At 49.1% G+C, this 273,961-nt stretch overlaps 5 protein-coding genes and 1 pseudogene across 8 annotated transcripts; 3 read left to right on the top strand and 3 right to left on the bottom strand.

The window, feature by feature from the left end:
- Positions 1-25,244: 25,244 nt before the first annotated feature.
- Klhl36 (kelch like family member 36) lies at positions 25,245-47,531 on the bottom strand. The gene is made up of 5 exons (XM_027410745.2): positions 47,338-47,531; positions 44,689-44,761; positions 41,018-42,088; positions 32,046-32,203; positions 25,245-30,009 (listed from the first exon to the last, which is right to left on the bottom strand). Exons 2-5 carry the CDS (start codon positions 44,746-44,748, stop codon positions 29,457-29,459), a joined length of 1,842 nt encoding a protein of 613 aa, XP_027266546.1. The 5' UTR covers positions 44,749-44,761; positions 47,338-47,531; the 3' UTR covers positions 25,245-29,456.
- A 19,600-nt stretch (positions 47,532-67,131) lies between these two features.
- Cotl1 (coactosin like F-actin binding protein 1) lies at positions 67,132-100,937 on the top strand. The gene is made up of 4 exons (XM_027410746.1): positions 67,132-67,371; positions 67,471-67,553; positions 86,158-86,315; positions 99,831-100,937. The coding sequence occupies exons 1-4, from the start codon at positions 67,295-67,297 to the stop codon at positions 99,939-99,941; spliced, it is 429 nt and encodes a 142-aa protein (XP_027266547.1). The 5' UTR covers positions 67,132-67,294; the 3' UTR covers positions 99,942-100,937.
- A 29,661-nt stretch (positions 100,938-130,598) lies between these two features.
- Meak7 (MTOR associated protein, eak-7 homolog) lies at positions 130,599-151,056 on the top strand. Of its 4 annotated transcripts, XM_027410748.2 has the most exons (9): positions 130,599-130,678; positions 131,195-131,278; positions 135,304-135,472; positions 136,827-137,057; positions 137,822-137,966; positions 140,275-140,703; positions 147,420-147,538; positions 148,929-149,108; positions 149,534-149,650. In XM_027410748.2, exons 3-9 carry the CDS (start codon positions 135,326-135,328, stop codon positions 149,648-149,650), a joined length of 1,368 nt encoding a protein of 455 aa, XP_027266549.1. In that variant the 5' UTR covers positions 130,599-130,678; positions 131,195-131,278; positions 135,304-135,325. The 4 variants fall into 4 exon arrangements, with proteins under 4 accessions (XP_027266549.1, XP_027266548.1, XP_027266550.1 ...); XM_027410747.2 differs by lacking the exon at positions 131,195-131,278 and having other exon boundaries at positions 130,609-130,678; XM_027410749.2 differs by lacking the exons at positions 130,599-130,678; positions 131,195-131,278 and adding an exon at positions 131,293-131,463.
- Positions 140,746-143,901, top strand: LOC103158642 (annotated as a pseudogene).
- A 4,106-nt stretch (positions 151,057-155,162) lies between the features above and the next one.
- Atp2c2 (ATPase secretory pathway Ca2+ transporting 2) lies at positions 155,163-213,639 on the bottom strand. The gene is made up of 27 exons (XM_027410751.2): positions 213,547-213,639; positions 195,402-195,512; positions 191,824-191,940; positions 188,141-188,230; positions 184,544-184,579; positions 184,373-184,434; positions 181,437-181,545; positions 177,647-177,796; positions 177,490-177,558; positions 176,987-177,062; positions 173,012-173,078; positions 169,185-169,309; positions 168,949-169,046; positions 167,386-167,487; positions 166,290-166,379; positions 165,761-165,862; positions 165,154-165,310; positions 164,240-164,410; positions 163,547-163,644; positions 163,408-163,458; positions 162,058-162,224; positions 160,662-160,730; positions 160,448-160,564; positions 158,805-158,952; positions 158,469-158,567; positions 158,065-158,206; positions 155,163-156,602 (listed from the first exon to the last, which is right to left on the bottom strand). Exons 1-27 carry the CDS (start codon positions 213,637-213,639, stop codon positions 156,484-156,486), a joined length of 2,835 nt encoding a protein of 944 aa, XP_027266552.1. The 3' UTR covers positions 155,163-156,483.
- Positions 213,640-228,654: 15,015 nt separating this feature from the next.
- On the bottom strand, positions 228,655-251,756 carry Wfdc1 (WAP four-disulfide core domain 1). Its single transcript, XM_027410755.2, has 7 exons — positions 251,336-251,756; positions 237,245-237,434; positions 235,864-235,947; positions 234,884-235,024; positions 232,156-232,197; positions 230,620-230,693; positions 228,655-228,928 (listed from the first exon to the last, which is right to left on the bottom strand). Exons 1-6 carry the CDS (start codon positions 251,450-251,452, stop codon positions 230,635-230,637), a joined length of 633 nt encoding a protein of 210 aa, XP_027266556.1. The 5' UTR covers positions 251,453-251,756; the 3' UTR covers positions 228,655-228,928; positions 230,620-230,634.
- Positions 251,757-273,961: the final 22,205 nt, after the last annotated feature.

The following is a 273,961-nucleotide window of genomic DNA, read 5'->3' as shown; positions in this document are numbered from 1 at the left end:
TCTCGTTGATCCGGGATTGTTCTGCTGTGATCTCAGTACACAGGCGCCAGAAGCAGGAGATCATCCATGAATTGCAGACCAGTCTACACACCAAGTTCCAGGCCACACTAAGCTGCATAAGGTGATTCAAGCTTGTCTCAAAAAACAAAAACAAAACAAAACAAAACAAAAAACCAAAATCCTGTTGAGGTCTTAGCACACTCTGCAGTAGATATCACCCATAGGGCAGACAGGCGTCTGCATACAAGCAGGATGGCTGTTGACTCACCACATACCCATGAAACCTTTGCTGAGACCACTACCTAACTACACTCCCTGCTCATGGGTCTACCATCCCCATTCTGTGTGGCTTCAGACAAGTTACCGCCCTTTCCCTCAGTCTCTGCATCTGTGACTAAATGAAAAAACATAACTGGAGGTCTTAATTCTTATTTTGCCCAGCTCAAGCACACTCCTACTGCCCTTCACGTGTTTCATGGGATCACATTTCTCCCACTCAACTTTCAGTTAAACCTAAATCTCTGGACAGATTAGGCATGTCCAGGTGGAGTGTCCATAGACTATGGCATCTTATTTTTGAAAAACCAAACGCACTGTTTTATGAACTATGGGAACATGTCTGGGTTTTCCCAAGAGTTGTCTTGACCATGTGTTCCCACAGGGTGCTCTCAAGAGGGGTTGGAGGCATAGTTCAGTAGGAGTGCTAGATTCTGATGCCAACACCACACACAAAGATGATTAGTAAACATATTTGCTGAACAAGTTTGTGCTTGCGGGTAATCCTAGTACTCAAGACTCAAGAAGCTGAGGCAGGAGGATCAGCACAAGCTCCGGTACAGAGTAATAAGTCTCAGCCCATCTAGGGTAAAAGTAAGGCCCTTTGAGGTTGGGAATGTAGCCCAGATGACAGAGTACTTGTCTAGCACACATACATGAAGCCCGAGTCCTATCCCAAGCACCAAGTAACCTGGATGTAGTCCCAGAACTGAAGAGGTACAGGCAGGAGGATCACCCTCAGCAACATAGAAAGTTTGAGGCCATCCTAGGCTACAGAAGACCCTGTCTCAAAAACAAACAAATAATAATGTCATGGATACGGCTCATCGAGTTGCCTCACTTGCTGCAAGCCTGACAACCTGAGGACCTTTATGATAGGAGAGAACCGACTTCACCAAAGTTGTCCTCTGACTTCCACACCCACACAGGTACAATATAAAATAAACATTATTTACTTTATGTTATGTGTATGGGTATTTTATCTGCATGTATGTCTGTATGTTTTGTGTATGCCTCTGGAACTGGAATTATAGACGGTTGTGAGCTACCATGTGGCTAAACCAGGATCCTATGGAAGAACAATGAGTGTTCTTAACTACTGAGACATCTTTTAGCCCCTAAAATAAATATCCTTTTTTTTTAAAGATTTTATTTATTTATTATGTATATAACATTCTGCTTCAATGTATATCTGCACACCAGAAGAGGGCACCAGATCTCATAACGGATGGTTGTGAGCCACCATGTGGTTGCTGGGAGTTGAACTCAGGACCCCTGGAAGAGCAGTCGGTGCTCTTAACCTCTGAGCCATCTCTCCAGCCCAAATAAACATATTCTTAAAATAACTAAGTGAGCTAAAAAACATCACACACACACACACACACACACACACACACACACACACACACACACACACACAGGGCCTAGACAGATGGCTCAGCAAGTAACAAAATGTACTACTCTTGGGGAGGACCCAGGTTCAGTTCCCAGAACCCACATGGGCAACTCCTGTAACTCTAGTTTCAGGTGACCTAACACCATCTTCTGGTCTCCTTGGGCACCTATACTCACATTCACATACCAACACAGATGTGCAGATATACACATAATTGAAAATAATAAAAGTAAAATTTAAAAACAAAACATATAACAATCAATAGAATGTGTCAGCCTCAATGGGGTGTGGTGTGCATTGAGTTAGCTTTCCTTCTTTTTCTCAGAAGGGATCCTGCTATGCTGTCCAGGCTGCTCTCAAACTCTGAAGTTCAAGTGATTACCTTACCTACCCAGTGCTAGAATTATAAGCCCGCATATCTTACCAGGTTTACTTTACTGCCTCTTTTCTGACAACGGGAAACATTCAGATATGGATCCCTCTGGGTGGTTGGTGTCTTGCTAATTTTAGGATGCAGAAGTGGTACTGTGTGGTCAGCCCAGAACTCCTGAGATTGAAGCAGGAAGGTCTGAGTTCAAGGGCACCCGGAACTAAAGAGCCAGATCCAAGAAGGAGAAAAGGAAGAAGGAGAAGGAGAAAAAGCAGGAGGCATCGTGGTGTACACCTTTTTCTCAGCATACCAGACACAGAGGCAGGCAGAGTTCTGTGAGTTTGAGGCCAGCCTGAGTTTACTAAGGAAATTCCAGGCTAGCCAGTGCTTTATGGTGCATGGTGAGAACCTGTCTCAAAATAATATTAAAAAAAATTTAAAGAGAAGATTGTGCTCATTGCTCTGTTGTTGGAAGATACATTCTGAAAAATTTCAGAGTAACTTACCAGAGTCTATCAAAAGTTTTCAGGGTTCAGGAAAAAAAAAAAAAGAAGTATTCACAAGCAAACAGGGAACTAAAATGTAGCAAAATGTTAGCAGTTATGGGATCTAAGTGGTACTATATTTCAAAAACATTTTGCAGCAATAACAAAAACCATTATGTTAATATGGCTATGCTATTGTTATTATTATGTGTCGTTGTATCTATGCTATGGTGATGACAGAAACACTAGATCCACACATGAATAGATACTTAAATACAGAGGAAAACCTAGAATCAGTTGCTGGAGACTTGTCTTAGTGGTTCTGTTCCCAGCACTCATATGGTGGGATCCAACCATCTTTAATTCCAATTTCAGGAGATCTGACACCCTCTTCTGGCCTTTGAGTGCACTTACTCACATGAAGGTACCCTCACAGACATACATACACATAAGTAAAAATAATCTTAAAAAAAAATCCCACTGCCAATTCGCAAAGTAGTGTCTGTTTGATTTTGAATCAACATTGCATGAACACAAAATAAAAATAATAAGCAAGACCCAAACATAATTTTCCTTTCTTTCTTTCTTTCTGTCTGTCTGTCTTTCACATGATTTGTCTCCATAGTCTTGGAAATCACTATGTTATGTAGACCAGGCTGGCCCCACAGAAATCCTCCTGTCTCTGCCAGAGTGGTTTGCTGGGATCAAAGAAAGGTGTGAGCCAGGGAAACTGGGGATATAGTTCAGTGGTTAAAAGCACTGGCTGCTCTTTCTTCCAGAGGACCTAGGTTTGATTCCCAGCACCCCTATGGCAGCTTACAACTGTCTGTAATTCCAGTTCCAGGAATCTGATGTCACCTTCTGGCCTCTGTGGGCACCAGGTACACATGTGCCTAGATATACATGTAGGCAAAACACAAATAAACATAAAAAATAATGTTAATTTCTCGAGCTGGAGAGATGGCTCAGAGGTTAAGAGCACTGGCTGCTCTTCCAGAGGTCCCGAGTTCAATTCCCAGCAACTACATGGTGACTCACAACCATCCATAATGAAATCTGGTGTCCTCTTCTGGCATGGATGCAGAATATTGTATACATAATAAATAAATAAAATCTTTAAAAAATAATGTTAATTTCTCAAAAAGGCATGAGGTAGATACCATACATGGCCAGATTTAAATTTTCTTTCTTTTTTTCTTTTTCTTTTTTCTTTGGTTTTTCAAGAAAGGGTTTCTCTGTGGCTTTGGAGGCTGTCCTGGAACTATAGACCAGGCTGGTCTCAAACTCTCAGAGATCCACCTGCCTCTGCCTCCCGAGTGTTGGGATTAAAGGCATGTGCCACCAATGCTTGGCTTTTTTTCTTTTTTCTTTTTTAAGACAGAGTTTCTCTGTGTAGCCCTGGCTGTCTTGGAACTAGCTCTGTAGACCAGGCTGGCCTTGAACTCACAGAGATCTGCCTGCCTCTGGCTCCATAGTGCTGGGACCAAAGGTATGAGCCACCACCACCCACCAGATTTTATTTTCAAATAATAATTCTCAGAGATGTTAACACAAGACTTCAAAACAAATAGACAAATATTAAAAGAGATTTTGTGGGATCTGGAGAGATGGCTCTGTTCATCCAGAGAAGTGGGTTTAGTTTCTAGCATGTACATGGTAGCTCATAACCCTGTGACTCCGTTATTGGGAGATCCCAGGGAATCTAATACTCTCTTTCTGTCTCAGCAGACACTGGGCACATATGGTTCACAGACATACATTCAGACAAAACACCAATACATGTAAAACAATTTATTTTTTGTTTTGGTTTGAGGGCTTTTGTTTTGTTTTGATTTTGAGACTGCTTCTGCCTCCCAAGTGCTAGGATTAAAGGTGTGCACCACCACCCAGCATAAAAATTTTTTTGAGAGAGACAGAAATTATGCCCCATCTTTGTCATAGTAGCTTGGGGAGTCTCCCTTAACCTGTTCCAGTTGGGTAAAACCTCCCAAGAAGATTACACTGCACTTCAGGAAATTGTGAGGCAAAGTTGGCAAGTTTATTAAGTAGAGGGGTGGGATAGTAGGTAGACAGGTCAGACTGAGTTTAGGATTGAATGAGAGAGAAGGAGGGAAAGGGTTGTGTACAGGTATGGACACAGCTGTTCCAGTGAGTTTTGCTTAGGTGTCTTGGGTTTTGTTTTCCTTTGCTTTGGCACAAGCTCTCATGTTAGCCTCAAACTCTATAGAGCTGAGGATGAGCTCCTGGGCCTCCTACTTCGGCTTCCCTTGAACAAAACTGCAGGGTTTCTCTGTGTAACAGCCCTGGCTGTCCTGGAACTCACTTTGTAGACCAGACTAGCCTCAAACTCACAGAGATCCACCTGCCTCTGCCTCCTGAATGCTGAAGACTACAGTTCTAACTTCTGCTTTTGGCATACCAAAACCAATCAAGCAAAACTATAAGAATTTTCTTCTGGTCCTACTTGGCTGTGCATCCCTTTAATCCCAGCACTAGGGGAGGCAGAGGCAGGCAGATCTCTTGTGGATTCCAAGCCAGAATGGCTTACAAAGACAGAGCTTGTCTCAAAAAAAGAAAAAAAAAAGACAGTTCTTTTTTTGTTGTTTTTTGTTTTTTGTTTTTTCGGACAGGGTTTGGAGCCTGTCCTAGAATTCACTCTGTAGACCAGGCTGGCCTGGAACTCACAGAGATCCACCCACCTCTGCCTCTGCCTCTGCCTCCCAAGTGCTGGGATTAAAGGCGGGCACCACCAACGCCCAGCTGACAGTTTCCTTTTGTAAATGAAACCAAGTCAGATGGTTTTATAAGATTGGTTGTTTAGATTAAGAGATGTTGGGCCAGGTTTGGTGGCACATGTCTTTAATCCCAGCACTTAGGAGGCAGAAGCAGACCAGCCTGGGTGAGTTCTAGGACAGCCAGGGCTACATGGCAGAGAAATCCTGCCTGGAAAAACCAGAGATAGAGAGGGAGGGAGCCATGGGGAGGAGGTGGAGAATGCTAATAGGTTTAGACTCAGGATTACAAACTTCCTGGCAGAAAGTAGGAGTGGCTCACTGCCTTTAACATTGATTTGTGATGTTCTGAGAGAAACCAGCTTTATCTCTGTAGGTAACCTTAGCTTTATCAGTCCCAGATTCATGACTCTCGGAACAGGAAGTATAAATGAGTTCCCCTTCCCAGTCACTTTAAACTTCTCTTTTATCCTGACTCACTAGGAGCCCACAGTGGACCCACAATTCTTAGCAGCCCACCGGAGTTTTAAACCCATCCTTGTGGTTGTGTGGACTTAGGACAGGTTTCTTAACCTTCCTGTGAATCTCTCATATCAAAAGTTGCTGCCCCTCCTAAAGATCTGAACACAGGGGGACTGGAGAGATGGCTCAGAGGTTAAGAGCCCTGGCTGCTCTTCCAGAGGTCCTGAGTTCAATTCCCAGCAACCACATGGTGGCTCACAACCATCTGTAATGAGATCTGGTCTGCAGGGATACATGCAGACAGAATACTGTATACATAATAAATAAATAAATATTTAAAAAATCTGAACACAGCAGCACAGCCTAGTCCCTGCATAGATGGAGATGTGACTTAGCTAATAAAATCTTTGCAGATGGGCTGGGTGATAGTGGCACACACCTTTAATCCCAGCACTCAGGAGGCAGAGGCTGGTGGAGTTCAAGGCCAGCCTGGTCTACAGAGCAAGTGCCAGGACAGCCAGGGCTGTTATTCTGAGAAAACTTGTCTCGAAAAACAAACAAACAAAAACTTTGCAGATGGAATGATATTGACCAGAAGGTAAACTGGTGGTCATCCAAGTTGGTTCCATGGTGATATCATAAGGGTACTTTGAAGGACAAGAGAAACTTGGGACAAGGGGGGTATGAAAACAGAGGGATGGGGAAGGAGAGAATGGGGCTGGAGTTTCATTGGTAGAGCACTTGCCCAGGGCATATAAAGCACCACATACTCTAGGCATTGTGGTACCCATCTAGTCATCCCAATACTCCAGAGATTTGAGGCAGGAGGATCAGAAGTTACAAGTCATACTTAGCCACATACTGAATAGAGGCCAGCCTTGGCTACATGAAGCCCTGTCTCAGAGACACGGATAAAGTTCAGAAGCAGAGGCATGCAGCTAGCCTCTAGAAACCAGTAAGCCACAAACCATGTGGCAGCAACACAGCCCTGCCGACACCTTGATTTGAGTTCTCTCCATCTTCTAATTTGAAGAGCTGTAAAGGGAGTAATTTGTCTTTTTCTAAACTCATCAATTAGGTGCAATCCACTACAGCTGTGATAAACTAACTCAAGTCAACCTAGGAGATAATAGACATTGCAGTGGGGTGCGGCCTCTGGCGCCTTTTTACCCCACCCCCATCTCCTGCCATTTAATATGACCAAGGGCTTTTCATTATTGTACAGAGGGTATTAGACTTTCTGAAATCCCCTTAAATAGATGTTTTCCAGAGGGATGAAAGAAACCATGCTTCTTATTTAGACAGCATCAGATAGCTTAGCACGTGGTCATTAATTCAACATCTGGGGGACAGAGCATTCCTCCAGGCCTGTCATATCTGAGGAAATCATTTTTAGAATCTGATCATATACAGGTGTATCATGATGGAGTGACCATTGGTGGATTTCTGAGCTCCATGGGCCTCACTTTCCTCCATCTGTAGAAAGGGAACAATAATACGTCCCAGGGCTATAATAAAGGTGAATAACAAAGCCTGAAGAGATGGCTCAGTGGTTAAAAGCACTAACTACATCCTGGTACCAGTCGCACATGCCTTTAATCCCAGCACTTGGGAGGCAGAGGTAGGCAGATCTGTGAGTTTGAGGTCACCCTGGTTTACAGAGCAAGTTCCAGGACAGCCAGTGATACTCAGAGAAACCCTGCCTAGAAAAAACCAAAAACCTAGCTGGGCAGTGGTGGTACACACCTTTAATCCCAGCTCTTGGGAGGCAAAGGCAGGTGGTTCAAGGCCAGCCTGGTCTACGGAATGAGTTCCAGGACAGATTCCAAAGTCATACAGAGAAACCGTCTCAAAAAAACAAAACAAAACAAAAGGGGGGGGGTAGGTGAAAGGTTCAGGCTTTAATGCTGATCAGCTTTGCCTCTTTAAGAGACAGACCCCGCCCCCTGACAATAGTCAGGGCAAGAACAGGGACGGGCCATCACCACATCACCCACCACACATGCGTGAGGACTCTCTGGGCATGTGTGGAACCTCGGTGCACATGTGCAGTCTTCCCTTTAAAAGTTCCAACTTAGCCTGCTTCGCTCTCTCTCTGCTTCTTCTTTGCTCTCTCTCTACTCTTCTCTCTGTTTGCCTCTGCTACTCCTCTCTCTCTCTCTCTCTCTCTCTCTCTCTCTCTCTCTCTCTCTCGTGACGGGCCATGGCGGTTTCTCTTCTCTCTTAGTCTCCCTACTCTGCCGGGCCTTATAATAAACTGGTTAACATGTCTCATCTTGCACCCCCTCTTTTTCTTTATTTCTAATTTAAACAAAAACAACAGTAGGAAGCACTGACTACTTCTGCAGAGGATTTAAGTTTAAGTCCTAGCACCCACATGGACTTCACAACCATCTGTAACTCAGATTCCTGAGAATCTGATGTCCTCCTCTGACTTCCAAGTTCACTAGGCAAGCACATAGTGCAAACATGCAGGCAAAATACTCCTAAAGTAAAATTTAAATAAAATTAAATAAAACTTTTTTTTTGTTTTTTCCATACAGGGTTTCTCTGTGAAACAATCATGGAACTCACCATGTAGACCAGGCTGGCCTTGAACTCACAGAGACCTGCCTTCCTCTGCCTCCTGAGTTCGGGGATTAATGGCATACACCACCTCTGCATGCTTTATAGATGGTTTTGAGCCTGAATGTGGTCTCTGGAATTGAACTCTGTAAGATTAAGGTCTCTTTATTCCAGAAGACACCAAGGTAAAACACAGGCCAGAGCTAGGTTATAGAACCCAGCCAGCGCGGCCAGAACAAAAGGGGCCAGCGTCCCCACGTGCAGCCCCTTAAGAAGCTCCCTTAAGTCACCCCGGCTTTCCTTCACCACGCCCCTCTGGGCGAGTCCCGGGGTCCACCTGGTACCTGCCCCAGGACTATTGGGCGGGGCTAGGGTGACTCCCTACAGAACTCAGTACCTTTGGAAAAGCAGCCAGTGCTTTCAACCTCTGAGCAACTTCCCAGCCCTTTTGTTGTTGTTGTTTTTGTTTTGAGACAGAGTTTCTCTGTGTAGCCCTGTCCTGGAACTCACACTGTAGGCTAGGTTGAATTGAATTTAGAGATCTACCTGCCTCTGCTCCTGAGGGGCAGGATTAAAGGTTTGCTCTACCACTGCCCCAAAAAATGTTTTAAAGGAGTAACAAGATAATGTATGAGAATGGCTTAGCCTGCATACACTAGGAGCTTAGTAACTGCTGGAAATTATCCTCATTGTGTCTAGAGTCCTCAGACAGGAAGACAACATTTTCCCAGGAAGAGCTTGATGCCTTTGACATTTATTGTTAATGATAAAATCCAAGCTTTCAAACAAAAATTGAAATTATGGAAAATAGGTATCTACCAGGTAGACCGGACAGCTTCCCAGTGCTTGATGACTTTCTGGTGACAGTGACAGTGGCAGTAAAAACAGATGTAACAAAATGAAAACATAATGAATAGTGGGAAGTCTGACCAATTTGGTTTGTTGTTGTTGTTTTTTTTGTTATGTTTTGTTTTTTCAAGACAGGATTTCTCTGTGGCTTTGGAGGCTGTCCTGGAACTCACTCTGTAGACCAGGCTGGCCTTGAACTGCCTGTCTTTGCCTCCCGAGAACTGGGATTAAAGGCATGAGCCACCACCGCCCAGCAACTGTCCAGTTTCTTTTTTTTCTTTAAGATTTTATTTATTTATCATGTATACAACATTCTGCCTCTATGTATGCCTTCAGGCCAGAAGGAGGCACCAGATCTCATTACAGATGGTTGTGAGCCACTATGTAGTTGCTGGGAATTGAACTCAGGACCTCCAGAAGAGCAGCCAGTGCTCTTAACCTCTGAGGCATCTCTCCAGCCCCCACTGTCCAGTTTCTTTTGGGGGGAGCAGGGTTCGAGCAGGGTTTTTCTGTGGCTTTGGAGGCTGTCCTGGAACTAACTCTTGTAGACCAGGCTGGTCTCGAACTCACAGAGATCTGCCTGCCTCTGCCTCCCAAGTGCTGGTATTAGAGGCATGTGTGGGTTATAAGCCTCTTAAGAGTGTTCTGGGAACTAAACTCAGGTCCTCTGAAAGAGCAGCAAGTGCTCTTACCTGTTGGGCCAACTTTCCAGCTCTCCTAACTGTTTTCATATTTATTTATTTATTTTCAAGACAGGTTTTCTCTGTGTAGCCTTGCTATCCTGGACTCTATAGACCAGGCTGGCTTCAAACTCACAAAGATCCACCTGCCTCTGCCTTCCGATTGCTGGGGTTATAGGTGTGTGCCACCACCATCCAGCCCTGTTTTCATTTTTAATACAGAAAACAGAAATGGATATAACTCACAAAACCAAAGTATTTTGGAGTGGGCAAACAAGCATATCTGTGTATGTGCATGGTTTGGTAGCCCTGGAGTTGAGATTTAAGGTCAAAGCTGCCCACAGTGCCAGGTAAGCTTTCTGCTATCAGTTCCATCTCTAGTCCTTCCATTCTAGTTCTCAACATCACAGAAGCAGAGGCAAAGGGATCTCTGTGAGTTCGAGAACAGCCTGGTCTACACAGCCTGTTCCAGGCCATGCTCCCCTGGTGGCCTGGGGCTGTGTTTTTCCCAGGGGTTCAGTGTTTATCTTATCCTATTCAGGTCTCTTCCCAAAGACCTGGCCAGTCCTAGGTTGCCCCTTTGTGGTCCTTCCTATTATCCTACTGGATCTTGCTGGGTCACTCTTGTCCTGAGCTGGCACCTGGTCTGTGTGCATTTTACATGTGAATTTTCTGCTCTTGCACTGGAGTCAGTCAGCTACATTATCTCTTTCTTTCTTTCTTTTTTCTTTTTTTCTTTTTTTTTTTTTTTTTTTTTTTTTTTTTTTTTTTTTTTTTTTTGGTTTTTTGAGACAGGGTTTCTCTGTATTGTTTTTTGGATCCTGTCCTGGCACTCACTCTGTAGACGAGGCTGGTCTTGAACTCACAGAGATCTACCTGCCTCTGCCTCCCGAGTGCTGGGATTAAAGGCATGTGCCACCAACGCCCGACTTATTTATTTATTATGTATATAGTGTTCTGTCTGCATGTTATGACTGCATGCCATAAAAGGGTGCCAGATCTCATTACAGATGGTTGTGAGCCACCATGTGGTTGCTGGGAATTGAACTCAGGCAGGACCTCTGGAAGAACATCTAGCACTCTTAGCCTCTGAGTCATTTCTCCAGCCCTATCTACATAATCTGGTGTCCCAGATGTCCCCAGTGCCTAGACTAGCTCTGGGTACTTGGCAGCTTCTCAGTAAAATTTGTTGAATGAATGAATGACATTATTGAGCTCTCACAAAACCCAGTGAAGTGGGTGCTACTGTTTTCCCCACTGGAGGGCATGCTGCATGCTTTCAGATTCTGATCTTGAAAACCATTTGCAGGGCTGGGGAGCTAGTTCAGTGGGTGAAAGGGCTTTCTGTCCAATCCCAATGACCTGAATTTGGATCCTCAGAACTCATGTAAAATCGGATACAATGGCTCAAATCTGTAATTCTAGCCCTTCTATGGCAAGATAGAGGCAAAGATAGGAGAAGCCCCTGTAATCCTGTGGGCCAGCTAGCCAGGGACATTGGAAATAAGATAATAATCAATTCAAGAGACTAGTGAAAACGCAATTTCAGTATACGGCTCAGCAGGAAGGGACACCAGCATAAAGAAAAGGCAAAAATGACCCACATGGTGACTTTGCACCAGACAGTGGTATTTAAAGTTCCCCCAATCAGAGCTGGAATCACTGGCTGCTTTTACAGAGGACCTGAGTTCAGTTCCTAGCACCCAGTTCCTGGAGATCTGATGCCCTCTCCTGGGCTCTGTGAGCACTGCACGCTTGTGGTACATAGATATACATACAAAACACTCATACACATAAAATAATTTTAAAAAAGTGCACTCAACATGATAAATTCCTGTCCTCTTCTCCCACAGGCTAGCACTTGTTCCCTTTGCAAATTCTTCATCTCATTGGTTTGTGAATAGTTTGGGCCTTGAGATTGCCTGCCCCCTTTTCTTATCATGGATCAGTCACATAGTGGAAAACTTTTAATATTCCAACTCTTAGTGTTCTGAGACAAGCAGGCACTAGGAGAGAGGAGCCTAGCATCTCTTGCTTATCTGCAACTCTGGTGAACTCTAACTGCATCTCATACTAAGAATGGACCTCAGAGCCGGGCGTTGGTTGTGCACGTCTTTAATCCCAGCATTCGGGAGGCAGAGGCCAGCCTGGTCTCCAGAGCGAGTGCCAGGATAGGCTCCAAAGCTATAGAGAAATCCTGTCTCAAAAAAAAAAGAAAAGAAAAGAATGGACCACAGCAGCCTGCTTCTTACAGTAGCATGCAACGAGAATTCAGTCTGTCATAGTTTTGGAGACAGGAAGCACAAAATCTAGGGCTGCCCTCCTCCTGGAGGCTTTGAATGACATCCTGTCCACTCTATGGTGTTCCTAAAGACATACTCTGAGACGGACAATCTGTACATAATAAGCTCTGTTCCTGTAGCAAATACAGGTCTAGAGGTTGAGCTCCAGGAGACAGCACTTCTGTGTCTCCTCCAGCCTCCTGGTAGAGCCCCAAAAGGAAGAGAGATCCAAAGGAGAGCTTGGATCTCTCTTCCTCTTCTGATAAAGCAACCAGCTCCCAGACTCACCTCCAAATACCCTCAGCAGAGGAGTTGGGACTGACTTTCATCCCAAGAAAAGGAGTCACATTCATATCACAGCAGCGGGAAGCCCCATCCCTTTCTTTCAGTTTACAGGGTCATGGGCAGTCCTTCCCAGGTCGCTGGCAGGCCTTGGTGTTTCTCATCCTGTCACATTGTCACTCCAATCTCTGTGCCTGTTGCCCCACGGCTTTTTCCTGTTTGGCTCTGAGTCTGTGTCACTGAAAGGAACACAGCATTTTCTATCCAGAGCTGAGTGGAGTCTCTGGCTGCTGCTTCCTCTGTTAAGGCATGTCATTTGAAATGTGTGATAGCTTTTGTTCCTCATTACTGAGACAGGGTCACTTGATCCTCCTGCCTTTAAACACAGATGCTGAGGTCAGCTCAGTAACTGACCCAAGAGGCGTGGAGAGGACAGATGAAAGCATTATCTTGTGGCCACCATCTGGATTGGGTGTTTCTTGGCATCTTACGAAAAGGATGGAAGAAGCCCACAGATTGCATACTGTCAAGAAAACTTTATTCAAAGGCAAAGCCTGTAGCCAGGGAACAGCAGGACTTTAGAGGAAGGGTATTCCAGGGCTTTGGTCATTGCTTGGGGTTGGCACTAAACATTTTAATACCATTATCATACACTTATTTATATATTTGGCTTCTGGAGACAGGGTTTCTCTATGTAGCTTTGGAGTCTGACCTGGAACTCACCCTATAGACCATTATTATACTCTAAAAAAAATTAAAAAGGGAGTAGAGATGGGCTAGAGAGATGGCTTATGGGTTAAGAGCACTTGTAGCCTGGTGGTGGTAGCACACACCTTTAATCCCCAGCACTCAGGAGGCAGAGGCAGGTGGATCTCTGTGAGTTTGAGACCAACCTGGTCTACACGAGCTAGTTCCAGGACAGCCTCCAAAGCCACAGAGAAACCCTGTCTGGAAAAAAAAAAAAAAAAAAAAAAAAAAAGCACTTGTTCTTACAGAGGAATCAAATCTCAGCACCCACATGGTAGCTCACAACTGTCCATAATTCTAGTTCCAGGGGATCTGGTGCCCTTTCTGACTCTGCAGGTACCAGGCAGGCACTCGATGCACAGACATACATGCAAGCGAAACACTTTACACATAAAATAATTGTTTTTCTTTTTCTTTTTTTGGTTTTTCGAGGCAGGGTTTCTCTGTGGCTTTGGAGACTGTCCTGGAACTAGCTCTTGTAGACTAGGCTGATCTTGAACTCACAGAGATCCTCTTGCCTCTGCCTCCTAAGTGCTGGGATTAAAGGCGTGCGCTACCAATGCCCGGCTACGTCTTACTTTTCATCAATTTTAATCTACATAAGATTTTCTTTCCTTCCAAACAGACAGATTCGGGGTGACCGACACTCTTTCAATAATCTTCTCTAGCCAATGAAAATAGAAACATTTTTCTTTTACAAAGGCAAGATGGTTTATTAGGAAACCAATGAATTTTCAAGAAAAACAACCAAACAATAAAAACTCATGACTCAGGCACAACCTGTTTATTTTTTCTTTTACTCTCTCAGATATGGTCTTGTTATGTAACATAGGCTGGCCATCAATTCTATCCTTCTGAGTGGACCTCCCAAGGGCTAAGAGTAAACAAAACAAAAGAGAACCAACCCCCCCCAAAAAAAAACAGAGGGAGGGAGGAAGGAAGGAAGGAAGGAAGGAAGGAAGGAAGGAAGGAAGGAAGAAAGGAAGGAAGTTAATTGTGTGTGAGCACATGATGCTGGGAGCAGGAATTCAAGCTTCCGACTAGAAGCTACATCCCTGGCTCGCTCACACTCTCTCTGTCTGTCTCTGTCTCTCTCTGTCTCTGTCTCTCTCCCTCTCTCTCAGTTTTTCGAGATAGGGTTTCTCTGTGAAACAGTCCTGGCTGTCCTGGAACTCTTACTCTGTAGACCAGGCTGGCCTCGGACTCACAGAGATCCGCCTGCCTCTGTTTCCCCAGTGCTGGGATTAAAGGTGTTCGACACTAACACCAGGCCTCCCTGGCTGTCTCTTTACTTTTTATTTGAGATAGGGCTTACTAAATTGTCTACACAGGTATTAGCATCCTGCTGCCTCAGCTTCCAGAATGCTGGGATTATAGGAGTGTATCAGCACACTAGGCTTTACTTCTGAGTGAAGGGCTTTAACAAGATTTTTTTGTTTGTTGTTTTGATACAGAGTCTCTCTGTGTAGTCCTGGTTATTAGTTCTGGAACTTGTTCTGCAGACCAAACTGGCCTCCAATTCACAAGAGATTCTTCTGCCTCTGCCTTCTGAGTGTTGGGCACTTTGCTGAGGCAAAGGTGGGGTTTTGAAAAACCAACTGGAGGGAGTCTCTACTCTGTGTCCTCGGTGCTAGAATGTTGGTTGTTGTTGTTTAGGGCAGAGTCTCTTGTAACCCAGGTTGACCCCGAACTCTATGTAGCTGAGTATGACCTTGAACTTGTGATTCTCCTGCCTCCAGTGTGCTGGGAACAGGCATGTCATTACATCTGGCATCCATTAACGATAACACTACCAGAGGCAAGGCGGTAGGAGGTTGAGAATTTTTCTCTTTCCCACTTTCGATCCAAAGAGAATATAAAACCCTGTCAATTCCTGTCCCTGGGGTTTTCACAGTAACTCTTTAGGTGAGCAGTCAACCTCAGGTTCTGGTAAAAGACCCCACTGTGCCTCAAGTTAGAGAAGATGTAGACTTCCCAAGGGAACCATCTCAAGTAGATGCTGCAGAGAGGCTGGAACTGGAGAGGACCGGGAAGACACAGAGGTCCTGTGACCTGCCAAGGTGGCAGACAGGAATGTGATCCCCAAGGTACAGTTCTGACCCACTGGGTTAGGGGGTTGGGAGCATGAGATGCCTGGCTTGTCATGTGGGTGCTGAGATCCAAATGCTCTAGGTGGGTACAACAAGGATTCAACCAGAGTCATCTCTCTAGTCCTCTCCTTTTTGTTTTTTTGTTTTTTTTTTAGACAGGTTCTCGCTCTATAGCCCTGGCTGTCCTGAAACAAGGACAAGACTGGCCTCAAATTCACAGAGATCTGACTACCTCTGACAACTGAGTGGAATGCTAGGGTTAGAGGCATGAGGCTGGAGAGATGGCTTAGGGGGTAGGAGTGCATTCTGCTTTTCCACAGGACCTTGGTCTTGGTTTGATTCCTAGCATCCACCTAGGGCAGATCACAATTGTCTGTAACTCCAGCTCCAGGAGATCTGACACCTCTGATCTTTCCAGGCACTGGTATTCATGGTCACATAGCTACATACAGATGTAATGTATATAAATTAGGCAATAATAATAACAATAATTCTTTTTTAAAAAGGCACTGTTCCACCAGGCCCGGCCCTTTTAATTTTTTCCTTTCTTCTTTTCTTTTTAATAATGTTGTTTTCTCACACTGGTAATTGAACCTAGATTCCTTATGCATGCTCAGGACCTCATGCATAGTTGACAAGTGTTTTACCACTAGGCTGTATCCCATCAGGTTTTTTATCTGAGAAGGCTATTCATTTTAAGATGGGTTCTCATGAAGTTGCCAAAGCTGACCTCAAACTCACTCTATGGCTTAGGTCTTCCTGCCATGGCCTCCAGAGTAGCTGGGACCACAGCCCCTCTGTGACAGGCTCTGTGGCAAACCTCACCTACAGTCTTGTGGTTTCAAGAAGACTGGCATAGTAAGGAGAACACTCATCTTGACATCAGATGCATGGCGCTTTCTGAGCTTTGCTGGTGCCTTGTGCATGCTGAGTGGTTAATCAGATGAGGGCCAAGACAATTTTTCTGGGGCCTCCAAACAGACAAACATCTTTAAAATAAATGGTTTGTGACATGGATTGTTTCATCCCAATTTAAGATGTTTTCATTAATGGAAGTTTTAAAAAATAATAAAAGCATAATTACCACTTCATGAGTAATTACTGTGTTGTGCCTGATCTGCAATTAAATAAAGGCAATTTGCATTCGAGGTAATGCTGCTGTTAGTGCTGTTGATGATTTGGTTATACAACAGACTAAGATTCCAGGCAGATTTTTCCCTCATAGGAGAGGGGGCACCGGGCACCGGCCACTAGCTACCTCTATCATTATCATGACTTTGACCAGCTGGATGAGGGTCAAAGTAGGGCACTGGGGTTCCATCTCACCTAAAACATCCAGTTACATTTATTTCTGTTGTTGCTCTTGTTATTTTGAGACAAGGTAGCCCAGACTAACCTGGAACTCACTATGTAGACCAGGCAGGCCTCCAACTCACAGAAATCTATCTGCCTCTGCCTTTTGCGTGCTGGGATTCCAGCCACCAATAAACTGGGTTTATTCACTGCTGGGTGCCCATGAAGATTAAGGAGCATCTTCCTGCCCCAGGCCTCCTCCTCCAGGGACAAATGGAGCCATAGGGGCATTGTTCTGTGTTGGTGACAGTGGCAGCAGTGGGGTGGGAATGGAGCATGGTGAAGGTACCTATGCTGTTGAGCCCCATGCCACCCCCTTGCCTGCTGAGTTGCCTCTGGAGCACTGATGACAGAGGCTAGCTGGCATCTATGAGCAAAGCATTTCTGTATACCAGATACCCAGTTCAAACAAGTCATCATGGGACACAGGGACACTACTCTCTGCCCACAGACAGAAGCCAATCCTAGGCCTCATCTCTCTTCCTTCTGAGACCCAGTTTAACTTCCTCTGGGCCTAACCCATCAGTCAAGCCATTTGAATCTATGGACATCCATGTGCATGCATAGTCACACAAGTCATATCCATCACCTGTGAGGGCATGACCTAAGACTCTAGTGAGCAGCTAAAACCTCCAGAGACACCAAACTCTATATATGCTCCGATTTTTGCCTACACTAGAGACCTATGAAAAGATCTTATTGATGAATTAGGCATGGGAAAAGATCAACAATAACTAATTATGGTAGTTTGAATGTAATTGGCTCCTATAATCTCACGGGAGTAGCATTAGGAGGTGTGGCTTTGTTAAAGTGGATATGGCTTTGTTGGAGGAAGTGTGTCACTGTGGTGGTGGGCTTTGAGGTTTCCTATGCTCAGGATACCATCCGGTGAGTCAGTCAACTTCCGGGTTGCCTACAAGCCAAGATGTAGCTTGTTGGGACCCAGCCCCCACGGGGTCTCTGTGAGTTGTTTTCCAGCATAACTACAGGTACCTCCTGTCTTTCTAAGCCCCACCCACTAACATCCTATTACGAACCTTTCTTGTTTTGAAACATTTTGCCTTGCCCCCATCCCCTTCTTGCTTTGTTGGCCATGGGCAGGGGTTGTGGTTTCCTTGTTTATGATGGGGCATGGGAGTGTGTTCTGCTAGCAGGTGATGTTTTCCCATCTCTCCTTGTATATAAACTGCTGGCTGCAATAAACCGATGGCATACGCTTCTACCGAATGACCCAAGTTGTGTCCTTCTTTTTTTTGGGGGGGGGGGTTCGAGACAGGGTTTCTCTGTGGCTTTGGAACCTGTTCTGGAACTAGCTCTTGTAGACCAGGCTGGTCTCGAACTCACAGAGATCTGCCTGCCTCTGCCTCCCGAGTGCTGGGATTAAAGGCGTGCGCCACCAACGTCTGGCTGGGTTGTGTCCTTCTTAATCTGAAGACTCTCGCTGGTTCAGTTTTTCGCTGACGCTGGCGCCGGTGACAGTAGCCAGCACCATGTCTGCCTGCACGCTGCCATGCTCCCTACCATGATAATAATGGACTGAACCTCTGAAACTCTAAGTGAGCTACACCAATTAAATGGTTTCTTTGTAAGAGTTGCCATGGTTGGGGCTGGAGATATGGCTCAGGGGTTAAGAGCACTGACTGTTCTTCCAGAGGTTCTGAGTTCAATTCCCAGCAACCACATAGTGGCTCACAACCATCTGTAATGTGATCTGGTGTCCTCTTCTGGCACATACTGTATACATGATAAGTAAATAAATAAATAAATCTAAAAAAAAAAAAAAAGAGTTGCCATGGTCATGGTGTCTCTTCACAGCAATAGAAAGCCCTAACTAAGACACTAATAGTAAAAGTTACTTGAAACTTGCAAAGATGAGTGTGATCTTGGGGCTGTGGCCCTGCCAAGTTGACCCATAAAATTAACATTCACAGACTCATCAAGTGGACCAGGAAGCTAAATCCCCAAAAGCAAAAGCTTGACCTTGAGACTATGACAGTCTGAAGCTACTGTGCTCCAGAGATAGATTCTGAACAGTCAGCTGACCACTCTCTTCAGTCTCTTTGTGGCAGCTTTTTAGGTAGGAGACAATTACTGAGTCTTGGACACACACACACATACACACACACATACACACACACACACACACACACACACACACACACACACACACGTTCTAGGCAGTTACGAAGGTGTATGTCTGTATGTGGCCATGAGTGCAGTGCCCACAGAGGCCAGAAGAAGACATCAGCTGATCCCCTAGAAATAGAGATAGAGGCAGTTGAGTCACCTGATATAGGTGTTGAGAACCAGCTTAGGTCTTCTGCAGAACTGAAGAGGCAGGAGTCCTCTCCTGGTTTCCCATTTTCCTGGTGGCATGGAATATTATCTTTTGGTACTAACAAATGAAAAGAGGGGGTTGTGGTGGGAGCCAGGACCAAAGGAGCATTGGGAGTCCCAAAGAAACTAAGCATGGGGTTAGAGAGATGGTTCAGTTGTTAACAACACTCTTCCAAAAGACTTAAGTTCCCAGGTTCTCAGCACCTATTCCAGGGGTATCTGATACCCTCTTCTGGCCTCCACAGGCACTACACAAATGCACACATACACAGAAACACATGAAATAAAAATAAATCTTAAAAACAACAACAAAATGCTAGCCGGGTGGTGGCGGCCCATGCCTCTAATACCAGCACTCAGGAGGCAGAGGTAGACAGATCTCTGAGTTTCAGGCCAGCCTAGTCTACAGAGCTAGTTCCAGGACAGCCTCCAAAGCCACAGAGAAACCCTGCCTCAAAACTGCCCCCCCCCAAAAAAAAAACAAAATAAAACAAGCAAACAAAAAAAAGGAAGAAAGAAAGAGAGAAAGAAAAAATGCCAGGTGTGGTAACCCACACGTGTAATTCCAGCACCTGGGAAGCTGAGGCAGAAGTATCATGAGTCTAAGTCCACCCTGAACAACAGAGTGACCTTCCAGGCCATCCTGGTTACATATAAACAAGGGGATTCAAGGTCAGCTTGATCTACAGAGTAAGTTCCAGAGGAGCCGGGGATACATTGAGAAACCTTGCCCAGAAAAACAAACAAGGAGAAAGAAAGACACAGACAGATTTGAAGGGATTTATTTGATTTTTCGAGACAGGGTTTCTCTGTGTAACATTCCTGGCTGTCCTGGAACTCGCTCTGTAGATCAGGCTGGCCTCAAACTCACAGAGATCGGCCTGCCTCTGTTTCCTGAGTGCTGAGAATAAAGGCTTGCACTGGCACACCCAGTTTGAACTTTTTTTTTTTAAGCTGGGTGTGATGTGTTAGGATAATTCAAAAGGGGAACCTTGGAGGATTCCATGCCTCATCTGTAACCTTAACTACAGATGGTTCTGTACTGCCTGTTCCAGGAAACAGGAACCACATCTTAGTTTCAAAAGGTAATGCCCACCCAGCAATCATGTCTTTGTTTCGGGTAGTTACCACCAACTTGCTATGCTTATGCACTGTTTCTGTAACCCTGCCTATTTGCCTGCTGAATCTCCCATTTGGAACCCCCTACTCCTGATCTATAAAAACCCTCATCTTGCCCGGTGGCCACTGGTGGAGCACGCCTTTAATCCCAGCACTGGGGAGGCAAAGGCAGGTGGATCTCTGTGAGTTAGAGACCAGCCTGGTCTACAAGAGCTAGTTTGAGGACAGCCTCCAAAGCCACAGAGAAACCCTGTCTCAAAAAACCAAAAAACCAACCAACCAAACAAAAAACAACAAAAAAAAAACCTTATCTTGCCCACGTTCAGTGCTGATCTCTTGAACCCCTCCTGTAGGGAGAGACAGACTATGTACTCAAATTTTAAAAAAGCTTTAAATAATTGTTTGCTTTAATTAATTTGGTCATGATTTGGGTGGGTGGTCTTTCTCCTCAATTCTTTGGAATTAACCCCAGTTGCTGCAGAGAGTCCTGAGTGCTGGGATCCCAGGCATGAGCCACCTGCCTGACTCAAGCCCCTTTGTATACCCACCAGAGTGTCCTGGGCTCTGTGCACATCGGGGATATGGGCCAATCCTCACTGGAAAACAGGAGGTGCCAGCAAGGCTTTGAGTTGTGAGCAGGAGTGATGAACAAAGGCTGGGATCAGGTCTCCTGACTGTTAGCAGGGAGCACAAAAGACTCTGGAGTCAGAACTGTATTTTTAGCCCCTTTGGATGACTGAATAGCCTATCCAAAGGCCCTGGGGGAAATGAATCACTGTCAGAGCCAGCCTGGTAAACCCATCTATGGAACTCAGCCAGGATGTTGGAGGTCAGCTCAAAGGGCCCCAGCCAGACCCCAGGGCTTCCTGCTGCGTCAACAGGAAGGGCAGCAGAGAGAGTCATCCTCCTGGTGGGGCAGCAGGTGTGAGCTCCTGATGAGGCCTCAAGCTTGGACTCACAGGCTACGACAGCAGCCTGAACTTACCTGGGAGAAGGCCTATGGTCTGGGTGTGACAAGAATAAACCAGGCACAGCTTTTGGCTGTTGTCAGGGCACCCAGGAAGGCCTGTGAGTACAGAAGGGTTTCAGAGAGCTGTGCTAGCCGATACACACCTATCTGTCTCCTGAGTGGCTGATGGCTCTGTCCTCAAGGGTCTGAGTGTCACCAGCACAAGCTGGTCCAGAACTGAGGTATGCTGCTCCACAGTGCCATCTGGAGGACACCATGAAACAACCACACAAGCTTCCATTTAAATTCTTATTTATTCTGAGGGAAGGGGCATATGCCACCAGGAGGTGCCTGTGGAGTTCCCAGGACAACTTCAATGAGTCGGCTCTCTTTCTACCATGAAGCTTCTGGGGATCAAATTTAAGTCATTAGGCTTGGCAACAAAAGCCCTTTCCCTGAGCCCTCCAACCGTATAATTTTTTATTTATTATTATTTTTTTTGGGGGGGGTGGGTTTCGAGACAGGGTTTCTCTGTGGCTTTGGAGGATGTCCTGGAACTAGCTCTTGTAGATCAAGCTGGTCTCAAATTCCCAGAGATCCACCTGCCTCTGCCTCCCAAGTGCTTTGATTCAAGGAGTGCTCCATCAACACCCGGCCCTAATAGACTCTTTAAGTGCACACAATTTTTGTTTGTTTTGGTTTTTCGAGACAGGGTGTCTCTGTAGCTTTGGAGGCTGTCCTGGAACTCACTCTGTGTAGACCAGGCTGGCCTTGAACTCACAGAGATCCACCAGCCTCTGCTTCCCGAGTGCTTGGATTAAAGGAGTGTACCACCATGGCCCAGCAAGTGCATAAAATATTTAAAAAATTTATTTTTAGTTATGTGGATGTGTGTGTGTGTGAGGGGCATGAGTGCAGTGCCCACAGAGGGCAGAAGAGGACATCAGCTGATCCCCTAGAGCTGGAGTCAGAGGCAGTTGAGTCACCTGATATGGTTGCGGGGGAACCCATCTTGGGTCTTCTGCAAGAGCTTTTAACCGCTGCACTGTCTTCCCAACCCTTAAGCGTGCAATCTAATGATTTTTCATACAGCCGTGGGGATGCACAGCTGTGCCTGTCACCTGTACCCACTTTCCTCTCACCATACCCCCTTCAGGCAGTCACCAAGGTGCTTCCTGTCTCCGTGGATCTGCTCACAGCCTAGGCTGGCCTGGAACTTGCCATCCTCCTGCCTCAGCTTCCTGAGTGCTGGGATCACAGGCATGAGCCACTTGCCTGACCCAAGCCCCTTTGTATACCTACCAGCATCCAATTCTTTCCTTTGGAGACCTGGGTTGGACACAGGCTCTTCCATTCCACAGGCTCTTCCATCCTCCCCATCTATCATTGCTTAACTCCTTCTCCTCTGAGTGCTGCTTCTTTTTGTTTTTTTTTTTGTTTTTTGTTTGTTTGTTTGTTTGTTTTTTCGAGACAGGGTTTCCCTGTGGCTTTGGAGGCTGTCCTGGTACTAGCTCTTGTAGACCAGGCTGGTCTCAAACTCACAGAGATCCTCCTCCTGCCTCTTCCTCCCAAGTGCTTCGACTAAAGGCGTGTGCCACCAACGCCCGGCTGTTTTTTGTTTTTTTTGTTTTGTTTTGTTTTAAGACAGAGCTTCGCTATCTCTCTATGTAGCTCTGGCTGTCCTGGACCTTACTATGTAGACCAGGCTGACCTTCAATTCACAGAGATCTGCCTGCCTGTCTCCTGAATAGAGTGCTGGGATTCAAGGCATGTGCTACCATGCTTTTTGGAGGGCCTCCTCATTTGAGCTTTTAGGTTTAGTTGACAGCTTTTTATGGGGGCAGGATCTCATGTAGCAAAGGCTGGCCTTGAACTCACTATGCAGCTGTTACTCTTGAATCTACCTTCTAAGTGACGGCAAATAGCACTATTTCCCCCCCCCCCCAGTAGTGTAGGTGCTGGAACCCTGTGCTTACTAGGCAAGGGATCTACCACTGAGCTCTGTCACCAACCCACACATCACTTCTTTCTACCACACAGCCTCTCAGAACCTGTTCCTGCACAAACAGCCAAAGGTAGAGTATGTCAAGCATCTGGGGTAGTCCCTGCTGAAGTGTAAAGGCTTGTGTGGTATCCTCTGCTCTCTGCTGCCTTGGGCAGTAACCTCAGGACTCAGGGACAGGTTCACCATGTCACTGACCTTCCTTTCAGCAGGAAGAACTGTGATCACCTCCAGGAGTGGTATACAGTGACAATGCATGTTTCTCAGGCTGGGATCAAAAGTCATGAAACCTGCCAGGCAGTGGTGGCGCACTCTTTTTATCCCAGCACTCAGGAGGCAGAGACAGGTGGATCTCTGTGAGTTTGAGGCCAGCCTGGTCTACAGAGCAAGTTCCAGGCAGCCAGGGCTACAAAGAGAAACCCAGTCTTCAACAACCCCCTGCCCCCCAACTCCGCCACACACACAGTCATGAAACCTTTGCTCATTACACTGGGGACCTTCACTCTGGTGAGCTCTGGTTTCCATGTCAGATATGCACATCAGTTCACCATGTGGAGAGATAAAGAGACCAGGGGTACCAAAGACAAGAGGAAGCATGAAGGAAAGAGGTCTAAAGGAAAACCCAAGTTCTTCCTTGTCTTCACAGACAAGCACTAGGAAAACCTGGAATGTTAAACACACAAGGTTGTTCCTTCAAGGGAAGGGATGCATAACCTGTTATCTGTCCAGAAGACTGGAAGTGGATGTGTTTAATAGCCTGGTAACCTTTTCACTATCTGTGTGGTCAGAGACCACACTGAACCCTCTCCCAGATCCTTATCATAAACATGCTTTTCTTAGTCATCTATAGAACTCATCTTTTTGGAAGGTGTCACTTTACAAAGAGTTTCTATGTAGTCTTGTCTAATCTTTATTTAGTCTACTTTGTTCCTCAAGGAGATTTATGTGTACTTTATTGTACACCCAGGATTGAGTTAATTATCACCAGCAAAGTCTTCACCAAATTGTGCTGTGCTTAAATATAACTAAAACAAACTACTTAGGATCAGGCTCCTGAAGTTTGAACCAGCACCAGCTACTGAACTCCGTCTTGCCTCCACAGATGGATACTTGACCATGAAGGTCCAAGAGACTCCTACACTAACTACCTTTTGGGATCCCCCACCCCATGGAATGGGTGACTTCATGACTGTGTGAGCCTCAGGTAAGAGCAGCTTTACTGAGCTGATGCTCCCATTCCTCCATGTCACAAATGATGAGCACCCTACTTGGCTGTCACTCTTTGAAATGAAATGAAAACATTCCAGGTTTTCCTAGTGCTTGTCTGTGAAGACAAGGAAGAACTTGGGTTTTCCTTTAGACCTCTTTCCTTCATGTTTCCTCTTGTCTTTGGTACCCCTGGTCACTTTATTGACATGTCACTCCACAAAAGACTAAGCTCCCTTCTTCCCGTTTTATCACCCTGAAAACTCACAAACACAGACAACTGACCACTGGCTGTTGGGTGGCAAGGTAGTTAGTTACCTTCAGCAGGGTCACTAAGCTGGGCCCTGAACTGATGACCTGGGAATATTGAGTGGAGGAATTTGTGATAGGCAGCTTCCAGGTGTGAGGTGTGCAGGTCCCTTCACTCTATGGATCTGGATTACCTGAAGGCACCCAATGGTGACTGGCTTGTTCACAGGTGGCCTTCTTAAAACTTGCAGGCAGGGAGCCAAACTCAACCCCACAGGTCCCCAGGAGAGAGGAGCCTCTGTTTCCACCAACAGCTTCTGTTTTTTTTTCCTGTTTGGTTCTTTGAGACAGGGTCTCTCACTCGGCAACCCAGGGTGGTCTGGAACTTGTGGCAAGCCTCCAGCCTTAGGTTCTGGAGCACTGTTTTTATTTTTGTTTTGTAAAACATGTGATGGATGGAACCTAGAGTTTCATGCAAGGGCTGTACCCCCAGCCAGTCTTTCTGATCAAGGGGACCCATTGCATGTTCTAGCCCAGACTGCTCCATTTCTAGCTTTTTTTTTTCTTTGTTACACAAACTACCCCAATTGACACACATCTCAGGTAGCAGGAATTCAGTGTGGCAATCAAGGATCTGAACTATACTCCTGGGTAAACACAGTCATTAGAGGCACTGAAATGCCCCAGTCTCTTACAATGTTCAAAGGAAGCCTCGTTCATTTCCAAATTATATAACATACTCCACATGCAGAGGGTTCATCTTCACAGAGCAGAGGAGACAGACACACAACCACATAATAACCACAAAGAACACCCCGGCAAGAAAGTTGTTTTAATTTTGTATTTTAGGAACTGAGAGCTCCGTAAGGAAGTCAAAACAAATGCAACATGCAGAAAGTTAACTAAGGAGGCAAGACAGGAAAACTTTGAAGGGCAAAAAATTAGACACAAAAGCTTTGAATTAAAAGCATATACAGTTACAGATCTGTGTGATATTAGGAGCCAGAAGGCACCAAATGCATCCATCACCATAAAACTTTACTGATTTTGACTGGGGCAATTTAATATCAAACCTAAAGACCTTTCTTCTTGGGTCAACACAGGTTCACATTATGTTCATCCAATGCTTTTATTTTTACTATTAATTTATTATTATGTCATTAATTAATTTGAGACAGGGTCTCCTGTAGCCAGGACTGGCCTCAAACTTGCTGTGTAGTCAAAGGTGACCTTGAACTTCTGATCCTCCTGTGTCCGCCTCCCAAATGCTGAGATTACAGGCTTGGGCCACCATGCTCAGTTTACGTGGTGCTCGGGATGGAGGCCATGGGCTTCCTGAATGCTAGGCAAGCACTTTACCAACTGAGCTGGAGTCCCAGCCTCATCCATTCCATGCTGTTAACTGAGATACAGCTTGTTAAGGCACTCGGCTCTCCTTAGAAGCCACCAATTCTATTCACATCACACCACACACACCACACACACCACACACACACATACACCCCATCCACCTGAAGTCAGAGGTCAAAGAACGGGGATGGCGTGCTGTATTAATGGAGGTACAGTTAGGTGTTTTTTACTGATTGGGGTAGACAGGAAGAGATCAGAACCCCAGCCATACATGTGTTAGAGAAATGATCAGTCTGAAACAGAGTACACATGTGGATCAGCTTCAGGTAACTCTCCTACTCTGCACTCCACTGAGCAGGAGCTCCAACAGAAATACAGATCCTCTGAAGGGCATGAACTGCCTTCCTGGTACAGCAGTGCTCTCTGGTTCAATCAGAGGTTCAGGGGCCTCTGATTGTTCTACCCATCTAAACTCACAAAACTTGAGTTGTGTTGGATTGGGTACGTAGAAGGGTGAGATGAAAGACAAAGCCATATAAAGCAGGGCACACAAAGACAACAGGGCATCTAGACAAACTAAGGTGCTGGAGGTAAGGGAAGAGCTGGGGAACCCCAGCAGGCATTCTATAAAATGGTGATTAGCAAATTGTATGAAAATGTATCAAAACAGTTTTTAAAAGATTTTTAAAAAGACACCCCAGGCTAAGGGTACAGCCCAACACCACACCATGGGGACCAGGGTAAGGAAGGACAATTGGTGACTCTCTAAGAGGATGGAAGGGGTGACAGACACCTTTTACTTTCAGCACTAGAAGGTTTCTCTGGGCTTACATACTTAGACATAGGTCAGTACATCCAAACTTGCACACAGGACATTGTTGTTGGAGTAGAGATTCTTGTTCAGCTAGAGGCCTAAAACGTCACCTGAGTTAACTGCTAGGGCCTCATCTAAGGCTGTCCAGGTCACCTTACAATTAGTGACAGGAAGGAACATTCACACAGCCCAGAACAGGGAGCCCCACCTAACCAGGGGTCTATTGTATATGAAATAGAATAAACTGTGCCAGACATCCATGTATATTTGGGAATGGGGGCAACTTAGGGTCTTACTGTGTTGCCTAAACTGGTCTGGGTCTCCTTGGCTTAGGAGTTCCTCTGATCTCAGCCTCTCCAGTGTCTGGTGGCAGGCATGTGCCTCAGCAGCTGGCTGCTCTACAAACACCAAGAGGACCAGGCAGACAAAGGCCCCTGAGCTTCCAGCTCTCCTTCCATCTCTTACTGCATTTCTGCCTTACTCAAACAGGGTTCCAAAAAACCTACAACACATACAAAGTAAAACTATATAGGAAAAGATGCAAAGTCTGATTCAAAGCCTGACATGATTATTCCAACAGTCACCTGCTCAGGGTTAGCTGGAAGCTTCTGTCCTATTGGGGACCTGTGTCCTTTTATTCTTGCATAAAAATTCCAATTAAAGCCCCAGTTAACAAAAACCTGGAGCAGGGATTGCTGCTGGGCTCCAGGCCTTTCCACTGATCCCACCATGCCCCCAACCTTTTCTGAGCAGAAGGCAGTATTGGGGAGGGGAAAAGGTGGAGTTTCAAAGCCAAAGTTTGGAATTGGTGGAATGATAGAAGTAAACAGTTAGTGTAGGACTTCTCAGAGCCTGTAATACACAGAAGGGCACATAGCTCCCTGGTCATTTGTCTGCATGCCTTGCAGAAGCTTTCAACTGTCTGAGTCCTTAGGGACTTCTGCACACAGTAACTGACTAGATATGCAGATTGCTTATATGAGAGCGATAGAGTGACTCTGAAGCCTTCAGTCCTCAGGCCAGTCTCCCCTCTCCCAGCCTAATGCAGAGGCAGACTGACCAGAACCACAGTGAACTCCAGGTTTAGAGAGAAGGAAGTGCAGAAGAGAAAAAGTGAACTGATAATCTGGGCATGGTAGCGTTTTAGGGTTTCTATTGCTGTGAAGAGACGCCATGACCATGGCAACTCTTATAAAGGAAAACATTTAATTGAGTTGGTGGCTTACAGTGAAGAGATTCTGTCCATTATCATTATTGTGGGACATGGCAGCGTGCAGGAATACATGGTGCTGGAGAGGTAGCTGAGAGTTCTACATCTTGCACAGGCAACAGGAAGTGATCTGAGACACTGGGTCTTATCTTGAGTATATAAGAACCCTCAAAGCCCACCTCCACAATGACACACTTCCTCCAACAAGGCCACATCTACTCCAAATGCCACTTCCTTTGGGGGCCAATTTATTTCTAGCCACCACAGTACCAAATCCTTAAGACCCCAGCTTGGGATGTAGAGGCAGGAGAATCAAGTGTTTAAGGACAGCTTAGGCTACAAGAAACCCTTGTCTCAAAAAAAAAAAAAAAAATCAAATGAGTGAGCTGAGGTTTTGCTCCTGATGAAGTGTTAACAGTGTCTTTCTAACCAGAGGTACAGATCACTAACATCTGCCTGGACTTGAGAGTCTAGTGCTCCCAGAATGGCATTTCTTGGAAATCATCACAAGGCAGCAGGCAGACATTGATGTGTCACTGAGACCAAGAGAAGGAACCATCTCCTGTGGGGCTGGAGAGGCATTACCCTGACGCTGTCCAGTAAGAAATGAGGTATGACAGATGAAAGCACCAAAGAGTCTAACTGAGTATGGTGGCTGTGCCTGTGTTCCCAGCATTCAGAAGGCTGAGGCAGGAGGATCACCGTGAGTTTGATGATAGCTTGGGCTACAGTGTATGACCCTGTTTCAAAGAAAGAAGCAAAGAAATTGAGAAAGAGAATCTTCCCAGCATGGTAAAACCACTTGTCAGCAGCCAAGGACAGTTGCTAGAGCTGGGGAAGGAACTCAGCCACCTTCTTGGTGACCAGCGCACTCATTTGTACAGTGCTCTCAATGGCTGCACCAGTCCAGAGAAATGATTGAAAGTGGTACAGGATTGCGTTTTCATTTCTGAGAAAACAGATGGTAGATTTGGGGAGCTCACTATAGCAGTGACAAGAGGTGGGCAGCTCACACCATAGAATACTGTACAGAAACACCATTGCACCATTTTCTCTACCCTTCTTTCTTAATGACATGCATAGAACTCACAAAGATTACCAGCCAGGAGAGATGACTCTATTCAGGAAAAGAATCGGCTGCTACGGAACCTTCAGCAAGAAAATCAAGAGTCCTGGGGGCCTGCCTGTCAGGGAGCTTGGAGTCCCCATGTCTTAAATGCAGAACAGACATGCGTCCCCTTGCCTGAGACAACCGAATGCAGAATGCAGCTGACTCTCAGAACTTAAGTCCTCTGGACAGGCCTCCCCCAGCCTTTCAGCACGACTTGGGTGTCTGTGCAAAAGCTTCAGCTAAGTTTGGGGAGGCCCAAACCTTAGAGATACTAACTTCACTACAAAATTTTCCATATAACCTGTGAGCCAGCTACTGTTGGAACAGTCACAGGAACTTTCAGGGGTGTGTGGCCCAGGAAGAAGGACTATACAGGTATGAGGGCCCAAGTGTAAGTATTCAAACAAGATAATATGTAAAGTTGTGAAAAGTATTTAATTATTTACCATGATAGCATAAAAATACTAGGAATCAAAAAAGTACAAAAAGCTGCTAGGGAGTAACTGCCGTGCATGTGGCTGCTCTGCCAGAGACTTGGTGTCACTGACCTCGGTCCTGGCGCTTGTCCTTGCTTCTCTTCTTCTTTTCTTCCAGCCTTGGGTTGAGGGCACACACACAGGCTGACACGCCTGCAATGGCATTAGGAAGGTCCGGACCCCTGCTCCACCTGTCGGCTTCATGGTCATACACCTGCACGGCCCTGGAGAAGGCCGTGCTCTCCCAGCTGTAGCCACCCAGGATGTAGATTCGACCCTGCCACACAGCCACGCCCGACTCACTGTTGGCTTGCAGCAGTGGTGCCACACGAGTCCACTGATTGCACTGTGGGCTGTAGGCCTCCACACCCAGCACATCAAAGCGCTCCATGGACTCCATGTGGTCATCACTGCCCCCAATGGAATAGATGCTGTCACCCAGGCTGCACATGCTGTGCCAGCCTCGTGCTGTAGTCATGGGCCGTTTCTCCTCCCACACATCCGTCCGGTGGTCATAGCACAGCAGGTTCTTGCGGTACGGGCCAATCTGGTAGTCATGGCCCCCCGAGATGTACACGAAGTCTTTGTAGATGGTGCCTGCATGGCCATAGGTGAACCTGCAGAGAGGCCAGAGGACAAAAGAGAGCTCAGGGCAGAGCCTGGCCTTATCTGTCTGGGTAGGGGACTTGGGCGCTCTGCCAATGGGTTACAACCTGCTTCTCAGGAGGTCATGAGCGTTGGAGGAGAAAACAGAGCAGGTAAGCCACAGACACCTTACAGATCTGGGCTGTCAATGGACAAGGGCATAGAACACAGGTAATAAGTGGTCCCTGCTGCAGGGAGGGTGCATGGGAGCACTCCATTTTCTGTGCAGTTTTCTATAAGCCTGACTCCTCTAAACGCTATCAAAGTGGAAAAAAGAGACTTGTTTAACTGGGCCTGTGATGTACACCTTTAATCTTAGCATTTAGCTGGGAGATCTCTGTGAGTTCCAGGCCAGCCAGGGCTACAAAATGAGATCTATAAATAAGGGCCTAAAACAATGTCAGAGAGGGTCGGCAAGAAGGCTCAGTGGGTAAAGGTACTTGCTGCCAAGCCTGACAATCTGAGTTTGATCCCTAGAACCTACATGGTGGACGAAGAGGTCAACTCCAGGAGCAAAGACATGAAACCTTGTGTCATGTGGTTTAGACAGCAATCAGGCCTGGAGAGGCTGGGGAATGGAGTTCACAGGAAGAGCCCAGGGCAGGCAGAAAAGATGGGTCAGACCTAGCTCCTGGCTAGCTCCTGGCTTAGGTGGGGTTTGTACAGGCCTGCTATGCCAACAAGGCGATGACTGAAGAAAGCTGGATGGGAAACTCATACATGTGGGTTGTGTACACACTGCCAATGATAACATCATGGACTGTGTTCACACCAACTGAGAGCACAGGAGTTCTCCTTAGAAATAATCCCACTTCCCACATCATTGTCCCAAGACAATGGTGGTGGTGGCACCTGCTCTTAATATGACTACCAGTTTTCTATTGCCTGATAAATGGCAATATGGTGCTCTCTCAGGGAGCCCATCAACAGGCAATCACTTACAACACCAGCCACCTACTCACTCTCTGGCTACCTCTCCACTCACCAGGTTGGTATGGATACCCAGGACCTAGTCATAATGATACAGAGTGTCACCTGCTCACCAACAGTGTCCAGAAATTGCCTCCTGGTTTCAGGAATCCATATTTATTTATCTGAGACAAAGTCTCACATTGTAGCCTATCATGGACTCAAATTCAATCCCCTGCCTCAGCTTCCTGAGTGCTGGGATTATAGGCATGAGCCCCTATGTCAGACTCAACTGTGACTTTATTTTATTTTTATTTTTTTTGTTTGTTTGTTTTTGTTTTTTGAGACAGGGTTTCTCTGTGCAGCTTTGGAGCCTATCCTGGCACTCGCTCTGGAGACAAGGCTGGCCTCGAACTCACAGAGATCCGCCTGCCTCTGCCTCCCGAGTGCTGGGATTAAAGGCGTGCGCCACCAACGCCTGGCTCAACTGTGACTTTAAAACACAGATTCACTCCAATCCCACATACCCTGCTAACTCTGGGGGACCACATTCCCAAGATACCCCTCCCACAGACAGGATGGGTCAGAGTTTGGGTTTAGGTATAGCACAGGAGTGGTAGACAGATGTGTGCAGGTTTGGCAGATCCACAATACAATCCACATTCAGTGCCCCATACCCAGCTTTAGGCCTGGGGAGGTGGGGCACACCACTATCTCTGGGGCACTCCCTGCTTGCTGGAGGCCACATGAGAATGTCACAGAGATGGTGTCTAATTTTCCCCAGAATGTGCTGCAGTACCAATTCTGCAGGTGTGTAACTAAAACACTGGTGGGGTGAGGCCAGTGCCCCTCTGACCTCCTGCCTACATCCAGCCCGGCCTTCTAGTAAGGGACTTATCATCCCTACCCAACACTCACTCTCTGAAGCCCAGGGCCCCTGTCAACTTGGAGGATGATTGTCTTGAGCTGCAACCGCCCTCAGCTCCTCATGGCCTACCCCATTATGGAAAAACCAAGATATTATGAAAACAGAAAGCAAGACTAAACTTTATCTGGTGACAATATCACCTTCCAGCAGTCGGCCTCAAGCCCTCATCACCTTGGCAAGCCAGCCACATAAGTCCAGGAGTTGGTCTTGGGGCTGTAGGTCTCTACAGAAGACAGGGCTCCATTCTCGTTCCGGCCACCAACAGCCACCAGCATGTCTTCAATGGAGGCCAGGTAGAAATCCACACGGCGCTGGTTCATGGATGCCACCTGTGAGGGTGAGACACCTGAAGCTTCCCTTCCCAAGCCCTAGCACCATGTTCTTCAACTGTGTCCACAGAGTCAATGGCCCAGCAGGGCCAGACAGTGGCCAGATGAGCTGGGAAGAAGGGCCTGGACTTACGAAAAATGGGGCACTACTGGTGGGAATTTAGAACTCTGATGCTTCCATCAGACACTCAAATCCTCAAGAGGTGATGGGGCACATCTCCTGAAACTGGTTTGGACACATGGTCAACCTTGTGGACTGGCATTATACAAGAAATTAATGACTTTCTAAAATTGAAAAAAAAATCAGTCTCTGTGCTCTTCTGACCTCCTCAGATACCAGGCATGCATATAGTGCTCACACATACATGCAAGCATAACACTCATACACATAATATCAAATAAATAAATCTATATCAAATTTAAAATTTTAAACAAAACCAGTTTTGCCTTCTTCTCCATCAGGGATTCCAGCTTGCTGAGCAATGCCCTACCACAGCACAATCCGGCTGAATTTCTTTTTTTTTAAATCAATGCTAATCCACTGGTCACAATCCATGTTAACAGAGCAGAAAGTGACTGTGGTGTTTTGAAAGAAAATGGCCCCCAAAGGGAGTGGCACTACTGGGAGGTGTGGCTTTGTTGGAGTAGGTATGGCCTAGTTGGAAGTGTGTCAATGGAAAGGAGGGCTTTGAAGCTTTTTGCTTCAACTTTGCTCATTGTTGCTGGGCGTTGGTGGTGCACACCTTTAATCCCAGCACTCGGGAGGCAGAGGCAGGAGGATTTCTGTGAGTTTGAGACCAGCCTTGTCTCCAGAGTGAGTTTCAGGACAGGCTCCAAAGCAATACAGAGAAACCCTGTCTCAAAAAACCAAAAACCAAACCAAACCAAACCAAACCACTTTAGTCAGTGTCATGGTCTCTTTCCTGCAGGATGTAGGACTCTCAGCTCCTTCTCCAGCACCATGTCTGCCTGCAAACCGCCATATCCCACCATGATGATAGTGGACTAAACCACTAAACTGTAAGCCACCCCCATTAAACCTTTTTTTTTTTTTTTTGTAAGAGTTGCCATGGTCATGGTGTCTCTTCACAGAAATAGAAAATCTAACTAAGAAGCTGATACCAGGGACTGGGGTATTGCTGTGATAGGCCTAACTATGTTTTTGTTTGGAGTAATAGGACTTTGGGAGTGTGGATTAGAAAAGCATGTTTTAACTGCTGCTTAATGGGCCACACTACTAGGAGGGTGGAAGAGAGTGGTGCTGTGTGTGATTTGAAGAACTGTTGGGGGCTCATTCAAGATGTTTCAGAGGAGAAGAATTTTAGTATGTTGTCTATAGATCGTTCTTGTGATATTCTGGTGAAGAAAGTGGCTGCTTTTGTCCTTATCTGACAAGCCTGCCTGAGGCAAAAGTAAGGGTTTTGGATTAATTCAGTTGACAGAGGAAATCTCAAAACAACCTAGTATATCTGTTGTATGGTTATTAGTGGTAACTCTAATGAAGATTTATAATGAAAAGGAGCAAGCCGAGCAGGATAAATTACAAAAACGTAAATTTTGAGGAGAAAAAGAACACTAGGAAGTGGTATGGAGCGAAATCCTGTGTTCAAGGAGATAAAAACATTTGAGGCCAGCCTGTACTACAGAGTAAGTTTCAGGACAGCCAAGTTTAGGCAATGAAAAGCAGAAAGCTGGTGATGATGTAATTGAACAAGGGGGCATGTTCCAGCCCCAGCGAGCAGCGAGCAGCGAGCAGCGAGCAGCAGAACTTGGAGCTTCAGCCACATGGTTCTGACTATAGAGTTAAGGATAGCAGGAAGGGGTTATGATGATGAGGCCAGACATATGTCAGGAGTGTCCCTGAATGGAGGCCTAGAGAGGCTATTGTGTGAAGCCGTTAAGTTGAAGCCTGGATTGCTTTGGAGATGTTGGAGATGCTAGAGCTATGGGATACTTGCTGAGGAGAGCTGCTAACAAGGAGTGAGAGAGAGAAGTATGCTGCAGTCAACAAAGCTGAATGGAGTTGGAGATCTGAGGAGCAAGCACTTTGACATCAGACATGGAGATGAAGATTTTGGAGTTTGCCTAGCTGGTTTTAGGTCTTGCTTTGGTCTAATATTTCTTTACCATGCTCCCTTCCCTACATTTTGGAATGGTAATGTATATCCCGTGCCATTATGAAGTATGTGTTGTGGTTTTTATTTTAATTTTATAGGGGATTATAGTTAAGAGAGTGCCCTGAGACTCAGAAGAGACTTTGGGACTTTGAAACAAGTTTGGGACTGTTATAGACTATGGGGACTTTTGAAGTTGGACTGAATGCATTTTTTTAAAGATTTTATTTATTTATTATGTGTACAGTCTTCTGCCTACATGTCAGCAGAGGGCACCAGATCTCATTCAAGGTGGTTGCTGGGAATTGAACTCAGGACCTCTGGAAGAACAGTCAGTGCTCTTAACCGCTGAGCCATCTCTCCAGCTCCGACTGAATGCATTTTTGCATTACAATATGGCTACAAGTCTTTGGGGGCCAGTGAGTGGAATGTAGTGCTCTAAGGGAAAATGACCCTCAAAGGGAATGGCACTATTAGGAGGTGGGGCTTATTGGAGTAGGTGTGATCTTGCTGGAGGAAGTGTGTCACTGTGGAGGAAGTGTGCCACTGTGGAGGAAGTGTGCCACTGTGGAGGAAGTGTGTCACTGTGGAGGAAGTGTGTCACTGTGGAGGAAGTGTGTCACTGTGGAGGAAGTGTGCCACTGTGGAGGAAGTGTGCCACTGTGGAGGAAGTGTGTCACTGTGGAGGAAGTGTGTCACTGTGGAGGAAGTGTGCCACTGTGGAGGAAGTGTGTCACTGTGGAGGAAGTGTGTCACTGTGGAGGAAGTGTGTCACTGTGGAGGAAGTGTGTCACTGTGGAGGAAGTGTGTCACTGTGGAGGAAGTGTGTCACTGTGGAGGAAGTGTGTCACTGTGGAGGAAGTGTGTCACTGTGGAGGAAGTGTGCCACTGTGGAGGAAGTGTGTCACTGTGGAGGAAGTGTGTCACTGTGGAGGAAGTGTGCCACTGTGGAGGAAGTGTGTCACTGTGGAGGAAGTGTGTCACTGTGGAGGAAGTGTGTCACTGTGGAGGAAGTGTGTCACTGTGGAGGAAGTGTGCCACTGTGGAGGAAGTGTGTCACTGTGGAGGAAGTGTGTCACTGTGGAGGAAGTGTGTCACTGTGGAGGAAGTGTGTCACTGTGGAGGAAGTGTGTCACTGTGGAGGAAGTGTGTCACTGTGGAGGAAGTGTGTCACTGTGGAGGAAGTGTGCCACTGTGGAGGAAGTGTGCCACTGTGGAGGAAGTGTGCCACTGTGGAGGCAGGCTTTGAGGACTCATATATGCTCAAGATACTGCCCTGCTGCATGCAAGACTCAGCTACTACTCCAGCACCACTTCTGCCTGCACGCCGCCACGCTCCCCATCATGATGATGGACTGAACCTCTCAACTGTAAGCCACCTCAATTAAATGTTTCCTGTATAAGAGTTTCCATAGTCGTCGTGTCTCTTCACAGCAATAGAAACCCTAAGACAGTGACACCCCACAGGCAGGTGGGAATTAGAAGCTCTAGCCTTTATAACCAGGAGACCACAGGCCCAACCTCTGTCACCAGCTTTTCAACTTAATGTTGGGCTTCCCAGAGGCCTCACTTAGCTTTTAGGTTTGAAGGGCTTTTTTGCTTTTGCTTTTGTTTTTGAGACAGGATTTCTGTGTAGCCCTTGCTATCCTGAAACTTGCTCTGTAGACCAGGCTGGCCTCCAACTCAGAGATCTACCTGCCTTTGCTTCCTGAGTGTTGGATTAAAGATGTGCGCTGCCCTCCCATGCTCTTGGATAGGTAGGATCAACATAGTAAAAATGGCAATCTTACCAAAAGTACTCTACAGATTCAATGCAATCCCCATCAAAATCCCAGCACAATTCTTCACAGACCTTGAAAGAACAATATTCAACTTCATATGGAAAATCAAAAAACCCAGGATAGCAAAAACAATCCTTCACAATAAAGGATCGATCATCTGGGGGCATCACCATCCCTGACTTCAAGCTCTACTATAGAGATATAGTAATAAAAACAGCTTGATATTGGCATAAAAACAGACAGGTAGACCAATGGAATCAAATCATAGACCCTGATATCAACCCACACACCTATGAACACGCAATTTTTGACCAAGAAGCTGAAAATATAAAATGGAAAAAAGAAAGCATATTTAACAAATGGTGCTGGTATAACTGGCTGTCATCATGTAGAAGATTGCAGATAGATCCGTATCTATCAACTTGCACAAAATTCAAGTTGAAATGGATTAAAGACCTCAATATAAATCCATCCACACTGAACCTCACAGAAGAGAAAGTGGGAAATACATTTGAACACATAGGCACAGGAGACCACTTCCCAATTAGAACACCAGTAGCACAGACTCTGAGAGCAACAATTAATAAATGGGACCTCCTGAAACTGAGATGCTTCTGTAAGCAAAGAACATGCTCCACAAGAAAAAACCGGCTCCCTACAGAATGGAAAAAGATCTTCACCAACCCCACATCTGATGAAGGGCTGATCTCCAAAATATACAAAAAACTCATGAAACTAGACATCAAACTACCAAATAATCCAATTAAAAAATAGGGTACAGATCTAAACAGAGAATTCTCAACAGAACAATCTCAAATGGTGGAAAGACACTTAAGGAAATGCTCAACACCCTTAGTTATCAGGGAAATGCAAATCAAAACTACTCTGAGATTCCATCTTACTCAGATCAGAATGGCAAAGATCAAAACACCAATGACAGCTTATGCTGGAAAAGATGTGGAGAAAGGGGAACACTCCTCCATTGCTGGTGGGAGTGCAACTTGTACAGCTGCTGCGGAAATCAGTAGGGCGATTTCTCAGAAAATTAGAGATCAATCAACCTACCTCAAGACCCTGCAATATCACTGTTGGGCATATACCCAAAGAAGACAGATTCACAACACAAGGACATTTTCTCAACTATGCTCACAGCAGCATTATTCGTAATAGCCAGATCTTGGAAACAACTTAGATGCCCCTCAGTTGAAGAATGGATAAAGAAAATGTGGTATATTTACACAATGGAGTACTACTCATTGATAAGAAATAATGACATCCTAAAATTTGAAAGCAAATGGGCAGAACTAGAAAAAAAAAAATCCTGAGTGAGGTAACCCAAAACCAGAAAGACAAATATAGTATGTACCCACTCAAAAGCGGATACCAGATGTAAGGCAAAGATTGTACCCAGCCTACAATCCACAACCCCAGAGAAACTAGAACCTTCTTCCAGAAACAGATCAAGCAGATGCAGAAATCCACAACTAACCATTGGACCAAGTTCTTAGAGTGCAATAGAATCGAGGAAGGAGCGATAATATGAACAAAAGAGTCAAGACCATGATGGGGAAACCCACAGAAATCAGCTGACCTGAGCTAGTCAGACATCACTGACTCGGGTCTGACAAATGGGGAGCCTGCACAAGACCGAACTAGACTCCCTTAATATAGATGACAATGGTGCCACTAGGACAATATATGAGGCCACTGGCAGTGGGTCCAAGATCTAACACTAATGCACCAACTGACTTAGTGGAGCCCATTCTATATGGAGAGATACCTTGCTTAGTCTAGACACAGGGATGTGAGGGGTGGAGAGCTGCCTTGGTTCTGCCTCAATGAGATGATGGGACAGACTTAGCAGACTTCCTAGAGGAGGCCTTACCCTCTTTGAGGAGCAGATGGGAAGTGGTGGGGGGAGTCAGAGGAGAGGAGGGAGGGGGAATTGAGATTGGAATGTAAAAAGTAAGTTAACTTAAAAATTTTTTAAGTGTGTTATTATTGTGTATATGTGTATGTGGGTGGGGGGGGCATGCATGGCATGACGTGTGTATAGGTCAGGGGGCAACTCTGTGTAGTTGATTCTCTCCTTAGCCATCTTGCTGGCCCAGGTTAGAGTTTTTTTGTTTGTTTTGTTTTCATTTTATTTTATTTTGGTTTTTCAAGATGTAGCCTTGGTGTCCTAGAACTCAAACTATAGACCTGGCTGGCCTCGAACTCACAGAGACCTGCCTGCCTCTGCCTCCCAAGTGCTGGGATTAAAGGATTGTGCACTACCACCTGGCCATACTAAGAGTTTTTTTTTTTTTTAAGATTTTATTTATTTATTATTTTTCAGTTATTTGCATGTATGCTTGCACAACAGAAGAGTGCACCAGATTTCATTACAGATGGTTGTGAGCCACCATGTGGTTGTGAAGGGACCAGCTCCCCATTTCGGCAGCCATGACAGTAACATGTGCTTGCCATAACCTTGCCTTGGTCACTTAGAGGTCAGACGCCTGCCTCGTGACAAGAACCAATCAGAAGCTAGCTGGTGGCGCTATGCTTTACGACCCTGGGTGTACTTTACGGACAAGCGCACAGCAATGACGCACAGAGCATAGCAACCATCCTGGGAGAGCCTAAGGGCCATAACAACCAGTTGGCCCATCAACACAGGGCAAGCCCTCCAAACCTGGAGGACACACCAATCCTGAGCCTGTGCGTACCCCTAGACACTCCCCTTATGCTGCCCTACAAGATCTCTCCGGAGCCCCTAGGAGCTGTCTTTTGCAAGCCATCCACCATGGCGGATGGGTGAAAGACCTGAGCTAACAGGGGGTTAGCTCGTTAAAAAACAATAAAGCCTCATGCAGTTTGCAGCAAGCTCTCGAATCTGCCTGGTGATTGGGGTGACCGAGGTCGTGGCCTGGGACCCCGGATACCTGAGTTTTCCAGGGGGTCTAACAGTTGCTGGGAATTGGACTCAGGTCCTCTGGAAGAGCAGTCAGTGCCCTTAACCTCTGAGCCATCTCTCCAGTCCCCACTATGAGCCTTTTTTTTTTTTTTTTTTTTTTCCCTCTGTGGCTTTTGGAGGCTGTCCTGGATCTAGCTCTTGTAGAACAGGCTGGTCTCGAACTCACAGAGATCCACCTACCTCTGCCTCCCAAATGCTGGGATTAAAGGCGTGCCCCACCAACGCCTGGCCCATGCTAAGAGTTTTAACCATAGAATTGAAAGGCCATCTGGAATCCACTTTGGTTTTATTTCTGCAACAAGGTCTGACCTGGAATCACCATGTAGTACAAGTTGCCTTCAGACTTGTGGCAATCCTCCTGCTTCAGCCTCCTAAATCCTGGGATTACAGGTGTGAACCGCCATGCTTGGCTGGTGTTAAATTCAGCAAACCCTGAGGCATGAGTCACACAGAGGTGTGAGCATAAAGATGGATTTCAGTGGGTGGCAGGCAGTCCAGAGAGGTGACTGTAGAAGGGGACACTTCACTTCAGCCACACATAGCCAATTAACTCAGGCTGCCTTCCTCATAGGCCTACAAGCCACAAGCATATCCACAGTGGAATGTGAAGTTCTTCAGCCTTCACTAGCTCAGTGTGGAGGTTCGAATAAGAATGGCCCCCATAGGCTCACATACTTGCATGCAAAATCCCCAGTTGGTGGACTGTTTGGGAAAGATTAGGAGGTGTGGCCTTGTTGGAGGAGGTATGTCTTTGGAATGAGCTTGGGGGTTTCAAAATCCCTTGCCAGGCCCAGTCTCTCAAGCTGCTGCCTGTGGACCAAAATGTAAAGCTCTCAGCTACTGCTCTAGCACCATGCCTGTCTGCTTTTGGCTATAATGATAATGGACTAACTCTCTGAAACTGTCATCAAGCCCCCAATCACATGCTTTCTTTAAAATTTATTTATGCTGGGTGGTGGTGGCCCACACCTTTAATCCCAGCACTGGGGAGGCAGAGGCAGGTGGATCTCTGTTGTGAGTTTGAGACCAGCCTGGTCTACAAGAGCTAGTTCCAGGACAGCGTCCAAAGCCACAGAGAAACCCTGCCTTGAAAAACCAAAAATAAATAAATAAATATAAAACTTATTCATTTTATATCATATGTATGGGTGCTTTGCCTGCATATATGTATGTGTATGTCTTTTGCTCATGCAGACCAGAAGACCTCAGATCCCCTGGAACTGGAGTCGTGGATGTTCATGAGCCATATGCGAGTGCTGGGAACTGAACTCTGGTTCTCTGCAAGAGCAACAAGTGCTCTTAATACACCGAGCCCTTTCTCCAGCCCTAAATGCTTTCTTTTGTAAGAGTTGCCTTGGTCTTGGTGTCTCTTCCTGGCAACAGGACAGTAACTAATACACTCTGCTAGGGTGCGCTAACAGGACTGATGTGCGGGCTCCATACCGGCCCTAGGTTCCATGGAGCGTTTTGGCTTCCTCAGCATTACTTCCCAAACCTTTCCACAAGAGAAGCCCAGCAGAGGCTCTAAGGCATGGGGCTCCTTGCTTGGCTGAGCCCTGTCATGGAGCCTGGAGCAGCTACTGACACTTAATTATCTATTAGTTACAATTAGATTGAAAATGTGCGCTGGCCACATTTCATGCTCTCAATGGCCACATAGGGCCAGTGGCCACTGTGTTGGAAACAGGACAAACACAGAATCTTCCATCGGGTTAGAAAGTTCTATTGAAGAATGCTGCTTTGGGCAACAGCCAGCCCTTCAGATGGTGGTTGCTTGTCCTTCCCTGACCCCTACCCTGGTGTAGGTATAGGGAGGGCAGCAATGATATGGCCCATCATTTTATCATCACAACTCTCTCAGAAGCAGGGCAGTCATCAAGGTCCCCAAACAGGAAGTGAGGTTAGGGAGCTGCAAAGAGGGAGGCCTCAAGAGTAATGAATTAATTTGCTTTAATCTCACCTTAATCCACTGTTTACGGCGGGGGTCATACCTATAAAGAAGGTTGGAGGCTGCATCCCCTCCGTTGTCTCTTGAGAAGCTGCCACCAGCAATGAAGATGAAGCCCCCCAGCACAGCAACGCAGTGGTGGCTCCGGCGGGCTGGCAGGGATGTCTCTTTCACCCACTGTTCACTCTTGGTGTCTAGATAGCAGGTGTCATCGCTCAGCTCCAGACACCGCTCGGAGACCTCACCGCCCACGAAGAGCAAGCACTCCTCAGAGCGCAGCACTGTTCGCTTCGTCTGCAGGACAGGCTGTGCCACCAGGCTGTTATGGTAGTGTAAGGCCTCTTCCAAGAAGCCCTCGCAGTTGGCCTCACTGGGCAACAGTGAGCACATGGCCAGCTTCACACGCTGGAGCAGGATGTCCTCAGGGAAGAGGGGAAAGCGGATGTTTTCGAGCACACGGCAGATATGCACCTCACGCTCTGGCTGCTGAGTGAGCCACTGCAGAGCCGCCTGCAGCAGGTCATACTCCCACTTGTGCTGTATCTGGCCACTGCTCAGGTAGACGCACAGCTTCTGCACAGAGACGGTCTGCAGGAAGTCAGGTGTGAAGGACAGTGTGCTGAAGTGGTTCAGTACAAATCTGTCGATGAAGGCATCCAGCCGCTTGAGGCTGTAGATGGAGGCCAGCTCCTGCAGGTATAGGTAGTTGTCCTCACTCACCTCCTGCTCCAGGTACTCGCAGCAGAAGTCCACCACTGTCCAGATCTGCAGCAGGTGCGCTGTTTCCAGGATGTAGTCAATGTTGTTGCCGTCTAGCTCCAGCTCACTGCTGTAGAGGAAGTCCACCACAGCCTTGAGCCCCACATAGGAGGTACCAACCAGCTCTACCTCCTTCTGGAAAGCCTCACGCATGCCCAGCGTGAACATGGAGTTGAAGTAGTCGCTACACACAGCTAGAAGGTTGCGGTGGGCAGGCACTTGCTGCTCTTCGACCACAAGGACCACGTCACAGAAGAGGCCATGTAGCCGCTGCTCATTCAGCCGCTGCAGCACTGTGGTGGAATGGTCAGCCCAGTGGTACACCTGCACGAGAAGGCACATCAGGAGGGAAAGCACAGGCCTGCTGTCTGTACATGGCCTGCAGGGACCACAATCAGCCGAGAGATAACAGCAATCGTTATAAGATGGCATAAGAGCCACTGAAGTAAATCCAGAACATCACAGGTGCTTCTGAGAGTATGTGTCTCCTTCCTTCTTGCCCTCCCTCCTGAAATATTTTAAAAATTTGGCTGGGTATGGTGGCATATGTCTATAAACTTAGCACTCAGAGGCAGAGGTAGGTGGGACTCTGTGAGGTCAAGGCCTGTCTTGGTCTACCTAGGAAGTTCCAGGCCAGCCAGGACTCCATAGAGAGACAGTGTCTCAAATAAAATGAAACAGAGTAAAACATTTATTAACACGTGTACATGCATGCACCAGTGTGAATGTGGGAGAGAGGACAGCTTTTCTTCCATCTTGTACATTCTAGGCAGGGAACTCAGGTTGTCTGTCAGACTTGAGCAGCAAGTGACTTTATATGTTGAGTCATCTAGCCAGCCCTGCTATATATAATTCCTAGAAATTGTCTGCTTGGCAGATCTCTGTGAGTTCGAGGCCAGCCTGCTCCACAAAGTGAGTTCAGGACAGCCAGGGCTACGTAGAAAAACCCTGTCTTGAAAAAGCAGAAACAAAATCAGCAAAAGAAACTGGAGTCTAAGAACTTACTTTCTTCTGTCTTCTCTTCTTTCTCTCCTTTCTTCCTTCTTCTAGGTCATGATATTTTGTAAATGTTTTTCCATCAGAAAAGTGGTGCTGCCCCCCCCCACACACACACTTAAAATCAGATGGACCAAAGTTAGAACTCCAGCTCTGCATCCTGCTGGCTGTGTGGTCTCAGGTTAGCCATGGACTCACTTTCTCATCCGACAAAATGAGCACGTTTATCATTTAGATGTAGAGAATCAATGAGATAGCCCAGCAGGCACTTGAGTAGGCTACTGTACTTGAGGCTCTCAGGGGACCTAAACCCTCTCCACCCCATGTCCTCGGCTCAGTTTCAGGAGCCTACAGTCGTCACTACCTATCTGATGCACGTTTTCACTCTCAGATGCTAGGCTGAGAACCCAGGGACACAACTGTAGGAATGCTGTCTTTCTCAGGCCAGCCATTTTTGTTGGTGTTCCTTGAATGGACCAGCTGTTTGTTTTTAGCCCATTTTCCTTATGTTTTCTTCTTGTCCTCCTCCTCCTCTCCCTTCCTCCTCCTCTTGTGGACAGCCTCCTCACCCAGCCCTTCCCTCCTCTTGCTACATAGCTGAGGGTAATCTTTAATTCTTATCCTTCTGCCTCTACTTCCTCAGGGCTAGCATTACAGGTGTGTTCCACTATACCCTGTATATACAATGTTGGGGGCCGAACCCAGGGTTTCACACATTCCAGGCCAGTCAAGCATTCTCCCAACTGCGTTCCATCACCAACCCTTGTATTTATTTCTTTTTTTTCTTACTTTTAAAAAATATTATTGCTATTATATTTGTTTACTTAGTTTTATTTTGGGGGCGGGTAGTCCATGTGTGCTACTGTTTACATGTACAGGTCAGAGGATAACTTGCATGAAGTGGTTCTCTCCTTTTATCACATGAATCTCAGAATTTGAACTCAGGTTGTCAGGTTTTGTTGCAAATGCCTTTACCTGCTGAGCCATCTCACCAGCCCTATTTTGTTTTTGTTGTTTGTTTTTTTTCTCAGACAGGGTCTCTCCATAGCCCTGGCTGTCCTTGAACTCACTTTGTAGACTGGCCTCAAACTCAGAGATTCACCTGTCTCTCCTGAGATTAAAGGTGTGTGTCACCCCTCTCCTACACACACACACACACACACACACACACACACACACACACACACACACACACACACACACAGAGGCTGTGTTTTGAGAGAGGATTTTGTACAGGCAGGGCTAGCCCTAAACTCAAGGTTGTCTTCTTGCCTCAACCTTTAAGTGCTGAGATTACAGATGTGCACCATGCCCAGCTGGGCAATGGCCATTCTCCCTGGACTCTTTCCTGACTTACTGAGGGTGATTCTAATGAAACCAGCCTGATGTGAGATGGTGGTCAGAACCTAGGGAGTCCATACTTGTTCATTCTTGGGGTCCCAGGGAGTTGAACACAAATAGGGAAGAGATCCCTGGGTCTTAATACCAGGAAAGGAGTCCTACTTTAAGGTCAGAGGCTGGGCTCTCCATGAGACTCACTGTAGTTGGTGAGCCAATGAAGGTAGAAGTCCCATGGCTCTTCTGTCCCACTCCTCATGGTGATATGTAGAGTAGAGGGAACTATATGCTGCAGCTCCTCTGCAAACCCACATGTGGACACAGTTAAGGACACATCAGCTAGAAGCCAGAGGCAGCCGGGCATCGGTGGAGCATGCCTTCAATCCCAGCACTCGGGAAGCAGAGGCAGGCAGATCTCTGTGAGTTCGAGGCCAGCCTGGTCTCCAAAGCGAGTGCCAGAATAGGCTCCAAAGCTATACAGAGAAACTCTGTCTCGAAAACCACAAAAAAAAAAAAAAAAAAAAAAAAAAAAGAAGAAGCCAGAGGCAGTCAGAATCAATACAATGGGTGGGGAGGGATTGCTCACGTACCTTTGAAGATTCGCTGATTTTGTATGGCCGAGACACTCGAATCTGCTTGCTTGCTTCCATTGTAATTTCAAACCTACAATGAGAAAAGCATTCCTGAGCACGCAGCATTAACTCCAGGTTGGTTATTAACTGCAGGCTCTGTTGGCAGACACCATTGTCAGCAAATAAAGAAACCATCCCATGAAGGGGAGTAAGGGAGAACAAGCTGCTGTGTGGAAAATCAGGCTGTTGTAAACTGCTTAGTGTAATAACTGAGTTTGCAGAGGGAATTGAAGGAATGGAAACAGACAGCCCTCAACAACAAGAGTAGACTACATTGATCTGAAGGGTGTCTCAAGACCTGGTGCACAGGATGGCACATAGTGCAAGTCTAAGTGTATGTGGAGGTTGTTTTTTAAAATAAGTTGTTTTATTTGGGAAGTGTTGGGCAGAAGATAGGCCAGTTGCTTTTTTTCAGGACCTTGGGTATCTGTGTGGGTACCAGAGTTCCTCAAACTCTGAGCCCATTTTATGGTTTTGGCTGGGAACAAGGGGGCAACTTCCTTTATTTACATTTAATTCCTGTCCCTTTAGCATCTAAAGTCTGGCACCTCACAGCATTTAGTCTGTGCCCCATGCTCATGCTTTTTCTCCTTAACTTTCATTTAATTTCTTCATTTTGTGAAAGTCTGGAAGAGTTAAATCCTTTTTTTCCATCTTATGGGACCCAGGGATTGAACTCAGGTTGTCAGGCTTGGTGGCAAACACCTTTATCCACTTGGACATCTCAATGGGCTCAACACCCATCTTTTGATGTTTAATCTAAACTCTATGTTTTGGCTATGGCAGAATTTTCATGTTTCATGACAGTCGTCGCTTTGGAGTCTGGACTATATCATGGATCCAAGCTAAGGAACTTCTACTTGCTCCCTTACTTAACTCCTGCCACACAACAGCCCTGCTAATGTCCCATTTTATAGAAGAAGACATTTAAAACTGTCATAATGCTAGTTAATGTCTGACCACCAAACCTGGGCCCTCCACCTCAGTATAGGAAACAAGGCTCAGACTTGACCAGGGTCATACTTTCAAATTCTCAAGAGGAAGTGGAGGGTGAGAGGCAGTTGTGACTAATGGGCCCAAACTCTGCTTTGGGAGCCGTCCTGAGGGTTTCTGTGAGTCTTCATTAATCTTCTTCCATATTACCCCATGAGACCATCCCTATGCTGTTCTTGATTTAAAAATGAGGTAATCACAGAGGTAAGAAATAAACCACACAACATCCCACAGTTAGGAGGATGTGGCAGGGCTGGCATGAAGACCCAAGAGGCCTCCTTGTCTCTCTGCACTCCAAAGCTCTATTGTCCAGTTACAGTATGGGGAAGAATCCACAAACATGAGCAGTCCTGCTGTGCTGACCTTTCTGATCAAATCTACAGATGTGACGCATGATGTTTCTACCTGCATTAAAATGCCAAGCAACTTGTGAACTCCTGGGAACCAGGCTTTGGGGGACTTGGAAGACCAGGAGGGCACTGGCAGGGGACTCACAGGAAAGGTAAACCTGTTGGGTTAAACTTAATTTGACTCAGAAATTCAGCCCAGCTTGCTTCCCCAACTGTGGTCAGGAACATTCTGCATGCTTAGAGTCTACTGCAACTCCCCGCCCCTATATGTTGGGGGGTGGAGGGTAATGAGGGAGAGGCAGGGGGACATGCTGACAAAGGAACCACTGCAAACAGCCCAGAGTCAACACCTGAAACTTCCCTACCCTCAACCCCCTGAAATAAGCTTGCCCCAAGGTGCCCACAGAGAACCCAACCTCCATCCATCCTTTGGGAAGGTTGGAATGGTGCAGTCATTCGATGGTCTAGTTAACAGCCCGTAAAAACAGCCAGTCTCACTACTCTACACTCATTTTCCTTACAAAACCAACTTGGGCATAACACATATACTGGGATTGGGGTTCCAAGAAGAAATTTTCCCCAGTTCTGCTGAGTCCACAAGAATCATTTTGTTACCTATTGAACAAAGAGTCTTTGCTAAAACAGAACAATGTGATAAGAAGTCAGCAGCACAGTTACAAGATAAGCAGGGAGAGAGGGGGCTCCAGTGTTCCCATGGAGGCAGAAATTCTGTTCGACTCTCCCTGGGAAAGAAGAGACAAGTAGATCTTTCAGAGAAAACTAGTAACTTTGTGACTAAGCTGTACCCATACAGGAACTCTCTGACTGTCCCCGGGTTGCTGGAGGCCCAGAGAGAAGGGAAGCAGTTCAGCCACCAAACGGCATCTAGTTAACTGCATACCCCTGACTCCCTGGGTTCACCTTGGCCGGCTGAGACTGGGCACCATTGTTCCCACAGTGAGAAAACCACACCGTGGCTGGGCAGGTGGTTGAGGGGCCCGCCCAAGGTCACAGAGAGGAAAACATAGATACCCTCTCTGCCCATCTACTTAGGGCGGCCAGCCACGTCTCTGGTTCCTCACAGTCTGGGAGCATTCTTTTCTAGGCCAAGGGATCCAGAGAGATCGTGCCAGTGCCGGGCTCGCCTTATTCTCTGGGACCGTATCTGTGGCCCCTAGATGAGTCCTGGGCTACGTGCAAGCAGGTGAGGTGACGGTGCAGAGACCCCGCCCGGGGTCCAGCACGCAGCCCAGGCTGCACTCACCGTCCCGGGTCCCGCCCGGCAGGCGCTGAGGCGCTGAGGGAGGCGTGGGCCGCACTTGTGCACCCCCGGGCCCGAATCGCGCCCGCTTGCAAGCCGCTACCAGAGCAGCGTGAGCTGTGGGGCTACGGGGCCCTCCCGAAGCACAGCCATCCCTCTGCAAGGAAGTGCGAGCCCGTTCAGTCAATGGCGGCTGAGGGGCGGGGCAGGAAGGCGGGACCAGAGGCGGGGTCTGCAGGGTGGAGGGCGGAGCGACGTCTGAGGGGCGGGTCTGTTGGAAGCTAACAGGCGGGGGGTGGAGCGTAGTTTAGGGGCGTGGCCTGAGGAGGCTGGTAGGCAGGAGGGCGGAGCCCAGTTTTAGGGGGCGGGGTCTGTGGGCGGGAAGGTGCTGAGCTAGCAAGGATCTGCAAGAGGCACCCAGGGTTTCTTAGTATTGATCTCGCTCAGCGGTTCCCCAGCTGTCCCCTAGGCTGGCCAGGCATGCTCCGCAGAAACTTTCTGGCCACCACGTCCCGGGCAGCAGGACACAAGGTGGCTTTGTGGGACAGACCTCAGGGCGGGTCAGGGAGCTCCGGGATAGCTGTACCCTGCCCACTCTGAAAAGAGGCCTTTGTTGACCTCTCTTCTAGTAGCTACACCCCCTGCACCCTGTGTTCTGCTTTTTGCTTCTCCTTACTGTTTATCCTAATCTATTACTATTACCTTTTCCTTATTCTTTTACTTTTTTCTCTTTGTCTCTCTCTCTCTCTCTCTCTCTCTCTCTCTCTCTCTCTCTCTCTCTCTCTCTCTCTCTCTCTCTCTCTCTCTCTCTCTCTCTCTCTCTCTCTCTGTGTGTGTGTGTGTGTGTTTCTTTTTTGAGGCCCAGGGCTTCAACCACCATGGCCCTCAACCTTGCCCTAGTTGGCACAGAATATTTTACATAATTCTTTCCTTCCTTTTCTTCCCTCCCTTCCTCCTTTTTCTTTCTGTTTCTTTTTCACTTGAAGCCCGCCAGCAAATGTTATAATCCTTTCTGGACTCCAATGGCAGGTACATGGCCTCTCAGTAAATATTCGTTAAGCTGAGATAATCATTAATTCATTTATCAATTATGAAACTTCACTCAAGTTATAGTCTGGAAGAATCTTGAAGAGGTTTCAATACGTGAAAGAAGCTAGACACAAAAGGACACTCCCTCTGCATTTAGTGGCACACAGCTGTCATTTTTGGAGGCTAAAGCAGGAAGATAAGGAGTTCAAGGACTACATAGTGAGGGTTTGTCTCAAAAAAGCAAATCACTTGAAAACAAAATACATAAGTATTCAAACAGGAAAAGGGGAAAGCCAGGAAGTACAGTAGAGGATTCCAAGGGTGGGGTAGTCAGGACAGCTAACAAAGGAAAATTAGGGGCTTTTTGGTGGAATGATAAAAAGTTTTGAAATGAGAATATTGTTAGTTGCGTACCCGTGTGGGTATAAATTTAAGTTCACCTATTATCTATCAAGATTCAGCTAGAGCAGGAGGAGAGAAGGGAGGAGGAACTGGGATTGGAATGTAAAAAATAAATTAATTAAAAAAAGATTTATCTAGAGTTTTTTTTTTTAAGGTAGTTCAAGCTGACTTTGAACTCCATTCTACTGCCTCTTTAGCTTGTTGCCATAGACAACCCAACTAAGACATTTTAATAACCTGTAACCCCTTCACATCGGTACCTACGGTGCTGGATTTGAAGCCAAAGTAGAAGATGCAAAGCAAGACTATAGTTAGGCCTTGGACAGACCTGGAAATTCATAGATGATCTGGGTCTGTAAAACTAGCCTGGCCTCATCCTATCTCCCTAGGAACATGGAATGAACTGATTTCTGTTTTCTGCCTTTTAAAAACATTCTGCCTCAGTTACAAAAGTAGTGAATGTCAGCCGACCACGGTGGATCACACTTGTAATCCTAGCACTCAGGAAGCAGAGGCAGGAGGATCATCATAAACTTGAGGGAGGGCCTTGTTATGTGGCCAGGGTTGGCTAGAACTCTTGGTCCTTCTGCCTCAGCCTCCTAAGTGCCAGGATTACGTGATTTCTAAACAACAATAATAATGTCAGCCAGCAGGCTGGAGAGATGGCTCATAGGTTAAGAGCATTGACTGCTCTTCCAGAGGTCCTAAGTTCAATTCCCAGCAACCACATGGTGGCTCACACTCATCCTTTATGAGATCTCTGGTGTGCAGATATACTTGGAAACAGAATGTTGTATACATAATAAATAAATAAAAATCTTAAAAAAAAAAAAAGAAAGAATGCCAGCCAGCACCTGCAGTTTACTATGTCCTAGACATTGCTCTAAATTCTGCATGCACAGGAAATCGTTTGGTCTCCTTGACCCTGGAGGAAGGCATTCTTCTCTTCCTGTTTACAGGAAGGTGAGGTCTGGAGAAGGAAAACCCCTTACCTGAGGTCACCCACCTTTCAGAAGCAGAGCTCTGATGCCTGGCAGTCAGCCTCCAGAGCTGGCAGCCTAGCCTGACCCCTGCTAGCACAGCGCCTCATAGTGATACATCCTCCCCCACAGAGAGCTCAGAAAACAGAAGAGCAAACATCAGCCACCGAAAGGAACAGCTGTAGGCATTTAAGGACACATGGCCCACTTTGGGAGGGAGTGGCAGAGTCATTGCTGTGAGTTTGAGGCCAGCCTGGTCTACATAGCAGTTCTAGGACAGCCAGGGCTACATAGAGACCTTGTCTCAATAAAAAAAAAAAAAAAAAAAAAACAAAAAACAAAAACACTTCCCAAAGTCTTTCCCATTGTGTATTCCCGGTGCATCTATGCAAATGAGATCACGTGACTTGGGCTCTTTGGTGGCTTTTTCTCTATTTTGCCAACATGAGTTCTTGAGTTCTTCTCATGTCAGTAGAATCTGTCCTGTAGCCTGATGCTAATGGAAATGCCTGGTCCTGCAGTGCAGGTTATGCACTGGGCCTCCCGCATTGGTGGATGTGCAGCTAAGGTCCCTGTTACAAATGACATGGAGGTGAATACTGCTTGCCCTTTCTTGCATACCTCCACAAAAGGAGGGTCTTAGTGGATACACTGGACAGGGACCCCACCCTGTCACTTCAGAGGTGCAGCTTGAAGCTGTGGCACAAAACAGGACAAAGCCTTTCCTTGCTTCTGTAGTCTGCTCCAGACCAATCACAGTTTTGTCTTGTGTGTGTGTGTGTGTGTGTGTGTGTGTGTGTGTGTGTGTGTGTTGAGACACTGTTTCTCTGTGTAGCTCTGGCTGTCCTGGAACTCAATATGTAGACAAGGCTTGCCTCGAACTAACAGAGATCCACTTGCCTCTGCTTCCTGAGTGCTGGGCTCCAATCACTGGTGCTAAAGTCACGATTTCATTTTGAATTCCCTGGACATAGAGAGGGAGACTCAGGAACTCTAGCAGACTATCACAGGCCACCCTGAGCCACACTGAGTAGTTTGGTAGGCAGCGCTCACAGGTCCTCATTGGGGACAGTGATTACTAGGTAGGAATGAGGGACTTCCATGGCCCAGAACTATTACCCGCTGTACCAGCCCATCATGCTTTGTATGCACAGAACAAGTGCAAGGTCAATGACTCAAAAGTCCAAGACAACAACCTAAATGTCAGCTTTAGGCCTTTCTGGATGTGGGGACTGTGTATCCCCAGAGGCAACAGACCCATACAGCTGGCCATAGAAAACAGTTTGGATTGCCACCAAAGAGGGCAACTCTAATGAGGTCTGTGCTATTTCTGTGCTTAACCTCTCTGTTCAGAAGTAGGTGTTAGGACTGGGGATGTGGTAGAGCGCTTGTCTAACATGTATGAAGGCCTGGATTCTTCTGTCTCCAGTACAGCATAAAAACAAAAAAAAAGAAAGAAGAGGAGGAGGAGGAGAGGGAGGGAGGAGAGAGAGGGGGGAATATCATAGAAGAGAATGCAGAGTCCTGAAGGACTGTTGAGGTCAGCTGGGCTTCTGGAGGAGAAGGCTGGGCCCAGAAGGTGGGGCCAGCTCTCTAAACATTAGGTTCTGCTTGCCAAAGGTTTGTTTGTCCCTGGCCTGGCCTTCCTCCCCAGGGCTGAGTAATCTAGATAGTTGACGTTCTGCACGAAAGAGCAGGCTTGCTGGCCAGCCCTAGGCATGTCTTTGCTGGAAATTGTTGGTCCCTGCATCCTGTAAATTTGTAACTGCTGTGGGCCTAGGAAGCCCAGGATGCCTTCGGAGGATGAAGCTGGCATGTGGAGAAGGCCACGGTGGGAATACAGGCAGTCCTGGGTGGCCGTGCCTCATCTCTGAGTAGAGAAAGAAGTCCTTCCTTCTGGGTTGTTTATCATCCCTTCCTCCCTCCTCCTCAACATATTTCCCCCAGTCCTGCCTGAAATGAACCCTGGCATGGCTGAACCCTTGATGTGTGAGGTACCAGCTACTTTACTTGGTTGTGCCTTAGTTTTCCCATCTCGAATCTGCTCCTTCCTCCTGGTGGTGTCATCAAAGTCCAATGAATCCATTCATGGTTTCTTCAAACTATCTGTGACATAGTTGTTAACTTTAGCCGATGATACAAGACTCTCAACCAACCACACGGTGCACTTCTGTTTAAGCTCTGATCCATGATAAAATTGATGAGGTCTGGAGTGGACACTCAGGCCATCGTCAGCTTTAGGCATCTCTCAGCATTACCCTTTGATGGGAAGGGAAGGGAGTCACCAGCCAGCCTGGACAGAGGCCTGGAGGAGGAGTGAGCTGCCATCTGGCAGCCACTATGTGCATAATGAGTGCATACCCCAGCTCTACCGTGTTACCACTGAGGTCCCTCACCCACTGGTAGTATCCACATCCTGATTCACCCATGGGGAGGGGCATGGCACCTTGCCTATCTTTCTGTTAAGCAATAAAAGGATAAGGAGTGGGGAGTCAAGACTTCAAGGTTGCAGGCTGTGAACTCTGTCCCTGTTCATCAGGTTGTCCTGCCAGACTGTTGTGGCAGAAGGAAAGCAAAAACATGTTCTGGGACCTCCATTCACTGGCAACCTTCCCTTCTCCTCCCTTCCCCTCCCCTGTGGAACCTAAAGCCAGACTATTTCTACAGCACCACAGGGAAACCTTGACCTTGTGTGCACTTTACATCCTAGAATCTGGCATTAGTCTCTGGTGATCAAACCCTTAAGCTCCAAGCTGTTCTATTCAGAGAAGCTGCTATCAGCCATGTGCTACTATTTCTAATGCCATCTTTAATTAGTCAAGATTTATATAAAAGTATAAATTCAGACTTCCACACACTAGCCACATGTGGCTAGTAGCTATCACATGGGACAGATTTCAGAATTATGTCCATCCTTCCAGAAAGTTCTATAGTGTATGATGCCCCAAAGTAGCACTTAGCAGCTGCCTACTCAGAGCAATCTATTTACTGCTCAGGCCCTCAGTTTCCTCCTCTGCAAAAAGAAAATTCACCCATTCTTCAGTAAACATGTAACAGAGTGCCTTCATGGCCAGAAAGTATTATAGGAGCCCAGGGTCCATCATCAAATGACACAAATATAAAAAAGTCCCATGGGGCAGACCTTTTAGAGAGAAGACAATGATATCCATCTCTGTGGGTTAATTTGGGGTCAGAAATGGAAGAAATGAACATGCCAGCACACTTACGGTGCTTAATAAATGTTACCTGCTATTATTATTTTGAGACAAAGTATCACTGGAGGCCCAAGCCAGCCTGGAACTCAGTCCCTCTGCCTCAGCCTCTCAAGTGCTAAGATTAGAACATTCGCTACTCTGTTTAGCTGAGCTGTTATTATTCCTAGTAATTTACCACAGTTATGCCACTCAGCACAGTAAGCAGGTAACACACAGGTCTCCACTTTCTATTCTGACTCCATGGCAGACATTGTTAATTGATTGTCCTCACACTTTCTCTCTGCTCTGAGGTAGCAATGGGGTTCTTGGAACTATCAGGCTGCACTCACACATATCACCAGGACTCCTAATTGTCACTGTGCACTTCACCTGTGTTGCCCCCCCCCCAGACTTCCTGACCTGCACAGTACTGGATGCTGAAATACCTTAGGTCCTGAGTGCAGAGTTGAGGCTGTGTCTCTTGTCCCTCTTTAGAAGAAGCAATCATGTGGCCAGTATCTTGCCAGCTGTGTAGTTGCTCCTCTGCCCGGGGTCAGTCACTGGTTCCTTGCTTGCCTGTTGGGTGTAGACTCTGGCTGGTCTGACACTCTTCAGGTGTTATGGAGTCTGTGGTGATCCTCTCTTTTATTCGGGAAAGAATGGGCCGTGTCTCAACTGGGCGATCAGTATTGGCCAAAATAGGCTGAGGGAAGCCAGCCTTGTATCTGAAGTGGGGGAGACAGATGCTGAGCACAGTTGTCATAGGGTGAGATAAGGAAGGGCAGCGGCTGGCCCTGCCTCTGGGAACCAAGGGAGGCAGGAACACAGGGTTCTGGGGAGTAAGCCTCATGCAGAGGAGATGCCCATCCCCAATCATTGTGCCCAACATGTGCAGCCTGACCCTTGAAATGCCAGTACTAGATCCTCTTCCACGAAAGGCCTAGAACAACTAAGCAGGCTGTCCTGGCTAAATCTCTTGTCATCTGGTTTTGTTGGTTGTATTCATTCAATCACTTATTCAGTATAACAAGCTTTAATGACCCATGGTATAAAGACAGGCTAGCTTTACTTAACTCTTGCTTCCACCACTTAGCAACTGTTTTTTTTTAAAGGTTTATTTACTTATCACATATACAGTGTTCTGCCTACATGCCAGAAGAGAGCACCAGACTGAAATGTAGATGGTTGTGAGCCACCACGTGGTTGCAGGGAATTGAACTCAGGAGCCCTGGAAGAGCAGTCAGTGCTCTTAACCTCTGAGCCATCTCTCCAGCCCCCTCTTATCAACTGCTACACTAAAAAAAAAAAAAAATTTGACGCTCAGGCTGACCTCCAACTTGCTATTTAGATAAAACGACCTTGAACTTCTGATTCTCTGTTTCCACCACCTCAGTTCTGGGAATACAGGTGTGCTCCATTACACCTGATTTTTTTTTTTTTTTTTTTTTTTTGGTGGGCATGAAAGCCTGGGCTTCATATATGTTAGGCAAGTACTCTACCAACTGAGTTACAGCCTTGGTTCTACACAGATACTTTTGCAGCCTCTCTGAAATGAGGGTTACCGTACCCTCACTTTGGGGGAGGGTTGGAAGTGAGTTACTGCATAGAGATGACTTAGCATGATGGCTTGGGTACTGTAACTGTATGCTAGGTACAGGTTCACTGTTTCTGTCACACATACATGTATAAGCGTGTGTACACATACACAGGCACATTTACACATATGCACATCCACACACTGATTTCTGCATGTAAGATGTTCTTCTCTTTCACTCTATAGGAGTGGAATGAACTTTTTTTTTGAGACAAAATTTCTCTGTCTAACAGTCCTGACTGTCCTGGAACTCACTTTATAGACCAGGCTGGCCTCAAACTCACAGAGATCTGCCTGCCTCTGCCTCCCTAGTGCTGGCATTAAAGGTGTGCGCCACCATTGCCCAGCAGAACTTTTTTATTTTAATGGTACACCTATGAACCGGGAAAAGGTAGTTGCTGTGTAATTTTGCCAACATGAGTTTGATCCCCAGAATCCATGGAAAGGTAGAAGGAGAGAACCAACTCCACCAAGTTGTCTTCTGACCTCCACATTTGTGCTGAGGCATATGCCGCTCATGATAAATAATAAGAAAAGGTAAAATTGAATGATAGACTCTCCCAGGGCTCCTGGGAAGAAAGGATATTTGCTCACAATATGTATGAACACCGGGAGAGGCATTTGAGCTATGCATGCAAGGGTGAATGGGTACCAATAGGTAGACCAGAGGGGACAGGGGACCTCTGTTACGATAAATCTTTCTCCCAAAAGCCGCCTGAGCCCCACCGTCATGTGTGAGCTTTTTGCCAGCCGCCTGCCCGAGTTAGGCCCAAATGAATACACAGAAACTTGTATTAGGTTTAAAGCTGCTTGGCCAATGACTAGGACTTCTCATCTGCTAGCTCAGTCTTAATTATCATAAATCTATATATGTTATAAGACTTATCTTATCAGACGCCTTATTGGTGTCCCTCCTTGCCGGTGGCTCACATCCTGCCTCTGGAGGAGGAGAACGGGGGAAAAAAGGGACAATTCCTGTCTCCCCTTCGCTTAAATATGAGTCTCCTTGCTATGTCATTTCCTGTCTGGATCATCACTTCTCTACTACATTTTACAGAATCCTCTTTGACTCCTAGTCCTGCCTAACTTGCCGTTTCATTGGCCAAACAGTATTTTATTTAACAATCAATAAGATAAACATATACAGAAGTACTTCCCCCATCAGACCTCAAAGGGAGGAGGGAATGGCCTTGTCAGTCCAGGCAGAGCACAGGTTGACTGGCATATGGGATGCCTGCAGCAAGCAATAGGGTGACCCGACAAGGGCAGATGTTCTTCAAGCACTGAGCAAGGTCCCAGGCACAGGCACAGAATGTATTTGAGTTTCTTTTTCTGGTTTCTTTTTTCTTTTTCTTTCTTTCTTTCTTTCTTTCTTTCTTTCTTTCTTTCTTTCTTTCTTTTTTTCCCCTCCGAGACAGGGTTTCTCTGTGTAGCTCTGGAGCCTATCCTGGCACTCGCTCTGGAGACCTGGCTGGCCTCGAACTCACAGAGATCTGCCTGCCTCTGCCTCCCGAGAGCTGGGATTAAAGGCGTGCGCCACCAATGTCCGGCGTATTTGAGTTTCATAACCATGAATTTTGTGGAGGCAAAGCCCATGTCTCCCCACTTTTTGTCACCCCAGCATACATTTCTTATCAGCCTTAAAGGTTTTTGGAAGCCAGATATGGTGGTAAGGGCCTGTTATCTAGCTGTTTAACCAGCTAAGGGCAAGAGGATAGAAGTTATGAGGCCTGCCTGGGTTACATAGCAAATTCAAAGCTGGGTTGTCTTGAAATGACCAGTAAAAGAGGGGGCTAGCACACACCTTTAATTCCAGCACTCAGGAGGAAGAGGCAGGGGGATCTCTCTGAGTTCAAGGCCAGCCTGGTCTATAAGAGCTAGTTGTAGGACAGCCAGGGCTACACAGAGAAACCCTGTCTTGAAAAACCAAAGAAGCAAACTAGTACTCAACAGGCTGAGACTGAGGGAGGGGCCTCAACCTTTCCCCAGGATGAAGGTTGAATGCACTGGAAGCAGGGTGGGTTGTTTATTGTTTCTTCAGGTGGAACAGGAATGGTGAGGCTGGGGCTAAGCCATTCTTGACGACTAGGGGGCTATTGCCCAGTACAACCTGACTCAATTCCTCATGATCTGGAGCTATTACTGAACGATGGTGAGACTCTGTTTCTAAACAAACACACAAATGAATGCATGAATAAATGTCTCCACTTTGAAGTTTCCGGGCAGGCTCATTTCCCATAACTTGCAATCCCTGCTAGAGGATGCTGTCCAAGCCCTAGCAGATCCTGGGTTCCAGCCACACACCTGCCTCCTCTTTTTCACTAGTCTCTGATTTGGTTAGAACAAAGGACAATGGCCTCTTGCCCCACAGCCTAGGTGGCCTCAGCCCTTTAAGGCAGCCTGCAGCCATGACTGAACACTGACAGGGAACAAAGGCTGTCCCCTGGTCTCCAGGCAATGTGAGGCCTCCATTCCTGCCGCTCCTCCCATATGGAGACTCCTTTCCTTACAGAAAGGCTGAGGCTAGATTCCAGTGGAGGCACCTCTTTGCCAGGCCTCACCTTTAGGGAGAGACAGCCCGTGTACAGGAAAAAAAAAAAAAAAAAAAAGCCATGTTAACTAATTTGACCATGATTAGGATCAGTGGTCCTTACATCTGTGGGACTAACACACTCTTAGCCACTGAGCCCTCTCTCTAGCCCCTGAAATACTTATTTGTCAGGATGCTCCTCACTCATTTCTTATCCCCTAGGTCCACAGACGTGTCCCCTCCTGTGAGAGACTAGCAGCTGCCATCGAGGTACCAAGCCTTCCTCCCCTCCTTCTGACATCAGCTATGTGTAGATGCAGAGTCAGTGTGGCCACCAGGCCTGTGGTGGCAGCTGTGCTTATGATTGTCACTCATTACCTAATTAAATGATACATAAATGTTGAAGCAGAAGGGTAAAAGCCGGCACACATCTCTAGGAAGACACATGAAACTCAAGCCAGAAGAAGCAAATGACTAAGAGAAAGCGCTGGGAACCAGGTGGGTGGGTGGGTGGAGGGAAGTTGTGACTCTGCATACTCTGCCTGTGGAATCTACTCTGTCAGCTGGATCAATGAAAGCACACACCTACGCTGAGGCTGGTGTTGCAGACCTGCCTTTTTAGCTACCGCCGGTGGGGAGTGAGGAGGCTGAGGCAGGAGGATTGCAAATTCAATGACACCTAATGAGACTTGGTCTCAAAATGAAAAATAAAGAGCTGGAGACATAGCTCAGTGGTCAAGTGCTTACCTGACAGGTGAGAGGCCAGTGCCACCTCCACAAAATCTCCCCAAATGCTAAATGCTCTTTATAATAGGACAAATAACACGTATAAGGGATACACTCATGTCTAAGTATGGCATAGGAGATTTAAGTTTTATTTATCTTGGCTTTTTGTTTTTATTTTTTTTGAGACAGGGTTTCTCTGTGTAACAGATACAGGGGTCCTGCAACTGGCTTTGTAGACTAGCTGGCCTCCAACTCACAGAGATCCACCTGACTCTGGCTCCCTAGTGCTGGGATTAAAGGTGTGTGTCACTACCACCAGCTTAGTTTATTTGTTTATTTATTTATTTATTTATTTTGAAACAAAGTCTCATTCTGTAGCTCATGCTGACTTCAAACTATCCTCCTGCCTTTGGCTCCTAAGTCCTGGAGTTGCAGGTTTTAGTCACCACTTCTGGCTTAAAATTTATAGTATTTGGGTATGGTGGTGTACCCCCTAATCCCAGCACTCAGGAGGGAGAGGCAGGTGGATCTCTGAGTTCAAGGCCAGCGTGGTCTACAGAGCAAGTTCATGGTCAGGGCCACACAGGGAAACCTTGTCTCTAAAGAAAAAAGAAACAAACAAAATGATTATGATTATTGGAGAAAGTGGGATACTTCACTCTAACTGAATGGTACTTTACCACATGCTTCACACGTTGTCACAAGTCATGGAAAGCCTGGGGAAGCTCACACAAGTGCAGAGTGGCGGTGGCCCTACTGCTGAGCAGCATCCACAGTCAAGATAAGCTGGAGTACTATGGTATAAGTTCTTCCCCAATTTTGGGTGGGTGAGACTCCTATTCTAGAAGCTGAGAGATCTGTCCCTACACCTTGGTTTAACTTTTCTGAACTAGGAGGGGGGCTGCAGTGGATGGGACCAAGAGAAGGATCTTTCCCCCAAGGCTCTCGGTCTGTGCCTTCCTACCCCTTGGGGCATTCTGGTGTAGACTGGCTCTTAGAGAGGGAGTGAAGGAGATCAGGGCAAATAAATTGGCAATGTGCTCATGGAACACAAGGCCCTAGACAAACCTGTCCTTGGCTTTTCGAAGATGCTGATATATGTACAGGAGGTTTTGATTGAAGCTTGTTTCCCATTGTCTTTTTAAATATCCTTGTACTTAGCAAGAGACATGTGTGACATGGCCTCTTCTTTGCTCCCTGTCCAATACTGTGTGCTGTCAGGTTCTGTGTGTGAGACAGAAAGTCTCACCTTCGGATTTAGCAACTGTTTGCACTGTCATTTTAGCTTATTATTTTATATATGAATTGAATGGTTGCCTTTTCTCTAGTTTATTTTAAAACTTGTTTTTTTTCTTTTTGTTGTTGTATTTTTAAGGTTTGTTTTCTTTTTAATTGTGTGTGCCCATAGAGGCCAGGAGAAGTCACTGGATCCCTGGAGCTGGTGTTAGTGACAGGCTGTTATGAACTGCTCAACACTGGGGTGGGAACTGAACTCAGGTCCTCTGGAAGAGCAGTATATGCTCTTAATCATCGAGCCATCTCTCCAGACCTTAGTTATTTTTAAATTAAAAAGTTATGGCAATCAGAGCAAAACACAATTAGGCAGAAGACAAATCCAGTTCTGTGGTAGAGCAGCTTGACTTGTCTTGTTTAACAGAGAGTAAAATTTGATGTCTTGTTTTGTATTTCACATGCATTGATATTTTGCCAGCATGTATGTCTGTGTGAGGGTGTTGGATCTCCTAGAACTGGAGTTGTGAGCTGCTATGTGGGTGCTGGGAATTGAATCAGGTTCTCTGGAAGAGAGCAGCCAGTGCTCTTAAATGATGAGCCATCTCTCCAGCCCTCTAAAACTTGGTGTTTTAAAATCATGTCCCTCTAAAATAAAGCACAATTTTCTAATATTATTTTACTCACATTTTGTTGTTGGTTCTGCCAAATGTTCATGTTGTTTTCAAAGTTCCTAGTATTTTTTTTTGAGACAAAGTTTCTCTGTGTAGCTTTGGAGCCTGTCCTGAAACTCACTCTGTAGACCAGGCTGGCCTCAAACTCACAGAAATCTGCCTGCCTCTGCCTCCTAAGTGCTGAGATTAAAGGTGTGTGCCACCACCACCTGGTTTTCCTAGTATTTTTAAAATTTATTTATTTATGTACTTTATGTGTATGGGTGTTTTACCTGTATGTACATTTGCATACCAGAAGAAGGCATTGGATTCCCATGGGGACTACAGATATGGATGGTTGTGGGTCACCATATGAATGCTGGCAATTGAACTCAGGACCTCTGGAAGAGCAGCTAGTGCTCTAAGTCAGCCCCCATTAACCCCATTACTTAAGAAAATACTTTTTAGTTGGTCAGTGGTGGTACATGCCTTTAATCCCAGCACTCAATAGGCAGAGGCAGGTGGATCTCTGTGAGTTCGAGGCCAGCCTGGAGTAGAAAGTGAATTCCAGGACAGCCAAAGCTGTTATACAGAGAAACCTGCTTTGAAAAACCAAAAAAAAAAAAAAAAAAAAAGGAAATAGTTTAAAAGTAGATTCTTTAAAAAAAGGAAAGAAAGGAAGGAAGGAAGGAAGAAAGTCTGCTGGTCAGGCTTGACTGACCATCTTGCAGCCAAATGAACCTTCAACATTATACTATCTTAGGGACTGACCCAACACGCCCCTCTCTAGATAATACAGTGATATACTGGCATCCGGCAGGATTCAGCTACATTAGATTCTAGTAGATCTATGCAAAGGCAGTGAAGGGTACCCTGAAGATAGTATTCAAAGCAAATGCTGGGAAGACTTCCAGCAGCTGCATAAAAATTGGAGTGAGAAAGGCATACGGTCCCTGCCTGCAGTGTGAAATACTGCATCTTCCAAGTGAAGATGTGTGTGCACCTGTTATGGTGACTCAAACCAACCTCACTTCGCAAGAAAAACAAGCCAACAAACAAAACAAAACAACAACAACAAAACAACCCACCTGTCTTGCTCACAGCTGATGATGCCAATAAATTGACATGTGCTTCACTCTCAAAAAATTACATTTATTTATCTATGTGTGCATGGGAGGAGGGGCGCAGGACCTGCCAGATGGTTCAGCCAGTGAAGGTACTTTCTGTCAAGGCTGAGCACCTGAGTTCAATCCTGGGACCCACAAGTTGGAAGAGGAGACGTGACACAAGTTGTCCTCTGACCTCTGTATCTGCGCACTGTAGCATGCAGGCTTGGGGCTAGTGACTGCCCAGGCATTATCAAAAGAGACCTCGACCCCCGTGCAACCCCTGGGCTCCCCAAGCAATAGAAACCCAGGTCACGTTGCCTGAGGAACTAGCAGCCAGGAACCCCGAGACTGTACTTTCAGCCTCCACTTAGGCAGCTTAATCTTTCCGACATCCCTGAGAACCTCTTTTTAAAGAGCTGACAATTGTCAAGATCAGCTCATTCCATAAATAGCCCTGTCTATAAATATCCCTTCCCAGGGAGGTACCCGTTTCAAGGTGCAGCCACTTGCTGAGGAAGCAAGAGTTGGGTGTGTGCTATTCCACCTGGCAGTTCAGCTGAGGAGGAACTTTTTTCCTTCAATTTTTAGCCCCAAGGAAAATGAGGAAACCACCGCCCTGACCTCAAAGAGTCTGTTAGGGTTCTGCAAGGATAGAAATACATCAGTTGAATATGATAGGTTTTGCTGTTTTGATTTTTTAAAAATATTTTATTTATTTATTATGTATACAACATTCTGCTTCCATGTATATCTGCACGCCAGAAGAGGGCACCAGATCTCATTACAGATGGTTGTGAGCCACCATGTGGTTGCTGGGAATTGAACTCTGGACCTCTGGAAGAACAGTCAGCGCTCTTAACCTCTGAGCCATCTCTTCAGCCCCTGCTGTTTTGATTTTAAAGATTTAAAAAAAATATGTGTGTGAGTTCATAAGTGTTATGTGTGTGCAAATGTCCGTGAAGGCCATAGTGTCAAATCTCCTAGAACTGGTGCTATAGATGATTGTGTGGCATATGTGGGTGCTGGGAACTGAACATGGATCATTTGAAAGAGCAACAAGTGCTTTTAACCATTGAGCCATCGCTCCAGTCCTTGGTTTTTCTTTTTGTTTTGAGACAGGGTCTTATGTAGTTCAGGCTGGGATTAAAGGTGTGTGCCACCACCGCCTGCAGGACATTATACTTGTTAGTGCTAGATAATTAACAGATAGGATGCCATTACTATTAATGCTATAGAATACTGCGGTGGTCTAGCTTAAATGGAATTGCAATTGCTTTTCATACATTACTGCATATATTACTTATCTGGGTGGGCATGGGCCTGGAAGGAGGCTATGAAGGAGCTCACAGAAAACTGTCTCCAGGTTGTGGCCACTGTCTATCTCTTGGGACTGCAACAGGTCCTGGAAAGGCCTTTGAAATTGGAGGTGTGAGTGTGTCAGTGGTACTCGATGTATATGCCTGTCTTAGAGACAGGCATCTATGGTGATCTAGGTGGACAAATCCCTGCTTGTGGACCTGACATTCTTTTAGGGGTAGACAGACAAAATGTAAGATGAAAGGAAGGTGACTTCAGTGAGTGATCAATGGGTGCTTTGAAACAGAAGCTTGTGTGATGGTGACTGGTGGAGTATTACAGAAGGACTTTTTTAACACTGGAGTGCTGGTAAAAGCCATGGGGGTGGGTGACATTTGAGGTCCTAGTGAGAATAAGCTGTGTTGACTTGAGGGGAAAGTGTACTAGGCAGAAAGACAGCATTTGTCTGAGGAGCAGAATGAGCACTAAGGAGGACAAATGAAGAGACACAGAATACTTGAGCCAAAGCCTTGCTGAAGCCATGCCTGAAATCCACCTTCACCTGGACTCTAGCCATTAGGTCTTGACTTTCCTTCTGATGTTCATCCAATTAGAATTGAGTTTTCTAAGCAGCCACATTGCATTAAGTGCTTGTTGCCCTTACACCACAAACCTAGTGAGGACTGGGAAAAATCTGCCTAGTTCAAGTTTGCATACAGTCAACTCTTATTTTATGTATTTATTCATTTTATTATTACTGGTTTTCCCTCCCTCCATCTTCTGAGTACTGGGATTAAAGGCATGCATCACCACACCTGGCTCACAGCCAGCTCCTATAAATTGCTTTTTGTGTTTTTTTTATTTTTTAACTTGTTTTATTTTATATGAGTGTTTTGTCTTCGTGTACACCACATGTGTGCCTGGTGCTCACAGAGGCCAGAAGACGTCGTCAAATAAAATACCATGTTTCTGGAGTTGTAGATGATTGTTAGCCACTATATGGGTGCTAGGAATCGAACCTGGGTCCTACAGAAAAATAGCAAGCGCTCTTAACTGCTGAGTCACCTTTCCAGCCCCTAAAATGGTTTTTTTTTAATGATATCCATCTCCTTTTAGGTGTGTGTGTGTGGGGGGTTATGCATGTGGCACAGAGGTCAGAGAACAATTTTCAGGAGTCTATTCTCTCCTTCATGTGGATCCCAGGTTTGAACTCAGGTTGTCAGACTTGGTAGCAAGCACCTTTACTCACTGAGCCACATCAATGGCCCATTTTTTTAATTTTGTCACAAGCTCTTACTCTGTAGCCCTGGCTGTCCTGGAACTTACTATGTAGATTCAGCTGACCTGGAACTTGTGTCAATTCTTCTGCCCTTGCCTCTGGGGTCTTGTGGCTACAGGTACAGGCCACCACACCCAGTCAGATTACTTTTCTGTATTATGACATTCTACAGAGCCCAAATGAGGTCAATTACAGCACAGCTGAGCAGATGACAGAACCAAGGTTCCATGGCAAACCAACACTTTTACATGTTCAGTCCGATAGAGGGCACTCTTAGCAAGGAGCAAAAAGAATAGTTGATGGCCCTAGGGAATTCTGGTTTCCACACTCAGGTGATTGTCAGCATGGTGCCTGGAATGTAGATCCAGGAGTTGCAAGGTCAAATTCACTTTTTTGGTAATAATTAATACTTTTTTCCTTTTTTAAAAAAGATCTTATTTATTATGTATATAGTGTTCTTCCTGCATGCACTAGGTCTCCTTACAGATGGCTGTGAGCCACCATGTGGTTGCTGGGAATTGAACTCAGGACCTCTGAAAGAGCAGTCAGTGCTCTTAACCTCTGAGCCATCTCTCCAGCCCCCTTCCTTTTGTTTTTGAGGCAGGGTTTTACTATGGCTAGCCTGGAACTCACTATGCAGCCCTGGCTGATCTATAACTCTCCTCCACGCTGGGATTAAAACCATGCATCACCATGATCCACCATGCACTCCCATGCTCCACTATGCTCTTTGGTAGTAATTTCATATGAATAAATAATATATTCACATGGTTTGAAAACAAACACTGGCTGGACATAGTGGCACAAACCTTTAGTCCCAGTACTCAGTACTTGGGAGGCAGAGGCAGATGGATCTCTGAGTTCCAGGCCAGGCTGGTCTATAGAGTGAATTCTAGGATAGCCAGGGCTACACAGAGAAATACTATCTCAAAACAAAACAAAACAAAACAAAACAAAACAACCCAAAAAACCCAAACAACCAAATAAAAAGCAGAGGCTGGAGAGATGGCTCAGCGGTTAAGAGCACTGGCTGCTGTCAAAAGGACCAAGTTCAGTTCCCAGCACCCAGATTAGGCAGCTCACAACTTCCTGTAATTCCAGCTTCAGGGGATCTGATTTCCTCTTCTGGAATCTTTTCTTGTCTTTACAGGCCATCTGAAGGCCTGGCTTTGAGCCCCACACCTACAATCCCTGCATTTGGGAGGTGGAGGCAGGAGAATCAGGAATTCAGAGTTATCCTCTGCTATACAGTGAATTGGCAGTCAGTTTGGGCTACACGAGACCCTCTGTCAAATAAACACAAAAAAGGACAAAGGGGAAATTGCTTAATCAGTAAAGTGCTTGATATGGTAGTGTGAGGCCCTGATTTGAACCCCTGAATTCACATTTAAAAAATAAAGCCCGGGTGATGGTGGCACACGCCTTTAATTCCAGCACTTGAGAGGCAGAGACAGGCTGATCTCTGTGAGTTTGAGGCCAGCCTGGTCTACAGATCAAGTGCCAGGATAGGCTCCAAAGCTACAGAGAAACTCTGTCTCGACGAACCAAAAAAATATCAAGTAAAAAATAAAAAAATGAAGCCAAGAGGTGGTTGTGTTTGTAATCCCAGTGCTGGGGAGGCAGGGAGTGGAGACAGTTGGATCCTTGGGGTTGAATGGCCAGCCAGACTAGCCTAGTTGTTGAGCTCCAGGCTAGCTGATTGAAAACAAAAACACAAGGTGGAAAACATCTGAGGTCCTCTGTTCCACTCACAGAGTGTGTGTGTGTGTGTGTGTGTGTGTGTGTGTGTGTGTTTGAATGTGTGTGTGTTCTGGGTTTTAAGCTTCGGTTTGGAAGACCTCTCCTATCCCAGGCAAGAAGGAAGCACCTTGTTTTCTCCTGGCCCTTTTGGGGTTTCCTTTGTTCATGTTTTGACACTGGTGCCTGCGGTAGACAACACCCATCCTCTCCAATGACTATCTTCCCTTCCCTTCACCCACAGGACCACTGTGGGCTACATCAGTTGGGAATCTGTTTTATCCCCTCTCCCTCTCGGTACATACATATCTATGTGGGCACAGGCATGAGAATATGCCTGCCATCGTATGCTTGTAGGGCTGGAGGACATTTGAGAAATTTGGTTCTCTCCTTTCTTTATGTGGGTCCTAGGGATCAAATTCAGGCCATCAGGCTCTGCACCTCCTGTTTTTACTTTTCATTCATAGCAGCATCTGCTCCCACTTGTCTGCAGCTCCCATGCTGTCCACCCACCATTATTAACCCACCACTGATTGACAGATTCATTAATCTCCTTTTGTTTTGTCAAAGGTTCTAATTTCCCCTCCCTCTCTTCCTTTGTTTTTTTTTTAAATTTTATTTTTATTTTTATGTGTGTACATACATGTGCAGATGCCTACAGGGGTCAGAAAAGGCCATCAGATTCCCCTGGAGCTGTAATTACAGACACACATGGGTGCTGGGAAAGAAACTGAAGTCCTCTAGAAGAGGACGAACCATCTCTCTCAACCTGAGACAGGGTATTATTTTGTAGCCCAGGCAGGCCTGGAACTCAGGCTGGTTGTCAATGTACAATCCTTCCTCAACCTCCTGAGTTCTGAGATGACCAGTGTGAGCTACCTTTCCCAGACTAATCTTTTTTTTTTTTTTTTTTTTTCTTCTTCTTCTTCATTTGAGGTGCTCAGGAGAGAACCTGGGACCTCGAAGATGCTAGACCACTGGGCCATACCCTCAGTCTCAAGGTTTCTCCTATCTGTTGTACATTGTTCCTGATCATTTTAGTTTCTGTCTAGAATTACTTTTAGTTAATTGCAAACCTTTGCTTAAGCACGTCATTTCAGTTAAAGCTGAAGGTGTCCAGTGAGGCTGGCCATGTTATTCTTACCATGGGAAGAGAGCAGTACTCTTGCAACAGTTTAGGGTTTGCTCATGGCTTGGAGCTGAGAATTAGAATTCCAGAGCTGGGCCTCCAAGCCCCACCTTTTACCTGCCTGTAGGACAGACAATAGATGAGGAGTGAATGAATTACCCAATAACGGAATTAAGGATGCCCCCCCACCCCCACCCAGTCATCTCTTGCTCCAGAGCCCAGTGTGACTGCAGATAGCCAGGGTACAAAGTCAACAGTGATTCCCAGTCTTCCCCCTTCCAAATGAAATGCTTCCTTCTTTCCAATTCCTCCCATCCCAAATCCTCAGAGCAAACACTGGGGTAGTGGCCAGCCTTGCCAGCCTGGTTCATTAATTAGACTTGCTGAGTTAACTTATCCTCCTGGAAGTGAGGGGGCGTGGGGAGCTCTGCAGCCCAGCTCACTAGTGGAAACAAAGGAGAAGAGAATAAGAAGATTCAATAAAAAGACGGAGGGGAAGAGGAAAAAGGGTAGAAGGGGTAGAGGAGGAGAAAGGAGGCTTTAGGGAGCAGGGAGAAGGGGCTTGGGGTGGTATAAACAGGATATATGAGAACAAGGAAAAGGCAGAGAGAAGAGAGGGAGGACAACGGTATGAGGCAAGGAGAGAATGGGAGAAGAGAGGGAAGGAGGAGAGAGAGCGAGATCGGAGAACACAGAAGGTGGTGGAAGAAGAGAGGGGCTGGGGCCCACGGAGCAGGGAGGGAGGGAGGAGGAGGAAGGGAGAATGAAGAGGAAGAGCCCCTCCTCCAATCTTTCGCGGAGTTGCGCAATCCACTTAGGCTGGGATTGGCCTCTGAATGTGCGAGACACCCCGCCCCCGGCCCTCGTGACCAATAGCGGCTGAGGGGCGTGGTCTTCCTGGGACTAGAGTCCGGGGCGCGCGATCTGGCTCGGCATTAGCCGCGGGCTCCACTCCAACAGAGCTTGTTGTTGGGAGTTGCAGTCATCCCCCACCTCGCTCTCAACGCCGGCTCAACCCTCGCAGCTTGTCAGTGGAGCGCTCACTGGCTCCGGCAGTGTCCTCGCGGCAGCCATGGCCACGAAGATCGACAAGGAGGCGTGTCGCGCGGCGTACAACCTAGTGCGGGACGACGGCTCGGCAGTCATCTGGTGAGCAACGCCACGGGCCCGGGGATGCCCGTAGTGACCTGCTTCGTGCCTCCCGCCGCTGCCGCTCACCTCTGTTTCTTTTCTTCCTCCAACCCAAAGGGTGACTTTCAGATACGATGGCGCCACCATTGTCCCCGGCGATCAGGGAGCGGATTACCAGCACTTCATTCAGCAGTGCACAGGTAGGGTGACCTGAGATCTTTTGGGAAAGGGTGGGCACCCTGGGCGCCGAGGTGTTGGGCATCCAAACAGCAACAGATCTGGGCTGGGTTTTTTGTCGTTGTTGTTGTTTGTTTTAAAGACAGGGTCTCACTATGTATCCAGGGTGACCTCCAACTGGCCATCCTCCTGCCCCAAGCATCTCGTACTGGGATTGTAGGCGTGCATAGCCATGCCAGGCTCTGATCTGAGCTTCCTAAAGTCCAGTGTGTGTCCCTTGCCCCCCACCCTCTTTGGACATCACCAGAGGCAGAAGTGACCTGTGCAAATTCCTCCCCTGGCAGTGTCAGGCAGTTTCTTCCGCCCCCTGTGGTTCACTGGGTTTCCAGGTCAGATCGGCCAGTTCCAACTCCAGTGTCCAACCCTATCCACCACCTCTCTGATTGGTCAGTGAACAATAACAACGAAGCCCCTGGGGGCTTCAAGCTAAAGGCAGAACCCAGGGCCCCACCCTCCTTTCTCCTTCCATCTTTGTCCGTATCTGCTTCGGTAGAAGCCTTTAATTTGGAGACTACAGAGCCACATACTAAGAGCAGACGCCTGATGTTGCTATATGAGGTCTGGAGAAAGTGAAGCTGTCTTGGGAAGTCCGAGTGGACAATTTCCTTTGGAGTGGATGGCCACTGACTGGGATGGGGCATGGGGGAAGCTCTGGGAGCTGAAGTGCCCCCATGGTTTGGTGTGAAGGAATCATGCAGATGTGTGGCTTAGTAAAAGCATCACCCAGGAAACCTAAGGTTTGTATGTGTTCCAAGGCACCCTCCCTCCCCCGATGGCCCATGAAAGAACACATGGCCTGAGTAGCTACAGCCCCTTGTAGAAGCAGACAATCAGCACAGAGTTGATAGTGTTTTCATTTAAGGAGCTGATGTGTAGTGCAGCTCAGCCTTATGCAAACAGAGGCAGAAGGATGGAGAGTTGGAGGCCAGCCTGGGCTGTGCACTCCGCTCCCCCCCCCATAAAAAAGCCTTTAAAGAGATTGGAAGTCAGAGATCCGGGGTCCTAGTGTTCCCTGTTGTCTAGCTTTGTAACTAACTTAAGACAAAGGCAGGTCACCTGGAAGCTAGGGTGTGGACTCCCAACAGATGGCTGTGGGTTTGAATCCCACTGGGGCTGCTTCCCAGCTGGGTGGGTTGGGGACAGGTCCCTGAGGGGGTTACAATTCCTCACCTGTCATCTCTTAGTGCTGGTGTGGGATTGAATGATCCCAAGCTTGTAAGTGTTCAGTACAGAGCTTGTCAGAGTCATTGGTGACATACAAACAAAAATCAAGCCAGGCTTTCTTTTTTCTTTATTCCTTTTTTTCTCCCAGGTACTGGGTATAGAACATAGTGTATGGAACATGTTGGGTGCACACTCTACCATTGAGGCACATCTCAGCCTTTTAAAAATTAAGGCATTATTTTGAGAGAAGTTCCCACTCAGTAGTCCACAAAGGCCTTGAATTTGCTATCTTCCTACTCCTGCTTCCTGGCTTGTGCTACCTGTCTCTTTAATTGCTTTCTGGCCTCACACTTGCTAAGTAGCTGATCCTGGCCTGGAACTCTTGATCCTCCTGCCTCTGCCTCCTAAGTGCTGGAATTGTAGGCATTCGTCACGATGTATAACTTTCTTAATTGAATCATCTTTTGTATGTAGTTCATTTCAAAGAGCATTTACTTTGTGCTGGGTGGTACTGAGATTAGTGTATGATGGTGCGTTCATGTGTAAGTGTTCTCCTGGCTAAAATGTCCCTAGGGAGTTGCTGCTAGACTCTGTATTCATTGCTTTTGTAAATAATTCACTTAAAACATCACCAGTGTAAAGTGCAACTCAGCACTGCTGTGGAGTCAGTGTGCAGGCTTCTGGCTCAGGAGCAGGATATCAGCTGTTCTGATTGCAGTAATGCTTCCACAGCCGGGCAAGTGCAGGCTCAACTTTCCCCAGAGTTGGTGCACTGTCAGCAGGATTGGCCTCATAGTCTCTGGGGCTGGGTGCTTCAGGCCCACTTCCCTCCTCACCAGATCCAGCTTTTCTCATCTCACCCAGAGCCCATCCCCAGCTGTCCTGCCTCTCTGACTATTTTCCCCACGAAGCTGGTGAAGGTGACAGAGGAAGGCCAAGTATCCTGCTGGTAGATTCCTAACTGATGCTCTGGGCTGTTGGACATCCGGCCTGAATGCTGCTTGGGGGACACTTCCTTCCTCTGGTGGGCTGTGGCTTTCTGCTCAGGTCTCCCTTTGCTCATCCTCCACCGGGATGGCAAGCGTCTGGCGGATGAGCTAAAAATGCTCTGCAGGCTGCTTGTTGGTCCTTGTGAATGGGCTGTGGGATCTGAGGCTTGTCTGCTGCAGCTGCAGTCTGTTTTCTCTTCCCAGCCATCTGGTGGACAGTGTACAGATGGTTCTGCTTGCCATGTCTGCTCTCTGTCCCTCCCCTGCTGAGTCCTCCTGAGCCAGGGATCCCACCCTCAGCATTCCTACTTGAAATCTTACCTACCACCGTACCTGACCTGAGTGTCAGCCATGCTTTGAGTGGGTTGGCTCCTCCTAAGAATTGCAAATCAAGACCCAGAGAGGTTAAGTGACTTACCTGCCACCACACAGCTAGGAAGAAAAGAAATGGGACTGGACTCTGGATCCCATTGCTCTTGGCACTAAGGAAGTGGTTTCGGGTCTTGTTCCTTGTGGAATAGTGTGCAGATTAGAAGGCCATGTTTACTTACTGTGATGTAGGGATAGCCCTATGTCAGCTGTCTTGGCAGGCCCTTGAAGAAAGGCTTTTTTTTCTTGTTTTCAAGAACCTCAGAGGTGTGCAGAGTACAACCCTGCCTTTCTTATGAAATTATTCTTCTTAATAACTACATAATAATTAATAAAAGAATTACTATATAAATATTAGTTAACAAAGTTACTTTGACTCCTGTGGCTTCCATTCTGAGACTGTTAGTGAGTGCCTATCCCAGCACACAGTGGGGCTGCCCACATCCTGCCTGTTATGGCCTCCTGTGGCACTAACTTTAGCCTGGGTCTGTTTTCAGTAGCTGCTCAGTCCATGGAGAGAAGCGGTTGCCATGGTGCTGAAGGGTTCAGGCTGTGCCAATGTTCTGGGTTCAGATCCATTTCCTGAAGCAGGCAAGCTGCCCATCTGGTGACCCTTCTGCCATCATGGAATCAGCAGGAGTATATACTTAGGTTGCAGTGAGTCTTGAAATGCCAATGAGTAGGATTGGTGTTTTGTTCGGGGATGGGGAAACAGCTGAGCTGGGCCAGGGACTTTGGGAACCCAGAGAGCCATGTGGAGTCAGGCAGCATCAAGCTCAGTCACAGAGGTGAGCCAACCAGAGAGGATGTGTCATTCACGTGACAACTGTAGAAGGGGTTCATAGATCTGGCATGGGTGACAAGGCAGAAGTTCCAACTGTCTGGAGTCACATTTTGTCTTTGTACTGTACAGGCAGCTCAAGAGTCTTTGTGTGTGTGAACATATATGCGTGGGTGCATGTGTATGCATGCCCATTTATGTTTAGTCCAGAGGTCAGTGTTAATGTTTCCTTTATCACTCCCTACTTTGTTTTAAAATTTGTGTATGTGTGTGTGTGTGCTCCCTCCCATACATACACATACCACGGTGCACATGTGCAGGGCAGTGGACTGTGTGAGTCAGTTCTCTCCTTCTGCTACCTGGGTTCCAGGGATCAAACTCAGGCCATCAGGCTTGAGAACAGGCACTGTCATCTGCTGAACCATTTTGCTAGTTTGTTGCCTTGTTCTTTGAGACAGTGTCTTATACTGAACCTGGAGCTCACCTCTAGATGACCAGTGGACCCCGGGGCTTACTACTATGCTACCACATCCAGTTTTTATGTGATTGCTGGGAATCTAGACTCAGGTCCTCATGCTTGTATAGTAAATGCTTTCTCAACTGCCCCACAGTGGTCCAAGAGTCTTTTAGACTATTCAGAAGCTTAGTGCAAAGAAGAGGTGAAGACCATTCATAAGTGAGTTCCCCCTGTTATGTGTGTTGCCATCCGTCTTCATCATTCATTTTGTGCACCAGTGGCTACTCTGTGGACTTATTCTGGGAATCCAGGGGACATGTCACAGTATAGAAATTCCTGCAACCAGCAGATGTCTCATGGTCCCCCATACGATTGACCACATGACCATGGACCTAGTTTTTGTCCATATTCTTGAAATATTTCTCTATATGTATTTTCTGATCCAAAATGCAACCAGACTGTGGGTATTGGACCACCCACCTTCCCAGCTGGGGTTGAGCTACCTCCCTTGTCTCTACTACCTTCTGTTTTTCTTTTTTTTCCTGCAGCTCCTTTAAAATGGCTACATAATATCCTGACAATTGCAACATTGTCTAACCAGTCTTCCTGATAGACTCAAAGTCTTCCAGGCAAGACAGTTTTCTTCAGGAAAGATCCCAGGCAGGCTTCTGGGAATGCGTCCAGTGTTCTGGTGTAGATTTTAGAGCCTGTGGGGAACTGCACAGCTGAAGGATCTGATCTTCCTCTAACTGAAGCCTGGCTGTGCTGTGTGACCTTGGGCAGGACTCCCACATTCTCTGTTTCTGCATCTATGATAAAGTGACAGGGTATAGAAGCACTGTCTTCGGGCTGGAGAAATGGCTCAGCGGTTAAGAGCTGGCTGCTCTTCCAGAGGACCCAAGTTCAGTTTCCATCACCTACATGGCAGCTCACAAATGTCTGTAACTCCAGTTCCAACACCCTCACACAGACATACTTGTAGGTAAAACATCAATGCACATAAAATAAAATAATTTAAAAAAAAAAAGAAGCGCTGCCTGCATAAAGTAGATGCTCAATATGTTTAAAGCTCCAGCATTGCAGTCTTAGGAGGTGCCTGGCCCAGTCAGGTCGAAGTAAACTGGATGTGTAGGGTGGTCCCGGGAGAAGGGAGAGTGTCAGCAATGAAGCTTGGTTGGCAGAGGTGCTGAGTGAAGGGGAGGGTAGGTGAGACTCCCATGGTCCTCTAGAGGGTCAGCCCACAGTGGAATAGCCTGAAGCCTCTTTGGCTGAGGACACTGGCCTGCATCCTGTCCTTTGGCAGAAAGGTTGGAGGAAAATGGCTATCAGATGACACGTGACCCAGACTTAGCCAATCTGAGCAAGCCATCCTCACCACACTGATTAGCTCAAGGTTGGGGGCTCACATGACTGACTCCTCAAGCTGATCAGGCCTGCTCCTGGAACTGAGACTTTGGACGGGGCTCTTAGGAAAGAATCCTTTAATCTTTCTCTGGGATTAAACCTGGAGAGAGTAATGAAGGGTTGGAGCTCACAGGACCAATTTGCCTCAGACAGAGAACCTGTAGACAGCTCAGGCAAAGGTCAGGATTGGAGACCAGTTGACAAGGTTTACACCCTTGATCCAGCCATACTTGAAGGGTTTCTCTGTCTAGCTTTGGAGCCTATCCTGGCACTCACTCTGGAGACCAGGCTGGCCTTGAACTCACAGAGATCCACCAGCCTCTGCCTCCCGAGTGTTGGGGTTAAAGGTGTGTGCCGCCAATGCCCGGCCTTTAAGGATGGGAATGCAGGGCCAGCATCCTCTTGGTGTCAGTGGCTGAATCCAAGCCTCCCTCCCTCTTTTTTATTTTTTGGCCTTGTAGTCTTAAAATAATCCCTGAGTGCCATGATTAAGATATGAGGACCAAGCCTTATTTTATTTACCTTCAAGGGTGGTGAGTAGCTTGGATACTGTTCAGTCTCCACTGATGTTTCCCCTACATTCTGTTGCTGAATACATGGGCTTTGTGTAAGCCCTTTGACTTTACAGCTTGGTGAAATTTGTTCTTGCCTTTAGGTTTATGGACATGTTTGAAGGTATAGGCTGGGAGCTATCTGTCTTCCTCATGGGTAGTCGGTGCCCCTCTCTTTAGAAACTCCTTTAATCTCCACCCTCAGGAGCTGATGCAGTCTTGGGAGTCTTCCCTCTGGTGCTATAAACACCTCCCAACGTTCCCTTCCCAGGTTGTTGGTGTTTTTTTTTTTTTTTTTTTTTTTTTTTTTTTTTTTTAAGACTTTCTCACTGTGGAGTCCTGGATGGCATAGAACTTGTTGTGTAGACCAGGCTGGCCCGAAGTCATCAGTCCACCTGCTTTTATCTGCTGGGATTAAAAGCACAAGCTGCCCCCAGGCCCAACCCCTTGCCCCCCCACCACCACCACCACCACACACACACACACACACACACACACACACACACACACACACACACTTTACTTACCTCTTCTGGTGTCACCAGAGACCTCAGTCTTCAGAAAAAAAGCCCTGTCCCCTCTCTCTACCCTGCCCCCTCTCTCTACCCTGCCCCCTCCCTCGGCTCTGTCCCCCTCCCTCTGCCCTGTCCATTTCTTTTGCCCTGCCCCTTCCCTCTGCCTGGCTGGTTGGGACTTCTTCACTGCCCTTTCTTCCTTCTGCCCCTTCTCCTTCTTGCCTGTCAGTCTGAAAGCCCTCAGGGCTCCACCCTTTTAGGTGGTCTTGTCTCCCATTACTAAATTTACTGAATAAGGCCTCTGGGCTGACTTGGGTCCTGTCCTTGGCTCTAGGTCCTGGTCCTCCAGCTCTAGGTGACTTTGCCGCCCCCCCATTGCATTTTTATGGCTTTTGTCCAGAAGGCCCCTGTGCTGGGAATGACCTGGAATGCCCTTCAGGACAGGCTAGCTAACTAGCACACACACACCTCTGGCCTTACTGGTACCTAGATCCTGGCATCCGTAGTGTCTTTTCCTAAATGTCTCCCATCTAAAATGGACTCAAAACAGCAACACCTGTAGGCAGCATTACTTTGTTTTGCCACCAAGTGTCTGCCCATTTCCTTTGCCATGTCGGGTGGACAGTGGAAGATCTGCATGCTGAAGCCCTGCCCCCTGCAGCCCCACCGCTCTCTTCTTAGACCTTGTGGGAGTCTTCCTGCCTGCTCTGTCTTCCTCCATTTTGCTTTCCAGGATGGCTTCTATACACACTTGTTAAGGCCAGGGTAAATGTCACCCTTGTCCTAATGGTGCTGGTAACATATATAGATAGCATGCACTCATGTGTGTGTGTGTGTGTGTGTGTGTGAGAGAGAGAGAGAGAGAGAGAGACAGAGACAGAGAGAGAGAGAGAGACAGAGACAGAGACAGAGAGACAGACAGAGAGAGAAAGAGAGAGAAAGAGAGAGAAAGAGAGAGAGAGAGAGATCCCATGGCAAGGTCATGAAGAGACTTTACTTCTTGGTGATGTTCATCTTGGTATTGACCATGGGAGCCAAAGCCTAAGCTTTCCCCTATGAGTGTGTTGTTTCAGTAACTGGCCTGAGTCATGGCTTCTGTAAGTGCTGGCTCTCCAGCCTTCTGTTTCCACTTGGAGAAGGAAACCCATGCTGCCTGGCCTCCAAGCTCTACTCCATGTAAGCTTTGTGACCTTGGCAAGTCACCTAGCTTCTCTGTGCCCCACTGTGTCCATTGAAAAGAGCTAGCCTCAGCTTAGGACAGTCTAAACCTGTAGCCCCAGCTACTTTCTGTCCACCCAGGCTGCCTGGTGTTCTCCTGAGCACTGTTTTAAGTTAGGTGGGTGCAGGCCAGGGGTCTGGGGGATAGATTCAAGAAGTGGGAACAGGGGTGTGGGTTGGGTGAGGCAGGCATGAGGGAGGAGAAGCAGTAAAGGGAACTTGAGCCAGCTGGTGAGGGTGTAGGTACCCAAAATGGCATCTGCTGGGACCCTTGAGGATCTGCTAGGAAGCTGGGGTACACTACTACCTTAGGTTTATGTCTCCCTTCATTGGTTGAGGAGTGACTGCAGACTTTAGGGCTGCATGGCCCTAGTCTGCATCTTTGGGGAGTCAAGCAGTCAGAGGTTTCATAGACAGGCCATAAGCAGAACAGCCTCGTGTTCTGGAGGCCAGAACTCCTTGGAGCATGAGCAATAGCTGAGGCCACGCCCACATGCCCCTTTCTATCCCTACTAGGATCTGAGCCTGGAACAGGAGCCTGGTCTGTTTCGTGCTACTCTTTTGGAAGCACACGGGAATACGTGGACAGCACCACATTCCACTATTGCCTAGGTGGTTCCCAGCCACATCTGAGGGCTGAGCCTGCACAGAAAGTCCCACTGTCCCTTTCTGAAGTGATAACCTAGTAACCAGTGCAGAGCAAATAGCCCCTGTCAATGCCCCTGACCACATGACTGCTTTGGCCCCATGCCAGGCATCTTCCTGCTACCCTGTGTCCCAGAGTGCCTCTCCCTCTTACTTTCAGAGTCGGCTGGCGGCCTCAGAGCATCAGTCCCCAGAGGCCAGTTTCTGAGTGTGGGATTTTATATTGCCTTTTAATATTTATGTCATCGCAGCACTTTGGAATTAACCTGCAGTAGATCTGGTGCTTGGGGAGGCAGTACTGAGGATTGAGCCATGGTAGCATTCAGGGAAGTGTTACCATCCAGCTGCAGCCCCAGTCCTCTTCTTCCTCTTTTCATTTTGAAATAGAGTCTAGCCAAGTTGCCCAGGAGGGTTTTGAACTTAAGACTCCTCCTATCTCAGCCTTCCTAGTAACTGGACTGATAGGCCTGCCCTAGTGGGCCCAGCTTGTTTATTTATTTATATAGAGGCAGGATCTGGGCAGTCCTGGCTGGCCAGGAACTCGTAATACTGCGCCACTTCTAGGCTCTGATAGTGTTTCCAGCTTTGCTGGTCTCCCATCAGTCCTCCTGCACTTCCTGTTGCTTGATTTTGTCTTCTATTGTTTCTTCTCGTCCTTGTCAATAATGAGCAAGTCAATAGTATTAATAAGAACAGTGGCTAATGGTGACTTTCCTGTGCCCTTGTCTCTGTCCTCTTCTTTCTCCTTAAAAGCCAGTAGTGTCTGTTTAGTTCTTTCTCATGCCAACTGCTTGTCCTGACTCTCCTACCTCTCTTTTCTCCAGTTAGGACCTAGTGATAGCATTTAGCCAAGCCAGTACCCCAGGGTCATCCCTCATCCTGTCTTCCACCAAGTTATATTGGTAGAGTCCCCTTTGCCATGTGAGGTCACTGCCACAGGTTCTGAGGGTCAGAACATTGATGTTAGGCAGACAAGAAATTAAACAAAATAAAGTTTAAATTGTAAAGAAAGAGGGAAGCCCCCTGCCCCAAGCTGGCAAAGGATAGTCCTAAAGTGAGGCCATGTTGGAAAGTGATAGGACCCAGCTCAAGCAGCCCAGGCCATTAAGGGGCACTGGGGTCCTCTGGCTGCACACCCTTAAGGCTTCCCTATGGCCTACTTGTCATCAGTCCCAGGGTGGATTCTGCCTGCCCACAGACCTGTTTCCCCTGGGACTGGCTGCTCTGTGGCGTTAGGTGCATCCTCCAGCACCCAGCCCATTTCACCTTCCTGCATGTTGCTCTGCAGTCTCTGTTGGCGCCCTGTGGTTGCCATGGTTACCACTGGTGTTCTTGCCTTCATTACCATCTTACTAACTCCTTCCTTCCCTCCCTTTTTTAACATAGTCTCTCCATGTAGCACAGGCTGGACTCAAGGCCACAATCCTCCTGCCTCAGCCACCAGAGTGTTGTAATGATAGGTATGAGCCTTTATGCTGAGATTGTCTAGCCACTTGCAAAACTTGATATGTATCAGGCCAGCCCAGGGGCTTGTTCCTGTCACCAGAGTGCACTGAGGAAGCAGGCTGTGTTACTGTCTGGAGATAGAGGGGACTTCTCCACATCCCCTTGGCTAGAGCAGCCGTGCCCTCCTGTGTGATCTTGCTTGGTGATACATGCAAGAGTCATGCCCCCCTCCTCACAGCTTCACCCAAGCCAGCAGCTGTGTGTGGATGCTTCAACCTCTCCATGTCCTTTGGTTTAAGGCCAGTGTGCAAATGCTGTCAGCTTCTAGGTGGCCCCTGAGCTCTCTCTGCATCTCTGCTTGTTCTCTGGGGATAGAAGTCACGCTGACAGTGCCCAGGGGGAATGGCACCTCCCACTGCACTGAACATTGACACTAAGACTGAAAACTCTCGGGACCACAGAGAGTGTGCCATGTGCCAGACACCAGCTGGGCGCTAGGATTAATAAGAACAGAATGTAGCCTTCTAGTCTCTGGCTCCACTGGTAGAGTGCTTGTCTAGGTTGCAGGAGACCCTGGGTTCAGTTCTCATCACTGTACAAAGTGGACATAGTGGTGCATGTTGTAATCCAGTCATTCAGTCACTTGGGAGGTGGAGGCAGGAGAATCAGGAGTTCAAGGTCATCCTTGACTACACAGTTCTCAGTCCAGCCTGAGCTACATGAGACCTTCTCTGGGCCAAGTTAGCTTTTAAGATTTGTATCAAATAAGACCCCATCCATGAGGCCTTCCTTGATCACAGTCCTCAGAAAGAGCTAATTTCCTTCTTCCTTTGATGTTCCAATAACACCCAGGTAACAGCTGTTCAGGTGTTAGTATCATTGTACTTATAGATTATCTTTTGAGGGTAGGAGCTGTGTCTTACTCAGTAGTCTCCAAATCACAGGTTGGCTGTGTGCTTGTCCAATGACTGACTTAGCAAAACTACAAAGAACAAACCCAAGAATACAAATGGGTGCTTGCAAAGGCTGCCAGTGCTCTAGCGGTCATGTCCCACACCCCATACTGGCCCTAGGGTGTCTGGCTTAGATGCTTCTCAGCACTTTATCTTCCATTTAAGAATGAGGGAGATAACTGATTAGAGCAAACACCTGTGCTGTGTCCTGGGGAAGCCTGGGGCTCTCTGTGTTATTTGGGTCTCCGGGTCAGCTTGTTCCCTGGGGCTCTATCTTCCATTTCCTCCATGTACCTTCTTGTGTTCTTTGTCAGGCTAGGAAAGCTGAGTCACTGGTGTTTGATGAGAACCCAGTAAACCAGGGATGGTTTGGGCTGCTGGGGTGGGGTAGGGGTAAGGGCTGCTGTGGGGTGGGGTGGTAGGGGAGGTACTGCTGGGGGGGTACTCATACAGTTTATGCCATGTGATCGAAGATACAAAACTATACACACAGATGCCCATGAGATCACACTGGAGACCCAGTCTCCCATCCTCTGAGAAAATAAGCCTTTGGGGACAGAGCCTTCAGTTCTGGGTTTATAGGGACTGAACTCAGGTCCTTGCTCACCCACCGATAGGCAAGGTTCTACCACTGAGCTACATTCTAGCCCTGTTTTTACTTTTCACTTTCAAATAAATCCTATTAAGTTGACCAGATGGGCCTTGAACTTGCAATCTTCCTGCTTCAGCCTTCTGAGAAGCTAGAGATATAGCTCTGTTGGTAGAATAATTGCCAGGTAGAATAAAAGCCTTGGGTTTCACTCCCAGCACCTTATAAACTAGGTACATGTCCTGGGACTCAGGAGGTGGAGGCAGAGGAACAGAAGTTCAGGTCATCCTAGGCTATATATGGGTTTGAGGCCAATCTGGGCTACATGAGACCCTGTCTTTAAAAATAGATATGTGCGCGTGTATGTGGTGTGTGTGTGTGTGTGTGTGTGTGTGTGTGTGTGTGTGTGTATGTGTGTGTGTATGTGTGTATTTTTGGGACCAGAGGATGCTAGTGCATTTGTTTTGTCCTGGATAACCAGGGGCTGCTGTGTGGTCATGAACAAAGAGATATTTGTTGCCTAGCATTTTCCTTGCAATTTCAAGTCAGCCTGAGGCTTCTACTTTTGGCTTCATCCATCCATCCATCCATCCATCCATCCATCCATCCATCCATTTTTTTTTGGTGTTAGGATAGAATATATATCTATATCTATCTATCTATCTATCTATCTATGTATCTATCTATCTCTATCTATCTAGTATATAATATATATATATATATATTACACTATACTCAAGAGTATAGTGGGAACTGAGGGGAGGAGGGGGGTGTGCCTTTAGTAATACAGCTTCTGTCATATGAATGAGGACTATGTCAGCCTCCTTCCCCTGTGATGGAAAGAGATCCTCACGCCTTTAGGGGCTGTACTCTCTGGATGGCCCTACAGGAGCTAGGATGAAATGCCTGTGTCCAGCTGCCTCTGGGATTTGGCAGGATGTCAAAGTTCTTTCCGCTTCCTCCCAGCTTCCTGGAGTTGCAGGCCTCCCCTCCAGCCTGCAACCCCATCTCCCCACCTCAACTGTAGCCTCTTCCCCTCCAGCCTGCACCTCCCCCCCCACTCTGACTGTACCCTCCTTCCCTCCAGCTTGCACCCCATCCCCACCCCAACTGCAGCCTCCTCCCCTCCAGCCTGAAGCCCTCCTCTCCAGCATGCAGCCTCCTCCCCTTGGGAAGATGACTGCTTAGCTCTTTAGTGTGGGGGTGGTTTCCCCTTTCTGAGCTTTGTTTGCACAACTTCTCAGGCTGTGAGGAAGGTCAGGAGTTGTGTGAGCTGATCTGGGCTCTGGGCCGGGTCCTTCTGCTTTCCTCTTTCTCCTTTTGTCTTGCTTTGAAGTTTAGCTTCAGGGCAGAAATAGCAAAAATCATTCTCCTTTTCTCTACTCTCTGTTGGCCCATGGTTCATTCATACACTGCCTATGCCGTCCCTGGCACGGGGACAGGATGACTGGACAGATGGTTCTCATGCTTAAAAGATGCCACATTTGGTAGGTTACTTCTGCAAAGACAGCGCTTGGGAGGCTGAGGCAGGAAGCATTGCTACAAGTTTGAGGTTAGTTTGGGCTATGTAATGAGTTCCAGGCTAGCTAAGCAGTGAGGCTCTTGATCAAAAGATCAGAACGTCTTCAGAGCCCATTCTGGGTGCAGCTTTGTTTTTGCTCATTCATATTTCTGCTTATTCTACACATAGTGTGTGTTGTGTGTGACGAGGGAAGTCACTGAAAGCTGGCTGAGTGTTAGGGAGTGACATGTGGCAGCTCCTTGGTCCTGAAGCTTCAGGGAAGGCTCTGGGCAATAGCAGGAGACTGGCAGCCTTTTGCAAGAAGGCAGGGCCTTCCTTGGTCAGTGATGATGCAGTGTGGGGGTACTCTGTGGTGAGAGGTGGGGGGAGAGGGGATGAGTCCCAACCTGAGCCCACTGAGGTTTCAAATTTGGGTGGGAGGGGAGATGAGTTGCTCGCTCATCGATCAGCATGGGGGGGGGGGGGCTCTATGCTGGTAGTTCTTTGGGAGACATCACTGAAGCAGCCTGTTCTAGTGGCTTTGTAGATTGCAGAAATTCTTACTTCCCTGTTATCCATTTTCCCAGCCCCTTTATGGCCACTCCCTCCTTTGTTGTCACTCCATTCCTCCTACGTCCCTATTGCTGTCCCTGCCCAACATCCAAGACAGCTGGCTGTCTTCTTTACTCTTGCTAGGGACTCCCTCCATGTCACCTAAATCCTTCCTCCCTCCTAGACTAGAAGGGAGACTTAGGGCAGGCACAGGTGGGGGAGAAGGTAGATATGGGGAGGGGTCACTGATGGGGAGAGGGGCACATTTGGTGATAAAGCAGGAGAATGGTGGCAGAGGCTATCATGGAGTAAAGGGACGTTAGAAGAAAGCAGTGCCCCGGGTCAGGCAGTGAGCGCCCCGGGTCAGGCAGTGAGCGCCCTGGGTCAGACAGTGAGCGCCCCGGGTCAGGCAGTGAGCGCCCCGGGTCAGACAGTGAGAGCCCCGGGTCAGGCAGTGAGAGCCCCCGGTCAGGCAGTGAGCGCCCGGGTCAGGCAGTGAGAGCCCCGGGTCAGCAGTGAGCCCGGGGTCAGGCAGTGAGCGCCCCGGGTCAGGCAGTGAGCGCCCCGGGTCAGGCAGTGAGAGCCCCGGGTCAGGCAGTGAGCGCCCCGGGTCAGGCAGTGAGCGCCCCGGGTCAGGCAGTGAGTGCCCTGAGTCAGGTTGGGCACTGGGTCAGGTTGGGCACTGGGTCAGGTGGTGCCCTGGGTCAGACAGTGCCCCAGGTCAGACAGTGAGTGCTCTGGGTCAGACAGTCCCCTAGGTCAGGCAGTGCTCTGGGTGGGGCAGTGCCCTGGGTCAGGCAGTGCCCTGGGCCGGGCAGTGCATTGAGCATGTCCACTGGCTCCCCACTATTGTTTCTGGACTGCTCAGTAGATGGAGGCCGGGATCCTTGCAAGCAGGAACCTGTATTGGCTGTTCCCCCTGATCCCACAGCTTTCAAAGAGATCAGCCTGTGAGGAGATGCAGGTTTTCTGGGTAGGGTCTAATTAACCCTGTAGCTTTCATGAGAAAAGCTCACTGTATGAGGAACCCTCACAGTTTCTGAACTGGAGATGGAGTGTGGAATGTCCTGTGCAGTCAGTCACCCTGGGCCTGGCATGCATAGGGAGAGAGAGCACAGAACTTGTGTCAACCCTCCAGCATGGGCCTGGCCTCATCTTACTCTCAGAGATGTTCCCCATCAGATGGGATTAAAGTGGATTTGTAATACACACCCCAGTTATAGACACATTAGATGAGCAGGAAGGTAGTCTGAAGAGGGTCTGGATTCCCTATGACTCTGCTCAGAATCCTCTTTTTCTTCTGTGGTTAAGTCTTAGGGACAGTCCTGTCACCTTTGGTGGTTATGTCTCTGATCCTGCAGAGAGTCATGTTGAAAAGGGGACCAGGCCTTTCAGAAAGCCTGGCCTGGTCACTTCTTTAAAATGGGGAGGGGGCGCGTAGGACAGGAGGAAGGGGTGGGGCTGAGCTCTGAGTACTTCTGCTTTTTGGCACTGGAGCTCTTTTGTTCCCACTAGCTGCAGTGTTCCATCCATCAGTCCCCACCTTGCCTTATTCTTTCCATGGTGGCTCTCAAGCTTTGGCCATCAGAGTCACCCCAGGGGTGGTTCAAGCTCAGGTCCTGAGCTTCCTCCAGAGTTTCCATTTCAGCAGAGCACAGAGCCTTTGGTTCCCGTGTGTCTAAAGGCTAGGACTCGGCTTTGACTAAGTACCATGGTTCTTGACTTTGCAGGGAAGCGACTTCTGGTTCCTAACCACCCAAGTCTCACTGGGGACAGAGTGTCACTGAGGGGATGACAGCAGGTCCAGGTGCCAGCCTTCAGGACAGTTTGCCACCCATGGAGAAGTTCCTCCTGGTCTCCCATGCTTCCATTCTCTTGTCTGAGAAGTGGGTAGGGTGTGTGCTCTCACAGCTTCTAAGCCTTCTGTTTGGAGAAAGGAGTGGAAATGGACTTCCCAAAAGGGCCACTTGCTCTCCCAAGCTGTCAGAGTGGCAGTGACAGCCCAGGGCTTTGAAGCAGTGGTAAAAATGATGCTGAGACCCACAGGCCTTCTGCCCGCCCTCAGCTGACATCCTGTCTGGCCAGGTCTCTAGTGTCCAGCATTCATAAGTGCAATGTCACTCCGGATTTCTGAAAATGTGCCTGTCAGCAGTCTTCTTGAACATACTGCGGCTAGATAAGCACTCAGCCAGTCACTCCATGTGTGGCCTCCCTCCCTCCCCCATGATTGTTTAAAGGAAGTCAGTATGGGGTTCTGGAAGGTTCCCAATGCCTTAAGGGGTGTGTGTGACTTACTCTCTGTGCATGGGGTAGTCCTTCAGACACAAGTTTTACTGGTTGATTGTTAGTGGCTCTTCAAAGGAAATCAAGGGGCTGGCAAGATGGCTCGGTGGGTAAAGGTGATTGCCACACAAGTCTGACAACCTAAGCTGAATCCCCAGAACCTACTTAAAGGTGGAAGGAGGGAACTCTCTCCAGAGATTTATTCTCTGACCCCTATGCACATACCCCACCCACATCATTTACACACACTCATAATAAGAAATACAATTAAATAAAATTTTAGAAAAAACCATGGTGGCTGTAGTGGATAGAGTATCTGAAATGTATGAGAGAGACTTGAGGGCCACCTTGTGAAAGTCCCTTGTGGCACAAGATGATCAACACTCAGGGAGGGTGATACAAGGAGAGGCAGGCAGGGAGAGCTGACACCTCTGGCAGGCTCTACTCTTGGCTGAATGGAGGGTGAGGTCAGGGGCTCCAACCACTGCCCCACACAGAGCCTTTGGCAGTGACCCACAGTCGCTGGGCCCAAGAGTCCACATTGACACTGCAGAGCTGAGAAGCTGTTGCTGTGGAAACGGACACTGGTGGTCTTTTGTGTGAGGCTGGTGGGGAGGTGGCTGGGATGGGTGCCTGCCTCCCCTGTAGGCCAAGGGTGAAATTCAGTAAAGCATTTCACTGCTGGATATTGGGACACAGTGCCTAAAACACTGCCTACACCCCCACCCTTCTCATGCTGGGAAATGCACTCTGCTACTCATGTCCCCCGCTGTATGTCTGCATCAGCCACAAGACCTGTGTCCCTGCAACCTAGAAGCCTTCATCTTCAAGAGTTCAAGATTAACCCTGGGCCACACAACAGCACCCTGGCATCTGTGCACCATGGCAGTAGCTTCAGATAGAAGCTTCTATCTGGTGAGCCAACTAGGTCTATAGCTTGAATGGCCCCTCTTCATAGATGATGGGCAGAGTGGAACTGCCATTTTGGAAGCAGCTCTGATATCCATCAGATGATGGGCAGACAATCATGCCATGGAATGTTCTGGGTCCTAAGGGAGTCATAGAAATAAAGGGTGTTTCTGAGCCAGCTCAGTCAGTGAAGTGCCTGAGGCCCTGTGTTCCATTCCCAGAGCCCACATCAGAAGCCAGCATGGATTCCAGCACTGGGGAGGCAGAGGCAGGAGTATCCTTGGGGCTCACTGGCTGGCCAGCCTAGCACACTTTGTAAGTTTCAGGTCAGTGGGAGACCTTGTCTCAAAACAAAGTAGACAGCACCTAAAGCACAGCACCTGAGGTTTTTCTGTGTGTACAATACACAGGTGAGCCCTGAGAACACAGTGAGTGAAGAACTTGGTCCCCAGAGGCCCCGTGTGACATGATATCACTCTGTAACTGTCTAGATCGGTGGTCCAGGCAAATACAGGGACAGGTTTAGTGGTTGCAGGGGGCTGTGTTAGCATGGGAGCAGCTATTCCTGGGTCTGAGTTTCCTTTTTGGATGATGAGAATGTTCTAGAATTAGGCCGTGGCAATGGTTGCACAGTTGTGTCCTTTAAAATGGTGTGTGTGCACGCACGCATGCTCTAGCGCGCTGTTTTACTAGTGACATTTTTGTAAGTTTCCAACTGTCAAACATCCAGGCTTTGAAGAAAAAATTAAATATAGAGTATCTCTACAATACTGTCATACGAGTACAACAAACTGCTTGGGCTGGCAAGACAGCTCAGTGGGTAAGGGCGCTTGCCACCAGGCCTGGTACCAATATGGTAAAAGGAGAGAACAGACTTGGCAAAGTCATTCTCTGACCTCTGTGCATGCAACATTGCCTTCATGGATACATCTCCCACCCCACAAGTGGACAGGTGGTTCTACTCCTAGGAGATAGCTGAGGGTGTGTCAATGTTCTTTGCCTGTCACAACTTGGATACTCTGGTTTTTGGTGATGAAGGCCAGGGATATTGTATAACACCCTGTAGTTTATAGGACACCCGAACCACAGTGACTTATTGAGTCCTCTCCCCCCCCCCATTTTTTTTTTTTTGAGACAGTTTCTGTATAGCCCTGGCTGTCCTGGAACTCACTTTATAGACCAGGTTGGCCTCAAACTCACAGAGATCCGCCTGTCTCTGTCTCCTGAGTGCTGGGGTTAAAGGTGTGCGCCACCACTGCCTCTCTCAGATGAAATGTCAGGGTAGGCAGTGGATGGGACTTGGCAAGGTTGTGGCTTGGTGTGGGCTGTGGGAGAGGTTGCAAAGTGACTATACAAAAGAGCTCTGATGTAGCTCAGTAGAGAAACCACCCAAGGTGTTTTCTTGAAAACGAGCATGCATAATGTAAGCAGCCTAAGTAGCCTAACTTTGCAGCTGGAAGATGTCATGGATCTCACTGCCCTGTCACAGGCACCCTTGCTTGTATTGGCTCTTGTCTCTCCAGAGTGGCTTTCCCATTCCAAGTAGAACCTTAAAGATTATTTGGCAACTTGCTTTCTGAGATAGTATCTCTGATAGCTGGCCTTGAGCTTTTGAGTCTCCTGCCTCTACCTCCCAAATGCTGGGATTGCAGGTGTGCACCATCTCACTGGTTTATGAAGTGCCGGGGATTGAACTCAGAGCCTCAGGCATGCTAGGTGGGCACTGTACCCATTGAGCTGCATTCCCAGCCTGAGGGGATCCCTAAATAACATTCATGTTTTTAGCCTTGGCCCCTGAAGATCATAGAGGTGACAGCCAGGGAGGCCTGAGTGCAAATCCCAGCATTCCTCCAGCTACCTGTCTCACCTGGGATTGTCACATGACCAGGCTATGCTTCCACTTTCCATCCGTGAAACAGGCATCAGGGAGAACATTGCCGAGGTCTGTGGATACACACTTGTTTCCACCTTCCTTTTTTTTTTTTTTTTTTTTTTTTTTTTTTTTTTTGTCTTTTTGAGACAGGGTTTCTCTGTGTAGCTTTATAGACCAGGCTGGCCTCCAACTCACAGAGACCCGCCTGCCTCTGCCTCCCGAGTGCTGGGTTCAAGGTGTGGGCCACCAGTGCCGGGCCAGTTCTTTCACCTTCTTACTGGGCACACCTGTGACTCATGGCTTCTCCCCAGGGTGATGGTGTCAGGAAGTCCTTACCGAGTGCCATACTCTCTCTGTTTTGGCCACAGATGATGTCCGGCTGTTTGCCTTTGTACGCTTTACCACCGGCGATGCCATGAGCAAAAGGTCCAAGTTTGCCCTCATCACGTGGATTGGGGAGGATGTGAGTGGCCTGCAGAGAGCCAAGACGGGGACCGACAAGACGCTGGTGAAGGAGGTGGTGCAGGTAACGTGTTCTGCTGCATGTGATCAAGGGTCACCACCCAGTTGAGATAGAGGGTATGGGGGGGACTCTGGGAAACTTCTTAACATTGTTCATGGTGCCAGCCAGGACCAGAACTCTGCCTCCTTGATGTCACTCCATAGAAACATAGCTGCTGGATATCCAGCTCTGCACAGCCAGCAGCCCACAGAGAAGGGGGCTGACAAGATGACCAGAGTGGAGGCCACTGCCTGTCCCATTGTGGGTGGGTCCCAGCAGTGGCCATGGGGATCTTTCCCAGGACAGCACATGGCATGGGGACACTGCTCACACTTGCTCGGAGCACATTCACCAAGTGGTTGACAGTGGGGTATGTTGTCACAGTTTGTTAACTAAAGCATGACAATAGTAGTATCCACAGCACCACAGACAGTGAGGCTGTTTGTTTGTGGGTTTGGATAAGTGACCACTTTAAGAAAGAAGAATCTGAATTTGTAATGGTGAAGCAAGGTGAGCACGCAGGATTTCCCAAAGCCCTCGAAGCCAGAGCCTTTCCTTCTTTAAGTTTATGCAAACTGCTATTCCAGTGACCAGAGTAGATGTGGCCAGCCCTTCAGCCCTTCAGTCTGGCTGTTGCCCAGGGCCAAGTGACATGTGCAAAGAAAAAAGATGGCACTGGAAAGATGGCTCTGTGATTAAGACCATTAGCTGCATTTCCAGAGAGCCCGTGTTTGGGTTCCTGGCACATACAGGGCAGTTCACAACCTTGGGGAGCTGCAGCTCCAGAGTATCTGATGTCCTCTTTTGGCCTACATGGGCACTACATACATGCAGTGCACAAACATACATGTAGGCAAAACACCCATACTCAAAAACAAACAAACAAAAAGGTGTGGCTTGGCTCCCATTGACTCCTTGACTGACACATTGGCTGCCTTAAAACATTTTTTTTTTTTTTTTGAGACAGGTTGTCTTAGGATTTCATCTATTGCTGTGATGAAACTCCATGACTGAAAACAAGTTGAGAAGGAAAAGCTTTTTTTTTAATTTTTTTTTAAGATTTATTTATTTATCATGTATACAGTGTTCTGCCTGCAGGACAGAAGAGGGCACCAGATCTCATTATAGATGGTTGTGAGCCATCATGTGGGTGCTGGGAATTGAACTCAGGACATCTGGAAGGGCAGCCAGTGCTCTTAACCTCTGAGCCATCTCTCCAGCCCGAGAAGGAAAAGCTTTATTTATTAGGCTTACACTTCCTCATCACTGGAGGAAGTCAGGACAGGAACTCAAACAGGGCAGGAACCTAGAGGTAGGAGTTGATGCAGAGGACATGGAGAGATGCTGCTTACTGGCTTGCTTGTTCCTCATGGCTTGCTCAGCCTGCTTTATTATAGAACCCAGGACCACCAACCCAGGGATGGCACCACCCTCAATGGGCTGGGCATCCCCTATCAATCACTAATTAAGACGATGTCCTGCAGGCTTTCGAACAGCTAGATTTTATTGAGACACGGTCTCAATTGTGGTTTCCTCCTCTCTGATGACTATAGCTTGTGTCAAGCTGTCAAAAAACTAGGCAGCACATACGCTCTTTTTGCTATGTAGTTCTGGTTATCCTGGAACTCACTCTGTAAACCAGGTTGACCTGGAACTCACAGAGATCCCTCGTCTCTGCCTCTTGAGTTCTGGGATTGAAGGTGGAGCCTGGCCATACCCAGCTTTTTCTTTTCCCTTTGAGTCTGAGGATTAAACTGAGGTCCTTTTTTGTTGTTTTGTTTTTCGAGACAGGGTTTCTCTGTGTAGCGTTGGAGCCTATCCTGGCACTTGCTCTGGAGACCAGGGTGGCCTTGAACTCACAGAGATCCGCCTGCCTCTGCCTCCGGAGTGCTGGGATTAAAGGCATGCGCCACTAATGCCCGGTGCTAAACTGAGGTCCTTATGCAAGAATTTTACTACCTGAGCAGCTTGAAGCCCCTGCTGGATGGCCTCTGGAGAAACCCTAGGAAGGATTCCAGAGCTTACAATAGTCAGCCTTATTGCATTTAAAGTAGGTTTTTAATTAATTCGGTCGCATTTGCATGTGCATGGTGTGTGTGTGTGTGTGTGTGTGTGTGTGTGTGTGTGTGTGTGTGTGTGTATGTGTATGTGTGTGTGTGTACTGAGTACCTATGGACAAAACTATAGAGTCAGTTCTTTCCTTCCATCTTTCCTTGGCCTCCAGAGATTGAATTCAAGTTATCAGGTGCACCTCAAGCAGCTTCACCCACTGAGCTATCTGCTGGTCCCATTATTATTTTGTTTAAATTTAATTTTGTTAATAGGGCCTCACTCTGTAGCCCAGTCTGACCTCTAACTTCTGCCTCTGGTTTTTGAGTGCTGACAGTTGGCTAGATTGTTTGTTTAGTTGCTTATTACATGCTTGTTGGTGTGTGGTGCTGAGGTTCCAACCAGGGCCTCATGCATGTTAGCCAGGCACAGGGGTTTCTGTGAACCTAGAACTGGCTGCAGTGGCAGAGTAGACCCCTAAGTGGAGGTGACTCAGGGACCTAGGTTCTCTGGTGGCAGCCTTCATGGTGGGGATACTAGTTCCTAGCTGTGTTGAAGTGAAGTGGAATTGACCAGCTCTTCACAGGGGGAGGTGAGGGCATCAGGGAACCTAGCTGGATAGGTTTCACCTCTTATTCTGTTCTCTTTTTCTCTGGATTTGGCCACCCTCTGCCCAGCAGAAGGAACACCCAGGCTTTGGTGGTCCTTTAAGGTCAGGACTCCAGAATGGAGGCCTGCTACCTCTGTGGTAATTGGTCCCTTCAAAGAACCTTAAACCATCTGGGGGGAGGGGGCCTACAGTGAGGCTCCATCCAGTTCAGAGGCATGATGGGAGCTGAGGTATGGGAGAGGGGGTGTCACTCAGATGAGGAGATGGGATTCCCAGCCAGATGGAGGCGTATGCCTGTAACCTCAGCACCCAAGCGTGGGGGCAGGAGGATTTGGGATTGAGGCCCGCTTGCTTGGAACTGGAAGCCAGAAAGGTCACTGAAGGGTCCATGGCTGAGAAAACCAGACAAAAGTCTCCTTCTCCACCAGCCTCGGGGCAGCAGAGGCTGCAGGAAGCTGGGCTGTTCTAGTGACACTGCCCTGAGTTGGGGAATGTGCTGAGCCGACAGACAGCTCCCCTGACTGAGGTGGCCTTGTCACACTGTTGTCTGTTGGTGCCGGGATAGCACACCCGCCTTTGTTTTGGTGCCTTTGCAGGCTTGTGGGGACAATGTGGTGGCCAGCAGGGGAGACTCCCTGGTGCCAGGCCAGGCTGCCTGGAGTCAGAGCAGATCAGGCCTGCCTGCCTTGCAAAATGCTCTAACTCACATGCTCTTTTATTTTACTTGTATTAATTTATTTTTGAGTTTAAAAATATTATGTATGTGCATAACTTGTATGTGGATCTGCATGTGGAGGTCAGTGTCGTGGGATCTCTTGCCTTTCACTATGTAGGTAGTGGGGATTGAGCTCAAAATCAGGTTCCAGGTTTGGCAGCAAACTCCTTTACCCGCTGAGCTATCTTACTAAAGGGAGACCATTTTGAAGGTGGGGCTTCATCTGAAACACAGTGGGGAGCCTGGGAAGGCTTTAAACTCTGGAGAGAGACTGGCTTTGCTTGGGGAAAGACCCAGTACATAAATGAGGCTGCTTCAACCAGAAGACTGTTCTGTGCTAGCCATGGCTTGCTGCCACTCACCAGACTTTAGACCTACTCCAGCTCATGGCCAGCCTGCCTGGGTGCAGCCATGCCCAACACAGAACCATAGAACACCTCTGCTTGCCAGAGCCCTATGGTGGGAGGTCTCACCATAGTGTTCCAAGGCCCAAGGACTCTGGGTGTGTGTTCTTCGGCCTGTGCCTGCCCCCTTTCTGGGGCCTCTCCATTCTTCCATCTTCTGGTTATTTGTCCCTACACGGTCCCTTTCAGAACAGACTGGTACCACACACAGTTGTGCAGTAGCTGCCAAGCACTGCTTCGTGAGTGCCCACCACAGACACGAATCTAATGAAATGCCAGTGGTGTGCATTCTTTCTCATGTAGACACCAGCCAGGTCAGGAGCTCACAAAGATCATGTTTCTGGCCCCTCACCTCCCTGAATCTCTGTTCCCTCTTCTGAGCAATGGGATGTCAGTCTAACATGTAGAAGCATGAAAATAATAAGATGCCATCTATGGGGAGTGTTGGTATAGATGTACAGTTCCTTATTTTTGAGAGAAGGCCGAATGTTGCCAAGGCTTGTCTTGAACTCACTATGTAGTTGGGGTGACCTTGAACCCCTAAAATTCCTATCTCTGTCTCCCTAAGTGGTGAGATTATAGGTGTGTGCCACTGTGCTCTGTTTATACAGTGCCAAGATGGAACTCAGGGCTTTATGGGTGCTAAGCAAGCATTCTACCAATTAAGCAAGCCCCTGTTGACTTACGTGTTCATTTTTTGTTGTTGTTGAATTATGGACACATCCTGGTATTTGCTGACAGTGAACATCTTTGAGGCTAAATGTTGTCATTTTAAAACAATTTTGTTTACTGATTCTATGAAGGAGAGTCCCAAACATGCATGTGGCTGGGAACAAGAAATTCTGTGCTTCTCTTTCTCTCTGTCTCTGTCTCTGTGCCCCCCCCCGTCCCCGTCCCATCCCTCCCCCCTCCCCTCCCCCGGGGTTCTGGAGACTCAGGATCTCATACATATTGGGTGTTGGGTTCTGCTACATAGCTAGTTCCCCAGCCGTGGGCAGTTTTGATTAGACAGAAGTTGAAGACCCAATCTGGATTTGACCTCAGCTGACCAATAGGTAGGTAGGGACTGCTTTGAGCTCTGGGTTAAGAAGGGTTCTGAGGTTGAGTATAGACAAAGAAGGTGCCACGATTGATTTGTGATGTCTGCCAGACATAGGTGCAGAAAATGGACTATGTTTCCTTCCCCTTTCTCTTCCCTGAACTAAATAGAGTCAGAGGTCAGGCCAGGTGGGGCCAGACCTTTGGTGAACATCTGGGAGACAGAAGAGCAGGTCCCAGGCAGTTTTCCATATGCTGAGAGAGATGGTTGTGAAGAAGGATATTTTCCTGTACCAGGCCTTTTCTTTTAGGCCACCAACCAGCTCCCAAATCATGACCTAGAGACTTCTTACTTGTTTTGAATCCCAGCCTAGCTTAGCTCTTTTCTGGCTAGCTCTTTTAACTTAAGTAATCTGTTTCTCTTTATTTGCCTTTTGCCTTGGGGCTTTATTTATTTATTTATTTATTTATTTTTCCTTTTCTTTCCTGCTGCCTCTATGTCTGTCTGTCTGTCTGTCTGAAAGCTGTCTGGTTTCTGGCCCCAGGTGTGTTTCTCCTTTTCTCCTCTCAATCTTCCTTCTTTTTTTTTTTTTTTTTTTTCCCAAGACAGGGTTTCTCTGTGTAGCTTATCCTGGCACTCAAACTCAGGCTGGCCTCAAACTCACAGACATCCTCCTGCCTCTGCCTCCCAAGTGCTGGGATCAAAGGCGTGGGCCACCAACGCCCGGCTCATCCTTCTTGAATCTAGATTTTTTCCTCCTCTCTGCCTGGCAGCCCTGCCTATCCTTTCTCCTGCCTAGCTATTGGCTGTTCAGCTTTTTATTAGACCAATCAGTTGCCTTAGGCAGGCAAGGTGAAACAGATGCAACACAACTTTACATAATTAAACAAATACAGCACAAACAAAAGTAACACACTTTTACAGTTAAAGGAATATCTGCAGCACAAACAAAGGTATCACATCTTTGTCCAGTTAAAATAATATTCCACTATATCTTGCGGGTATGGGGTCAACTGCTCTGAGTTGGTTTGGTCCACACTGGCTCACACAGCAGGACCTTGGGACACCTGTGGTGTGCCCCTGGTTCTTTCCCTGAGCAGGAGGTGACCTGTGCCTGTCAGAAACTTGGCCTTCTGGTCCATTTATTCCCTTCACCCCTCTTTGATGATTCATGCCTGCTTTAAGAACCTGCTCTTTTTGAGTAAATTACACCTTCCTGGTCGAGTTTTAAGGACTTGGTCTTTCAGGCACTGAATAGGTGTGGGAGGGCACAGAGGAGGCGGGAGGGCTGACGCTGTGTGGAGCACCACTGGCTGATGTGTGGAGCACCTCTGGCTGCTGTGCACTTCGATTTCTTTCCCCTCAGCCTCCTGAGAGGTTGCCCTTTCTCCTGGCAAGGAGAATCAGTTGGGGACTGATTGCTTTTATTCAGCATTCAGAGGTCTTTCGCTTAGAATTCTTAAGAAATTCCAGTTGGTGAAAGGCACTTTATTGTGGCCAGCAGGTGACTTGTCCACTCCCTGCTTCAGCTCATGCATGTGGCTTAGCGTCTACACCCTGTATAGCAGAGAATTTCATGGGAACTGGATGGTCCCAAGGCATCCATAGAACCTTAACCTTGAACAGTGCTGTGATCCTGTCGGTTCCCCATGGATTCTGTGTCCATGGTGTGTGTGTGTGCGTGTGTGTGTGTGTGTGGGGGTAATGGCACTGCCATAGTCTTTATCTTCATGCTGCAGGGACTTCGGCAGATCCCTGGAAGGCTGGTGAGGATCTGTCTGGGAGACCCTTTTTTCTCTCTCTCCTCTTCCACAGGAGTGTAGAGCAGGGCCAGAGCCCTGAATACTGCTCTCCCCTAGCCCAGCTTTGGCTATTGCCACTGGTTGGTTGTCATCTTCCATGTTTGCCCAGAGGAAGCCCCAGGGCTGCCTGCCATTGAAAATGAACTCTGGGAAATTAGGAAAGGGCCTAGCCACTGAACCCTGAGCTCCCCTGAAGTCTTGGGGCTGAAGGGAAAGCTACATCACTCACAAATCAGCAGAGGGCCAGTCAGCACTTGCCCAGTGCTGTGGGCACCCAGCAAGAGTGTGGGTTCTTTGCAGGCTCCAAGGCCCTCATTACAGCCCCAGCGTGTGGTACTGTTTCTGTTCCTGTTTGCAGAGGAGGAACTGAGGCTCTGGAGGGTCAGGCTGCTAGAGAGCATGGGGCAGCTTAGACTAAATCGTGTCCCCGGCCTGCTTTAGCAAGAAAATGGGTTTAAGCCAGGCATTTGGGGGCCCTTTAAAAAAGTTGGGGGCTGGGTATATATCTCAATGGGTCCCAGCACCACATAAACCAGGCACTGTAATCATACCTGTGATGGCAACACTGGAGTGGTCAGAAGTTCAGGGTCATCCTGGGATAGCAGCAAGTTGTTCAAGGCCTGCTTATGTTATATGAAACTCTCTAAAAAGGAGGAGGGACAAGAATAGGAGAATATTTATGCTTATCTTAATTTAACCTTGCAAACAGAGGTGTGTGAGTGTGTGTGTGTGTGTGTGTGTGTGTGTGTGTGTGTGATATGCACAGACTTATTTGGTAACCTGCCCTTCACTGGCATTGCTTTCTCAAGGAGAACAAATGAGGGGGGGTGCTGCTTAACCTCTGAGAAAGCCTGTGGGGACAAAGCCTGTCCTCAGCCACCTTTTCAGGCCTGAAGCTGCCAGAATTGGACATGGCTGAAGAAGCCTCCTCCTTTGAATAGTCCCACTGGGCAAAACATGGAAAGTCCCTGTTTAGAAACCTTGGGAGGGATGGGAGGGTCCTGGACAAAACACTAGAAGCCTCAGATGACCGTGCCCAGACTGGCATTTTGTGCTTTGGACTCTTACAGGTAGCTTGGGCAGCACTGAGGCTTCTGGTATCGGGGTGTGGGATGGAGACAGTAGTCTAGAACAGCCTGGAGGAAGAGCAAGGGGGAAGGGCAGGCCTAACATGGAGCTCTTTACTTTGTGACCTGAAGTGAGTCACTTCCCCTCTCTGGTCCTCTATCAAAAGCAGAGGTGGTTGGCAGGGTTTAGTGGGTTTTGTTCATTTGGTTCCATCCTCCCACTTTGTCTTGAACCACAGGACAGTTACAGCTGGGTGCCTTTTGAACATTTCAAGCTTCCCCTGTGAACACCCATGGAACCACCACCAGGTTTAAGGGAGGGACATTTGTTCCCTCACACCCCTGCCAGGCGCTGCTGCCCCTGAGCAGGTCAATTGCAGGGCTCTGTGACGGGAGACTGTTCTGCGTTACCACTCTGCTTGCAGACTAGATTGTCTTCTTTTCAGCCACCAGCAGCCGCAGTGTGCTGGTCACTGCTACTGCTGACCTGTGACACACCTGATGGCCAAGCTGAGTGCCAGGGACTGAGTAGTGATTATGGGTAAACTGGCAGCATTTCAGGGCTACTGCAATGTCACCTACTTCTCTTTAAATAAGGCTGCATGTATGTCATTAAAACACTTCTCAATAAGGACTGACCTGGGTCCTGCCACCCCCTCCCCTTGTGGCTGTTAGATGGCTTGCATGTATGTATGGGGGCAGGTGTAGTGGGAGGTGGCCTTTTGGCACAGGTGACATCTTGGTAGCCAGCACCCAGGGACGCAGGTGAGCAGCTCCTTGTTCTTTCTGGTCCTGGTGTTGCTCCTGGGTCAGGCTTCATCTGCCCGGTGATGCTGCTTGGTTTCTGCCCTTTTTACAAACACACTAGGAAGGTGACTCCCTGTGGCACTGGAGACTCCCTACTGGTGCTGGTGGCTCCCTTAGGTCCGAAGCTGACTGCTCAGTAGGAGTGGAGGCAGAGGGCAGGGGGTCATTTCAAGTAAGTTTTGAGGTTGGTACCTGTTTTGGGGTTTCTATTACTGTGATGAAACATTATAACCGAAAATCAAGCTGAGGAGGAACGGGTTTATTTTGCTTAGGATTCCATATCATAGTTTATCACTGAAGGAAGTCAGGGCAGGAACACAAGTAGGGTAGGTGCCTGGAGTCAGGAGCTGATGCAGAGGCCATGGAGGGGTGCTGCTTACTGACTTGTCCCTTTTGGCTTCCTTGACCTGCTCTCTTAGAACTCAGGAGCTGGTATCATACACAATGAGCTGAGCCCTCCTCCATCAATCATTAATTAAGAAAATGTTCTCTAGACTTACCTACAGCCTGATCTTACAGAGCCATTTTCTCATTTAAGGTTCCCTCCTCTCAGATGACTCTAGCTTGTATCAAGTTGACATAAAACTAGTCAGCACAGTGCCCAAGTCATTTGGGGACATTTTGTAGAATTCACAGCTACATGGGAAGTATGTGCCAGGTGTGCAAGCCTTTTGTGGGGGAAATGACCTGTTGGCTCACCAGGGATGCCATCACAAAATTCCTGCCTCTTTCACTTCCCCAAATGGAAGGAACCACCCCTGAAATAGTGGGGAAGAGATTTCCCTCAACTTTGCCTCCCCATGGGTGACAGGAACCCATAAATGGGCTTGGATGGAAATGGAGAAACCTCATTCAGAAGGGCACACAGGGAAGGGCTGGATCATAAGAGGCATGGAGATCTGTGAGGCTCCTGGAGGGCATGGGGTTGGGGGCAGGTGAGTGACATGGGTGTCCACTAAAGGCTGTGAGTGACTGCCATTTGTTCAATTGCATGAAGCCTCCACTATCCTCACTGTGGACTGAGGGGTAGGTAAATGACTTCTCGGGCCTTGCCATCTTCCAGTCTGCTGCTGGGGAGATGGGAGCCCCAGAGGCAGCGCCTTCTTCATCGTCTGTAGACACCTCTGACTTCAGCTGGTCAGTGTGTGAAGGTCCATCTCTTGGGCTCTTGAGGGATGAGGGGAGCAGAGCCAGATCTGTCAGTGTCCAGCCAGGCTCACCATGAGGCTGCAGCTTGGCTGACTGTGGATGAGACCATCAGCCCAAGGGTCTGCAAATCCATGCTCTGCCTTGGTACCATGGGCATGACTTGAACACCAATAGCCTCAGAAATGTTAAACACCTGCCCTGGTCACTGGAAGAGAAAAGCAGTCAACCAAGAGATAGGACTCTTTATTCTGCTCTCTGACTCTGGAGTTCCCCCAAAGCAGTGGGAGTAGAGCGACATGACGGGGTGCTGGAACAGTAACTTTTCCACAGTTACCATCCGAAGAGGTCCCGGCTCAGTCCTCTGCAGGCAGCAACAATAAAAGCACATCTTCAGTCAAGTCTCCTTCCCGACTTCTGTGGCAACAGAGAGGAGAGACTGTTCTGTGTGGCTGACCCAACTGGTGGTGACACAGCTGGCCTGTAAACTTTGTAAACTTGAAAGCATTTGCTTTGTGGCTATTTGGTTTTAAGCATGCCTCAAAGTTTGAGGGTGCTTTTTTTTTTTATAGTTTGAGACAGTGTGTATGTGTGCATGTGTGTGTTATATATGTGGGGGAGCTTAGATGATTTTGCCCATTTACATTTGTTACTATGTGTGGTTCACTGGTCTGATCTCCTTTTTTTGAGGCAGTCTGATAGCCTGGACTGGTCTTGAACACCATATGTAGTGAGGTTAGCCTTAAAATTTTTTTTTCTTATCTATTAACTTTGTGTGTGGACTCGTGCACACCACAGCAGCACGTGGAGACAGAACAATGCACAAGGCTTGGTCTTTCCTTCCACTGTGGGGATCTCAGATCATCAGGCTAGGCGGCAAGTGCCTTTAACTGCTGGGCCATCTCCCCACCCAGTCATGACTTCTGATCCTCTTGCCGCTACCTGGGATTACAAACCTGAGCCATCATGCCCGGTTTGTACAGTGCTGGGGACTGAACCCACAGGGCTCTGTGCATGCTGGGCAAGCACCGTGCCCACTGAGCCACATCCCCAGGCCCTGTTTTGTTTCGTTGAAACAGTTTTGCTATGTAACCCAAAATGGCTTCAAACTCATGAGCAGTTTCCAGAGTTCTGTAATTCAAGGTGCCTGGGATTATAGGTATGAGCACCATACTGCCCGATTGTCATGTGATGGCCCACACTCTTGTGGTTTTAGCTGGAGCTGCACCCAGCCCCTAACACTTCCCTTTAGATTTCTTAACCCTTATCTCATCTTCCTAATAGCCTGTTCCTGACACAGACTTTAGGTTCTTACTTCTTTAGATTGCCATATATGGCTGTCAACAAGCAGAGGACTTTGAACTTCCTCTGTAGGCTTCTCAGCCAGTTGACTTCCTTGTTGGGGCACTCTTGCCCCTCCCCGGTGCTGCTGGGTTGGGAGTTGAGACACAAGTTCTCTCTCAATTCTCTTTCTGACCGAGGCCCACTGTCTTCCACTGTCTGGGTCACATGCATATACTTAGCAGTGCTGGCCAGTGGACCGGTGGGCAGGGTGTTTACCTTTGGGGCTGAACAAGGCTCTCTTGGCTCTGCCCAGAGGTGGGTTCTTATCTTAACCATGTAAAAGGCCAGTGTATCAAGGGTGGATTCAGAGAGTGTGTGAGGCTGTCCCTCTTGACTGATACTAACCCCTCCTCCATAATTCTCCATGTCTTGGTTTCTAGAAAGCTGAGAACTTGTTCCTCCTGGTGCTATGGCGAATTTGCTTATTTTGTTTTATTGATGTGAAAGCCATTTAATGTAAAATTAACCATTTAACTACCCCTCCCTAGTTCCATTATTATTATTATTATTTTGCCATCCTTTCTTTATATAGTAGTAGTGCAGGAGTGGGGGTGCTGGGAATTGAACCCAGGACCTCGTGCCTGCTAAGGTAAGCCCTCTACCTCTGAGCCACACTTCCAGCCCGAGACAGTTGTTCCAGCTCTGTGACCTTGACCAGGCATTGCAGTCTTCAGACTCAGTCTTGTGTGTAAAATGGAAGCAATCTTGATTGTCTTTGGGGATTTGAAGAGTTGCTCTTGGGGTGATTTTGGGCAGATCTGCACTTCATGCATGGAGGGAGCTGGTTTTCTGGCCCTTCCTGGTTTGTAGTCACCTCCGAGAGCCCTACTGATTTTACCACATTCAATTTTAGGTGACGTCTGTCATTTCCTGTTCTGTCTCCCACCCGTGGTTACCTCTGGTCTGCTTTCTCTGTGGATTTGCCTTTTTTGGGCATTTCCTGTCAGTGGAACCAGACAGTGGGTGGCCTTTTGTGTCTGCCTGCTTTTGCTCATGTTTAAGGGTTCTGCCATGTTGCAGCAGGCATCCTAACTTTTTCATTGCTGACTAATCAATGCTTCACCATGTGGGATGTCCGTTCTTTGTGTGCCGCCTCATCTCATCTGTTGTTTAGCTATCTGGGGTGCCTGGCTGTTGGTGAATCATGCTGCTGTGAGCTCTGGGTGTGTGCTCTGAGCCACGATGATTTAATTTCTCTCAGGTAGATCTTCAGGGTCCTAGTTGGGGTCTCATATTTGACACCGTGGCTTGTCTCAGTACCATAGCACAGTGTGTGTATATGGAAGTATTGATAATGGTGTCACAGGCCTCGGGGTGTTGCTCAGTGGTAGAGCACTTGCCTAACAAGACTAGGCTCTGGATTCCTGCTCCAGTATTGGTGTGAATGTGGGAATACAATGTGTAGTGTTGAGGTACATGTGTGTGCTGATGTGCACTGTGTGTGCGCACGCGCATGCTCGCACAGGCTCGCACATGCTCGCACATGCATGTGTGTGTGCACTTGCTCCTCTTACTTTGTTGGCCTTGAACACCTTATGTAGCTGAGGCAGGCCATGTACTCGTGTGCCTCCTGCCTCCGCCTCCCGGTGCTGTTTTTACAGGTTTGCTCGACACCTCCAGCTCCTTTATGTGGATAATTTCCCAACCTTTGGACTTAACGCTTGTGGCAGCTTCCTCTGTCTTCCTTTGAGATTTTCTTCGTTTATTGCAGTTTATAATCTACATATAAAATAACATAATCCTCATGGCTCAGTGTTATCTGATAAGATACCACCTGCTTTGCCCATTCCCACATGTCCAGGCCCTTGGGTTATCTGGGCAAAGCCTTGCACCCCAAGATGTGACAGTAACTGTGCTTCCCAGCTGTGACCTGGCATGTTGCAGAATGAATGCTAATAGTGCCCTTCCCGCCTGCCCAGAATTGAATGTGGTTGGAAAGGCCAGGATACCCCAGGTGGACTCAGGCCTAGTAATGTCTGAGCTGGCGTGTGGGAGCCTTACATCCCGGCCTCTCTCTACCCCAGGTGCAGTAGTAACACTGTGCGATGAACAGTAGCCACAAGCCAGAGTCTCCCCCCCCCCGTGGTTTTTTGAGATAGGTCTCACTGTCTTAGGATCATGGTAGTTCCCCTGTCTTAGCCTCCTGGGTCCTGGGATTGCAGGTGTGTGACACCATGCCTGGCTCCTCCTTTCCCTTCCTTCTCTCTTCTGGAGTTAAACTTTGGCCAGCTCACTGCCTGCTTTTCCAACCTCCCACCCTCCCTGGAGGGTTTTTACAGTTGAAGAAGTTGAATGACGGTTGAGAGGGACTTGCCCAAGGTAACACAGTCAGGAAGAGACAGTCCAGGAGTCATGCTTGGGTCTAGCCATGGCCCACAGGACATGGCATCCCTGCCCATCTGATCAGGCTTCTGGCACAGGCTCTGTTGGTGTGATTTCACTGCACTCTGATGCGAGTGTCTGGGGTGCCAGGGCTTCCTGCTGCGTTGCCTGGGCAACTCTGGACCTGCCCCCTCCTCTCTCACAGAAACTCTGAGCTCTTCTTTGTCCTTGCAGAATTTTGCAAAGGAGTTTGTGATCAGCGATCGGAAGGAGCTGGAGGAGGACTTCATCAGGAGTGAGCTGAAGAAGGCTGGAGGAGCCAATTATGATGCTCAGACAGAGTAACCCCAGCCCCACCCCCAGAGCCATCTGCCTGCTCCACCTAGGAGGAGACTTGCCACCTCAAGTCACCAGCCCACCAGGGAGGAGGAGCCATGAGAGGCACCAGCGGCGCCACCAGTGTGTGTAACCCCCTCCCTGCCTCCCCAACCCCCTCACCCCTCTTAAGCTCACCAAGCATCATTCTTTGGTACCTGCCCCCTTTTTGTTTTAAAGAAAAGTCATCTTGGTGCCAGGGTCATGCACACCATCAGATCCCAGGTGCCTATGTCAGTGGCCCTTGGCCTGTCATTTCCCTTGCCCTCACTGTGGCCTGCCTGGTCTGAGCCACCCTGGCCCTCACTTGCTAGGGCCTGGCCTGGGTACCATCCCAGCTTGCCTTGGCTGTTTCCTGCTTACCCTATGCCGGCCGCCATGCCAGGAGCTGTGTACACCCTACAGCCTCCATGAGCTCACACATGCTCCTCAGAACCCCTAGACATGGCTCCAGGCCCCACCTTCACCCTGTTCAGAGTCCAGTAGATGCTGCTTGGCAGTGACAGGTTTAGGTCTGGCGTGGACCAAGTACGAAGTGACAATTTGCCTTAAACCTTGCTTGGCAGTGACTCTGCCATGTGGTCTACCCTTTTGGCGAAGTCCTTCTAAAGTATGAGAGGTCTGAGTCCAGTTGTGATGGGAGTTCAGGGTCAAACTCAGGGCCTCGTAGGGTGACAACGATGGAAAGGTCCCCTGCAAACAGGGAGGTAGACACAGGCCTCACGGCACCTGGAAGGCAGCAGTTGGAATCTTAGTCTGCACCACAAATTTGAAAAGATGGCTTTGTTTGCTTTTAAAGAAAGCTGAGGCAGGCTTGGCTCCTCGTGAGCATGCGAAGATGGTTCTTTTCCTTTCTCCTCGCTCTTTTCATTTTGGGGAAGAAGACTGCACTGGACTGGGCTGTGAGGACCATCTCTGGCATTCCAACAGTTTACAGAAATAAATGTGTTTTTCAAGAAAAAACAACTGGGTTGTCTGCTTTGTGTGTGTGTGGTTGTCCAATTCAGACTGAGTGGTTGAAGGAACTGCTGGGCCCTGGGCACGTGGGTTTCCCTCTCCAAGGTGTTTTCATGTGGGAGGACAGTCTTGAATTCTTGTTCGGCCATCTCTTAAATGGTAGTTACAGATATATAATACCATGCCCTATTTCAGCAGCTTTTAACCCCCCATGATTTCTTGCAGAGGACCCAACTCCAGCCCAGAGGATCCAGGGTGTCCCTGAACTCACTCCATGGCCCAGGGAGGCCTTGAAGTTGTAATCCTCCTGCCTCCTCTCAAGCAGCTTGACTCAGGTCTGAGTCTCCGCAGCCAGCTTTAGAAGTGCCTTTTGTTGTGTCTCTAGTGAGACAGGGCTTGACTGTAACCTAGGCTGGCCTTGAATTTGTGGCAATCTCCCAGCCAAGGCCTCCTGAATGCTGGGATTACAGGTATATGCCGCCACTCCTGGCTTAGATTTTAAAATTCTTAGCCATAGAAGTAGATGTGTATCTTCATTTTTATAAAAACAAGAGACTAATCCCTCTCCCCTTTCACAAGGCCATGACCATGCTGCCTAGTGGCACAAAGCCAGAGGTGGCCCCCGTCCCTGGTGAGCTTACATTGGTGGCTCTCAGCTCCTGCTTTTCAGTTTATAGCTGTGTGACTTCAGTAAAGTTAACCTTTCTGAGCTCTGAATCCCTCATAGGAGAATGGGCATCACTGTACAAGCTGGGTGTGATGGTAATCACAGCCCTTGAGAGGAAGCAGGAAGGTCAGAGGTTCAGAGTTACCCTCTGCTATATAGTGAGTTCACAAGGCCAGCCTGGGCTACAGACCCTGTCTCTAGATAGATAGATAGATAGATAGATAGATAGATAGATGAAAAGAAAGAAAGCTGAGACCTGGCTACCCCTTGAAGACTTCCCTGCCCTCCACTCTATTCTGCTCTTGCTTGAGGTGGTGAGGAAGGAAGGGAAGCCAGCCTGTGGCTGTGGTGTATATTTTTGCTCTTTGCTGATTGGTCTAAGGGGACTTGTCTGTTTCACAACTTCACCCAGTCCTCCTGTGGGACCCTGGCACTCTGCATATACTCCAGGGGTTATCTGGGGCTAGAAGGGAGAGTGCCACCCCAGGTCCCAGGGCGCCTTCCAGGCTGGGGTTTTGAAAAAGCCTCTTCCCTGGGGTAGATGTCCTGGATTTAGTCTGATTTAATCTCCTTGTTCCTCATTCCTAGAGAACCGCAGAAGAGATTAAATCGAGGGTGAGTGAGGTTACCTCAGGTGACTCCTTAGAGAAAAGGAGGTGCTGAGTAGCATGAAGTGTCAGGTAGCCCAGGCTACCCTTGAACTCAACATATAGCCGAGGATGACCTTGAATTCCTTATCCCCCCAGCCTCTCCTTCTGGAGTACTAGGTCATACTACCATACCTAGGTCACACCACCATACCTGGGACATAGCACTGTACCCAGCTTTGTGTATTTGGAAAGTACACTACCCACTGAGCTACTTCCTTAGCCCCAGCAATCAATTGTACCACAATTCCTCTAGAATGTTCCCTGGGCCCTGTGAAGTGGGCTATGAAGGGGTCTGAACATTATTAGTTCCTGTAAGGTATATGTCCATGCCCAGAGCGTGGATTTCCTTTGGAAAAAGTGTCTTTAGGGATGTAATTGAAGATGAGGCTGGATTAAGGAGCAGGATGATATCTGTGGAGGTTTGAGACCCAGACAAGAGAGAGGAAAGAGAAGAGACTGACGAGGAGGCAGCCACAAGCTGAGCCACTCCTGGGTCCATACAAAGCTGGAAGAGACAGGAGGAGGACCCCAGGGCCTCCAAGGGGGGCAAGGGCTGCTTTCCCTGAACCCTGATCCTGGGGCCTCATCTGCTACTGTGGTAAATGTCAGTTTAAAACCTTCCTTTTCCCCATTGCCCACTCCAGCCTCTCCAGGTACCTGGAGTGGTCCTTGCACAAGGTAGGAGTTTGGGCAGTGGTTGGCAGTTGGGTTTCCCTGACATACTCCTTGTTGAAACTGGAGGCCTGAGCCAGGAGGTGGTGGTGTGCACCTTTAATCCGGGAGGCAAAAGCAGGTAGATCTCTGTGAGTTCAATGCCAGCCTGTTCTACAGAGCTAGTTCCAGTATAGCCAAAGCTACACAGAGAAACCCTTTCTCAAACAAAACAAAACAAAACAAAACAAAAACAAAACAAAACAAAAAAAAACAAGACAAGTAAGCAAACAAACAAACAAAAAAACAGGAGTCTTGCTGGACACAGCTGCCAGATGTCAGACCAGCTTGGTGCTGTGCCAGGTGGAGCCAGGGTCTTCTGGGTGCTGGCTCGGGAAGGTGGCTGACTTGTTCACCTATCTGACCACCAAACCAGCCTCCCCACCAACTGGAGCCCTAAGTCCGTCCACTCCTGACTCCTTAATGGTTCTGAGGGAGCTGGGGTCATGAGAGGGAGCCCTGCTGCTGAGGCCCCTGGGCTGGCCTGACTCTAGGGTGGACAGGAGAGGACGATGTTGCCCTGAGGTTCGTGGAGGGTCTGAGGTGAGACAGCCTGGGTCTGCAGAGCCTGGGGAACCCTTCTTGCCCTGTGTCAGGACTGGTTTGGGGTGCTGCCTGCAGGAAAGAGAGTTGACAATTCAGTTTCTGGCAAACCCACTCAAGCAGATGCTAATGTGTTTCTTTGCTCGTTGGCTCATCCCCAGCAGTTTCCACGGCTGATGTCACTCTTGGTGACTTGCCAAACCATGGTGGCACACACAGGGGAGGCACACAATGAATCTTCCCATAAATCCTCAAGCATAAATGTGGGTACCCCAGGAGATCCTCAGTGCCATTCAGGCACAGTAGTAATATGATCCAGGTGTGTGTCTCTGTGTGTGTGTATGTGTGTGTGTGTCTGTTGTGTACATGTGTGTGCATGTGGCCAACCTGTGTCTGGCGTTTGGTAGAAAGAAGTCTGCAGGAAAACATTAGTGTCTGCTTAATGGGTGGGTAGGAATCTTTGAGATGAGCCTTTTGTCTATTTAGAGTGAAGATTAGAGATACTATTTATGATAGGGTCTTCTGATGTAGCCCAGGCTGGCCTCCAACTCACCACTCTCCTGCTTGAGCTTTCAAAGTGCTGGGATTACAGTCTTGTGGCACTTCACCTGGCTTTCTATCTGCTTTTAATTTGTGTGGGGGGGAATGAAATATTTTTGTTTCTTTGAGCTCTGTAGCACAGGGTGGCTTCAAACTCACATTCCTGCCATAGGCTCCCTGGTACTGGGATTACAGGTCTGCACCACTGTGCTGGGCCTTAGAGTACTTTGGTGTACGTGTGTGTATGTGTGTGTGTGCATGCCCGTGGGGGTGCATGTGTATCTGCATGTGTACTGCATAGGTGTGCAGTATCTGCATGTGTGTAGAAGCCAGAGAACAATGTTACGTATCTTCCTCAGTCAATCACCACCTTATTTTTATTATTTTAAATTTAATTTAGGTTTATTGTGTATGGGTGGATGGTGGTGGTGATGGGCTTGCACACACACACACACACACACACCATGGCACTTGTATGGTGGTGAGAGGACAACTTTCAGGAGTCTCTTCTCTTCTTTGGCTTTGGATTCCTGGAATCCAACTCATGTCATCAGACTTATACAGCAAGAACTCTCCCCACCAAGCCATCTCCCCGGCTCTCCCCCTGACTTTGAGACAGGCTCTCTCACTGAACCTTGTGCTGTCCAGCAAGTCCCAGGGATCCCCTGCCTCTGCCTCCTGAACACTGGGATTTAAACGTGTCATATGCTGGAGTTTGTACGTGATGGGTGCAGGTGCTGAGGATCTGAGCTCAGGTCCTGCAGCCTGTGCAGCACTTAATGAGCTGAGCCATCTCCCCAGCTCCTAATTGGGCTTTTCCAAACAAACATTCCCACGGGATTCCCAGCAACCTGCAGGATCCATGTTGCCACGTGACTTGGTTCAAAGTCCACCTGGAGGGAAAGCTAGCAGGGAGCTAGGGAACAGGGCAACTTGCACGGTACAGTGGGGAGCAAGAGGAGGATTGACAGGGCTGAAGGTGGAGTTTGGTGACAACTGTTGCTTAGTGTGCACAGAGCCTTTTGGGTTTGAAATGCAGAACTGTTTTTTGTTTGTTTGTTTGTTTTAAAAAGGATTGTTCCAAACTGAGTCTGAAGTTGGCTGCTGTCCCGAAATGAGGCCAGCTTTGTTGAGAAGCAAAGTGCTGGTCTGAACCATCTAGAAGGAAAGTGTCCTCAGGAGCTTCTAGGACTGTCCAGATGGCCTCCAGACTCAGCACCTACAACAGGCTCCAGCAACCCAGAGCCTGGTAAACAATAGGCATCTAAGGGTAACCATTCATGAACCAAGGAGGTTACAACACAGGAGAGGTCTTGGATGCTATCTGAGACACTTAGTGAGTTAGTTGGTGGGATATGGCTTTACTGATACATTCCAGAAGACTTTATCTGATAGTCACAGGATGGTAGGTCCAACAGAGAGGGAAGGAATAGCTGTGTAGGGGGCTAAAGATAGTCCAAGATAAATTGAAATTAGGTTTTGGGTTTCCAACATTCCAACTGCTCTGCAGACGTCGAAGTTCTCACCAGTTAACCAGCCTTGTGGAAGGTTCCATCAAAGGTACCCTGTCTTTCTTTTTGTTCACAGTTCATAATGGATGCTGCCTAGATGGGTTGAGCACACAGAGGTTAGCAGCCTGCAATTCCATCCTACTTTCAGGGCAGATCTCTTGAAGAGTACCTCAAACCTGTGAGTTGCTGTGTGTGGAGATAGATAGCAGCCATGTAGCCCTCACACCTCTGACAGATGAGGCTCAGGTCCTTTAATGGTCATTTGCTTAGTGACAACAACACTAGCCACACCCGGAGACAGACTTGAAAGGCAGAGTCCACATCCTGTCCTGCCTACTGAGTCTGTTGGCAGGGGTTGGCGAAGGGCAGTCTACATTTCTCAACAAAGCCCCAAAGCCCCACCAATTCAGTGTGAGGTTCAGCTTTGGCCCAAAACCAGTCCCTCCCACATCAGGGTGGAAAAGAAACATGGGCTCCATGTTAGACTTAATTTTTCTTAAAAAAAAAAAAGTTTTTTTGGCATGCCAAAAGCATGGAGGTGATGGGCTTGGTGGTTGCACACCTTTAGTCCCAGTGCTGAGGAGGCTGAAGCAAGGAAGTGGATCTCTGTGGACTTGCAGCCTGCCTGGTCTACATAATGAGTTTCAGGACAGGTAGGACTCCATAGGAGACGTTGTCTCAACAAAACAAAACAACAAAAAAAGGGAAAACCTATAATTACAATAAAAATTCTACAAAAAGTGAAGAAGACAAAACATTCATATGCTGCTTCCCAGGGGTCGCCCTTGTCACATTTAGGTGTATAGCCCTCAAGACTCTTTAATGTAGTGTGTACATGCTTATCTTCAAATTGTGACCATGTTTGGTCCTGTGTGTGTGTGTGTGTGTGTGTGTGTGTGTGTGTGTGCTTGTCAATGTGGGTGTGTGGATTCTAGAAGTCAATATTGGGATAGCTTTCCTTGATTGCTCTCCACCTCTATTTTTATCTTTTTTTAATTGTTTTGAGGGCTGGTGAGAGGGCTCAACAGGTAAAGTCACTTGTTCCCAAGCCTGGCAACCTCAGTTCAGTCCCCGGGATCCACATTGTAGGAGAACATGTAACCTACTCCTGTAGGTCTTCCTTTGACTTCTACTTGTACACACACACACACACACACACACACACACAGAGAGAGAGAGAGAGAGAGAGAGAGAGAGAGAGAGAGAGAGAGAGAAAAGAAAAAGAGAAAAATGTTTTCATTTATTTATTTTTATTTTATGTGTTTGTCTGCATATATGTCTATGCACCATGTGCTTGCTGCACTCATGGAGAAGAGGGAAGTTACAGAAACTGGAGTTACAGACAGTTGTGAGTTATTATGGGTGCTAGGAATGGAAACTGGGTCCTCTGGAAGAGCAGCCAGTGCTTTTAATTGCTGAGATAGATATCTTTTCAGCCTCTTATTTAAAAAAAATGAAATTAAGAAAATTAGCCAGGCAGTGGTGGCGCACACCTCTAATCCCAGCACTTGGGAGGCAGAGGCAGGTGGATCTTTGTGAGTTTGAGGCCAGCCTGGGCTACAGAGAAAGTTCCAGGACAGGCTCCAAAGCCACAGAGAAACCCTGTCTCAACCTCCCCTCCCTCAAGAAAATTACATGTGTGAATGAGTATACAGGGTCAGAAGACAACTTGCTGGAGTTTGGTTCCCTCCTCCCGCTATGTGGGATCAGGGGATTGCAATCCACCCAGGCTTAGCGATGGTTGCCTTTACCCACTGAGCCATCCTACTGGCCACTCCACCTTTAGTTTTTGAGTCAGGGTCTCTCATTTAACCTGAAACTCCTGCAACTAGGTTGGCTAGTTAATGAGCTCCAGGGATTCCTCTGTCTCTATCGCCCTACTCCCTACAGTTCTTAGGTTTATAGGCATGAGCCACTACGCTGTTTGCTTTTTATTGTTGTTTTGTTTTTTTATGGGTGCTGGGGATCTGAACTTGGGTCCTCATGCTTGAGCAACAGGCGCTTCACCATCCGAGCCATTTCTCCTGCTCTGTCACTCTCTGTAATGGGTTCTTTTCACTTGTGTTCTGCGGGACTATGCTCTCAGGCTCAGTTCCCCTGTACCTGCCAAAGCTAAATCACCACAGCTGAGTATATTGAGTATTTTGTTGACCTCCTCATAGAGGGAGGGACAGTGAGGGTTGTGGGGTCCTCACCTAGGTATCCAGTCATTTTCCTCCCAAAAGTGGTATGCAATTCTGTCCTGATTGCAGGTGGTCTTAAGGCAGTGTTAGAGAACACAGGTGGGAAGGACTAGGGAAGGTGACTCCATCTGTGTGGACATGTGGGAGACACCCATGCTGGGTGTAGACCCTCCCAGTGATCTTTAAAGACCCCCTTACCCAGGTGAGCTGTGGTGGCGCACACTTTTAATCTCAGCACTCAGGAGGCAGAGGCAGGCAGATCTCTGAGTTTGAGGTCAGCCAGAACTAGAGTGGGCTCCAGGATAGCCAGGGCTACACAGAGAAACCCTGTTTTGGAAAAAAGAAAAAACAAACAAAACAAAACAAAAAACCCTAACCAACCTACCAAACAAACAAAAGCAAAGAACCCCTCATCCATGGCTTTGTAAGTCAGCCTAATTAACTCACTGGTTCCATAGAGGGAACAAGGATGGAGTGGTTCTTGGGTTTGTCATTGGAACTCAGGAACTTTGGGTGTTGTTTCCGTCCCCGCTTCCAGGGAAGGGATTTTGTGAGTAACAGGACGTTTTCGCATTCATAATACTACCCATCATTTTATTTCTTCCAAGACAAAGTGTCTCTATTGAACCCAGGTTGGCCTTGAACTTGCACTCCTCCTGCTTTACCCCCTGCTGGGATGACAGACATGTGTCTCTGCACTCTGCTCACCCTTTTTCTGTGGCTTATGTCAGTGGCTGTGTGATAACTTTCTGGGCCTATACCTAGAGGTGGGCCAGGCAAGCTGCTGACCTGCAAGCCACACTCAGGCCTCAGTGTGATAACCTGGCTTGCATACACAGCAGAATGCATGGAGTACTGTATCCCGAACTAACACAGCCAGTGTCCCCAGATTGTGCAATGCACAACTTGCATAACAGTACCCAGAAGCCCCTGCTCAAAATTTGAATTGGAGAGATTTCCCATGAAAATCTAGCTCTCAGATTTTTTTTTTTTCACATCTGAAGGTGCAACAGTTCTGGGTTCACACACCTGCAGCGTAACTGGGGCCTAAAACTGAGTCAAGGCTGTGTGCTGGCTAGTTCGAGACAGGGCTTCTCTGTGGCTTTGGAGGCTGTCCTGGAACTAGCTCTTGTAGACCAGGCTGGTCTTGAACTCACAGAGATTCCACCTGCCTCTGCCTCCCGAGTGCTGGGATTAAAGGCATGAGCCACCAACGCCCGGCTGCTGGCTAGTTTTTATGTCACCTTGACACAGCTAGGACCATCTGGGAAGAAGGAAATCTTAACTGAGAAAATGCCTCCAAAGGGTTGGCCTGTAGGCAAATCTGAGAGGCATTTTCTGGATAGATGCTTGTTGTGGGAGCCTCCCAGCTTACCATGCACAGTGCCATGTCTGGGCAGGTAGTTCTGAGTGACATGAAACAACAGGTTGAGCAATTCATGGAGAGCAAACCAGTAAGCAGCACTCTTGAAGGGCCTCCACATCAGCTCTTACCTCCAGGTTCCTGTGAGTTCTGGGGACGATGGACTACCAGTTGTAAACTGAAGTAAACCCTGTCCTCCCTGAGATGCTTTTGACTGAGGTGTTTATAGCAATAGGAACCCTACCTTAGCAGGCTGCCTGTGAGGGGAAGGGCATTCTCTTGCCCCCCACCTCGGACTCTGTCATCCTCTCTTCAGTTCCTTTACCTTAGCTTCTGGATGGGAGCCCTGTATCTGCCCGGGCTGTTCTTTTAAATGTTTGTTGAATGAGTAATGGAATCACTTTCTCAAGCCACAATAGAATCAGAAGCCGTTAGCCACACTTGGTGTAAACAGTGCAGACCAGGGTTGCCATGGCAACTCTGGGACTATATTGTAGACAGCTTCAGGGATGATGGCAGAGTATCCATCAGGAAGCAGCACCCCTCCCCCAGACCAGCCTGGATCCAGCTGGGGCCATCATCACCTTAGGTTTCCTTTACATCCTTGCTTCGAATCCCACATTGTACAAACACCTTAAATTACAAACCTCTCTGGAACCCAGTGTCACCACCACCATCACACTTTTAGGAACAGGGTCTCACTGTATAACCCAGGCTGGCCTGGAACTCTCTATGTACACTGGGCTGGCCTCCAATTCACAGAAATACTCTTGCCTCTGCCTTTCTGGTGCTGGGATTAAAGGTGTGTGATACCATGCTTGGTCCTCATGGCCTTTTAAATAAGAATATATATTGACAATCTTTGTCTTAAAGACGGCTGTAAAATATATATCACATAGTTGGTGGATCACGGATGAAGGACTCACCCTGGTGCAAGGTCACTGTGGTCACTCAGTGCAGGACTGCTATTAAAGTTGTGATTTATAAACTGGGTTCAGTGGCTCATGTCTGTATTATCAGCTCTCAGGAAGCTGAGGCAGAAGGATCAGGAGTTCAAGACCAGCCTGTGGTACAAAGTAGATCTGTAATTATCTGTGTGAGATTAAAGCAGAAAAACTCACCCTCACCATGGCAGTGTAATGACATCAGAGGTCACCTAAGGAATCTGGATGCGGGTGTCAAGGCCCTCCTTGCTACTGGGATTGTGAAGGTATCCTAGGACATAGTGGCTCCTACCCATCTCCTGAGTGTCCATGTCTTCCAGTGGTCTTGCTGCTCCTTGCTGACTTGGTCTCTAGCTTCTGTTTTGTTTTTCCTTCCCTTCCTTCCTTCTTTCTTTCCTTCCTTCCTTCCTTCCTCCCTCCCTCCCTCCCTCCCTGCCTCCCTTCCTCCTTTCCTTTCTACCATTCTTTCTGGTTTTTTGTTGTTGTTGTTGTTGTTGTTGTTTTTGTTTTTGTTTTTAAGACAGGGTTTCTCTGTGTGGCCCTGGCTGTCCTGGAACTCACTCTGTAGTGAGTTCCGGGCTGGCCTTGAATTCAGAGATTCACTTGCCTCTGCCTGGAATTAAAGACATGTCACCACCACCCAGCCTTTCAAAACTTTCAAAAGAACCCCCAAATTATAGTATTTAAGTGACTGGCATTTCTCCCAAACACACCTGAATTGCTCTGGCCAATGGGAAGGCGTGGGGAGCAGGCAGTCAGTGTCCCCACACTTTCCCATTTAGCATCAGAACAAGGGGTGTGGAGACAGAGGGGTTCCAGGCTGTGGGAGGCCTATAAACCTTGAGACAGATACACCCAGCTTTGTTTCTGGGTCCCACATGCTCCTGCCAGGCCTTTCACAGATTCTAGAACATTCTCTTCAGATGCCTGGTTCCCTGTGCTTGTTTCCATGGCACTGTGTGAGGCTGAGCAAGCCTGTGTGTTGTTTTCCTTCGAGTGTCTGGAGCCCGCCCCTTCAGTACCCCATCCTGTGGGCCTGGGATTGTTTCTGTGGATTTATGAGGTCCCAAGCAGATGCTGTAGGAGGGTCCTGACCGATCCTGCCTGGAATCTGTGCTGAGAGTGTTGGGGGCTGGGTTGCTGCTGAGCTGAAAGGAAGAGAGAGAAATAAAACACCAAGTCCTGTCTGGAGCAGGTTGGTGAGCCAAATGTCAGGGCAGCCACGGTGCCTAGGGCCACAGGTGGAGAGAAGAGGTTGCCCTAACTAGCCTTTGGGGGCTTCAGATCTGGTCTATGGAGGCCCAAAGGTTGGCAGCCATGTGAACTCTAACCAGTATTTTCACTGACAACCTGAAGGTGCCTGCCCTGGGCTGTCCTGGGGGTCCCTGTGCCTCTGAGCTGTAGATGGGAATTTCAGAAGCAGTCAAGCTGATAAACAAATTAGTCACCACACCATATAAACCGAGAGTGGTGGATGATCCTGTAATCCTAGCAGTTGGGAGATAGACACAGGAAGGTCAGCCTTGACATCACATCAAGTCATGTTGCATGTGATGTAGTCTCAAAATAATACACACACAGCTCCTACAGTGACACACAAATACACACCCGTAAATACACACATAAATACACACACACACACACACACACACACACACACACACACACGCTCACATGCTCACATACGCACAAATACACACACATAAACACACATACATACACAAAAACACACATAAATACACACACACACACACACACACACACACACACACACGCTCACACGCTCACATACGCACAAATACACACACATAAACACACATACATACACAAAAACACACATAAATACACACACATACAAACAAACACGCATACACACACACACACACACACACACACACACACACACACACACACACACACACACACTCACTTCTGTTCATTTAAGAGAACCCTGATTAATGCATGTGATACTGGGGATTCAAGCCAGGGCTTTCTACATGCTAGGCAAGCACAGACCAGCTGAGCCACATCCCCAGCCCTCTGAATTTTCAGAGCCTTTGTTCCTACTGGATACCCTGATTGTTGGTTGCCAGTCTTTACTGACACAATGCCATTTCCAAGAATACACAGACCCTGTCCCTGGCATTGAGAATAACTTAGGCATGGGTTAGGAACTGGGTAAAACTTGTGGGGTGTGGGGGCATAATTCTGTGCCTGCAGCTCCCCTTTGTCCCTGTCTCTCTTTGCTTGCCATATAAAGTGGCATGTAGCTAGCATGATGGCACATGCCTGTAACCCCAGCACTTGGAAAGCTGAGGCAGGAGGATGATGGTTTAAGTGTCAGCTTTGGCTACATAGTAATAATAATAACCTGTTTTTTTTTTTTTTAAGAAAATAATAGGCAAAAAAAAAAAAGCTGGGTGGTGGTGTCATACACCTTTAATCCCAGCATTCAGGGTGGTAGAGATAGCAGAGGCAGGAGGATCTTTGTGAGTTTGAGGCCAGCCAGGTCTACAGAGTGAGTTCCAGGACAGCAGAGCTATACAGAGAAACCCTGTGCCAAAAAACCACAAAAAATTGGGCATGAAATGGTTCAGGAGGTAAAGTGGCCAGCCATGCAAGCTTGGTGACCTGAGTTTGATCCCTGGAATCCAGAGACAACCAACTCTTCAGAGTTGCCCTCTGACCTCTGCGCATGTGCTGTGAGATCCACACATCCACACACAAATATCATGTGCACATGGGATAATAAATGACAAAATGAACGAGACATCTGGACACAGTTTTGAGTGTCATACCTGGCATCTGGTAGGCATCGACAGTGCACAGGAGAGCTAATATCAGATGCCAGCTATGTCAACATTCTCTGTGATGACAGTCCATGGAGCCATTGTGTCACGAGTTCCCCATCCCCCACAGCTGAACGCTCTCATCTCCCGAGCACTGGTGTGAGGAACAACTCCGAAGACAGCTATGCCTTGGTGCTCAGAGGCAGTGCATTTGGTAGCACTTCTGAGATGGAAAGAGAGAGAGCAAGGATTCCCATCATATCACCCCACATGGGTCATACCAGAGGTGTAGACAGGTACAGAGTCTCCCACCTGTGCTAGATCAAGGCTGTGATGGTCAGTAGCATAGGATAGCCACCCAAGCGAGAACAGATACCCCTCCCATGTAACCCAGGCTCTGTGTGGTTTCTGATTCCTCTCTGCCACCTGCTAGCTCAGTGCCTGACCAATTCCTTTGCCTCTCTGTGCCCACCTCTCCCTATGTCTCTGATGGTGTGATGAAGTTGACAGTACTACAATGCTCAAAGATTCCTGGGAGTGTAAGTGAACACCTGCCCAGCCCTGTGGCCTGCTGAGCATCCCTAGGCATGGGCTACCACACAGTATTTTTTTCCAGAGCCTTTCACTGGTTTATAATGCTGAAAACTGGAGTTGCAGGCAACCCTGCAGAGGGAACCCCAGCTTTCCTCTTAGTTGTTAACTGACTCCCCCATCCAGATCACTGCTCAGTCACAGAAGGCAGGCAGGGAGGAGCATTGAAGCCTAGAGGTTGCTGTACCAGAAGGACAATTGTCCTCAAGGGACCTGGGAGGCGTTCCCTCCCACCTCGAAAGCAGATGGCTTAGAGAGAAATCAGGTCTTTCTTTCTTTCTTTCTTTCTTTCTTTCTTTCTTTCTTTCTTTCTTTCTTTCTTCCCTCCCTCCCTCCTCCCTTTCTCCTTTCTTTCTTTCTTTCTTTCTTTCTTTCTTTCTTTCTTTCTTTCTTTCTTTCTTTTCTTTCCTTTCTCTCTGTGTTGAGAATGAAACCCAGGGCCCCAGACATGAGAGATACCATATCTGCATCCCAGACTTGTCTCTTTGTTCTTGTTTGTGACAAGGGACAATTCAAGTGACCCACTGATTAGACTTTTGACATAAAATCAGGGGAACAGGGATGGGTAGTGTTGGTCTCTGCAAAGGCTGACCCAACATCATTTGTTATTAAACGACAACAAAAATGAACCTAAAAGGGAAGGTGGTGGCAGGGCCAGGGTTCTGGCTCAGGAGCAAACAGCTGCAAATACTATTTGATTTAAACCACCCCCTTGGGGTGCTGGGCAGTGTCCCAAAGCACCTGCAGTGGGGACTCCTGGAAGTGGGGAACCAAAGTCCTAGGCAGTACTCATGTCTGAGGGGCATCAGGATCCAGATCTTAAGGACAGTTGCAGGGGAGACCCATGCCTGTACGTCCCACGATGCTCTGGGGACCACCTTAAGGAAGGATGTATCAGTGACTTCATTATTTACCATCCTTTCCTTAGTTTTCAAAGTGAAGCCAGTGGCCAGGTGCCTCAGATATCACTCTGAGCTGAAGCATCTGGCCCTGGGCTCAAGTTTCTGATTTTCACCCTAGGACTGACCTCATGGCCCCTTTGCATTCTGGGTACCAGGTGTTGGCTTGACCTCATATTGGTCACCGAGGGACCTCTGGATGGTTTTTCCCTCAGGATCACACATTGTGAGTGGTTAGCAGCCTGAAGGCTACATCATTTAACAGGAGAGCTCTTGGATGGGTGTAGTGCACACCTGTACTCCCAGCACAGGGGAATTGGGGTAGGAGGATCAGGACTTCAGGGCCAGCTTTTTCCGAACAGCGAGTTTGAGGTCAGCTTGAGCTACTCAGTGAGTTACAGAGTTACAGGCAACAGAGTAAGTCTCAAAACAGAACTAGAACTGGGCAAAGGTGGCCTCTGACAACAAATAGAGCCAGTCAGTCCTCAGCACAGACTCACTTATGGCTGAGAGGGCAGCTTCACTTAGAGGGACCTTGAAAAGTCTCGTGCCATGATGACATTTACCTGAAATCTAAATCTGAGGTGGAGTCACCCAAGGACAGTCTGGGGCTTTCTAGAAAGAATGGTGGTAAACTGAACAATGGCTTCTTGACCTAATCCCTAGACTACATAAGAGCTGCTGTCTGTGGCCACAGGGGCATTTCAGGATTAGCCTGCCCGGGGACAGCTGGGGGATAGATTCAGGAGACATGGGACTTTAGGGAGGGTATGGGTAGCACTTCAGCAAGCTCCACCCCTCATCTTTCCCACAGTAAGTTCTTAGGAGAGACATGAGGTTTTTTGTTTTCGCACTTATTTAGTCTTTGTGTAGGGGTGTTTTGCCTGTATACATGTACATGCACCATGTATGTCTGGCGCCCATAGAATTCAGGAGAGGACATTGAACTAGAGTTAGGGATGGTTGTGGGCCACCATTTGGATGCAGGGAACCAAACCCTGGTCCTATGCAAGAGCAACCATGTTTAAACCACTGAGCCATTTCTCCAGCCTCCTTGTTTTTTACATCTATCCATCCATCCATCCATCCATCCATCCATCCATCCATCCATCTGTGTGTACACTCAAGAGTCTGTCTCTCCTTCCACCAGGTGGGTCCCAAGTTTTAGTGACCAAACTCAGGTTACTAGGTTTGGCAGCAAGCACCTTTATGCGTGGAGCTATCTCACTGGCCTCATGACTTTTTACGAGATCCAATATGACAGAGAAGAGAGCTGGAGAGAGGTCTCAGAGGGTAAAAGCACTTGCCACTAAGACTGTCAGCCTGAGATGGATCCTTAGGACCGTATAAAAGAACTGACTCCCAGAAGTTACCCTCTGACCTCTGCATATACGTGTGTGTCCCCACTACACAAAATAAGTAAATAAATAAAATAATTAGAGAAATATGACAGAAATGTACTGGTCTGACGTGGACTCTGATTCCTCACATTTCCCGCTGACCAAGAGCAGAGCATTAGTGCTCTACTGCCACCTTGCAGCCTCTGAGGTCCCAGCTGCATCTGCCTGGGGACCCACATGCTACATCCTTACTTGTAGCTGGCCTGTCTTCATGGGAGTTTGGTGGGTAGTTAACTACATTGTATGTGTGTGTGTGTGTGTGTGTGTGTGTGTGTGTGTGTGTGTGTGTGTATAAAATATACACATACAGTGTATATGTATATATTTACACTGTATATGTATATTTGCACACATATAATGTTATATGTATAACACACACACACACACACACACACACACATATATATTATATATATATATATATATATATATATAATCAATCATAGTATATTTTCTCCTGCATGGTGTCAATCAACCTCACCTTTGGATCACTCTACTGTGGATAGGCAAAAATGATTCCCAGAGAGTGCTGAGAACTCTCTGGGACACACGTGTGAGTGGGGACACACACGTATATGCAGAGGTCAGAGGGTAACTTATACTAGAGCTGCTAAGAATGCTCTAGAACAAGTCCTTACACATGTACATGTCTCTGTTAGAAGTCTGGGGGTGTCGGTGCCAGCTTTAGGAAGGGCTGGACATGCTGATTGACTTCCTAGCTAAAGAATCAGAGTGAGGACATGTTGGTACTACTGCGGTCAGCACTGGCCCCTGGGCAGTCATCTCTAGGACAGTCTCTGGGTCCTATGCTTAGAATAAGAGCCTGTGTTTAGGATTTGGGGCCCTTTTCTTTCTTTCTTTCTTTCTTTCTTTCTTTCTTTCTTTTTATGGTGAGGTTTTATGGAAGCCCGGCCAGTCTCAAATGTGTTATGTAACCATGGAAAACCATGAACGTCTAATCATCCTGAGTCTGTCTCTCAGTGTTGGATCACAGACATCTCCCTCAGTTTTGGGGATTGTCTCCAGCCTGCTAATTGCTTCCTAAATGCCATTCCTAGTAATTTACTGTGGGGACAATAAAGCATGGAGCTTTGTCCTTCAATACTTGCCTTGCAGCCCCCAGTGACATCAGCAAGAGGTCTGCCTAGTTGGAAGCCTGACAGTCCCATTGGTCTGATGTGCAGGGCTTGGGGTGACCTGGCAAGGGCAGAGGACAGCAGCCTTGTCTCCTGCCACCGAGAAGCAGGCAGTTCAGAGCTGGAGCTCATGAAATGATCACAAGGTCACCATTCATAACGCACGAGAATGCCAGCGGGGCACTGTGGACACAAGGCCTTTGTTCCTCACAAGGAAGACAAGTTTTTTTTTTTTATTTTTTTTCCTCGATATCACCTCGGGCAGAAGGATGCAAAGGAGATGAGGAGCTGCCTTTGGGAGGGGCCTCTGTCTCTCAAAGCTCCCAAATGCTGGCAGCATTTGAGAAACACCATGAGGGGCACCCTATGTGAACAAAGTTCACAGCCCAGTGTGTGCACATCAGGCTGCCTCCCCGTCCTGGCAGCCTCATTCAGGAACTTGAGTTTGTTTGCTCCAGTTTGTTTTCCAGCAGAAGAGAGAGGAAGTGACCAGAAGGGACAAGGCTCCCATCAGCCCACAGCACAGAGTAGCCCTGCCAGCCATGGCAAGAGGCCAAAGGTCAATCTGTCAATCAAAGCCACTCAAAGAGCTTAGCATGGGAGGGCAGCTGGGGAACAGGGTGGGCAGGTTGAGACTTGAGTGGGGAGCAGTTGCCTGGGGGCTGTGAACAGCCTTCCCAGCCAACAGCTGACCACTGCCTGCTGCCACATAAGAGCCACACTGTTAGCCAGAACCAACTGGCTAGGCTGAATATTGACCCAAGCTGGACCAATTAGATTCTTTTTTTTTTTTTTTTTTTGGTTTTTCGAGACAGGGTTTCTCTGTGGCTTTGGAGTGTATCCTGGCACTGGCTCTGGAGACCAGGCTGGCCTCGAACTCATAGAGATCCTCCTGCTTCTGCCTCCCCAGTGCTGGGATTAAAGGCGTGCGCCACCAACGCCCGGCTTTTTTTTTTTTTTTTTTTTTTTTTTTGCCAATCAGATTCTTGTTGGGTGATATTATGGTGGGGCTGAATATCAGGGATAGAGAAGAATTCTTGGGACCTGTCTCTAAGGGAAAGAAAGACGGGTATAGACATGAAAGCTCAAGGGGTGGGGGTGGGGAAGACAGAAGCAGAGAAAGAGGATGGGAGACAGAGGAGGAAGGGGAGGGGGCAGAAAGAAGGAGAGAAAAAGAGGGCTAGGAGAAAGAAAGGGAGTGTGAGGCAATTCGTCTACCAGCTGAAGTGCCTTGACAAAGTCTCTCCAAATTGTCCAAGTTCATCTTGAATGTCTGATCCTCTTGTCTCCACCTATTGCAGGGTTCTCAACATGTGGGTCGAAACCCTTTTTGGCAGTGGAAGGCTGGGCTCGGGGGGTCCCAAGACTATCAGAAAACACAGATATTTACATTGCAGTTCATAACACTAGCAAAAACACTTCATACTTTGTTATGAAGTAGCAATGAAAATAATTTAGTGGCTGGGGGCCATCACAGCATGAGGAACTGTAGTAAAGGTCTCAGCATTAGGAAGGTTGAGAACCACTGACGTATTGGATTCTGGGATTAAAGGTGTGCACTGCCCTTTCCGGTTTATTTGGATTGAATCCAGGGTGCCACGCAAGCACTGTCACCAATGGAGCCACATCTCCAGATGGTGTAGTTGTATTAAGTCCGTAGCTCCCAAAGGACAGAATCTTGAGAAAGTCTTTTACTGTGTCATGGATGGGCCTGCTGAGTAGCCTGGTCCCTGCCGGGGTCAGGAGGCTCCAGGTGCAAGCCTGCCCTGCCCATCATCCCAAGCCTGTGCTTAGGATTCAACCATAGAGCTGAGTGCTGTGCTCAAGTTACCGGAGCCTCGTGAGGTTGATTTTTCACAACATGAAATGAGGTGTCATTCAAGGTTGTTGCGGAAATCCTGGTACAAACACAACTAGCTGAGCCTTTGTAACCGATTAACCTAGATTCTCAAAAGCAAAGGGAATGCCAGGGAAGTGACTGTTTTCTCACTTGGGGCACCTGCCACCTTCTGGAAGGCCCAGGAGCCAAGGATCTCATAGTCTCTCTGAGTGTCACTCCCCTCTTGGGCAGGGAAGGGCTTAGGCTGACCTCTCTGAGGGGGACTGGTAGTGAGTGGATGCCTAGCACCTCAGAATCCTTCATGTCAGCAGAGAGGCAATGAGTCGTGACAGTAGCCAGCTTTTTGTTAAAAGTGGGACAGGGCTGGTGCCCACACCCACTTGTCTGAGGTCCCACATGACTTTCTGGGGTAGAATGGAGAGTCCCCTGGTCACTTGTACAGAGGCGGCTATTCAGAGTCTGAGCCCTTTGAAAAGTCTCCCACTGACACCAAAGGACAGTGGTTCTCAACCTTCCTAATGCTGTGATCCTTTAATACAGTTCTCATGTTGTGGTGACCCCCAACCATAAAATTATTTCATTGCTACTTTGTAACTGTGATTTTGCTCCTGTTGTGATGTAATGTCAATATCTGATATGCAACTTCTGTGAAAGGACAAGGGGTCGCAGCCCACAGGTTGAGAAACACTGGTCTAGGAGTAAATCAATGAGATCCATCGAGTTTGAGTATCTGGGGGCCTTGCTGCTCAAGCCTTAGAAGCTGCAGAGGTCACTAGAGCCGAGCATACAGGGAAACACACACTGTACTGCGTCTAAAAGCAGCTGGGAGAAAGGATCTAACCGGTCACTGGCCCCACACTCGGCCCAACCCAGCTTCACCCACAGTCTCATGGAAACTTAGGGGCACTGAAGATAGAGTGGAGGCTGGCATAAGTGTCTGTGATCAGAGAGAGCAGTCTCTTGGCCCTCACCCTGGACACCTTGAATGTGGACTTCTAGACTCTGTACTGAGGGATGAAGGGCACCCAGTCTCTGTGTTGGGGTGTCTGGTCTCCTTGTCAGGGTGCATGGTTTCTGTGATGCAGGAAACTGCTACAAAACTATTTTCAGAACAATCAATGTCCAACACTGGAGGACAACACCTGCCATGGGTCCTCAGAGAAGAGGCAGGCAGTTGGGGGTGGGTGGGGTCTCCTGGTACCCACAGGTCTGCTAAAGGGGAGAGAGCATGGACTCACTACATCAGAGTGGTCCTGGTTCTGCCTGAGGGCTCTGCACAGCTGTGTTCAGCCTCCATGTGCACGTGTACAGACTGCTTAAAATGCAGACCCAGCCTGCCCAATGATGGCCGGCTGCTGCCCTTGGACCTGGCATTGGTGAGCAAAGGTTTGGGAATAAGAGTCTACCTCTAAATATTCATGAGAGATGGAGCACCAGGCAACCTCCAGGGAAGCAGGCAGGAGTCTACAGCATAGACAACCTTGTCCCACTTGCAGCTGCTTTAGCCTGGACAGCAGGGTATGTGTGCTAGCCAGCTACCGAGAGACCACAGGCCTTTGCTAGACCACAGGGGCTGGCCCAGCCTCCATGCAGTGAGTACCTGGCTTGGGTTTCTGTGAAAACGAAGCAGCTGCCTAGTCACCCTGCTGGTTTCATTAGGCAGCTGTTTGGAAATACTTCTTCCATACATTTCTGTAGACCAACCTGATGACAGGGAAGCACTCACTCTAAATTAGGAGAGCCTGGAAATCAGGGCAGGGTAACTGGAAACCAACAGGAAGGAGCTTGGGGGACTCCTTTTACCAAGGTATTCGAGGACACCTGAGCGGGAGCCACAAGGTGAGTGTGCACTCTGTCTCGCTGGAAGGCTGTCTGCAGAGAAGCCGTTTGTGTCTATGATTCATCTGCAAAGGGACACATTGAATTGGTTGGAACTGGGCACTCCCAACACAGAGCCTGGGTGCCCTGATGCCACAGAAACTTTGCCTCTCAATCCAGGAAGCTAGAAATCCACATGCAAGGTGTCTGGGTGTCTTGTTTGTTTGTTTGGATTTTTTGTAAATTTATTATTGTTATCTGTCTGTTGAGGTCAGAAGACAATTCTGTGGAGTGGGTTTTCTCCTTCAACCTTTACATGGGTCCCAGAGATCAACTCAGGTCACCAGGCTTGCATGGCAAATGCCTTTTCCACTGGGCCATCCTGCCAGTCTAAGACTAGGTTGCTTTTAAAGATTCTAGTCCCTTCTACAATTCAGGTGTTAAGATAATTTTTTTATTTTACTTTATTTTTGAGACAGGGTCTCACTAAGTAGTCTTGGCTGGTCTTGAATTTGCTATGTAGACCAGGCTGGCGTCAGACTCACAGAAGTCGGCCTGCCTCTGTGTACTGGGATTAAAGGTGTGGCCCACTACATGTAGGTGGGAAATGACAAACTGTTTTACCTTTTTGAAAAAAATGTTCTTAGTTGCAAAAATATGGGGGCAGCTGACTGTACACTGGCCCTGGGCTTACTGCATTGCCCCAGGAAGCCTGTAGGTCCAGATGCCCCGACGTTAGACCCTCTGAATAGAGAGTCTGTGCAAGCATGTCAGCTACAAGCCTGTCTGTAGTGTGACCCGCAGAGTAACTGGAGTGCCCAGCAGGAAGGGATTGACTGGGTACATGACTGTGCCCTCGCCCCTTTCACATGCTGGGAAAATGCATGCAGGTTTGTGTGAACCCCAAATATGTGCTTACATGGAGGGAGAGAGTGGGTGTAGCACTGTGGGTGGTGTCCAGTGCTTAAGGGGACAGGTGGATTTAATGTGTGTTCAAGTGAGTGTGGGAAACCCCCACGGGACCCAGTGGCAGCAGCTGCTGTGGGAGCCCTGGGTGGAGCCTCGATTGTTTCTTCCTTTCTCTTTCTTCCCTCCCTCTTCCTCCCCCTCCCTCCAACACTTCTCTCTCTTTCATGCACCAGGTCTTCCGCATACCAAGTCTTCTTCCACAGAGCTACATGCTACATGTCAGCTCTTTTATTTTTCCTGTTTATTTTGAGACAGTCTCACTGGCCTTGAACTTTCTTTCAATCCTCCTGCCTCAGACTCCTGAGCAGCTGGGATGACAGTTCCGAGGCCTGGCTGAGATTTTCTTTTTCAAATCTTCTCTCACACTTTTTCATAGTTTACTATGCTTATGTGTTAGGAAGAAAATGCCTGGTATTCGTGGAGGGGGGTATTGAGGGGGTGGTATGTATGTGTATCAGAGAGAGGGGGTGGTGTGTGTGTGTGTCAGAGAGAGAGGGTGGTGTGTGTGTGTGTGTGTGTGTGTGAGAGAGAGAGAGAGAGAGAGAGAGAGAGAGGATAGTGTGTACGTGTACGTGTGTGTGTGTGTGTGTGTGTGAGAGAGAGAGAGAGAGAGAGAGAGAGAGAGAGAGGATAGTGTGTACGTGTACGTGTGTGTGTGTGTGAGAGAAGAGAGAGAGAGGGTGGTGTGTATGTGTGTGTGTGTGTAAGAGAGAGAGAGACAGAGAGGTGTGGTGTGTTGTGTGTGTGTGTGTGTGTGTGTGTGTGTGTGTGTGTGTGTGTTTGAGAGACAGAGAAGGTGGTGTGTGTGTGTGAGAGAGAGGGTGGTGTGTGTGTATGACAGAGAGAGAGGATGGTGTGTGTGTGTGTGTGTGTGTGTGTGTGTGTGTGTGTGTGTGGTGTATTGAGGATGTGGGCTTTTCTTCACACCCCAGCATGAGGACAGCCCATCACTTTCACAATATGGGGGACTTAAAGGATGCTCTGATGCCACACAGGACCTTTCTTAGGGATGAGGTGAGAGGCAGAGGAGCCTTTCTTTCTCTTAAGTGTCAGGAAGCTGTGCTGAGGTACATACTAAAAGGGCTGTTACCCTGCTGGTGTGCACCCCTCTTCTGCTAACTCTCTGCCCTTCTGCGTGGCAAGAGGCCCAGCTGGGGATTCATTTACCAATTCCCTCCACATTCTCCATTAACAGAGAAAGTAGGGCTATGAGGCTCCCTGGTGGCAGCCTGGAATATCTCAACTGTACCCAGGCTGCCTGAGCACCACTCTGTCCCATCACACCAACCTCTCTCATGGTGGCCTCAGCCAGGGGAGTTTGCCAGAGGAGCATGGCTGAGCTTTGAGGATAGATCTGGGTGTTCATGTCGTAGGGCCACTATAGGGAAGACCCACAGACAGCCTGAGTGGTCACAGCATATTTCCCCCTTCACCCCATTCTGAAGTCTAATGTGTGGGCAGGTCTGGATCCTCCAGGGCCATGACAGATGGTGTCTTTATGTGTCTGCCACAGTCACCTCCTTCATTTGGCTTCTGTGGGGCAGTGGGGACAATTCTGCTTTCTGAATAACACCCCTGCCTTAACTCTTGGTGTGCCGGTGACCCCTCGCTCACTTTCACCAAGTTGTTATAGAGTGTCTGCTCTCACGCCTCCTCCCTTGCTGGTGTGCTTTATACTTTCTGGCACACAGTAGGTACTCAACAGCTGTGCGGATGCATGGCCAGTCATGCAATGACTTTACAGGTTTGGTTCCCCTCCCCGTGACTCCCCTCTAGGGAAGCTGGTAGCATCTGAGATTGGAAATTATATGCGAACTTGTGAGCGCATGTGTATACATGTATGCTGAGGCCACAGAACATCCATGGTGTCATTCCTTAGGCACTGTACACTTTGTTGGCATGTGCTAGCCTGTTTCTGCTCCACCCTCTAGTCCTGGAATTCTAAGCACACACAAGCAGGCCTTGGTTTTTTTTTTTTTTAAACATAGTCTGAGGATCAGAATCAAGTCTTCATGCTTCCATGGTAAGAGCTCTACCACAGAGCTGTCTCCCCAGTCCCGGCCAGGAGCCCTGCCAACATCTGAACTGTAAAGAGAAACAGTATCACACCTCATGTGGGATTCTGCATTCCCTAGTGTTTTCTACCTTGTGTAGCTAATTTGTATGGTATGTCTTCTGCACTTCCCAGTGGACTCCACTCGGACTAAAGGCACTGGGGGATGGGCAGGCAGGTCTCTATGGAGAGGGGATGGTTTTTTGTCTGTTTTAGCCAAGGGTGCCCCATCTACATTCCCAGTGCAGTTATTGCACTGGATCAGTATGTCACACCCTTTGTCTGTCTTGGTGTGGATATTGTGTGTCTGATGTAAAAGTCTCCGTGGGGGAAACTTCATGAAGGGCATGTAAGACTATGCAAAATTATCTTCAAAACGTCCCATGTAAAAAGCCACTTATTTCAATGTGGCTTTAAAATCCAGAACCTTTAACTTCTTTGAAAATCCCCTCTGCCCCCCACTTCTGTGTGTGTGTGTTTAGGTCAGAGGACAATTTGTAGGAGTTAGTATACTCCTACTATGTGGGTCCAGGGGATTGAACTGAGGTCTTTAGGCTTGGCGGCAAACCCCTCTACTCATTGAGCCTTCTCACTGGCCCCGTATTTTACCTGGTTTAACATCACCAACTCCGGTGTGTTTCACCTTCACACTTACACCTCCTTTCTGGAACAGCCATGCTTCCCTCCCATAGGCAAGTTCAGCCTGTGGCTGCTGTGATGCCAGGCATAGCTGCAGCCCTCTGCAGTCCTGGGGGTGTCTCTCTAAACTGGCTGCCCTGGAGGCAGAGTTGCTGTGCGGTCTCCCCCACTTGCTGCTTGCTTGGTGGACCAGCTCTTGATCTCCAGACATGAACTTCTCTCTTGAGTGGGAATGATGAGACTGCCCACCCCTGCCCACCCCTACTAATCCCTACCAACCCCTACACACCTCCACCCACTCCTACCCACCCTACAGAGCTGTTTTGAGGGATAAATGAGATACTTTGTTCCTGTCTTTAGCCTGGGTGTGGTTCATTTTAACCACTGGGCCAGTTGGACAACCTTATTTGACTTGAACACCTGCTTCTTGGTCGCCCTAGGCACCCTGGCCTTCTGTAGAGAGTTGGGTAGCCACCAGCACAGAGGCCTCACAAGCCTCTTGTGAAACCGACACTTCCTCTACTCTCCCAGGTCTGCACCAGGTCACTGGAGGGTGGCTGCTCTTAGCCCTATAAGGCAATCTCTCCCCTCAGTGACATAGGTGAGCAGGCAGCCACGGGCCTCTCTTAGCAAAGCCGCAAGCTCCCAGCTGAGCCTTGCAGAGGGGCCTTCAGCAGCTGGGAGACTTTGTCACCTTTTATGGCTTTGGAGGAAGACAAGAGACCTGGGCTTCACAAAACAAGCATAGAGCCTCACACTATGAGATGTGTGGGCTGGGCTCTGAGTGACACCACAAAGCCAGCCTTCGCTGGACGCCTGGGGAGGCACTGGCTCTGCATGGTGACTGCACAGAGAAGAACAAGAGGGCTGGAGAGCCTGGGGACAGCAATGGATTGGAGAGCAGAGTGTCCTCCAGGGCTCTCTCCCCGGCTCCCTGTGGGGGCATTTTCTTAGTTAGTAATTGATGGGGGAGGATCTAGCCCTTTGCTGGTGGTCTTGGGTTCTATAAGAAAGCAGGCTGAGCAAGCCAGTAAGCAGCTCCCCTCCATTGCCTCTGCATCAGTTGCTACCTCCAGGTTCCTGCCCTGCTTGAGTTCCTGTCCTGGCCTCCTTCAGTGGTGGACTATGATGTGGAAGTGTAAGCCAAGTAAACCCTTTCCTCCCCAAATTGCTTTTGTCATGGTGTTTCATCACAGCAATAGTGACCCTAACTAGGATAGAAATCATGACCAAGACAACTCTCATAAGAGAAGGCATTTAACTGGGGTCTGGCTTACAGTTTCAGATGTTTAGTTCATTATCATCACGGTGAGGAGCATGGCAGCAGGCAGGGCAGGCATGGTGCTGGGGAAGAGTTGAGAACTACATTTTTATTTGCAGGCAGATGGAGAGAGGAAGAGAGAGACTGGGCCTGGAAATGGGTATTTAAACCTCAAAGCCCACCCACTCCCAGTGGCACACTTCCTCCAACAAGGCTACACCTCCTAATCCTTCTAATTCTTTCAAAGAGTTCCACTCCCTGGTGACTCAGCATTCAAATATTCAAATATATGAACCTATGCAGGGCCACTCTTCTTTCAAACCACCATAGAAACCCTGTCTCAAAAACAAAACAAGATTTGTTTGCAGCCTGAACTTAGAGGCATTTTCTCAATTGAGGCTCCATCCTCTCTGATGACTCTAGCATGTGATAAATTGACATAAAACTAGCCATTATAGGGGCTGGAGAGATGGCTCAGAGGTTAAGAGCACTAGCTCTTCTTCCAGAGGTCCTGAGTTCATGGTGGATCACAATCACCTTGAATGAGATCTTGTGCCCTCTGCTGGCATGCAGGCAGAAGACTATATACATAATAAATAAATAAAATCTTAAAAAAACTAGCCATTTTGTTTCAAAAATAAAAACAAAAAGATTTGTTTTTATTGTGTTTTGCCTGCCTGTATGCACGTGTATCGAGTGCGTGTGTCCCCATGGGGGCTGGAAGAGGGCACCAGATCTCCTAGGACAGGAATTACAGGGTTGTCAGTTGTCACATGGGAACTAGAAGCCAAAGTTGCATCCTCTGCAAAACATCCAGTTCTCTCAACTGCCGAGGTATCTCTCCAGCCCCTTGGCATGCTTTATTTTTAAATTTAGTTTTATTACTTTGTACTGAATGTATGTCTGTGTAGCCTTTGGAGGCAAGAAGAAGGTGTTGGGTCCCCTGCCACCAGAGTCACAGGTGGTTGTGATCTGCCATGTGGATGGTGGAAATCAAACCTGGGTCCCCTGGGAGAGCAGTTAGTTTTCTTAACCACCGAGTCATTGCTCCTGCCCCACCTTCTCCATTCTTTTAAAACACTTATTATTTGGGTGATTTGAGATAGGGGTCATGTACCTGAGACTGGCATTGAATCCTTGATCTTCCTACGTCATCTTCTGAGCCCTGGGATTACAGGTATGTGTCTTCGAGCCCTGTAAAGTCAAGGTATTTTTTAGACAGCTTTTGCAATTTATTTTGTAGCAGTCACGAGTGCCACCTTGTGGGCACAAGGCTCCATGGCCTTGCTGTACCCAGGAAGAACTCTCCCAAAGGTCTGTGGTGCAGAAAGTGGAGGGGCCTGTCTCCTGCCCTGTGGTGGTTCCTAAGCCAGGGAGGAAAACCTTGCAGAGCAAGCTGGGACAGAGCACAGAAGGCTCTGTCTGCACCTAGACTTTGTGTTAGATACAGAGCAGATGTATCCAACTGTAACTGACCCTAGGCAGCCTTTGGGGGGTGGCTTCATTTCCCCAAGCCAATCCTGCTTGGGGACGATGGGGGATTGACTGCCTCCGCTTCAAAGAAGACCCCCTACCCACAGGCTTTGTCTGTAGTTTTTGGTCAACCCATAGGCAGTCAGGTCCCAGAGTGATTTCAATTCATTAAGGCCTTCCCCTGCACCCCCAGTTTATGTTTTAGTGTTTGCTGTTTTATTTCAAATCACTGCTTTTTGTTGTTTGTTTGTTTTTGTTTTGCTTGTTTTGTTTCGTTTTTCGAAATAGGGTTTCTCTGTGTAACCCTGGTTGTCCTGGACCTCACTCTGTAGACCAGGCTGGCTTAGAACTCAGATAGTTGCCTGTTTCTGCCTTCTGAGAGCTGTGATTAAAGATGTATGCCACCACTGCCGGCTTTGTTGTTGTTTGTGTTTTAAGTCAGGGTGTCACATCCCACACTAACCTGGAATGACTGAGATAGACAAGACTGACCTTAAACTCCCTATCCTCCTGCCTTCACCTCCTGAGAGCTGTGACTGCAGGTATAACTACTATGCTCATATAATTATGAGCTGGGGCCACCTGAGCCATCCAAGATGCTCTCCTCATCCGTGGGTAGACTCAGTCCCACCCACAGAATTCCTTTGGCTCTGGCAAGTGGCATATGCATAGGGGCTGGGGTTAGGATCATCTTTGGGGGGCACTCTGTCTGATCCTGGCCGTGTCTCGTGGCTCCCGTCATCTGTGGAAGCCTATGAGGCTAAGTGTTTGGCTCCTGCTGCCTTGCAAAGGTCATTTCTGTACCACAGGCTCACCTGTCCCAGATCCCTACTGAGCCTGATGGCTAGGTGCCTGGCACGTGGGTCTGTGCTGAGGGGACAGTGGCAGGGCTGACAGGTGTCTTTATGGGAGGTGGGGAATAGATAAGTCCAGCTAGGTCAAACAGTGGCAGGGGAATCAGGGATGCAGAGGCAGCTCTCGTGTCACAGGATGAGTGCTGCCCTGAAGGCATGAAGGTCTGAGTGTGGCAGTGGGGGCTGCTCTGTTCAGGGGGAAGCTGGGGAGGAAAGGCTGAGGAATTCAAGGCACTGGCAGTAGTTCAAGTTGGCAGTCATAAAGGGAGGAGGGGGGCAGCGCTGGCTGAAATTAGAAATTTGGTGACAGGTGGATTTGAAAAAAAAAAAAAAAGGTCTCCTGAACCACAGCAGGAAGCCTTGACAGTCTTTCAGGGAGGGGTGATGTGATGACATCTTTCTCTAGGGTGGCTCTGGCCACTGGGTAGGCACAGAGGAGAATGGCAGCAGGCCAGACATGAGATTGCTCTGGTTCAGGGGGCAGAGCAGTGGGATATGTGATGGCAGTGGCTGGGAACGGGGTGTGGAGAGAGGCCCTTCCCCACTGCTTTCATAGCTGGCTCTGGTACCTTGTGCTGTCATCCTTGTCCCGTGCATCAGGCATTTTCTGTGCAGAAATCTTCCAGGGCTCTGCCCAGCGGAAAGGTTCCCCGCTTCAGAGTGCTATGGAATCCCTGGGCCAACCTGGTCTTAGATGGCTTTCTCAGAGGCTCCTGCCCATGGGCAGAGCTCACAGGGCCTCTGGGAACACTTGAGGCTCCCAGGCTGGATGCCTGTGTCATCCCCGTGCTTGGGAGGTGGAGGCAGGATTGGAAGTTTGAGGCCAGCCTGGACTGCATGCAGAGACCTCATCTCAAAATGACAACAAATGGTAAAAACCACAGGGCCAGCATGGTGGTTCAGTGGGTTAAGGAGCTTGCACAAAGCCTGATGACATGAGTTCAGTCCCCAGCACCTACATTGTTGAAGGAGAGAACAAGTTGTCCTCTGACCTCCACATGTATGCTGTGGCCCATGATGTAGCAACAACTTAGGCTCTGAAACCCAAACCCACACAGCACCCTCTTCCCTGGAAATGGCTGCCAAGCCATCAAGCCAGTTTACAATGGAAAGAGCTCGGCATCAGGAGTGTCTGTGTCCCAGCCGTATGACTCTGGGAAAGTTACCCTCTCTGAACCCTGGCTCAGAATATGGCCCTGGCTTCTGCTTATAAAAGGCCTGGAAAGGTGGTTGATCCATGACACAGAAAGTAGCATGACTGGATGAACCCTCAAGTCTAGACATCCATTTGGGAACTTTATAACCCATATGGCTTCTTGCTAGTAGCCTCTGGGCCCCAGCTCCTCTGGATCTCTACCTCCCATCTTCCTCTCAGCTTTCATCCATGGCCACACTTCCATCCCCACCCCCACACTCTCTCTTTAGTTAATTCATGCCAGGTGGGGACTGGATGGAGAAGGAGGGTGCTGAGGGCAGGCATTGTGTGGTCTCCTATATGGCCTGACACGTGGCCATGTGCCACAGACTGAAGACCCATGTTGCCCTGGAGGACCCAAGAACTGTCTTGGCTGCTCAGCCTGACTACCCCAAGATGGCTCCTGTAGTCCTCTATCAGAAAACTGACTCAGGCAGTTTTCCCAGGAGATTGTTGGAGGGTGGGGCTCAAATCAATTTAAGACATCTCAAGCAAGTCCAGGACTTTTGGTTCCCATGGACTGGAATTAAGATGGCTGTGGAATGCTGAGAACAGAAACCACGAGGAAGGCCGGCTTCTGGTGGCCATGTTACTTCAGTCCACTAAGGGGAGACAGTTTCCAATTTTCTTTTCTCCTTTGCGCTCTCTCTCCTTTTTCCAGTCTCTGTCTCCTAGGCTGTCTGTCCTTGAACTCACTGTGTAGACCAAGATGGCTGCAAACTTGTAGCAATCCCCTGTCTAGGCCTCCCGGAGTGTTGAGATTATAGGTGTGTGCCACCACACTCACCTGGGCTGGTGTCATTTTGAAAAAAATTATGTGTGTGGGTGTTTTGATTGATGTGCACGGCGTGCCTTGTGGAGGCCAGAAGAGGGCGTCGGATCCCTTGGAACTGGAGTTACAAGCAGACCTGAGCTGACACTTGAGTTCTGAACCTGCGTTCTCTGCTAGAGCATCAAATGACCTAACTATTCCACTACCTCTCCAGCCACTGGTGTCATTTTCCCGGCTACAATTTCAAACGGCAAAGCTTCTGTTACTGTGGGCTTGGGAGGAGTTCCCTGTGCGACTCGGATGGTGGAGTTCTCTGGAAGTGGCTGCCTGTTAGTGGGGACATCACTGCTGAGAATTCTGAATCTTCCCTGCACCCGGCCTCTGCTGTGTCTGTCCACAGCACCAGAAAAGGCCAGGTGGGGCAGGAAGCTATCCCACCCTTCTGGGGACAAGACCGGTTGGCATCTATTTCTGTGTGACAAGTGCTACACTGGCCAGTGGGATGGACTGCAGGAGGTAAGGAGGTCAGCTTTCCACTGTAGTCCTTGGGGGTCTAGTCCCAGCTCAGGTCCCCTGTTCCCAGCTCCCCTGCTGGGACCCCTTCTCCCAGACTCCCTTCTCTCACTCTCAGCCCCCTGCTCTCAAACCCCATGCTCTCTTCCCAGCCCCTCGGCGCTTCCCAGCACCCCTTCAAGCCCCAATCACTGCCTTCCTAGAACACCAGCTGCTAGGCTCTGGTGCCACACCAAGAGGAGACTCAAATCCACCGCTCCCAGGCTCCGCCCACTCACCGTAAACTACAACCCTATTGGTTGAGCTAATTGCCCTTCTCCAATTGGTGCTCACGACCGTTCGTCAGCGCTGTTGCTAGGAAATGGGCTGTAAGACCCGGGCAACCCTGGCCCCTTGGACGCACCGGAAGGAGCTCGGTCCCTGTGAGCTAAGGCGGGTGAGCCTGAGATTGGGCACACTGAGGGAGGCTAGGGACAGCTCAAGGAAGGAAGGCCTGCGGGGTGGCCTGAGAAGGCCCCTAAGGGGCCTTCCCTCGGTCAAAGCTGCTGTCAGAGAAGCAGAAAGAGCCTGGGAAGGGTGAAGCGGGGCGTGCTCAGGAGTCTGTGGGCCTGCCTTATTTTCCAAGACAAACCCAGCGGAGTACCTTTAGAGCTGAGCTCAAAACCCAGTTAGGGAGAGGCGAGGGAGGTGGCCTGGCCTGAACTTCTGAGGGGATCCCCGGGCTGGAAGGAGAGCGGCCAGCCGCATAGGTGCCAGTGGGCTCAAGGATTCAAATAAGGGCTTGATGGGGTTGCTCAGATGTGGTGGTGGACATTGACCCCAGGAACTGGACAGAGGCTTGCCACCAGGAGCCTGGAGCTGCAGAGAAGCCATCCCGTGCTTTAGGACAAACAAACTCAAGGGACCCCCTTTTATTATTGTGGGCTCACCCGCATCTGTTTTTGGCCTCTAGGAAGCGGGACCAGGTACCCTTGGATGTCTTCATTCAATCTGAGGCCCTAATGTTAAATGATTCATCCGAACTTATTAAAGCATGGTAGGGCACACTCCACTCAAAGCTGTGGAGTAAAGGTTTGGTGATGGGATTTCACAATTGAGGAGAGCCTGGGCTCCTCTGGGAATGGATCACCTGGTTACGGGAGGAGAAAGGACCTATTAACTAACAAGGGTGGTGGAGTATTGAGGATGGGCTGTTGCTGGATTGTTCAAGGAAGTGCACAGGTGGGTTTGAGACTTAAGATATCTTCAGGCAAAGGCTTGCTCCTTGATTGTACCCAGGTGGGAAGCAGTCACGTGCCAATGGTTATGGAACAAATGTTTGGTAGGGCCACCTTTGCTCAGGTTGTGACTGCAGCGCTCTGGCCCTGTATGAAGAGTGGCCAGGGCTGTGACTATGGGTGACCTTCAAGGGGCCCCTCCTGTTTGATCTCTGCCCTGCGTTCTCCTCAAGCCATGGATGGAAGCTTTGTGGTGGGTGAGGTTCTGTGCCCTGTAAGGTGCTTAGCAGTGTCCCTGGCCTCTGTCCAGTGGATGTGAGCAGTCCCCTACTGCCATTTCTGGTAAGAAAAATGGCTCTGATCCTCGTCAAATGTCTCTTCTGGTTTGCAAGGCTGACACATTGCTGCAAGTGACCTTACAGTAACTGAGGTGTCTTCACCTACCAAGGTTGGTTGTCCCATGTACTGAGGTGTCCCCATGGAGGCCCTGGACATTAGACAGAATCTGCCTTTGATTGCTGTTTGGACATATCAAAGACCTTCCTCCTAGAAGCTGACAGGTTTCTGGCCACATTACAGAGCTTGTAACTTGGAGGGACAGCATGGGGCCTGAGAACCCTTCTTGCTGCAGTTGTGAAAGGAGACAGGCTGCCTTTCAGCTATAGTGGCTGGAGTGTCCTTCCTGAGCTGTGGGCTTTAGTCCTGCCCTTCCCCTGCAGGCCACCCTTCCGGATTGTATCCCCCCTGCACCCTTCCCCACAGAACAGCTGTGCTCCAGCTCTGTCCTGGCATCTGGCCCTGTCTCCTGCTGCCCTTAGCTTGTTTCTGTTCAAGGTCAGGTGCTTAGCAATTAATTTCTCAGTAAGTTAGGTCCCCACTGTGGCTTCCTTTTGGCAGGCCATGGCTGTGTAGGTGATGTCACTGAGTAGGGGCAGGCAGACCATGGGCCTCCTGTGGGCCAGGGTGGGCTTGAGCCCTTGGGGGCTGCTTCTTGGGATTTGGTGGAGAGTTAGCACTGGGAAACCCACAAAGTGAAAGGAGAGGGTGCCATCTACCTTTCCTGTCACTATGTCAAAACACCTGACAAAGCAATTTAAGAGAGGGAAGATGTATTTGGCTCACAGTTTGAGGGGATACAGTCCATCACCATGGGGAAATCACAGAGGCAGGAGCATGAGGCAGCTGGTCACATGGCATCCACTGGGGTCAGGAAGCTGAGAGAGATGAACACGGGTGCCCAGCTTCCTTTCTCCCTTTTGTTCAGCCCAGGCCCCCCAGCTCTTGGCATGGTGCTATCCACAGGGTGGGTCTTCCTGTGTCAGTCAACCTAATCTAACATCACCTACACAGCCATGGCCTTCACAGACTCACCCAGAGCTGTGTCTCCCAGGTGATTTCAAATTCACCAAGTTGACAGCCAAGATTAGCTATGACAGTGAGGAAACCTTGTCCCGAGAGGCTGCAAGGGAACAGACTCAGCCATTAGTACATGTGTCTCATCACCTCAGGCTAAGGCCACGGGATAGTGGTCATGAGTCAGAGTTCCCTTTTGTAGCCTTCAGATTGGAGCCAGGAGTCAGACATGGCATGGGGAAAGGCTGCGGGGTTAGTTGTCAGGGTCCCTGTGGGGAAAAAGCAGGACAAGGAAAGGGCAGGGCTTGCCCCTGGTTGGGGACTGCCAGGGAGGTCTTCAGAGGAAGTGACCTCTGAGCAGACTGATGGAATCAGCTTGTGACATTTGGTGGCAGAGTCAGTGGACTCAGTGCCACCGAGCTCATGGTCAGGAGGGCAGAATGGCACAGAGTCTACACAGTGTAAGTTGGAAGGACTTTCCAGGAAATGTCATGAATGCCAAACAGTTAAAAATGAGAGATGGAGGACAGTGAGGGCTTACAAGGAGGAAGGAAGCCTCTCTGAGAAGGTGATTCTGACATCCCATGATGTCTTAGGAGGATTTGCTGGGGGTGGGAACAGCTACCAGCCAGCCTTGAGCCTCCATGTCTGACAGGAGGCTACTGTCTGCAAACCATTCCCTTAGTAGGCTTCTTGAAGTCTGCCATTTACGTGAAGCACACCTCTGTCTGAAGCCCTTAGGCTTCTGATGCCCGCTTGCTTCTAGATTGATCGATTGAGGGAGACAGGACCTTATGTAGCCCAGGCTGGTCTTGAACTCACTACCCTACCACAGTCTCCCAGGTGCCTGGATTTCAGGTGCCACCACCAGGCCAGGCTTCCTTCAGATTTTCTAGGAGGGGGATGAGCATCCTCCTTCCTAATTCTGCTCTAGTCCTCTGTACCCTCTTGCTTCTCAGGAAGAAATGAACTGTCCCTTCCTTTGGAGTCCTCCCCACACCACTCAAGACAGCTTGGAATCCATTTTGAGCCCTCCCTACACTCTGGTCTACTGTTATGACCCCAGGCCTTAGACGGTGTTAGCATTTTCCATTATCATTGTCCCAACCCCACTTTAGGACATGCCACAGTGGTCCCCACTTGGTTCCTGATGGTTGGATGGCTTCAATGAACTGTAGAAGCAGTGTCTCCTTCCCTGCACTTCCAAATCTGCTGATTGACAGCTGTCACCCTGGACATTTGGAAGTCCACCTTTCTAGCTGTTTGGACACACCCTGTCCTTCCCCGTCCCCCTCCTGAGCACAGGACTCTGTATCTTCCCCTAAACAACCATGACACTGCGTCTAGAGACCACCCCTTCTCCCCTTGCTGGAAGTCAGTCACTGTTTTGTTGCTGTTTAAAATTCAGCTGGGGTGGCCGATAACCTGTCTGAGTCCCAGATGGCTGAGCTGCTGCTTAAGGTTGCAGTCCCAGGGGTCTGTTCCGTGTGACAGCACAGGCTGTGTCCCTGGAGGGTTGGGGTTCAGCTGTGCTGCTGTCTGGTTTGGAGGCGAGGCCAGCCTTGTGCTCCTGGACATGGAGTTCAGCTTGCCGCTGAGTCTCTTCAAAGTGGTTATATCGAATGCTCTCTCTCTCTCTCTCTCTCTCTCTCTCTCTCTCTCTCTCTCTCTGTGTGTGTGTGTGTGTGTGTGTGTGTGTGGTGGGCTGGGTGAGCCCCCTTTCTAGCCTGCCTTTGTGAATAGTGCCCTGATGAGCTCTCTGGAGGGACATGTCTTTGGGGAAACTTGATAGCATGGAAGCCTGTCAAGAGCAGAGCCCTACCCCCCCCCCCAAAAAAAGAGAGCAAAGCACAAAGGCTGGCAAGGATGTGGAGGAAGTGGGACCTTGTGCTGGGCTGATGGGAATGTAATTGGAGGACATGATGGCAGCTCCTTAGGCCATCCAGAGTTCCACTGTCCTGTGTCTGAGGCTTGAAGCCTGTGGGTGGAGTACAGAGACCTGAAAAGAGGGACTCAAGTACATGGGATTGCAGCAGCGCTATCTGTAATAACCTCACAGCGGAAGCAGCCCAGATGCCTGCCAGTTAGTATTGGTGAACAAAATGTGGTATGTCCATACAACGGCATATTATTCAGCCATGAAAAGAAGTGAGGTATTGGTGAGTGCTAAAACATTACTGTGTAGCCCATTCTGGCCTCCAGCTCATGGCCTCCACCACCCCCGATTCAGTCTCCTGAATGTTAGGATTATGGGCTATGCCACTATACCAGGGCCAAGTAGTGTGGTTTTAAATGAAGGAATGAGGTTGCTTCAGTTGACTCCAGGGATCAGGATGGGGTCATGGTACTTCACTTGTGTCAGCTGTTAATTTCTACCCCATCAAATCAGAATTTCCATCAAAAGCATTTTAGCTGCATTTTACAGTGAGTGGTCATTTTCAGTATCTTGATGATTCTCGCACTGTAACTTTTCTCTCTTCCCGGTCTGCAGAGAGCTCCAGAGACCAGGCAAGATGGGGAATGCCAAGAGCCTGTCCAGAGAGAAAATGTCCTCGAAGTTCCTGCCTGAGGAGCAGGATGAGGTGGACAGGCTGTTTGACGACCTGTCATCTAATAATGACGGCTCAGCAACGGGGACGTTCTCTCTGGAGGCGCTGAAGGCAAGAGGGACCATGTGGTGGGGACTCAGGGTTCTGTAGCTGCACTATACACTACAAAGCTGGGTTTGGGTGAATGGTCCCTGTTTTTGGCATTGTGGAAAGCAGCCATGGGCTGTGGATGAACAACACCCCCACTCTGTTTTTTGAGACAGAGTCTTGGTGCATAGCCAAAGCTGGTATAGCCCGGAATTCACTGTATAGCCCAGGCTGGCCCTGAACTGACAGTGGATCTCTCCCCTCAGTCCTGTAAGTGCTGGTGTAAAAATACAGTACGTGTTATGTAGTAAAGCAAGGAGCTGGTGCCAGGCGTGACTGTGTATGTCTGTGGTCCACACACGCAGGAGGCTGACAGGAGGATCGCTGAGCCTGCATGGTGAGGCCTTGGCTCAGAAAACAGGAAGAAGGGTCAGAGGGAAAGATGGAAGGAAGGAAAGAGGGAAGCTGGAATGGACTGTGACTGGACAGCGTTCAGGATATTTCTAACTTGCAGTGACATCAGGGAGGAGGAACAGCTGCCTCCTCTGGGGGAGGCGGTCTAGAGCCACGTTTGATGTCTCAGCTGTCATTTGCCTCTAGAATGCAGTCTTGACATGAGGGAATTTCGTGGCACTCCTCACTCAATACCAAAGTCTCAGTTTAAGGAGTGAGAACTGGCCATGTCTTCAGGGTGACTGCCTTGCTCCTCAGGACTTGGACGTAGTAAACATCAGCTTACTCCCAAAGACTGGGGATGGGTGTAGTCTGTGAAGCCATTCTAACGTTTCATCTTCTACAGCAGTGGTTCTTAACCTGTAGGTCATGACCCCCTTGGGGGCTTCGAATGACCCTTTCACGGAGGTCACCTAAGACCATCGGAAAACACAAATATTTGTATTATGATTCATAACAGTGGCAAATTAGTCATGAAGTAGCAATGAAAGTAATTTTACAGTGGGGGCGGGGGGGTCACACAGCAAGAGGAACTGTATTAAAGGGTTGTAGCATCAGGAAGGTTGAGAACCACTAATCTAGAGCCTGCAGAAGGCAGCTGGTGGGGGCCTTGTGGATCCACTGTAACTGTCAGCTAGCCAGCTGCTCCAGATGCTATGGGAGCCCCACATGTACCACCACTGCCTGGCTTTTTTTCCCCTTCCACTACTAGAGATCAGACCCTGGGCCTTCCACATGGCAGTGAGCTCTCTGCCACTGAACTCCACCCCAGCCTGAGCCAGTTCACCTTGGGATCTCTGGTTGGGGACTGTGGGGACATAGGAAGGTTATACAGCTGCAGGCGGCGTCTGTGGAACAGTGGTTGGTCTTGCCCTCAGCTTGATTTCCAGACCTGCCTAAGGTCTCTTCTGTTTGTCCCCAACAGAGCCATGTCAAGGAGGCTCTTCCTCCAGTGATGGTCACCAGACTATATAATGGCATGTCGAGGGTCAAGACGACCCATAAGGCACATGAGAGCTACAGGAATGTTTCCCGGGAGCAGTTCACAATGTTCCTGTCCCACTTGTTAAAGGGGAGCTTCGAGGAGAAGGGGCATATGGTTATGAAAATGATCTTAGCCACAGAGGCTCCTGTGACGGTCAGAGAAGTCCAGAAGGTAAACACTCAGTGTCCTGGTGGGGAGCTTGGGACAGTGGCTTAGGTAATGATGGTATCATAACAATGGCCAGCCTTAGGGAGCTGAGCCCACACAACAGTCTGGTTGATTTAGAACTCTCGAACTGGTTTTGGTAAACTTTTAGGTGAACGAAGGGTGTATTAGAAGATTGAAAGCCGGGTCTGGAGAGATGGCTCAGTGGTTAAGAGCACTGGCTTCAATTCCTAGCAACTACATGGTGGCTCACAACCGTACATGCAGACAGAGCACTCAGACATAAAATACATGAATATATTAAAAAAAAAGAGAGAGAGAGAGAAGGAAAGCCATTCCTGGGGGCACAGGCCTAACATCCCTGCTACTCAAGAGGGTCAAAGTTAGCCTAGGCACCTTGGTAAGACCCCATGTTGGGATTTTACAAAAAGGGGAAGAGGGCTAGGGATGTATTAACACTTGGTAGAATTTTCACATAATATCCACAAAACCCATGGCTCCATCCCCAGTAGCTCATATAACAGGTATAGTGGCCCACATCTGTAGTCCCAGCACTCAGCAGGCAGAGGCAAGAGGATCAGGAGTTCAAGGTCATCTTCAGCTACATAGCAGTTTGGGGGCCAATGTGGGCTACATGAGATGCTAAGAAAAGAATAATAATACATGGATAGCTACACAAGGTGGGGGCAATGCCCATGCTGAGGTCCACTGTGGTTGGTGCTGGGAGTGGGTCAGGGAGGGTTTGGCTTTAACAGTGAAGTGTCTTCCAGTTCACAGAGGAACTGGTGGCCTCTCTGGTACATGTGCTAACCCACCAGCATGAGCTTCGAGGCTGGGCTGGGAGGAACTCCAGGGAGTCCCCTACCAGTGTGCAGATGATGACTGCCCAGCTGCTCTCAGAGATGAAGTTTCAAGGCAAGTGTGGGACCATTCTCAGGGATTCAAACCTTGGCATGGTGGGGTGCCACAGTTGCTGGGACTGTGGTCTCCCAGGGGAGCTCTGCTGTGGCATGGGCCTGTCTCCCTTGCTCAGTGATTGCTCTGTGATTGCTCTGTGGGATGTCCTTGTGCGGAAGCCATTGTGACATTACACTTCCTCCTCTGGTTTCAGTGCCTGAAATCTTTTTCTTGATCAGTGTAATAGAAAGGGTCTCAATATTTTTGTTGAATTTAAAGAAAGATTTATTTTTAGCCTGGACGGTGGTGGCACATGCTTTTAATCCCAGCACTGGGGAAACAGAGGCAGGTGGATCTCTGTGAGTTTGAGGCCAGCCTGGTCCACAAAGCTAGTTCCAGGACAGCTAGGGCTACACAGAGAAATCCTGCCTGTGGAGGCCAGAAGAGGGCATCAGATCCGAGGGAACTGGAGTGGTTGTGAGTTGCTTGATGTGGTGCTGGGAACCAAACCCAGGTTCTCTGTGAGAGCTATCTTTTCAGCCCATTTGTTAATTAAAAAGAAAAACATTTTTTAAAAGTCTGGGTGATTCTTCAATACTGTCTTCCCAATCCATTTTACTGTTTATTATTTGCATTAGACTTGCTCCTGTCTCCTTAGTTTCTCTCTCTGTGTGTGGTGTGTTTAGGGTTAAAGGGCCAGCAAAAGAAGCACACCCTGGCCATGAGACCAGAGCCAAAGAAACACACACTGCTTCTGACCAACTCAGCACAAAAACCAACCAATCTCTGAGCAGAAAATCCAGCAATCTCTTGAGATTGTCCAAACTCAGGGATTGAAATCTGATTAATTTCCACCCTGAAAATCTTCACCCTGGAAAAACTCTGTCCCGAAGAGTCCCCATGTAAACCCTGTACCTGCTCGGTTAGGAGCTGCCTTTTTCTTTCCTGACAGAGCAGCTACCCTCCTAGATCCTTGCCTCCCAATGAATTTCTTGAATGCGGTTTGGGTGAGACCATCTTTCCCCTGGAGTGGAGCAGAGCAGAGAAGTAACAATTTTTGAAGGAGCTGGAGCAGAGCAGAATAAAACTGTAACACCTTTGCTAGGGGAAACTTTCCCCTATTTAGGGGAGGCAGGGATGGGGCATGACAACAGGACTTCCTAAGCAGAACTGTAACAACTTTCCCCAGGGGTGGGGTGTGTGTGTGTGAGGTTTGGGGAAACGTTCCCCTGCAGGAGAAGAGTCACTACTTATCCCTTGGCTCCAGACTGCCAGGATCCTTTTCTATTGGAACTGCAATAGTTACAGTGTATACATGTTTATGTCAGGCATCTTTGAGCTCTCTCTATCTTATTTCTGAGACAGGGCATCTCACAGAACCTGGGGCCCACCAATTGGCTAGGCTGGCTGGCCCAGAAGCCCCAGAGGGGCCATCTGTCTCTGTCTCCATTCCCCAGTGCTGAGGTTAGACACAGCTGGGGATCTGAACTCAGGTCTTAAGGTTTACTTGGCAGGTACTCTACCAACCAAGCCATCTCCTCAGCCCCCCTTGTTTCTTAAGGTTTAAATGGTTAATTTGCGGTCTCCCTTCTTCAGTGTAGGTGTTTTTAGCTGTGAAGTTGCCCTCCAAATGCTCCTTTAGCTGCACCCCCGAGGTTGCCATGTGCTGCTTTTGTTGTCATCCATCTCAGCGTGTTGTTTTCAATTTACCATCTGTTTAGTTTTATTATGTGTGTAGTATGTACACATGCATATGGGTATCTACAGAGGCTAGAAGAGGGTGTCAGATCTTCTGGAGCTGGCGTTACAGGTACTCGAGAGCCACCAGACATGGGTGTTGGAATCCTACTTTATCACAGGGTGTGGTGGTGCACGCCTTTAGTCACAACACTCTGGAGGCAGAGGCAGGGGGATCTCTGTGAGCTTGAGGCCAGCTTGGACTACAAAGCAAGATCCAGGACAGCTAGAGCTCTTATACAGAGAAACTCTGTCTTGAAAAACCAAAAAAACAAAAAACAAAAAATCCCCCAAAATAGAACAAAATTATAGAAAGAAACAAAGATGTGAGTTTTGCTAATATATCCAAAATACTCTTCTAACCCGTATAATGTGGATATTGTTATATTTTACAGTGAATTTTCATACTGGCTGTTTGAAATTGGAAGTGCTCATTAGACTTAGGACATGCCTCAGCTCAGATGAGCCACCTCCCCAGTTCCACAGCCACGTGTGACTTGTGGTTCTTAGATTAGTTATGGCAGGCTTGGATGGTTGCTGTCAGGTGACATGCACAGTGGGCTCACTAATGCGGATTCCCTTTCCTTAGATGGCCACAAGTGTCTGGGGCCTCAGTGCCTGGACCAGGTCTGCAACAAAACCATGATTGAGGACTGGGTGTTCCATGCCCCTCACGTGGGCACGTTTCTCAGTGTGGTCATCCATCGGGGCCTTCAACTCCTGAACTCATCCCTTGACCTTTCCACGCTGATCCCTGAGTGCCATGTGGGCCGAGGGCAGCACTTTGAGAGCATTCTGGACGTGCTGTCTGTCATCTACCTCAACTCCCACCTGGGCGTGGAGCAGCGGCACCGCTGGCGCCTCCTCTTCTCCACACAGCTCCACGGACAGAGCTTTACTCAGCTGTGCAGTCACATCATACACCAGGGGCCCTCCCTGCTTGTCCTGGAGGACAAGGACGGCTGTGTCTTTGGTGGCTTTGCCTCCTGTTCTTGGGAGGTCAAGCCTCAATTTCAAGGTAAGACCTTAAGACCATAGTATGTACGATGCTAGTTGGGTTAACTGTCAGCCTGGCATGGGCTAGCAACTCCTGGGAAGAGTTTTAGGCGTTATCCAGGGCAGGTTGTTAATTGATATGGGAAGACCCTGCCCATTGATGTTAGTGCCATTTTGTGGGCTGGGTCTAAACTATACAGGAATAAAGAAAGCCAGCTAAGAGCAAGTGGGCATTGCAGGTGTAGTCTTTTTCCTCTGCTGTGACTGTGGTTGTGGTGTGTCTAGCTGTCTGAGTTCTTGACTGACTTCCCCAAAACGATGAACCATAATCTGTTGGGACCCAGCCCCCACGGTGTCTCTGTGGATTGTTTAACCCAGCCCCCAGGAGGTCAGTGTGAGTTTTTTGTCAGCATAACCCACACAGGTACATCCTGTTTTCCTGCCCCCCATCCCACTGTGAACCCTTACACCTGGGGTTTTTGTAAGTCTGTATATAAGGCTGCTCTCTATTCTACAATAAAGTGGGACTCATATTCCCTTAACAAAACGACTGGACGTCTAAATCTCCAGGCTTTTGCCGGATACTTTGGACTTGCTCGTGGCGTAGGCACCACAAGTGGAGGTTCCACTGAGATACTGGAAAAAGAAAGGGGACCCTGAGAGATCAGAAGGCTGGCCAGCAAGTAAGAATTTGTGAGGGTGATATTGGAATGGGTACCTCGGCTCCTGAGAGAGTTGGATTGGTAAAGGTACTGGTAAATGGGTACCTCGGCTTCTGAGGCTGTATTGATAGAAAAGAAACAAGGTACTGGTAAAATGGGTACCTCAACTTCTAAGTTGAATTGATAGAACAGTTAGTGGAATAGTTGAAGATATTGATATTAAAGAAAAAAATTGTTAAAGAAACAAGGTACTGAGCTTTGGAAAAGACAAGATGTCCGGTCATTGTAAAAGACAAGTCCATGGTTTTTATTGATAATGCTAAGAAAATTATTAAAGGGACTTGGGAAGTCCTCCTCTGGGGAAATCCCTTCCCCTCGAGCTGCGAACCGACAGCTGGCTGACCCAGCAGCCCGCATCCTTGTCTGTGCCAGCCGGCAACATGAGTGGTGGTGACCATGTGCACTGGCTGGCTGAGGAAATCGCCTCCCGAGAAAAAGTTGGGGCACTATGCCTGGAAGAAACACTGGTTTATCCTGTGGCGATGCCAGGTGAGTGGCAACCCAGATGTCTGGAATACTGCAAGAATGAACACTCCAAGAAACCCTGCGAATCATCAACCTAAAGTTCTGTGAGCAGGTGGATGTAGGCCTGACCTTCAACGAGAAAGAGCTTCAAGAGAGTTTTGTGTCTGATATCAAGACCAGTGAGCTCACCTTTTACCTGGTGGCTGAGACAGAGGCTGACATGAATAAGTGGGTCCAGAGCATCTGCCAGACCTGCGGCTTCAATCGGGCTGAGGAGAACACAGACTCCCTGAGAAACCTTTCTTCAATCAATCATAGTCCCCGCTCTTCTCCAGTTGGGTTCAGCACCTCCAGTCAGTACCTGCTCCAAGCAAGGAAGTCCTCAGCCCCTTCACACTCTAGCCAGATGTTTGAGCCCCCTGTGTCAAGCTACATCCAGCCTGCCTTGTCCACCCAGTGCACCTTGGGAGTATCTCTACTTGCACCAGTGCATAAGCCAAAGGACAGAAAATTCTAGGAGTGCCAGCTTCTCTCAGGGCACCTGACAAAAGAGGGATATAGCCATACAGAAACTTGCCCAGGGCGACACTGTATCAGTGGAGTTGGCAGTCAAGCCCATGGCTTCTATAGACTCCCCAAGCCAAGCTGACCCAATATAGAATTCAAGGACAGTGCTTATGACCTCCCCTCCTAGCCTGGCTTCACAAGCCACCCCAAGAGCAGCCTCACAGGGTCTGAGACAGATAATGAGGATGTGTATACCTTCAAGGCACCCAGCAACACCCTGTGTCGGGAGTTTGGAGACCTCCTAGTGGACAATGCCAGGACAATGCCAGGAGACTCAGCCATAGCTCCTCCACTGCAGCCCCCCAAGCTAAGTCAGGCAAAAACACCTCAGTTGGGCACCCCTCAGCAAAGACCTCCAGTCAGTGAAAATAGTAGATCTGTAGCTGCTACTATCCCCAGGCACAATACCCTCTCTACAGTGGACAACAGCCGACTCCACCGAACTTCTTCCCGTGAGACCTACGAGTCTGCTAAATCTCCAGAGAAGACTACCATGGGTCAATCAGACAGTGTCAGCTCTGATGACAACTATGTGCCCATAAACCCAGGTTCTTCTACCCTGCTGGCTATGAAACAAGCAGGGGACTATTCCCAAAGTGTCTACATCTCCATGGGCCCAGGGCCCCATCACTTTGACTCACTAGGCTACCCATCTACAGCCTTGCCTATTCATAGAGGCTCCAGCTGAGGAAGTGAGATCCAGCCACCCCTGGTCAATCGCAACCTCAAGCCTGGCCAAAAAGCAAAGCCAGCACCCCTTGGCCTGAGAAACAATGCTGTCACCAATGAGCTCCCTTTCAAGTCATGTGTCACCAAGTCTTGGTCCATGGTTAACCACATCTTTAACTCCAGCTTCTCCCAGTACTGCTGTTCTATCTCCACACAAAGCATCACCAACACAGACTCCAGAGACATCCAGGAGAACTATGTCCCTATGCAGAACCCAGTGTCTTCATCCCATGTCCCCAGTGGCACCAACAACCCAGCTCTGAAGAAGAGTACTGGCAATGTGAATTACCTAGCCCTGGACTTCCAGCTGGTCTCCCCAAGCCCCCCCTGCAAGCCACCCACATCATCTGTCGCATCAGATGAGAAAGTAGAATATGTCCAAGTGGATAAAGAAAAGACCCAGGCCCTACAGAAGACCATACAGGAATGGGCAGAGATGCGGCAGTCCTTAAGACCTTCCAAAGATGCCAAGCTATGGTAAAGGGGGCCATCCCTCCCCATACCTCCTCTCCTCTGTGAGTTTTGTTCATATGGTTCATCCCATGGGCTGGCAATGGTTGTGTCCCTTCCTGTCATTAAGATAAAATTAACAAGAGATTTCAATTACAAAAAGTTGTATGTATGTTCTATGTATGGTGTGGCCACACATGTGTGTATGAAGTGTGATCATAAATGCGTGACTGTTAAGAAAAAGGTAAAAGTAAAAGAAAGAGTAATAAAAAAAAAACCATGTAAAGATGAAAAATACACAGAGTCTGGATACTGTATGCTATTGTGTTGTCTTTGAATCATTTAATTGCTAAGGAAGGAGCAACAACTGCTAAAAGTTGAATTGTTTAATTGCTGGGGAAGGAGCAACAGTTGTTAAAGTACAGGTTACTTGGGAGGGAATTTCTGCTTTTGTTTCCACGGAGGGCTATGGATTCCTTCTAGACTGGTGTGGTTTGATGGGGCAAGATCCCCTTTAAGCGGTGGCCCAGGTGATCCAAATATTTGTTTTCATTTAAATTTGATTGGTTAGGAATGTTAGTAATCACAGTCAATCTCTTTTTAAAGGAAAATGGAGGAATATGATATAGAAATGATACTTTGTATTGGAATGGATCTTCATTTGTTGATATTAGTTAGGTTTTTTAGATATATAGTCTTCAAACATTTCAAAGACCTACAGAATATATAGTATTTAAATGGTTTAGGGTTTTTCTTGACAGTGAGACACAACTGCTCCTGGCACACCAGTTACATCTGAGAGGAAGATGGGCATTGAAGAAACTCATTATAGGGTTTGCCTTAGACATGGCAAGACTAGCCATTTGGGCAAGAAGCTGCTCTTGCCTGAACTGTTTGACTATTCCTGTATAAACTGGACATGCAGGGCCCAGAGGAAAGTGACTGCTGAACTTGCAAACTAAGATGGGCAGTTCTGAAGGGTTCCTACTTCATGGAAGAGTCTGTGAAACATTCTACAGTACATGGAGAAAAATGACTGACAAACTACCAATTTAGGCGAACAGTTTAGAATTTCCTGCTTTGCTGAGAAGTCTGCCAGACACATTGTGGCTTGTAGGCTAAAGATGGATGCCCCAACGTTACCCAGGAACTTTGGGTGACTGTCTAGGCAGCAAGATGTCTCTGTCAGTTCTAGAGTTTATATATTATCCTTCTATGGTCTTTGATGGAGTTGAAGACATATAGTTATAGTTTTCTTAGTTAAATCTTTCAGTTCTTACTTGATAACTGTTTTGTTATATATAAAGAAGGGGGAGATAGCTTGGCATGGTGTTGGTGGTGCACGCCTTTAATCTCAGCACTCAGGAGGCAGAGGCAGGGAGATCTCTGTGAGTTTGAAGCTAGTCTGGCCTACAGAGCGAGTTCCAGGACAACCTCCAGAGCAATACAGAGAAACCCTGTCTCGAAACACCCCCCCACCCCGCCAAAAAAAGAAGGGGGAGATGTTGGGACCCAGCCCCCATGGGGTCTCAGTGGATTGTTTAACCCAGCCCCCAGATAGTCAATGTGAGTTGTTTGTCCGTATAACCCACAGGTACATCCTGTTTTCCCGGCCTCACCCCACTGTGAACTCTTACACATGGAGTTTTTGTAAGTCTGTGTATAAGGCTGCTCTCTATTCTATAATAAAGTGGGACTCACATTCCCTTAATAAAATGATTGGACATCCAAATCTCCAGGCCTTTGCCCGATACTTTGGACTTGCTCGTGGCATGGGCGCCACAATAACCTGGAATTATGAACCCAGTAGTCCCCTTTCCCTATGTTGCTTGTTGCTTAGGTCTTATCACAGCAACAGACACGAAACTAGGATACTTATTTTTGTTGCTGTGACCAGCTACCTGACAAAAGAATAGCCAAAGGAAAGAAGGCTGTGCCATGGCTCATAGTTTGTGGGGATACAGGTTCATCATGGTGGGCAAGGCAGGGTGGTAGGAGAGGGTGACTGCTGCTCGTCTACATCCTGATGGGCTAAGAAGCACTATAGTGAGGTTGGAGAGATGGCTTGGAGGTTAGAGCACTGGCTGCTCTTGCAGAGGCTCTGTAGTTTGATTTCAAGCACTTACATGATGGCTTACAACTGCAACTCCAGTTCCAGGGGATCTGATGCCCTCTTCTGGCCTCTGGAGGCACTAGGTACATACATACATGTAGGGAAACACACATTTTTAAAAAGCATATTGTGAGGGGTTGAGCCGAAGTGGCACTGGGCTATAACCTCTGAGAACTGTCTCCCCAGCAAGCCTCTTCCTCCTCCTTTGCATAAGGTTCCATAACCTCCCTAAACAGCTCTACTAGCCTGGCACCAAATGTTCAGACAAGTGAGCCCGTGGGAGACTTTTCACACTCAAACCTTAGCAGGGACCCTAACCCGGAGGGCTTGAAGAAGCTTGGGAAGGGCTGGCCAGGTGGCCACTGCCTAGGCACAAGCCCGGGCTTTATATGTATTTGCAGATACATGCACACACGCACACAGACACACACGCACGCACACGGCTCCTGACTCTCCAATGGTTTCTTGACTGAAGCTGCAGTGTTGGTATTATGCTCCTCTCTGGCATCACAGATCCCTTCTTTGGCCCTGGCAGGGAGGGGGTTAACCCTGCTTGTAGGTGACAACAAAGCTGTCACCAGATGGAGGCCCAGGAGGGGATGTGAGCTGACTCCTCACAGGGATGCTTGCTATTACACTGTGCCTCCCCATGGGTGCTACCTTGCCCCACTGCTTTTCTGTTTTTGTTTTGTTTTGTTTTGTTTTTGTTTTTGTGGTATTGTTAGCTGTGGATGCTCCATGTGTGACTGAGTCAGCTGCAAGCATCCCTCACTACTCTCACAGGAGCTGTCCTTCCTGGCTGTCCCCAGGCTCCTCCATAGGTGGCAGACTGCCTCCTGTGCCCACAGATGGCCAGCTTCCACTAAGGGGCCATCATGGTGTCCCTATGTTACAGCGTATCTCTGGGCCTCCTTATCTTCATTCTACAGATGCGACTCTGGAGGCCAGGGGGCCATGGGCAGCTGGAACTACCATCCCTGGACTTCTTCCATTCAGGCTGGCAGCTACAGGCCTGGGAGGGAAAAGAACTGTTGGTTGAGGATTGTCTCATACATGCTTGCACATGCATGAACACACACACACACGTGTTCTCTTCGTTCCCTAGATCAGGTGTGCTTAGGGTTTGACTTACTGCTAAGTTTGGGGTGTTTCAGAGCCTTAACCTGTTCAGGGAATGGCATGTTGGTCTGTTTGGAAGCAATAGCCTCAGAATCTGCAGCCTGTGCTGTTTGCCTTGTTGTCCTAGGACGAGGCAGCACTGCACCCCACTGCAGACTCCAGGGCGGGCTGCACTCCGTCACCTCACTGTGTCCCTGCAGGTTGAACTCTAGGGTTGAGTGAGATCACAGATGAACACCACTTCCTCCAGAGCCTTTGCAGCAACCTCAGACAGTGCTGCAGGTCTTAGATCCTTGAGCCCTCAGCTTCTCCATCTGGGCTCCTAGACATCCATGCGGCTTGTCTTGTGTGGTGTCTGGGACCTGCCCTCTGATCACCAAGACTCTCCTCCACACCTCTCCTGAGGGTGCATAAGATCTTGGTTGTTGGGGCTGGAGAGATGGCTCAGAGGTTAGAAGCACTGGCTGCTCTTCCAGAGGTCCTGAGTTCAATTTCCAGCTCTTATGAGATCTGGTGCCCTCTTCTGGTGGCTCAGAAGCAGTGACTATTTCCTTGGCTCTCTGTCACTTCCAGGGAACAACAAATGCTTCCTGTTCTCCATCATGCCCAGCATGGCCGTGTACATGCACACGGGTTACAATGACCACTTCATGTACTTGAATCAAGGACAGCAGACCATGCCCAATGGACTGGTAAGGGGAGGGGTGTTTCGCCAGCCAGGTGGGAGTGCTTTCAGTGCATCTGTCCCCTCTGTGGTATGTACTGAGAGCCCATACCAGGGCACATCTTCCTTAGTGATAGCCATGCCTTTGCTGGGCTTTCCCCTGGTTTGTGTACAAATAGCCTGGCCCTTTCCATGGTCCCGAGAGGGTGTTGGTAGCAGACCCAGTATAAGGCATTGCTGTGTATGCTGAGCCTGCACACCAAGGTTGTGTGCTGAGCTTGGTGCAGGTGGGCAATCCCTGAGCTGAGGGCTCTCGGCACCGTGTTTGGTCATTAGTAACTTATGAGACAGAAAACATGCTATGCTTGTGGTGACCATGTTCTTGAATGTTGATAGCCACAGGAAGAAAAGGAGAGGAGGAGGAGGGGAAGAGACGGGGAGAGGAGAAGAAAGTGAAGAAGAGGGGAGAGGAGGGAAGGAAAAGAGAGAAGAGGAAAAGAGAGGAAGCTGGAGGCCAGGATGAATGCGTGGGGGTATGGGGGGTGGATGCCCACAAGGATGCTTGGCATGGGTGAGAGCCACCCCACCTGCTGGCTTTTTTCTTTTGTCTGTTTCTTGACAAGTCTGGGGAGGCCCAGCTATGTGCTTGCTGAGCTGAGAGCCAAGGAGATGGTCCCCTCAGCCAGCTAGAGAGGGTCAGGAGTTCCCTCCCAGGCTGTGGGAGGGACATGGGTCAGGTCTCCAGGACACCAGTGTTTAGGCACTGGACCCCTCTCAGAGTGAGTCTGACTGTCAGCCCCAGGAGCATTCCCAACATTCACAGGAACCACTTGTCTTTGGCCTAGGGACCAAAAACTGCTTCTTGACATAGGCTCAGATCCTTACATGTCCAAGATGGAAGCAGGTCATATCATGTGCTCCAGGCCCATCAGGGACAAGAGGGTGTGACAGAGGTGGCATCAGGACACAGATGTCAGGGAGGCAGGGTAACAGCTGGCTTGAGCCTGGCCGTGGGACTGTGTGGTGGGAAGAAAGGGTTTGAGTTGCCACTCCTAGCCTGCCACCTTTCCTGAGGGAGAGTGGTGGGGCCAGGACACAGATGGGTTTCCAGGGTTCCCATGCTCACCTCATCCCTGAATAACTGCTTGGGACACCCAGGGAGTCTGCAGATTTCCTAGTCTGCTGTCCCCTGTGTGTAGCCCCACCAGAGAGCTGTGGAGTGTGGTCTGCTGATGTCCATGACTGTTGAGTAACTTGGAATGTGATTATAATCACAGCCCAAGAAAGCAAAACTGCCCGCTACATCCCTACTTCCCCCATGTCTCAGGCTGGCCAAGAACTCAAGACCCTCCTGGTTCTCTGTGGGACTGATCAAGCATGGCTGCTGACACTGTCATCTGTCTCCACTTGCTCCACAGGGTATGGGCGGGCAGCACCATTACTTTGGGCTTTGGGTGGCTGACGACTTTGGAAAAGGACACAGCAAAGCCAAGCCCACATGCACCACCTACAACAGCCCACAGCTGTCTGCCCAGGAGGACTTCCAGTTTGATAATATGGAAGTGTGGGGGCTCGGCGATCTCTTACAGAGACATCAGGTGAGTTCCGCATTGCAGTGACCTCACACAGAGCCATGACCTTTCTGCTTTTTCTTGTGTTTACTCTGCCTGCTTCTTCATCTGGGGAGGTTTGTCTTTATTAGCTATGGGCCGTGCCAGGATACATGCAGCAAAATAGATTGTGTGTTTGCCTGGGAAGTAGGGACCTGCCTAAGAGGTGCTCCTGGCCCGGCTAGATGGCCCTTTGCCTTCCCCACCTGTCTGCAAGAACACTGGTTTCTGCATGACCCTGGTGACTTTATCCTAGCCAGGGAGGTTTCGGGGTACCCATGCCACTTGGCCTCTCTGTGGCTCCAGTCTGATAAGCTGACTGCTGGGAGGAAGTCACTGTGAGGCCCAGGTTGGTGGGAGCTGTTATCTCCTTGTGTAGTCCTGAATACACTCACACTCCCCTTCTTCCCAAGGTCAAGAACAAGAAGAGCATCCTTGACTCGGATCCCGCAGCCCAATCCATGTTGGAGATCAGTGGACGGGGTCGTCACAGTGGGGGACTTCGGGAAATCCCTGATGAGGATGACTAAGGCTCCTGAACCATGTGCTTCCTGGAGCAAGGGCAGGACTCCCCCCAGGGATGCCATGTACACAGCATCCAGATTCCTCACTGCTGGGGAGGCAGAGTCCTTTAGACCCTCTGCCATGACTCTGGCTTAGCTTTAACACACAGCCACATGGCCACATCCAGGCCATCATGGATGTACTTAATCAGAAAACAGCAATGCCAAGAAAAATCCCTCTGAAGCCATAATTGATGGGTGTTGCCTCCCAGGATCCCTGAACATAGGTTAGAACTTTGGCCTTATACTTTGTTCATTTTATGTCAGTGGAATCCAAAGACAAAGAGGCTTGAAACCTGCTGGAACTGGTGATTGTTGGGGTGTGTATTCTTGCCTTGGGAGGAGGCTCCTTGTGTGGCCTTTGCTCTGGGTCCCAGTGATGCCCTGATGGCCCATTGTGAATGGAAAGATGGAGGTGCTCAGATGAGCATCTTGGTACTTTGGAAGAACACCCCCACCCCCAGCATGGAATTTCTGGGTTTGTAGCTAAAGATCTGAAGGTAATGTTTCTGGGGGCAGGACTCCTCTGAACAGGTTTGTGATGGGGCTTCCTGTTTAGCTTTTCCAACACTTTAAATGAATCTGATAGGCAAATGGGAAAACTTGACCTATCTTCCCAGAGACTAAGCCATTACTGTGCTGCTAACTGAAATATGGGGGCGTTTGGAGAGAGCTGACATCTGGGTGTTTGCTTAATGGATGCATCAGACCCATCCCTGAAGTCAGTGGTGGGTGATGTCCAGTCTTGGCTGGGACTCACAGTCTCCAGTTACCTTCTCTGAGGGCTTCTCAGAAAGATGATGAGTAGTGGGACAGTGAAGATGTACTTTAGACAGACTCCAGCTATCCCAGAAGACTGCAAAGTACTCAGGTGGACAGGCTGCCCATCACACTCTTGAGTCATTGCTACCCAGTGTCACCCACTCAGAGGAGCCATGGGCCCCTCTCTGAGACCTCTACCTCTTCTGATTGCCTTTTGCTGTAAACGGCAACCTTTATAGAGCTGATAAAGGTTCTACCTTTGATTGTACAGTTTGCCTCGATTGAAAGCCATGGTAAAGCCAGATACGTGCATTTTTCCAGTTCGGTGTTTTTAACCCAGGAAGCTCCTGGAATACTGCATGTAACTCTTGAGCACAACAGAAGGTCTGAGACATGTACCTTCCAAACAAAAGTGCTGTTTCTATGCATGGAAGGGTAGGTGTGTGGTGCAGACGAGAGCTAGGCCATTTTGGTTTTCTTGGTAAGAAGCCAGTTGTCAATGGTATGTGGGATAGAGAGAAAATACTGGAATCATCAGACAACCCCATTGTAACCTCACAGAATCAGGTCACTATGCTATGGAGTGTTTTTAATAAAAAGGTAGTCATGTCTCTCGTTGGTAGCAGGCCTGTGGTGCCCACGGCTTGGCGTGACCCATTGGGAGGTCATGACAGCACAGCCCTCATGCTTTCTGGCCTCTGTTGACTCAAGCTCAAGCCACGGATGGGATCCTGCTTCTCAGAACAGCACCTTAAAGATGGGAGGCTCTGGTTTCCCTCCTGGGGTATAGCTGAGAGGCTCTGCTTCTCTGCACACACCTGTAATGAATCTCTCAGGGCATAAATGTGTGTGGGGTATCAACCAGGCCCCAAGGAACTTCTCATCTCTTCCAAATGAGGAGAGTGGTCTTTGTGAAACTGGAGCAAGAACTGGGCTGTGAGCACCAGAGACATCCTTACACATGGGGCCTGACCGGAGCCCAGAAAGGGCAGCAGGAAGAGGTAAGAAACACAGCCCATGCTGTAAACACGGCTGCTGCTAGAATGAATGTTTGAGTGAGGTGCTGGAAGGATGGAGATGGGGAAGGACAGCTCTGGGAATGCATGCCCCCTCCTCCCTTGGGCTCCTCTGGAGGCCACCCTTTGCACACGGCAGGGATGCGGGGCACAGCTGTGTTTGGACACGGTATGTTTTTCAGTGGGAGTCACCTAGGGTTTACCCATCTCCTTTCCCACTGTGTCTGTCAGCTGAGCAGATGCTCCGTCCTGTTAGGCAGGCCAGCATCTTACTGGAGGCTAATTGTTGCCATAGTGACCCTCATGCGTCTGGATGGCATTGTGTCTCTAGGATGAACTGAGTGACTAGTTGGTTTAAAAGATGCCACCCCCCACCCCCGTCCCCGTTCTTTTTGGTAATGCTGTGGGAGGCCACCCAGGGCTTGGTGCAGGCTAGGCTGTGTCCCCAGCCCTTGGCTTTTTGGGGCAGGCTCTCCTATGTAGACTAGGCTAGCCTTGGAGTCATGATCCCCCTACTTCTGCCTCTCGAACGCTGTGACTACAGTTATGCCCCACCACACCTGGCTGAAGTATGTATGACAGAGCTCTCAACCTCGTTTCACCCCTGTAACATACTGAGTGCCACTATGGGGGTGACACACTCTAAGGTCTCATATATTCTCAGTGAGACCCCACAGTGAGACGGTTCCCTTCTTGTTGCCTTTTGGTCAAGGTGTAGAGTTCTCCAGCACCACGGCTGGCCGCATACTGCCACACTCCCAGCTGCCATGCTCCCCACCATGATGATAATGGACTAAACCTCTGAACCCTAAGCTGCTACCTCAATTACATGTTTTTATTTAGAAGGGGTTGCTGTGGTCATGGTGAAACCCTGACTTAGACAGCATCCTCTGGCTTTCTCTAGAGTGTTCTTTTCCACCTTGCTTAATAAGAGCATTTTCTTTTTTGAGGGCCGGAGAGAGCACTGGCTATTCTTCCAGGGGACCTGGGTTCAACTCCCAGCACCCATATAGCAGCTCATAACTAACTGTTACTTCCAGTTCCAGGGGATCTCTGGATCCAGTGACCTCTTCTGACCTCCACTGGCAGCACAGTGGTGTGCAAGTGAGCGCGTGCTCGTGCACACACACGTACCAACATATGCATAAAATAAAAATTTCAAAAATTAAAAAAAAGATTTTGTCAAATAAAGCAAAAACTATACTTATTTGGAGTGGTTAAGATTCTTCATAGTTTATTCAGCTTTATCTGTTTTTCTGCATATAAATCTTAGATGTTATATCACATTTGTCAGCATTTTCTCTTAAGCAAACTGCACACCCTCCACTCAGGGTATAGAAAAGGTCACTTCTGCTATTCCCATGGTTTCTATTTATATATCTTTGGCCCAAAGTGTTTTTTAAAAATATATCTCATCCCTAAAGTTCTAGTGCTTTTTAAAAGTTTTTTTAAAGTGATATGAACTGACAATCTAGGCAATGGTGGAGAGGATAGCCTAAATGCCCTTCCCCTATGATGAGACTGATGACTACTTTATATGCCATCCTAGAGCCCTCATCTAGTGGCTGATGGAAGCAGAGGCAGATACCCACAGATATACAGTGAACTGAACTCTGGAACCTAGTTGCAGAGAGGGAGGAGTGAAGATCAAAGGGGTCGGTACCAGGCTGGTGAAACCCACAGAAACAGCTGACCTGAACAAGGGGGAGCACATGGCCCCCAGACTGCTGTCTGGGAGGCCAGCACAGGACTGATCCAGACCCCTGAACATGGATGTCAATTAGGAGGCTTCTGCACTCTAGGGGGCCCCTGGTAGTGGATTAGTATTTTTCCCTGGTGAAAGAAGGGACTTTGAAGCTGGGCGGTGGTGGTGCACACCTTTAATCCCAGCACTCAGGAGGCAGAGGCAGGCGGATCTCTGTGAGTTTGAGACCAGCCTAGTCTACAAGAGCAAGTTCCAGGTCAGCCTCCAAAGCCACAGAGAAACCCTGTCTCAGAAAAAAAAAAAGAAGGGACTTTGAGAGCCCATCCCACGTTTCGGCCTGGACACATGGGGGAGGGCCTAGGCCCAGCCCAGGATGATGTGGTGAACTTTGGGGAGCCCCCATCGAGGGCCCTACCCAGCCTGGGGAGTGGAGGGTGGATGGGGTGGGGGCAGGTGGGAGGGTTGAGGGGGAGGGAGAGGGAGGAGGGATTGACATGTGAAGCAAGCTTGTTCCTAAAATTTGAACTAATAAAATTATGTGAGTATGGAGGTCAAAGGACAATTTGAGAAGTCAGTTCTCACCTCCCACCTTGTTGTCAAGGGTCTCTTGTTTCTGTTGCCTTTCTGTACACAGCAGGCTAGCTGGTTCTGAGACCCTGGGAGATTGTCCTGTCCCTGCTGCACGCCCTGCTGTAGGGTCGTTGGGTTACAGATGTGCACTCCTGTAGCAGGGTTTTTAGGTGGGTTCCAGAGGTTGAACCCAGTTATCAGGCTTTCTCAACTCCACTTTATCTACTGAGCCTTCTCCTCAGCCTGATAGATACCCCTTTGTGTTAAATGCCTTTCCTCTACTTAAGATACTTGCTTTAAAATTTTTATTTCTTTATTATATGTAATTGGGCATTTTGTCTGTATATATGTCTGCACACCAAAACAGAGCATTGGATCTCATGGGACTAAAGTGATAGATGGTTGTGAGCTGCTATGTGGGTGCTGGAAAGTGAACCTGGGTCCTCTGAAAGAACAGCCAGTGATCTTAACCACTGAGCCATCTCTCCAGCCTCTTAAGCTACTTCCCCATCAACTGAATTTCTGTGTGAATTCAGGCATCTTTGTCATGTTTTAATACTGGAGTTTTAGGGGTAGGTGTAGTGGCGCACGCCTTTAATCCTAGTACTTGGTAGGCAGAGGCAGGGGGATCTCTGTGATTTAGAGGCCAGCCTGGTCTACAAAGTGAGTTCCAGGACAGGCCCCGAAGTTACACAGAGAAACTGTCTCAAAAAACCAAAATAAAAAAGTGTGAATGAATAAATAAAATGAGTTTTACAGTAGAAGGTAAAGCAAGTGTTCTTCCCCCTTCTTTTGTATTTTGGAACTACCTCATATGTTTGCTTGCTTTTCTCTTCAGTGGCATGGTGACCATTTTTAAAAAGCCAAATGGCTGAGGCTGTAGCTCAGAGGTAGAGCCAAGAGCCTGCTTGTGTCCATTAACCACTGGTTAAAAAAATGTCCACAGAAACTCACCTCACAGATGCTCAGCGCCTGCCCTGACAGAAGAGTCAACTGTAGCCAGAGGCTGGCATGAAATGAGCGAACACAGGAGCTGACAGGAAGATGCTGTGTGGTGTGTTCAGGTACAGGCACACATGCCCCTTTGTACGTGTGACTTACGCCTTTGTGTAGGTACACGTTGTATGACATATACCTGTGTGCCCATGTGCATGTGTGATGTTTACCTGTGTGGACATGCATATATGCAGATGGGATCTATGCCCATGTGCAGGTGCATGTGTGTGTAATGTATGTCCTTGTGCAGGAGTATGTGTGTGACATATGCCTTTGTGCAGGTACACATATGCATGTATGACATGTGCCCGTGTGTGGGTACACGAGTGTGATGTGTGCCTGCGTGCAGATGCTCTCGTGTGTGTGTGTGTGTGTGTGTGTGTGTGTGTGAGAGAGAGAGAGAGAGAGAGAGAGAGAGAGAGAGAGAGAGAGAGAGAGAGAGAGAATGTCTATATGAAGGTGCAGACTTGCAGGTACACTTCACTTGTGCATGTGTGACATATGCCTGTGAGTATACTTGAGCACACACAGGCATACGTGTGTGAGATTTGTCCCTGATGCTTGCTGAATCCTTTTATATCATGACCCTCAGCTATATTAGTGACTCAGAATCACCTGTCAGCTTTCTGAGACATAAGAGCTTGGGCTTCACCTCTTGAGTGGGAAGTGTGGAGAGACCAGAGAGCCCCTGCTGCCAGTTAGCAGTGCTACACTGCAGGTCCCAGCTCCCTCTGGCGGTGGCCACAGTGGTTTTTTGTTGTTGTTGTTCATTTGTAGATTGTCTTGAGGCATTGCTCCTCTGGTGGCATTATCATACTTGTGCCGTGATTCCTTTATGGCTTTCAGTGTCGGACTGCAGATACTTTGGTGCCAAGCCCCAGCCCTTTTTACTCAGAGGCAGAGGCAGTGGGATCTTGAGTACCACTGAGTTCCCAGGCTGGCCTTGAACTGCGATCCTTGTGAGGTGTGTGCCCAGCTCCATGACACTGACACCTCCACCACGCCCTCCTCCTCCTCACGGGGACGCTCTGGTCTTTCTCCATGAGGCATGAAGCCAGAATGTGCTTTTGAGATATCAGTTTATTGCAGGGGAGGGAGCTTCCACGTGTGCTGGTGTTTATGAGGCGTCCCTGTCAGAAGTGCACGTGGAATTCTGAAAAAACTTCACGGTTTTATTTTGGCGTCGTGGCGTGAGAGCTTTGTAAACACAAGGCATCTGTGTTCTTCATTCACAGCGAGTGTGTAAGGGAGCTGCTTTGTGGAGTTTCGGCTTTTTAGATGACTAATGTCCTATCCCCCCTCGGTGACAGCACCGCTTGTTTTTAATCAGATTTTACATAAATCATATTTGTGGAGTTTTGTTTTTGAACACTGGGGATTCAACTCCAAACCATGAGTCAGAGCTCTTTAGAGAACTGTCCCTGAGCCCTCATCCTAGATGAGGAAGCAAGGCCTTGAAGGAGATGGCTGTGGGTAGAGTGGCCATATTCCTGGTGGCTGTGGAGCCCTGTGCCATCACATGGGGCTGCATTGCTCAAGCAGAGAGACAGGTTAAATAAAAAACACGGTGGTTTAATAAATAGTGCCATGTTTTAGTAAGCTCCATCCCGTCCTGTGCATCCCAGCAGGACAGGGGGACATGCGGAGCCAGGGTCCTGATTCTGTGTGGTCCTAAAATCTTCCCCTTGGAGTGGACAGACCACAGGCACCCACGGACACAGGTCACTCAGGGCTGTGACACAGTGGATCCTTTACACGGCCTCTGGGAGCATCTGGGTGGTCCTGGCTCCAGAGCAGAACTTTTCACACAGCTTGAGCAGCTCCGACAGAACAAAGACAGACGAGGCCAGGCCGGTTAACAGCAGCAGGTCTGTGGGAAGAGAGGCTCAGGTAGCAGCGGCCATCTGCCACATCCTGCAGTGTCTCCCTCCATGTTCTCTGCCTTTTTCCTTAACCCAACAGACTTGTGGGGGCTGAGGGGAAGGGGCTGACCACTCTTGAAGACACCAGGGTCCTTCTGTGACACTGGACATCCAAACAAGTCACCATGGCTTTGGCAGGCTGACTGTCTTCCCCACAATGGAAAGGCTGCATAGAAACTTGCTTGGGTGGGTGGGGGGGGTCAACTGTCTGTCTGAGATGGGGTCTCAGGTAGTTCAGGTTAGCCTCAAACTTGCTATATGCAGCTAGAGTGCCTTTGTACTCCCAGTCCTCCTGGCTGACCTCTCCAGTGCCAGTGCTGGGATTACAGGCATGCCAAGGTTATTTGGTACTGGGGAAGGAGTCCAGGGGCTTTGTGTGAGCCAAGCAAGTACTCTACCAACAGAGCTACAGCCCTAGCCCAAGGGTTTTCTTTTTGTGCAGGCTTGCAGGAACATGCAGGCAGAGGTCAGGGAGTCTCCATCCTTTTTTAGAGGCATTTCTCACACTGAACCTGGAGCTCACCATTTTCAGCTAGGCTAGCTGGCCATAGAGCCCCAAGGTCCTCCTGTCTCTGCCCCCCCTCACCAGCACTGGCATTACTGGTGCATGCATTCTGAGGATCAGACTGGGGCCCCCACCTGTCCGGACTCCCCAGCTCCTGTGTTCCTTTTCTTTGCTTGCTCCCATAGGGCACTTCAGGGGGCCCTGCAGTGATTTTAGATTACAGAGAAGGGTGCCCATCCCAGCTGTATCTCAAGTGCTCTAGCTGCATATGCTCACACCCAGGTGACCACGTGGGGTCTGTAATGAGCTGTGTTGGAGCAATGGCCTGCTCTGTACTGGATCTGGGAGCTGACCGTCTGTCCTCCATTCCTGGGTGGGGGTGACAGAAGGAAAGGCAGGGGACCTGCAACTGCTGTCTGTGCTTGGGTGAGTTCCTCTGCAGGGCCTGTCCCTGAAGGAATAGGGACTGTTTGCTTCCTGTCCCCACTTCTCTTCAGCTGCCAGAGCATCCTGAGCTCCAGAGCAGGGTATGTACACAGTGGCCTTTGGGTATCCCAGACTGCTCAATTAAATCCCTTTCACCAAGAACTGTCTGATGGCCAGCTCAGATGAACACCTGTCAACCTCCAGACTGTGTGTGTCCTGAGGTTCAGGATGCTGCCACCCAGTCCTAACCCCAGGCCCTGCTTTCAGCAGAGGGGTTTCTTTCTGGGCTTCATTTGTGTTCCCTGTGTCTGCGTTTCACCTTCCTGCACTATGTGACATAGAGCAGATGCTGCAGACCAAACTGTCTTTGGAGAATGGCTCTGAAAGCCCCCACTCTGGCCCCCCCACAGCTCCACCCCAGTTGGCAGCAATCTCAGGTGAGAGACTTCCTGTTCCTATCACTCATCCCCATCACTCACCGAGAGCTCTCAGGTTTTCTGTCTGGAAGACCTTCTGCAGGGGCGGGGCATAGATCACGGCCAGCTGCCCCAGAAGGGACCCAAGGACTGAGTAAAGGAACATGCGGTTCCGGAAAAAGCCAATCTCAAATATCAGCTTGGTCTGTGGGGAGAAGAGGCATGAAAGGACGTGTGGGGATAGGGACACTGTGCAGTCTGTGTCCCCCCAAATTGGTACCTGGACAGAATGAATGGCAAGTGCTGAGGCTTGTTGGAGCCATTGGGGACATGAAATCTGGTCCCCCAACACCCTCCCCAAAACTTTGCCAAGAGTGTGAGAGGCAGTGGAACAGTGTCCCCATCTACAGGGGCCCCTGTTGTGTGTTTGCAGGGGTGGAGCTTGGGGCAGGGTCAGCTCTGCTCACCTGAGAGCGGCAGCTTAGGGCATTGAAGAGGTCAAAAAACACGAAGCAGGTGAAGGCCATGGTGGTGGTGCGCGGGGTGCTGGTCCCATTCTCTGGAATCTGGAATGCAGTACGTAGGCAGACTCATGGCAGAGAGGGGAGAGGACTCCCTGCCTTAGAGCTGAGGAGTAAAGTCAGTGTGCTAGGGGTGGCCTGTGGGTGCTGCCTGAGGATTGCTGGTCAGCCCAGCCCCTAAGCTGTACCCTAGAAACTGGCTCTGTGTGTGTGGGGGAGAGCCCCCAGTCCTGCATAGGTATCCCAACTGTTCATGAGTGAGGCAATGCCTGCCTTGCTTACCTCTCTCCAGAAGATAAAGAGGGTCCCTCCTATGATGACAGCAGCTGACAGGAGGACCTTCAGGATCAGGGCTCTGTTCAGGATGGTGTCCCTGATGCTCCGTGGAGGCCTCCGCAGGGCATCTCTGTCCACAGGCTCCACCCCCAGGCTGTGCAGAACAAGACAAATGACACTTAGAAATAGCAAAGGTTTCTTGGAAGCTGGGCCAGGTGGCACACACCTGTAATCCCAGCTTTCCAGAGGCTGAGACAGAGGATGAGTTCAAGGCCAGCCTAGATTACATAGTAAATCCCCCAGCTAGCTTGAATGACAGAGTGAGAGCCTGCCTCAAAAAGCCAAAAATTTAAAAAGGACACCCGAGACCCCTGCCTCAGCTTTGCCCTCCGGATCATCACCTGTGAGTGGGGCTGCTCTTGTCCCCCAGTGACTACTCCACAGATAGCCACAGCTCTCTAGCCATCTGTCTCCAAGCATCTAGATGCAGAGAGGCCAGAGCACTAGCAAGGGCCAGCAATGCACTTCAGCCTTCCCCATGCGTGGCCTTCTAACCCCCATGCAGTTCCCACTACCATGAGGGGTCCTTAGTGGGGCCTGGAGGAACAGGACCCAGCTATTCCTTCCAGGGTCCACTGTGTCAGACACTCAGCACTTGCCACTTGAGAACATCAGGAGAGCCCTATTGCACATGGGGTAGAGACCTGGTGAAAGGTTCAGGCATTATGCTGGCCTACCCCTATTACCTGGTGGAACAGGCAGTACCCTGGTCAGCCCAGGATTCCATGGGAACTAAGTCTGCATGCAGGTGCAGAGGACCACTTTAAAAGACAGATCCCTGCCCATTTACTCTCTCTATATACTCTATACTCTTCTCTGTCTGCTTCTCTCTCTCTCTCTCTCTCTCTCTCTCTCTCTCTCTCTCTCTCTCCTCTCTGGCGACTGGCCATGGCGGTCAGCCATTTACCCTGTTTCTCTTCTTAGTCTCCCTACTCTGCCAGGCCTATAATAAATTGGTTAATATGTCTCTTAGTCTTATGTCTCATCTGTCTTTCTTCTTTATTTCTAATTTAAGCAAAAATTAACACCTGGGAGCTACCTCACCTGCTGTCTCTCACACACACAGGAGGCCTTGTGGCAGCTGCAGCCCTTGCTGAACTCTGGGCTTCCCTCTCTATGTACCACAGCAGATGATGTTAACAGTAACATTGGCTCCCTTTGGAATGATACCTCCCTGTGCAAGCAGCCAAGGCTGCTGGGCACACAGGTCTCCTGTGCCATCAATGAAGCCATGAGCATCTATGTCATGCAAGCACCATCCTAAAGGTCCAGGGGCATCAAGTCCACAGTAACCAGCTAAAGTGGGGATGGATCCAGTCAACCCAAACAATGATATTCTTCCCTTCAGGGAAAAGCATGGGCAAAGTCCCAGGGATGAAGCCACCACCGTTAGATTGATCAGGGAGGACTTCTTGGAGGCAGGGACCTGAGCCATGGGCTCCAGGAGTGCACTGGAACCGAGGGAGCACAAAGCTCTACCTCTGCATTCCATTCTGCCCCCTCCCAGGAAGCCGCCCCCACTTGAGTAGCCCTGCGATTCCTTTCTGAGGGGGAGCTCCCGTGGTCCTGCCTTGAGCTTGCGGCCTCACCTCTGTGCTGGCGGCCCATCCATGATAATGTTAACCCACAGGATCTGCATGGCATTGAGGGGGCTTGGCAGGTTGCACACCGTGGACAGGGTGATGAGGCTCAGGGCAGCGATGCTCCTGCAGGGCACAGGCGACAGACAGCCCATCAATTCCCCTCACGGGATGAGACGCCTGCCCGCCTGCTGGCTACAGAGGAACGTCTGCCCCTGCTTACGTGCTTAGCTGGAAGCGGACAAAGTTCTTGATGTTGTAGAAGATGCCTTTGCCTTCCTCCACCGCACTCCTGAAAGGGAAGGGAGAGTGTTTGTGGGCAGAAAGGTCTTGGGAGTGGGGGTCAGAGGCTTAGCCACACGGTGCAGGTCAGCCCACCTGCAACAGTGCAGGTGACCCTTGCTGGAACACCTGGGATACACTGGAGGGAGGTGATGTCAGCCCCTCTATGCAAATCCTGTGTGTGAACCTTCTCAGCTGGAGCCCCAGGGCCCCACCTGTGCTCAGAATGCCCAACTATGATCCACCTGCAGTGGATGCACACAACAGTGAGAGAAACCCAAGCTTCACACACTGGAGGCAGAGCAAGACATCACTGTCCATCTGTCTGTTGTGTGTATGTGCTTGTGCAGTTTTTATGTGTCAGAACATGTGTGTGGAGGCCATAAGAACATGTTGGATGTGCTACTGCCTCTCCGACTTACTTGTTTGAGTCAGTGTTTCACAGAGCCTGGAGCAAAGCTGGCAGCCAGCAAGTCCCAGGGATCCTCTTGTCTCTGCCCCTCATAGTGACAAAGTTACAAGCACACTCCTATGGCTATATCTGTGACTCCTTCTCTTCTCTCCTCTCCTCTCCTCTCTCAATCATTCTTGGAAGAGTATTTTTAACGGCAGAGAAATGGTGTTATGCTGGTGCCTCTGCTGTTAAAAACACTCTTCCTAAAGTTCTTCTGAACCCTAAGTATAATTAAGATTAGCCTTAATTATAACTTAAATCCAGAGAAAGGCAACTTTAGTTCTCCTGCCTCAGCCGCCTGAATTCAGGAATCACAGGTACATGCCTCCTTGTTGGGCCTCCAACCGTGACTTATTTGTGCAGGTGTGCACCTGTGGGGGCCAGAAGACAACCTGGGTATCATCCCCAGGAAGGCTGTCCTCCTCCTTTGACACAAGATCTCTCACTGGCCTGGAGCTCACCCATCAGGCGAGGCTATCTGGCTGTCAAACCCTGGGTCTACTGTCTCCTCCATGCAGCAGGATCAGCAGCCTGTACCACCCTGCCTGCATTTTTACATGAAAAGCGTCAAACTTGGTTCGCCATGCCCGCAGGCCAAACACTGTGTTGACTGAGCCATTCCTCCATCCCACAAACATGATTTTTAATACCCATCTCTTGTTGCTGGCTAGTCAATGGCTCTAGATTTTCTTTGTATCCCACAATGACTAATGACAGGATGGCCCTAGGACCCTGTTTTGAGAAGCTCCATACATTCGGAGTGGGCTCATCATCACAGTGATGAGCTTAGGATACAGTTCTCTCCAGAGAGTTCCCTGAACCCAAGAAAGGCCCCTCATATCTACCACAGTACATCCAGGGGATGCTGGTTATAGCAGCTCACATAATGGCTGAGAAGTCGTCGTCCACCAGAATCATGTTGGCGGCCTCTTTGCTGACATCCGTCCCTGTCTGGCCCATGGCGATCCCGATGTCCGCACACTTCAGGGCAACTGAGTCATTCACACCGTCCCCCGTCATGGCCACAATTGCCCCTGACTCCTGCAATGCCTTTGGGAAGAGCAGGTGATGGGGGACCCCAGCCTGAGGACCCTCTTAGACCGTGCTTGGTGTACCATGGGGGCAGTAGCCACCCACCCACTGGATGCTGCAGTCAGCTAACCTAGTCACTGTAGCTCTACCGCAGTGGCTGTGAGAGTGGGCATGGCCCTGAACTACTCAACTTCAGTTTCTCCATCTGCAAAGCAAGTGGCAGCCACCATCCTGGCCTCACAGGCTGTTGTGACACCCCAGCTAGGACCTCAGATGTGGCTTGTAAAAGTTGCTGTTAGTAAGCAGTAAATGAAGCCATATCTCTGGGCTGGCAAGATGTCTCAACAGGTAAAGGAGCTGGCCACCAATCTCGATGATCTGAGTCATACAGTCACATGGTTAATAGAGAACTGATTCCCACAGGTTGTCACCTGACCTCCACACATGGACTGTGGGCTGTATGCACCCATATTCATATGTACAAACTTTGTTCTCTCTCTCTCTCTCTCTCTCTCTCTCTCTCTCTCTCTCTCTCTCTCTCTCTCTCTGTTTCTCTCATGATCAGGGTCTTTCTGTGTAGATCAGCCTGTCCTGGAGTTCATGATCTTCCTGCCTCAGCATCATGAGTACTGGAGTGACAGATGTGAGCCACCATATGTGGTTGGCATTTATTCTTCATCACTAAAAACTAAACACCCCAGAACCTCCTCAAACAGCCCCCAAGAACAAACCATGGCCACCAAACATCTCAGTGAACTGCCGGGTACAGAGTTTCGGAAAACTCTGAAACTCACAGGCTTCTGGTTGACCAGGAGGAACCATGGCAGCTCCGTGTTGGCACCTGAATATTTTCTCTTTACATCATCTCATTCCTAGGGCAACCAGTGTCCACAGCCAGTGGTTCCCAACCTCCTCACAACCCCATAAGAGGACCCACCCCTGTTTTAACTGTGACGTGCCCATCCCGCTAGAGATGGTATTTCCCAGCATCCTTTGCAGCTAAACATGTGATAGCATTCTGGCCAGCAAACGGGGATGGATACATGGGAATGCATGCAGCTATTTAGAACCTAGAAAAGAAAGCTATGACCAAGGCCAGCTTAGCAATCTGCCCTCCTGGACCATCCCTGTCATTTGGCCAACAGAGAGCGCCTGCTACCCTGGATGGCCCCACCCTGGATGGCCCCTGTCATTTAGTTACCTTTATGATTTTAACCTTGTGCTTTGGGCTGGTCCTGAAGAATATAGACACCTGGCACAGGGAGTCAAAGAGTCATCAGTAGACATAGGAGCTGGAGGACTTCTCTGTCCCTGCCCTGTCTGCCCCCAGGAGAACCCACCTGCCTCACTTGGGCAGCCAGTGCGTCCTGCTCCATTCCTTCCACCTCCTCCCCTGACATGGCTTTCATCTTCTCGTTGCCCAGGCCGATGGTTCTTCCTTTGGGAGAGGAGTTAGGGCTGAGGAGCACCTCCAGGACCCGAACTGTGGTCCTGTCCCACCCATCGTGTGACACCTGACTTTAGCCCATTTCAGTAGGTGTCTGATAACCACACTGAACATGCATTTGCCCAGGATGAGGAAACTACACAAAAATTGGCTTCCCTGAGGCCACACTTCTGGGAAATGTCATGGGCATCTCACATGATGACTCTGATATGTTGGCCTGTGACCTTACAGAATGGGGCTGAGTTGGGCAAACCCAACATAACAGCTCTTAACGGGAATGATTTGAGGAGGAGAGGCCACCTGTCAGCCCACTGCTGATGAAGAGACTTGAGCAGCAGAGTTGCTTTATGTCAAAGATACTGAGCCAATGGACAAAGCCAGACTGGAACTACATGGTGTGGGATGCCACCTGTGCAGCGAGATCACAGTTGAAAAGCCCCTAAACACATAGTAGGTCCTCAGTTTACATGTGAACTTTCCCCCATATTGGACATGAGCTGGGGTAGGGAGCACTGGTCTACACAGCTCAGAGCCCTTTCATCTGGGCACGAGGCCCCCTTCACTTCCGGCCCCTCACCCTGGTTACCTATGGCCAAGGCGGTCTCTAGAGCATCTCCTGTCACCATCTTCACTGACACACCAGACTCGGAGAGCACCTGGACTGCTTCCTTTACGCCAGCCCTCGGTGGGTCGATGATGCCCACAAGACCCAGGAATGTCAGTCTCCCCAGCTGGGGCCCAGACGCCAGGGCCAGCACTGTGAGAGACACAGGAAAGGTTTCTGGGGGCTGGTGACCATCTTTAGTCCTAGTAAGCCCTATTGTGACCCCCAAGGCAGCACGGGTACACTGGATAGGGAGGGAAAGGTGTGAAAAATAGCTCGGGGGACACAAGGCTGATTGTCCAGCTGAAACCCCTGGAAGGAGGCAGACAGACATCTGGGACAGCTTCACCTGCCATGGGCTCAATGCACACTCATCTGTCCCCAGAGTAGGCAGGTTGAGGTCATGGATAGCGTGAGCCCAGTGCCTCTCCTAGCCCTGCCCCCATGGAATACAAATAGTCCAGAGTGTTATAAGGTGTTTTCTCCAATAAGGGACAGGGCAGCCAATGACACAGGGTTTTAACATCAGCCTGATGGGGAAGACACTGACCCTGCAGCTGAGAAAACGGCATATGCCACGAAACAAAGTGTTCTAGGTTTCTGTGGTGTAAGGCGGGGAGTGAAATAGCACCTGAAATTAGTGTGCATGGCATAAACCTCATATGCCCTAGAGAACTTGGCAAGCAACACCCTGCCCATGCACAAGGCACACCTGGATTAGCAGGTGTCATGGGTGGCTAGGGGTGAGGTTTCACATTGGGAGTTGCTGTCAGCTCACCCCTGCCTGCATTCTGGCTGGTGGCAGATTCACCCAGGACCCTGATCTTGTGCATCCCAGCAAAACCACAGGCAAACTCAAGGCCCCAGTGGGCAGGGGAAGGAGCCCTGACACCAACCCCGCAGGCCAAGTGATCCCATCTTCTTCTCTTCCTGCAGCCAGTAGGACTTCTGTTGGGGTGTCAGAGGCAGGGGGATGCCCCCATTGTTATACATGCTACAGTGATGGATCACTTCCTCAAAGGCCCCCTTCATGAAGTAAATGTCTTCCCCATCCTTGGAAAAGAAAAGGAAAAAAAAAATCTGCTGTCACTGGGTGCTGCCTTCTGTATAGACAACTGCCCCACACTTGAGCCTATACCAGAATCCCCAAAACAGGTCCCTGGGGCCACACCTGGACTTTCCAATGCAGGTTCACAGGAGCCTGAGACTCTACATTGCTAATCCCCATGGACACAGGTGTGGCTGAGTCAGGGTCCCCACTGTGAGCACCACGGATCACAATGCCAGGTTCATGGCTGTCACTTCACTGTTTGGATGCTCTTGGAAGGCACTGGGCATACCATCTTCTTCCCCCAGGTGTTTGTGCCTTGTTTTGGCAAGGGAAGGAGGACATCACAGCCATGCTGTGCTCCTGCCATCCCAGCTCTCCTTGCAGAGGCAGGAGGCTCCCAAGCCAGCCTGGGCCCCACAGTAAGACTCTGTCTCAGCAAAGGCCAAGCTCACCTCGTTCTTCGGGCTGCACCTCACTGCCATCCACTTCTGCTCTGAGCTGAAGGGAATCTCTTTCCTCCGCACATAGGAATCTTTGGCACCACCTAAGTTCATCTAGGGTGTAAGACAGGATGTTTTCAGGGAGCCATCCCAAGCCAGGCTCTAGGCCAGTGGTCCTCAACCTTCCTAATGCTGCAGCCCTTTCATACAGTTCCTCATGCTGTGTTGTCCCCCAACCATAAAACTATTTTTGGTGCTACTTCATAGCTGTAATTTTGCTAGATGAACTTAGGTGGTCTGAACTTCCAGTTCAATGGGATGTTTGCTGTGTCTCCTGAGAGGGACATTCCTCCTTTTAGAACCAAAGCAAGTGCTTATGTGTGCCTGTACCTGTACCCTCAGTGCTGTTGGAGGACAGGGTAGGTGACGGGAAGGTGGCTGGGGTCTGCTGGCTGCCAGCCTGGCTTAGGTTCAATGAGAGAACCTGTCTGAAGGGAACAAATAGAGAGTCACAGAGGTGTCCTCTTCTGACCCCCCTTACCTTCATGGCCAGCACCATCAAGGCCCCTTCTGTGGGCTGCCCCATTACAGTCTTCTTCCTAATGATAGCATTGTTGGCGATGCAACCTGCCTGAAAGGGGGGGGGGAGTTGAATAGCTGCAGTCAGTACTGGGAACCAGCACCTGGGCCCTGGGCTCACCCACACCATGGAAATGTTGGACACTGTAGGCGTGGCCTTTGAGCTGGGCCAGGCAACAAGAGTTTCCTTCAAATAAGTCGGTGTCTTAGAAACACATGTGTGTCATCCCCGCCCCCATCTTCAGGTGTTGAACCAAGCCGTTCACACGCGAGGCAAGCCTTCTACCACTGAACTGCACCCCAGACTTGTCTTTGGTTGTTTATTTTGAGACAGGGCTTGCTAAATTGCCTAGACTGGCCTTGAACTTGCCATCCTCCTGAACAGCTGGGATGCCAGGCATGTACCACCAGGCTGGGAAATGGCTTAGGAAGAGTACTGGTTCCAGAAACTGTTGCAGGGGAGCCCTGGGTGCAGAGGACTAGAGGTAGAGTGGCGGGGTAGCAGTGACAGCCAGTGTGTCTCCACTTGGGGTGACACTGCTCTGGGGCTGGAGAGCGGCAGTGGCTGCGTGGGAGGAAAAGCAGGCATCCCTTAAGCCACAGGCTTTATGGGAATGTTCTGCATACATAGCTAGCTCAGAGAAAAATCAAGAAACTTGGCAGAGCGTGGGCGACTGCCGCTTGCCTGCCACACTGGAGCTGAGCTCAGCCCTCCAGTGTCTTCTCTGAGTTTGCTTCTGAGGGTGCTTAGGGGAGGGGAGGCAGCAGAGCAGGGCCCACCTGGGGGAGGGACTGCTCTGGAGGAGGCCCTGACTCCTGGGGGCCGATTGCCATGCGGGGGGGCGGGCAGATGACTTATGTGGGAGGAGAACCACACCTGACGTGGCAATGCCAGTAGGGACAGTGTACCCACAGGCTCAGTCAGGCTCCGCCTTCCCTCCCCCTCCTTCTTCCCATCCAGTTGGGGGGGGTGATGTCTGCAGCTGTGACAGCCTAATATCACCTCCTTCGTGCAAGGCAGGCTGCACACTGTGCTGCTATGGCAACCCAGCACTCACCTCCACCAGCTTCCCCACCGAAACATTGCTGAATCCCTTGATTACTTCCTTGGATGGGAGGAGGTACACAGTCCCTTCGCCACTGTACCCAACTCCACTGACCTGGAAGCAGATGGAGGGTGTTATCCAGAGCCAACCCTCAAACTCCGGACGGTACCCATTCCCTCTCCTAGGGTCCACCCCAAAGCCATGAGTCTACACATGAGGATGACCCCGCAGACTGTCTGCTGCCCAGGACCCTCCCTGACAGTAGAGACTGCATGCACCATGACAAACTGCTGCGAGCGAGCAGAGCGCTCCTGGTGGAGGCCGTGGCTGCACAAGCTAAGGTGCAACCGGAGACTCTTGGGAGAAGCTGCACCTAAGCCAAGAGGAAATATCCAGGCCTCTGCAGCTCATAAACCTGTCAATCAAGATAGTGCAGCCTGGGGCTGAAAAGCAATGAGCCATGGAATGTTTACAGATGGGCATGACAGTGTGCCAAGAACATGGTATTGAGGGGCCAGGGAGGTGGCTCCATGGTTAAAAGTGCATACTGATCTTGTAAGGGACCCCAAGTTCAGTTCCCAGCACAACCACTAGATGGCTCCAAACTGCTTGTAAATGACAGTTTCAGGGGCTCCATTGCCCTCTTCTGGCCTCCAAGGTCTCTGTAACTATGTGCCTATACCAGCACACAGGCATGTAGATATACACATAAACAAATTTCTCTCAAAAAATAATCCTTAAAAATTAAAAAAACATTATTGACAATAGAAGGCCTCCATTTGCTCACCCCTTACTCTAGGAAGCTCTGTGGAAAAATATCCAGACACAAAATTGCTGGTGAAGTGAGCATGCAACTAAGCCATGTGAGAGACAGAGAAGCACAAACAGAGACTCGGGGGCAGTTTGTCGTGGGTGGTGACAAGTATTTCTGTAGCTTTTAAATTTTGTAATGAGCTGGGTGTGGTGACTCATGCCTGGAAATCCCAGCATGTGGGAAGCTGAGACAAGATTTACCACAATTTTCAGGACAGCCTGGGCTACATAATGAGTTCCAGCCCAACCCAGGCTACAGAGTGAGACCCTGCTTCAAAAAAACCCAAAGCAGCAGGACCTAGTGGCCCAAGTCTGTAATCATAGCTACTAGAGAGACCAAGGCAAGCAGAACTCAAATTCAAAGTCAACTTGGATACTGTGTCTCCAAATGAAAGTGAAGTTTGAGCCGGGGAAGACAGCTCAGTGGTAGAGTGTTTATCCAGCATGCCAGGCAATCCCCAGAACCACAAAAGCAGAGTGGGATGTTAATGAGGGGTTGGGAGTGTGACTTAGTAGTACAGTGCCTGTTTAGCGTGGAGGAGACCCTTGGTTCCATCCTGAAAAAAATATAGAAAATAAAATTTGATAATTAAAAAATCAAAGAGGCCATCTTCAATTGGTCACAGTACTTTCTTAGACAGACCACCAAGGTATTTATTTCTTCCTCACTATTCTAGGAGAGTCTGTGTGATCTCTCTGGGCAGGAGAGGGCTGGCAGGATACCTCTTTGTCTCCTGCCTTGTGAGATAGCACGAGGCTCACCTCAGCATGGAACCCATCAGATGTGACGAGCTGGGTCGCTGTCATTTCATTGGCTGTCAGAGTGCCTGTCTTGTCAGAGCAGATGACATTACAGCAGCCTGGTACCATGGGAATAGGTTTAGAGAGATGAGTTGTCACCAACCAAGCCTGAGGTTCATGGAACACTCTGCGTGTGAGCAATCCCAGCCCCACACTTCCACCTGACTCAGTTTGCATTGGAGCGGGGGAACCCTCACCAAGAGTCTCCACAATGGGCAGCTTCTTCACAATGACCCGCTTCTTAGCCATCCGAAGCACCCCCAGGACCAGCGTCACCATGACAACGATGGGCAGCCCCTCTGGAATGGCTGCCACAGCCAGGCTGAGTAGAAAAGTCAAACCAAAGGGTGACGCGCAGCTCAACTGAGACCAGTGATGATGCTTTCTTCTAGCGAAGCTCGTCTTTGCCCCCGTGGACATTCTATTCAATTTCTAATCCCACAATGCACTTGCCTCCTTCATTATTTCTGCCCTGGTCCCTTCCCTGGTAAACTACATCCCCAGCTTGAGACAGGACCTCTCCACTCAGGCAGTCACATCTTAGTGTGAACTGGTGCTGTTATGTATGTCCTTTTACACTTCAGCCATTCTCATTTATTAGAGACAGAACTTCTTGGGAAGCACTTGGCAATTCCAGAGTCAGGGAACCACAGGGAGGGGGAAACTGAGGTTGGGATGTAATATATGAGAGGATTAGAAAAAAGAAAAGGAAAGAAAGTGGCAGATTTTGGCATGAAAACTCTTTTCTGGGTCCCTTGAATTTCAGTTGTCTCTGTCCAATGGTTTAGCTATTTGTCCTGTGGAGACCAAAGAAACCAAAGCAGAGTGAGCCCCCAGCCCCGAGCACACCTTCACGATAGAGTACCAGTGAAGGCTGTCACTATTTGGTGTCCCACTGAGAAAGGAAAGAGAGGTTGGTGAAATGGTTTAGGTGATAAAGATATTTGCCACCAAGATCTGACAAAGACCTGAGTTCCTTCCCCGGGAACCCACGTGGTGGAAGGAGAGCATTGACTCCTGTCCCCTGACCTCCATATGTATACTGTGCATCCCCACAAAACAAAAAAAAAAATAGTGTTATGTGTGTTGTAGTATAGGGTTTCTGATCACACTGGTATAAGCTGCCTCCTGGACAGGCATGGAGGCTCACACCTGCAATCCCAGCTCTCAGGAGGTAGAGTCAGAAGGATCACGAGTGCGGGGCCAGCCTAAGCAACACTGACAGACCCTGGTCTTAAAAAACACAAAACTGAAAAGGAGAGAGAGAATATGAATAATGACCTTTAACCCGGAGACAATGGGCTATTCAGAGACAAGTTATATAAACCAAGATTACTGAATTTGATCAAGGAGCTTAGAGGGTAGGGTGGGGGGCGTTACCATGGTGACAGTGAAACCAACTTCCTTAGTTTTATGGCCTGGGCTGGCCAGACCAGCTAAGCAAACATTGACATTAGATTATGAGGGGGACACCCCCATATGTCAAGGGATGGGTGTAGCGTGCACACCTGGATATGTTCATAGCAATAAAAAATTAATCCACAAACTAATAAAGATTAGGACAGATCAGGAATAGTGAGTTTCTTGAATCATCTTTACTAACACTCTGGCCACCAGGGCCAGAGGTGAGGTTTTTAGAAGAATGATTCTCTACTTTTATTTATTTTGGAAAGTTTCCTTGTTGGCTCGTCTGCCCTTTCTATCATCCGTTTCAGTGGTTGGGGTGACTAATTTATCACAAAGCTCGAAGGTTTTGCCTATTCAGTGTCCCAGGGAAAGGAATGGATTCTTGTCCAGGTCACCATGACCCATGTGGGTTGGATCAATGTGGACACTGGGGTTTTGTTCTTTATCCTTCAAACATGATGTCTTTTCAGGCTCCTGAAACTTTTGGTGGTTTATAAGGTGGGAGAAGATACAGAATAGTAATTTTTTGTTGTTGTTGTTTAGTGGTTTGGATGAGACCCAGAGCCTTTTGCATACCAGGCAAGTCCCCTACCCCGAGTTCTGCACGGTCAGGCACACCCTTCTGTGGAAAGTGATATTGCAGCAGCTTGACTCCTGAGGGCTCTGCAGTCTTAGCCTCTCAAGGCTCAGAGTCCCCCCTCCTTTGTTTCTCTCCATGGCTTCAAGAAAGGGCACTGTTGGGGTGTTAAGACCTGCACCTCTGTTTCTGATTATGCTGAGACCTGGCTGGGGAAGGTTCTAATCCCAGTCACGGAGTATGCCCTGGGACAGGAACCTCGGCACTTCTGGGAACTTGTTAGAGACAGTGTCAGGTGTCAGTGGTAACCTCCTGGTAGCACTGATCTGCCATGCACTATCCAACCCCAGGGCCTTGATACCTGTTTGGTGCTCCCTTCCTGCTATTCTCTATTTTTTTAAAAATTTTTTTACTTAACTTTATTTTATGTGTATTGGTGTGAAGATGTCAGGTTCTCTGGAATTAGAGTTACAGACAGTTGTGAGCTGCTGTGTGGGTGCTGGGAATTGAACCCGGGTCCTCTGGAAGAGCAGCCAGTGCTCTTAACCACTGAGCCGTCTCTACAGCCCCTGCTGTTCTCCTACCTGGCCCTTCTTAACTCCCTATGTTCAATATCACATAGAAAACATCCCTGATTACCTTCCCAGTCCCACACCCCTTCCTATCTCCCTCTCAGTCTTTCTGGCTATCAACATTACCCATGGGGTAGCAACACAGCATGGATGCTAAACTGTAATTGCATTGTTATCCCAACTTAAATTCTTCACAATCACTTTCTCCACCAGCTGAAAACCCCGTGAGGGCCCAGCTGTGGCTCAGTCAGTGCTTTAATGATGTAACAGATAGCCCATCAATGCTCCGTCAATGTTTGTGGGCCGATGGCTGCCTGCTGCTAAGGGTGGGAACTGAACCTTAGAAAGTGGAGAGTCCTGTCCTGCCTAGAGGCACCGTGAGGGATGGTTCAGAATCTATCCTCCACTCCTGGATTCTGTAGCCTGAATCTGTTTCCCCACTGTAAGGCAGAGCACGTGTGACCTTGAGGAACTGAGCAAGGACCAGCTAGGATCACGTGTTCAGTTCCAGATTCAGATTCCCACCCTGGGCACCCAAAATCCTGGGTTCAATTCCCACCAAGGCTTAAACCAGTGACATGCAGGGTGATGGCTTCAAGGCCATCTTTGGTTATCTTAAGAAGTTTAAAGCCAGCCTGGGCTGCATGAGATCCTGTCTTAGAGACAGAGACTGATCGATTCATCAGGTCCTAACCCTGTATGAATGGCTGACCTTGTCCAAGAACTGGGTCCTTGCAGATGTAATCAAGTCAAGGTGAAGGGCTATGTTGATCTTTTGCCATGTAGAGATGGAACCCAAGGCCTTGTGTATGCCAGGTACTCTACCACTGATCCACACTCTGGCCCCTATTAGAGTCAGTTTGGACCATCAGCTTGACTGGATGGAGAAATAGCCAGGAGATTAATAAATCATGTCTCTGAACATGTGTGAGAGTATTGACTAACAGAAAGTTTCACCCTGTGTGTGGGCAGTGCCATTCCAAAGGGCCCAGGTGAAGGGGAGAGGAGGGAACCAGGAGCACCACATGTCTCCCCGATTTCTGCTGCTGGGAGGAGCTCTGGCCTGCTATACCTTCTGCCAACATATCCTGCTCATGCCAGGAGCCAGGTGACCACAGGTAGAACCCTCTGAAACCTTGAGCCAAAATACATTGTGGCTTCCTTGCATCTTTTCCTCAGGCATTTGTTACAGTAATAGAAACTATGTAACAAAGGTCATGCCCTGCTTTGCTGGAGGCACAATCTTTTCTAGGCAGGCTGCTGTGTGGCCCAGGACTTCGGCTGGATGGATTCAAATCCTCAGCAGAGAGGGATGAGAAGGGGACCCCAGGGTCTATACAGTGCACCCCTCCCACATGCTACTGGAGATCCACTTTGGTGGGGTCAAAGTGCCTCCCCACTCTCTGCATGCCCTGTAGCCCACCACCTGCTCTGCTCAGAAAGTGGTCTGGGAGCCTTGACAACGCACCTGACCCCGATAGTGAACATGCTGAGAAGGGGCTTGCCTTGTATCCAACCAACCAGCATCAGGAGACCTGCAAGAGACATGACAATGTCAGCCTGGGCCCCTGTGTCCCCACTGCCTCATCATGCTTTTAGCCCACTTCTTGAGGGCTTTCTGGGACCTCAAATGCTGAAATAAGTAGTGACCTCAGGAGCTTGAAGCTTCAGGGTTGGAGATGAAGAATAGCCCAGCATGCATGAAGCCCTAGGTCCGGTTTCCAGAATGGGGAGGGAATAGTTCAGAGGGAATTGACCTGGAAACATAGGCATAGTGGCTCCTACTTAAATCCCAGTGCTCAGAAGACTAAGACAGGAGGATGGCAAGAGTTTGAGGTCAGTGATGGAGAATGAAATCCTAGGGATTGGCCAGCAGCATTGTGCCTAATATAAGTCTCTGTGTGTTACTTGGGACTTTAATGTGGTGGCAGGCAGAACTCAGGCGGCCTGGCAGAAAGCTCCCATGTGGCGGCGGGGCTCTGGTGGATAGAGTAAAGACTTATAGTTACAGGTCAGCCCGGACCTTGTTTCAAATGAACAAAAACAAAGAAATAAAAAGAATCTGCAACCACTCACCTTTTTGGTTCAAAGAAAATACATTCTACTGGGGGGAGGGGAATCCTATTTTATTCTTTTAGGAAAGACTCCCAAGCTTAGTGTGAAGACGCTGGTCACCAGTTCACACTGGACTCTTCCCATTTATATTCCCTGTTACTTTTACAGGGGCAGGTAAGACTCTGTTGCTTTCTCTTGTGTGTGTGTGTGTGTGTGTGTGTGTGTGTGTGTGTGTGTGTGTGTGTGTGTGTGTGTGTTCCCAGTGCTGGGATGTCATCCGGAATCTCAGCACACCAGCAAGCTCTCTACCACAGAGCTGCACCCCAACCCCTGGACCATTGTTTCTTAAATATGTCTTACATCCAGATTAAATTTCTTCTTTCTCCTTCACCAATCAATCATCAAATATTTACTAAATACTGGGGATTGTTCTAGGCCCTGGAGGCGTGGGGACAGAAGTGGCCTGAGCCACTGCTGGGACTCATGAACAAGTTCACAAGATGTTCCAGCAATGCAGAAAAGTACTGGGGGGGGGGATAGCCAAAGGCAGCCTCAGATTCTATACCGGTAAAATGGGAGCATGACCACACCTCCCTGTCCTTGCAATTGATATAAATAACAGTGAGTAGGATGAGGACAGGTGGCTTGTTGACTGCACTTAGAAGACTTGCTAAAGGATGCCAGCTTTGCTCTGCACGGCACAGGAAACTGGGAATGGCCTATGCTGACATGTGCATGTGCATGCATGTGTATGTATGTGTGTAGAATTCACAGGATGTGACTGGCTGTAGAACTCAGCCCTCTACTGAAATCTTTGCTGGGACCCAGATGAATCAAGATGGAACAGGGGCTGGACAGGGAGTCCAGAGCCCCCTCTGAAAGCTTCATCTGCCCTTGCAGCCAGAAGATGCTGGTGCTGGCTGGCAAGGCCTTGCGAGGGTCAGCCATGTGCATCTGTCCCACGGCCACTTTCAGTGACCTACCATGGATAGCTTGAAGTTGGTTGTGCCAAGAGGATCTAACTAAGGGAATCAGCAGAAACCATCATCTCCTAGAGGGCCTCTGCCAGGTTCCCCACAGCTCCTGTGGGCCTCCAGGAGTTCCGGGAACTTGGCTGACATCCCTAGTCTACTGGAGGTTAGGGCTCTTCCAAGAAGAATTCCCGGTAATCACATGTCTTGCTGTGGGCATGCCATGGGATTAAGCTCTACTTAAACTCGGGGAATAAACTTCCACAAGGCAGTCACCTGTGAGTCTTCCACCTGGGACATCCATGTGCATATCACTGTTTGAGTGTGTACAGGTGCTCATGAGAGTGCATGGGTGTTTGTATGGGGGCCAGAGGACAGCCTCAGCCTAGTTCTTCATGGGGTGTCTATCTTGGTTTTTGAGATGTAGACTCTCATGCGGCTTTGCTTGGCTGGCTGGCAGGAGAGCCGTAAGAATCCATCTGTCTCTGCCTTCTCAGTGCTGGGATTGCAAATACATACCACCACACCCAGATTTTATTTTGAATATTCTTTTAAAAGTTTTAAAATTGGGGCTGTAGAGATGGCTCAGAGATTAAGAGCACTGGCTGCTCTTCCAGAGGTCCTGAGTTCAATTCCCAGCAACCACATGGTGGCTCACAGCTATCTCGTTATGAGATCTGGTGCCCTCTTCTGGTGTGCAGATATACATCGAAGCAGAATGTTGAATACATAATAAATAAATAAAATCTTTTTTAAAAGTTTTAAAATTATAAATATCTTTGTGTGTGCTGTATATGTCTACATGTGTATGTTTGGGTGCACAGGCCATGACATACCTGTAGAAGTCAGAGGACAACCTGCAGGAGTCAATTCTCTTTTGACCTTGTCGGTTCCAGGAATTGAACTCGGCTCATCATTGTGTTTGGTGGCAAGAATCTTTATGCACTGACCCAACTCAATGGCCCACACCTGGCTTCTTAAATGACAGTTTTGGTATTTGAACTCACGTCTTCATGCTTACAAGGCAAGCATTTCACAACTAGCTAACTCCCAGGCCCAACATTATCTATTTATTGAGACAGGTTCTCATTGTGTAGCCCTGACTAGCTTGGAACTCACTATGTAGGCCAGGATGGCCTCAAACCCACAGAGATCTGCCTACCTCTACCTCTGAGTGCTGGGATTAAAGGTGTATGCCACCACATCTGGCCTCCATTACCTTTAAAAAGCAATTTCATCTTGTGGACAAGTCTGTTCCTGTCATCTCCCTGACAAGGTTCTGCAGGCATGAGAATCTGAGTTCGAATCCCTGGCACCCATCCCACATAAAAAGTTGGGTATGGCTGCCTGTGCTTTTAATTCCAGCACTGTGGGGCAGAGAAGGGCAGATCCCCAGAGCTCTTAGGCCAGTTAGAAAGACTGGAAACCCCTCTCTGTCAGGGCCGCAGGTAACAACACAGAGATGTACAAGATCTCCCAGAGAGGGACTCTGTGTAATTGAATTATGGAAAGATGCAGGGTTTCAGTCTGGGCCCCTTCCTCATCCCCTCATCCCTTGCCCCCTCACCCCCTCACCCCCTCCTTTCTCCATTGCCTTTCTCTTCCTGAATAGGAAGAAAATCTCTCCTACAAGCTTTGTGCCAGGACACATGAACCTGGAGCTCTCAGCAGGTGCCTTCCCTAATCTGAGTCACTCCACTAACTGTAGTTACAGGTCTGGAAAGGCCACTGAGGATGGGCCACATCTTAAAGGCTCTACTCCAAAGTTGAGGACACTGTAGGCCATTGTCTTCTCCCTTAAGAGGCAGTCCAGCTGGGTCTGTCAATCACCAGCTAGAGACCACCCCTAGGGAGGCTGATTCTCCTTAAGTCATTCTAAGGAGGTGGGAGGAATGATTATCCCTTAAGGATATAACATACCCTTCTTCCCTGGAAAATCTGCCCTTGCTGAAATGCTTCACAGAGCCTCACCAGGCAACCCATTTCTGAGTCCTACCTTTTTATTCTTTTCTATCTCTTTCTTTTTGGGGGGGTACTAGTCAAAGCTGAAACATTTTCTCTGGTGCTTTGGGCTTTCTCACTCTGAAGCCATCACTAAACTTGCCTCTTTCTTCATATGGCTGCCTGCTGACCTCCATGGCAGAACATTCTGGTCTAACACTAGAAAGGCATGGATTTCTGTCTCCTCTGCCCATCAGTCCCCCTGGAAGATGCCCTATTCTTTTCCCTCAAAAAACTCTAATAAAAATGCCCTCAAGCTCCCAAGCTCATTTTAAAATTCTTTCACTAATGAGACCAGGAACCCAAAGAAGGGACCCCAGTTTCCCCAGTCATGTATGGTACCCAATACAGAGCTCCTGAAATTTCACCAGCACAGCCCTACTCTTCAGAACCCAGCAGGAAATGACTCAACTCACCAATGATGCCAAAGGAAAAGATGGTCAGCTGCTTGCCCAGCTTGTCCATGCTCTTCTGCAGTGGGGTTTTAGGTGTCTGGGGGGGGGGGAGGTGTGGAAGGACAATGGTGTGTTAGGACCCCATGGTTTTTTTGACTGTTCTGAGTGATGACTAAGTGGGACACACATGCACATATATTTGATAAACATGGTGAAACTATTTTGTTTGTTTTTGGGGGGTGCACACATGGAGTTCTGGTGACAATTTTTGGGAGTTGTTCTCTTTTCCACGTGAAGGATCAAAGTCAAGCCATCAGGCTTGGCAGCCTGTGCCCTTTCCATTGAGCTATCACACCAGCACACATGCTAAGTTTTAACATTAAAAACAAAAAGCATGCTCCTATCTCGAGTGGCCTCTGACTTTCTGTAGATGAGCAGGGCCTACTCTGGCTTAGAAAAACCCTGATGCAAACAGTGGCCACCCGTGGCCCATTGCCCTCACCTCTTCTGCCTGCTGCCCTCACCTCTTCCGCTTGCATCATCTTGAAGACTTCTCCGAACTGAGACTGCTCCCCAGTTCCGATCACAACTCCCTGTGTAGAGGAGAGAGGGAGGTAACACAGGGCCAGGAGCTGCACAGCCAGGACCCCGGGGCACTAGGCCCCCAGGGGCTCTGCTTACCTTACCCTTCCCGCACTGTACCAGTGTCCCCATGAAGACCACATTGCTCAGGGTGCTGAGATCCCCACTGCCCACCAATGGGCTGTCTGTTTTGCTGCATGGCTCCACTTCTCCTGTGAAGCTGGACTCATCTACCAGGAGGTCTGTGACCTAGGGGGCAAAGGTGAAACTCTGAGATCCCCTCTTGCCCTTCAGACACTTGGAAGCTTGCAACAATACCAAAAGCCCTGTAAGATGTCAAGTAGGGAAGGAGCCTTGGAAAGCCAGATTCAGAATCACAAAATCAAAAAAGTCAAGAGCTCTGGGCCCCTCCGGGAACACACGCAAGTCTCAAACTTTGTTTAATGGTATTTGCAATGTCAGAATCACCAGAAAATATGGCTCAACTGCTGCTTGAAACACATCTTTGCCTCTCCAAGAACCTGGGTACTTCTCATCCAGCACCTTTCACCACTGTGAGATAAACAAAGGCTCCACTCTATATGTGCTGTGGCTCAATTCCCTCTGTGAGGTGTTAATGGGGAAAAATGGGGCCAGTGAGATGGCTCAGCAGCTAAAGACACAGGGCAGGGAGGAAAGCCCCTAGGAGGAGGCTGGGAGGAAAGACAGACCTGAACTGAGACCTCAGGATGGGGAGGGCCTGTTGCTCTGGGCTCTAAACCCAAGCTCAGGGTCAGGGCTGTTCTTTGTAGTATCCTTGGCACTCATCATTGCTCTGGACATAGACATCTTAGGTCAGCTGGGCCTGGCAGTGCCAGTCTGCCATTCAGAACTTGGGAGACTGAGGCAAGAAGACCAAAAGTTCAAAGCTAGCCTGGACAACTTAGTGAAACCTGTCTCAAAAGCAAAACAAAGAAAGGCAGGAGGTGTAGCTCAGTGTGGTACACGTCGGCTTAGCATGCACTGGGCCCTGGGATGGAAAGAACTCAGAGAAGGTCCTTGAGTGTGGACCCTCCCAAGACACCTGTATCCCCATCTTCAGAACACACAGATGCATCACCCAGTTTAACAGAGGAGCTTGGCAGGTATGACAGGCATTCTGAAATGGGGAGATTATACTGACTCCAGAGAGTGGGGGCAATGGCACCCAAAGATCCTTGGGGAGAACAAATGACCAGAGAGGGGATAAGGGTTGGAAGGAGCCATGGACTGACACCTCCCATCACTGGGAAGCTACTGGTCTCTAGAGCTGGGAGGAAGCATGGTCTGCCTGTACTTGGACTCAGGCTTGTTACAACAGCTGCTGGTCCCTGATTGGCAGAAGGGTCATAGAAAGACATCCATAGAAGGAGGAGGTAAGGACAGCAGATAGGAGCCTCACAACCTAGGTACAAAGCCACCCTGAGTACCACCTCAGGAGGCGGTATAGCCCTATAGGCCACCAGGTGGTGACAAGAGGGACTCTCACAGTGTCAACAGGCTCCTTACATACAAACACAGCCACATGTGCTAACTCTGGGAAAACAGTCTGACAAATGTGTCTTCGTGCAACTTTAATTTGAGCCTACATCACTGAGTGTACTGACAAAGCCAAGTTGGCTGTAACATTACTAGGTGGCCAAGTCTGGTGGGCCACCACTGTGCACATGGCTCTGGTGGTCTAGAATGCAGTTTTCAGTGTGTGATCATAGATAAACACTGGTTGAGCCCTGGACAGAGCATCCAAATAAGGAGGAGCAGATAGTTGTGAGGAGGAGGGCACAATCTCCAGGGATACGAAGCAGGGATTGGGGGTGGGGAGACAGGAGTGGATCCAAGATAGAACTGGGGATATGATCCACATAGCCCCAGCATGACCAAGGTGGCTATGCTGGAGGCCGGGGCCCATGGAGGCTCCCCCACTTTCTGGGCCACATGTGTGTTCCTGTTCTCTCCACTCCCCTGCACGCTGGTCCCCAGTGCTAGGATTTCCTTTTATTTCTGACAACTCCATTCAATTGTCTTCACTGTGGACTCCGCTGGGGAAAGAACAGCCAAGAACTTTCCCCTTTGTTCCCACTCAGGGGAATAGAAGGTAAGGCTCTGTGACCCCATGCAACCATGCATGCACAGGCTATTGTGGGTCCTGTCCTCAGGCTTGTGAGCCTCCTGTTCCCGGAACTCGGTGGTCAGGGTTGGCCACTCCTGAGTCTTAGAGCTTAATCAGCGATAAAGGTTTTCTGATGATAATAAACAAAGCTATTGATTGTCCCAGGGAATTGCAAAATGCCAACAGGGAGATGTGTGGGGCATGATGGTGTCACTCTTGCACTGTCAATATGCACAGGGTGTTTCTGAAATGAACAGGAGGCTTCAAGAGCCAGTAGCAGTCAGGGAAGGTACTTACACTGATCTAGAGGCCTGTGGTCTACTCAGGGCTACAGAAATGTAAATCACCTGTGAGTATCTGGGCCATTACAGGTGGTGGATTGCCTGTTTGCACAGTAACTCTGTGCAGCCTGGACAAATGCCAGTTATTTAATGAGACACAGGACCAGGACCTATAAAATGCAAGGTTCCCTTGCTCCTCAAACACACACAGAGTTTCTTATGACCTAGTCAGTGTTTCCACAGTTCTGTATCCATGAAGTTATTTAATCCTTCTACCCGTCCCAGGCTGTTATCACCTCCAGTGTTACATATAAGGAAACTGAGGCACAGCAAGGGTAAGCAAAGAGCTTCGGGTTACACTGTTAGAATCTCAGGTGTTGAGTTCAAAGCCAGGCTATGGGCAGCAGATCTACGGCTCTGCCTCCCAAGAACAGGGTTCCTGACCATCTGCACAGCATCCTAAGGACTCCGTGGATAAACCCCTCAGTCACCTGCTAACTAAGAGTCCAAACAGTACTTGCCTGTTCTTGGAAGAATTTGTCACTCAGGTAACTCTGTCACCCAGTCCTTTCTCCAGAATGCAGAATCATCTTGTAGAGCCCCGGGTATGGTTCTGCTAGATGGTAACTCTGAACCCGTCAGGTGTGGGAGGAGTCAGTCCCATCAGAGTCACCAAACTAGGCCTCGGCTGCACTTACTGGTTCTCTGCCTCAGTTTCTCTCCTTGCGATGAAGCGGCCCATAGCCTCCCCTAGTCCTGCCCTGGATGATTTTGCCATTGTGATCTGCTCTATAAACCACATAACCAGGACTGGGAGATAGTTTAGTTGGTAAAGTACTGATTTGAGTCCCAGACCCATGCAGGGAGAAGAAAAAAGAGAAGATGAAAAGGGAGAGGAGGAGGAGGAGGAGGAGGAGGAGGAGGAGGAGGAGGAGGAGGAAGTGGTGACTGGCATCAGGCTGTGGTGGTAAACCCAGAGCTAGGGAGACAGAGACAGGTTCCGGGGCTAACTGCTCAGCTAGTCAAGGCTGCTTTCTGTCTCAAAAACCAAGGTAGACAGTACTTGAGAAATGACACCCACGGTGGTCTCCAGCCTCCACTCTCACATGTACACACATGAAATCAAGCACATATTTATAAAGTTTCACATGACCAAGATGTGTTAGGCCTGTGCTGGCTGTCCCCCTCAGCCATGGGGCCATGTTCCCAGCTCCCCAGAGGATACCCAACTATAAGAAAAGATTATAATAAATGTTCTCTCTGTGTTTTTTCTTTCTCTCTCCCGAGAGTGAAGAAAATTACTAATATTTTTGGATCACAGTTGACCGTGGGTAACAAAGTATAGAAATGGAAGTCACACAGCCAGGGGCACCTCTGTTCTTAGAAGGTAAACCACTTGGGTAACTTTGGGTGGGTGGGGGTCTTGTGCCATCACTCCACCTGCCTGCTCATCAGGGCCCAGCTGTTACATGTAGCTCACCTCAGTGAGTCGGATGTCAGCTGGGATCCGGTCTCCGATAGACAGGGACACGATGTCTCCTGGAACCAAGTCTCGTGCGAGCATGTGATGGAGCTTGCCATCTCTCAGGCTGTGTGGGAGAGGAGGTGGAATGGTGAACCCTGTTTCATTCCCTTTGACAAGCGAATTTAGAGATCAACTTGGGGCTTCTATTGCAGGCAAACTCTTGAGACTTTATAGTTCTAGTTTTTAAACTCTTGTATCTCAAAATACTTGGGAAGGCATATGGCTACTGAGAAGCCCTGGGTCTCACCTGAGAAATGAGGCTACCGCCTCCGGAAGCCTCTGCTGCTGGAGGCCACCTGCTTTATGGCCTCTGAATGGCACCTGGGAAAACACACTGATGCTGAGAGGACATACCACCCTGGCTTGGAAGCCAGGAAGGAAGGACATCCTGGGGGCGGGGAGGGCAGCTTAAATTCCTGGGAAGCCTGGCCCTCCTCAGTGCATAGCCACCTGCCCTGGGATAATCAGTGGCTGTCTGGGCACCAGGTTCCTACTGCAATGCCCCCTCTCTCCTAGTTCTCTGGCAGCCAGGGAGAACTAGGACAACTTCCTTCATTCCCCCAAACACTCCGGTGGCTTCTCATGGCCTTGGAGGCAACCCCACAATCTGCCACCTGACCTGCTGCTATTCCTGGTTCCATTCAGATCTTAAAAACACCTACTTTTGTGGTTTTAGGGTCTTTATAGACCTTGACAGTTAGGGTAGGCATCCCCTTTATCCTGGAAGGGGACACGGTTTTGCTTAGGCCTCCATCCTTCTCCCCAGCCACGTGCTTATTTAGCTACAAACATGTGGTATAATCATCAGAGAGATCCATCCTTGCCTGTGACAGACTTAGACACAAATACTTTACAGAGCTCCAGCTTATGAGACATGAGATGCTGGCTGGAACTTGCAAGAAAGGTTTCTTTTCTTCTGAAGAGATACAGCCTCTTCGGTGGAACTTCTACAGTTTTGTGTCTGTGATGTCTGGAACTGTGGCAGCCATATTGACACCACAAGGGAAGCCAGTCAGAGTGCAATGCCAACAATCCAAAAATGGCAAAGTAAGGAGGCAAGGGCAAGCCTATGGCACCATGTCAATCAACCCCACCCCCTCTGATCCCTTTCTGTGACACAATGTCATTTCCTCGTGTCCTGTGTAATTAAGTTTTCCATTCTTTGTAGCCAAGAGCACCAGGCACACCCCTGCTGCTTGACTGTTCCTTCAATGTCCCCCTTCCTCCAGTGTCACATCAAGGCTGTTTGATGGGCTGTGTGGAGCTGTCCTTATCCCTCCCCCATCACTGCAACACCCCTGTGGCTGTTGCTGATTTGATGTGTGTGCTATGGGTCACCGGGGGAACAGCAGCTGCTTTTCGGTTATCCTGTCTCTCAGCTCATTCCCCACTCCTCCCTCCTCCCATGGGGATGACCTCATTACTATGCATCTCTTGTGTCCTCAGCCCTGAGGGGGCTCTAGTCCTTATTTTGAGCAGCACAGGGACTGAGGGGACTCTGCAACATTCAGGGCCCTCAGCTGGGTTGGTGGGTGGGGGAAGGGCAGATCTTTCTTGCACCTCTTCACAGGCAGAGGTGGACTGTGAAGTCTACACGACGCCCTTAAACGCTGGCCCCAGAGCCATGAGACAGCCCAGCGGGGCCAAACCTGACACTGGTGTTTGACCCCTAGAAATCACATGGCAGGAGAGAACTGATTCCCCGAAGTTGTCTTTTGACCTTGCACATATCATGGCATGCTACACTCACACAAATAAGTAAATGTCAAAATTTGTTTTTGAAGTTGGCCCCGTTCTGTCCAAGTGTCCCATCTGGCCTACACACTCATTTTAATAAACTCAAATAAAATGACAGACAATGAGGACTCCATCTCCTCATCAGCCACATTTGGAGTTCTGGTTAGGCACTGGTGGTTAGTGACCCCACACTGCACAGGGTGGGCGAGAGGACACTTCTAGAAGTTTCTATTGCTGCATGTTGCATTAGTTTGCCATGCTATAAAGGACAAATGGATGCTTTTGTTATTTCCTGTTTTAAACAACATCAATGGGAACTGGGGACAGTAAATGTCAAAGGAAGAACCTGTGGGCTGGCAAGAGGTTGTCACCTGCCCGGAGCTGCTGAGCCAATCAGAGAGCACCCTTGTGGTAATTTGAAGGAGAATGGCCCCCATAGTTTCATATGTTTGAATGCTTGGTCCCAGTTTACAGATCTGCTTGGGAAGGCTTAGGAAGTGTGGTCTTGGAGGAAGTGTGTCACTCAGGGGTGGGGGATTCCAAAAGCCCATACCATCCCACTTGGCTCTCTCCTCTTCTGCCTCATGGTTGTTGTCTCAGCATGTAAGCTCCCACCTAGTGCTCCAGCGCCACGCCACGCCTGCCTGCCGCCATGCTCCCCGCCATCATGATTATGGGCCCGCCCTCTGAAACTGCATACCCCAAAAACTCTCCGAGTCTCTTCACAGCAATAGAATAGTAACAAAGATATCTCTCCACATACAGTCCTGCCACGGCCACACCATGCTCTGCGGCTGGGCCTGTTGCTGCCCCAGGTTTAACCTCTTTTTGAAAACACAGGCACCCCGGCCCCCATCTTCAAGCAAAACTTAGGTTTCTGCTTTATTTTCCAGGCTGTTCCCTTCCACCTGCAGCCCTAAGTCACACACCCCAAGTTAGACCCTGCTGCCAGAGCAGAGGCCTCAGAGATGGAGCCTCCTTTCTATGATCACACAGTGAGCCACCACCAGATCTTGTCACCTGCAGTGAGTCTGAGATAACCCTCCCCGTGTCACACCATGAAGGAGACAGCGCTAGCCAAGCATTGGTCAAGTTCACCAGTGTATCCATCGGTTCCTTCCGTGGAACACAGGCTCACAGAGGCCCCGACTTACCAGTTGCATTCTGGAGGCACCAGCTTGGTCAGCTCTTCCAGGGATTTCTCCGACCTGTATTCCTGGCAGGAAGCACATGAGATGTGCTGTTCAAAGGTGGGAACCCTGACAAGACAAGTGTCCATCGTGTCCCGGTTACCCCACCCAGATGGGATCTCAGGATGTACACACCTGGATGAAGCCAACAGTCACCACGATGAGCACAGCCTGGAAGACAGGGTGCCGGGAAGGGAGGATGTGAGAATGACTTCCAGTGAGAGTGAGGCCAGAGCCAACTACTGGAGCACAGGGGCTCTGAAAGTACACTGCACTCCAAGCCCAGAGGTGCAGGCCTGTGATCCAAGCTGCTCAGGAGGCTGAGGCAGGAGGCCTGCCTGGACAACTCAGTTAGGCCATATCTCAACCTATAAAAACAGGACTACACGTGTGTGTGTGTGGGGTGGGGGGCTCTCAGGGCTGGAGTCCCTGACTAGGATCCCCCAGTGCATGCCAGGAACATGGCTTAGGGGCAGGGCACTTGTCCTGCATGCATGAGGTGCAGCACCAACAGAACAGAACACATTGCCAGTTCTCTTTGCAAAACAGCCGCTCTGTACAGAAACTCAGAAAGTAGCCAAGTGTCCCCCGTCCAATATCACCAAAATCACCAAATCTGCCACACTGGGGAGCCCCTCTGGATTTCTTTGCAGACACTTTCATCATGACATCATGGGACACCGACATGTTCCCTTATAGCCTGCCATTTTCTCCCTTCAGCTCGGGGCCTCTCCTCCACCTGTAGGTGCGGCTCTGCCCCCAGGGTCCAGAGAGAAGCAGAAAATGCTGAACTCCATGTGTGGGGTGGACCATGGATATAAACAAGTGAACTGAGAGCTGTCCAAATCATCTGCAGGGTCAGACACAGAAGTGATTAAACCCAGAGAGAAGTGAGTAGTGGAGGCCATCAGGGCTGCACAGGGGTGGGGCGTTGGGATGGGGGTGGGGATACAAATGACTGTCAATGGCATGGGGTTTCTTTTAGGGCAATGAAAGTGCTTTTGAACCAGACAGAGGTGATCAAACAAATGTGCAAAATCCTACTGAAGTTTTCACTTTAAAACCATCAATTTTTTCTTTTGAGCAGTCTCTATTGTAGCTCAGGCTGTCCTGGAACTTGCTGTGTAGACCCAGTTTGCCTCAAACTCACAGAGATCCACCTGCCTCTGCCTAGAGTGCTGATATTAAAGGCCTGCACCATCACGCCTGACTAAAATGATCAGTTTTAATGTATATCTCACTCAAATGAGAAAAAATTAAAAGGTGAAGTCGCTGGATGTTGGTGGCGCACGCCTTTAATCTCAGCATTTGGGAGGCAGAGGCAGGTGAATCTCTATGAGTTCGAGACCAGACTGGTCTACAAGAGCTAGCTCCAGGACAGCCTCCAAAGCCACAGAGAAAGCCTGTCTCAAAAAACAGACAAACTGGGGGGGGCGGGGGCGCTGGAGAGATGGCTCAGCAGTTAAGAGCACTGGCTGCTCTTCCAGAGGCCCCTGGTTCAATTCCCAGAACCTACATGGCAGTTCATAACTATCTCTAACTCCAGTTCCAGGAGACCTGACAACTTCACACCAATGCACATAAAGTAAAATTAAAAAACAAAACAAAACAAACAGACAAACAAAAACAAACAAACAAACAAGGTGAAGCCACCTCTAGGTAATGATGGGTTAAGGGTGTTGTGGCTTGGATGTGAGACACCTGTCATAGGCTCATGGGCTTAAATACTTGGTCCCCAGAGAGTGGTGCTGTTCCGAGAAGCTGTGAAACCTTTGGCAGGTGGGGGCTTAGCTTGAGGGAATGGGTGGCTGGGGGAGAGTGGAGGTTTACATTGTGGTCCTGCTTCTTGATCTGCCTAGATATGAGCAGGCTGCCTCGCTCCTCCGCAGCTACAAACATACACTGCTCCCACAGCCATGCACTGCTCCCACAGCCATGCCCTGCTCCCACAGCCATGCACTGCTCCCACAGCCATGCACTGCTCCCACAGCCATGCACTGCTCCACAGCCCATGCACATGCCACAGCCATGCACTGCTCCCAGCCATGCACTGCTCCCACATGCTCCCACAGCCATGCACTGCTGCTCAGCCAGCCAACACACACAGCACATGCACTGCACAGCCACATGCAGCCACCACAGCCATGCTGCTCTCACAGCCATGCACTGCTCCCACACACAGCCAGCATGCACTGCACAGCCATGCACTGCTCTCACAGCCGTGCCCTGCTCCCACAGCCATGCCCTGCTCTCACAGCCGTGCCCTGCTCTCACAGCCATGTCCTGCTCTCACAGCCATGTCCTGCTCTCACAGCCATGTCCTGCTCTCACAGCCATGTCCTGCTCTCACAGCCGTGTCCTGCTCCCACAGCCGTGCCCTGCTCCCACAGCCGTGCCCTGCTCTCACAGCCGTGCCCTGCTCTCACAGCCGTGCCCTGCTCTCACAGCCGTGCCCTGCTCTCACAGCCGTGCCCTGCTCTCACAGCCGTGCCCTGCTCTCACAGCCGTGCCCTGCTCTCACAGCCGTGCCCTGCTCTCACAGCCGTGCCCTGCTCTCACAGCCGTGCCCTGCTCTCACAGCCGTGCCCTGCTCTCACAGCCATGCCCTGCTCTCACAGCCGTGCCCTGCTCTCACAGCCATGCCTGCTCTCACAGCCGTGCCCTGCACAGTGCCCTGCTCTCACAGCCGTGCCCTGCTCTCACAGCCGTGCCCTGCTCTCACAGCCGTGCCCTGCTCTCACAGCCGTGCCCTGCTCTCACAGCCGTGCCCTGCTCTCACAGCCGTGCCCTGCTCTCACAGCTCCCACAGTGCCCTGCTCTCACAGCCGTGCCCTGCTCTCACAGCCGTGCCCTGCTCTCACAGCCGTGCCCTGCTCTCACAGCCCCTGCTCTCACAGCCATGCTGCTCTCACAGCCGTGCCCTGCTCCCACAGCCGTGCCCTGCTCTCACAGCCATGCACTGCTCTCACAGCCGTGCCCTGCTCTCACAGCCATGTCCTGCTCCCACAGCCGTGCCCTGCTCCCACAGCCGTGCCCTGCTCCCACAGCCGTGCCTTCACCACCTGATGAACTGATCCCTCTCAAAGCCTTTTCTCTCTGATTGCAGCAGAGAGAAAAGTAACTAATAGGGAGGGCGTGACTGAATTTTATAATACACTCAGATTCCATAGGGAGGGGAAACGATGGTAAAGCAGTCTGCCCCAAACAGCCTGCTTCATATTGGGGCTGCCTATGCCACAAAGACCCCCCTGTGCTGGCAAAGGGGCAAGTGGTGGATTTGCTTGTTTTTAATATGTCCTTTCTTTGTTCACAACAAACTCCCACCCTTTTCCTTGTACACTAACTGGCCACAGGGCTAGGGAGAGGGCTCAGTTGGCATCATGCTTGCCTGTGAGTCTGAAGCCCTTAGTTTGCATCCCAGAACCCCAGTAAAAAGCCAGGCATAGTGCTGGGGAGGCAGAGACAGGTGGGTCCCGGGGCTCACTGGCCAGCCAGCCTAGTCTACATGGTGAGCTCTGAGCCAGTGAGAGACCCTGTGTCCGAAAACAAGATGAATGGCTCCTGAGAAATGACAGTTCAGGTTGATTCTAGCCTCTGCATGTGTGTACACATGGGCTCCCACATGCGCACACAGGTACACAAACCATAGTAAGTTTTGAAAAACAACTGGCTGTAGAGCCACAGGCATCCCTGGGCATCCCTGCCCAGGTGCTGCGGCCACCAGTCACTCACCAGGGCGATGCTGATTGCGTCCTCATATTCCTTGGTGAGGACGCTCACCACGGCTGAGCCCAGCAGCAGCAGGATCAGGGGGTTCCTGAACTGGAAGATGAACAAAAGGGCAGATCTGATTTCACAAAGGCCAGCACAGGCTCCTACCTGCAGCTGATGGGCAGCTCAGACCTTCATGTGAGCCTGGGCTTCCATCCTCCCTACAGTGGTTAAGGGTTTGGGAAGAGGGACTGTTCAATCTGGTATTCCCCTTCTGTAGGAAGTCCACTGTTGACAGCCTTCTGGGCTGCTCCTGACACTGCGCCATCCAGGCCTGACCCTGACTCTGAGTTCTTTTTCTTGCCTGGCCACACCTCATCCCCTCAAGAGTTTCCTTGGAATACCCAGTGGATGCCCATCCTGGCTGCCATCACCAAGCGCTCCTCTCTTGCCACAACAGATGCCCAACCCTGTGTGCTACAATCATGCTGCTCCTGTGATAATCTCTGGCGATTCTAGTGATGTTCCTCTTAGGTAGACCTCTAGCCCCCACATGTGTACATGTGTCAGATAGGGTCAGATGCCCCAGAAATTTCTTCAAGAACTTCCTATTTCTGCTGTCTGTCACCCCTAATATCATGATGGCTCATGTTGCAGAGAATCAAAAAGAAGTATAAACACAGAAACAAGATCAAAGAGCAGGACCAAGGAGACCAGGGAGAGTCCTGAGGGATCAACAGGCATGCCTGACCTCTGAGCTTCTCAATGGCCGAGGTGAAAGAGGAAATATGGCTCAGTGCATGGGTCCCACAGCTTGAGAGAAGGGTTAGGGTTAGGGTTAGGGTTAGGGTTAGGGTTAGGGTTAGGGTTAGGGTTAGGGTTAGGGTTAGTATGCGTCGGTGTGACATGTGAAGGGATGAACCCCAGCCTTACCCCTAGAGCTGCCATGTGTTTATTCTCTGTGGAAGGATCCAGTGGGTTGGGGTGGCTCAGTGGCAGCCCAGAGTTGGCTCTAGCAAGTCTCAACTCTTCAACATCGGGAGGCACAAAGACATTTTGCTTTTGGGTTATGGTTTGCCTTTGATTCTACCAACCCACCCCTACTTGACAGTTGGGAGGTGACTGTCCTGATGCCACAGACCCTGCTTGTCCTGGATGCAGCAGTCTGTTCATGCCCCAGCATAGGGTCTAGTGGTATGGTGTGGTGGACAAGAACTCAGAAATCTGTTTTTTCCTGCCTGTCTCCACCACTGACTCACACACAACCTGGAGCCATCTCTGACTTCTCACAGCCTCTGTTTCCCAGGGTGCAGACGTGCTGTCTTGCTTTTTCTCCTCTCCACTTCCCTCACTCCCTCCCCTCTTTCTCTTGTAGTTTGGTTTTTGAGATAGGGGCACTTCAAATTGATTACATGGTCGAGGATGGGCTTGAACTCTTGGTTCTTTTCATGTTCCAAGTGCTGGGGTCACAGGCATTCACACATAACATGCCTGGTTATTTTAATTTTTCTGGGTCAGTGTCTCAATATGTAGCACAGGCTAACCCAGAACTCACAGTGATCCTCTGCCTCTGAGTGCTGGGATTACATGTCTGAGTCTCCAAGCCCAATTGCACCTGGCAATGAGAGTCTCGTGCCCAGGGCTTAATAAGTGTCCACTGGCCATGGAACCAGGCTGATACAGTGATACTTGGTAATGGTGGAAGGGAGAAACGGTGACTATGCAGCTCCAGGGATGGCTCTTGACCTAGCAGGAAGTTTCTCATCCTCCTTGCCAGGGCTACAGAGAAGGGGGATGGGAAGGGAAAGGAATGGGTGGGTCTTCTGGAGAGAATTCTACAGTGGGGTGCTTGCAAGCTCTAGCACTTGGATCTGAGACACATGGAGTGGGGTGGAGTCTCCTGGGGAGGAAAAGGGGCCTACTCCTCTCAAAGCCCAAGAACTACACTTCAAAGTACAGATAGATTCATCCAGAAGGCTGCAGCCTTCTCCCCAAGAGCAATGCCACAGGATACCAATGTTTCCTCTCCAGACCCCACCAGGTTCCACAGACCTTCACAAGCTATTTAAGGGGATCTGACACCCAAAGCAAAGTCAGCCCACCAGTCACAGGAGGAGGCAGATAAGAGGGCTCCCCCACTGCCAAGGGGTTCTGACTAGTGCTGCAGGGAGCCTCCAGTGTGCAAGCAGTCTCCAAGTAGCTTAGGCAGGGCAGAGCTTGGAGGAGGGCCCCAGAAGAAATGAAGACAGGACAGGCACCTAGCAGAAAGCCAATGGGACAGAGCTGTCTGACCTCAGCTGGTCTAAGCCTCCATTCTTAGGCCTTATTGTTCAGGAGCCTCCACTGCCTGAGCAATGGAATTTCAGGAACCTTCTGGGCTTATGAGTCAGTTTTGGTGCTAAACAGCCAATGCAGGGCACTGAGAACTGAGTGATGATCAGGGAGTAAGCCATAAGGTGAGGTGAGGATGCTACCTGAACTGTATGCTTGGTCCTTGAACCAATCAATCAAGAAACCTTTAAATATAGAACCAATCAGAGGGCAGCCTGGTAGTCTACAAACAGGAAGAGAGGAGGTCTGGACTGGAGTGAGAAAGGGAGGGAGATTAACTATCTACCTGGATGCCAGAGATCTCTGACCAGTCACAGCCAAACTTCTAGACCAGAACTGGCAGCCATGGCCATTCCCCTTTCCCTAATGGTGGCTAGACATTTGACTTGTAGACCACCCATCAGCACCAGGCCAGCACCAAGCTCAGCAGCTGAGATAGGCAGGTGCTTAGGTGCAGGCTGCATCACAGCCTACTTCTGGGTGACTTTGGACTCCTGTACCCAAGATGAGTGGGTAAATTTGAAATTCAGAACCACAGGAAAGTGTGCAAATGTGCACACTTGTGTGTGTGTGTGTGTGTGTGTGTGTGTGTATGTGTGTGTGTAGCAAGGGGTCAACCTTGGTTTGTTCCTTGGGTTTGTCCACCTTACTTTTTGAGACAGTGTCTTTTACTAGTCTGGAACTCACCAAGCAGGCTAGTATGGCTGGATCCACCTGTCCCCACTTCTCTGGTACTGGGATTTCAACTGCACACCGCCAAACTCAGCTTTTAAAAAGTAGATTCTAGAAGCAAAACTCAGGTCTTTGTGCTCATTCAGCAAAAACACTCTACTGACTGAGCTGTTTCCCCAGCCCGACAGTAACTTCACTTTTATAATCTCTTGAAGCACACTCTACCCAGGTGTTTCTTCCTTGGCCTTCTGAAATGCTTGTTTGCCAGGGCATCCATGTCTCTCTCTGCTTCCTCTGGCAAAGCTATGTGCCATGCAAAGACTTTGCCAAGCAAAGAGTTCCTGCTTCTCTACCACACTCTCTCCCTTTGCAAATGGCTTTAGGCGGATGATCAAATAAAGTGACACTACTTATTTACTTACCATTCAACATGGCACCTGGCCTGTGGCAAGCATCCCTAGTGCCCATCACTGCTAGTCAAGGTCATGGCTACCTATATCTTTAGTCACCTATGTAGGGTTCCTGCTGGGGGCTCAGAGCATCCAAAATGTCAGGACTGTTTATTGCAAAGCTCATTCACCCCACACCCCAGGTGGGACCTGTCCGAGGACACCCAGGATCAATATTTAAAGAATGACTGCTTGGCCCGCCCTTCCTGGCTAGTACCCCAGCGAATACAGAGAAGGGCGTCCTGCCCCTACCTGATCCAGGTATTTCTTCCACACAGGCTCAACGTTACCAGTGACAAACTCATTCCAGCCATGGACCAACCTGCGCTGGGCCACTGCCATCTCTGACAGGCCACTCTCCAGGTCCACCTAAAAAGAGATATTGGGAGTAGGGTGAGCACACCACCAAGCCCAGCAAGGACCAAAGAAACAAATCACAAGTACTGGGTGAGAGCAATGAGGACTAGGAAAACAGGCTCATCTACGGAGAAGGTATTGGCTCAGAGATACTGGGACAGAGAGGGAGGACAAAGCCTTACTCTTTCCCAATAAGCCCATAGGTCAACCCACAATGGCCTTGAGCCACAGTGTCAGTAAATGGAACTGGAGATGGGAGAGTAGAAAGGCAGAAATAGGGCAGTGGGGGAGATACCTTTAAGCCCAGCACTTGGGAGGCGGAGGCATGTGGAGGCAATTGGAGGCCAGCCTGGTCTACAGAGCAAGTTAAAGGACAGCCATGGCTACACAGAGAAAACCTGCTTTTGTTTTTTGTTTGTTTGTTTGTTTGGTTTTTCGAGACAGGGTTTCTCTGTGTAGCTTTGGAGCCTATCCTGGCACTCGCTCTGGAGACCAGGCTGGCCTCGAACTCACAGAGATCCTCCTGCCTCTGCCTCCCGAGTGCTGGGATTAAAGGTGTGCACCACCAACGCCTGGCCCAAGAAACCCTGTTTTGAAAAAAACCAAAATAAAGAAAGAAAAAAGGAAAAGGAAAAAGGAAAGCATTGGCAGCTAGGGAGATGAGTCAGTCAATGCTTGACATGTAAGCATGAGGACCTAGGTCAGTCCTAGAACCCACTCATAAAAGCTCAGTGTGGTTATGTTGATTGCAATCTCAGCACTGGGGAGAGACAGAAAGGTCCCTGGGGCTCAACAGCCAGCCAGGTGAGGACAATCAGTGAACCTCAGGTCAGGGAGAGAGCCCGTCTCAAAGCATAAGATGTCTAGCCTCTGCATGCTTGCCTGTGCTCTTGTATACACACACACACACACACACACACACACACACACACACACACACACACACACGGAATGGGGAGAGAAGCTTGGATGTAGCTGCTACTTAGCAGCATTTCAAAACATTAAACAAAATTACCACATGACCCAGCCATTCCATTTTGGCTGTACAGGCCAAAGGCATTGAAAGTGGACACATTGAGGCGCTTACAGCTCCACACTGGGTGCAGCATCGGTCTCAACTATCAATGGGAGGAAGCAGTTCATATCTGTTGAGGTGAATGGATAAGCCATGTCATGTAGACACATGACAGGGCTACATAGCTTCAGAAAGAAAAATCATTTTGTTGCTACATTTGTTAATGAGTGGACCTTGAGAGCAGAACTAAGGGGGATAAACCTATCCCTAAGAGAGGGCTATACAGCTCGTACAGGCAGGGTGTAAGCAGAGCTGTGAGGCCTGAAGGAGGGAGGTGGAGGCTGCTGTTCAGTGAGGACAGAGCCCACGTTTGCAAGATGGGCAGAATTCCAGAGATGAATAATGGTGCCATTGGCAAAAAGTGGCAACCGTTCTTAACAAAGCATTCACTTAAAAAGCTAAAAACAACAACAAAAAACAAAACAAAACAAAAAAAAAACCCAAAACCCTGGGCTGGTGACACACACCTATAATCCAAATATTTTGGAGGCTGAGGCAGGAAGACCAGAAGTTCAAGGAGAGATTCAGTTACAGGGTGAGTTTGAGGCAGCCTGGGCTACATGAGACACTGATTCAGACACCAAAACATAAATGGTTAAGACAGCCAGGAATAGTGGGTATACCTGTGACTGCCATACTTGGGAAGCTGAGGCAGGGTTGTGAAGCTCAAAGCTAGCCTGGGTTACATACCAAGATCTTGTCTTAAAACAAACAAACAGCCCAAAACAAAACCCAAACAACAAATCCGAATGACTTATGTTATATATCTTATTACCATCAAATTACATTTTAAAAACAAAACAGGCATTCTTTGGGAGATTGGAGTGGCTGAATTAACTGTATCATATGCCCCATGACAGATGCTAGCACAGGCCTTCAGTGTTAACAAAATCATTAGGCATAGCCAATTTGTGTCAGTCATCATGTCAGGGAGCTTTGTGCTCATTTGGAACTTAGTGAGAATGCTTCACAGGGCTTCCGGGGTGAGAGGGAAGCTAGGGTGGATGCCAGGTGTTTTCAGTAGGAAAGGACGGCTGAGCTCATTTTCTAGCTGGAGAAAAAGACCTTCTTCCCCTTCTCACCAAGAAGCAGGACTGAGATGGACTCTTAGGTCATTCTTAAGACCTGTCATGGTACCATGTGCCCTTTCCCTGCTGGACTTCCTTTTCCAAAAGCAAGATGAGCTATGAGTATGTACATACCCATGTTCACACATGTGCACACATATACCCCTATACCCATGCAGACACGCACATGCCCACGTGACATATATATGCTGCATGCATACACATGTACATGTACACATATGTATATGCACATGCCTACAACGCACCTAGGCACACATAGCTCACATGCATACTCATGTAAACACATGCATGTGCACACATATGTACACACATACACCCCAACATCCACGTACATACACATATATCCATGTAATAATATATGCATGCACACACATGTCTGTATACACATACACATGCATACATGTGCACATGAACATGCATACAACATACCAGCGCACACATACCCACACACATATGTACATGTACACACATGCATGCACATACACACACACACACACACATAATAAATTCTGCTGGTGTTCTGAGTAACATAAACTAATGGTATAATGCTGGTTCCATCCTGTGGCCCCAGAGGGCAAACTCCTAGGCCAGGGCTGGCTTTTCTCCTGTGATGCTCACAAATTCTAATTCTCTCAGGCACTCATGAGAGTTTGATGTCCATAATTGGCATCTCCATGTTATAAAAAATGGAAAGTGAGAGGCAGGCACGGCGAAAAGTTTGAGCCATGAAGACAAAAACCTGAAGAAGCCTGGGTCATGTGGCTTCCTAAGCATGCTGGTCACTCACTCACTCCAATTCTCATCGCTTTGCCTGCCAAAGGAACCATGGGTGGAAGATGCTTGGCCTCTAGCAGGGACCACAGGGACTGTCTCTAGGGACAGCAGCACTGCTGAGATTCTGTGTGGAAATCCGAGCCATTCTACATTAACAGCTTCGTGGTACTTTCTCTTAATCCACAAACTACCTCACAATGCGATGGATCATCTCATGAATGTGACAGAAGTTAGAATTCCGCTAAATACTTCTGGATGTGTCTATGAGGGCATTTCCAGAGCGGTTTTATTGAGATGAGACCCATCCCATGAGTGGGGTGGGGGCTAACTGAACACCAATATGCGTCTCTCTCTGCTTCCATACTGCAGATGCAGGTGACAACTGCCTCATGCTCCTGTCACCAGGACTTTCCTGCTATGACAGACTGCACCTTGAACTAGAAGCCAGAAAGACCCTCCCTTAAGTGGCATTTGAGCAGCACTGTTATCAAGACAAGAAGAAAAGTAATAAACACAGATACAAACACAATTCTTACAAGGAAGGCACTGGCCAAATCCTCTTTGCTGCATTTACACGCTTCCCTGGGTGGCAGAGCCGTGACACTCTTTTCTCTTTCGATGGCTTTCAGCTCGCACTGGTCATCAATCTGTGGAGAGAGCAGTGTGGCTGGTGAGCACGGGACATTTCACCGTGAGGTCTCTGGTTAAAGCAGGACACACATGTGTACATACCCGAGGTATGCACGCCTACTCATTCACACGATCCTCGTCCACATCTTGAGACAGATGGCATCAGTCCCCAAGCTCACTCACCAACCACCCACATTGGTTTTTTTTCAGTGTGAAATCTACGGAAACGGTCATGTGTCCAGCACCCTCTGACTGTGCTTTCTCGCCATGCTAGTGACAGTATGCAAGGTTCCTCACTGCTCTCTGCACAGGGTCATGCATAGGTTCTGCTCCTATCCCTCCTGCTAGGGACATTCAGGGCTTCTTTATAGTCATCGGCCATTATAGACACATCTGTTTAGAAATAACCTTTTTCTTTTATTATTACTATAGTCTAGTGTGTATATATAGTATGTGTGTGGTGTATGTGGTGCATGTATGTGATGTGTGTATTATGCACATATATGTGGCCAATACTTTGTATTTTCTATCATTGCATTCACTCCTTTTTTTTTTTTTTTTTTTGAGTCAGGATCTCACTGAACCTTGAACTCACCTATTGTCTAGACTGGCTGGTGAGCTCTGAGGCTCCACTTGGTTCAAAATGCACACCTGTGCCCTGGGTTGGGTTACAGTTGTATTGCAGATGTGTGCCACCACACTCATGTCTATGTGAACACTGGGGATCTGAACTCAGGTCCTCATGTTTGTGTATCAAAGCACTTTGACATCTGAGTGACCTGTCCGGTTGCACGAAACAAACTTCTTTAATAGGATTAGGCTGACAGATCAGGGTGCTGGTTTACATGTTCAAAACCTGGACCCTCCCTCACTGTGGCAAACTGTAAAGAATGCCTCCTGTGGCGATCTGTGGTATCACACTCTAGTTCTGTGAGGTTTTGTAAATAATTCAAGGAAAGGGGTGGAGGCCACTGTTAGGTCCTAGAGGCCTGAGGACCTTTGCCTAGAGCCCCAGGCAATCGAACACCCGGGGGCCTGGGACATTGTGACAACAGAGGGATCTGAGCGCCAGGACACATCAAGACATCTGCAATGCTCTTCTCAGAATTCTGACATTGGGACATGATAGCATCTTTTCCTTCTCAAGCCATCACCAGGAACTGGGAAGGCGGAAGGGAGACAGGTGCTAACAACTTCCTTTAGCTGAGATGGAGTCCAAGTTCCTCTTCCCTTCTCACCAACACAACACCTCAAATGCAAGTTAGCTCCCAGTGGCCCATTTGTCCATAGGAACCGCCAAACACGTCCACCTCGTGGGATTCTGCTCCTGATGCCAATAATCAGAGTATGGCAGTGAGGACATGGCTCCTCGCCAGGTTCTGTGGTTCCCCAAATGTCCCCACACCAATAATGAGCTCACTGCAAATGCAACACTGGACCATTAGGCTCTAGTCTCCATCCAGCCCTCACTCCCTCATTCTTGCTCCCTATGCATTGGAGACTGCCCTGGGTGTGAATACACCTGCATCTCTACCTCTGGTTATACCTCTCACTTTACAAAATCAGTGTCCTGTGACACTGAAACCTGTCTCTTTCTCTCTCCTTCCCTCTCTCCTTCCCTCTCTCTATCCCTCCCTCTCTCTGGCTTGGAGACACTCAAATCCTGGCTGCTTTTGGGATACGCCCATCTTTCTTGGCCTGGCTTTGGTGACTGGCCCACCCACTGCAGTCTTTGCAGCCACAGCCTCGTATTCTTTGAGGGTTAATTTAACCTCTGTGGATTTCATACAATAGAGTCCCATACTAGTTGACTCCCCTGCCTCTTTGCCTCCTCTGTGACCCCAGAGCACTGTTTGTCTGCAGCAAACAGCCTGCTGCTCCCATGTGGGTCCCTGAGGCAACAGTCCAGGACACTAGGCTTCTCAGAGAAGCTTCCCCAGCAGCAGGCTCAGGCTGGAACTGAGCCTAACAGAGACCTACAAAGGACAAATGTGATCTCCCATGGATGACAGGCTCAAAAGACAGCCTGGAGCTCAGGGCAGAGGGAGCATTTTGGCAGCACGGTGCAGCCTCCCTGCCTCCCTGTCTGTCCAGTGCAGGGGGGAGGTCCTATCCATGTCACCAGGATCCCAGGATCTCTATCCTGTTCTAGGGGCTGGTATCACAGGAATTCCTCCTACATACTTGTTAAAACAGACCCCTGCCTCAGTTTCTTCCTCTGAGTAGTAGGACATGGCACAGAAGGACATTGCAGAACTGCAATAGGCTCTTGAGGAAAAGGAGAAGGAAGACCTGCATTTCAGGGCATCAAGAAACCCCAAACAGACACACGGGGGAGGGCCTAGGCTCTGCTCCACATGATATGACAGACTTTGAAGATCCCCCATGGAAGGACTCACCCACCCTGGGGAGCAGAAAGGGGATGGGATAGGGGGCCGGTGGGGAGCAGGGAAGGAGGGGAGAGAGAGGGAACTGGGATTGACATGTAAAACAAGATTGTTTCTAATTTAAATAAGCAAAGCAAAACAAAACAAACAAAAAGGAAACCCCAAACATAGGTGATGAAGGGACAGCAGGGTTCCTTTCAGAAACTAGGGTCCTTAAGACAGTGCCAGGCTTAGCTCAGAGGCCCAGGCCCTCTGACACCGCAATGAGTGTGGTCAGGATTCCTCTGCATATGTGTGAACCAGCTCTGCCAGAGACTCACATCCACTAAGAAAACATTAGTCAAACTGGGTATGGTGGCATACATCTGCCATCTCAGCATGTGGGAGGCTGAGGCAGGAGGATTGCTGAGAATTTAAGGCTAGTGTGAGTGACACAGCAAGGTCCTGTTTTTAAAAATTAACAACGAGGCACTGCCTTGATGGAGACACTGAACTCTGTGATGGAAATGGAGGGGTCCCAACCTGAGGACAGCAGGTGGCCTCCCTGAGCTGAGAGAGGCAGGGAAGAAGCCCCTCCCCCCAACCTACAAAAGGAGCTGCCCTGGTCAGACTGCCTTCTACCTGTGAGACCCAGAATGGACTCTGTTCTCCAACCACCAGAGAACACATGGGTGTGGCTTGTAGTGATGGAAGTGTGTGGTGTTAAAGTAACAGTGGTACCCTAATTTTGTCATCACCTGCTTGCTGAGCTCCAGACTCCAGCCCCTCCCTGTATCCAGACACACGGGCCTGCTGGCCCACACATAGGCCCCCACACTTCTCCACCGGCCTCATGGGAGAGGGGCTGTCACAGTCCAACTTATACAGGAATGTCAGCACAGTACACACAAAACAGAAGGTGCTCCACCATGCTGGGGAAGGGAGAGAAGGTGAGAACTAGAAAGGGAGGGCTCCAGTGGCCAGAACAGTTGCGTGCACAGCCAGGAAGACAGCCAAGAGGCACAGGAACAGGCAGGGAGTGTCATTCACAACGCAGGGTGCCCCTTATGGTGGCACCACCCTCTTCCCCATAGAGGCCAACACCTGCGCTGTGGCCTCTGCAGCAGGTACAAGTCTACCCTAACAATGCTTCCTTGGCTTGCTCCTTTATTCTCTGAATGCGAGAACCCTGCCCGCTGCCTGGGAGACCACAGTTCCTGAGCTATGCCAAGAAGTTACGCAAGCACCTTCACTTAAATCAACAAATATGAACACAAGACAAAGACGAAGCCATCCAAGTGCAAGAGGAAGCAAAGGCCTGCCTTTTCTTAGGATGGCAGAGTGAGAAAGGACTTTCTAAGTACAAGATAAAACTAAGATAAGAAGTAGACTCAAGCCTCAAGTAGAAAGGGGACTGGGCTGGGTAACCCACAGTGCGAGCACCGTGAGTAGAGTCCAAAGATAAAACTGCTGCAGAACCTCAGACAAAGAATTTACCAAAAGAATGTGGGTCTCTGGCCTATGAAAGGGGAAGGTGATGGCCCACTGTTTTGTTTTTGTCTTTTGTGAAAACTGGGAAAGGAGTAAGAATGCAAGCCCCATGATAAAGCCAAGGACATCCACATACTGGAACTGGTGCTGGGGAGAGCTCTCTACTCACATACAACTGTGGGGCATCAACAGGACAGTCCCCACTGCAGAGCATGTGGCATCACTCAAGTTGGAAATGCTCTGCTTACTTCTTGTTCAGAGGCCCTTCTTACAGAGGGTCCTCTCAGAGACATGCCTCACAGTTCTGTTCATAATGGTTCTGTGTTAGCGTCAACCCACACACTCATTATAAGCTGGCTGGCTAACCACAAGACCACTGTAATGTGTGGCGCAAAGCTGCCCCTGAAAGGAAACCCAGTGACCTCCTGAGTTCCTTGAAGGGAGACGTTAACTGTATATTGATGTACCTACCATAGTCATGTGTGTAAGCCATGCACAGCTGTATGGAGACTCACATGTGTGCATGCCTGAGTGAGCACCACCCAGAACAAGGACAGAACTCACAGCTCTCAGAATCTGCCTACCACTGGGCCCTCTCTCGTGCAACACCTTCTAGAAAAGATGAAACATATCGACCGCTTTGCACATGGATCTGCTCTGCCTGCTTCACAAACCCATAAAGTGTCACACCTAGGGACCCCAGTCCTCCTGTTATCTTTGTGAGAGTGGCTGTTTCTCTACCAGTGATGGCGGGTCACTCTGCTGCTGTGTGGGACCATGGACATTTCATCCCATCACCATATAGCAACCCAGTATCATGATTTACTAGCTGATTGCAAGAGTTAGCATGTTGGCTGTGTCCTGTTTAGGCTGTTATATCATACAGGGCATTGTTAGTTCCCAGAGCAGGCATTTAGATATAAAGGACACTTCCACAGAATCTGATCCAATAGTGGTACCATTAACAAGAGATAGAAAAGGAAAATTAGAGGTGTGGGCCGCTGTGCAAAAGGTGGCCCATGTAAAACATAGAGAAAAGAGGATAGAAGATACATTTCTGGAAGAATCCAGCAGACAGTAGGAACTCACCTAGCCTTTGGGTTTGGAAACCTGGTAACTGAAAGCAGGGACAATGGGAAGCAGTTTTGTGAGTCTTGAGTTACAAGTAAGAGTTACTGATTCAAAGTGGGGGAAGCCAGTCCTGGCTGGCCTGGGGACAGGGATGGAGAGAGGGATAATGGCTTTCCTAGGAAGAAATGCCTAGTGGCCATAAGACCTTGCTTACTAGGGAAAGGGCTCAAGATGAAAAGCCTCTGGTTTCCTCCAGCAGAGGGAGGCCAGAGGGAATGCTGCAGGGTAAAGAATCTATGGTGGCCATCCAGGGGGAGCAGAAAGGATATGTGATAGGTAGGGTTTCAGTTGGGGGGGGGTGGTAGGGGAGGAGGGGAGGGAGAGGGAACTGGGATTGTCATGTAAAATAATCTTGTTTTTAAATCAAATAAAAAAAACTGCAGGAAAAAAAAAAGAATCTATGGTGGAGTCTCAGATGCTATACACCTGAGAGGCAGGTCACCTGGCATAGCTTAAGTGCAGTAGAGAAAGGAGGGAGCAGATGGTTATAAGTGAGCTCAGTGGGGCCCACCCAGTACTTTTTAGTATCAAAGAAAACTTTCTCAATGCAACAACCCAGGCAGCTGTGAATATAGGCAGGCCAGCCGCTTGCTCAGAATTCAAATTCTGGTTCCCTACCTGCTTATTGGGCCTCCCTCAGCAAAGCCTATGACTTTCGTAAATCATGGTGTGTTGTCCTGTGACATGAACTTAACAAGAACACACAGCCAAGACTGCAGAGAAAATATCTGAAGCCTTGGGTCAAGTGGGGCAGCGAGTTCTTTCCTGGGCTGCAATGGTACCTATAGTGTTTGTGTGCATGTGTTTGCATGTGTGCATGTATACTCATGTGTGTGAGAGAGTATGCACATGTATGTAAGTGTGAGTGTGTGCATGTGTGTATAAGGCCTAAGGGAGCAGCCAGCTCTCAGCAAGACAGACCATGACCCACTCTCACTATGTGTGTTATTCAAGAGGAACAGCATAGTCAGGGACAAGAGGACACAGCTGGGCTGAGTGGAAGCCAATATAATTAGGAACCAACAAGGGGAGGAGTCTGCTCACACATAGAGAGATTATATGACTCATAAATAGCCTGATAACCATGGTGACTGGTGTTCTCAGGGAAGTACTCAGCAAGCAGACATGGACTGTTAGGGATTTATTGGATTGGGGGATGTACAACGTATATGTGCACAGACACAAAACTGAATACAGACTAACAGTGTATGCATCCACACACCCCTCCTCCCACTAGCAAAGACAAATATAGCGATAGATTTTTGTTATTGTTATTGTTTCTGGACACAGTAGCCCAATGCACATCCAGGAGCCAAGAGCCAGGAGCCAGAGCTGCTTTCCTGGCTGGGGAGAGATGGTGGGAGGTTAAGTGTAGAATTCTTCCTATCTCAGCAGCATCAGCTGATTCTGGGGAAGGCTGGGAGGGCACGGAGGCCTTAGGAAGGGTTTCTCCTAAGGCAAATCTGGGCAGCAGAGCAAGCTGAAATGAATGCGGACAAGGACAGACATTAACAGAAACAAACAGGAATGTGTGCGTTCACACTGGTATGAATGACTTAAGGGCTGGGGAGGAGAGGACGCTTTCCCTAGTGTGGGCAGCTAGGAAGTGGCTGAATAGTGGGATTAGGAAATAACTCAGTGACGCCTTAAGTCAGAGAAGCATCGCCCATGCAAGATGAATTAAGAGAGTGACACATTAGTTACAGCTGAGGATAGGAGCTGCCACCACCAGCAATGGGACAGATAGCATCACAAGGACGCTGGGGACATGGTTCAGTTGGTAAAGGGCTAGCTACATAACCATGAGGATCTGAGTTCAGTGCCCCCAACATCCATGTAAAAGCCAGACAGGGCAGTACATGTCTGTGATCCCAGTGCTGGGGAAGCAGAGGCAATCTAACTGAATCAGCAAGCTCCAAGTTCAATGAGGAACTGAAAAAGTGAAGTGGAGGGTGGAGGGAAACACCCAACATCAAGCTACCAAATACCACCTCAGGCTCTTGACACAGTGCATAGGGTAGAACTTATCACCATGCCCTCCATGAGATCCCTCGGGAGAAAGGAGCCAATGTCTACCTGAGGAAACACCAGACCAACTCACGTTGGGGAAACAGTCCATGAAGTTATGAGTTTGGAATCCTTAATGACTCTAGGCACTTCAAAGACCAGGGAAACCCAAGGAACCATTACATAAACAAAGGACAGGGAATGTATAATCTACGAGGTTCCAGACCTGGGTGAGTTCACGTACCACATGAATGTGCCTGTGGATGAGTGGTGGTGGTAAGTGGACTGTGAGGACTTCCCTGTAATTAGGAATGAATGTCTTCAAATGTTTAGGGGCAATGGGTCACCATGTAATCTGTGCCCAAATAGGGGTGGCAAGCATGAAGGTAAGGTAGTCAGCAGGGCCACGTATTAACTCTAAGGGCCTGGTGGAGGACCTTCAGTGTCTGTTTCATGGTCTCCTAATAGTCCCTGTTGTAGCTGCAGACCCAGCTTGCATTCCCTGAGCCCTGCACAGCTGTCAATTCTGTATGCCCCAGCTCCCAAGTCTAACCAAAGGCTAGGTTGGCTGATGATGTGCAGTGACCACTTTGTTGAAGGGGAAAGTGGTGTCCCAGGATCAAAAGACCTCAAGGCCACAGTAGGCAGGTTTTGAGTGAGGACTGAGCCTACCTTTCTGTTGGGCAGTGGGCCCCCAGTCTACCTTCCCACCTCTCAGACAGAACTGGGCCTCCATCTCACCCATGCATTCTGGGTTCAGTTGTGCAAGGTGGGTCTCCTTAGGACCTGCTGTGGCCTGTGCAGCAGGAAATGGCCTAGCCCCAGATGATAGGGAAAGGGCTCCAGGAAGTACCACACCTGTATTCCTGGAAGCAGAGTCACACTCTGGCTTCAAGTTCTGCCTGCCTGTCTTGAAGCCACTTCTGTGGGCCTCACTTCTGGAGACCAGTGGATCAGCAGGGCTAGCCTGATTCCTCTAGCCCTGGGAAAAACCTTCCCGGCTCTTTCTGCAAAGCCAAGGGCCTCCCTATGGGCAGTATCTGACCCTGAACCTCAGTGATGCGAGGTCTCTGGCCCCTGGTCTTGGGAGCATTTGGCCCAGATCCCTGGCTGTAGCAGTGCTGGACTGCTGAGATCACCTGGCCAGGAGGAGACAGGAAGCATGATTGGATTACTCACTTGATAGTCAGTCCAAGTACCTGAGGCTATTTGCATAAAAAACGTTTTGAAAGAGCCTGTTTCAATAGCCCAAGAGATTAACCAGCAACACAGAGAAGTGAAATTTAGAAGACAGAGGACTAGCCTCCAACTCCCAGGCAGGCTGTCTTACTCTAGACAAGCTCCTGACATTTTGGAACCTCTGGCTATTGTGGGGATTTTTCTCTAAGGGTTCAAAATGGAAAAAGGAAAACCAGCTAGGTTTGGGGCAATGTGTGCCTAGCTACTAATGCTACAGGACTCAGGGGAGGTGGGGGAGGCCAGGGGTGGTGCAACTGGGATGGCTCTCTGTAGGTGGAAAAAAGGTACAGTCAGAGTCATGTAGTAATACTGTCCTGTAACTAAAGAGGAACAATGAGGGCTGGGGAGATGGCCTTCCAGCTGTGAGGACCCAAGTTCAGTTTCCAGAAACCACAAGGTTGGAGGCAGAGACAGATGGATCACTCTCTGGCCGACCAGTCTTGCCTAATTGGCAATTTTCATGCCAGTGGGAGAGAAAAATGGTGTCTGAGGAATGAACTTGAGTTTGTGTCCTGACCATCACACAGGTGCCTGCACCTGCAAAAACACGAACTGCCCACAGGTGGCGCCCTCAACGCTCATTCCTTATTTAATATTTCATCACTATTTAATGATTTAAATATTTAATCCTATATTTAATCACTCTTCCTCAGGAGGCACCTCTGATGTACATAGTTTATCCCGTTGTACAGAGGGTAGATTCAGGCATAGGAACAAGTTCTCACAGGACCAGGTGTAGCCCCAGAGTCTATAGCAAAGCAGCCAAGGTATCTTGTAACACAGCCCACAGCTTTAGAGCAGTCCAGAGAAAGAACCAGAGTGCCCCTGCATGTCACAGCCTAGCTGTCACACAGTGACAAACTAGCAGTGCCTGGGAGAAAAATAGGACCAAAATGTGTAGTGGGAGTGAGGTGTGGCCCTGTGCCCATTGAGATTTGTTGTTGGTTCATGACGGGGAAAAAATACAGCTATACAAAGGGAAAAAATGAGGACAGCTGTACAAAGGGGGGACATGGAAAGAAAAAGAAGGAGCAGAGAGTCACATTCAGTCCCAGGAGGTTCCAAGACAATAATGATGGACACGGGCAGAGAAGTCAGGACACTGACATTTCACTATATTGATACTTGGAGACGGATTGGGGACAGCTGTGAGAAGTCTTCAGAAGCCAGAGGAAGAGTGACTCAGAGGGGCATTAGCCCACAGGGCTTCCTGGGGAGCAGGCACCTCCCAAATCAAGGAGGAACACTGGCTTAATTTCCCAGGAATCTGCCCCCTTGGCCAGGCTGTGGGCTCTATGGCCTGTGTGACATGTGACCCAGGAGTGTGTCAGTCAAATGCTAATCTAGTTCTCCCTGCCCCACCCTTTCCTCCAGAGTGTGTCTGTGTCACAGCAGAAGCACCAGGCTTTGTCTGTCTGTCTGTCAGGCTCTGCCCTCCCTCATGGGACCTACCTCAAGATACTGCATAGTAGGACAGGCAGTCTGCTGACTCTCTCACCCCAGAGAGGAGGTACAGGAGGGTGATGTCTAACCAATGAGAAACTGATCCATTGAGTGGGTCTCATGGCTGAGGGAGCACTAGAGCCACCAAGTCCAGCAGAGCCAGAGTGCCAGGGTTGTCGTAGGTGCCAGTGTCTGAGATCTGGGGCACTTTTCACATGCCCCCAGGGTTGCTCGGAGTCAGTGCAGCATCTTGGGTCATTCCATTTACTCTCCATGGGTGCTGAGGGTATGCAAGGCCCATGCAGACTCTGCTTATGCTGCCTAAATGCTATGAGGAGGTAGGAAGGGGGCAAAGGAAGAATCCAGAAACCTGGGAATTAACCTGACTTTCCTTGATTCTTATGACAAGCGTCTCCTTACACAGTAGTGATATACCAGATGAGGCAGCATCCTTTGTCATACATCAAGAAGGGGCTCCAGGTACTACAGCTGGAGGTCCAGGTCAGGGGTGGTCTCAGATCAGTACTCCTTCCCCCAATACCCACGAAACTCCCACATTTGATTTGTCAGGAAGCAAAGACTTATGAATCCTGGGGAATACATTCTTCTTGTGGGTGATGGACAGACCACCCAGGCCACATTCTCATACTCAAGAGAGATCATGTGCTACACTGACCTTGCTTCTGGAAGTTTTCAGAATCACAAGTCCTAGGCATGGTCTGCACTTGATTGTGCTTTGCTGGGCTCTCTTCCTTTTAGTAGGTCAGCAGAAAGCTCTGGAAGGGCCCTTGCAGTGGCACAGTTTCTGCCTAGATATGGGGACAGATGGGGGCTTAACCTAAGTTTAAGTGTACCCTGCAGCCTCCATGGAAGGCAATGATTTTCTCATGTGGGCTTCAGCTCTTGGAAGGACAATGACTTTTTTGTTGTTTTTCTGTTTTTTGTTTTGGTTTTGTTTTGTTTTGTTTTGTTTTTGAGACAGGGTTTCTCTGTGTAACATCCCCGGGTGTCCTGGAACTAGCTCTGTAGATCAGGCTGGCCTGGAACTCACAGAGAGCTGCCTGCCATCACTGCCCAGCAGGACAATGACTCTTCCAGAGAGTCTTCCATAGGGAACTTGGAGCTATGTGCTGCATCCCCTCCCATGGCCACCACCACCCTAGCCTTGGGATATGACTTCTCTATAGGCAGGGCTTACTGAGATGAAGCAAGGTCACTAAAGGTGGTTCATCAGGTTGGAGTTCTTAGGTGCAGAGGACACAAGACACCTCAGAGGATGATCAGGACAGGGTGGGGGAGATGGTGCTCTCTGGCTCAGGAGGAGCCAGCCGCCATTACCTCCATCCCAGGTCTCTAGTATGAGCCATAGCAAGCTGCGGAAAAACAGCACCTCCTCCGGGGGAGGGCTGGCCTACCCCAGAGCATCTGCACCATGAACAACACTGTTAGACCCCCACCCCAGATGGGTACTGTAGATAGGAAGCAGGCAAGGGGCCAGAGAAAGACTCCAACCCTCTAGCTGTGGAGGCCATAGTGGCCACAGGCCCCACTGAATGGTGCTGTGCTCCCTGTTGTCACTCCCAGTGTTGAACAGGTCAGAAGCCCTACAATGGGATGGGTGGGATGGCTCAGTGAGTAAAGATCCTTGTTGTCCAGCCTGAGGATCTGAGTTTAGGCCTGGACCCAGATGGTAGAAGGAGAAAACTGACTCCCACAAGTTGTCCTGACCTCCACATACACAGAAATAATATATAAATGTAATAAATAAATAAAATAATAATAATAATAATAATAATAATAATAATAATAATAATATAGCACAGGAGCTGCCAGTGCAGCCTGAGGCAGCACAGGCCACTATTGTGCTTCAGTATTAGTCTTCCCCTTCCTCTCAGTACAGACCACTACTGTGCTTTGGTGTTAACCTTCCCCTTCCTCTCTAGCGGGAACCCAAGTGATGTCCCACTTTCTGGTTTCCTGGGTGTGAGATGACAGGTGCACAGAAATCCCAGCTCTTAAGGGATGGGAGAAGAAGTGGTACCTGGAGCTTACTGCTACATGCTAGTCATCTTGATTTATTTCAAGTTTGTGCCACACAGAAGTCTAAGGTGACGAAGACACATATGCTTAGCTTGGGGCTGGGTGGCTCTGCTCATGCAGGGTTCCACTTGCCATCACCCACCATTCCAGTGGCTGTGACCACACTCCCTCTGGGGTCTCTGCATGTGCCATGTAGTTACATATAAGATACAATACTAAGAAGCAGTCAAAACCCTTGGCAAGGCCATTGCCATGGCTTAGTGAGTAAAGGAGCCTGCTAATCCCCAGGTCCCACATGGTAAGAAAACTAAAAGTTGTCCTCTAGCCTTCCTATGTGTGTCATGGCGGGCATGGCCCCTGCTCATTAATCACATGTTTTAAGAAATTGCGGCAGATGAGATGCCTGCATTGCAAGCTTGGAACTCTTGTAAAGATGGAACCAACTCCACAAAGTTGTCCAGTTGTCCTCGGATCTCTATGAGTGTGCTGTGCCCATATATACACAGTAATAAATGAAATCATTTTGTGAACGCCATGACAATGGGAGAGAGGAAAACATTCTCCTCCTTTGTGCATAGGGACCCTGCATTTTTCTCTCATACCTAATCCCAGGAATTAGGCAGCCAGCTCTGCTCTCATACCAACCGCAACTACGTTGAGCTGAGCCCCTCTCCTGAGCCACTCATTCCCACAGTCCCTAAGGTAATGGCCCAAAGTAATCTCTGCCAGGAATCACTGGGAGTGGGGAAGCCTAAGAATAGCAGCCTGTGACACCCAAACCATCCTTCTCCCACTGGCACCTCATGTGACAGGCTGGAGGGTCTGATGGGACCCCCACTCACTTCCACCTCATCCAGTTACTGCAACCCTTAGCTCTTGACTGTGCCATAGTCACTGGTCAAGGCCCAGTCTGTCCCAGTTAGGAGGTCCCTGGCTACACTTCCTGCCAGCTCTCATTTCAATTGGTCATTGTCAGGGCAGAAGGAGATCGCAAACACTTAGGTCCTCTATAAGCCAGGCAGCTATGAGTGTGAGACAAACAAGTTCCTACCCTGGTGGAGGGTAGGAATAGATGACACCCATCCATCTGGTGGATGATCCTGTTCTCACTGAGCATGCTCAGGAGCCCCAATCCCCAGCTCTACACCCCCTTCCCCAAGACACACACCAAACACTTCACTCGTATAGATCCTGGCTTCAGAGCTCAGAGTCCAGGCTTCTTTACCCTTCAGGACAAGGCTTGTGGCATTAGGACTAGACAGGTCCCATGTTGGCATCCTTGGACTGATTCTCCAGGACCTTCAGGTTTCCTGAGAACTTACTAAGTGGAATCTGTTCCAGTGATTGGCCTGATAAGCACAGACCTGGTGGCACCAGTGACAACAGTCCACCACACCTTGTTAACAGGAGAATGGAGACATCCAAGATCTCAGTTGGGGACTCTCAAGTGTAAACTACAGAGGTGAAAGGGGCAGAGAGGGGCAGCCAGCTACAAGCAGGTGACTGACAGGAATCTCATCTTTGTTCACAGCTCCCTGCCTGCCACCAGCAAGGAGCCCGGGAGTGAGTTATTAAACACACCAGACTGAAGTGAAGAAACACCATCTCTACAGTCCAGATGTTCCTTCTCTGCAAGTGGCCAAGCCAGTTCTGCAGCTATTGGTCACAGTCAGCTTGCCTCCAGGTGTCACAGGTCTGAGACTGATCACCTTAAACTAGCAAGCTCCTGCATATTGACATCCTATTCTGCACACGCATGTGGAAATGGCCATTCTTGGCATGAGAGTGCTCAAAAACTCCAAACTCTGAGCCCAGAGATAATAGCATTAAAGGAAACGTCACAAAACTAGGGAATTCTGATCAGATTGTGTGTGTGTGTGTGTGTGTGTGTGTGTGTGTGTGTGTGTGTGTGTCCTTCTTACTTTGAATCACTCCAGCTAAAGAAATTGTCCTTTCTTTTCTGCCTTTTTTTTTGGGGGGGGGGTGTCGGGTAGGTTCTCATGTAGCCCAGGCTTTCCCTGAGCTGTCTATGGAGCCAGGGATGATTTTAATTGTAGATCCTCCTGTTTCCACCTCTGGAATGCTGGAATGACAAGTATTCACCACATCTAGCTGGAAATCTTCCTAGTACTGTAGGAGGGCAGCCTGAGGGATCCCCTAATTACCACCTCTGTCCCCTAGTAGTCACTCAAGCAGTGTCATCCCTCCCCTATGAAGGGGCGGAGCCTAGGCTTCCTCCACAGAATCGCAGGAGTTGTAAGTCCTCATTCTCAGGGTAAGTTTCGGCTCTTCTACATCTGCCTTCAGTCATTCACACTGTGCAGTCTGTCTGCTGTGTAAGAAGCAGCCCCGTGGAAAGGACCACGTGGCCTGTAAACAAGCCTGCCACAGCCCAAGTGCTTAGAAGTGAGTGCTCCAGGTGAGTCCCCAGACGTGCACACCATGTTAGCACCACTTTGTGAGAGACCCTGAGCCAGGGGCACTGCACTAGACAAGCACAAGTACCTGTGGCAAGCCTGGGGACAAAGTGTTATTCAGCCAGTGATGGAGAACGAACCAGGCATGGAACATCATGGGCTGGGTCTTGGTCTTTTCCGGCCCTGTTAAAAGCAGCTTTGAACCTCATACTTCCAAGCCCGTGTCCACAGCTGAGCTGTAAGCCTGTGGCTCCTTTGATTGACTGTCTGAATGTTAGTATGGATTGAAGTCACAACTCAGCGTAAATTGTTGAAGGTGCAATTCTTTTCTCTAACATACCCACATATTGGTGAAATTTGAGGGGTGTGGGTCAACCTCAGGCTAAGAATACTATGTGTAAGTCCTGTGATATGTGGTGGGGGGTAGAAACAAGGGCCATGCATATGCTAGACAAGTGTCAGGTCTTTTTTTTTTTTTTTTTTTTTAATTAATCTGGGAGCTAGAGAGATGGCTCAGTGGTTAAAAGCACTGATCTCTTTTCCAGAGATCCTGGGTTCAATTCCCAGCACCCACATGGCAGCTCACAACTGTCTGTGCCTACAGTTCCAGGGAACCCAGCACCCATGCCAAAACACCAATGCACATAAAACAAAAATAAAATAAACTTTAAAAATTAATCTTTATTTTTTAAATGTAGATGGGTGTTTTGTCTGTGTGTGTGTGTGTGTGTGTGTGTGTGTGTGTGTGTGTGTGTGAGTACCACATGCATGCAGTGACCTCAGAGCTCAGAAGAGTGCATGGACCCCTTGAACTGGAATTACAGATGGCTGTGAGCTGCCATGTGGGTCTGGGAATTGAACCTGGGTCCTTTGGAAGAGCAACCAGTGCTCTTAGCTGAGGAGCCATCTCCTCAGCCTGCCAGTCAGGTCTTAAACATGCAAATGTGTGATTGTTGTCTTCACTGAGTCACTAAAGTCTGGCATGAATATGTGAACAACTGCCAAGTCCTGATTTAAAACCCTTCAAAGGTCCCCACCGCTGTAAGTAGAAAGGTCAGATTCTTTCTGACAAGACTCCTGGGGTCACCTGTGTAGCCTGACCTTCTCAGACCAGCCCCTGTCCTTCCCTCCTCCTGTGGGGAACTCTGCCAAGCTCACTCATCTTTCCACTCCTGTTAATCTCAGACATCACTCCCTCCCAGCTCTCACACTCAACAGTCAAGGTCAACTATGCCCTGCTTCCACCCACCACAATGGATGCCTAAGGGCAGAGAATGCATGCATTTTCCTCAGCGCTGCAGCATACAAAGGTGCTGGAGTCTGAGTTGATTGACAGGCTGCCCACTGCACATGCCCATCTACTGGCACCTGGGCCTCGATCTTGAGAGCCCAGAAGGGTGACAAGGCCAACAGCCAGGATGGCAGGACAAGTGGGAGTCACACCCACCTCAGGAGCATCCTCAAGGGCAGAGCTGGCACCTGGCCTTCCCAGAAACAGGAATTACTAGTCTAATGTTCTCCTACTGTGAAGGACATCAGAGAGAAGCTTTGTCCAGTATCAACACCAAGGAGTCTTTCAAACTCCCTTCTACTGGTCACCCTGGAAACACAGAAAACAAAACAAAACAAAACAAAAAAACAAACAAACAAAGAGCTAGCTTCCCAGGTGGGGTGCTGAACACCTGTATCTTGGCGATGTCCCCATCTCCACATCTCAGCCTCTTGTCTCCTTCCAGTCTCTGGCTTTCTTCTTCAGCACATCTGCCACTTTCCTCACCTCCCACTAACTGGTTTGTGAATACCTTGATCCTCCACACTGGCCAAGACTGTCCAGTCAATACTCAGCAAGAACCAAATGGTGCCAGCCTGGAACCTTGGCACTCTTCTGTCCCCAAATTGCCTTAAAGCTCATCTGGAAGCCAGAGGCCTAGGAGGGGACCCAGTGAGTTCTCAGGACTGTTTCCTCTTGCGTTTGTGTGTGCTGTGAAGTCCACAGCACTTGGGACACAGCACATACCAAGTGCTCATAAAGCCAAGTCAGGAAAATTGCAGAAGTGACCCCAGAGTGAACAAGAACAAGACTTCCTTTCCAAAGTCTCTTGATTGGGGACAGGGTTCCAAGCCTCATGGGATGCCGTGTCTCCTCTGGTCATCCCTCACTTCATTCCCAGGGACTGGTTTTTAGTGTGGTTGTTTGGTTTCTTGTGGTACTGAGGAGGGAAGTCAGGGCCTTACACACTGATCCACTGCCAGGTTCCACTGTCCCAAGACCTGACTATGCACCTTTATTGTGTACCTTGTGTTTTGTAAGGCCAGCTTTGCAGACAGCACATCTGCAAGAACTGGCCTTTGCTGAGATTTGCCAGGACCACCGACCTCCCCATGAGTCTACAGTGCTGGTTACCACATGCCTGGGCTCCCTCACTGTCAGTGTGCTGCAGAGAACAGGATCAGGTGGGGAACACGCCTGCAGACAGGTTGCCTTTGAACACCTCAGGGGAATGAAGCCCACCTGGCTTAGAGCATCTGCATATGGTTCACACCAAATCCACACCTGCACAGTCTTAGACACCCTGATGACAACCAGCTACACGTGTGCAAAACATCAAAAGATGGAGAGGCAAAAATAGAAAAAGGTGGAAGGAAGCCATCTGTGTCAACAAACACATGCTAAACCCCTGCTAACAACACATTACAAACATGTAAGGACACACTTGGCATCAGCAAAGGATTACAGTACACCACTAACCCACGAAGCTGCAGGCAAACATGGATAGTTTTGAGTCCTACAGTTCACAGCCCTAACACCAGAATTCTTACATTGACACTGACCGGTTGTAAATAAGTGCATAAATGTTTAAGAGCCATACCATCAAATGTTTTGACTGTGGCATTATTTGGGAAGAAATAAAATTGAAATGTTACAAAACATTTTCTGTGGTTACAAAATTTAACGTGGACTCCCTCTCCCCCACCACACGAAAAGACCATATTGGTGTGTGTGGGGGGGGGTTGTTTCCCAGGGGCAAGCATGGGTGTTCTGGGCGTGCCATGGGCTTCCACTCTCAGACCTCACCAACCCACGGGCTGTACTCCCACTGTCCCATCAGAGGTACAGAGCAACTTTATGGTTGTTGGTCCTGGAGAGAAACTCCTGGTACTACAGTCCTGAAGGGCTGTCCTAGAGGGTTCCCTGGAGGTTCAAAGTCATCCTACGCTCAGCTCAGAGTGGATTTTTCTTTTTCTGTCTTTTTTTTTTTTTTTGAGTTTGAGACAGGGTCTCTCTACACAGCCCTAGCTGTCCTGGAACTCACTATGTAGACCAGGTTGGTCTCAAACTTAGAGATGCACCTGCCCCTGCCTGCCAAATGCTGGGATTAAAGGCTTGTGCCTCCATGCCTGGCTTGGAACAGCTTTTAAAAACCACACGGATGTAGAGGAAATGAAGCTGGTAGCCCTACTGGGCCGCTTCAGATTTCACTATTAAACTTGGGCAAGATTTTGTGTGGCCTTTTGTTTTTTTTTTTTGATCCCCACCAGGACCCAATTCCCCTCAATTCCCGCAGCTTTTGAAAGTCCATACAACTGCCTGTGTGTGCAGAGGCATGTAAATTCCCTGGATCCGGAGAAACCTCAGTCCCTGGCTAGGTGGCTTACCAGCTGCGTGCCCTTAAGGAGCACAGGTCAGTTTCTCATTCCCCAAATGGGCTAGCCTACCCAGGATAACTGGTGAGGTGTGCGCCTTGAGCGGGGTCGAGCTGCTTCTTTTGAAGCCTGCTTCTGTTCAGAGTCAAAGGAGGTGCTGAGCAGAATCTCAGTGCCCAATGACACATGGGGTTCCGGGGGTCAGATGTTGGCTCTCAGGGGACAAATGTGGAGTCCTATCCCATGCCTCGTACCAGATCGCTCAGACTCACCAGGGTCTCCACCTCGTCCTTCTCCAGCGCCTTGTACCGGTGGTCCTGACCCAGGAAGGCCAGTTTCTGCAGAAACTTAAGGCGTCTCCCCATGGTGAGCGGGTGTCCAGGCTGCTCCACGGCCCGGCGTGAGGCCGGTCGCAGTCCCTGCCCGCGTCCCTGGGGCCCAAGAGAGGCCGCGGCTGCTGCGCGCCCAGGCTTCCCGGGCGGCCAGGTTGCCCGGGTGCTGTCTACCTGGTCCCCAGGTGAGCTCCGCCCCTGGGCAGGGCCGCAGCGGCACCGCCCTCTGCACAGCTGGTCCGCCCCGCCGGCGCCAGGACCCCAAACTCCCAGGGTCAACCCCAGGGATTCTGGAAGGACCAGGAAGCCACTGTGTGGTCTCAGAGCTATGGTTCTTGTCCAAACCTGCCCTGCCGTGTAAGAATCACCTGGAAGGGGGAGGGTCCTGAGCCAAAGCCTTACTTGGGGTAGTGTAGCTCTGAGCCAGTTCCCTGGTCTCTCTGAGCCACCTGGCTACATCTGTAATTGAAATGGAGCAGAAGGCTGAGACCTTACCTATAGGAACTGTACACACACACACACACACACACACACACACACACACACACACACACACACACACACGAGACCTATTTAGGTGTGCCCTTAGGAGCAGGGAAACTGTGGAAGATCTCCAACTTTTATGTTCGCCTGTCGTGCACACTCCTTCCTTGCAAATGGTGGGTGAGTGCTGTATATTTCCTGAATCTTTGGTTATTGCCCTGCCAAATAGCCATCAGGAGAGTACCCTGTTCCCAGGAAACCTGGGGGTCCTGAAGGTAGTGTGATGGGGGTATCATGCAGGGCTCACACAGAACATGCTTGTGTCAGCAGCATGCTAGTACACTGTGGTGGTCAGAGGGGTGTCACGCAACTCCCAAAGGCGCTGCAGGAACAGGTGTCATGTAACTGCTTTGGGTTGCCCAGTGTGTACTGAAGAAAACCAGAAGGCTTTAGGGTGGACCAGGGTCCCTAACTCCACACAACAGAGGTGGCCCTGGAGAAGGCTGGGCCATGCTCCATCCTGGGTTTACCTTTGACCATAGGCAATCAATCAACTGACTGGATTGTTTGTGTGACTAAAATGTCCCCTTTGAGCAAATATTTGCCACCTGCCTCACTGGCTCCCCCAAGTGGTGACCATTCCAGTCCTGGTCAGCCTGATGGGATACTTCAGATGGCTTCATGCCACCCCTCTGTCTTCCTGTCTTAAAACCAAAGCACCTCTCTCATGCTGCCCATCCCCCACCACAAAGTGCCTTCATCACACTGTCCATTCCCCACCACATGCCTGCTTCCATCGTGAGACCCCTCCCTCAGCATGTGACCACTCCCATCCCCAGGTCCATAAAAAGAGGAACTACTGAACTCCCTCTACTTTGCAGTCCAGGCCACGTAATTCCAGATGTGTGAGCGTGGGTGACTTTTCCCACCTCTCCATGAAGAGAGAATGATACTACCTATCTACCTGTATGAACTGGGGTCCCAGAAGGAAACAGCACCCTGAAACTGAGTGATCTGTCCCCAAAGATGTGGTCACAGGGGAAGTGGACAGGACCTGAAGTGACAATAGGGCCAATTGTGCATGTAGGGCCTCCTGGAGAAGGCAGCTAGAGAGGAGAGAGCCACTGTGTGCAAATGTGAGCCTCTGGGGAAGAAAGCGGCTCTGAGGAGAAGCCAGAAAGTCATCAGTGCCTCCTTGTGGGCTGAGTCCCTAGGAGAAGGGTAAGAAGGTATTCTGTGAAGCAATAGAGAAACTTCCAGGGCCTGTCGTGTTGCTGGTGAATGCTTGTGCAGTGTGAAACCTGTGCCCCTGCCTAACACTGCCCCACATGAGTTCTCAGGAGTCTGAGGCTCAAGTAGAGAAAGAACACTTGGGAACTTGGCTCCGTTATCTCCTGGGTCTTCTGCAGGTTGCCTCCTCTGGTTCTAAGAAGGATACTGTGTTGGGGTGGAACCTCTCACATTCCCGGGGGTGTTGCTGATGGGGCAAGGCAGATGCTGGCATCAGCAGCAATGGGTTGGTTGGTCAACACCTCCCCTGAACAGCCCAGCTCCTGGATTCCATCACCACAGTCCCACTTTCACCGGAGGTGTAGAGGCTAGAATTTGTGGGCAGGCATGAAAATGCACAGGAAGTGTGAGATGGGACACTGGGTGGTGGATGTCATGGAGCATCCCCAAAACAAAGCAGATCGTGCTGAAAGATCAGCATGGTGACTGGGTGGGCACACTCAAGCTTTGGACACTGAGGTTTCGGTTTGCGTTGTGGTGAGGACATGTCGTCCATACTCAGCTCTGCTAGAGTTTAACTTACTGAACCCTTGTCACTGCAGGTCATGTTCTTAGGACATCTTCACGACACTGTTAGCTACATGCAAAGTGTGTTGTTGGTGAGCTGACTCTGTGAGCTGGAGCTTTCTGGTCCTTTGGGTTTTTTAAATTTGTAGCTATGTGATCTCACAAAGGGGGGGAGTTCTGAAGTTTCCTTTCCAACTGTTCTTTTGTCCCATCGAGTTTGCTCTTCCCATATTAGTGTGTCTGGCTGGCCTCTCTCCACCTCTTTCACGCTTCATGCCTGCTTTTTGAGATGAACTCTCTCCATCTTTCATCTTTTACTTTGATCTGGAGTAAGCAGGGCTCTCTTACAGGTGTCCCCAGCATTGACACCTGGAGCTTCTGTTTCTTTTCGATCTTTCTGCTTAGTCTTGTCACTTGGCATACCACGGTTGTTCCTATAGACTCTGAGAAGTTTTCATTATTTTCTTTCTGTCTTCACCTTGGAAGATTCTAGAACCCACATTTTAAGGAATATCCTCAGACAAAGCAACCAGCTGGGAATTCCTAAGGGGTGCGTGTTGGAGATGGCCCTGACAACTGGGCCAGGGATAAGAGCCAAGGGCAGGGCCTGACTAGAAACATGTTGCCTTTCTTGAAATGTCTGCTCTGGACACCTTGAGCAACGAGTGAGGTCACACCAGTCACTCCCTTCACTCTCTCCTTGGACGTGGAGCCCTTTCATTCTGCTCCCAAGAATGCAGCTCTCAGAGCAGGCTTGACACAGTCTCAAGACAGCTGAAATTTATTTGGTCGTAAACTGCACTCCCGGGTTTGACAATTGAGGGCGTCCCCTTCAGAAAGGGCTTGCTGCCCACAGGTGTATTTCAGACATGTTTTAAGATTGTTGTGCAGGGCTGTGGGGAAGGAGCCACAAGCACACCAGGCTCTGTCCCTTCCTCTCCTGGTGGGTGAGACAGATTGCCAGGTTACGGTGAACATGTGTGGTGCAACACTAGGCAGTGAGGTAGCAGGCTGAATAACGGCTGGGTGAAGACATGTCCAGCCCTCATGTGTCGTTTTGTCAAGTAGTGACAAAATGCCTGACAAAATCGACTTAAGGGAGGATTTGTTTATTTTTTACCCACAGTTCCAAGAAATACATTTGATTGTGGTGGGGGTGTCGGGGGAGTCCTGGTGTCAAGAGACTGAGACAGCTGGTCACACTGCCTCCACAGTCAGGAAGCAGAGAGAGAAGGATGCTGGCACTCACCTGATTTTCCCTTTTCAGGAAGCCCAGGAGCTCAGGAGCCCAGCCCAAGGCTTGGTGCTACCCATATTTAGGGTGGTTCTTCCAGCCTCAATTAACCTAGATACCCCCTCAAAGACAGGTTCAAAGCTTTGTTTCCATGGTGATCCTAATCATGGAAAATCCTATCATGTTAGCCATCACATTCAAGAGTGGGCCTTTATCTGGAATGAGGATCTTCATAGATGCACTTATCCTAAGCCTCTGGGGTAAATTCAACCTGGGCTGACTATTGTTCTTGTTGTGGGGTATTCCCCAGAGAAGACTGCTGGGACATGGGCTTAGGTCAACAGAAAGTCTTTATTAGCCAGTTGGTGGTTACACTGGGTATTCAGGATTCCACTGTAGCACCGAGTTTTTTTGTTTGTTTATTTTTTGTTTTGGTTTGGTTTTTGATTTTTCAAGACAGGGTTTCTCTGTGTAGCTTTGGAACCTGTCCTGGAACTTGCTTTGTAGACCAGGCTGGCATCGAACTCACAGAGATCCACCTGCCTCTGCCTCCCAAGAGCTGGGAATAAAAGTGTGTGCCACCACCACCCGGCTGCACTAAGTCTTTCTCAGGGTGAGCTTTTAAGCACAAACCATGTTCTGGGTTGACACACTTCAGTTAACAAGAACAGGGAGCCAGAAGTGGAACTGCAGAAGCCAAAAAGTTAGTACACTTACAGACTTTCCCACAACTATGGACTTTGATGGATTAGGCCTTTTTTTTTTTTTTTTTTTTTTTTTTGGCAGGTGGTGCTGGACATGCTGAGTTTTACAGCTTGAGTGGCACTTCCGTCATGGAGTCAGTTGTGCTAAGGTCTCGGGGCCTACTAAACCTAGGACCCTGTTACCATTCTGACTCCAGAACTGGTGATGTCATCAGAAGTGACAGAAAGGGAAATAGGTGGTGAGGAAGGCTCAGAAGCTGAAGTGTCACCAAGGAAGACCTGAGGTCACCCAAACTTGGAAGGAGCAAGAAGGATCCTGCCCCAGAGCCTGCAGAGTGTGATCCTGCCAGGACCAGATTTCAGACTGACTTCAGTAACCGAGAGAACAAATACTGAGATTTTGGGCCATGCAAGTAGGTGCTGTCCACTGTTACAGCCCAGAGCCAGGGACAAGCAGCCATGCCACGAAGGAAGTATTATGTTAAAAAGAGGTAACCCAGGCTCAGAAAGACAAATATTGCATTTTCACTCTCAAACATAGAACCTAGCTTCTAATTATCAAAAATGAGTGTTTGTGGGTGACAGTGGAAGCCAGGAAAGGAAAGGGGTCCGTGTGACAGAGGGAGGGTACGTGAGGGAGGGAGACCAGTAGAACACGTGTGAAAGTAGACAGGAGAATTCTGGGGGGGTGAAATGGTATAGCAGGGGCAGGGCTGGGGAGCAGAGAGATGGGGGAGGATATGAACCCCCATAATGAAATTTGTATACTAAAAAAGGGGGGTAGGGACCGGAGAGATGGCTCAGCAGTTAAGAGCACTTGCGCTTCCAGAGGACCCAAGTTCAGTTCCTAGCTCCCATGTCAGGGAGCTCACAACCACCTGAAACTTCTTTGGCACACTCTCTGGCCTCTGGGCATCAGGCTTGTACATGGTACATTACATGTACATACATGAAGGCAAAACATGTATGCACATGAAATAAAATAACAAACAAATCTTAAAAAAGAAAAAACAAAACAAATAAGCTGGGTGGCCTGAGTGGGGCCTTCATGGTTAGTGGGGGGGATTTGGGGGCAGAGAACTGAGAGTGAAGAGAGGGATTCTGGGGGAGGGAAGACTATGCAGCAAAGGGCACAGCCAGTGTCAGAAGCAGTCACAGCTGTGACCCCAGTTCCTATATTTGCTCTCAGTTGTGGTCATGCTCGCAGAATCATCTCCAGACCTGTCCTGCTGTGACCACTCCTCCACAGTTGGGTGACACCAGTGGTCCTTCAGGATTCTCATTCTAGCAGGAGGGATAAGCCCTAGCCTGTGCATGGTGACACCAGGGACCCAGTGAAGGTGCCCGAGGACTCACTGGAGCCCAAGGGGTAAACACATAGCTCAGATGCCTGCCTCCCTCCCCCTCCTCCCACAGCCATAGGCATCTCTGTTTGGTCACCAGGTCACAGCAAGGGGTCATTTTCCCTGGGCTGGGGCAGGCCTGGGAACTCTTCCTTTATCATTCTTAGTAGCCACCATAATTGTTGACACCTGACACATAAATGCACCTATCTAACAAAGGATTGTTTTTCTTTTCTTTTTTTCTTTTTTTTTTCAGGAAGAAGGAAGAGCTTGGCTAGAAGGACTTCAAGGAATCTTCTAGAAGGTAGAGATATAGATGAAAATCTCTGAAATCTCTTTTCACACATCCTTTACAGGCCAGCTTCATTGTGGTATGGCAGGAATTTGTGGTTCAGTATAAATGGCTTCACTGGGCTGGAGAGATGGCTCAGTGTGTTAAGTGCTTGCTGTCTATGCAACAGTGAGGATCCAACTTCAGATCTCTAGAACCAAGTCAAGGCATGTCACAATAATGTGTGTCTGTGATCCCAACCCGCCCCCCCCCCAGCAAAACAGGACACAGAGACAGAGGCTCCCTAGAAGTACCTGCATTAGCCAGCTTGCCGTATGCATTGGTGAACAAGAGATCTTGTCTCAAACAAGGTCAAGGGAAGGACTGATACCCAAGGTTGTCCTCTGATATACATGTACCCCCACTCTCACATACAAAGATGAAGATGAGGAGGAGGTAGGCAGGTAATTAAAGAAGACATTTGTCTCCCGGCGTGGTAGCTGGCACACGTCTTTAGTCCCAGTACTCAGGAGGCCCAGGCAGGCCCATCTCTGTGAGTTTGAGACCAGCCTGGCTTACAAAGCGGGTTTCAGAACAGCCAGGACTACACAGAGGAACCTTGTCTCGAAAACCCAAAAAGGAAAACAAAACAAACAAAAACAAAGACATTTGTTATGGCCTCTGGCTTCTGCATGCTTACACACACATGCATATATACATAAGAATAGATATACAAATAAAAGTAAAAATAAATTGCTGTTCTTCATGGCTCCCCGTGGACTCATTTCCCAAACCTGTAGTGCTGGGAATACCTTGAGACCTGAGCCAGGATGCAGGTATCTCCCTGTAGTAACTTAGCACTAGTCTAGGCCCACAGGCCCCTTTGTCACCCTCTCCATGCCCATGGCCCTCACTCCTGGTTGCTGTTCAAAGGACAGCTGGCCAGTCCTTCCTTCCAGCCTTGATCATGGGTTTCTCATCCAGGAATGGTCTCCCCAAGCTATTTGTGGGGTTTTCTCTCTTTTTCCAGACTTAGGCATAAGTTTCCTCTCAGAGAAGCCTTCTGGGAACCCTATTGTGGCTGTTCCCTCTGGTCATTGTACACCTGTTTTCTCCAGTTTGAAACATCCCCTCGTTGAGGGAGGAGGAGGCTCATGAGAACCACAAGAAATTTAAAATAATCACAAGGCCCCTCCTGAGGTTATATAGGCAGTGGACAATTGCTGGGGAGAGGGGACTCTTCAGTGGAGCTGCCTACAAACTGTGCAGGAGACTCCCGAGAGGTAGGGTTTTGTGAGTTGTCATCTGTGCTGGGGTGGACTTCCCAGTCTCCTGTAGGTAACCCCAATGTGGTCACTGACTCACAGAGGGACTGGGATGGATTCCTTTCATTAGTGTGTTACCGTCCTCTCTATCTGAGGTGAATGAAGAGACTCCCTAGGGAAGTCCGACGGTGTGCACGCCTCCAGATAAATTCTGCATCTTTGTGAGTTCTGTAAGGTCAAAGCAGGTAGGTCAGTGAGAAAAAACCTCTGCAAGGTCATGAGACACATGCACATAACATTGCCAATCATAAAGGGGAAGCAGTCACCTCACAGGGAGACACCTAGCAGGAGCCAACCTAGCTGTCACCCTGAAGGGACAGGGGTGTTCTATGCCCTGGTAGGGCAGATGCATGAAGGAGGGCTCATGTCACCTTAAGGGTGTTCCTGCCTAAAAACCCAGCTGGAATCTCAGTTCTGTGGTAGTGAGTGAGTCTTCTTGGGGAGTGTTTCTTTTTGTTGTTGTTGTTCTTTCCTGGAACTCTGTAGACCAGGCTGGCCTTGAACTCACAGACATCCATCTGCCTCTGCCTCCGGAGTGCTGGGATTAAAGGCACAGGTCACCACTGCCCAGCTGTTGGAGAGTCTTTGTATCCACCCCAGAGAGGACAGTGACAGACTGAAGAGAATATTTCACACACATCCAGATTGGCGAGCCATGAGAAGATCAGCCATGTCCAGCTTGGTGAGATGGTGAGAATATCAGGATCACTTATATCCAGCTTGGTGAGATGGTGAGTGTACTGGGATCATTTCCAGAAGCATGGCTGCCTTGAAGGTAGCTACACCATCAATGATTCCCACCCCAGCATGGGTGATGCACAGATGAGTCCCCATCCAGTCAGCCTTCTCCTGAACACTCTAGTGTCTCAGTCAGCAAGTGGCTGAGATCTCAGGTAAGGGTCTGATGTCCCCCATCCCCATTCTACCAAGGGTCTCAGGGGTCTGGGTGATCACAGCTGCTCTGAGTCTGAGTCATAAATAGCCACCTCACAGTGTTACATAAGGGGGACACCAGTCCCAAAGGAAAAGGGTCCCAGAAAGTACTAGCTCATTTCTTCAAAACTATGTAGTCATCAGGTATCAGGAAGAGGTTGCAGAGCATTCCAGAAAGAAGGTGATGCAGCCCAATGAAATGCGGCTCATGATCATGGAAACACAGAGAATGTTTTTACCTTCTGTCATAGATGGGGGAATGAATGGAGGGAGGGAGGGAGAGGGAGGAAAGAAGGGAGGGCGGAAGAGGAAGAGAGAGGGAGGGAGGGAGGGAGGGAGGGAGGGAGAATTCTAAGCTCCCTCTCCAGCACCATGTCTGCCTGCACACCACCATGTCCCATCGTGATAATAATGGACTGAACCTCTGAACTGTAAGCCATCCAATTAAGTGTTTTCCTTTATAAGAGTTGCCATGGATTACCAGCCTACAATCCACACTGCCAGAGAAGCTAGTAAACAAGGAGGACCCTAAGAGAGACATACATGGTCCCTTGGAGAAGGGGAAAGGGTCAAGATCCCCTAAGCAAATTGGGAGCACGGGAAGAGGGGGGAGGGAGCTAGGAGAATGAGAAGGGGAGAAGAGGAGGGATGCAGAGGACATGAGGGAGCAGAAAGGTTGAGTCAGGGGAAGAATAGAAGATAACAAGAAAGGAGATATCATAATAGAGGGAAACATTTTTGGTTTACAGAGAAATCTGTCACTAGGAAAATGTCTGGAGATCTACAAAGATGACACCAGCTAACAATCTAAGCAACAGAGGAGAGGCTACCTTAAATGCCCTCCCCTGATAATGAGATTGATGACTGACTTATATGCCACCCGATAGCCCTCATCCAGCAGCTGGTGGAAGTAGAAGCCGACACCCACAACTAATCACTGAACTGAACTGGAATCCAGATGCAGAAAAGGACGAGTGAAGAGCAAAGGGGTCCAGACCAGATTAGTGAAACCCACAGAAACAACTGACCTGAACATCGGGGAGCTCTTGCTCCCCAGACTGATAGCTGGGATACCAGCATGGGACTGATCCAGTCCCCAGGAACATGGATTTCATTGAGGAAACCTCTGAAATCTGCAGGACCTCCTGTAGTAGTTCAGTACTTATCCCTAGCATAGGTATGGACTTTGGGAGCCCATTCCACATAGAGGAATACTCCCTGAGCCAAGACACACAGGGATGGGCCTAGGCCCTATCCCAAAGGATATGATAGACTCTGATGACACCCTATGGAAGGCCTCACCATCCAGGGGGAGCAGAAAGGATATGTGATAGGTAGGGTTTTAGTTGGGGGTGGTGGTAGGAGAGGATGGGAGGGAGAAGGGAACTGGGATTGTCATGTAAAACAATCTTGTTTCTAATTCAAATAAAAAAAATCTGAGGAAAAATAAAAAAAGAGTTGCCATGGTCATGTCTCTTCACAGCAATAGAAGCCCTAACTAAGACAAAAATAAACACCAGGAAGAAACAGCATGCATGCTCATCTCCCCTCCTGAGCTTCCCTGTGCCCCACCCCCCAGAATGTCTGTCCTCTACAGGCTGTCAGCCCCTTGAGAGTCAGGCAAGATCTGCCTTTTCCCAATGATACCCTAGCCTCTGGAAGAACGTCTGGTACATAGTAGGTGCTTATGGTCTGTTGCTAGATAACCAAATGAGAGAGCTACAGCTAGCCTTAACTCAATATGTAGCCAAGGATGAAGTAGAACTTTTGACCCTCTTGCCTCTCCCTCCTAGCTGCTAGGATAATAGGTGTTAACCCAAGAAGCCAGTTTATGCCATGCTGGGGATTGAACCCAGGGCTTTTAACATGGTAGGGAAGTATCCTACCAATTAAACTACACAGCCAGCCTACAGAGAGACTTTTGGTCCAAATTTGGACAGTGCAAGAAGAGCAGGAACCAACAACCTGGTTTAACCAATAACATTAAATCTACAGAGAGCCAGAGGATGGAGGGGCTTATGGCTGGATAGTGACACCAGTGGCAACCCTGCAGAATGGAACCTGGCTCTGTGCTTAGGTTCTGATCCTCATTGCAGTTTGGCATCCCATTCTACAGCAGAGGAAATAGTATCAAACAATGAGGGGCCCTTCCCTTTCCAAGTCTCATGTCCAGGCCTTCTGGGAACCAGTCAGAGACAGGATCTGAGGTACAGAGTGGCTGAATAACTACCATAGCCACACAGGGGAGAGCAGAGGGACTGTCAGATTTCACGGCTCTGTTGTCTGTAGACTCTCTAACCACAACAGCCCCAGGTGGGGCCATATCTACCAGCCCATCTGTATAACTCTCCATCCACCTGTCTGTCTGATGAAAACCAGTTCAGTGACTCCTCCTGCAGGTATGGTAGGAGGCTGGGGGTCAGCGTGAGTGTGGAGATGAACCAGCACCATGCTGATTCTTGGGTCTCTCCTTGGAAGCACTCAGTCTTTTTTGGAAAGGCAGGTCTGACCTGTCCCCTTGATCTGTTACTGATTCACCACCACTGACAATTCAACACCTACTGTGCACCTAGAGAGATGCCAGGGTCAGAGATGCACGATCTTTCTCTTTGTCCAGGAGAAAGAAAGCCATGAAGGCAAGGATCACAATATCACCTTGCAGGACCTGAGAACACAGTGCCATGTTGGTCTATCTGGGAGGCCCAGGAAAGGGTGGTGGCAATGGGTCTGATGACCTTGGAGGGGTCTTGTTGGGGGAGTGCAGATGCCATAGGCGAGGGACTGTTACATAATACTTAAGGCTCTTGGTTGGACCAGAACAAGGCCAAGCAATCAACAAGCTTTCTCTTGGCCTGCTTTGGAGGAAACACCTATAGATATGGCTCCCTTCCCCAGCAAAAGATAAGCATCACAGCCTCCATGTGACAGCAGGGCTGAGCTCTGGTCCCAGAGAGACTCCCAGGGTCATTGGGACCTTGGACCACATACCTTACCCTCAGTCTCAGCTTCTTATCCATATGGGGCACAGAATGTCACAAAGGACCCATGAGCATCCCTAGTGTGGAGTGCCTAGGGGACCCAACTAGGCTGCCAGGTGTGCCTGGGCAGAAAGGGGAGCTCGGAGCCTCCAGCCACATGCTGCTGGGATGGGCACAGCTGATGGTTGAGGATGAGCATCTCTTGACCCCTACAGTGCATCGGTAGTGTTGAGCTATTCTGGGACCTGGCTGGGGAGGGGACATCACTGTCCATAGTGAGATCCTCAATGGAGAGTCTTTCATGGGAGCCCACAAGCTCCAGGTTCCTCCATTAGCCTTTGGGGCTGTAATGTACGTTATGTTGGTAAATTGCACACTGCTTGAACTTGTGGAAAGCCGAATCAGGGAGCAAGGAGGCCTTTGTCTCCTCCCAAACCCCCTGGTCAGGCTGCCCCCTGGCACTGCACACCCCCTTTTCCAGTGGCTTGTGATACTGGGCCAGTTGCCCATGGCCTCAGGGGGTGCTGGAGTAAGGAGAGGGTGGAAGGTAACCGAAGAGGGAACTCCATTAATGCAGCTAAGGGAAAAGTGTCACCCATGGTGGGGTGACACTTTTCAATGATGTGTCTCCTTTGGTGTCACCCTGCAAGTAACCCTTCACCCATGTTCTGTAAGTATCCTACTTTGTTTTCTACTGCTGAGATAAAACATGGACCAAAAACAACTTGGGGAGGAAAGGGTTTATTTGGCATACATATTCTGGGTCAGAGTCCATTGAGAGAAGTCAAGGCAGACACTCAAGCAGGGCAGGAACCTGGAGACAGGAGCTCCAGCAGAGGCCATGGAGGCTGCTACTTCTGGCTTGTTCTTCATGGCTTGTCCAACCTGCTTTCTTTTGAAACCAGAACCATCAGCCCATGGGTAGCAATGTCCCCTAGTGGGTTAGGCCCTCCCACATAAATCATTAATCAAGAAAGTGACCCACAGCTTTCTCTATAGGCCAGTCTGATGGGCACATCTTCTCATTTGATGTTCCTTTTCCCAGATAACTCTAGTTTGTGTCAAGGTGATAAAAAACAAAAACAAAAAACTAAGCAGAACAGTAATCAAGGACAACAAACCCATTGGTGACCTTATTCTTTCAGCTGTGAAATATATACATACACATATATTTGTGTGTATGTATATATATATACATGTATATATGAATACATGTACACACATATATAAATAACTATTAAATAAATATTAAATAAACCAATCTCTAAGATTTTATAATCTTGAGGAGACTGGTTTATAATCTTAAGGGTCAGGGTCATAATCCAACAGTTTATATTTGAAATATACCAGTAATGAACCTTGTTGATTTCACAGAGGGGAAATTCTGACTTCTTGATTGGAGCCTGGGTAACAGGAGCAGGAGGCTTCCTGTGGCATTTTAGTGGCTGCTGGTTGTTGATAGCATGCAGGTGGTGGACAGGTGTTGACTGGCTCAGTTGTGACTAGTGAAATGAGAGACAGTCATCCTGCTCCTCCTCCTTTCTCCCCGGCTCCAAGACCGGCTAGGGTGGCACTCCTTCATCTAAGGGGTAGGGTGTTGCCCATCTCCAGGCACCTGTTGAACCACTCTGAGTGTGACCTGGTGAGAAGCCAGAGTCACTGTGAGCAGGAGAGACAGGTGTGGGGTCGGTGTGGATTGGGGAGGTGGCTGTGCCTGTCCCCAGCTACAACATTGTAAGAGGCTCCATTATTGTGTGAGACTGTGGCCTGCTGGACTTTCTCTCCCTAGTCTCAGGGTCCAGGGCAGGAGATTCCCAGCATGTAGATCCAAGAAGCTTCTGACAGACTTCACAGGGTCTATCTGCCAGCCTGTCCCCTTGTATTGCTTCAATTTTGTTGCTTACAAACAAGATAAACCCACTGAGCAAGTCCAAACCAAGTCAAGGGAGCCAGATACTGAGGACCCTGGAGTCCCTGCCTTGACTGCCATGGGTTAGTAGCCAGTCTGGAACATGGCCAAGAGCTGTCCATACTCCTGTCCCCCCCCCGCCCCCCCACCATGTGCAAGCTTCTCCTCTCCCTTTCCTCTTCCCCTCCCCCCAGATCTGTCTAACCCACTCTCCTTTTTCCTACCCTGAGATTAAACCTTTCACTACTGGCATTTCACTTAATCCCACAGTAGTCAGGGGGAGGTGTGGGTTTTGTTGTTCTAAGGGCTGGACAGGCCAGAGAAGCTGCACAAGGTTACAGGGTGAGGGTCAGGCTCTTAAACCAGGCTCAGTCATGTGATATGTTTCTGCTGTCTTTAGCTACTTGGCTGGTAACCACTGGGGATGGCTGCCCCAGAGACCAATACTCAGAAACTTAGCTCAGACATTCCCCACCTCCAGGAAGCCCTCTCCAGCACCTCCCCCAGAGCCTATGAATGGCTTATCTCACAGCACCGGAAGGCACAGACACAGTGCACCACCTTGACTCTGCCAGGTTAGGTCTCTGTGCCTATAGGAAGGAGGATTCTGGGGACAGGGGTCCTGTCTACTCTACCCACGGTCATGCGACTGCCTCATAGTAGCCCAAGAGGACCCTCCCCGGGGGTCACAGATGCAGTATATATCCTGCCCTCAGGCCACTGAAGGGACCTACCTGCTCTTTGCTTACATCACCCAATATACTGATCTTGTGAGAACGTTCTAGGGGAAAAAAGGTCAGGGGTGGGGAGTTAAAACTGGAAGAGCTGATGGAAAACCCCAGAGAGGACTGGGCCAAGCTCAGCAGGACCAGAGCACAAAGAGATTGTTTAATTAAGTCTGCTCCCACAGGGAAGTCCTTGTTAAGGGACTTGGCCCAGGGGAGGCCACTGGCCTGGGGCAGCTCCCAGATCACTTACTCTCCCCAGCTTCCCAGTGCCCCTCTTTGCTGTGGGGAGATACACTGAGGACTCTGGCTTCAGGAGGTACAGCATTCCTGCACTCCTAGCCAGCCAACAACGGGTAGCCTCTAGCATGGCACATTTGAGGATATTGAATAGTTAAAGCCCTGACTCAGGCTTGAGATGGCTCTGCGGAAAAGATGCTGCTGACACCAAGTCTGACAAGCCAGCAGAGGCCAATTCCCCACACATGGTGGAAGGAGAGAACCCACTTCCATGAGTTGTTTTGTGGCCTCCCACAGTCTCCCACTGTGGGAGGCACGGAGGTCCTTGTCTACACAGACAAGCACTAGGGGAACCTGGAATATTAAACACACAGGACTGTTCTTTCAAAGGAAGGGATGCATAACCTGTTACCCGTCCAGAAGGCTGGGAGGGGATGTGGTTAACAGCCTGGTGACCTTTTCACTGTCTGTGTGGCCAAGACCACAGCAGATCCTTCTGCAGACTTTTTCTGTTTGCTCGTCAATCTTTAGAACCATCTTTACGGAAGGTGTCACATGTTGTCAATCTACAGAACTCATCTTCATGGAAGGTGCCACATGTAGTTTACAAAGAGTTTTGATATAGTCACATCTTTGCGTTATTGTACACCTGAGATTGAGTTAGTTATCACCAGGGACGTTTTCACCAAATTGTGCTGTGCTTAAATATGCCTAAAATAAACTATACGGAGTCATTCCTCAAGTGTGAGCCAACACCAGCTACTTATTCATATTGAACTGAATGCCTTTTTTGTTTGTTTGTTTGTTTGTTTTTGCTTTTCGAGACAGGGTTTCTCTGTAGTTTTGGAGGCTGTCCTGGAACTAGCTCTTGTAGACCAGGCTGGTTTTGAACTCACAGAGATCTGCCTGCCTCTGCCTCCTGAGTGCTGGGATTAAAGATGTGTGCCACCACCATCCGGCCTAAATGAGTTTCTTGCCTCCCAAGGATCATTATTCTGCTGGCCCTGGTGGTGGCAGAGACCCCTGCAACAGATGTGCACACACACACGTAAATAAATGAAATAAAAAATTGAAAAACCAGCTATGACTCAAGTCTGATAAAGGAGTTCATTTCTACTATGTGGTGGGCAGGTTTATTTTGGGAACAATCAGGTTTGATATATGTCCTCCACAGTCAAAATCTGCAAAAGTCATCTAGAAGCTGCGAGCAGGGATCCAGAGCTTGTCGGGGGGCTTCTCCCAAGTTACCACACTGGGGCTGGGAGTTCCTGGGAGCTCTGGAGTTCTGTTCTGTGGAACTGGGTGTGATGTCTAGGGTCAAATTCTTTTCCTGTTTCCAAGGCTTAGCATGTGGAAAACATAGGAAGTGTCCCTCAAAGGCTGTAAAGGAAGCAAAAGGGGGAAAGGATGGATGAGTGGATTTCTGGCAGGACAAACAGCACAGGCCTTTTGAATTTCCATCTGCCCTGGACCCATCGGAGCACCAGAAAGATGTGCTTCTGCAAAGATGAAACCCTCAAGCCCCTGAGAGGTTTCCATGGTCCCTAATTAGCTATTGACCATCCATTCCCATCATACACATTTTAGAGACTAGAAAAGAGGTTTGGAGAGTTGAGTCCTTCACTTAAAGTTACACGGTAGGGAGCTGAGATTTACAGCTGGGCCCCACTGGCCCCAGAGTCTGAACTTCTACTTATTCTCAACTATGCTTCAAGACCATGCTGAGCCTGGGCTGGAAGGCCCTAATGAGAGCTGCAGGCCTGAATGTTATCAGATACATGCCAAGCCTGGCTCCTGTCATCTGCAAACAGCAGACAGGCTGGCATCAGTCTCTACCTGTTTCAAGGTCTACCAGGGATTTAGCCCAGGATACCCTGGAAGCTGGAACCTGCTTCCTTCCCTTCCCTTCCCTTTCCTTCCCTTCCCTTCCCTTCCCTTCCCTTCCCTTCCCTTCCCTTCCCTTCCCTTCCCTTCCCTTCCCTTCCCTTCCCTTCCCTCCTTCCCTCCCTCCTTCCTTCCTTTTTTGTTGTTTTTGTTTTTCAAGACAGGGTTTCTCTGTGTAGCATTGGAGCCTGTCCCAGAACTCTCTCTATAGAACAGGCTGGCCTCCAATTTATAGAGATCCACCTGCCTCTGCCTCCAGAGTGCTGGGATTAAAGGCCTTCACCGCCACCACTACCCGACTGCCTGCTTCCTTTTCAATGACCCCCGCAGACCTGCTGCTGTCATGGCTGCCTTTTGCTTTGTCAGCTTGCTGAAGTCTGGGTGGGTTCTGGGGTTTGAAGGTGAGACCCTCTGGTGGCTGCTACACTGCACCTTTGTATGTTTCAGTATCGGTGTTTTGCTGGGCAGCCCCCTAGACAGATAGTCTCCTTGACATCCCTGTCCCCTCAGTAGCCTCCGGATGGCTCCTCACAGTTGAAGTGAGGACCACCATGGGGACCACAGTCATCACTTCCCTCTACCTGGTGCCATCCTATTCTCCAGCCTGTTATCCCTTCTACCCCTGGATTTCAGTTATGATCTCAGTGTCCATTCCCTGCCCCCCCCCCAGGGGCTCCCTCATGCTCATTGGAGGCAGCTCCTGCACCCTGCTAGTCATTTCTTGCACAGTCCCTGGTATATCTGTGGCCTCCCTGTTGATCTACCGGTTGGTTGGTTTAGACTCCCTTCCAACAGGATGTCAACCCCATCTGTGGGATTTGTTCCCTGTGGTGTATAGTGGAAACTGCCAGCTACTGCTGAGCAGTGGAGTTCAGTAGATGTCACAGCCAATGATGACCAGGGGAGCACTGGCACCACAGCTGTCAGACAGGCGCTCCCTACATACAGTACTATCTGGCGGAATGGGGGAGAAGACAAGATTCGTGGGGAACAGAAGGCACCACTGGCCTAAGAGTGGAGGCGCCAAGGCAGCAGATTAGGAGGGAGACAGCAGTCAACCAGGTCTTTGGTTTAGATTCTGCTTCTGACCTACTGGGAATTTGGAAGGATTGTGACATTCTGATGTCGCCCTCATGTGGCCAACATGGGGACAATGGCTGTCAAGCAACCATCTCACCTCCACTTACCTGCCAGCCTTTGCCCTATTGAAAGTACCTCTGTTGTCCCTTTCCAGGCTCTGCCACATTCTTGGAGTCACCCCCTGCAATAAGAACACAACTGCCAGGATAGAGGTGCTGCTCGAATTCCCACCTTGGTCCCCTGTAGTCTGGGTGGATGCTTGGCACAGCATGGCAGTCTGCATATGTATGCATCTCCCCTCTTACCTCAGCAGGGCCCCAGCCTGTGCTCCTCTGTTCCTCCTTTAGCATACTGGGGACTGAGCCCAAGGCCTCAGACACCAGGTGCTGTACCTTTGAGCCAATCCACTCAGCTCACGCATCACACACTGCAGCCACGGGGACAGCTACACCCCACCCCCCATCATCATACATGCCCTTCCACTGCCAGTGCCTCCAAATTTCATAGGCTGAGTTTTCTCGATCCCTCCTTAGAAAGCTCTTCTGGTCTAAAGGGTCCTCATGGTATCTGGCATGTGACATCTGGAGCCCTTGTCACCGGTACCATGAAATAACCACATGGGCTTTATGGGTATTTGAATTTCTTGCCTGAGCTACTCTGTGACAGGAACTGGGTTCATTGTGTTTACAGATGGAGCCACAGCCTCCAGCCCTGAGTGGTGAGCAGTGCCTGCTAAGACATACTTCTTAGATGGAATGGTGATGGATTGGTGATGGACAGGTGGACGAGAGGGTGGGTGACTGGTGGATTCATGGAGGAGTGGGTGGACAGGTGGATAGATGAATGATGAATGAATGAAAGAATGATAGATGGATGGATGGGAAAAGGGTAGATGCATTGATGGGAAAGGAAGATCAGAGAGAGGGATGCAAGGAAGAATGGATGGATGGATGAAGAGATGGATGGAAGAATGGATAAAAGGGTGGATGGAAAGAGAGGTGGATGGATGAGTGAGTGGATGGATAAGAGACTGGATGGGAAGATGGATAAATTGATGGATGGATGGATGGATGGATGGATGGATATAAGTATGGATGGATGGGTGGATAGATGGGTGGATGGATGGGTGGATGGATGGGTGGATGGGTGGATGGATAGATGGGTGGATAGATGGATGGATGGATGGATGGATGGATGGATGGATGGATAGATGGATATAAGGATGGATGGATGGGTGGATGGATAGATGGGTGGATGGATAGATGGATGGGTGGGTGAATGGATATAAGAATAGATAGGTGGATGAATGAGTGGATGTATGTATGGATTCTCAGATAAATGAACAACTAGAAAGATGAATGAAGGATCATCTTTTTCAATAACCTGAGTGAGGGTAGGAGAGACATAACTGTGCCATCCCCAGATTCTGACCCTACAGTGAGGACATGGTTGCCCTGAGCACCTCCGTGGCTCACATCTGTCCTGCCCAGCATCATAATGGCAGGGCTCAGTTTTATTTCTCAAATCCAATTGCCATTTTGTCCTCTAGCTCAGTCCTGGACTTTGATATTTTCTTTGTCACGTAAATGCTTGCCTCCCTTCCGTGTGTCTTCTGCAGAGACAGAGTGCCTTCTCCCTCTTACCTGGGTATTCCTTGTGATGCTTCTGTCGCAGGATCTGCCCCTCTGGAAAATAAGCAGGAAGAGAAAGCTTTCAGGTGCTCAGGAGACTGTGCTAGTTGGTTTCCAGTTGCAGTGTCGTGAAGATATTTTGACATTATTTTGAGAGTCAAAGAGTACCTGAGACCAAAAAGTTTGGAAACTACTGCTTGGACCATAAAGCCATTCTGACCTTTGACCCCAGGAGAGCTGGTAGCAGAGAAGACTATGCCTTAGAGTGGTCATGAGCTGGAAATTTAGTGTGTGTGTGTGTGTGTGTGTGTGTGTGTGTGTGTGTGTGTGTGTGTGTGTTCATGCATACACATGTGTATGCATGCCTGTGTGTGCTTAGAAGCTATAGAAGACCATTGGGTATTCTGCTCTATCATCTTCTACCTTGTTCCTTTGAGGCAGGGTCTTTCACTGAACCTGGAGCTAGACTGGTGGTCAGAAATCCTCCCTGCTTCTGCCTGATCCATCCCAGTGGTGGGATTTCACACCTGGCCACACTCAGCTTTTTTTTTTTTTTCTTTCAGGTCCTCATGCTTGCTTGGCAAGGGCTCTTACCCACTGAGCCATCTATTCAGCCCCAGCAATTAATTCTCAAATGGCCCAAGAAAGTACATATGCCCATTTCTGTGGAGAAAAAGGGAGGGAGAAGAAGAATGTTTTAACAGTGCTGGGCCTGGAAATGGTCCTGCAGCTTTTCTCTAAGTGTGAGATTACTCTGAAGGGGCAGGTTAAAAACTTGTTTGTTTTTAACTGTATCTCTTAGTTACTGTGGCATATGTGTTTATACTCTGTTGAGAGTTTTTCCCTAAAGGAAGGTGAGGGACTTCGAGATGACTTCAAACTGAGATATAATTACCACCAATTATCCCTAAGTGACAGCCCTGAGGTCAAAGCTGGGAGAATTTGCTTCCACCTGGGAGGCTGGAGGTGTTCCTGTGGGAGAGGAGACACACATAGCACATGTGGACATGTGCAGGTGTGAACACACACACACACACATACACACACACATACACACACACACACAGGTGCATTCACACACAGGTGCATTCACACACAGGTGCAAGCACACACAGGTGCAAGCACACACAGGTGTAAGCACACACAGGTGCAAGCACACACAGGTGCAAGCACACACTCACTTAGGAGCTGCTGAGTGTCAGGTGTAACTTAAGCACCCCACAGACACCAACTCAAGCTTCAGAACCTGCCCCTGCAGTAATTACTACACTACCACCCATTTTACAGCTAGAACAACCAAGGCTATGAAAGTCTAGTGACAGAGCAAAGCCATCCAGGAAAGAAGCAGGCTGTGAGCTGTTTCTGAAGCTCTGAGTCTGCACTCTTGCCTCCATCACACTTCCCTCAGGCTCGGGCATTGCTGGTTTTGTTGAACTGCCTGCTCTCTGTGTTCGGCTTCCTCCGGGAAATGGGTTCATTTGGACCAAGTTCAGACTCCCTAGAACTGGTCTGAACTGGTTTGATTTACACTGGTCTTAGAAATCATAGACTGGAGTGAGCAAGGTTGGGGGAACAGAAGGGCCTTTCTGGGGTTGGGATGCAGCTCAGTTTGGGGAGTCCTGCCTCCCTACACAAAGCCCTTGGCTCCATCCCTTTGGGCATAACCCAGAACAGTAGTTTATGGTGTTGACCTGTAATCCCAGCACATTAGGGTAGAAGAATCTGAAATTTAAGGCCATCCTTAGCTATAGTCTGGGCCAGCCTGGGCTACATGAGACCTTGTCAGAAAGAGCCAGGGATGGGCTTCCAGCTGGGGCCTCTCATGGACAGCATCCCGCTGTCCTGCAGCCCCTGAAGGCTGCCTGCCTTTGGTGTTCTATATTTGCAGGCCCACCTCCACTGCCCCCTTCATTGTGACCTGGAATCTAGGGACTGGCAGCAATAAATGGGAAGATTTGTGGAGCTATGATGATCATGATGTGTGGGTGTTAGCCTGGCTGTTCCTTACAGAACCCCAACTTGCAGCTTGACCCCTCTGTTCTAGCCCATTCCACACAAACTGGAGCTTGTGATTCATTGCTTCATCCATGAATGACCTCCAGTGACAGATAGCCAACTGCCATCTGAGAAGCAAGGATTCTCAGACAATTCAGATTCTATGAGGTTAAGCCTCATAGATGGCTCAGCAGGTAAAGGTGCCTGCTGTGTGCCCAAGCCTGATGACCACAGTTCGAGTTCCAGAACCCACATAAAGATGGAGGGAGAGACTGAACTCCTCAAAGTCGTCCACAGACCACACGTGTGCCATGGTGCATTCAATTGCTCTTCCCTGAACATACACACATACACAATAATAATAGATTTTAAAAATTCAAATTCTGTGGCGTTAAAGACAGATCTAGAGGTGGACACACAAGATCCAGTGTTCCCCAACACCTGTGACTGCCTGGCTCCCCTCCCAGAACTTTGCACACATGTTCTCACCTGATCCCATGATAACAGAGCATGGTTCCCATTGTACAGGGGAGGAAACTGGGGCTCAGAGAAATGAAGAGACTGCCCCCAATGTTACCCAGGTAGCAGACACAGAGCTGGGATTACAGGTGGGAGCAGGACACAGGAAGGAACAGGAAGTGGGGCTAACGGACTCTGGGCCAGGCTAGGGGTGATAGGCAGTGGGGCTGGGGCAGGGCCAGGCTGGGGCGACAGGCAGTGGGGCCGGGGTGGGACCAGGGCTCACCTGCTTGTGGTCGCTGCTTGACACATTGCCCACGGTTGGGTATGCCCTGGGCTGGGTCCCCTGGACGCAGGATGTGGCACTCATAGCCTGAGGGACAGAGTAGTGGCTCGGCCCCATCCTCCGTGGTGCTGCATGCCTCTGCTGTGGAGGGACACAGGTCAGGTCTCAGGTGGCAGACCTGGGGAGCAGACAGTGTACCCCATCCAGAGAGGCCAATTTGTAGCCCCACCCAGATACCAGCACATGTTTGTGCCTCTCACACATGTACACTCAGACACAAAGCCATGTTTGTACATACGTGTGCACCCAGAGAGGCTGCTTCCCACCTGCTTGCACACTCCAGGCTGCATCGATGGCTTGCATACAGACACTCTGAGAGACCACCTCCCACCAGCGCCCAGTGTACACGCTCATAGTCACAGTGTCCTAAACACACTATCACCCAGAGAGCAACATGTGAATACATGCACACTGGCATACCCTGAAACACACATTCACAGCTACAGCCACATGTGTACATACAACACACCCACAACCAACACATATATACACCCTTTTGCACGCATGTGTTTATACACAGGCACACCCACATTCAATCACATCCACAAGAACATGCGTGGCATACCCTGATGGACGTGGTCCACGTGAGGGAGTGCAAAGCCACAGGTCCTGCTGCATGCACACAAATACAGCCCTACCTCTACAAAGCCCTTGGCCTCAGGCCTGTATGTAGTCCCTAATAAACTGCCCTCCATGTCCCTCTGCATAGGTGACAATGAGGCCCTTGAAGACTTAAGGGGTCCCAGACCCCCTTCCTTCTCATTCTCTATTGAGATGGAAACCCACTGTCAGGGAGAGCCTTCCTGTTTTTCTGCACAGGCCACAGAAACCAGACTGGGTTCCCAGCTAGCCTCCCTGTGACCCATGGAAGCCCAGTGAGAAGGAGCGCCAGATCTGACTTGGGGACCCATGACAGGTACCTTGTAACACCTCCTCAGGACCATCCAGGAGCCAGCCGTTGCCACCAAGCCATCGGGGCTTGGGCTGTACCAGCCAGTCTAGAACTGACAGAGAACTGGGTGAGATAGAGGCCTTCTGGGGCAGTTCGATGTGACCAGCCTTGAGGGAGGGGCCTGTCACCCCACAGAAGAGGTGAGGATGGTTCCAGCACACTGCCCTGTGGGACATGCTACAGGCCTGCAGCATCCAGGCCACCCTCACCCTCCTGTCCCCCAATCCCACAGCCAAATCCTAAGGTTGAGAGACCCGATTCAGATGTTATCTGTTATCGCTGTCATTATTACTATTGATGTAACCACCCCTGTTGCCAGGAAATGAATGAGTGATACATTCGTGTTCACTGAGTGCCTCGCATGGTGCAGAGACCACAGTACTGGGATATAGAAAGGAGTAGAGAAGCCCACCCTCTGCCCTGCAGGGCTGACTCCAAGTGGGGGGACATTAGGTACATACAACAGTAAACCCAGGCTTCTGTAGCCTGTAACAGTGGAAGGGAAGGGAGGATCTGCTGGAGGAAGGACTGCAGGCAAGGGAGCACCTCTCACAGGAGGATCTAAGAGCTGTGAGGAAATGAGCCCTGTAGGTATCCAGGGAAAATGCTAGGGGCATCCAGGTGTCATATCAGGGCTGCCTAGGAAAAACTAGAGGAGCTGCCCAGCTGGGGACATGTTGCATTGGCCAGGGATTTTTAAGGAAAAGTCCTCAATCTAGATTTTATTACTATTATTTTTAAAGACAGGGCCTCATGTAGTTCAGGCAGACTTTGCATTCATGAGGCTGACCTTGAACTTCTGATCCTCCTGCCTCTACCTCCTGAGTGCTGGGATTACAAGTATTTACCACCACACGTGTTTTATACAGTGGTGGGAATTGAAAACAGGGCTTTATGTTTGCTAGGCAAGCCCTTTAACAACTGAGCTACATTCCCATGCTGAATATAAATATTGCATGTGTGTGTGTGTGTGTGTGTGTGTGTGTGTGTGTACATGTGGAGGTCAGATGACGACTGGAGTGAATGTCATATGGGCTCCAGGGATTGAACTCATGTCATCAGGCTTGGTTGCAGGTGCTCTGATCCCTTTATCCCATACTCTCTTATAGGCTGAGCCATTCCACAGACTCTTTTTAAAGGGTAGGATCTCATGATCATGATGTTGTCTCTGGAATGTGTATTTTCCATGCTGGGGTCTCCATGCGCACAGATGAGGCAGCTGCACCCAGCAGGCACTGCAGAGGTGCGGCTGAAGACTCCAAGTGAGCACCCAGGTTGGGCAGCGGGTAGCTCAGTTCCTTCTCTCCTTCAAGCCAGCATTGGGTCCTCCTGACCCCAGCTCAGCTTACCTGGTGGAGGTGGCACAGCCTCCAGGCAGGCATAGGCACAGCCATTGTAGCAGCAGCGCCTGTGTCGGGGACACTCGGAGTCGGCCTGGCAGCGTGTGGCCTGGCAGGCACCTGGAGGCAGCGTCCTTGGTGGTGGTGGGCAGCGGTCTGCATGGGGCTGCCGGGGGCCTGTTGGTGTACCCTCTTCAGCCTGTGGGACATAGTGGAAGGGCATTGGCCTAGGCTCTCAGCCCAAGCTTCCTCCCTGGGAAAACAGTTATCTGGGCAGAACCTGCTGCTAAGATGAGTGGGTGAATGGAGCAGTTCTGGGGTTGACTTTGCTGCTTCTCTGTGAGTCCCCAAAGAGATGGCTGCAAGAGGGAAGCGTGAAGGGAGGGAAGAATGGAGGAGGGGAGGGGTGGAAGAAGGGAAGGAAGGTATTTTTGGAGCGTGTGCTAGAGCAACAGTCTACATTGCTAAGTATGACCCCCTATGAGATAGCTCCCCTCTGTCTATGTGTGTTTGCACATACATGGATGTACACGTAAACATATACATGCAAACACTGTACATTTTTTACAATCCATCACATGTTTAGAGCTTTGAGAATTCACAGATCACACACCGAATATAACACAAGTGTCTTGGATGAGTCCCACACACTAACATGGAGGTGTTAGTCACTGGCGAGCATCTGTGTACCCTCTTTTGTTACACTAATCCAAAGCCAGGCAAAGCAGATGCCTGGTGTCCAGAGTCAGAGAGGCTGCTGGTGGCACTGACTGGCCAGCTAGGGCGGGTCACTCCAGGTAGCCCACCTTGGATCCCTCTGACAAGACTCCGTCCATGCTGATCACAGTGTCATGATGGAATTTAAAACGGGATGTGAGGAGAGCAGATCATCACACACACACACACACACACACACACACACACACACACACACACACTCACACACACACACACACATTCACACTCGCATACGCAGGTAGAATGCCCACACACATAGGTGCTTCAGCAACAAGCAGCTGTGGTTGCTATGCATGTTCCTCATGGTGTCTGTGGAGTGTTCAAAGCAGCTGGGCTGCATGAGAGAAGTCCAGCACGGGGAAGGGTCTAATAGCAGTTAGGTGTAGGAAGCCGGTTCCTGCATTATAATGATGCCTAAAGACACCAAGATGTAAATTACTTCACAGGCGCTGGGTAATCTCCATTCCTTTGATCTCTGCCTATCCCGTGGCTCATTTTTGCCTGAGGAGCTGAAGCCATTCATTAGGGTAACACGTCCCAGGCGGCTGGTCAGCCTTTATATAGGGATGGTTTTCTTGGTTCAGTGTCTCTGCTCAGTCTCTGTTCAGTCTCCACTCTGGTAAGATGCATTAAAGCTTGTCTGCAGAAGGATCCGAGTGTCCTGCGTGTATTTCTTGCTGGCGAGGAATACAGAGCGGGCGCGGGACATATGGTGCCGAAACCCGGGAAGCTTAACATCTCCAGCACCGCGGAGACCCCTTGGCCACAAGGCGGATTCAGAACTGCAGGATGGTAAATTCGGAGAGGTATGATTTTTCTGGACTTTGGCTTGGGACAATCTTAAAGAAGTCCAGAATTACATATCAGAAACCGAATGTAATGAGAGAAATTCGGAGAGGTATGATTTTTCTAGACTTTGGCTTGGGAATGTTGCTATTGTGGGAGGTTAATATAGAGGCTTCTATGCTTTTACTAGGAGCTATTTTGACTTTTCTCACTGTTACAGCAATCTTAAAGAAGTCCAGAATTACATATCAAAAACCGAATATGGTGAGAGATGGGGCGCGCCTAACAATAAAATATAAGAAAAAAGGACCTCCCGAAATGTCTACTGACAAGGGAGTGTGTACAGCAACAAATAAAAAAAAAGGACCTCCTAAAATGTCTACTGACAAGAGAGTGTATAAAGCTTTAAATCTTGATAGCTCTGATGACTCTAAAAGCTCAAGAGATAAAGTTTTAAAAGGAACAGCTCAGCTGGATGAGGGAGAGACAGAGAAGGAGGGAGAAAGAATGGGGAATGGCCGGTCACACCCCGGTAAATTTAGGAGAGATGAGGACTCGAAACCTAGCCTCTGCCCTGCAACGAAACTGGAAGCCTTGGAGCTGAGCAGCTCAGACTCTGAGATTTTAGACTCTAACAAGGAAGCAGAGCTAAAGAAAGAAAAAGCAGCTCGATACCACCCCGATAGATATCGGCTGCCAAAAATGCCAGCGGGTGTACTTCTATCAGCACATCCACTATTTGGTACCGACTCCTTTTTACCATCAGAGGAGCGGAGAAAATTACAGATGGCTTTCCCAGTCTTTGATAGGGGAAAAGGCCATGCCTGCTATTCAACACTTCTTAAAGGCCTGGAATGCCTGGGGCTTTAAAGCCTCATTTACATTAACGCTGGGGGCCATACCGAGGCCAAGCGTCTCACCTCAAAAACTAAAAGGCCAAAAGGAAATGGTAAAATAAAAAGATATCTTAACTGATTTTTAAAAAGGCCCAGATCCTATTCTCATAAGATCCAGGGGAGCGATATTGTGTTTTCTCACAGGATGAAGAGAATCCCCTGTGGATCCCAAAAAGATTCAACCTAAAGAGCCTCTCCAGACCTTCAAAAGTCGGAACTCCACCCTCCCCCCGGGAGTTGAGAGCCGCTATTGTTATCCAGATTAACTCCTGCCCTTGGCGGAGAGATTGTCACTGCTTAAGGGGTAGAGATGATTGTTTGCTGCAGCCGTTTACAGATTGCTGTTATTTTTGGCTGGTCTGTGAGAAAAGGGGTGGGGATGAAATTGTTTGATACAGCCGCTTACAGATTGCTGTTACTTTTGACTGGCATGTAAGCTCCAGGGCTCAAACCAAGAGATCATCCAAGCGCTTATATTTTGGCTAAGCAATAGGCCGCCGGCCAGACAGCTCTTGCACACCCGGAGCCTAGGTTCACTGCACAGGGTAGAGTGTCTGGTCTGAGCAGCCCAAAGAGGGATGCTGAGCATAGACATCGCACAGAGTTGCCTATTATGCAGGCTTCTCTGGGAGGTACGTTGACCTACATAAGGGTTACCTGCCCTGAGAATTCCCTTTCCCAGAAAAACGGCAGAGGACAGGTCGAGAGTACTTCGGGTCAAGCTAACAGCCTGATGGTGACTCCCGTACACAGTCTTAATGTTTGATTTTGGGAAGGTTCAGCCTCTACCTCTATCCCTCAACATTTGGGTGACCTATTTGCTTATAAAAATATATATAAAGCCTTTTCATTAATTAATAAAAAAGGGGGATATGTAGGAAGCCGGTTCCTGCATTATAATGATGCCTAAAGACACCAAGATGTAAATTACTTCACAGGCGCTGGGTAATCTCCATTCCTTTGATCTCTGCCTATCCTGTGGCTCATTTTTGCCTGAGGAGCTGAAGCCATTCATTAGGGTAACACGTCCCAGGCGGCTGGTCAGCCTTTATATAGGGATGGTTTTCTTGGTTCAGTGTCTCTGCTCAGTCTCTGTTCAGTCTCCACTCTGGTAAGATGCATTAAAGCTTGTCTACAGAAGGATCTGAGTGTCCTGCGTGTATTTCTTGCTGGCGAGGAATACAGAGCGGGCGCGGGACAGTTAGGGAGTCAAAAGACCCCAGTGTCAAACTTCTTAGCTTATTCAAAGAAAAAAAAGAGTCAAAGGCTTGTTTGTATCAAAAGCCCACCATTAATATTAACAGTACTTTCCCTGTATTTGACTGTGCTCTGATTCATCTAGTTCTATCCCATTCTACTCTGTAGTCATGGTAACTTCAAATCTGGGTCCTGGGAGTTAGCTTCATTCTGCTATGTGACCTTTCTCCATGTGGGGACAACATAGCACCTCTCTCTTTGGGTTTCGTGATGACTAGACACAGTGAGACATGCACAGTGTCCAGTGTGGCATTTGTCCCTGGATGGAAGCTAGCTCAGTATCACCAGTGGCCACTCCTACAAACTGGTCTTTTGCCTGGAAGACTGCTCCACGTCTATCTTCTGGCTGGATCACCTTCTAGCCCTCAGCATATATATCTTCCAGAAGGTGGTCTTTCTTTACTAGCAGAGGCAATGATCTTTCTGGTACAATCCTTACCCACACATCCTTTCTGTGCTGCCATCTCCGAGGCTGTGAACAACATGCACTACTAATGATGTCCTGCAGGGGGAGTCTGGTCACAGGGAATAAATCCCCCCACTTCCTGCCAACCGCCCTGTTGGCATCAGAGCAGGCAATGGCTTTTGGGTTCCTGCCCAAAAGCTGGAACACAGGGAGAACAAAAAACAGTCAGGGTGGGGGCAGCCAATATGGGGGTGCTCTGGCTATAGCCTGCTTCACCCAGAGAATCTGTCTTCTTGCTTGCACAGATTGCTCATTCAATTTGTGAAAAGTAGGGGGCTTAGTAAAAAGCTTGCCTTGCAAATGTAAGTACCTGAGTTTGATTCCCAGAATCCTTTTAAAAATTCAGGCCTAGGGGCTGGAGAGATAGCTCAGTGGTTAAGAGCATGGTTGCTCTCCCAGAGGACCCAGGTTCAATTCCCAGCACCCACAAGGCAGCTTACTACTGCAATGAATAAAATAAAGTTAAATAAATTATTAAAAAAATTCAGGCCTACTGTAAAGTGCTTATATTCCCAGTGCTGGCGAGGCAGAGACGGGCCAGCCTAGCCTACTTTGTGAGTTACCTGTCTTAAAAAACAAGGTGAAAGCTGGGTAGTGGTGATACACCCCTTTAATCCCAGCACTCAGGAGGCAGAGGCCGGTGAATCTCTGGGTTTGAGGCCAGCCTGATCTACAGAGTTCTAGGGCTACACAGAGAAACCCTGTCTCAGAAAACCAAAAACCAAACCAACCAACCAAACAAACAAAAGCCCAAAACAAGGTGAACAGAGCCCGAGGAACACCTGAGGTTGTCCTCTGTTGTCCACACATATGCACACACCTGCACCCACACACAGACCTCTACCCCCACACATGTACACACACCTATCCCCATCTATACAAGTCTACCCAAAAACATGTATGCGTACATCTACCCCCCAAACACACACAAAAGTAAAGAAATGAAGCAAGCAAATGAATGACGAGAGAGCATTGCTGAGCCACTCTGGATATGGAGAGGAAGGTCTGAGGCTAGAGGTCCCCGGAGACTCAAGGGAGACCTGTGCGTGGCTTCTGACCCCTGGGTCTTCAGTCTCCAGCATCCCTCTCTGTCTCCCACATTCATACACTGCCCCCAGTTGCTTGGAAACTGCCGGCAGGGGACATAACCCCTCACCCCCCACTTCACATTCATCATCTACAGGGTTAAGGGAACTTCATGGGGCTCAGCTTCACCAACCCTAATCCTGATCCACCATGACAACCATGCTGGCCTCCTCAGAGGGTGACTGAGAGCCTGTGGGTACTATCAGGGGAGGTGATGGGTTTTCTTCCCAGTAGGTCCCGTGTGCAGACACCATGGTGCCTGGGGGTCAGCAGCAAGCCTCTTCTCTAACCTCCCTGGCCTCCTGTCTCATTAGTTAGTCAGGGGCAGCCTGAGAGGAGAGTCTGGAGAGATCAGTTTTATCCTGGCCGCTGTTGTCCCATGGGAACACAAGCCTGTTTACCAGGATGAAGATAAGCACCTTAGACTCCTTCCTGACAGCAGATGTTCCCTAGGGATCGAGAACTGAGGAACCCTGATTAAACAGTTTTGAAGAATATTCCGCGTCCTTAGAAAAGCTCTCAACAAAGGCACTTTCTGAGATCTGAAGAACTCAAAGAAGAAACAAAGGGTGTGCTCTGCAGCTCCCACCCAGCCCCATCCCAGATTAAAGGCTTGACAGCCCCAAATGTCAGGCCAAGACTGGCTCCCCAAGCCCCTGTCATCCCTCCCCTCTTCCCTTTGTCTTCCTACTGCACCCTCCCCAGATGTCCTGGTTGTCCCCTGCTAGCCATCTACCACCTGCCTGGATGGTCACCTGTGTACTCCGCTCACATCCAGCCTTCTGTCACTCTTAGATGGACCTGTGTGTGCCTGTGTGTGCCTGTGTGTGCGTGTGCGTGTGCGTGTGCGTGTGTTTGTGTGTGTGTGCGTGTGTGTGTGTGTGTGTGTGTATGTCTGTGTGTCTGTGTGACTGTGTGTGCGTGTGCGTGTGCGTGTGCGTGTGCGTGTGCGTGTGCGTGTGTGTGTGTGTGTGTGTGTGTGTGTGTGTGTGTGTGTGCATCTATGCATGCATTTATGCATCTGTCTCTGTGTGTTTGTCTGTTTCTGTGTGTCCCTATCTAACTAAGATTCCACACTCTAAAAACTAGATAGGGCTAGCACATGGGTCATAGTCCAGAGGCTGTCATGATGTCCCTCTGCCTGCTGATTCCCCAACACCCTTCACTCATCCTTTGTATTTGAACCCAGGAGCTGGGTCTAGCTTTAGGCAGACTCAAGAAGAATGGGACTAAAGCTGTGGAGAGTCAAGGCTGACAGAGTCGAGATTAAGGGCTCAGGTTTAAGAATTAGACCAGTCCGGTGTTGAACCTTGGAACTGTGGGATCAATTCCGTAGGAAAATTGACTAACTTTTCTGAGACTCAGTTTTCCTCTTCTTTAAAATGGACACAATAGCAGTAGTTGCTTTGGTTGTGGTAAGGCCTGGCCTGTGAGGTGCCCAGCTCAGAACCCACAATGCTTCACTCCAGTTGGTATTGATCACCGCTGCTTCTACCAAGTTTGACTCCGTGGGTTCAGGGGTCTCCCTTCCCATCTCTATAACATTCTGTCCAACCCACACCAACACTTCATTGCTGCCTGCCTCCCTCCCACGCATCACTCACAGGGGGTGAGTGGCTGGGCACCCCCAACACTATGGACTGGGGTGTGATGCTAAGACAGGTTCAAAAGAAGCCTACAGGGTTGGAGAGATGGTTCAGTGGTTAGAGCACTGGCTGCTCTTACAGAACACCAGGGTTCGATTCCCAGCACATACATGGTAGCTCACAACTGTCTGTAACTCCAATTCCAGAGGATGCAACACCTTCTTCTGGCCTCTAAGGGCACTGTATGCACGCGATGCACAGACATGCTCACAGGCAAAAACATCCATAGACATAAACATTTTTAAAAAAGAAGAAAAAGAAAAATGTGTCTCTGGCCCCAGGAGCTCAGGTCCAGAGGGGCACATAGGACATTCAGAGACAGATTCACAAATAGCAGTGTGGTGGGTATGTGGTGACCTCATTGTGACAACCCCACGGTGGCAGAGTTCTTAGGACAAGCTTCTACGCTCACAGCACTCTCTGACAATTGCTTGGTGTGGCCTTGTCTCTCTTGGGTAGGCTCTCTTGATGGCACCGTCACACAGTGAAGAAACCAAGGCACATGGTCACCACCCAAGAAAGCCCCTGACTTAGAACGTGGGCCATCTGGTTCACAATTGAGGCCCAAAGCAGTGCTTGTCAAGCTCTTACCCCACTCAGGAGCCTGCAGCATACCCAGCTAAGGGTATTATTAGCCCACTTTACAAATGGGGAAACAGAGGCTTGGGACTAGAAAAGGTATCTTGTTTGAGCTAATACCACTCTCCAGAGACAGAGGCAGATTGGATCTTCCTGGCCTTGAGGGTTTTTTTTTTTTTTTTTTTTTTTTTTTTTTTTTTTTTTTTTTTTTCTTACACACCCCAGCTTCCACTGTCCTGGGGAACAGTCCCAGTTCAGAATACAGTTAGGTGTCTGCCATCCTCATTCAGTACATTCTAGAAACAGCTCATTCCTGAGCCTTTTTTTGTGTGTGTGGTTTATGGCTATAACCCACCCTTCTTTCCAGTCTATGTTGCCATCTGCCTGGATATGAAACAAGACCATGTCAAACCCCCCACGGAAGCCAGAGGCTCAGCCAGAATGACAGCATCTTTGATAAGGGCCTTGGCACCCCTTCCCATGAGGTCTAGCCTTCCTCTACACCCCAACTAAGGACTATATCTTAAGGGTATCCCCAAACACCTGCCTGGCAGAAACTCTGGGTACCATGCTGATGTCTCAGCTCCACATGCCAGCTAGACCTGAGTAGAGCAATTCCCCTAAGCTCTTCAATATCCTGGTGGCTAGTGAGATTCTGGTACCTGTACAGTTAACAAAGCCCTTTTTGGTCAATGCCACACACAGGAAATGAAACAAGGATATGCCTTACTGGGCCCGAGAGGGAAGAATCAGCAAGTTCAAGGTCAGTGTCCTCGAACAGCCAGGGGCTGGGTCTTAAGTGATAGGTCAGCTGCAGGTTGGAACATCTCCTGGGCCTTACAGGAAGGACAAGAACCAGCCACAACCACAAACCTGCCATGTGTTGTCATGTGCAGATTGTGTGTAAAGTGAATCCGCCATGCACACAAGGAAACCCAGAGCAGGGAATCCACAGAGACAGAGCACTTGGGTGGCTGCTGGGAGAATGAAAGCAAGTGCTTCTTGGGTCTGGGTTTCCTTTGGGGAGGGAGGGAAGGAAACACTTTGGGAGCAGGGAGAGCTGCTGACTGCATAGCACTGTGCAAGCATACAATCATATACACACATACATACACACAAACACATGTACACACAGACACACACAAATGCAACACACACACACATATAGATATACACACAGAGAGACACACACAGATATGCACAAGACACACACATAGATACACACACAAACACACACACACACACATAGATACACACACACAGAGAAACACATAGATACACCTACAGCCACACACACAAGACACACACACACACATTGATAGACACACACACACACACACACACACACACACACACACACACACACATGCAAGACACATACCCACACATGCCAATGATTTGTCTTGGGCCATAGATGAAACTTAGTTGGTACTGTGCTTTCCTAGCATGCTTAAAAACCAGGGTTCAAGCCCCAGCCCTGAATAAATTGGATGTGGTGCACATGTCTGTGACCTAGCTTGGATGTGCTGCACATGCCTGCAACCCCAGTGCTCAGGAGGTAAAGACAGGAAGATGAGAATTTTAAGGTCATCCTTAGTATCATAGGGAATTCGAGTCCAGCCTGGGCAACACGAGATCCTGTTTCAAAAAAATTGAAAGTAAAAATAAAAATGTTTTACGTCATGCAAGGTTCAACTCAACTTAAACATTTTAAAACAATAAGAATGAAAAGAAATGCATGTGCTGTGGACAAGGCTCATGAAAAAGCAGAGATAAGGGATGGGTGGAGAGATGGCACATGGACTGTCCTCAACCCTCTAGCTGTGGGCTGTCTGGATTCTTATGAGGGTAAATATCAGTACTGCCCCCATCAGAGAGAACTGTGGGGTGACCTCCATCTAGGGACCTGGCACCCCACCTGCAAGGTTGCCCTCACCCCACGCCTCCCCTGTTCTCTCCACCCCTTCCACAAGAGAGCTTTTCCCTTCTTTGGAATGTTCTAGAGACTTCATGGCTAGACCAATAAAAATGTCTTCCAGGTCTGGTTTTCATGGTGGAGGAAGAAAGCCAACTTTCCTCAGAGCCCCACTTGCCCTTCCTCTGGAATTTGGACGTCAGAGATCTAAAAATAAGCACCTCCCTGGCCCACAGCGCTGGGGTTCAATGTGAGGTTTTGCTGGGCTTCCACAGCAGGCCATGGGGCCCTTCCCAAAGGAATACTCCAAAGACTTCAGCTGGAGCAGTGTCTCTCAACCACACATGTGATGCCTTAACTAGAACTTTCCATGCTTTATGCTTTGGGTGACATGGACATCTTCTGCCTGAGCCTATATGCTCTGGCAGATCTGAGGAGTTAGATCTGAGGAGTTCTGGGCTAGACCCCAAGACACTGCCCCTGTCTTCACTTGGCCCAGTTTCAGATGTGAGCTAACCCTCCCCTGACACAAAGCAAATGAGACCCACCCTAGAGCAAACCCTCTGCTTCTTTTGTCTTCTACAAAAGCAGCCAGTGAAAAGATAAACAAATCTTGCCGATAAGAACAGCAGAGCAAAGAGTACAGTCAAGATACCACGAAAGCAAGCATGGAAGGGGCGTGTGGTGGGGGAGGAGAGGCATAAATGACACATGTCTGGGAGGTTCTGGGGTAAGGGCTTCTGTGGAGGGGACAAAGATGGTCATTGCCCACAGTTCCAGCTGTCTTGGGCCCCGGGTTTCACACATAGAGAGACACACAATACATACCCTCAACACACACAACATATGCATATGTGCATATAATATGTATACATGTGTATGCAAGCATACACCCATAATATCTACACATACATCCCTGAACATATATCCACTCAAATGTATACATACATATACAAACACACAGACATATGCATGAGTGTGTGTACACACACATAAAGTGGTACCAGGCACACAGCAATGGTCTGGTCTTTTTAGTATTTATTTTTATATGTGTGTGGGCATTTCACCTACATATATGTCTGTGAGCCACATCGTGTTCGTGCCTGCAGAGGCCAGAAGAGGGTATCTGATCCTTGGAGTCATTCAGTAGTGAGCCACCATTAGGGTGCTGGGACTTGAAGCCAGATCCTCTGGAAGAGCAGCCAGTGCTCTTAACCTTTGAGTTGCCTCTCCAGCCGCAACTTGATCTTATCCTGCTGTTGTATTCCCCACTGAAGATGTGGAAACTGAGACTCAGAAAGATGATAACCCTAAGGAACTCATTTTGTAGACCAAGCTGGCCTCAAACTCAGAACTCCACCTGCCTCTGCCTCCTGAGTGCTAGGATTAAAGGCATGAGCCACCATCACCCAGCATCCCTAGGTTTTCTTTAGGGCTTCACTTAAAGACTGGGTTAGTGTTCCTATCTGTCCACTACTGGGAGTCACTCAGGAAATGGACAGGCCTTGCTCTGGAAAAAAAATCCAGTCATCAGATACAAGCCACTGCACTGAAGGACATGCTTGGAGGTGGGACAAACCAGGGAAGGGATGTAGGCAGCAGTTCCTGGCAGGGTTTAATAGCCATCTGCCCTGTGTGGCCTGGGCTGCCTACCAGGTATGGTTGACTCCAGGCCATGAGGAGAAGAGAAACAAACACTATCACCTCATTTGTGGCCCACAAGTCCACAGATGCATAAGTCTCAGGGGCAGTGAGGAAAATAAAACAGCCAAGTCCTCAGAGTGCCCCCTTCTGTGAGCGAGTGGGCATTCCGGCACTGTAACAAAACACCTGAGTAAGTCAACCAGAAGAAGGAAAGGTTCGCTTGGGCTCGGGGTTTCTGAGGTCTCTCTCTGAATGCTGTCTCCTTGTTTGCCCTGAGAAGCAGACCATTGCAGAAAGGGAGTGGAAAGCCAGGAAGTGGAAGACAGCAGAGAGGAAAGGGCAGGGACAGATTATCCCTTCAAATTCATGATCCCGGTGAGCTACTTCCTCCACCAGGCCCCACCCCCTTAAGTTCTCAGGATATCCTTGTGTCCTGACTGTCCATCCAGAAATATGCCCATTAGAGGTACTAACCCACTAACTCAGAGCTCTGACCTGTCAATTACCTCCCACAGGCCCTTCTCAACACTACTGTGTTAGGGACCAGACCTTCAACACATGAGTTTTTAGGGAACATTCCAGAACAGACTATAATGAATTATCCACTGTAGATCTACTGGAGTTAACATTTAACTGTGACTCTGTTCTCAATAAAAGTGACTCCCCTCAAGCCTAAGTCTGCTCCAGATACCTACAGATGGGGTCCCCAACTCTGACCAGCCCACAGCCATCAAGGGTGCAGCACCAAGCTGCATGAGGGGAGTGAGGCTACGGGTACATCTTACCGCTAAGCACATGTGAGCTGCATCTCTCTTAGTTACCCTCAGGTTAAAGGATGGCCTGAGACCCAGAGAGGGGCAGTGAATGGCCCAAGGCTGCACAGCTCTTGAGAGGTCTATGCATGAGGACTTCTAAGCCTAGCCTCTGAGTCACAGCCTGGCCTTCCCCAAGGTGTGCTCTCTCCTCCTACTTTCCTTTACTCTGCCACCTATGACTGTCTGAGCAGCAGTGAGGAGCATATAACACAAAGCCCAGGGATTGTGTCCAACGGCAGAACAAGATACGAAGAGCTGGACCTGGAGGAAGCAAAAAAAAAAAAAAAAAAAAAAAACCCTTTTCCTTGCAGTATGCCCCCTCCCTCTGGCCCTCTTTCCACCCCAACCCCCTCTAGATGGCCTCTGGCCCCTGAGATTCAGCTCATGCTGGCCGGCCAGCCATGTATTCCAGGAATGTCCCCCTTCCTCCTAATTTTTAATTCTTCCTCAGGCTCCCTTCAGGATATCCCCCTCTTCCAGGAAGCCTCTGGTAGTTATATGTCTCATATGAACTTCACCTCCAACTACTTCACTCTCTGACTCCCCTCTTGTGACTGACTGACTTCCTGTCTCTTGCCAAGAACATCCAGCCATCCCTGATCAGCCAAGGTACGGATTAATAACCCAGCTCCATGCTTCTTGCTAGTAAACTCGTATTTGCCCTTCAAGGCCCCAAGTCGAATGTACCCAACCCTAGAAAGCCTGGGCAGGGCTGAACAAGCTCACTCTTTTTGTTCCCATTGCACTTGTTTTCAAATCATGCACAAGAATGCTCCTGGTGCTGACTTGATGGCAGGAACCTGGCAGGGAGTTCAGCAGCCCCAGCCCCAGCCCCAGCCCAGCCCCAGCCCAGCCCCAGCCCCCCAGCCCCAGCCCCAGCCCCAGCCCCAGGAGGCTGCCTTCCTCCCAGGAAGCATGCATTGGCACGTTACCATTCTTTGATTTGAAGCTTGTGAGACACACCAGCCATTCTGAGTCCCGAGCCCTTTCTCAACACCAAGTCCCACATCTGCCCAGGTTTATGAAGTGTCACTGCAGGTGCCCTGCCCCCTTGATCTGTGCTCCCTTGGAGAGTGCCCACCTTATACCCACCCCAGCCCTTTCCTCATTATCTGTCTCCTCAATGCTCGAAAGCTAACACACCCCAGGGCTTCCTTCCTCTCATTCATGCTCTGCTGCCCATGCTGCTGTGTAGGCACCCCAGGCAGGCAGCTGGCAGACACGTCCCCCACCCAGGACAGTGCCTGTCAAACAGCAGCCACCAAAAACACCAACAGCAGAGCTGGGGAGAAGCCTCAGTGGATAATGCACCTGCCATGCAAGTGTGGGGCCAGAGTTGCAATATTCAGAATGCATGTCAAAGCTGGCAGAGGTGGCAGACACTTGTAATCCAAGGGCTCCGGAGGCAGGCAGGATGCCCAGACCAAGCTGGCCAGCTAGGCTAGCCTACCTAGGGAACTCTGGGTTGAGTGGAGACCTTGCCTCAGCAAACAAAATGGAGTGATGGAGCCAAACAACAGACACCAATTGCCAGCCTCCACAGGCAATTGCACGTACATGTACGTGCATACACATGTATTGCACACACTTGTAAACACACATACGTGCATGTCACACACAACAACAAAATCCTGTTTCACATGTTTACTGATAGGAATGCATCACTCTGTCTTTAGCAGAGGAGACTGTTGGTGTCCAGAGAGGTCAAACAACTCATCTGAAGTCACACAGTCAACGACAAGCCCTGACTTAGACTCAGCCATAAGGCCCCACTGTGTCTGCTTCTCATTGACTTTCTTCTCAGAACCTTCCTAGGTATCACTGTCATTTGTTCCCAGGCAGCCTGCTTCACCCTCAAAGGAAGAGCAGGTCTCTTCATCTTGTCCCTGCAGGTTTGCCATATAGAGCTTTGCCAGCATAGTTTCCACTAAGTGGTTCCTCCTTGAGTAAGGCATCATGGCCAGGCTCAGGCATGGGGAGGGGAGAGAGGAGGGGGTTGGAACACACCAAACACTCACTAGACTCTGCTTTCCAGGAAGAAGGATGCTTCAGCTAAGCTTCAAAAGCAAAGTCTCCTGTGGGAAGACATGTCTCTCGCCCTGTTGCTGGCAGGAGAGTGTCCTTGGAGGGCACTGAGTCCCCCGTGCCTACCACCTCTACAGCTCAGATAGAGGAGACGCCCACCCTGCTGAGAAACCACAGCATCTGAGGACCTGTGTCCTCTGGGCCACCTCCCACCCACAGAGGCCCCTCCACCCATTCCAGCACTTACTCGGGACTTCGCCAGCCTGGCTGGCACCATCGCCTCCCAGGTGCCCTGGGCAGAGCTGGCGCCCAGTAGCAGCAGGAAGCCCAGAGCCCAAAGGACCTTCCTGCCGCAGTGGCTCATCCTGGGGCTAGTGGCAGGGTTTCCTCCAGCACGAGTGACCTCCGCAGGCCTGGGAGAGGAGGCAAAAGGGGTTAACAGGGAGGAGGGACGCTAGCCTGGGTGGGGCCTGAGAGAAGGACAGAAGTGCTTTGCCTGCTTCAGGCTTGGTCCTCTACACAGAAGCCCTGGGATCCTGTGTCCTCACCCCAGCACCTGCGCCCTGGGTGATGGCTGGTCCTCAGGTTATTTTTAGCCCACCCCGTAGCTCCAGTGATGAGGGTGGCTGCAAGCTGGACAGCTCAGCTCAAATGGCTGGGCAGCGGGAGGAGGGGGTACCAGCAGAGACGTGGCCGGGAGGGGCCTGCCACTCCTCTCTAACCAGCATGCTATTGCTGCCTCTGGCTGGGCTGGGTTGGGCTGGGCTGGGCTGGGCTGCTGGTTGTAGCTGCTCAGTACTGTGGTGACTGTCTGCCTCAGGAGCTGCTTTTGGGGGTGCTGCAGGGAGGGGGCAGGGGACCAGGGAAGCCTGTGGCTCTGGTGTGGGGAGGCAGATCATGCCCTTATCTCTGGGATTCTGCTGTGCTGTGACTCTGGGACAGAGTGGAAATGCACAGCAAAATGCCTTCATCTATCTGCACTGAGAGTCCTGATGTAGAACCATTCACAGTACCTAACCCATCACCAACATGTCTGCCTGTCTGTGCATGCAAAGGCAGATGCAGTTTGGGTGCCCATTTCTCAGAAGGGGACATAGAGGCGGAAGGAGGCTCCATGCTTGCTTGCTCTGTCAGCAGGCAACAGTGTGGGGTGAAAGTGTGACCCCAGCTCCAGAGGACTGACTGAGGGAACTCCCTTGAAGAAAGAGAGGTCAGATCTCCCTGCAGTCCCAGTGGCACTTGCAGGGGGATAAGAGGCCCCAGGACACCACACACAAGCCTCAGTTCTGCCACCTATGAGAGCACTCTGGGGCTCATCCTGTGAGGCAGGGTGGCACAGGCAGAGTGGGTACCCATGAAGATGGGTCCATCCTCCCACTCACCACCAGTGGCACCTGGGTTCTGGGCCCTTAAAGTAGCTCCCAGCCCCCATTCCCCCTTCTCCACATGTGCCTCACTACATTCTTGGACAGCAGGCTCTTGGCCCAGTTCCTGGGTCTCTCCGTGGGTGGCCTGGCTTCTGCCTGAACGGGGATGATGCTCTGGGATGCCCTCCTGACCTTCCTCTCTGTCTTTGCTGTACCAGGTCTTCTAGTTCCCCACCAGGAAGGCTTTTCCTCCCAGCAGGCCCCTATCACAGCACTCCCTCTGGTCCCACAGTTCCCTCTGCCAGGATCCCTGCTTTCCCAGTGTGACTCCTGATAGGTCTTTCATGCCACCACCATTGGGTGCATCTACACTGATTGGAATGCTGACCTTCTGTTTTCTGAATTAGACATCCAGCTCTACCTGGTGGGTTCTTCCTGTGCTTCTTCTTGTTGGCCTTTTTGGTCACTCTGACATCACAGATATGATGTATAATATAAGGCTGTGCCCATGAGCAGTAGGTGAATACTGCTGACCCTGCCATGCCTGATGCAGGTGCAGATGGGGTCTCCTTCCCATTTTTCAGCACCTGTGCCATCCAATACACAGTCACAGGACCACTAAACATGTACCATCTGGCAGCTCCAAATGAGAACACCCCTAAGCATAAAGCAGATGCCATGTGCCAAATACAATGTGTTTGTGTGTGTGTGTGTGTGTGTGTGTGTGTGTGTGTGTGTGTGTGTGTGTCTGTGTCTGTGTGTGTGTCTGCGTGTGTGTCTGTGTGTGTGTCTGTGTCTGTGTCTGTGTGTGTGTATGTTTGTAAGGCCAGAGGAAAAACTCACATTCCTCAGGCACTGATCATTCACTTCGTTGTTTAGGTAGTTCCTTACTAGCTGAGAATGCTTCAAGATGGCTGGGCTGGCCAGCCAGTGAACAATGGGGACCCTTCTGTCTTGGCTTCCTTAGCACTGGGGTTATGAGCACACACTACCACACCCTCCTCTTTGTGTGTGTCGTGGGTATCAAACTCAGGTCCTTGTGCCTGCAAGGGAAGCATTTCACCAGCCAAGCCATTCATCTCACAATGGCCCCAGAGCACTTTGAAAACTGGTGGGAAGTGAGTATTTCCTTGACATTTGATTGTGATTACACTGAAAACTGTTCCACTGGGTCAAACGGAACCATGACACACCCCCCATCCCCCCACGCCCATTTCCTTGTATGGTCAGACACAGCTACTAGGAAAGTCAGTCACTCTGTGACATCTCATCAACCTCTAACACCAGCCTTTTCTCACGTAGGCCTAATCCAAACCTTGATCTCACTGTGAGCCTGCCAGCCTGCCCAAATGGCTCCCTCCTCCACACAGACCTTGATCTCACTGTGAACCCGCCGCCCATATGATTCCCTCCTCCACATCAGGCCACAGCTCTGAATTCTAAGAGACTGAATGCCCTGGGTCATTTTTCTAATAACAAGCGACCAAGCATTTAAAAACTAAAGGGGAATAAAGAAGATTTGGGACCCCTTTACCCATTGCTAGCATCCGGAGTTGAGCCCTGGTTCGGTGAGGCAGTTGGACCACCACGTTGCCACAATCTGCTCAACATGTGGCCATTTGTCACACTGGGGAGAGGAGGTGGGGACTCCACCTTGGGACCTGGGCTCACCAAGACCTCGTCTGAATCTCCTCCAGCTGCTCCCAGCACCTGTCCTGTACCCAGCAAGTGCTTATTATTGGGTAAACTTAATCATTTCAACCACAAAGATTCTTCATATCCCTCAAATTTAGTGATGGGTGGTCCCCAAAGCTAGGTCTGCAGTCTGAAGCCCTAAGACATGACTAAGCTAGCATGCTGTTCCCTAGATAACACTGAAGGGCCAGACATACATTAGGTGCTCAATAAATGCTCTTGGGTTGAGACACGACCAGTCCCACAGTGGCATTCAGAGGCTCCGAACTGTGACTTCCAGTTAAGTCTTCACAATAGTATGGTATAAAAGGACCCAGAAGAGGCTTTTAGACAAGAAGGGGACTGCTCAGGGGACAGAACCATGGGAGGTCAAGGACCTTGAAGAGATGCTGTGCTGGGAGTGGCTTTGTGTGGGAGGAAAAGGGCCTAAGAAGCCAACAGAACAAATCTGCCTAGGGAACCAGTTCCTCTTTTGATCAGGGATTTGATGTGACTGCAGGATGACAGCCACTGGATGCCTCCAGCAGGGAGGGGCCCCAGCATGAGGTCAGGGCCAGCCCCTTCCCAGCTTCCTGCCAGCCCTCAGAACATCCCAAGCTGCAGAGGCCTTCCCAGGCATCCTGAACTTCACCCTCCTCTTGTGACCTCTGGTGCACCTCCCTGAAGACTTGGGGGTGAGGCTTCCTCCAGGGAACCCTGGAGGTTGTCTCTACCAAGGGTTTCCCTCCCTCAGAAAAAGGAGAAAAACTGCACCTTGAAGACATAGAGTGCTGTTCTTGGGGACTCATGGTCAGGAGGCAGAGGACGAAGGGATCACCAAGAGTCACAGTCCTCCAGGGAGATAGAACATTGTCAAGCATGCTGATCAGACCAGGCAAAAGTGGCCCTGATTCATACCTCACACTATAGTGTGAATGGCTTCCAGCACAGAGAAACACAACGGCATAGGAGGTGTGGAGTTCATTTGTTCGTTCATTCATTCATTCATTCATTCATTCATTCATTCATTCATTCAAACCTTTGAATATCTACCTGTGTCAGGCCTAAGAACACCAGGGAGAGTGACCCAAGCCTGTACCTCTGGGGCTTAAGACCAAATGGAGGACTCATATTAACCCAGATATGTTCAGATAAACATATCAATGTCAGGCCCCATTCTGAGGGCTTGGACAATGGCCTCCCATTTGATCAGCCCCCACTCTGCTCACGGACCAGCTTCTTATCTCAGGTTAACACCTGGCGTGATAAGAAGAGTCACTCATTTAAAGCTAGGCTTGGTGGCACACAACTGTCATCCCAGCCTCTGAGAGGCTGAGGCAGGAGGATTACAAGTTAGACAGCAACTACAGCTACAGAATGAGGCTGTGTCTCAGAGGGAGAGTACCAGTCTGGCAGTCACTGAAGCCACAGTATCAGGTAGGTAGTCACACTGTTTCCATCCTGCAGAGGAGGTTGGGGGTCAGAAGGGCAAGAACTGGAAAAAGGACACAGCAGAGAGGCAGAGTGGGATCAGACAGGGACTAGAGCCTATGCTTAGAACTGCTGTGCTGTGTGACTGCAGGAGATCAGGGCACTTGAGATGTGGGGCTGGAGTCAGAGGCCCCAGGAGGCTTGGGGGGGGGGGCTGGGCTTGTGGGGAGACAGGCCGAGGAGACCTCAGATCCAGAGTTCAAGGACCTGGAGCATGGGAGGGCAGAGAGGATGCAGGCAGAGGACCGCAGACTTGGCTGGGTGCCCCCAAGTGGTTGGGTGGTACCATACAGAGCCATTGTTTTGCTAGATGGAGGCTGGCTTGCCGCTGGGAGCCCTTCCTGTACTAAAAATACACTAACAACATCCCCCCACCCTATGCATTGATAAAAGACCAGGTTTAACCAAAGCTACATCACATTTATTTTCTTTTAGAAATAATTCTTTTTGAGAAAGGATCTCCTGCAGCCCCAGGCTGAACTCGAACTCCCTATATAGCTAAGGGTGACCTTTGAACTTTCTTTAAAATTACACTTATTTATTTTTGGAGAGGGGCACCGTGGCATGGGTGTGGAGGTCAGAAGGCAGCCTTTCCAGAGTTCACCATATGGGTCTCACGGAGTGGACTCAAGTCATCAGACTCATGGAGCCGTCTCATCAGCCCTGGAACTTCTGACCCTCCTGCCTCCACGTCCTGAGGTGTGTGCCACCGTGTCAGTTTATGTGGCACATCCCTAGCCCCTGTCCTTCAGATGTGAAGAGACATTCAAACATGTTAGCAGCTGGCAGTTGGGAACTTGGGCCTTGTGTCCAAGCACATCGCTGTGTGACCTCCAGCTAGCCTCTAACCTCTCTGAGCTGAGAGCTGAAAGATGGAGCCCTAACACATTAGCCCCATGGGGTGCCCTGGAGCAGTGCCTTTCCACTGTGGCTCCCTTGCTGTGTTCAGCAGAGGCAGCAGGGGAGGGGGGTGAGGAGGGAGAGATGGGGGTAGGGAGTGGGTAAAGCCTCCCCAGTTGAACAGGGTGGCCGCCCCTCTGGCTCCACTCCTGGCTGGGAATGGAAACAGATGTTGCCCTGGGCTGCCTTGTCCTTCAAGAGCCAGACCCTGGCCGCCCGGCCACTGACCTCCACTTAGCATCTTCGCTGTCCTCTCAGCCAGGGAGCTCCCCACTTCCTCCTCAGCCTGCAGCATCTTCCTCTCCCTTCTGCTAGCCCAGATTGACCCATCCAGGGCTAGCCTGTGGGAACTGGTCCCAGGATCAGCTCTGGGTCCTTGTCCTAAGACAAGATTGTCCTAGGACAATCCTTGTCCTAAGGATTGTTGACTGATTGATTTTCAGTCAAGGGACACCCCAAGGCCAAAGACAGTGAAGTCCCAAGGTTGGGCTGGCCTGGTTGGGCCCTTGGCCAAGGCCCCTCCACTGCAGACTCGGGCCTCAGCCATGTCCCGCCTTCCTGGACTCATCCCCAAACTTAGTGGGTGACCTGGCCTTTCTTTGTGTACATTTCCTTCTGGAAGCAAATCTGAGCTAAACCACAAGGAAGGAGCAGCAGTAAGGAAGGCTGCTCCTCTAACGCCAAGGGTCTTTGGCAGCCCCTCTTACCCTAGCAGCACTTCAGTGCCCCCTGCAGGAGAGGCTGAGAGCACACCACATCTAGTTGGTTCCACAGTAAACCTGTATAACTGAGTGTGGTTGTACACACATTTAATTCCAGTACTCTGGAGGCAGAGATAGGCAAATCTCTGTGAGTTCGAGGCCAGCATGGTCTACAGAGTAAGTTCCAGGCCAATTGGGGCTACACAGTGAGACTATGTCTCACACAAAGAGAAATGTGGCCTCTCCCTACCTGTGACACTGGGCCCCATGTCCTTCCATGCTCTCTCTTATATCTCCTACCACAGTACCTTCCCCACACCCACTCACCTTTGGTCCCTATGGTTTGTCCTGAACTGGAGAATTGGTACTTGGTGTGGGGATGTTAGGATGTTGGCGGCTCCTTTAAGAGGTGGGGTCTAGTGAGAGGTCTTTGGTCTCTGAAGAGGGTTAAGGAAGTTCTTAACTTAGTTCTTGGGGGATGATGAGTCAGTTCTCACAAGAGTTGATTGTCTGAAGCACATGCCTGACCTCTGCACCACCTGCCTTCCATTCAGCATAGTGATCTTTGCCACACACTCCCACAGCAACACACAGTTCTCTCTATGCCTCCCTGACTGACCTGGAATTCTCTATGTTGACTAGGCTAGCCTTGAACTCAGAGATCTACCTGCCTCTGCCAGTGCTGGGATTAAAGGTGTGCGCATCCACCACCTGGCTCTGGTGCTGTTTCTTATTCACGAATTTCTGCCCTTGAAGAGGAGCCTCTAGGCTCAGCATCCAAGTTTGCTGTTGGAGCAGGGAGTGTGGAAGAGAGAACCCCTATCCTGGGACTTTGCTTATACAGCAGGGAACAAGGAGGCTGGGCTGAAGCCTGGGTCACCGGCCATCATAGCAATATTGTCAGTGAAGTTTCTCTGATATGGGGTACAGTTATGCTGAAATTCCTGGGTGGAAGACAGCAGGAGACAGAAATCAGAACCCACAGAGTAGAGTCCTCTCCCTTCCCACATCCACTGTATTCCTAATCCCACCTAGCAGGCCCAGGATGAGATCCCAGATCCATCCTCATCTTCAGTCAGCCTGACCTGAGGAGAGCAACCCCTCCTCCAGCCTCCATAGGAGCCCACTGTCACATACACAATGCCAACCCCCACACATCTAAATACAATCTTTTATAAAAATAAACAAATTAAAATCTATGTAAACAACACTCTCTCTTTTGCAATCACCTGTTTCCTAGTCTTTTTTGTTTTTTCCAAGACAGGGTTTCTCTGTGTAGCCTTGACTGTCCTGGAACTCGCTCTATAGATGCGAGTGACAGATGTCCTCAAACTCACAAAGACACCTGCATCTGCCTCCCACTGTTTCCTATTTTTGTTCCCTTCCTCAATCCCAGGCCCCACTGAGCCCCACATTCAGCCTCCTCTTCATGAGGCCTCTGAGAAGATGTGAACTTGGAGTTCACATCTGGGGAGTTACACCACCCAGACACTGTGTCCTGGAGTCAACCTGGCTTGAGGGGAGAAGGAGCTCTCTGTCTGGAAGGCTAGCAGGAGTGTCCACACCCTGGTCCCCAGAGACCACATTCACATCATCTGGAGGCACCTGGAGCTGTTTCTTGCTTATGGGTTTAGTTCCCAAGCAGCACAGGCTCAATGGACACTATAACTTTGTTTATAACCTGCCCCCCACCCCAAACACCCTTCCTCATCCCTTACTAAATCCCACTCATGTGATAGGGCCTGGGTCCCCTCCATGCTGGGCAAAGCAGGGGCAGCTGAGCTGTATAGGCATGGCTCTACAACCTTAGAGTCCTGAACGACTCCTCCAATCAGTACAATCTTATGATCCGTCTTTAACAGTGTCACTCACCCACCAAAGTCAGGGTTGGGCAGGTGTGCTGGCTAATTTTATGTCAACTTGACACAGACTAGAGTCGTCCAAGAGGAGGGAGCCCAAGTTGAGGAAGTGATTTCATAAGATCGGGCTGTAGACAAGCCTGAAGGACATTTTCTTAATTAGTGACTGATGGGGTCCCATTGTGGGGTGGTCCTACCCCAGGCTGATGGTCTTGGGTTTTATAAGAAAACAGGCTGAGCAATCCAGTAAGCAACACCCCTCCATGGTCTCTGCATCAGCTTCTGTCTCCAGGTCCCTGCCCTGCTTGAGTTCCTGTCCTGAATTCTTTCAATGATCAACAGTGATATGGAAGTATAAGCCAAATAAACCCTTTCCTCCCCAAGTTGTTTTGGTCATGGTGTTTCATCACAGCAAATAGAGTCACAGGGTGGAGGGGGTGGGGTGGGGACAGGATGGGATGGCACAGCCATGTCAACACACCGCTAACTAGAACAGTAGGCACTGGGCAGCTCCCTACCTAGTACTTCCCTTCCTGGAAGGGTCTCACTTTCTTCTCCCCATCCTGACATAAGGTGCCTGGTTTCCTAACCTTCCTTGGTCCTCTTCATCATAAAATGTAGCCTTATAGTGTCTGTGCCATAAGCCACAGTGACATTGTCTTTGTTGGGGTCACCACTGTTGTGATGAAACTCCATGATCAAAGCAAGATGGGGAGAAAAGGGTTTATTTGTCTTATGCTTGTATATCACTCTTCATCATCAAAGGAATTCAGGACAGGAACTCAAAGAGGGCAGGACCCTGGAGGCAGGAGCAGATGCAGAGACCACGGAGGGATGCTGCTTCCTACCTTATCCCCAAAGCTTCTTATAGAACCCAGGACCACTAGCCCATGGATGGCACCACTCACAACAGGCTTGCCTCCTCTCAGATAACTCTTTCTTGTGTCAAGTTGACATAAAACCATTCAGCACAGACATGAAACCAGTGTCCCTGTTCTTTCAGGCTGTTCCTTCCTGTCTGACTCTGCTTCCATCTTATAGGTGGATGAGGGAATGAAGTCCTCACTTTCCAAAACTTCATGCCATCTCTTGTCTCCCTACCTAGGCCCCTTGTGTGTGGTGGTGGTGGTGAAGGAGGGGTGTTAGTTCCCATGAAGAAGCGTTACTTGGGGGCATGAAACTACACTGTCCCTTGCTGGCAAAGCCTGAGATGGAGGGAGCTGCCCACCCTTTGTCACTTGGTTACACGGATTATGTGGCCTGCAGAAGACAACCTACAGCAGCAAAACGTTCTGTGCACCAAACAAAAGCAAACAAGCAAATAAACAAACGGCTATGCAGCCCCACATTGCCTGCAGGATGACTGTGAGCCCTGGCTGCCTTCATCTGTCACGTGATACCCTGGTGCCCTGGACCTCTGCTTCCTGGTGGTGTGCAGAGTCGAAGTTGTGGAAAGCTGAGCTGGGCTGCAGAAGAGGGTGAAAGCAGAAAGGGTGTGGGACTGCCCACCCACGCTGAGGGTAATGAGGGACCTCAGGCACTAGCCTGGGTCTCATGTAAGGCTGGCTCATGACGCCACCTGCTGGACCCAATCAGTATCCTCCATTCCTGGGGAAAGGATCCATTTATTAAAGAAAAAACGAAGGCTGTTCACACAGCAGAGCAGGAAATAAAGAATACAATGGGAACCAGGCGTGCTGAGTCTAACCTTCAACTTTTTCCAGCTGGGCTCTACCTCCTAGAGGCTTCTTGACCTCCCAAAGTTGTACCACCAGGAGGGACCAATCTCTAAAGCAAGGTGGTGAGGGAACAGTTCAGACGCAAGCCACAGGGGGGCAGGGGTTAGTGAGGCTTTGCAGGTGTGACTAAGCTGAGAGCTAGATGGGGCAGATGGCCCTGCTTGATCCAAGAGGGACCACTGTGGTCCCAAGAGTCACAGGGTGGGGCGGGACAGGGGCAGGGGGCGGGGGATGGCACAGTTATGTGGAAGCCCTAGAAGCCTATACAAGACTGGAGGCAGAAGTCAGAGACAGAGAGGAAGACACAGTTGCTGGCTTGGACCATAGAGATAGGGGCTGTGAATGGAGTAGAAGCAGCCTCCAGGAGTTGGGCGGACACAGTGGGCCTCCAGTGGGAACCAGGCGATGCCAGCTGTGAGACCCATTTCACACCTGACTTTGGAGAGGCAGCCAGGCCTGGGAGCAGATCAGTTTGGAGATGCTCTGAAGGCCGCCACTCCCCTCCAGGGGTCCTCCACCTTGAGTCTCCTTGATAGACAAGGTTCCAGACTTGGCTCGCTCTGTCTTCCTCTGACTCACTGCCTCCTCCCCTCAGCCCAAGTGTCTTCCTGGATGGGGTCCTTATACTTGCTCTAAGACGTGAACACTCCCCTGAGGGAATGCTCCTTTAGTGAATGCTCCCCCAAAGAAAGGAAGTTTCAAGCCTGCCTTCCCATCAAGGAGGCATCAGCACAAATGCCACCTGTCAGAGGCCTCCCCAGCCACCCCAGTTAGTACAGCCCCTGTCATTGCTCAATTTCAGTCCCCCCCCCCACTGCACAACACTGCCTATCTCCTGCAGGAGTGCAGTGGCCTTGCCTACCTAGTGCACTAATGATTCTCTAAGGCCCAGGGCAGGGTGTGGACTACAGCAGATGTTCAAATATCAGATGACTGGGGTAGATAGATTAAAAGATGGTTGGACAACAGGATTTGTGGAAGGATAGAAGTATGGGGAGAAAGAAGGAAATGGATAGATAGTTGGATGGAAGGAACAGGCAGAAACCTGTTCTCTTAAAACAGAGGTTCTCAACCTTCCTAATGCTGTGACCCTTTAATACAGTTCCTCATGTTGTGGTGACCCCCAACCACAAACATATTTCATTGCTACTTCATAATTGTGACTTTCCTGTTGTTATGAATCATAATGTAAATGTCTGATATGCCACCCCAAGGGGGTCGTGACCCACAGGTTGAGGAGTGCTGCCTTAGACAGAAGGGGGAAATGGAAGGTCTGGTGGAGAGGAAAGGATGTGGCGGGAAGGATGAATTAAGATAACGTGGGTAGGGGCTGGAGATAGCTCAGGGGTTAAGAGTACTGGCTGCTATTCCAGAGGACCTGGGTTCAATTCCCAGTACCCACATGGCAGCTCATAAGTGTCTGTAAGTCCAGTTCCAGGGGATCTGATGCTCTCATGCAGACATGCATGCAGGCAAAACACTAATGCACATAAAAAAAAGATCATGGGGGTACATGTCGGGGAGATGAGAGAGCAGGGAGATGGGAGAGGATGGGTGGGTGGGAAGACTGGAAGCTTGGAAGGAAAGAGTGGTGGATAACCGGATGGACAGAATGGACAAGTGACAAATGGATGGTGGGAGTGGACAGGTGAAGGACTGATGGGTGGAAAGTGGGAGGGTGAGAGTGGGAGTGGATATCGGGTGGGTGGGCAGTGGGGGGTGGAGGGAGGGAGGGTGAGCATGGGAGGAGTGAAAAGAGGAGAGCAGACAGGTGAGGGAAGGACTATACAAAATTCTCTATGGTCACAGAGCAGACACTGCACAGTGTGTGTGTGTGTGTGTGTGTGTGTGGTGTGTGTGTGTGTGTGTGTGTGAGAGAGAGAGAGAGAGAGAGAGAGAGAGAGAGGGAGACAGAGACAGAGACAGAGACAGAGACTTCACAGTGTGTGTGTGTGTATGAGAGAGACTTCACAGTGTGTGTGTGTGTGTGTGGGTGTGTGTGAGAGAGAGACAGAGACAGAGACAGAGACAGAGACAGAGACTTCACAGTGTGTGTGTGTATGAGAGAGAGACTTCACAGAGTGTGTGTGTATGTGTGTGTGTGTGCGTGTGTGTGTGTGAGAGAGAGAGAGAGAGACTGAATAGTGTGTGTGTGTGTGCATGGATGTAAGAGACTGCAGAGTGTATGTGTGTGTGAGAGACTGCACAGTGTGTGTGTGCATGTGTGTAAGAGACTGCATAGTGTTTGTGTGTGTGAAAGAGAGATTGCACAGTGTGTGTGTAAGAGACAGAGAGACAGAGATACTGCAATCTGTGAGAGACTGCATAGTGTGTGTGTGCGTGTGTGTAAGAGACTGTACTGTGTGTGTGTAAGAGACTGCACTATGTGTGTGTGAGAGAGAGACTGCATAGTGTGTGTGTGAGAGAGACTGCACAGTGTGTGTGTGTGTGTGTGAAAGAGAGATTGCACAGTGTGTGTGTGTGTGTGAAAGAGAGATTGCACAGTGTGTGTGTGTGAGAGAGAGAGAAAAACAGAGAGAGAGACTGCACAGTGTGTGTGTGGGTGTGTGTGTGCGCACGCGCGCGCATGTGTGCGCATGCGTAGGGGTGTCTGGCTGCTCTACCTTCTGATAGACTTTACTGCCATGTGACCGAAGGCCATAGCTGTTTGCACCTCCAACCTTCAAAGACGTCATCGTCTTAACTCCATCCATATTTACTGAGCTTCTCCCCTGGTGCTGGCTCCCCATGCAGCAGTGATTCAGCCTCTTCATCGCCAGAGCTGGATAACCACAGTGTGAGTGGTAACTTCTGATACACTTGTGCATGTTGCCTCCCTGGTTAACACTCAGATACCTGTGGTTCCCAGGCAAGAGCGGTTCCCACATACCCGGAGCCCTTCCCTTCCTGGTGCCAGCCCACCTCATTAGCTTCATGTCTCACCTGTGCTGGCTTTTCATGTAAGCCCCTCAAAGCAATGACCCCATGCATCCCCACTGCCCAGCCGTAAGTGTCTGTGCTTTATTCTCTTCCTCTAGGACAGTGGTTCTCAACGTGTGGGTAGTGACATTAAGCAGTGGCATATTAGATATCCTGTATACCAGATATTTATATTATGATTTATAACATAGAAAAATTACCTATGAAGTAGCAATAAAATAACTTTATGGTTGGGGTTAATCACAGTATGAGGAACTATGCTAAAGGGCCACAGCCCTTTAAGGAAGGTTGAGAACCACGCTCTAGGGAATGCCTCTCCCTCTTGAAGCCCAGCTCTGGCCTGCACCGTCATTCAACCTCACTTCACTTTATCCCTCCACATCATCCATGTTCTTGAAGGATCTACCCTGCTGCCCAGACCAGAGCCCCAAGGGGATCCCAGGATGTCTCCATCCTTCATGGCCATCACACACCACAGGACCACGGCAGTCCTCACACAGCCTTTGCTCATACAGACATCTGCCACCTCAGAGGCACAGTGCCTCCCCCACTGACTGCTTGTTGCACCCCTGCTCCCTCCAGCCACACCCTGGCAATCTGCAGTAGTGCTTCAGCTGGGGCCACCTCTGCTCTAAGAGACTTAGAATGAAACCTCCAGTCCTTTCCTGATGAAAGAGTCTGTCCCTTGGGCTTGGGACCACCCGGTTCTCCAACCCTCTAAGCAGCAGGGGCTGGAGATCCCTGCCTTGAGAAGAGTCCATTTCTTCCACTTCCTTGGCCTGGAGATGCACAGTAATTATCACCATCACAGTGCAAAAATCACAACATCAGCTGCCATTCTAGAAGTTACTCTGCTGGCCCCAATGCTTTCCAGGCAAACTCAATGGGTCCATATAGGAAGTGAGACTTAATGATCCACGCCATCTTCATTCAATCAGTGAGGAGACTGAGGCAGAGGATCAGTCTTCACGCACACACGCTCTTAGAAAGTTCAGTTGACATTTGAGTCCAGGCTGCCTGGTGTCAAAGTCTTCATAACCATTTACACACACTCGTGAACACATGGACACATGAGCACACATGTACCAATCCTGGTACCAAGAGCTAGCCTTGTTTTGCCCCCTCCTCCAGTGTTGACCTTGTGACTTACTTTGACCAACAGAAAGCTGGGAAGCGTGAAGACCTGCGAAAGCCTGTGTGGTCTCTCTTAGCACTAAGCAAACATGCTGGGAGGAAGCACGGGTTAGATGCTGAACTCCTCCTGGCAAAGCCCTGTGGGTGGAGGCCACCCTAGGCATTCAGTCCCAACTCAGCTCAGTTCCAGTGGCCAGGCTCCCCATGGCATAAGTGAGCTCCAGGGACATCAGCAGGGAGGCGCCCCACTGAGCCCCAGCAACTCATGAATTTGGAAGAATATTGGAAGCTATGACCAGCTCAGGCCTATGACTTGGTTCATATTTGTTCTATTTTGTTTGGGGACTTTTGTTTAGACAGGGTCTCAGATAGCCCAGGCTTGCAGACTGATAGGTAGTAGGTAGTGGAGAATGACCTTAAATTTCTAATTCTCCCATCTCCACCTTCCAAGTGATGGGATTAAAGGAGGCACCACTATGTTACGTCTTATCCTTTACTGGGGATGAAATCCAGAGCTTTGAATGCTAGGTTAACACAGCTGGTGGCTCATCTTTTAACCTCAGTTTCCCCATTTGTAAAACAGAAACAGTGCCTCTTGCCTTCTAGGTTTTCTGTGAGGACTGAGTGTAGGTGACTTCCCTAGACAAGAAAAATGGTCACCAGTGAGTGGGACCAGTATACAATCTTATGTGCTGTGACTTAAGTCCAGGCCACCCTCCCATCCCCAGGTGACCTAAGAACTCTGCTCCTTCCTGGTATTGTTCTGTGTGTCTGTGGCCCATGTGGTGCTGAACACATGGAAGGATGATGCCTTCCATGCCCTAGAACAGTAGGCTCTGGAGACCCTGAGTTTCCAAGGACTTATCCCATCCAGATGTGAACAAGTTTTCCAGGGCAGCTGTGTCATGGCCACAAAAGAAGCCTGGCCTGCTCCTATCTGGCTATAAAGCACATCCACATTTGAACTCTCATTGTGCCATGATTTGGCACAGGCCTGCTTGAAGCAGGAAAATAAGAAAGCAGGGCTGCTATGCTGAAAACACTGCCAAGGTCACTGTCCCCCAGACCAACAGTATGTACAGGGCAGGTGAGTTCAAGACAGTGGCCCAGGAGCTCAGCCTATGCTTCTCCCCAAGCCTCTCCCCATACCTAACTCTCTCCACTCCAATTACACTGTGGATACTTCAATAATGACTTTTGTTTGGATACAACCTCGATTTGTGCACTGTTGTCTGGAGTTGGGGACCAGGGACTGTCATTGCAGACTTATTGCAAACAGGAGCCTTTTTTCTTTCTGACAAGATGGAAATGTCCCCAAATGAGATGGTGGTGTTAGCTGCACAACTTTGAATATACTGATAATAAACCACTGAGTGGATTTGTGGCACATAAACTGTCTAAAGCTGTTCAGACTGTGCTCTTCCAGAGGACCCAGGTTCAATTCCCAGCATCTACATGTCGGCTCACAACCACCTATAACTCAGTTCCAGAGAATCTAATGGCACCTTCTGATCTCCTTAGGCTGGTTGCACATACATACAACATATACACATAAAATAACTAAATGCATGCATGTTTTTCAACTTTTAAAAAAATGTGGATCTGGGAATGTGGCTTGGTGAGTGCTTGCTTAGCATGCACGAAGCCCTGGGTTCCCAGTGCCACATAAGCCAGCGGTGATGGAACCAGCCCATAATCTCAGCTCTCAGGAGGAAGAGGCAGGAGGAACAGAATTTCAAGACTATCCTTGGCTACATAGTGACTTGAGGCCAGACTTGAGTCTCTACAAGACTAGGGTCTCTACAAGAGACCCTGAAAACAAACAAAGCAAATGGGTGAGAATAATGGGAAAAGAAAGATGACAAAGCTTGGGGGATTTTACATCAGATGCGTCAAGGTAACCCTGATCCTGGCTCCTGTGGAGCCCTCTTCCAGGCTCCATCTCCACACTGACTCCTGTCCCCACCATTGAGACCGAAGCCAGTTAGAGTCAGTCAGTCGAGTGCTCACTCTTCCAAGCCTGGCTCCACTCAGCCGGTTTGTGAGATCCACACAGGCCAGCCATCTTCAGGGCTCTAGCAGATGCTCTGCCCATGAACAGCCCTAGGGTGTTGCTAGTCACAGTGGTGTGTGCTCAGTTTAGCAGACACCACTCCAAAGTGCTTGTTGCAATCCCACCTTACTCCCACTGTGTTTCCATCATTTCCAGACCAAATCAAGTCACAGCCATGGGCTGTTTTCTGGCTTGGAGTTGCCAGTATCAGAATCTAATCTGCATATTTATTTTACATCTCTGTCTGAAACCCACCTCCACACCTTCATGGTCACAGATGGCTGCTGCAGCAAGCTGAGAGCCTCAAGCTCTGGAACAAATTCTGGGAGTTGCAAAACTACGTCCTCAGCTGGGAAATGGGATGGTACAAGAGATCATCAGCCATTGTTAGCAGGATCCAGGAAAATGGAAAGTGTATTGTCCAGGGTTAGACTTAGTGACTGCAGCTGATCCAATTACCAGCTCAATCTGCAGCTCACCCCTTCCCCAAACTCACTCACTCTTCTGAATGTTCCCTGCTTAGCAAATGAGATCAGCCCCACGAGGTGCTTCCTCACTCTTTCCCTCCTTTCCTTCTTCTTCCCTCCTCCCTTCCTTCCTCCCTCTTTCTTTTGAGAGAACATCTCATATAGCAGCTGTGCCTGTGATACCTGACTTGTACCAACAGTTTCTTATCCCACCACCCATGTGTCTAGCAGAAATATCAGTCTTTAAGGTCAAGCTCACAAAGCCTGAGACCTGACCTTAGATGAGTATGTATTCTGAGATGTGCTCTGGCCCTAAATAGCCTGTCATACTGGCATCCCTTTCCTAGTTGTTTTAGGACCCTATCATGGTTGAGCCCTTTCAACTTCTGATTTTCTAAGTTTCCCAAGGTCAAGCTTATAGTAACAGTAAATATGTATGCATTTTCTTCAGGAACTTGGATAGCTTAGAGAGGGCTCAGAGGCTGACATTCAAAATCCTGTATGTTTTAAGATGTCTCAAGCTTCCTCAGTTACCTCATGGAAGCATGCACTTCCCAAGGTACCATTCACCCCATTTTCTATAAGAGTAATCTGAGGCTCAGAGAGTACCATTGGTAAGTGGTACTCTTTGCATCTGGTAAGTGATCCAGGAGCTTACTTCTATCAGAAAGCAAGGAGTGGGGGTCTGGGGTCTAGCATCCATCCCAGCTTTGTATAGTTGGGGAACCCTTAAAGTTGGGGGAAGGTAGAAACAGGAAGGAGTTGCCTGCTCTTTGGCTAGAACCAAAGGTTAAAGAAATTGGAGTCTGGAGGGCAAAAGGGCCATGTAGAATTTGGGTTTATGACCCCTGGGAAGATTAGGTTTTAGGGAGGGTTGGTGGTGGATGTCATCTTTCCATGGCAGATGACAGCTGAGGATGGTGTGATATTCTGCAGCTGTGTTGCAGGTGGTCCATGGGAACCGTAAGCGCTTGCCTTTTATCTCCCCTAATTCTCTCTTGATGAGGACTTAGCATAATTGAAGTGTTGGCATCTGAGAGAGAAATCAGCGGGAGCTTCTCCTGCTGCGCCGCTGCTGCTCGGGATCAATCAAAACCCCAGCTGAGATATTAGGTCATTAGAGCCTCCTTAATCCAGAGGTGCTTAACCCAGCCTGTCTCACTTGGGAGCATGGTGGGGAAGGGCACCAGGAAACCAAGGCTAGTGCCCACACAGGACACCAGCATATTGTTACTTGGCTGTGAGGTCTGGGAAAAGTTTCAGGCTCTTAGCTGAGTGTGGTGATGTACACTTTTAATACCAGTGCTCTGGAGGCAGAGGCAGGCAGATCTCTTTGAGTCTGAAGCCAGACTGGTCTACATAGTGGCATACTGGACAGCCAGGGCTACATAGAGAGATCATCTCAAAGAAAAGGTTATAGGCTTTTAGAATGGAAGGGGTATTTCATAAAAATGTACCACCACACCACATTCCATTCAAGGCTATCTGCTGTTGAAAGGAACCTCAAAGACTCAAAGATGTTCACTGACATAAGCCCATGGAGAGTGGGAGGGGGGGTTCTTCCAGGGGACAGATGCTATCAGTCACCACTCAGTGATGGCAGCTTCAGTTTTGCCATCGAAGAAATTTCTAGAGAAGAGCAGTTGCCATGGTCTGTTTGTGAAGTGTCCCCCACAGGCACATCTTTTTGAATATGCCACTCCCCAGGTGGTGGCGCTGTCGTGGGAGCTTGTGGCGCCTTTAGGACTGGAGGAAGTGGGCTACTGGTAACAGGCCTTGAGATTTTATAGCTTCACCCCACTTCCTGTCTGCTCTGTGCTTCTTGTTCTGCCAGGATCCGAGGAGTGAGGAGGCCCAGGTGCACACTTCCACACTGTGGCCCCATGCCTTCCCCCATGATGGGCCATATTCCCTCCAACCATGAGCCCAAACAAACCCTTCTTCCCTGGAGTTGCCTCTTAAGGGGTGTTTGGTCACTGAGATGAGAGAATCACTGACACAGTGCCATTCAACAGTGAACAGTGCCAGGTGCCATGACATGGCAAGAAGGCAAAGGAAATGTCATGTCTATGTTACCACAACTAAGAAACACATTAAGTGGGGCTGGTGAGATGGCTCTGTGGTTAACGGCACTTGTAGAGAAAGCTGGGTGTTGGTGGTGCACACCTTTAATCCCAGCACTCAGGAGGCAGAGGCAGGCGGACCTCTGTGAGTTTGAGGCCAGCCTGGTCTACAGGGCTGTTACACAGATAAACCCTGTCTCAAAAAAACCAAAACCAACCAAACAAAACAGAGCACTTGTAGAGGATCTGAAACACCTGTCACTCTAGCTCCAGGGGAATTGATGCTCTCTTCTGGCCTCCATGAGTACCTGTACTCATCCAAATACCCACACATAGACACAAGCACACTTACACAAATTTTAAAAACTGAAAGGAATGAAGTGCCCCAAAGAACTCACCTGAGTGTAAGATGCTACACAGACTCAAGGAAGATTCCAACACCTGTGCAGTGGGTTTGGGGTGCCTACCATTCTGGAAGAATATTCAGGGGATTCCTGGATTGTTCAACCCCCTGCTGAGCCCTTGGCCTCGAAGAGTTGGCTTCAGCTGATATGATAGCTGGCTGGAGTCTGGGGAGCTGAGGCTGGGCAAGCAGCCTCCCAGGATGGACCCCTGATTCCTCTTATGTCATCATGATGGCATCAAGGGTCCAAAAAAGAAATGAAATTCAAGGAGTGTTATAGGTAGGATGATCCCCATGCTCCCAAGTCCTGGTCTGAGGCCATACCTGTGGATGTGTGTGGAGGCCAGGCCTGAATCTGATGTTTCAAATGTTTTGTCTGGGCAGTCAGGTAAGTGGGTGCGTGTGCATGCCATAGCACATGTGTGGAGACCAGGAGACAATCTCTGTGCTATAATAAGGCACAGACCTCTGCTGAGTGGAAGGCTAGCATGCTATGTATAGTATCTCACCCCAAGCAGCTAATTTCATGTGCCAACTTGATTGGACTACTAGGTACCCAGATAGTTGTTCAAATGTTATTTGAGGTATTTTTTTGGAAGAGATGAACATATTGAAGTTCAGGTTAGTGCATCATTTGGGAGCTGCCTTTCAATCCCACTGCCCTCGGTGATAGAACACTACAAGCTTACTGAATGTTTGCTGCTTCCCTGACAGGTGTCAATAAGTTATTCTCTCCGAAGTGACCCACAAGAAGCACCACAAAAGGCTTGGATAAGAAGGGAGCCTCACTGGAGACCACTCATGAATATAACACCAGTAGCACAGACACTGAGATTGGCAAGTAATGAATGGGACCTCTTGAAACTGAAAAGCTTCTGTAAGGCAAAGAACACTGTCAATAATGGCAGCCCACAGAATGGGAAAAGATCTTCACAACCCCACATCTGACAGAGGGCTGATCTCCAAAATATACAAAGAACTCAAGAAACTAGACATCAAAATACCAAATAATCCACTTTTTAAATGGGGTCAGTTGTTGGGAAGTATTATTCTTAAGGTGTTTTGACTTTTGTTTATGCTGTATTTGTTTAACTCTGAAGCTGTGTTGCTGTGCCTGTCTAAAACATCTGGTGGTCCTAATAAAGAGCTGAATGGCCAGTAGTGAGGCAGGAGCAAGGATAGGTGGGGCTGGCAGGCAGAGAGGATAAATAGAAGGAGAAACGAGGAAGAGGAGGAGAAACAAGAGAACAAGAAGAGGAGAACGGCAGGGCCAGCCACCCAGCCACCCAGGCCACCCAGTCCAGCCACCCAGCCAGCCAGCCACCCAACCAGTCACCAGTCACCCCACCACCAGCCAACCAGCCACCACCCACCAGCCACCCAGCCACCCAATCAGCCACCCAGTCACCCAACCAGCCACCCAGCCATCCAACCAGCCACCCAGTCACCAGTCACCCAACCCGCCACCAGTCACCCAACCAGCCAACCAGCCAACCAGCCACCCAACCAGCCACCCAGCCACCCAATCAGCCACCCAGTCACCCAACCAGCCACCCAGCCATCCAACCAGCCACCCAGTCACCCAACCAGCCACCCAGCCACCCAACCAGCCACCCAGTCACCCACAAAGTAAGAGTGAAAGTAAGATATATAGAAGAAAAGGAAAAATCCCAGAGGCAAAAGGTAGTTAGGAAAATTAAAGATAAGAAAAGCTGGCTAGTATGGGCCATAACAATCAATTGGCCAATCAACACAGGGCAAGCCCTCCAAGCCTGGAGGCACACCAATCCCTTACGCTGCCCTACAAGATCTCTATGCAGCCCCTTTGAGCTGTCTTTGCAAGCCATCCGCCATGGCGGGTGGGTGAAAGACCCGAGCTAACATGGGGTTAGCTCATTAAACAACAATAAAGCCTCATGCAGTTTGCAGCAAGAAAAAAAAGAAAGGAAGGAAGGAAGGAAGGAAGGAAGGAAGGAAGGAAGGAAGGAAGGAAGGAAGGAAAGAAAAGCTGGCTAGAAACAAGCCACACTAAGGCCAGACATTCATAAAAAAGAATAAACCTCTGTGAGTGGTTTATTTGGGAGCTGGGTGGTGGGCCCCTCAAAAAGACTGAAGAGCCAAAACAGTAAAAAAAAGACTGAAGAGCCAAAACAGTAAAACATCAACAACATGCAGATTTAAAAAGAGAATTCTCAACAGAAGAATCTCAAATGGCTGAGATACACTTAAAGAATTGTTAAACACCCTTAGCTGTCAGGGAAATACAAATCAAAATGGCTCTGAGATACCATCTTACTCCTATCAGAATGGTTAAGATCAAAAACACTACTGACAGCTTATGCTGGAGAGGATGTGGAGTAAGGGGAACACTCCTCCTTTGCTGGTGGGAGTGCCAACTTGTACAGCCACTTTGGAAATCAGTATGGCTGTTTGTCAGAAAATTGGGAATCAATCTACCTCAAGACTCAGCTATACCAATCTTAGGCATATACCCAGAGTATATACTCAAGCATACCACAAGGACACTTGTGGTGATATTTTGTTTTTGCTCTAACAAATAAAGCTTGCCTAGAGATTAGAGTGAGGAGCTAGTCACTAGTTAACTAGAAAGGCCAAGCAGTGGTGGTACACACCTTTAATCCCACAACTTGGGATCTCATGCCTTTGATCCGAGTACTTGAGAGGCACACACCTTTAATCCTAGCACTTGGGAGGAGGAAACAGATGTGATATGGACAGGCAGGGAGAGGAATATATGGCAGGTGGAGATAAAAGCTTGCCCCTTTGTAGGTCTAAGGTTTTTGTAGAATTCAAGCTACATCATTTGGTCAACTATGTTCATAGCAGCATTATTCATAATAGCCAAGACCTGGAAACAACCTAGATGCCCCTCAACCAAAGAATGGGTAAAAATAAATGTGGTACATTTACACAATGGGGTATTGCTCAGTGGTAAAAAAGAAAAAAACAATGACATCATGAAATTTGCAGGCAAATGGTTAAAACTAGAAAAAAATCATCCTGAGTGAGGTAACCCAGACTCAGAAAGACAAACATGTATGTACTCACTTAAAAGTGGATATTAGCTGTAAATTAAAGGATAACCATGCTATATTCACAGCCCCAGAGAAGCTAGGTAACAAGGAGGAACCAAAGAAGGACACATGGATTTCCCTGGGAAGCAGAGATAGATGAGATCTCCTGGGTAAACTGGGGGTGGGGAGGGGATGGAGTAGGGGATGGAAACATTAGGGATTGGGTTGGGCAAGTTGAAGATGGGACTGAGGTGGAGAGTAATGAAAGAGATATCTTGAGGGGAAGGCATTTTGGGGCTAGGGAGAAACATGGTGCCAGGGAAACTTGCAGGAATCCACAATGTTGATGCCAGCTAAGACTCCTAGCAGTAGTGGAGAGGGTGCCTGAACTGGCCTTCTCCTGGAATCAGATTGGTGTCTATCTTAATTATCATCAGAGAACCTTCATCCAGTAACTGATGGAAGCACTGGGCTGAGCTCTGGGAGTCCTATTGAAGAGAGGGAGGAGGAATTGTACAAGTGTGTGTGTGGGGGGGTTCAAGATCATGATGGGGGAACCCACAGTCAGCTGACCTGAGCTAGTGGGAGCTCACAGACTCTGGAGTGACAGCTAGGGAGTCTTCATGGGACCAACCTAGTCCCTCTGCATGTGAGTGGCAATGAGCTAGTGGGAGACTCTGGAGTGACAGCTAGGGAGCCTTCATGGGACCGACCTAGTCCCTCTGCATGTGAGTGGCAATTGTGTAGCTTGGTCTGTTTGTGGGGCTCCTAACAGTGGGATTAGGACCTGTCTCTGGCTCTTGAAATAGCTTTGGGAACCTATTCCTCATGCCTGGATGCCTTGCCCAGCCTTGATGTAGGCAGTGGAGCTTGGTCCTCCCTCAACTTGATATGTCATGCTTTGTTGACTCCCCATGGGAGGCCTAACCCCTTTCAGAACGGAGGAGGAGTGGATAGGGGGTATATGGGAGATAGGGGAGAGGGAGGAGAGGAGGGAGGGGAAACTGTGATTGGTATGCAAAATAAATGGGAAAAAAATAATAAAGG

Source organism: Cricetulus griseus, chromosome 3 (assembly GCF_003668045.3).
Source record: "Cricetulus griseus strain 17A/GY chromosome 3, alternate assembly CriGri-PICRH-1.0, whole genome shotgun sequence".
NCBI classification, from domain to species: Eukaryota; Metazoa; Chordata; class Mammalia; order Rodentia; family Cricetidae; genus Cricetulus; species Cricetulus griseus.
Note: the sequence above shows the minus strand (reverse complement) of the source record. Positions and strands in the feature narration are given on the sequence as shown.

Bases quoted from the DNA above. Each gene is read 5' to 3' on its own strand.
- Klhl36 (XM_027410745.2), bottom strand. From the start codon at position 44,748: ATGGAAGCAAGCAAGCAGATTCGAGTGTCTCGGCCATACAAAATCAGC. The intron at 42,089-44,688 runs GTACGTGAGCAA...CTTCTCGTGCAG, and splicing joins AAATCAGCGAATCTTCAAAG to GTGTACCACTGGGCTGACCA. The intron at 30,010-32,045 runs GTGATGAGGGCT...GCCTCTCTGCAG, and splicing joins TATGTGGCTGGCTTGCCAAG to GTTCACCTATGGCCATGCAG.
- Cotl1 (XM_027410746.1), top strand. From the start codon at position 67,295: ATGGCCACGAAGATCGACAAGGAGGCGTGTCGCGCGGCGTACAACCTA. The intron at 67,554-86,157 runs GTAGGGTGACCT...TTTTGGCCACAG, and splicing joins CTTCATTCAGCAGTGCACAG to ATGATGTCCGGCTGTTTGCC. The intron at 86,316-99,830 runs GTAACGTGTTCT...TTGTCCTTGCAG, and splicing joins TGGTGAAGGAGGTGGTGCAG to AATTTTGCAAAGGAGTTTGT.
- Meak7 (XM_027410750.1), top strand. From the start codon at position 135,326: ATGGGGAATGCCAAGAGCCTGTCCAGAGAGAAAATGTCCTCGAAGTTC. The intron at 140,704-147,419 runs GTAAGACCTTAA...TGTCACTTCCAG, and splicing joins GGTCAAGCCTCAATTTCAAG to GGAACAACAAATGCTTCCTG. The intron at 147,539-148,928 runs GTAAGGGGAGGG...CTTGCTCCACAG, and splicing joins AGACCATGCCCAATGGACTG to GGTATGGGCGGGCAGCACCA.
- Wfdc1 (XM_027410755.2), bottom strand. From the start codon at position 251,452: ATGAGCCACTGCGGCAGGAAGGTCCTTTGGGCTCTGGGCTTCCTGCTG. The intron at 237,435-251,335 runs GTAAGTGCTGGA...TATGTCCCACAG, and splicing joins CCAGGCTGGCGAAGTCCCGA to GCTGAAGAGGGTACACCAAC. The intron at 230,694-232,155 runs GTAAGAGGGAGA...TTCTTATTGCAG, and splicing joins GCATCACAAGGAATACCCAG to GGGGTGACTCCAAGAATGTG.
- Atp2c2 (XM_027410751.2), bottom strand. From the start codon at position 213,639: ATGGGGAGACGCCTTAAGTTTCTGCAGAAACTGGCCTTCCTGGGTCAG. The intron at 184,580-188,140 runs GTGAGTGACTGG...CCTGTCTTCCAG, and splicing joins ACGCAATCAGCATCGCCCTG to GCTGTGCTCATCGTGGTGAC. The intron at 156,603-158,064 runs GTGAGTGATGGG...CTCTTCCCACAG, and splicing joins AGAAAACCTGAGAGCTCTCG to ACCTGCTGCTGTTAACCGGC.